The following is a 268405-nucleotide window of genomic DNA, read 5'->3' as shown; positions in this document are numbered from 1 at the left end:
GTATAACACAATGAGATCGTATCAAGTGTATCAACACCATAGCGATTTACCAAAGGCCTTAGAGCTGTACAAAATGTACGACACGTGGAGCTGTTTACATGTACATAAGGCCGAGACACACCGGCTTGCGTGTGCGTGACGTGCGCGTGTGCGTGCGCTAAAATGTTGGAGCCGCACACGCACACGTCACGCAAGCGGTGTGCCATCTCTCATAGGGATCTGTATACTACAACGCCGCACTCGCACGAGCACGTCACGCACACGCAGCCGGTGTGCACAGGCCATTAATGTAGTGCCTAGTTAGGGTTCCGTACCTCAACCGGGCCCGACCACGGCGCGGTCTAACGTGAGTCATCCTTCACTTTGATGTCCGTCCGTCCGTAAGTTAATGTAAAAAAAATGTACGGCCGTTTATGCCCAAAAAAAAACAAACCAATATAATATGAACCCGATTTCTTTCTCAACTTTTCACACAAAAATAAGTTCTTTCGAAAAACTTGGTAGAATTGAGAAAAGCATTTTGAAATAGTCCCTCACGTTTTATAGCACACGACTATTCGTGGTCTGTCACGGCAAAATGAACCTTAAACTGACTAGCGTTTTGAGCCAAATTTCAACAAAGATCAACTTAGCTTTCTTACGCCAATTTTGCCGACGGTTTCGACACTTTGTTAAAAACTCTGCCCAATAGAAATCCTACATGTTCACAATATTGTTTCAGCTTTTAAAGGTGGTTATTTAGAGGAAACTTGGGAAATGTCTAATCAAAACTTTCCCCAACATTAAAAGTTGCGAAGAATTTTGCAACCTCCATAAATAAAAGACTTGATTCATTTGCTTTGCTCTTTTCTTTTAATTTGTGACGTTCCACGGCAAAAGGTACCTTATGGCGGCTGGCGCTGGCGCAGTAATATTGGACCGGCGTTAATAATAGCATAAGCGTCAACCGCCATAAGGTATCTTTACCCCTGGGACGTCACATTTTTACATCCAAATTAAAAATATAGAGATATAAGGATAGACAACAGGTATTTGTGTTTGTATAGATACATGAAGTGAACTTTAAGAGGCAGTCGCAAAAAACGGTCGCAACAGAAAACAGGCTTGAAGCCGTACTTCTTGTTAAAGTCAGTTAAAAATTTACTGTTGATTTATTTCTGTAAACATTGTGAAATACTTTGCCGTCCTTTAACTACTTTGCCGATCGCTGAAGAGCTTCCCTAGAATGTTTACAATAGAAATAAACTCTTCAAATACCTATTTGAAATTGTTGGGAAACGTTCAATTGAGAGTATATTTAAGGTTGGAGCCTTCTAAGTTTTGTTGGTTTTTCTCTCGTTTACTTGTAAGGTGTCCCTATTTCTATTCTGCTGTACATTACAATAGAATGAAATAAATTAAAACTACACGTTGTCAGGGTGCAGTCGGAACAAAAAAAGCGATTTTTAATATAATGCTAAATACATAATAAATACAAAATTTGGTTTTAACATAATTAAATTCAATATACATACTTTATTGTTTGCTAATAGTTTAAATAGGTAGTGTGACTATATACTTGTAAAAAACACAAAATGTTTTCGTAAGAAAGTAATTTAATTTGTCCTTCGAGAATTAAATTGAACACATTTTTTTTATTTCATACTTTCCCGTGAGATGTGACGGTTTTAATAATAAACTTAAGTAATTAAAGTACTTTGTATAAAATAATTAAACAAACTAGGGTATAATATATAACATCTAAAATTAAATAAGTCTTTTGATAGTAAAATAATGTCTGGATAGGCTGGATACCGGATAGTAACCGGATATCCGGTGCATAGAGATACACCGGTTTACACCAGCAGCGAGCGCGGCACGCGCATCACGAACGAGCTGTGCCCTATCCCACAAAACATTACAAGTGTACAATTCGACAAAATTGTTAAATTGTATACAAAAAAATGTACCACAATAATTACAAATATGTATTCGTTACAAGTCTGCAGTATACAAATATGTCATGTTTGTAAAAGCGTATCACAAAAAATAAAGGTATGTCACGACAGCTACGTAATTGTAGAATTGTTGATTTGTAAATATACAAGCGCAAAATTGTAATGTTACTACTACAAATATGTAACAATTTATTTTGCTTCTTTATTGTTGAAGGTGGTCACTTTATACGCAATGCGCAAGAATTACAAGCTAAAATGACCACTTTAAACCTTATAAATGAAAACAAAAACATTCTCTTTAGTAAATTTAGTGATAAATTGACGCACACAATGAAAATAAACAAATGGAAAGAGATAACGTAAAATTTAAATGATTTAGGAATAATGGAGAAGGTCGTTTCTCAAAAAGTTGGCACCGCCACCTGTAAATAGGTTTATGTTAGAACTTTTTTTTCGTTATGTACTATTTTTATATATAAAAAATTAATACATATTTAGAGAGACTTTTTACACAGAGGCCTAATACTTTGAAAAAGATTTAATGAATATTGATTACAAAAAAAAATATTGTAACTACGTTTATCCGTTAACCTGCCGTGTCCCAACGCGAGGTACTGATGTTCCGAGCTATGAAAACCACACAAAATATTAACTTAATTTATCGGCATTACCGTATTTTATTAACATATATGCTTAACTTTTAAAGTATTACTATCGCATAACAATATTATACTTATATTTTAAGTTATTTGGCTTCAAAGTTTGTCCAAGGCAATTCTTAACAGTCACCTGGCGCGTCACGTTCACGACGATTGTATAACCCCCACCGCACCTTTCCCGTCTCACTCCGCACGAGCTGAAGCCGTCACTCATCAGCTATCACCTGGTAGGACGAAGACGTGCTTATTGTGCTTCGCAAATAAAACACAAACGACAAAGTATCGGAAATTGGAGTTTGTAATGGGTAAGTACTCTTTATCCTGGAGTCGATATCTTGCTAATTATGTAACCTATCGCATTACTATCAAGATATGTAACGTAAACAATAGTTTAGTTTTATATGCCTAAGTATGGAGTTCATCAAGCTGATACATTTTGTGTATTCGCGATATAACTGCCATTTTCCCCATCACCTGCATATCGTCCACCTGGCTAAAACTGCCAGGTGGATGAGATTTTGCGGCAGGTTAATGTCACTGATACCACAACTAATACTCGTAACTATATAATTATATAGCGGTTATATCGCTTTTGTGTGTTAATTTAGGAATAAAAACTATCCTGTCTGTTAAAGCTGCATATTATTGAAATTTTTGTACTTTTGTCTTAAGTCTCGTTAACCTGTCCAAAAAAGTCAGGTGAATGATGCAATGGCAGGTGAACGAAGCGTCATTCACCTGCCATATGACAGGTGATCGATAATTATTTAAAATCCACGTTACATATACTCAAACTAGATTTGTGACGTCCCACGGGAAAAGGTACCTTATGAGGGTTTTTAGTGTTAGACATATATTAAAATGTTTTGTAAAAAGTATAAGTATATGCAGATTAGTCCCGTTCTTGTCAAAACCCAGTTCTGATGATGGGATCTATGAATAATCGAGGGAACTCCTCAAATCTTAAAGGCATACATATAGTGATTTTTGTGTTTTTATTTACAAATCAAGCATATACATTCACAAAAGTGACATTGGATGAAGTGGAACTGCTGATAAAGATCAGAACGAAACTCTTCAACGACGCATAGTTCACGTTTGGCGATTTGTCCTCTTCGTTATGTTTGTTAAGCAAGATAAGTTTATAAGCTGCATTTTTGTCAATCTCGAGTTTTGATGATGGGATCCATGAGGAATCGAGCGAACACCTCAAATCTTAAAGGCATACATATAGTGATTTTTGTGTTTTTATTTACAAATCAAGCATATACATTCACAAAAGTGACATTGGATGAAGTGGAACTGCTGATGAAGATCAGAACGGAACTCTTCAACGACGCATAGTTCACGTTTGGCGATTTGTCCTCTTCGTTATGTTTGTTAAGCAAGATAAGTTTATAAGCTGCATTTTTGTCAATCTCGAGTTCTGATGATGGGATCCATGAAGAATCGAGGGAACTCCTCAAATCTTAAAGGCGTGCGTATAGTGACTTTTGGATTTTCATCAGAAAATCAAGCATTTTCATTAAAAACTGTCGCATTTGATGAAGTGGAACTGCTGATGATGATTAGAACAGAACTCTTCAACGATGCATAGTACACGTTTGGCGATTTAGATTTTGACTTGGATTGGGACTGGGGCTGGGACCCGAACCCAGACTCGGGCCCGGACTCTGACCCGGACTGTGACTCGGACCCGGACCTAGACTCAAACCCGGAGTCGGACCTGGACCTGGATCCCGGCTCTTATCTGAACCTGAACCTGGACCTAACCTGACCTGACCTTGCACCAAACCTGAGTTCCACTAGGTACTGCGAGGGTTCAACATCAGCTCTATCTTGGGTACTGCGCTCCCAAGTGCTCATCAAGACGTGTCGAATGACCAAAACAGCATGTGTCTATGTTGCATCAAACCTGAGTTCCAGTAGGTACTGCGAGGGTTCAGCATCAGCTCTATCTTGGGTACTGCTTTCCCAAGTCCTCATCAAGACGTGTCGAGTGACCAAAACAGCTTGTGTCTAGGTTGCACCAAACCTGAGTTCCACTAGGTACTGCGAGGGTTCAGCATCAGCTCTATCTTAGTAACCACTTTTCCAAGTGTTCATCAAGACGTGTTGGATGACCAAAACAGTGTGTGTCTATGTTGCACCAAACCTGAGTTCCACTAGGTGCTGCGAGGGTTCAGCATCAGCTCTATCTTGGGTACTGCTCTCCCAAGTCCTCATCAAGACGTGTCGAATGACCAAAACAGCGTGTGTCTATGTTGCACCAAACCTGAGTTCCACTAGGTACTGCGAGGGTTCATCATCAGCTCTATCTTAGGTACTGCTCTCCCAAGTCCTCATCAAGACGTGTCGAATGACCAAAACAGCGTGTGTCTATGTTGCACCAAACCTGAGTTCCACTAGGTACTGCGAGGGTTCAGCATCAGCTCTATCTTGGGTACTGCCCTCCCAAGTCCTTATCAAGACGTGTCGACTGACCAAAACACCGTGTGTCTATGTTGCATCAAACCTGAGTTCCACTAGGTACTGCGATGGTCCAGCATCAGCTCTATCTTGAGTTCTGCTCTCCCAAGTGCTCACCAAGACGAGTTGGATGACCAAAACTGCATGTGCCTATGGTGAATAGACAGTAAGATTGAATGTTTACTTATTCACAGAAACTTGTTGTTAAATTGGGAATCGAATCGAAGGTGAGGTGGGTCAGAATCCAAAATTTTAATCATCATGGTGGACAATAAGGTCCCTTTTTACAGAAGATGACACATTTTTCGATTATTTTTAGAAGGCATTGAAAATGATGTGGTGGACAGGTGGATGACACTCATTACAGGTGAACGATGACAAGAAACCAGGTTAACGGCAACGGACACAGGTTAATGACGCCTCTCGATAACCTGTCAATATTTTCATTGGAATTTGTACTTATTTCTCGATAACCTGCTTCTACTATCGATAACCTGGAGACAAAATATCTTTCACCTGTCCTTGATATCATTAACCTGAATTTCAAACGCCTATATCTCCTAAACTAATTGAAGGAATTGCTTCCCTTCCACATTTTCTAATAGCTAATGTTGCCTTTTAACGATCCCAATAAAAAAAAATGCGAAAATGCAAAATTTTTGAAAAACGTTAACGTTAACCTGGCGGTGCCAACTTTTTGAGAAACGACCAGAAAGATTGGGAATACTTAAGGGACACTATGTGGCAAAATTGGAAAAGGCGTAAGATGCTAAGCTCAATTTGAGTATGCATTTTTTTCTTATCCAGTAGGTACCTATATCGGTAATATTTCGTAAATTAAATTAAAGCTAAGCAAAATTGGGGTTATACATATGAAATTCATGACATATGAGGATCTCCAAATTGTAACGCTTTTCATGGTTCCACAGCTAAAATGGCAAAAACGGAACACTTTTAATTGCGATATGTCCGTCTGTCTTTCTTTTCATATTTTATTTTATTTTTATTTATTTTCTTTATCTATTTAATAAAGTGCAAACTTACATTACTACACCAATGTATATGTCACAAGCATCAAACTATCAAACGAATATTGATGAAATTTTGGCAGAAGGTGTGTATTGGATTGGATGCCACTACTTAGTTTTGAAGTAATATTGTCGTATAGTAACAACTGTAGCTAGAGGTTGCGACACACGTTTAGAGAATTGTTAACTTGTAGGTACAATTCTACATATATGTATAATTATTACTACAATTTAATGTAGCACAAAACAATTGTCAGCTACAAATTTGTACGTTTTCCGGAAAAACTATGTAGCGTATGTAAAGTTTTGTGATACAATAAATTGTAGACCTGTCGATACAATTTACATATTTGTAAGAATTTTCCACTACAAATTTGTTACTTGTATATTTTGTGGTACGCACATTTGTATCATTACAAACTTGTAACTTGACACTTGTAAAATTGTAATTGTAAGTTTTGTGGGATAGGCCACTGGTGTGCACGTAATGGCACGATCGTAGCTAAAATATAAGTATTCTAGTTCACATACGGCCAAACCTTATACCTATTATAATGCACTCTTTCAGCCAACAATATGAAGCCGCACAGCACATATCCTAACACCAGTATGATGAACGGTTTTCTGACGAGGCCGAAGTGCGCTTGGAAGTGCGCACTGACGCATTCACTAGTTTCAAAATGTTGGGCCGTGTGCGGAGAGAGTAACCGGTGAAGCACACCGGCTTCTCGGGCCCGCAGTGTGCTGAAAAATAAGATAAGATAACATAAGATAAGATAAGGTAAGATAAGATAAGATAAGATAAGATAAGATAAGATAAGATAAGATAAGATAAGATAAGATAAGATAAGATAAGATACTTTATTGGCCAATATACATTACATTTAGCACGACATACATTACATTAGATTTAAAAATTATATTAAAATTATATGTATTAATAATATGTCAGACACTTATTTATAATAGCAGCAGTAGTAGTAATAAACTCTTTATTGTGCAAAAAGATATATAAAAAAAATAGTAAGAAGTACCAAGGCTAACTTATTCCTTTGAGGACACTTACTGTCTGATTCGAACTTTAAGATACGTCAATTGATATATCTAGAAACGATATATGGATAAGATGCGTCAGTGTCAAAAGTGACGTTTTTGTTTGAAGAAATTGTTTGAATGTGACGTATCTTAAGAGCCAACAGGAGTGGTCATTTCTCCATACAAACGTACTCCTCGATTTCCTCCGTGGTTTTTGAAGCTAGAGTAATGATTTTTTCAACACAGATTAATATTGTCAATATCTGTGTCGGACCGTTTTGCTTTTTTTGATATTTTTGTTTTTTAAGGCGCTAGAGCCCTTCAAAAATGGCCAAAATGGCCTAATTAACTATGCCGCAATGAAAGGCGTGGCATTCAAAACTGATATCAATTAGCCAAAAAAGCAAAACAGTCCGACACAGATAATTTCATAATCATTTAGATTTCCAAATTTGGTTACGATTGGTTAAGTTTTGGAGGAGGAAACAGAGGAGTACGAAACCTCGATTTTTGAGATTTTTACGCAGGATTTTTCGCCTTGTCCTTATCGCACTACTTTTAGGTGCCGCTTCCGTTAGCGAGACGGGTATATTTACCTAAAATATTTAAAACTCAGCTCCTGTTTCGCCTTAAAGTCGGAATCGGGCCATTACACTGATTTAAACGTTCCCAATGCTTGCACATTATTATTTAATGAAACGGGGCTTAATTGCGTATAATTACCTAAGCTTATAATTACCTCCAACGTTTCGAATACGACACGTCTTCGTGGTCCCGGACAAAAAAGTGGTTAAAGTTGACATCAACATCTATCTTATTTTTTGTCCACGCACCAGCACACCACTTACGATTTCCGGTTTTTCAACGCTTAGCTATTTATACGCGATTATATTACCTAGTCTTGTTTAAGTAAATGATAATAATAATTGTAAGCCTAGGTATAGAAGATTTCATCTTGTGTTTAAATATATTTTTTTTAAGAAAATTTGTCCACTACAACTTATACAGGAAACATTGAAAAATGGTTTTTACCTCATTTTGAATTCCTCGATGTATTTGAAATTTTTGGATGTAACAAGGTATTTGAGAACGTTCGAAAACATATCAACTTTAATAAGATCACATACTTCGGAGTCGGTGAACGCTGAAAAAAAAAACTACAGTATAATATGATACCAATTTCCTTTTTCAGTGAAAACGTTATTCCAAGTTAAGACTAGTTTTCTGTATCACCTCAGTGCAAAATACTGTGTTGTTGTCCTATGAAACCCCAGAGGTGCAAAGGGCCTTCCCAAGCTCGCGCCACGCCTTCCTATCTTCAGCGACCGCTCTGGCCTCGCTCCAGCTCAACCCGACCGCTCGTAGTTCATTTGTGACGGACCGCTGCCAAGAGTGTACAGGGCGCCCGAAGCCACGGCTTCCGTCCGGCGGTTTCCAACCGAAAGCGATGGTTGCGTTGTTTCCCCTTTCCCAGTGCAAAGTACTAGTTCCCCATAATACAGTCCTTATTTTTTTATAAAACGTCGGTGGGAAACAACAATAATGCCCGCCTGATGGTAAGCAGTCACCATAGCCTATAGACGCTATTGAGCTTACTGTCTGACTTAGTCGATTTGTGTTATATTAGAGATATATCGACCGTGATTACTGTGAGGGGGCAGGTAGAGGAGCCTCACAGGGATGATGGGAATGAAAAGGCAGGATCCAGAGCGATGAGGGGTATTTATTATTTAAATAAAAAGGCACCTGTAACAATACAGGTTACGTGTTAACAGATAGGTATATATAAAAACACTTTCGTAACTCAGAAGGTTAGAAATCAAATAACTTACAATATGTGCCTTGGTGATGATGTAGATATATATCTGGAAGGTGTGCAGGGCCACAAAACGAGCACTATACTGAACTGCACGCACTTATGAATTATTACGTTTACTAATAAAAATCACACTTAAACGGTCGTGTTTAGAAACTTGGGAAGTACAGTCCGTTAGATAAAATGATGTTTATCGATCAAAGTATGTGATCGAACTGAAAATAAAAATCATTGAATGGAATTTGGAATAGGATTTGAATTTCAAAAAGGAATTTAGAATTTGTATGGTGCCAGAAATAGTATGAAGGTCGATAGTGTAACGCTTCGTTACACGCACCGTTACACTACCGGGGTCGCCCTGGAAGGGAAAATCCTGGGGCTTATGGCCAAAGGATTTTTCCGTAATGTAAATATAATGTAATGAATATGGGTATGAGTGATAAATTTAGAAGGTGGGGATGTTATATACAATGTTTATCATACAAGAGAGGCGATTTAAACATGCATACCAAAGGTCATTCATACATCATCTTATAAAATTTTGGTTAATTGTTTAACCAAAATAAGTTTCAATAGAGTACTCCTTTAAGTAGAGGACGTACTCATTAAATCGCTCTCCATTAGTATTAAGGCTTATTAATCAGTAACCACCCGCTGAATATTAATGAATCTAAATATAATATCTACAATAATGTGTACCTACAAAGAGTACGATTGTTGAAATTTATTCAACAAAATAATGCCGTATGGAATGTAGGATTACTACAAAATATCATAAGATAATTCCTTAATGGAATTAATAAATGTACTGTACGGTACGTAGGTACCTAAGTACGTAAATATGAACGTTATGTCAAGGGAAGAAATATATAAATAAGTATTGTTCTAACTCTGGTAGAGTTAGCTTTGAATAACGTTATATGAACGTAATATAACGTTATATAAATTAAATAGTATAAATGAACGTATAAATTCGTACTAAGTAGGTATGTACGAAATGTAATGGGTCCGAAATGTATAATGGGGATGAGATATAATTATAAATGTATAACATTATATACAATATTTTACAAGTTAGGAGCTTAGGAGAAAAGTAGCTAAGTTTGAGCCAAATAAGAATCTAATTAAGGAAAAACAGTATATTATTTATTTTAGAATTTTGGGGAGAGGTTTAAGGTCTCTAATATGCCATCGTCCGAGCATTTTGCCGGACATGTCTTGTAGGACATATACTAAGGGTGATATTTTTTTTAGGATAGAACATTTAATAAACTTGGGTGCAAGTTTAGCAGAATAGTGTTTAGGAGAATTACTAATTGCGTAATTTCGTTTCCAGACGATGTCATTTTCGTTGAATTCGAAATGTTGGTGATGTTTATTATACGATGAAGAATTGGTTTGGTGCGCTCTCCAAAGACGGGCTTGTACTTCGGAGAAGACAGGCTGGAGAAGACCAAGATTATCAGCGTATTCGTCTCTGGGCGCGAATATAATATCATCTGTGAGATCAGATTTATCGTATGCTGATCCACATGTGACTAATTCGCGACCAAATACAAGGAAAGAAGGAGTATAATTTGTTGTTTCATTTACGGAAGTATTAATAGCAAATTGTATCTTATGTAGGTTGATATCCCAATTCCTGTGGTCATCCTGTATGAATGAGGATATTGCTGTGGTAACAACTTTATTATATCTCTCCACGGGCTTTGGTTGGGCGCATTTAATTGCGCAATAGTGTATTTTTGGGATCTGATAGGAGTGGAATAAATCCGTTGTCTCTTGACTAACGAATTGAGGACCATGGTCAAGAATTATGGTCTGTGGGATTCCGTACACTAGGAAAACTAGGTTTTCTAGAATATGAACGATTACTGATGACGTAGCACGTTTAATCGCAAAGAGGAGGCAGTATTTTGAAAAACAGCAAGTAACGACAAAGATGAATCTGTTGTGTTTTAGTGTAGTAGGCAAGGGGCCGATCAAATCTATTGAAATGCATTGAAAGGGTCGAGAGCATTGCTTAGGTTTACCCATTAGGCCAAGTTTTAGTTGGGTTTGGTGTTTGCAAGCTAAGCAAGTCTCGCATTTGGCAATAAAATTTGAAATATCTTTGTACATTCCTGGCCAAAAATATTTCAATTTAACTTTATTGTATGTTTTAAATGTTCCGAAATGAGCGCAAGTTGGGGTGGAATGATTTTCTGTGATAATGGGTATTCTGTACTCTAGTGGGATAACTTCTTTCCAATTATACTCAGATTGGAGTAACGAAGGGGTTTTTGAGTATCGGTATAATTTATTATTATGTATTATGTAATCTGGTGTGGTGTTGGGGTTAGAACTGCATTTAGCGTAGATATTATTATACCAGTCGTCATTGGTATTAGAACTATTGTAGTTAATAACGTCTACTGAAGGTAAGCGTGATAAAGCGTCAGGGATTAGATGATCTTTACCACGTTTATGTTTAATTTCGAAGTTAAATGTAGATAGACGAATACTCCAGCGGGCTAGACGTCCGGTTGGATTATCTAGATGGAGAAACCATTGTAATGCGGAATGGTCTGTGTAGATTGTGAACTTTAAGCCGTTGTCAAGATAGCAACGCCAATGTTCTAGGGCTAGTAAGACACTTAAGAGTTCTCTTTCTGTAATTGAGTAATTTCTTTGGGGACCAGTTAGGGATTTGCTCATATAAGCAATGGGTTTCTCAACGCCATCAAATTCTTGGGTCAGCATGGCACCGATGCCGAAGCTGGATGCATCACAGTGGACTGCGAAGGGTTTTGAGAAGTCTGGGCAAGCAAGAACAGGGGTAGAGACTAGAGCTTCTTTAATGGATTTAAAGGCATTGTCTTCTAGTGATGTCCATTTAAATGGTGGTGCTTTTTTGGAAGTGGAGGTAAGTTTAGTTAGTGGTGCAACCTTTGTGCTGAAATCGGGGATAAAGCGTCTATACCAACTTGCTGTACCTAGGAACTTTTTAACTTCTCGAGGAGTTGTGGGAGGTGGGATGTTAAGTATTGCCTTAACCTTGTCAGGATCTGTTTGAAAGCCGTGTTCATTAACTATGTAACCAAGATATTTAAGTTCTTTTTTGAAAAATGAACACTTGGGGAAGTTTATAGTAATGTTGGCTTGTACTAGCCTTTGGTAAACTTTATTAAGTAAAGTGATGTGTTCATCGAAAGTATTACTTATGATGATAATATCATCTAAGTAGGTAAATACTGAGTTATCAAGGTTTTCAGAAGGGAATAACGCATCCATAAAGCGTTGTTGGGTAGCAGGGGCATTAGTCAATCCAAAAGGCATTACGCGAAACATGTACATGCCTTTTGAGGGTACATGGAAACTAGTTTTAGGTCTATCAGAAGGGCGTAGGGGTATTTCCCAAAATGCTTTTGCTATGTCTATCGATGATAGATATTTAGCATTTTTTAGATTATCTAGAATGTCAGAAATGAGTGGGAGTTTGTAGGCATCTTTGCGCGTAATCGAATTTAGTTTACGGCTGTCGATGCAAAAACGCCACGTTCCATCTTTTTTAGGAGTTATTATGACAGGGTTTAGCCATGGGCTTTCACAGGGTTCGATAACATTAAGCTTTAGCATTTCATCAACTTCTTTGCATAAAGCTTTTTGTTTCTCTGGAGAAAGCCTATAGCATCGCTGTTTGATTGGTGGATGGTCACCGGTATCTATGTGATGTTCAATGAGGTGGGTTCGTCCTAAGGGTTTGGTTTCTGTTGAAATATTTTTAAATTTTTCAATAATAGTATCTGAAATTAACTGTTGAGTTTCAGAAAGGTTGTCATAATTAGTGATGTGTTGGTCGCAGGTGGAAATAACTAGGGTATCTATATGTTTATCAGAATATGACGTTATGTCAGGTAATATGTGGGGAGCTATATTGAATTTTCTCCAAAAATTTGTGCCTAGAATCAAGGGTTGCTTTATAGTAGGGATAACATGAGCGGTAATAATAGCCACAATATTTTTGTACGAAATTGGTAGTTGAATTGTACCAATAGAGTATATAGGGTAGCCGTCGGCTACAGAGCCTACGACTTTATGGTCGTAATTTATGGTAAAATTGTGGGATAAGAGAATTTTATGGGAATTATTTCCGAAAATAGTTAAAGCACTGCCACTGTCTAAGAGGCCACATAAAGTTAAATTATTTGTCTGGATGTTGACATAAGGTCGTTCATCGTATGGATCTTGAGTGAAAAGTGCTGATGTAGTATTGTATGATGACATAAATAATTTAATGGTATCTAACCATTGGTTCCATTCTGTAGCAGTAGTTTTATTTAAGTTACTTTTCTCCTTTATGCGTTTTTTGGAAATTTATGACAAACTGTACATTTTGCAAAAGTGACATTTTGTTTGCCACAGCGGAAGCATACTATATTTTTACTTGTACAAATATCTAAAGAATGATCGTTTGTTCTGCAACGCGGACAGGAGTAACGTAACGTAGAAGGTGGTGCTGTTACAGTATGGACCGGTTTATTAAATGGGAATGGTGGTATGTACGGTTGGGAAGGGGGGGTATGGTTAGAATCTTGTTGAATGTTGGTATAGTTGCTAGAGCTATAAGTAGAGGTAGTATTACAGCTTTCGTACCATTTGCACGATTGGAATAATGTGTCTATAGACGTAACATCTGTAGGAACTAATCTGGAACTGTAATAAGGGCTCATGTTTCTACGGAGGATATCTATTTTTTGTTTTTCAGAAAGGGGTTCATGTAATTTGGAAAAGAGGGCTTCCATGGCTGAAAAATACATTATTATTCGTTCATGTTTTTTTTGTTTACGGGAATGTATATTTTGTAGTAAGTTGTGGTCATGGTCATGCAATTCGAAATCTTTTAAGAAGTGGGTTTTAAATGATTTCCAATCTGTAAGGGTTGTTTTCTTTGACCTATACCAATCTAAAGGAGTGCCTGATAAAAAATCGTATATATATTTGTGTAAGCGTTTGTCGTCAATGTTACGTGCAATTGCAAACTCTTCGATGTTTCGAATAAAATCATAAGGGCAACTATCGCCTTTATAGTTGAATTTTTTAAAATCGCTTGGTTTTGCTTCAGAGAGGTTGGTTAATTTTCGAGCAAGTAGGTCTAAATTTGTGGAATCATCTATCAAAGAGGTTGCTGACGCGTAAGTTGACGTTGTTGTTGACGGTTGTGACATGTTAAATTTTGTTTGACATTTTGACAATAATTCGCATATTTTCGAATAGTTGTCAATAATTTCTGGAGATAATTCAGTGGTAATATGGAGACGTTCTATTCTGTTATATAAATGAAATAAGAAAACCGCTATTCTATCGTGCTTCGCTTGGTTGGTGGTCGCAAGCTGTAGCTGAGAAGAAACTATTGTGAGGCATCTGCTAATTTCGGTGATATCCTGTTCAAGATCATATGGGCTGGAGAGATTCGAACACGGGTCCGCGAATAAATTTGGAGTGAGGAGCTGTCTTAAATCATCAGCCTGCGCGGTGGCTGGGAACTGAATGTTCCTGAGTTTGAGCTCATAGATGAGTTCAGGTTTATTTAATAGTGCTGGATTCATTGTTTATTAAAGTGGATACCTATCACGAAGAGAATAATTGATGTTATCAATATAAATAAAATATGTAGTTATTAAATTTTATTTTTTATTGAATCGAAAGGAGAAGTTTATTGTGATATTAGGCTTAGTTGTGTATATTTATTTAATCGGGTGAAGGATAAGCTATCGGATTATCTCCAACAGTACTGCCGTAAGTCAGGATTGGTTCGCACTTCAGTGACTCCAAGGAGTTTTAAAAACACTTAGGATTGAAACCAATTTGTGAGATTTCAGTGGAAATCTTGGATTGTGTAATTGTATGTGATAGATGTTTTGTGTAATCACTATGTTAAGAGTTTTGTTACGTGGCGCGACAAAAAGCGTAGGACGCTGGCATAATAGGGATTAGAAAATAGATATAGATAAATTGGTATAAGATGATGAATGATGATAGATGTATATGTAATTGGTTATTTAAGGGGGGAATTTTGGTTAAACGGTTGAGGATTAGATAAAAGGTTGGTTGTAAAATAGAAAATTAAATAAAATGATGTTAGGCCGAGAGATATTGCGAAAATTTGAGTTGGGTCGACTATAACCTTTTAGAATTTTGAAAAGATCTTAAAGCTAGCAATTACAAACAATATAAAAAAAAAATTGGTAGAATAAGGAAAAATGTAGAACTGGAACAGCTGGTTGCGGTTGTTGGGTAGGAGTAGGTGCTGGCACGGAGGTACTGGAACGGGCTGCTCAGCGTCGTAGGGTGGGTGGGTGTCTTGTCAGGTCCGGGTTTGAGCACGTTGATGGCGCCAGTGTGAGGGGGCAGGTAGAGGAGCCTCACAGGGATGATGGGAATGAAAAGGCAGGATCCAGAGCGATGAGGGGTATTTATTATTTAAATAAAAAGGCACCTGTAACAATACAGGTTACGTGTTAACAGATAGGTATATATAAAAACACTTTCGTAACTCAGAAGGTTAGAAATCAAATAACTTACAATATGTGCCTTGGTGATGATGTAGATATATATCTGGAAGGTGTGCAGGGCCACAAAACGAGCACTATACTGAACTGCACGCACTTATGAATTATTACGTTTACTAATAAAAATCACACTTAAACGGTCGTGTTTAGAAACTTGGGAAGTACAGTCCGTTAGATAAAATGATGTTTATCGATCAAAGTATGTGATCGAACTGAAAATAAAAATCATTGAATGGAATTTGGAATAGGATTTGAATTTCAAAAAGGAATTTAGAATTTGTATGGTGCCAGAAATAGTATGAAGGTCGATAGTGTAACGCTTCGTTACACGCACCGTTACAATTACCTTTTGCATTGTTTTCGAGCTCCCGATATCAGCATGTAACTGCTTTGAAATATCGGGAGCTCGAAGTCAATACAAAAGGTAATGACGGTGTACATATATATATCTCGGTCGATATACCTAAGTCTCGTGAAACTCACCGTGAATCATTCAAAACTGTTATTATGTAATATTGTACAATATTTTATATTTATTTATTTATTAATATGTACTTACACTGTATCACAGCGGAATGTATAGAGACATAGTCGGACAGGAGAGCTGTTTTGCTCGACTTTACCTCGGCGAGACCCGTGCTTATATTTACCAAACGATGGTTGGTCAACTTATTCTGCATTAAGCTCAGGCGTTGGGAAGACAACTGAAATTGACCGTAGCGTTAGCGAGGGTCTCCGTTTTAACTCGGCCATTTTGCATTCGTAGGTATGTCCGGATGTACCTACTCCTCTACAGGTCGCAATTCTTAAGCGATTCTCGTGAAATTTTGTGACCAGGCCGCGTAGCCAAGATGTCGATCGCTTACGCTCCGTAGCGATCGAAACGCTACTGTCACTGTCTCACTAATATGGAAGAGTGATAGAGAGATATAATGCTTTTCGATATCGAAGCGATAGCAATTGTAACCTTGGCTAGGCCGGCAGGTTCTATTTTTTTTGTCCATCCAGTTCATGGAAATTTCAAAATGCAGAAAATGACATAAGACTTACGGCGCGATTCGGGAAATGAATTAGACATTCACTAGATATGAAATAGTAAAGATATGTGACGTTCCACGGCAAAAAGTACTTTATGGCGGCTGGCGCTTACGCTATTATTAACACCGCTCCAATATTCAGCCGTGGCAATGGTTCATTGGAACTTCACATATCTTTACTATTTCATATCTAGTGCATCTCTAACTCATTTCCCGAATCGCGCCGTTAAGCGCCAATAGCGTCAATGGCGCTTAAGATCATTGTTAGTTCAGTGTAATGGCGACTTAACAAAATAAGTATTTTTCACTTTTACATTTTCTAAGCCCTTAGCCCGAGATCTACAGCTCACAGAGCTACTAGTAGTTAATGTAGTTATATGAGTTAGGTATATGTTTTATCTCCAATTTTAGAATTATTATTGCCAAAAGCGGACCTCAAATGCCGTTAGAATAGAATGTAGACGGAAAAGCGCTGAGGAGGATATCACTTACTTTATTATTATTATGGAGCTGCTCTACAACAACCTGCAAAAAAAAAAAGTTTTTTTGTCAGTAATTTCATTTTTGATACAAACTTTTATCGCTGTCTATACTTTTAATAGTTACCTAACTAATACTCATCGAGACGATTCCAGCACACTCACTGCCGTATTCGAACTTCAAGATATTCACAAGAGACGACACGTACTAGATCCATTCTAGATACGTTATAGTTTAGATATCAACTAGTCCTCTTTTGCATCGTAATTCGGGCAACCAATGTCACTTTTACGTTAGATAGAGTAAGATATCTATTAGATGTGAATTGGATCTCTTGGTCATATCCTGTGGAAATCGTTCAAGAGTATCTCCAGAATCGCGCAAATGTCAAATTTGACAGGTTAGATCTACTTATTGTTATCGTATCTTGGTGATGTCTAAAAGATATCTAATAGATGTTTATTTCAAAATCCGAATCGGGCTCTCAATTAGGTTACGTTGTTTTATCACAGAGTACCTGTGCCTATGGCCACCCCCTGTCTCCATCATCAGATCAGCTCCATACTCCTAGGCTCCATATGTCATCAGAATATTGCACTGTCATCCGATTTTCATATGTTTCCAAAATTTCAGCTCAATCGGAAATCGGGAAGTGATTTACACCAACATACATATTTATCATATTAACAGGATAGTTAATAAAACCTTCTAATAATTAATATTCATTCATAAAAATTAGGCGAAAATGTTGGTGTAAGCAAGATGCACAGATGTTTGAGTTGACGCAGTCGCTAGCATTTAAGACCGCATAAAATGCATGGCGGGGGAACTTACCTACTTAGGCCCACTTGCACGATTCTACTAACCCGGGATTAACCAGTTAAACCTGGAGTTACCATGGTTACCAATACAATTTGACACTTGGTTGACGATTAAACCGCTTAACCCCGGGTTAGAGGGATGGTGCAAGTGGGCCTTATACTCTAAACACACGGTTCGTACCTTGATTGTATCAGCCACGGTATCCAAAACGGCATGTTCATAATCGCTCTCGCCTAAACTCTCCAAGTCCATCTCGTTGTCTCTGTCATGCACTAAGTCGGAGAGCAGGGTAGATGTATAGTAACAATATATTATGTAGGAGAACAAGGAGAAGCTGATAAACGCGATGCGACGCGATGTTAATTCCATTGGGCTTATTGAAATGTCTGGAAAAGTATAAATTTTCTATTTCTTGATACCATGTCGGGGGCAAACAAGCGTACGGCCCTGATGGTAAGCAGTCAGTAGCCAATGGACATGCGCGTTGCCGACCCTTTAACAATCTGTACACTCCTTTTTTGGAGAACCCCATACGGTAGTCCCACAAGAAAACCTCTCATTGGAGCGCGGAAGCATCCGCAGAGGTGCTTATGAATATTTCAACACGCCTTCATTGTCAAGGCGCTAGAGTGCACAATTAAAGGGTGTGATGATAGCTTAAGATGATATCTCAAAACAGTAGCAAGCGGCCTGATTTGAGGTCGTATTCAGTTTTCAAAAAGCCCATTCTATAATTTTAAAATTGGAATTTACAAAAGCGCTGGTGGCCTGGCGGAAGCGCTGGTGAAGGGGAAGAAGAAGGAATTTACAAAAAGACTTACAATGCTGACAGATGATTCCAAACGCAGTCAGCAGCTCCCTCCAAAAGTAGCACTTGAGGTTTTCCCCTAACAGCTTCTGTTCGGCTCGGTTGAGGATGTAAAACAGCACGGAAACCAGCAGAATCATGGCGGCTATAACGTTCCACGTCGGTGTCGAGAATGCGAGGCTGTAGAAGTGCTGAATGTTGGGGATAGGGCGACGAAGGATGTATCCGAACCTGGAATTTTTCTGTTAGCCTAAAGTCTCCCACTGCTGGGCACTTCTTTCTAATTTTGTTGAGGTTGTCTATCCGTAACTGATTCTGGCTAAAACCTTAATTTCTCGTATAAATAATATAAACGATCATATGGCCACCGCTAGGCTGCTTCGAGGTAATTGAAGAGAAGGCTGGAGGTGCGCTGCGTGCTTAGGATGGAGTACGCAGAAGGGAAGGTAGCGGAAGAACTTTAGAAGGTCAACGGTAGCTCCCTGGCTCTCCACGAGGGTCACATCCTTGGCGTCTGGTGGCAGCCGGCCGTAAAAAAAAAACAAGCCAATTCTATTTCTCCTAGTAATGAAAAGGTCACTAAACATAAAATACTCTAATACTAGGGCGTCCCCCTTAAGCGACGGCAACATGGCAGAGAGCACAAGAAATACTAGGGCGTACCCCCTAAGCCACGGAAGAAATACTAGGGCGTACCCCCGAAGCGACGGAAGAGGCATCGAGCCTGCACACCAGAACCATAAATTGCGAATCGCAAGCTGGAATGTAGGCTCGATGACAGGACGCAGCGCTGAATTAGCTGAGGTGCTACTCCGAAGACGCATAAACGCATGTTGCGTACAAGAAACGAAGTGGAAGGGGTCCAAATCGCGGCAAATAGGTAACAACTATAAGCTTATCTACCACGGCGTGGGCCCGCAAAATGGTGTTGGTATCGTGGTGGATAAAGATCTTCAAGAACGAATAGTGGAAGTCAAACGGGTGAGCGACAGAATAATAGCCATAAAACTTGCTCTGGATGGGCAACCGTGCATGAATATTATAAGCGCGTACGCACCTCAAGTGGGCTGTTCGACCGTCGAGAAGCAACTATTCTGGGACGACATGCACGATCTGCTACAGTCAATACCATTAGATGAGCTTAAGTACATCGGTGCGGATTTCAATGGCCATGTAGGTAGAAACTCAACCACGCATCAAAGAGTGCACGGTAACCAGGGATATGGAAAGGTAAACACAGAAGGCGAAATTATACTACAATTTGCGTCAACCTTTGACCTCGCCATCGTCAACACCTTCTTTACTAAATCACAGCAACACCTTATTACCTACAAAAGTGGAGGAAACCATACACAAATAGATTTCATCTTGACCAATCGCTCTTGCCTTAAAAGGTGTAGAGACTGCAAGGTAATCCCCGGGGAACCCTTGACCACACAGCACCGAATCCTAGTCGCAGAATTTGTCATGCTAAAGTCTGTGAAAGTAAAGAAGGACAAGACATCAAGAATTCGCTGGCACAGATTATACCGTCAGGAGGGAACACAACTGTGCAATGACATCATAAGCCACTGCCGAGAAATGAAGACCGATGGCAATTCTAACACCATATGGCAACAGTTCCATACCTTTTGCGACCAAAAAGCCACCACGCTACTCGGAATATCAAAAGGACCACTATGTGGAGACAAAGACCCGAAATGGTGGCAGGAGGACGTAAAAGAGAAAGTAGAACACAAAAAACTCCTTTTCAAGCTGTGGCAGCAAACAAATGATGATGGGGACAAAACAGCCTACAAAGAGGCGAAGAAAGACGCAAAGAGAACGGTGGCACAAGCAAAGGCCAGCTCGGAAAACAACATCTACGCCAAACTCGAAGCAGCCAAAAACGACCGAGAAATCTTCAAAATAGCAAAATGCAGAAACAATAACACCAAAGATGTAAAGACCATAAAGTACATCAAAAATGAAAGCGGCCAACTACTCACAGATAACAAGCAAATCCAGGATAGATGGAGGGAATATTACTCACAGTTGCTTAATGAAACATATCCTAGCTTAGACCCCCCCAAACCGCCGTTACCGATCGCGGGACCAATACCCTGTATAACACCAGAAGAGACACAAATCGCTATTCGAGCAATGGCTAATAACAAAGCGACCGGTCCAGACAGTATACCCACTGAATTATGGAAGAAATTGGGGGCGGATGGAGTAGTATTCCTGACAAACCTCTTCAACAAAATTCTGACTGATGGAATGCCGGACGAATGGAGGAACAGTCTTTTGGTTCCATTCTATAAAAATAAAGGGGATGTTAGACTCTGTGGAAACTACAGGGCAATAAAACTAATCCCACATACCCTGAAGATATGGGAACGCATCATATGTAATCGATTACTCCAACTGGCAGAAGTAACAGAAAACCAGTGTGGCTTCGTCGCAGGTAAATCGACCACCGACGCCATCCACACAGTCAGAATTTTAATGGAACAGTATAGGGACAACAAGACTGACCTACATATGGTTTTCATCGATCTGGAAAAGGCGTTCGACCGAGTTCCACGAAAGTTGATTTGGCAAGCCATGCAAGCGCACAACATACCAGAGCATTACGTGAATGTTGTGAGAGACATGTACTTAAACGTCAAAACAAAAGTGCGCTGCGCAGCCGGAACGAGCGAAGAATTTGAAGTCCAGGTCGGCGTTCATCAAGGCTCAGTATTGAGTCCCTTCTTGTTTAACCTGGTTATGAACCATCTAACAGCCAGCTTGCAGCAAGCACCGCCGTGGAACCTACTATACGCAGACGACATCGTTTTGATCAGCGAAAACGCAAACAACCTAGAAGTAATTCTAGAAAATTGGAGGACAGCACTGGAATCAGCTGGGCTACGTATCAGTAGACCAAAGACTGAATACCTTCACTGTAACTTTAGCGGCGTTAGTAGCCTTGACACCATTAAACTACAGCACACCCCACTAAAAAAGGTAGACAGCTTTAAATATCTTGGCTCAGTTATTAGCAGCGATGGATCTATAGATGCTGACATAACCCACCGAATAAACACAGGATGGATGAAGTGGAAGGAGCTGTCGGGTGTGCTGTGTGACAAAAGAATGCCTGTGCACATCAAGGGTAAAGTGTACAAGGCTGCAGTGCGTCCAGCTATGTTATATGGGGCGGAGTGTTGGCCTTTAAAGAAACAACAGGAAAATAAGCTGCACACTGCGGAAATGAGAATGCTGCGTTGGGCAGGTGGTGTGACATTACTGGATCGCGTACGAAACTTACACATACGAGGCAGTTTCAGAGTAAAACCTATCCCTGACAAACTGGAAGAAACTCGACTCAGATGGTTTGGTCACGTCATGCGGCGACCACCTGACCACATGACACAGAAAGTGCTGCACATTTACCCACCGCCGTCGACGAGGCGAGGAAGACCCCGACAAACATGGATGGTCACTATAAATAGGGACTTAAATAAATCAAAAATACCAGCCCAGACGACCCGGGACAGACAGTCCTGGCGAAGAATTACTAGGAGAGCCGACCCCAAATGATGGGATTAAGGCTAGGAAGAAGAAGAAGAGAGATCATATATTTACTATCGCATACTGTCTAAAATGTTTGCTTGTTTTACTTTGTATTAAACAATAACTTAATAGTTACAAATCGTTCATAAAATCCAAACTCGGCAAATCCAAAATCGTTCATAAAATCTAAAATCCAAATCCAGACGCGGCAGACCCAGATGGAGATGGCGGGACGATCTGGACACTTTTCTCAACAACTGGCCAGAGCAGGCGCTATGTTGGGAGTCGAGGAAGACAATGGGAGAGGCCTATGCCCAGTAGTGGGACACCATAAAAGGCTAGCTAAAAAAAAGTAGCCACACGTAACGACACACCATAAATACCATAATGAGTCTTACTTCCAATCCATTACAGGCGCAATTGGTGTGCAGTTAACCATGATGGGAGACCAAAGGGACCAAGGCTTGGCAAAGATGTCCACGTCATCGACATACAAGCCCTTTTCATCGTGGTGATAGCCTTCGGTATAGGTAATACTGAAAAAAAAGCAAACCCTTGAGCAACAACCACACAACTGCCAGTGCCATCTCCTACCGGAGGTCGGTTATCATGAGGGCTATACGGACTTTAAGGATGACTCACGTTAGACCGGGCCAGGGCTATAACCGCGAAAATCGAAGTTCGCAAATTACGGGCATTTTTCTCTGTCACTCTAATTACGCCTTCATTGGAGTAAAAGAGAAAGATCCCCGCAATTTGCGAATTTCTGTTTTCGCGGTAGCCCCTCAGGTACGGGCCGGATCTTCCAGCTCTTCGTTTTCTATGGCAAGCATCACGTGATCACCGGTCATCTGTCATGGAAAAGTAAGCGCCGGAAGCTCCGGCCCGGTCTAACGTGAGTCATCTTTTAGACACAACTAAGTACTAGGAGACATCAAAATTACTATATCTAAATAAATGATGTCTATTTATCATTCAGGTTATCAATATTGGTTACAATTCCTTACTTATGATAGGTAATTATGAGATGCCATAGGACTTGCGTCTCCCTTCACAGGGGGTCGTTGCGTTCGTCTCGGAGTACGTTATGCAGTCCGGTGTGGACGCCACGGTGAATGTTTCTATCAGACCTACTGGGTATAATACTATAATTACTTGAACTTGTGAATCTCCTGTAGCAACAGCAGAACCTTGCAGCCGACTTGCGTCTCCCGCCAAAGGGGGTAGTTGCGTTCGTCTTGCACTACCGTTATGCAGTCCGATGTGGACGCCACGGTGAATGCTTCCTTCATCAGACCTATTGGGTATTAACCTAATAAAGGTTAATACGATAATTACTTGAACTTGTGAATCTCCTGTAGCAGCAGAAGAACCTTGCAGCCGACTTGCGTCTCCCGCCACAGGGGGTCGTTGCGTTCGTCTCGGAGTACCGTTATGCAGTCCGGTGTGGACGCCACGGTCAATGTTTCCCCCTGCATCAGACCTACTGGGTATTAACCTATTGAATTTAATAAATGGTTTTCAGATTAACTAAAGCAGATTTTATATGACTTACTGATTATTTTAAGGACTTACAATTTAAGTAATTCTTTAACTTGAATGTTCTTCTCTGAACTTCAACACGGCTATACAATTTAACTAGTAAAGAAAATTAATCTCGCTCTATTTAAGCAAAGTAAAAAAAGAAAAGTAAGTGGAATGAAATATTTTTACACTACTTGTATTATCTGTACCGTAAAATGTGCCTATTTTATTTAGATCCCACTGGATAATTTTGCTCCAACATTTTTTTTATATACTTATATTACAACCTTATTTACGTTTTACCCCATACCAAAGTAAAAAAGGACTGTAATAGTAGCCTACGTTATTCTTACGTGGCTGTAGTGTGTGAAAGACCGCCTGTTCCCAAACTTTGGTGTAAGGAGCTTCAAATATTGACACTGCATTAAGACAACCTAAAACACTTCGTTAAAGCAATTTGTATGTCAGTAATCCAATCATATTTCAATCTGGTAAATATTTGTGGTAACTCTTGTTAGGACGAGGGGAAATAATTTAACACTTTAACTTTAGCAAACATTATGTAACATGTTTTCAATTTGGAAATGACAATAGAAGGAAATAGTACATTTCGATTCAATACAAAAATTATGCTTGGCTGTGGGGTTCGCCGCAAAAAGAATGGAGATTTAAATGAGTGCCAAGTTCTATGCAAAATCCAAATATGTATTTATAGGAACAAAATAACATAAACAAGTATTAAACTCTATTTCTTTGCTTTATTGGATACCTATAACAATTGCTGTTATTTAAAAAAAATGCGAGATCTTAAAGCAGGTTAGATTTGACTTGGCCAGTTTTCATTACATCAGTCATTTTATAAAGTTATTCAACATATATATTTTGTAATTCTGATAAAAACTGGCCAAGCCAAATCTAACCTACTTTAAGATCTCGCATTTTTTTTAAATAACAGCAATTGGTATAGGTATCCAATAAAGCAAAGAAATAGAGTTTAATACTTGTTTATAATGTTATTTTGTTCCTATAAATACATATTTGGATTTTGCATAGAACTTGGCAATCATTTAAATCTCCATTCTTTTTGCGGCGAACCCCACAGCCAAGCATAATTTTTGTATTGAACTTGGCTCTCCTTTTTTACATTTATGTTTTTGATGGGATATCAATACTTTTTGTAAAGAAAACTAGGCAGGTATTGAGATTTAATGTTTTTTCTTGTGTTTCCGCTGCATGTTTTTTACTTCTGTTCTTTGTATTAATTATGTGGTGCCGCGCGCCGCCAACGACACACCGTTGGCCGGTTGTTTAGCGCGTATTACAGGTTTTTTGTATGGGGACGCCCCCTATTTTTTAACTTTTTTTATTTTTAGATTTTTTCCTACGCTTACACACAATTACCGAGCTGGATTCCAAATTTCATCCTTCTAGGTCATCTGGAAGTAGGTTAGGTTTAGGTACTATATGTCAGTCACAATAAAAAAGAAATTTGTATGGGAACCCCCCCTATTTATTAACTTTTTTTTGTTTTTAGATTTTTTCCTACGCTTACACACAATAACGGAGCTGGATTCCAAATTTCATCCTTCTAGGTCATCTGGAAGTAGGTTAGGTTTAAGTACTTATGTCAGTCACAATAAAAAATGGTTTTTTTGTATGGGGACCCCCCCTATTTTATAACTTTTTTAATTTTTAGATTTTTTCCTACGCTTTCACACAATAACTGAGCTGGATTCCAAATTTCATCCTTCTAGGTCATCTGGAAGTAGGTTAGGTTTAGGTACTTATATGTCAGTCACAATAAAAAATGGTTTTTTTGTATGGGGACCCCCCCTATTTTATAACTTTTTTTAATTTTTAGATTTTTTCCTACGCTTTCACACAATAACTGAGCTGGATTCCAAATTTCATCCTTCTAGGTCATCTGGAAGTAGGTTAGGTTTAGGTACTATAGGTATGTCAGTCAGTCTTAAAATTTACGACTTTTTGACCTTCATATCTTTATAACCGTTTGAGCTAGCTTCATGAAATTTGGGCATCTAGATGTCCTTATGGATATAATTAAACACACGTAGTTTTATGTGTTTACGTTAAAGATGTTTTGAGTTATAGAAGGGTCAAAAGTGGCACCAAGTGGTTCGTGTAATATTACACTTGGCGCTGGCTAGCCAGTTCCTTTGCTTGAACTTGGCTTGACACGCTGCCGCGTGTCTAGATGTGGTGCCGCGCGCCGCCAACGACACACCGTTGGCCGGTTGTTTAGCGCGTATTACAGGTTTTTTATATGGGGACCCCCCCTATTTTTTAACTTTTTTTATTTTTAGATTTTTTCCTACGCTTACACACAATTACCGAGCTGGATTCCAAATTTCATCCTTCTAGGTCATCTGGAAGTAGGTTAGGTTTAGGTACTATATGTCAGTCACAATAAAAAAGAAATTTGTATGGGAACCCCCCCTATTTATTAACTTTTTTTTGTTTTTAGATTTTTTCCTACGCTTACACACAATAACCGAGCTGGATTCCAAATTTCATCCTTCTAGGTCATCTGGAAGTAGGTTAGGTTTAGGTACTTATATGTCAGTCACAATAAAAAATGGTTTTTTTGTATGGGGACCCCCCCTATTTTATAACTTTTTTTAATTTTTAGATTTTTTCCTACGCTTTCACACAATAACTGAGCTGGATTCCAAATTTCATCCTTCTAGGTCATCTGGAAGTAGGTTAGGTTTAGGTACTATAGGTATGTCAGTCAGTCTTAAAATTTACGACTTTTTGACCTTCATATCTTTATAACCGTTTGAGCTAGCTTCATGAAATTTGGGCTTCTAGATGTCCTTATGGATATAATTAAACACACGTAGTTTTATGTGTTTACGTCAAAGATGTTTTGAGTTATAGAAGGGTCAAAAGTGGCACCAAGTGGTTCGTGTAATATTACACTTGGCGCTGGCTAGCCAGTTCCTTTGCTTGAACTTGGCTTGACACGCTGCCGCGTGTCTAGATGCTAGTGCGGAAGGTATGTCATTACTTCACGAGTACCGAGATATCGCCTGCGGCTCGTGGCAAGACTCGGGACGAGTGAAGAATGACATTTCCGCACGTGTATCGAACGACGTTTTTTAATACAGTTGCGAAAAAATAAGAAAAACATTGTTAATCGTACACTAAACAAAAGTGGTAACAGTGACAGCTCGGTTAGACGTCGTCTTTAAGTATATTATATCTATGGGCGTTTGGCAGCTATTCCGTTCCATTCAGTCAACTTATTAAGAACGGAATTTTCAATATTGAATATTAAAAAATAAACGTGTTATAATGATGAAGTAATTAAATATGAAATATGTAATATTTTTCGTATTCTTACATTAACGGTAGGTTTTTATGCTGATTACGACGTTTAAAGGAAACTAATATTAACACTCATCAATAAGTAGTCGTGAATTGGAACAAGTATAAATTTAAAAAAATTGGAAAAGTAAAAAGCACTAGTTCGAGATAACCAACTTTCCGCACGCTAAACAGCTACGTAAAGTAGCACTTTTTGAGCAACTGTATTAAAAAATAATTATTGCTTAAAGTTAATAATGAAACAAAAACCTAGATCGTACGTGCTTGCAATTTTTAAATTATTGGTTTAAAAAATATTGGTTAAAGGATTATAAGACTTATAACTTATAAGTAGGATTAAGGCATACATAATTATTTGAGCATTCAAAGCAGCTGAAGCATAACCTCGGTGAGTACTCGTAACGTACATAGGTACCGTAAAACGGGGTGAGTAGGTTTCGCGGGGAGAGGTGGGTATGAATGGGGAGAGAACGTTTGAGAGGGGGGTGAGAAGGGTTTTTAAGGCCACTGCTACAAAAATAATGTATTCCAATTTAAAATGGGGCTATAGTAATACGCATAATAAAAAAAAAACGATCCAACAATCTTCAAAAATCACCTTTGTATGAAAAACTGAGAGGGTTAATACGAAGCACTACGAGGTGAGGTGGGTTTTCCTCTTTATCTTCAAAGTTATGAAATGGAACTACCCAAAATAAAATACAAACTAAAATACAAACGTCCGAACCACTTATTATATACACCATTCAGTTTTCACATGTAAAAATAAAATTTTATCGAGGTTTGAAAGTCAAATTTCAGTCAACTCACCCCATTTTACGGTACGTAATATGAATACCCAGTAATCGTGGAAGGCTTCTTCCACGAAATTAACGATTCCGGGAACCTATTTCCCATTGTCAGCCATCTTGTATTCTTGGCCCACTATTGTGTACCCACTTGAAACGTATTATTATGGTTCAGTAGACAATTTACAAGCTTTTATTTAACTTGCCTTGTTGGTATGTAAGTACGTTATTTTGTTAGTATGGGTCAAAACTTGGAAGCTAAATTTGACCCACTTCCCTATTTCCGAAATTATGCATAGGTACAGTAGGTATATGTAAATCGGTTGACAATGCAATATAATGATGTTATGGAGCTGATCTGATGATGGAGGCAAGAGGTGGCCATGGGAACTCTGTGATAAAACAAAGTAAACTAATTGTGTTTGCGGTTGTTAAAATTGTCTCGGTGAGTAGGTATTAGTTGACTGTGGAAATAAAATACAGTCAGTGATAAAAGCTTGTACCAAAAATGAAACTTTTACCAAAAACTTATCGTATGAAATAAGGTGTATTCGGGTAATACCGAATGTCGGATAATAATCCGAAATTCACAAGAAAATCACCCTAAATTCCATCATAATAAAAGTATCTTTTCGGAATTATCCGACAGTTTTCGACATTCGGAATTACCCGAGTAAACCTTAGTTGCAAAACTTAGTAGGTATTTTGTACTACTGGTACTATTAGATAGCACCACTGCATAAAAACGCTCAGCTTGTTTTCTATATAGTAATTTCCAACGTGGTTCAGTGAAGGGGACGGACTGAAAACCAGCGCTGCGCGGGCAATTTGTATTGTAATGATGGATGACGCAGCGTATGCTGAGCCCGCTCCTTTTGCCGCGCATGCCAAGATTTTTTTTTAATTTTATTATATTTTGTAACCTGTCTATTTTTTTGTGTGGCAATAAATAGTTTCTTATTCTTACCCAGTAACTTAATGACGTATTACTAATTATAAAATGGACAACAAAGCGATCTTTCGTATGTTCTTGTGAATAAACATTCATTCAATTATTCGTTCGTTCGTACTATTAGGTATTCGTTCGTTATATTCATACCTTGAGAATACTCGCCAAATAACCTTCATTGTACGCTGATTAAACGAATAAGATAATAATGGTCATTAGCACGACATAAATCACCGGAAATTTCGAATTGTCGAGTTCACTTTAACATGATTATCACTACAATTGAGTTGGTTGTGGAATAATTTGATTCGGAGGCTATTTTATGGTTAATTCTAGTGTTATTTTGACATTATAGGCAAATATACGTAATTATTATTAATATATTAAAGAGTTAAAAAATAACTGGTCATCTTATTAAAACGACGGTCGTATAAGTCGTATTTATATAAGTATGGCGTTTTGTGTTGTATGAGAGTTCCGTACCCTCCACAATGCGTAGTTCGATACGCACTTGGCCCGTTTTTTCATAACTTTTAACTACCTATAATAAATATGTTAATTATATAACTTAGTTATTCTAGTTCGTTGACTGCAAGTTTTTTTCTCTTTTATCGATAATAAGTTTAGTGTTTTTTCTATTGATTGCCTATTACCTACCCGTACCGTGAGTCACAGACGGTGTCAAAACTGACATACATTATTTAAGTATACGCTAACGTCTACGTAATTTACTTTCTAATCTTTCTATACATCTATCACACTAATAATATGCGAGTACGAGCGAAATGCATAGACAGTAAGTTAGGTTCTCGATAGCGTTTATGTTAGTACCAAACTGTGGTGTGGTGGTAGCAACAAAGGTTGTAGTTAGCTTACAAAAACCTTGTGTTTTAAACAAAACTTTTCCAATACCGTGCTTTGTTTGAGTTGTAAATTTTAACTTGCTTTCTAGATTGAAACAATTGGTGGGAATTTGTGCCTGAAGCATGCAAATAACCAATTTCAATCATACCTGTTTGAACCTGTTGGTTGCATGGCTACAATTCAGTGTTTATTTTAAAAAGTTCTAGTTTCACTTTTTGTTTATTTAGTTCTACTTTTCTAGCTGTTGTTTGTATTTGAAGCCAAATTCTATTTGGAGCGCCTCCGTTCTCCAATGATGAAAAATATAGGGTATGGTTTATTATTAACGTACTCATCATAATACAAGTTCAAGTTTATATAGCGTCATAACTTGCTATCTAAGAATTGTCAGTTTCTCTTATCTATTTAGATGGTCAAGCAAGTCTTGTCAGCAGAAAAAGGCGCGAAGTTCAAATTTTCTATGTGACGATATCCCTTCGCGCCTATATTTTTAAAATTTGCCGCCTTTTTCTATTGACAAGATCTTGACCAACTTTACATAGCTCCTATTTTCTCTCACTCTCTTCTTACTTGGCAGTGCCGACTGCCGACACTGATCTCACCTACACCAGAAGTTGTAAGTTCCAGGTAAGTACATATCAGCATAGTCATGATAGAAAAAAAAACAGTAATGCAGTTGCAACCCGAATGACACCTTAAACCAATCATTGAAACCACTGAACCAATCAGCTCAATGCATAAATGCAGTCACTTTACTACAGTCATTTTACATACGTGCAAATATGACATTATCTGTGATAACATAATTCACAACTGCAATGTATAATTTAATGCACATCCCGTGCATACAACCACTAATAATTATGGCTCATAACTTCAAAGGATTATCAACTTTAGAGCCTTTGAAAATAAGACTGGTTATCGAATTTCAGAAATCATTTAAGGCCCTTTCAGACTAATGTGACATATTGTCTATTGCGCGTTAGAAAACAATACCTTCTGTAATAATTTAATGAAATGTTTGAAGAGTTTATTGTGCAATACACGGCATGACAATACATGACTTGCAGAAATCATACTATAGTTATGTACTTATATCAAAAGACGCACGCATCGCAAGGATTTTTAAGACATGTTTTTTTACAGTACCTCCTATAATATATACAGCCATTAAAGTATTTTGGTCATAATTAATCACCTAGGCCGGCTTTTACGGTTAGTATGATTCTAATATTAGATATGTGTGTATAACACACACACACAACATATTGTATGTCTACTGCCTAAAATATGAAGTTTGTTCAGTCAATTCTACAATAGGCCATTATTAGACGTAGGTACCTACAAAAATACGGAATATTTATACTTATTGTTTTACTTTTTAGTCTCCGTAGCAAACTTTGTTTTACCCTCTTGCTTTGAAACCCTCGCAACGCTCATGATTCCAGTTTTTGAACCAATCCAATTCCTTCTTTCGCTTGCTCGGGTATCAATATTAGCACGAGAGGTTAAACAACAACTTTGGGCCCTTGTAAAACAATAACTATTAACGGATACCTACTTATGAAACGTTACGTTCACGTTGAAACAGCTGGGCACGTAATTACAGTGCATGTACATAATAATGTAATGTATAATAGCACATTAGAATACCGTTTAGAAAAATAATAGGTACCATTGCTAAACGTTAAAATGGCGTAAAAAACAATGGTTCCAGCGAACAGCTTCCATTACATTCCATGACTAATAAAACGCGAGGCGATACACTATTTTTTCACTAGCTTGCGGTCTGTCTTCTTATATGGACTTGTTGAAATTTTTATAGACTGCGAAATATTTTTAAAGAAAATAACATGCAGATATTAGAAAGTGATTTACGTTAGGCTGGGCGTTTTACTTTAAAACAGCTATACAGATACAGGTATGTTGCCTTTTAGTTCATTTAAAATTATTGTCACCGCACCAGCTTGTTGAGGCTCTCTTGGTTGTTCAAAATACTTCAAAAAACGGAGATATTTGCATTTTATACACAAGAGTGGTAAATAATTTTATACAAATTTTGAGTTGGTTCCTTATGTTGGCTGGTAGAATTGACTTTTATAAGATGATGACTTTGAATATTACATATTCCAATTTTGCCCACTTATAAAATAAATTGCTATTTATTTACACAATTTGTTTACACACGATAGTTTTGGTAAAATTTTACAACAAACTAATAACTTACTTACATAATTAATGATTATGTGGTTTTGTTAAAGTTTTTATTGTGAATAAGTAACTTTAACATTATAATTTTTATGTTTAAATTGTGCATGTCAAGTCCAGCTTACTTCGTCGGTAAACTTTTAATTTTTTCTTGTATACCTCGGTAAATCTCCCAATTTTAAATTGATTATAATTTTTTATTAACACTAAGTTTGCAATACTGTGGATGACCATAGTTTTGCAAACTTCTTTTAATCTGCGAGTGTAAGTAATATATTATCTTAGGTACTTAAATTTATATGTCTTCGTGGCTAGGTAATAATGCAGATTACAATAAATAAAAGTAGGTACCTAGAAAATAATATTTTATATTGAGTATTTTGATTTACAGAAGTGTCTTTGGTCTTCAGCGTCAAGTGACTGAAGAAAATGTCACAAATCGTGTTCAAGATTAATGGGAAACAACATCAAGGTCAGTACCCCGATTAATGTGCCATTTGATGAATAAGTGCTTATTATTTGTCTCAGGATAGTCTTTCTGACGACATTAAGGGTCAAACAGATCACTGTGTTACCTTCTTTCCTGTAGACATACACAAGAGTTAAGGGCTAAAAAGATTAATTTTCTTATTTAACCCTTATCCATGTAAAAAGGCCCTCCTTTTATTTACAGAACTATGATAAAATCATTACTTACATGCCCACAAGCTGTTAACTATTGCCCACAGGAGAGAAAACTAGTGTGTTCGCGCGAACTGTACATTTCTCTCCTGTGGGCAATAGTTAACAGCTTGTGGGCATGTAAGTAATGATTTCATCATAGTTCTGTAAATTAACCTTTATAGCCCTTAACTCTTGTGTATGTCTACAGGAAAGAACGGAACACAGTGATCTGTTTGACCCTTAAGCGCCTTATCACACTAGCGATTTGCCAGTTGAAAGCGCAAAGATTTCGCAGCGAGCGTGTAGCCGTGTAACGATCTCGCCCTAAGCGCGCATTCAGTGTTGGGCGTAATTAATTACTCGTGTAAATTAATTACTAATTTAATTACATGTAATTCAATTACAATGTAATTTAATTACATAAAATTTAATGCATGTAATTAAATTTCCTGTGTAATTTGCAATTGTAATTAAATTAATTACTAATTAAATTACTCAATTACTTTTCATTTACCGTTTTAATAATATGCAAATATGAACAAATTTACTTGGAGTAATTATAAAGAAAAACTTTTATGAATTCCATTATACGCTGGATAACGTTATAACATATTTTTTATCCCTGGAATCATACCTTTACAGGGTACTATGTGACAAACCACGTTGAATATGGCGGTCGACGCTTACGTCGCGTAGCACCGCATTAGTACTGGGGCGCCGCTAATAATGACGTAAGCGCCGACCTAAGGTGCCTTTCGGGTTGGACTGTAGCAAAGGGGGGCCTGGGATTTAGAATTTTTTTTGACAAAGTGGTGACATTATGACACTATTTTTAAATGATTGTAATGTGTAGATCACGTCAAAATAAGCATCTTTTACTGAAAAAAAAAACTTTTCTCTCAAATAAAAAATGGCTGAGTTAGACGCCTCCAAAGATTGATGTTTTTAAAGGGAGCTGGGACTTCGAACATTTTCATCGCGAGTGGTGTCATTATGACATATATTTTAAATGGTTGTAACGTATAGAACACGTCAAAATAAGCTACTTTTACTTGACAAACATTTTTCGAAAAAAGTTTTTCAAGTAAGTCCCAGCTCCCTTTAAAAACATCAATCTTTGGAGGCGTCTAACTCAGCCATTTTTTAGTTAAGAGTAAAGTTTTTTCAGTAAAAGATGCTTATTTTGACGTGATCTTCAAACCACCACTTTATCAGAAAAAAATTCTAAGTCCCAGCCCTCCCTTTGCTACAGTCCAACCAAATCAACCAAAGTTAACATTGACAATGTTGCTTAGTCAAATTTAAAACCATTCAAAATGTTCATCTGATTTTGGAAATAAAGATGATCAAAAACTTGCATTCTATAAAAGTAATTGTAATTCAAAAAAGTAATAAAATTAAGAATTTTAATTACAAAATGTAACTAATAATTTAATTAATAATTACATTTTGCAATTGTAATTAAAATTTTAATTACCTACTTTCCACATGTAATGGAAATTATTTGTTGGAATTACATTTTGTAATTGCAATTGTTAATTAGTAATTCAATTACTTTTTGCCCAACACTGGCGCGCAACTACGTATACTTACTTTATCGCCCTAGGATGGGATTAAGGAAAATACGTATGTCAAAAATTTAAAGGGCCATATGTACTTCATGTAAAACAGTACACGTGCAAAAAGATAATTCGCAACTCGTGTCGATTTAAAACACTCCTTTCGGTCGTGTTTCGATTTATCGCCACTCATTGCGCATTTCCTACTTTTCACGCTTGTATCGTAATGCACTGTTGTAAACCACTTCACATTACATATGTTTAGGCACTTTAAATAGTTAATAGGAGGATTATTTCCAGCGAACAATAGCGTGTTTATAGTTTTTAGATTTTAAAGTCATTTTTAAAGTAATTATTTTTAAAGTACGTAATTTTAAAGTAATTATTTAAAATTATATTGCTTGCTTACTTCGCAACTCACGAATTTCCTTTTTTTTATTTCCAGTGGACGGCAAGTTTGGTCCAGACGTGTCGCTGAACGAGTACATCCGAAATGTGGCGGATCTTCGCGGCACGAAGGCTATGTGTCAAGAAGGCGGTTGCGGCGCCTGTGTGGTCGCTGTACGCGCCGCCGCACCGCCTACGCAAGAGATGAAGACGTTTGCTGTCAACTCGGTAAGATTACCTCTACTTGGGAAGACGCGCTTTATACATCCAAATCGTTTCTTAGAATGCTGTGGCTGATATCCTAACACCTACTCAGAATGGGAGAGGATCGGGCTGTCAAGAGGGCGTTCTTGGGACGACCGACCGGTAGCCGTCTGGTGGGAACATGGGACGGCCCAGGCCGCGTAGCCAAGATGCCAATCGCTTACGCTCCGTAGCGATCGAAACGCAACTGTCACTGTCGCGCTAATATGGAAGAGTGATAGAAGACATAATGCTTTTCGTTGTTGAAGCGATAGCGATTGTAACCTTGGCTAGGCCGGCAGGTGTCGCTGGGAAGACAGTGTGACGGCGGATCTGCTTCAGCTTCGCGTCAGTAATTGGCAGGAAATTGCGCAGGATCGTTACAAAGTTACTAATAGGTTTAAAGTAATAATGATGAACTAACTGTAGGTGCTATGGTTTTATCTGTACGATCTATGACGTGACGTATTGAAAAGGGTAATGCGATTCCAACAGCCATTGCATTGGAGTATAGGCTACATTCATACCAGTCAAATCAGCTTCTTTTTTAGAACTTTGCTAATATGGAATTTGTATGAAAACGAATATAGTGACGTCACGGTCAACTCACGTACTTTTTATGTTTCACTCCAAGTTATTAAATAGAAATTATGCTTAAAATAAGTAATGACAATGTTTTTCTAATAATTATCTGGTGCTTTATTTCGTGCACGGTGTGAAATCATTTATGTTAAGTAGAGGAAACATCCCTATTTTATAGATTAACTTTTAAATAATTGCTATAAATTTACTATAAACTTTTAAATCATTTGTACACATATCAGTTCGAGCCGGATTAAAAGCCAGTTTAGAGCTAAAAAAAGCTCAACGAATAAAATTCCATTGGACGATTTAAATATTTTTTTCTAGGACTATTTCATTTACATATAAGTTAATTAATGGCGTTTTCAAACGGTCATATGTTTAGCATGCATACGGCATGCATATGATATGATAATTTTGTTTTGATATTAATCTATTTTTAAATCTATTTAATTTACACAAGAGGTCAACATATTTGCGTATCGTAGTCCATTTAACATTTTATTTGAAGAAGTTTCTATTTCTAAAGTCATTACTTGGCTTGTTATAAGAGCGTTAAGGATGACGCACGTTAGACCGGGCCGTGTCTGTACTTTTCTATGACATGACAGGTGATCACGTTATGCTTTCCATAGAAAGCGATATGCCGGAAGTTCCGGCCTGGAGGTCGAACTAATATTGATATCAAAGCAAGCGAAAGAGTCCAAAATTGAACCACGAGCGGTACAATGGTTAAAACAACTTTAGTTTGCTGCTGAGTAAAGCAGATATTTTTTACCGGCACCAACACGAGGAAAATATTAACTGCAAAACATTAGAATTTACATCCAAAAGAATGTTATTAAATACTTATCATTCTAAATCATCATTTTTAAAGTCAATTCCACCAACTAACATGAGGCAACAACTTAAAACTTACATCAACTTACTTTGCCATTTTTTACAATACCTTTATGTGAAATAAATCATGTAGATAGAGACAAACTTCTTCTTATGACGTATAAATAACACTTGCACTGCGTAACATGCTATCAAAACCGTTGCAGACTTGTCTTGGTCAGTGGGGAGACACTCCTAACTTCAGTCGAACTCGGCTCCTTTCGGCTTCAGCATTGCTCCGAGCAATTATTAGGGTTGGGACCAATTGACTTCCTTGTGCGTGCACGACCACAGATAAGATAATCACTTGAATTTTGACAACCCTAACTAGCCGAAAGGGGTAGTGTTATATTAGAAAGGGATAGCATGATTCGACCCTGACTCGCTGTCAAACTTCGGGTTTGTAGGAAGTGTCCTTTCTGTACGGTAGTACTATTATTTCTTCTGTATCTTGGTCTAACTCTAGGTACTACATTTTGTCTCGATGCCTCTTCCAGTGTCTCGTGTCGGTCTTATCATGTCACGGCTGGGAAGTAACCACCGTGGAGGGCATTGGTAACAGGACCGTGGGTTACCACGACATTCAGAGCAGGCTGGCCAAGTTTAATGGCACTCAGTGCGGCTACTGCTCTCCTGGTTGGGTCATGAGTATGTACAGGTAAACTTTTTCAAAATAAATGTAAAACATACCAAATACATTTTTTTTCTACGGCCATAACTTCTGAAGAATGTGTTTTCTTCAGAAAACCGACAGAAATACGTTTTTTTGCCTCTTACAGAAGATAAATCTTCATATTCCTTGGTATTATAAAAACTGTAACTCGAAATAATTAGACCGGCACCAGAAATGTGTAAATAGATGACAATTAAGTTCTTTTAGATTTCTTAGAATTATATTACATATCTCTACTCGTACATTTCGTACAACCAAAAGAGGACAACGATGATGGTAACGATGACGTACAGAAATCGTTTTTTTTATTATACCTACTCAACTACAACACTTCAGTACTTAGTACTCAACGGACTAAATATCTTCTTCTAAGTACCTAATTTATTTTCAGCTTAGTAGAATCAAAAAATAACGAACTAACTATGAAGGACATAGAAAACTCATTTGCTGCCAATATCTGTAGATGTACAGGCTACAGACCTATTGCAGACGCTTTCAAATCATTTGCTAAAGACGCCGACGAATGCTTACTCAACAAAGTTTGCGATTTGGAAGACCTGGCTATACTAAAATCGTGTGGGGTCTCATGTACTAAACAATGTCCACATAAGAAGAAACATATTAGTGAAATTAACAAGAAGGTAGAAAAGAAAGAAGACTGGTGCGAAGTGGGTAAAATTGATAATAAGATGCTAACAATAGATTCGACAAATCACAAGTGGTCAAAGGTATATAAATTGGATGATGTTTTTAAAAGCATGAACGAGAGTGGGGATTATAAACTGATAGCTGGTAATACTGGCCAAGGTAAGCTTGATATTAAATGATATTTAATAAATAAATAAATAAATGATATTTGATATTTGATATTTTGATATTTGATTAATTGTAATTGGAGAACTCTAGATTAAATAGCAAGTCTTACGTACTACACAAACGACTAATAGTTACAATGACTGATCCCAAATATGCTCATAATCTCTCACTTCAATCCAATGCATTTACAAAAACAATTACTATGGTAAGAATTTTTCGTCGTGTGGGTCTTAAAACACTTGTTCAATTATTTAACAAAAAAAAACAGAGTTTAATGCAATAATCATACCTACTGACCCCAATTTTTATCTTTATCGTGTAATATTTTCAGGAGTTTACCACGTAACCGATTACCCAAAAAACATAATAGACATTTTTAACGTGGTTGAACTAAAGGGGCACATGGTAGATGTGAATCTAATTATTGGTGCTGGGATGCCGTTGGCAGAGATGATGGACTTATTTGTAACAATGAGTGGCGAAAATGAAGACTTTTCATATCTGAAGCAGCTATATGAGCATATGGATCTTGTGGCACATATTCCAGTACGAAACGTAAGTATTTTTTAAATGGGTCAAACACATAACTATGTTAGCGTCTTTCCTGTAGCCAGTATCCAAAAATTAACCTTTATAGTCCTATAAAGGTTAATTTTCTTATTTAACCCTTATCCACATGAAAAAGGTACTCCTTTAATTTGGATAAGTATGATAAAATAATTATCTTCCTGCCCACACGCTGCTAACTAAATATTAGAAGAGTGTACAGTTCGGACGAACCATTAAGACTTGTGATTTTTCCTTTTTATAAATACCTAAATATACCTAAAATCAGTTTTCGATTAACGATTAACACGTTAATGATTAATTATGTTCACCAATATCAAGCATGATTAATGATGTTAAATTTCAAGTTACTTTCTAGATTGGAACTATTGGTGGAAATTTATGCCTGAAACATGCAAATAACCAATTCCAATCAGACTTGTTTTTGCTGTTCGAAACGGTTGGCGGCATGGTTACTGTCGGTAAGTGTTTATTTATTTTTATTAGAAACATGATCTGTTGTTACATGTTTTTAAGAATGTATTCTAACTGTGGCTTCTGCAATGAGCAAAATATTGTCTCATTTTTTCTTGAGACCAACAAAACGCTTGGGGAATATCGCCAAAATCCCCTTGTTAGTAAGGTCTTATTTATTTGCATATGCTTTCAATTTCATCCGCATTATAAAAAAAAGTTAGTTATTATATATTATAGGCTTATTGTTTTATTTCCAGCTGAATCTACGAACAAAAAAACAATATTGAGTCTGCCAGATTTTCTGAATATTGACATGAAAGGCAAAATTTTATTGAACGTTATTTTACCTCCATTATCGCACTGCTGCAATGTGAAAACCTACAAGGTATATTCTTCAATAATTTAAAGAATAAATTTATCCAGTAGGTTAGGTCGTTAATATAGTAAAATGTATTTTCTTCCTCAGATCATGCCCCGTTCACAAAACGCTCACGCAATTGTCAACGCCGGGTTTTTATTTAGATTTCGTCAAAATTCCCAACTGTTGGAAAAGGTCACAATAGTATACGGTAGTATTTCACCGACATTTATACATGCCACCAAAACTGAAACCGCATTGGTTGGTAAAGACCCTTATAATAATGATACACTACAGTTAGCGGTCAAAACTTTATTCGATGAGATCATACCTGAGGAAGCGCTGCCAGAACCATCTTCTGATTTTAGAAGAATGCTGGCTGTTACATTATACTACAAGGTAATATTGAGCCTCTACTGTCAATTATTATTAATAAATAATGGAATACCCAATAAAAACGCGTTTATAATAGTAAGATGACTTCAATTAATCTTAATATCAAATAACTTCCAGGCCATTTTAAGTATGTGTCCGGAAGGCAAAGTTGATCCAAGATATCTATCAGGAGGAGAAGCCATGAAGAGAATGATATCCGAAGGAAACCAAATATTTGACACGGACAAGACCGTTTGGCCACTGAACCAACCAGTGCCGAAGTTAGAAGCACTAGTTCAATGTAGCGGGGAGGCGGTCTTTGCTAACGATCTACCGAGGCAGCAGAATGAGGTTTTTGCAGCTTTTGTTACAGCAGATGTTGTAGCGGGAAGCGTTATTGAAAGCTTTGATGCTACTGAGGCACTTGTAAGTTATTTTAATTATTTATGTAATAGTAAAATCTTTTTACAGCTATAACATTTTTTGCCAGCAATCTTGTCATCCAGAGCTGTGCCATTGTTTTTGTATACTCACAACTCCGTCAAGAAAGTCACTGGATTTTTATTCTTGAATTATTTTAACGTTTATTTATACTTATATTAATCTTTTCAATTTTCAGAAAATCCCTGGTGTCGTGGCATTTTACTCAGCAAAGGATATACCAGGAGATAACACTTTCACTCCATCTAACATCCCATTTATAACAGCAGCAGAAGAAATCCTTTGCTCTAGTAAAGTTCAATTTTATGGGCAGCCAGCAGGTATAATTGTAGCTGACAGAGAAAAAACTGCCCAGAAAGCAGCGAAAGCAGTAAAAATAAACTATTCTTTTGTTAATAATGGAAAACCTTTGTTAACAATAGACGATGTTTTAAAGTCACCAGAAAAAAGTACAAGAGTTGTTGTTAATAGGACTATAGAACCTTCAGAAACTGGTAAGAATGTAAGAAGCATAATTCAAGGAGAATATAGAATGGATAGCCAGTACCACTACCATATGGAAACACATACTACGGTCGCCAAACCAACGGAAGATGGTATGGAGGTTTACGCGGCGACTCAATGGCTTGACCTAACAAATATAGCTATAGCGCAATGTTTGAAGGTACCTGTGAATAGGTAAATTTTTCAATATTTTTTGCATGAATGATTTATTTTACTAAGGTTGTTTATTAAAAAAGCCGTGTGCTTATTTCATGGTAGAAGGGAGAATTTAGGATTGTAATTTTCGTTATACATAATTTTTACTCCAAAAAAATTTGAAATAGATTTCTACGTCGCTTCATTATGTTTATCTTCTCTGTCTCAGTTATTATCATCATTTTTCATCATCAGCACTTATTTTTTCAGTATTAACGTAATCGTTCGACGCCTAGGCGGTGCGTACGGTGCGAAGATAACCCGTGCGTCTCAAATCGCGTGTGCGGCTGCCTTGGTAACTCACCTTCAAGGCACAACATGCCGGTTCATCTTGCCACTTCAGACCAATATGAAATCGATAGGCAAACGCTTACCTACGACGTGTAACTTTGAGGTAAGTGTTAGTTCAAGTTTTTAGGAATACTATTCGTAATTGTTTTAAAAAAGTAGCTACTGCTAATATGATTGTTATAAAAAATACTAGTGCCATCTCATTTCGTTTCTATTCAGGCAGCATAATTGTACTAACAGGGAAAATTTTACCTCGTCTCATTTTATTTAATTAAACTCATAATGTACTGTCATCTTTTTCCCGTGGACTTTTTAAATATAGTACATTACTGTATTCGTATGTTAAAACGATTTTTTTAGGTAGGTATTAGTTACACACACATATCAAAATGACATTTAAAAAATTACAAAAAGAAATACACAGTAAAGATGTAACGAAAAGTAAAACAATTAAAAAACAATAAGTCTTCCCACGTGTTCTTTTACAATTTACTATTATATGACTAAAAAGTCAGTAATATTTTCTTTTCAGGCAGGTGTCGACAAAGAAGGCACTATACAGTATCTTAAACTAACTTTCTACCAAGACTGCGGACACGTTTTCAACGAAGTCATCGCACCGATAACAGCCGAGCATATGCGGAATTGCTATGATATTAAACGTTGGTGGATTGAAGCAAACAGTGTTGCAACAGACACCCCATCTAATACATGGTGCAGAGCCCCTGGTAATTTAACATTATAGATATTTAAAAAATATTTTTCTATTCTTCTAGAGACAATTATCGACAAGCAAATGAGTAACGATAGTAAGTAAATGAAAAAGGCTTGCGTCCAAGATAATTAAGTTGATGAATTTTCAGGTACAACCGAAGGTGTGGCGATAATAGAACATGTAATGGAAAGAATAGCTTACAATTTGAACAAAGATCCTCTTCAAGTGAGATTACTAAATATGGCAAAAGAAAATCCAATCCCTGAAATGATAGATCAATTAGAGAAAGACTCAAATTACAAGCAACGACAAGAAGATATCAAGAAGTTTAATAAAGAAAACAGATGGAGGAAACGGGCGTTGAACATGCTGCCGTTGTCTGTTGGGATATTTTACCTTGGAAATTACAATTCAATTGTTTCTATTTATCATGGAGATGGATCAGTAGTTATAATACACGGAGGTATAGAAATGGGACAAGGACTGAATACAAAAGCAGCCCAAGTTTGTGCGTATGCGCTTGGCGTTCCCCTTGAAAAAATCAGTGTAAAACCTAGCACTAGTTTTACATCGCCAAATAGCGTTGTTACAGGTGGTAGCATTGGCAGTGAATGCGTTGCCTTTGCCACGAAAAAAGCTTGTGATATTTTAATGGAAAGACTTAAACCGATCAAGGATAAAATGGAGAAATATTCTTGGGAGGATCTGATAAAACAAGCATATGGAGCTGGTCTTGATTTGCAAGCATCTTACATGTTTTCTTTGAACGATGGTGTAAAACCTTATAATGTTTATGCGACCTGTGCCTTAGAAGTAGAAGTTGATTTACTGACGGGAAATCATGATGTGAGGAGAGTAGATATTCTGGAAGATACGGGGAGAAGTTTAAGCCCAGAAATCGATGTGGCACAGGTAATACATACTTACATACACAATCTTAAAACAACATTAAAAAGAGTTACGATCAAACTTGAAATTTAAATTGACGCATAAACAGGTGCTAAGAAATTAGTAATTCTCACAAAAAAGCAACATAGTCTCTTTAAATCTTGTAGGCTCTGTAGGGAATTTTAACATCCGTCAACTCTGACAGCTAAAACGAAATCCATTATTCGTCAGTACTTTCAATATTTAATAAAATAACATTTTGTCAGATTGAAGGAGCCTTCGTGATGGGCCTGGGTTACTGGACATCAGAGAAGCTAGTTTACGATAAGGACAAGGGGGAGATCCTGACGGATCGCACGTGGACATACAAGCCACCGGGCATCAAGGACATTCCCGCTGACATGAGAATATACTTTAAGAGGGACTCTAGAAACGAGTTTGGCGTGTTGCAGTCTAAAGGTATTTTTTATGGTTCATATACGTCTATCAAGCCATTTCCTTCATAAGAAAAAGCGGCAAATTAAAATAATCTAGGCGCGAAGGGTAATCGTCCAATAGATAATTTGATTTTCAAGTTTTTATTCCAAATGCTATATCCAGTCGTTGCAAACTTATAGTGGTCAAGTCTACATATAGCTAACCCGTATTAGTCAATCACAAGGCACCTTTGTGGTATTTTAGCGACGGGCGAGCCAGCGTTATGCCTGGCGGTGGTTGTGACGCACGCTCTACGGGACTGCGTACGCGCTGCTCGGCTGGAAGCAGGCTATCAGGACCAATGGGTGGACATAGGTATGTTTAAAATACGTTTTAATAGTAGACAATATATCTAAAAAATAAGGAGCACGTACTCCTCCAGTACAATTTGAAAAAAATAACGAACAAATCGTCACTTTTTACGGTTTATCTTGCTTATGTCACTTGTATTTTATGGTATGGTATCCTTTTTTGGGGAAATTCTACCAATAAAGGATGTATTTAGGTATGGTACAAAAGAGATTCATAAGAACAATTTCATTGGTATGCAAGAATGTGAGTCAAGTAAACCTTTTTTAATAGCCTTAAAATATGGCCATAGGTAATAACATAGGTATGTATATTTACGAAATGGTCAATTATGTGTATCTAAGTAGGTACCTCTTTGGTGTAAATTTTGCCAACACACACATAAAAATTAACCATTTTCTAGTCTTTGTTAAACACCTAACGCGATCCACGTTTGACGTGTTGCCTCTCTGTCACGCTTACGTACGAATTTACAAGTGCGAGAGAGAGGCAACGCGTCGAACGTGATTCACGTTAGGTGTTTAACAAAGACTAGAATGGTTAATTTTTATGACGCGTAATTTTATCCGCTGTTGATGCTGACTGTACTTTGCGAAAATTTGTCTAACAATTTACTAGTTTACGACGATTTACGAAACTTTAAATACTTTTTCACCTCAGCAGCTCGAACAAGGGCACTTTGCTTCTTAAAAACAGTGAGCAAAATGCGATTTTGCTCACTGAGTCATTTTGTCTCACTCAGTGAGCAAAATTGCATTTTGCTCACTTAGTGAGACAGTGTGAGTGAGCAAAATCGCATTTTGCTCACTGAGTGAGACAAAATGTCATTCAAGTGAATTTTATAGTCAAATGTCATTTCAACATGCGGGGTCTAATACAAGTTCGATATACTTGGGTTCTATTATCTCTGTCCCTCTAGGTATGTTCTCACTGCTTAGGGTGAAAAATTTTGTGTACTACACGAGATCAAAGTTATTTACATCTCGTGCGCTTTTGAATCCCTTACTACGCTCAAGATTCTAAATTAGATTCACTCGCTACGCTCGTGAATCTATTATAGAATCTTTCGCTTGCACGGGACTCAAAATAAGCACTCGAAGAAATATCAAACTTTGATCTCTTGTTGTACAAATAACTATTTTTAAACTTTAAACAAATTGTTTTCTTTTTCAGGTAACCCGTGTACAGTCGAAAATATATTCATGGCAGCGGGACACAAACTGGAACATTTCAAATTAAAATAAACAAAACCTATTTATAAACTAAAATTAGTTGGTTGAAGTTTAGTTTCTGAATGAATATTTAATGGGGGTCCTTATTATTTATTTTGTGTAGACTATTGACGAAAACTTATATTGAATTATGGTTAGTAATAAAGATGTTGTTTAATAAAATTATGGTATTTATTTGAAAGCCTGTTAATTTTAGTGAATACATACATACATATATTGTATACATACATGCATATAATCACGCCTATTTCCCGGAGGGGTATAGGCAGAGACCACGAATTTCCTGAAAAAATCCTGACATAAGTATCTCTTTCGCTTCCGATTCGGATGCTTATACCGGGTGTGGCCTGTAACATGAGCAAATAATTAAAACATAGATTGTACTCCTCAAACGGTGAAACTTTTGTTCAACAACTTTAAAAAAATATGAAGTATTTAGACTCCCTATTTTTCATACAAAATAAATATTATCTTCAATGGACGCCATCGCCACGCCATTATCATTGTGATTGACGTTGCTTGTCACGCCTTAAACGTAACAAAATTCGCAATACATTGCGTCTTAGAATAAACTTTAAAGTGTATTAAAAATCAAACCACAAGTAATTTTAAAAAATCACTGAACAAATGTTGGTCAATATGACGAGTACAGCCTACGGTTTAATTTTTTGCTCATATTACAGGCCACACCCGGTATACCTAAACCTAGCAAATTCCCGGAAAAGGCTCAACAAGTATGGAGTGGGCTTCTTAAAAATATTGTTCTAATTATTTTAGTTCCAGTATTCCGGGATCGTATAAAACATCACGAAATAGTGTTAACTAAAATATCTAGTTTATGACTATTTTTAGCGATTTTGTTAACAATACCTACACGTTGGTAAACAGTTCTAACTACAAACAGGGTGTAACAAAAAAATTACCGCATACCACATATTTTGTAAAAAGAAACAGCTGAAATATGTTATTTAAATACTTTAATTCGTATGTGATATGTATCCTAATTGCAGGTACTCATTCCGGGAAATCCTGGTAAATTTATTAGCAAAATTAAATTGAGTCCGCCTCCATACTACTCAACAACAACGCGGTGTAGGTACTGAGGCCGAAGTTTAGGTATAAAAGCATCCGAATTTCCGATCCCTGCATATAATATATTAAGAACGGGTCACTCATGATGTATTACGGACACGGACACGGGGTACGGAGTGAAACATGTCGAGAGTTTTCCGACTTAAAATACGAGTACGTAAGTGACCAGTTCCTACATACATACATACATACATCACTGGCCTCAGTGACCCAAAGAGGATCTTGGCCTCTGACACAATGCACCGAGGAGAAGTTTCTTAAGTTGCGAAACTTCTATGAAGAATATTCTCTGGAACTTAAATTTAATAAACAATCTAATGGTGTCAAGACCGACGTAGACACATGCTATTTAGCTTTACTGTTATGTGGCGTGAAATATTATATATTAAACAAAACGTTAAAGTTCTCATGGGAACAATCTCACAGAGAACTTTCTAAGTTTCTTTCATGTAATTTCTCTGAAATATACAATACAATACAAAATACAAAATTTCTTTATTAACCAAGTAGAACAAGCAAGATTGACAAAAGTAGGTAAATATACATGTATAATACACACGTTACATTACAGTTAGATTAGCAGTAGCCCTCACACTAGGTCGAGCCTGTGTCGTGAGGACTGTGGTGAGACAGTATTAGCAAAAAGAATTAACAACTAGGTGGTGCTCCGATATCCGAGAAGATAATATCCGAGAACATTTCTGCAATTTCTGCAATTTGTACATTGCTAGGCCCGGCCTAGCGTGAATCATCCTTTATGTGCTCAATACTGGCCAGTTTACATAAATTTGATTCTCTAAACATCGACCGTGCATTAACGTGCTATGCATCTCAAAATGGTGAATATCGATTTACTTGCTGAGCTGTGAAAACGGGAAGGGGTCACTACAAAATTTTACATTTATATAGCCTATCATGATCGAGTCTAGGTTACGCAGTGGGGACGAGACAAGTATCATGATAGGACACAATGGACCATTCATTTTGGTATAGAAAATATGCATTAGAGTGACTATGCAGTGGCCATTAACTATATCATCACAAGGGTCCCTTTTATTTATTGTGCAGTAGGAATATATTCCAGGGCGCGTAGCTATCGTACCAATCGTTAACGCTTCGTAGCGTATCGTATCGTAGTCACCTAGTATGACAGTGACAGTTGCGTTTCGTTCGCTACGGAGCGATAACGATTGCACGTTGACTACGCACCCAGGTCAGATTGCGTAAGTCTATTCTTCCTGACTGACTATTGCTTGAGGGGCATGAAGACTCAAGATTGGAAGTGGCCGGTTGTACAGCCAGAAATGTACTCCTGCATCGCATTTTATACCGGGTGTGGCCTGTAACACGAGCAAATAATTAAAACATAGACTGTACTCCTCAAACGGTGACACTTTTGTTCAACAACTTTTAAAAATTATGAAGTATTCAGACTCCCTATTTTTCATACAAAATAAATATTATATTCAATGGACGATGATTGACGTTGCTGGTCACGCCTTAAACATAACAAAATTCGCAATACATTGCGTCTTAGAATAAACTTTAAAGTGTATTAAAAATCAAACCGCAAGTTATTTTTAAAAGTCGCTGAACAAATGTTGGTCAGTACGAGAAGTACAGCCTACAGTTTATTTTTTTGCTCACGTTACAGGCCACGCCCGGTATATTAAGTAATTGACCGAGATAAAAGCGTCATAATATTGTATATGTATACCTAAATAAGTCACTTAAGTAAAGCCACTGTAACAACAGCCTTTGTTACCGATCGGTCTCTGAGGGCCATACCGCGAATAGCAAAGTTCGCAAATTATGGGCATCTTTCTTTGTTAGTTCAATTACGGCGTAATTGGAGTGACAGAGAAAGATTTGCGAACTTCGGTGTTCGCGCTGGTACTAAACTTCTGGATTTCCCATAACTGAATAATTGAATTCGCAAACATATGAGTTTCTTTAAATAACTTATATTCAAAATATTTAGAGCGTTTAATCTAACCACATATTGACGACCGATCTGGACTAGTGGGTAGTGACCCTGCCTATGAAGCCGATGGTCCCGGGTTCGAATCCTGGTAAGAGCATTTATTTGTATGATGATACAGACATTTGTACCTGAGTCCTGGTTGTTTTCTATGTGTTTAAGTATTTATATATTATATATATCGTTGTCTGAGTACCCACAACACAAGCCTTCTTGAGCTTACCGTGGGGCTTAGTCAATTTTTGTAAAAATGTCCTATAATCTTTTTTTTTTATATTTCATTAAAAACAATTACTATAGCGTTTAATTGTGAATGTACATCGTACTTGACCATATGTGGCCCGGAGCAAATTCCTCCCTCAGATTCCAAACTTCGCTTACTATAAATCCAGATTTTGGATAAACACATAACACAGTAAATAGTAGGTAAATCAATAAGAAACTATCTGCAACTGATATTCATGAAAAATCTCCATATCACTAACACCTTATAAAACAAAGTCCCCTGCCGCGTCTGTCTGTGTATTCGCAAAAAACTCAAAAACTACTGAACGGATTTTCATGCGGTTCTTACCTATCAATAGAGTGATTCTTGAGGAAGGTTTAGGTGTATAATTTGTTCAGGCTTTGTGTAACCCGTGCGAAGCCGGGGCGGGTCGCTAGTGTTACTATAAAGATATTTATGTTTTTATCATGTGTGTGACAAGTGTAGGTAGCAGCAAGTGAAGATTGCTCGTGGCATAGAAATAGCATGGAGTCATAATATATATCACTCGCACAAGAGGTAAATGTAAATAAATTAAAAGCGGAAAAATTCACTGTACCGGGTGGAACTTGATCACTGGATTGCTAGCCCAGTGCTCTCCCATCTGTGCGACCAAGAGCTTACCCAACACAGCAATTATTTCAAGTATTCCAACCCATAGTCTAATAAAACATGGTCTTCTCTTCCCAGAGTGACACAAGTCTACGTCACAACAACATGGCCGCTATATATAGCGCTATAGCATATTATCATATAGCGCTGTCGCATGATGACGTAGGCTTGTGTCAATGTCAGTCAGGTGACCTAGAAAAGACGGGAAGAGAGTACCAGGCGGAGTATATTATTATACCATGATTCCAACCCTATATGAGCCTTAGGGAGGCCCTAGCGACATCTACCGTAAGAGACACTTTACGGGCGGGGTATATTGATGAAGAAGGGATACAGATGTAGTGCATAATTATTTTCCATCGTATTTTCACGGAAACGTACGAACGAGTCTTGCTATTTCAGTCAGTCTCGCTATAAAAAGTACTGAGGTTGACTGAAGTAGCATGACAATTACGAACGTTTCCGAGATAATACAATGGAAAAGAATTATGCACTACATCTGTAACATTGATACGTGTCAGAAAAACATCACATGAAACGTTTTCCGTAGCACAGAATAAATAATAGTACTAGGTACAGAAGACTCACTCTCTAACAAAACGCGTCTGTCACGATCAGCACATATATGGCCGCTAGGTGGCGACAGCGCCACGCGCGGCTTATGGCAAACCCCAAAATTGGGGTCGAACGGATGTACTTTTAGCTACCTGTAGCAAAGCGACGAAATCGCGGAGTGAGCCACGCCTGTCCGTAGTAAGAAATGTATTGAAAAGTCCATCTATTCATATTCCATCGCTGGTTGACTTAGGTACTGTTCATAACAATGTCTGTACGTATATACTGTGTTGATATTACGATATGTGTGCTTAAAGTACACAGACTAAAACTACCACGTAGGCCACGTCTACGCCTCGGCTAGTCTGTGGCCATGAGTAAGCCCATTCATAATAAAAAAAAAAAAAAAAAAACTACTAACTAGGCTGGTTCAGTAGAAATAGGGGTTTCTGGTCACTATCTGGGGGATATTGTTATAGTGTACACTCATGTGTACTCAGTAGGTACACATGTTAGTGTACAGTGTACACAAAGTACACATTGAGGATATTGGACGACCGCTTCTTCATACAAACCTAGTCCCCGTTTTCTTCTCTGGTTACCCAGATCAGGTCACCAGGTCAGGTCAGGTGGTGGTCAGGTCTGGTTCTCTGGTTTCTCTGGTTCTCAGGGTTTCTGGTGGTGGTGGTGGTCTGTCTGGTAGGTTTGTAGGTGTAGGTTTGTTAGTAATACGATAATTGAAAATATTTTTACACAATTTGATGTATTTTAATCAAAGCTATGCCCGACTGTTTGATTTTTAGGGTTCCGTACCCAAAGGGTAAAACGGGCCCCTATTACTAAGACTTCGCTGTCCGTCCGTCCGTCCGTCCGTCTGTCTGTCTGTCACCAGGCTGTATCTCACGAACCGTGATAGCTAGACAGTTGAAATTTTCACAGATGATGTATTTCTGTTGCCGCTATAGCAACAAATACTAAAAACAGAATAAAATAAAGATTTAAATGGGGCTCCCATACAACAAACGTGATTTTTGACCAAAGTTAAGCAACGTCGGGAGGGGTCAGTACTTGGATGGGTGACCGTTTTCTTTTTGCTTTTTTTTGTTTTTTTTTTTTGCATTATGGTACGGAACCCTTCGTGCGCGAGTCCGACTCGCACTTGCCCGGTTTTTTAATTAATAAGAGCTAAGAGCGAAAAGCCGGTTTCATACCAGTTTTTACAAGCTCCTATCTCTTATAATAGAGTGTAAGTTGAAAAAAATCAAACCCGACCGTTTGATAGCTATAATTAAAATACATCAAATTGTTTAAAAATATTTTCCATTATGTCAGTATCCAGAGAGGAAAATGAGGACTACGTTTGTATGGAGAATAGGTCGTCCCCTCTGAACAATGTCATATTGTAGCTAGTGTTTCCAGATAGAAAAGTGCTTTTATCGGGAAGAAATATAAATTTTTCGGGATTTTGGGACTAAAGTCGGGAAAAAAATACATTCAAATTAAAGTAATTGAATTAAAAACAACGATATTTTACATTATCGGCTCGATCGACGTGGGTCGCTCGCTCGCTCGAGGACAGTTCGGAGCTTGAAATTATTGTTTTATAACGTGAAGCTGTTTTTCGGGACAATTTTCACTTTGTCTAGAATCAGGAACACATGCTAAAAATCGGGAGAATCCCGCCAAATCCCGACCATCTGGCAACCCTAATTGTAGCTTGGTCTATGTGTTCTGTAGGTAATTGGCAGCTTAGCCACGATAAATTCGGTTATTGTATGGATGCGATTTGTGTTTTCCGTTGGGCTAAATAATAGGACGCGATCTATGATCAGTGGACGCTGAGTTTCATGGCGGTTTATCTGCAAAACGATCGATATGGTGTCGCACGTATTTTAAATTACCAATTTTCCCAATACCAATTTTACCAATTTTTATTTTTGAAATATTTTACATTTAATATTTTAAAGTCATAGTCAATCCATAAACCCTGTGATTGGTAATGATTATGAAAATCATGTATTCGAATTTAAACTGCTTAGAGTCATACTAACTTAAGCTAATAAAACGGTTTAACTCACGTATTTGAGCCACTCGCGTAACATATAGCTCTTCGAAATATTTATATTGTAATGTAATATCATGTAATAAAAAAATTTGGTACTTAATCAATATTATAACATTCCACCAAATATCTATTATATATTATGTTTAATAGTACACATTTAATAAACTTTAACTATGAATACCAAATATCGACCACTGCTTTAATACCCCCCTAGCTCACGGTTATAAGCCAGACAAATTTCCGAACGTTGTATCAGGTTTGTAGTTCGTAATTGAATTGTATGTGAACCACACGTATCGAATTATATTATATTCACTTTAAATGAATTAACAGTGAGGAATATAACTGAGGTCAGTCGGTCAATCTGTAATGTAAGTGCATTTGGTATCTTTATTGGGAGTTTTTATGCTAAGACGGTACACGGTAGTAAAAAAAAACCGGGCAAGTGCGAGTCGGACTCGCGCACGTAGGATTCCGTACCATAATGCAAAAAAGGCAAAAAAACAAAAAACGGTCACCCATCCAAGTACTGACCCAGCCCGACGTTGCTTTAACTTCGGTCAAAAATCACGTTTGTTGTATGGGAGCCCCACTTAAATCTTTATTTTATTCTGTTTTTAGTATTTGTTGTTATAGCGGCAACAGAAATACATCATCTGTGAAAATTTCAACTGTCTAGCTATCACGGTTCGTGAGATACAGCCTGGTGACAGACGGGCGGACGGACGGACGGACGGACAGCAGAGTCTTAGTAATAGGCTCCCCTTTGGGTACGGAACCCTAAAAAGCCGGGCAAGTGGAGTCGGACTCGCCCACCGAGGCTTCCGTAGTTTTTAGTATTTTTGTTATAGCGGCAACAGAAATACAGAAATATCACGGTTCATGAGATACGGCCTGATGACAGACAGAGGGACAGACGGACAGCGAAGTCCTTAGTAATAGCCCCCGTTCTTACCCTTTGGGTAGCTACGGAACCCTAAAAAGAGGATGTGAACCGACGCGCCGGGTATGGATAAAAACAATAGAACATTAGATTAATTTTTATTTTCATATTAACTCACATTATAGACCACCCGTGGTCAGCCGCGACCTCGACCAGTGAAACCTGTGTCGAAACGTCGGTAAATAAAGGTAATTGAATATAATTCGCGTTAGACCCGTCTATAATGTGAGTTAATATGTATTAGATTAATTACTACGAGTCTGAGAATTTGGTTTTTGCTTTATAACCTGCCAACGTAGATCTGATTAAGCAGATAGTCAGACTTTGAATAAAAAGTTGTTCGGTATTTTGAAGTAGTTTTACTGTGTTGTAACATTTAGGTAAGCACCTAAAATTAAACTCAAGATCAAGTAAAGTGGAAGATGATAAATCTTAAACTCTTATTTTAGGTAGTTTATATTTAATTTTATTGTACGAGTATTTTGCTTATGTACAATTGCTTTGAATAAATTATTTTCAATTTGAATTTAGAACTAATTTTTATGAATTTATCTGGCTCGCACTTGTCCTGTTTTACCTTTATATAATGGTCCAGAATGTGTTTACCGATGAACATAGATACAAACTGCCTGCTCTAATAGGTACCTACCTATATATTTGTGTAAAATATTGTGGCACATTTTTATAAAATTACTGTATTACTTTTTACGCACATCTAAACATAAATACAGCCATGACTATTTCTATACAACAAACTCTTTGTAATACGAACCGCGAAAAAAATAATATATTTATGAAATAAAGCATTTTGTATTTGTATTTGTATACGAACCATTTATAAAGAAAACTTGGATTTCGGTAAGTAGATTATAAAAGTGAATTTTCTAATCCTATCTTAATATGATTTAGAGTTATTGTGCTTATAACATTTTAGCAAGATTAGATTTTTTCTAAGTATGTCTTTGATTTTAAAGTTTTTAACTTTAACGACGTTTCAAATAGAAGAACTTTATGATTACATTTGTTATTTTTAACATTGAAAATGTTTATCAGATCGTTTTCGTGGGAGAATGTAATTCGGCTATATATTATTTCCAATTGTAAGTAGGTATGTATGCCGCTCACGAATCGGCCTCCACAGTTACCCTGTCTAAACAGAAATGCATAATTTAAGTTAAATTATGTTTTACTCTTTCTTACAAATACAAAAGTCAAACTGACAGTTAAGGACAAACGATTATTAGCTAATTGAGGTTTGTAGCGCGTTTATGAATAAAGGGGTAAGTAAGTACCAGAGCTCGGATAGGGTGAGCTATTTGCCTTATAATTTGACATGTCTTATGTCATATATAAGGCAAATAGCTCACCCTATCCGAGCTCTGTAGCTCTACTATGAGTTCCGTGAATGACAGTGAGAAGTGAAGATAGTGAGAAAGTTAAGGAAAATGTATGGAGTAATTGTACAGTGCCTCTACCGGTCACGTAAAGAACTAAAAATTTCAATTTGTACCATGAGTTACAAACGTTTTTACGCGAGTTTTCCATACTTGCCTAACTTCACACCTAAAACGCTCTCTTTCTAATTATATAATGAAAACTGAGCCAGAATTATTCTGCGTAAATACTTTACGCGAGTAAACGTGACAGATGTTATGGAAAAATACGTGCGTTTCCAACGTGACATTTCTGTCAACTTGTAAACACAACAAATACGCAGATTTTTCACGAATATTAATGCAATTTTCAACGTAATATGTATAAATTTATAACAGTATGTGAACTTCAAGCAAAACTTTAAGGGATAAATCAATTAATAGTTCGATAAAAGGCTGATTTAGTACAAAGGTAATGAGTTATACTTGACATCATATTTTCCTATTTCTACTGCTACATTTGCGAAAATCACATTGCTTACGAGCAGTTTTTGGTTTTAAGCTGATTGAAAACAACATTTCCATGAAAACCCGGATTGCATCATGTATGCATGTAGAAGTTACATATGTATTAAGAATTAAGGCTCAATACAGGGAGCGGTACATAGACATGTTGCTGTTTTTGTTGCTGGGTGCACATAACACATAGTAAGAATAAGACATACCGCAAGACCTATACTGGAGTCAGTTATGTAAGGCTGCCATACATGACCCAAAAATTTTTTATTAAGCTATGAGCTTCATCACATCTGATATTTGAGTAATTCTAAGCATTTCTAGCCTGAAGTGGGGGGGAGGGTGGGGTACAAAGACGGCCGCCATCCGTCATCTTTAAAAAAAATCTACTCTGATCCTGGTGGGTACTAGGGCAAGTTTGGTATCATTTTCGTATAAACCAAAGACGTAGAATTCATTGCTGATATTTGTTTTTTCAATTTCATAGTAATTTTACAAGAAAAACGTAAAAAGGTGAAAAATTTGGTTGGAGATTTTTGCTACGCGGAGCCGAAACTACAAAAGATAGAAAGTTGAAATTTGCACACTAGATTACATTTATAAAGTGTACAAGAGATAAGAAGCGATTTTGAGAAATTCAACCCCTAAGGGGGTTAAAAAGGGGATGAAAGTTTGTATGGGGTTCAAGTTTTATTTTAAGCTAGGAATTTGAAACTTCGTAAAACGATATATTATTAAAATACAAGAAAACTAATTTCAGCGTTTTTGAAAATTCATCCCCTAAGGTGGTGAAAAAGGAGTTGAAAGTTTGTATGGATATCAAAAAAATTTTCGAACGCGGGACTTGAATCTTTGTATTTGGGGATATTATTAAAAGACAGGAAAAGTAATTTCAGCGTTTTGTAAAATTCATCCCCTAACAGGGTTAAAAAGGGGTTGAAAGTTTGAATCCATTACAAATCCGAGTAGACACACATTTCTTATTGCCTCCCAGGCTTGAAATGCTTAGAATTACTCAAGGAACATATGTGATGAAGCTCATAGCTTAATAAAAAAATTTTGGGTCAACTTTATAACTGCTTCCGCTACTATTATAATATTTACACAAGAATTGCTACGTATTTTATTATAGTTGAATCATCGAGAGCGTGGAATTGCATATGTAGTAGTATTGTTTGTTTACAGGCATTCTATATTTGAATTTTCTATTTTCTTGTACTATCAGCATACAAAGAGGTTGTTATATATATCGAAGAACTAAAAACAAAAATAATGTCAGTGTGAAATTGTCAATATTATTTACGTTGTGCGTATATTTTTAACTCTGATTTGATTGTATTCTCAATTAATTATTGTGTCCGCCCGTACGACTACGAATAATTTTTATATTTTAAAAAAATATGGCTGTAAGTAATTTTGGTCCTATTGAGAGTCAAAGTAAGCAAATAATTTTCAACTGTTATAAATATTTTGAACTTGAACTGACGAAAAATTTAAACTTGCCTTACACCGCTGCCCAGTTAGTTGAAAAAGCTACAGGTGTTTGTCTCTCTATCATTTTATTAAGTTAAGAGAAAATTATTCTCCTTTTGTTGCAAACGGTACAACCACTACAAATGCAATTCCATCTTCTCGATAATTCAACTATAAGCATTATTATCTTAAATAAAATAAAACATACAAATGTTCTGTGGGTTTATTTATTTTTCTTTACTAAGTAAGTATTATTTTATTTTCCGTTGTTCAAATTATTGTGTTTGGTACCTAGGTAATCGTTTTTCATGTCAACTTGGTAACAGGAAATATAAAACTTTCTTCAAAAACTTTTGCTGGTGGTTCTGAATCTGAAAATTTAAATAAGATTTAAACACATTTATTGCCAAAAACCCGCTGCGTGGGTTCATTTTGTATTGGAAATGGGGCGCTTGGCACTGAAATATACTCGAGATCATATAGGTACTATAAAATTAAGATCGCTATTAAGGTCATACGTAGGGTCTGTGCGGAAAGAGAAGAGTCGTAGGTATAATGTATGGGCTCCCCTAAATTTCACGACTTTTCTCTTTCCGGACACTCTATTAGATAATGTTACTTAGCAGTAGGAGACGGCCGCTGTCATGATGCGGACTGAAGCGGACCATTATAATACATACCTATTTTAATATTTCTTCTCATGTGTGTACTATTTTCATCATAGGTAATAAATATGTAGCCAAATGTAGCCTGTATAATCGCGCCGTATACTTTGCTTCCTATTTTTAACACGCAATGTCATAATTTTAACTCGATTATTAATGATGTTTACGTAATTATCATATTTTGCAATTTTTGTCTTAAATACAATTATATTTTAATTTATACATTGTTTACTAACATTGATGTTTATTATTTTCGTAACTATGGCAACGTCAAATCTTTAAAAAATTGTAGAATGAAGGTTGAGTCAGTAACAAAGTGACAAAACTGGTCTTAGAGCATTTAATAACTGGAGTGGCCATTGAGTGCTTACTGTTAGGATTTAGGATTAGGGTTCCAAGCAGGAAAGAAAAGCTTGTTTTAACACCATATTGGTAATGTTTATTAATCTCAAGCAAGATTACATAGTAATGGCATCTCATACGAGAAGAAAGAACACCTACATTTGTTTTATATTGACAACCGAATAAATCAAATATCATAGTCGTAGTAGTCTCGTAGGTATACTCTTTATTTTTTTCCTGACATTATTACTTACCCCTCTGCCGAAAAACTTGCACAATTGTGCAAACTTTTGTATGGACTGACATGGCTATTTGTACGTTACGTACAAATCATGTAGAAATAGCAATACATTTGACGTCCCCTCCCCCGCAAAAATCGGCAGACTGTTTTGTAAAGAAAATGACAGCGATGACATCTCGCTTCTAAATGCTCTTAGTGGATGGTAGAGGTAAGGAATACAATCTCCATGTAATTAATAATGAAAAAGTGTCCGTCAAAAACCTTAAGAGGGAAGTATACTACGTAATCGTCCATACAAAAAGAGAAAACGTTTTTCCACTTGTAAATACGAGTATCTTCCATTCCCCATGATTTTTAGTACGGTATTGATACAATGAAAAACTAGGTTTATGGGTTTTCTTTTTTTGGCTACTCTGGAGAGATTTAGAAAAATTATAATAGCTGACAGCGTGCCCAGTTTTTGCAAATATTCTCCCATAAAGGAGTTTTCTCATAAAGTCATAAAGGATTCTCCTTACCTCTACCCTCCATATTCACGGCTACCATCAGTATATGTAACATTACTTTCTGTGCATCTCATTTGCACTAATATGCGAGAGCGAGATGCATAGATAGTAAATTACGTAGACGTGAGAATGTGTCAATTTTGTTATTTAGTTCTTTAGGTGAATCCTAGAGGCGCTGTATAAAACTCCGATATAACTCTTGCTCTGTTTTTTAGTATACTTAGTAAGGGACAGCATCGTTTGGAGTGGAGTGAAGTTAGGTACATAAGACCGTAAAGAAACGTAAAACGTGACTCACGGCACGTTTATTCACCGAGTGTAAGTGAAAAATACTCTGCCAACTGATGGTAGAGGCACTGGTAAGTACCCAGGGCTCGGGACCGGTATTGAAATATGTACTTACCTATTAATATTGTTCCAAAACCGTTATATAATTTCGTTCATTAAAAAACCGGTTAATTGATGGAACGCGAACTAACAAATTACGTTCTCTCTTCTAACCGGTAAGAAGAGGGAACGTTACGGAACTTTACGGTTCGCAGGGAACGATTTAATACCGGATACTCTTGGCTTTCGGAGACTCTCGGTTAAAATCGTTGTCATACGTGAAAGAGATAGCAATATTTGCTCATTCTATCTCGCTTCAATATTTTCAATTTAACCGGTTAATTTCGTTCCCCAAGAACGAAACGAAACAAACGAAAGTAAACCGTTATCTCAAAAGAACAGTTCTTTAACCGGTAACTTTTCGTTCCCGGGCGAATGAACGAAACCGGTTTGACTAATGAGAACGGTTTCCGAGCCCTGTAAGTACCTAAGTGTTTCCCTGTTTAAGTACCTAAATATGTAACTATTATTAGGCACCTTAATAACACATTAGCTAAACATCTCCAAAAGACTTCTAGCAATAATACCTACCTACGGTTCTTCCGCCATCATTATTTACGCCACGATCATTATTCATGTCATTAAATCCCCAAATTAGTAGTTACAAAATGCCATGAACGGTGTAACTGGATTACCGCGCTACCTTCATTATTGTGTAACAAAGACGTATTTCAGAGCGGTATAATTTTACAAAATTAATTGCAATTTTAATGAGTTCAGGTTCAGAAGGTCTATCGCGAACCACGTTCGTAGTGTTGCCTCTCTGTCGCACTTGTAAATTTGTTCGTAAGTGTGACAGGAAGGTAACTCTTCGATCGTGGTTCGCGGTAAGACCTCGGCCCCGAATTGAAATCGGGACCATTCTCTGAGGACGATGTAAATGTTGTACATTCGCCTGAAATAATAAGTTACTCTTCGAAGGCCGCAAAAATATGTGACACGCTCTTATGGGCCCGATTCGGATTATGAAATGGACATCTATTAGACATCTTTTAGACATCACCAAGATACGATAACGATATGTTTAAGATCTAACCTGTCAAATTTGACATTTGCGCGATTCTGGAGATACTCTTGAACGATTTCCACAGGATATGACAGAGATCTAATTCACATCTAATAGATATCTTACTCTATCTAACGTAAAAGTGACATTGGTTGCCCGAATTGCGCTTCAAAAGAGAACTAGTTGATACTTATCTAAACTATAACGTATCTAGAATGGATTTAGTACGTGCCGTCTCTTGTGAATATCTTGAAGTTCGAAAACGGCAGTATGGCTTTGCAAACAAGATCGTTTCAGATATTCTTGCGGCGTTCGTTGTTGAACAGTCTGTCTGATCGTCTCGGCTGTCTGTCATGAATGTCTGTCCTCTGGATGTCATGTCTAATATTGAATTTAAATGTCCGTAGTTCCAAATATCGTCGGGTGACAAGCAAAAGTCACTAACTAATACCATTGAAATTATTGGACAATAAACCGTGTTACAAGTGCATTGTTACTTAAATTTTTTGATAGTACTTAGTGACTTTTGCTTGTCATCCGACGATATGTATGTCAGTCAGCAAGTCAGTCAGTCGGTCTATGTCAGGCCGCCACGGGGGTCGGAAGCCACGACACAGTTACGTAACATATTATTGCAGGTGACAGTACTGATATATGAGTGATTAATTATGGACAGTCTTGCAATTAAGCAGTGAATGGGTAATAGGTATGGGTTCAGTAATGGACAAACCATTTTAATGATTAATGATTCATTGTTACCTGTGGTAGAGGTGTCTTCCTAAGCCTGTGCATCCATGCAGCTAGCAGACACCCTAAAATTTATCTTTTTAATTTCAGCCTCTGTATCCGTCAGGTGTAAATAATATGACGTCAAAAATTGTATTCAAGATAAATGGAAAACAATATCAAGGTAAGTTTCCTTTCAGCATAGTACAAGGTACAATCGGCACATTTTGTAATACATAAGTAATTATAAAAGCTAAAACTGGATATAGGTACAGTCGCCATCATATACGGCCAAGGTGCTCACAAATATCTGAGTACGCCTCTATTGTCAAGGTGTTAGAGTGCTTGTTCAGATATTGTGAACACCTTGGCCTCTCCGATATATCTGATGGCGACTGTACATAAACTACATATAGTAGGTATACCTGCTTGTCTTGTCGTTGTCAGTGTGAATGTGTAAATTGCTTTTAAAATAACACGAACCCGCCGCAAAAAAGCCGCTCCCCTACATACTCGAAAAGACAAAGAGATCCAGGTTTCCAAGATTTGTCTTTGACTTGTGTCATTTTCTATGTATTTGTGTCGTCATTACATATTGTAGATATGCAGCGAGTGAGAAGTGCGAATGTGTGCACGTTTCCCCTCGCAAAAAAGGGCAGAAAAATTTGTACGGTACGGTAAGATATCGCTCCTCCTCCTATCCCTTCCGACATGTCGGAAGCCGGTGTTCCTCGAAGGCTGGCGGCAAAATCGTTGAGCGCCCGCGGTAAACTCACTGCGCGCTCGCCTCTCTTTTAACCTCTCCCACAAATCCCTAGTATGCCAGACCTCAAAAGGATGTCGCCGTCGTTATACTAAAGCTTCTACGAACTAAAACAGCTGTACCTAATTGAATACTTGATCGAATGGCTATTTGTCTGGAGCGTACGTTGTCAGTTAACTCAAATGCACTCCTCTAATTGGCAACGGTGCTTTTCTGTTAGCGATATATTGGATTCCACTATTCAATTGACTTTTCACTTTGTTCACGTAAATTGATTTGCTCGATGAAGTAAGACACTGTTTGAACGTGAAATGTCTTTTAAATTTGTCAATCTAGTGTTTCGTTTTTCTTTTCGGCCCTGGCCCTATGTGGGTTTGTGTTTTCGTTGAGAAGTTTCTTTTAATACGCTAACTTCAACTCAACAACTTAAATTTATAACCTGGTGTTACGAGTATTAATTATTAATCAAAATACATCTCCGAGAAAGTAATTGTCATATAACCCATACATAAAAATTTTTGCCATATAGCCCATACATACTTAACAAAGGTGAGGATTAAAGCATGTAAATAAACATATTTATCCACATTTTCAGCAAACGGCAAATTCGGTCCAGACATGTCTTTGAACGAGTACATCCGTACAATAGCAGACCTACGCGGCACGAAGGCGATGTGTCATGAGGGTGGCTGCGGTGCTTGTATAGTCTCCGTACGCGCCGCCACACCGCCCACTGATGAGATGAAGACATTTGCCGTCAACTCCGTAAGTATAATAAAACGAAGGCGATCTGTCATGACTCATGAGGGTGACTGCGGTGCTTGTATAGTCTCCGTACGCACCGCCACACCGCCCACTGATGAGATGACGACATTTGCCGTCAACTCCGTAAGTATAATAAAACGAAGGCGATGTGTCATGACTCATGAGGGTGACTGCGGTGCTTGTATAGTTTCCGTACGCGCCGCCACACCGCCCACTGATGAGATGAAGACATTTGCTGTCAACTCCGTAAGTAAAACGAAGGCGATCTGTCATGACTCATGAGGGTGGCTGCGGTGCTTGTATAGTCTCCGTACGCGCCGCCACACCGCCCACTGATGAGATGAAGACATTTGCCGTCAACTCCGTGAGTACATCACTTTCCCCTCCACTGGGATAAAACTACAAATTGATCTCGAGAGTCAGTGAGGAAATTTCTCTTAATGTTTTTCTGCATTCAACAGCAAAATGTTTGTAAGGTTTCACACACGTAATCCTATTGTTGTCAGCTCGATCTTATCGGATCAGGAAAACCCAAAAGAAATCTTCAATTCAAATACAAATCGTTTATTTACCAAATATTTTTTACAATTTTTTATGACACATGTGATGTGGGTGTTTGAATACAGTTCTCTTGTATAAACTAACAATCTTGTTCGTGTAAATTTTTACCTGCTTATAATAGCTGTATAGATTTGAAACTTTACAAATATTATTAAGTATTTTATTAGTATTTTTTTTTTTTTTTTTAATAGCCTAGTTTGTGTCCCACTGCTGGGCAAAGGCCATTAGTATATTATTATTTGTAAATCCGTTTTGGATTTCACGGGCCTATAAATCCCGGTCTTTTGATAGGCTTACGTGGGGATATAGATCCAACACGTAGATGCCCTTTGGAGAGCTTTAATGTCATACATTAATGTTCATTGGACATTTACTTTTACAGTGTCTCGTTTCCATCCTCTCCTGCCATGGCTGGGAGATCACGACAGTGGAAGGGGTTGGCAACCGGAACAAAGGTTACCACGACATTCAGACCAGACTGGCCAAGTTCAACGGGACGCAGTGCGGGTACTGCACTCCTGGCTGGATAATGAACATGTACAGGTAAAGAATTAGGCGAGGGACATACTTATCCCACGTACGCAACTTATATGCTTGTACGCTTAGAAACATACTTGTCATACGCAACGCAACGCATGACAAGTATGATTCTAAGCACACAACTTTCAGGGTTCAGATGTCATAATGCATTTCATAACGTTGCGTACGTGGGATAAGTGTGTCCCTTTACTGCAATTTGCTGACCTAATTGATGAACAAGGTCGTGATGCTTGTCTTCCTACTCGTATGTTATATGGGAAAAGACAAATGATAGATAGAGTCAAACGATTATCAATAGCTTGCGAGACTGCATCCTGCCTGGATACTTTATCCTATAAATTATCAAGTTACATAGAATTAACAATAGATCTAAAATAATAACCTTCTAGTATTTTGTCAAGGTCAAAACACTAGAGCAATTGGTGACATTAGAAATATCTCAGATCGGTAAAGAAAATCTAGAGTGGATACCTGATGGATGACTGGATGTAAATGTGTGACAAGGTAGCTTCGACTTGACTGAAATGTTTACATTATATGTAGGTATCTTTTGCAAATAAATAACTTATGACAATGACTATATCAATCACTGTAGTAAATTACACTGTAGTATACTTTTACAATTACTTATATACACATATTCAATGTAAATATTGAATGTAGATTGTAGGTATACTAATACACCGCTCTCTAATTTAGTAATACACCTATTAACTAGAACTAGACATTAACTCAGGTTTATATTTTTTGTCGCAGCCTCCATACAGCAAAGAAAAGCAAACTAACTACAACAGAAATTGAGAATTCATTTGCAGGCAATATCTGCAGATGCACAGGCTACAGACCAATCGCAGATGCATTCAAAACCTTCGCCACAGATGCTGACAAAGATCTCGTCAAAAAACTGACAGATCTTGAAGATTTAGGAATGTTTAAACCTTGTGGAGTATCTTGCAACAAAAAATGTCCACACAAGAACAGAGATAATGACAAACTTGATAATATTAATTTTGAAGAAGTTAAACTTGATAAACTTAATTTTGAAGAATTTAAAGGAAAATCAGATGATGATTGGTGTATTGTAGAAAAATCAAGCAAGGAATTAATAACTTTGGAGTATGGTGCACAGAAATGGTACAAAGCTTTTACACTTAAGCATGTGTTTGAAATTATGGGAATGTGTAAGGAATACAAATTGATTGCTGGGAATACGGGACAAGGTAATATTTATTTATTTACAAGAGCAAGGCAAAGATTCCAAAATTGATTCAAAACACAAAAAGTGGAATCTTCAAAGTTGCGAGGATTTCCAGGCACGAAGGTTAAACCAACTTTGCTGACGAGTGAAACACTATTTTTTCACCACACTAATGCGGGGAAAATACTAACTGTAAAACTTTAATCAAATCAAATCCAAATGAACGATATTAAACTTTATAATTAAAAAGTCAATTTACCTACGCGAAGGAACAACTCAAAACTTTCACTTAGATACTTACTTTGCCACTCTTGTGGATAAAATGCAAGTTTCTCATCAGTTTTTGAAGAATAAAGACCTGTCAGTGTAGTTAATATACATTTTGCAGAATATTATATAAACGAAATAGTTCTTTGCAAATGCCTGTGTAATTTCAGGTGTCTACCACGTAGAAAAATACCCTCCAAATGTGATAGACATATTTAACGTGGCTGAAATAAAAGGATACATTATGGATGTAAACCTAGTCATGGGAGCTGGCATGACACTGACAGACATGATGGAGCTTTTCTTACAGTTGTCAGCGCAAAATGAAGACTTCGCTTACCTTAAGCAGTTTCATGAGCACATGGACTTAGTTGCCCATATTCCAGTGAGAAATGTAAGCATTAGTTTATTAAGAGCGGTACTAAAAAGAACGAGTGTGAATTCCTCCGGCTTTGTAAGCAAGATCAATACCGACTAGGCTAGGAAGCCGTCATCAAAATCGGAATCAGGTTATTTTAATTGTAATGCCGCTCCGAGATCATGAACAAATAAATATTTTTCTCTCAAATTTTATATAATTGTCTGACGGCCTGATTCGAACTTTATGGTACCTAGATAGCAAACGTCAGTGTCAAAAGTGACGTTTAGGTTTGAAGATACGTCACTTTTGACACTGACCTGATGCGATCCATGTCGTATTTAGCAAATTTTTCACGTATCTTAAAATTCGAATCAGGCCGTGAAATCAACACGAATCGTGAACCCATTTAAACTCGGAGTAATTAACAACGGAGACGCCATGTCTAAAATTTTCGGTACAAAATAGTCTGCCGTTTTTTGCGGGGGAGGGGCACATCAAATGTATAGGTACGTCATGTCAGATAAACGTCAGTCCATACATATGGTTGACCATTGGCCGCCTATTTTCGACAGAGGGGAATGCCTGTTAATGGCGGCTCCATTGTTAATTACTCCGAGCATTTAAAACATTTCAGATTGGCACAATCGGAGGAAATCTGTATTTAAAATATGTTAACAACGACTTTCAATCAGATTTATTTTTGCTTTTCGAAACCGTTGGAGCTATGGTAACGATAGGTAAGTGTTTTATATTATGCTTTTGTTCCGTTATTTGCTTTTTCGTGAAAAACATTGCAAATTTTCTAGTGAATTTCATTTTTCCTCTTGTTCAGTAACTTCTAAAGAACTAAAAAGAAATATTTTCAGAATTTCTTAACGGAAAATAGCAGCTAGGTACCCATTCAACCGTATTTTATGGAGGAAATTTAAGGTTCCGCGTGTTCAGCCAGCAGAGTTTTTTGAAAAATTGTAGCGCTGTTTTAGATCATAATACGGTTACCATAAATATGAATATCTTGAAGCTTCTCTTTAGCAATTCGGTACATATGTACGAAATATCATTTGATATTTACCATTTACCGGTCGCATTTTGGTGAAGGAAAACATCGTGAGGAAACCGGACTAATCCCAATAAGCCCTAGTTTCTCCTATGGGTTGGAACGTTGGAAGGTCTGATGGGAGTCGCTTTCGTAAAAACTACTGGGCTATAAGCGCGAAAATCGAAGTTCTCAAATTGCGGGGATTTTTCTCTGTCACTCTAATTACGCCTTTGTTGGAGTAAAAGAGAAAGATCCCCCGATTTCTGTTTTCGCGGTAGCCGCTCTGCCTACTCCAATTCTCGGTATTAGTTGCCAAGCGAACCCCAGGCTCCCATGAGCCGTGGCAAAAAAGAGATAACGCGAGAGATGATGATGGCGTTTTCTATCAAACGATTGTAGTTTTGACTACGCTAAGCGCCCAAGCCAGCCAAGGTTACAATCGCTATCGCTTCAACAACGAAACGCTTTGTGTCTCTCTATCACTCTTTTTATTAGTGCGACAGTGACAGTTGCGTTTCGACCGCTACGGGGCGTCAGCGATTGGCATTTTGGCTACGCGGCCTGAACTCACTGCACCTTAAATAGAGTTCTAAGTTTACAAATTGTGATTAACAGCGGAAGGAGAGCGGAAAACGAAGGCTGTAACGTTGCCGGCGTTCCTGAAAACTAACATGAAAAGAAAAATAATACTCAATATTATGCTTCCGCCTTTATCGAAATGCTGTTCGGTTAAAACTTACAAGGTACATTTAAATCTTTATAAAAATTGTTTAATATAAGACGAAAAGTCCTCATTTGTCTGAAACGTGGGTCCATCCCCTTTCCTCTAAAATGTGATTATTTGCAAGTTGACAACCAACCACAACTTATGTTTTGCAATGCTACGCTTGAATAATAAGAAAAATCCTCAAGCCAGGCCTATAGAAAGGTCTCCCGGTTAATTCTAATTTAAATATTTATTTTGACAAATCAAAATTATGTTTGTATTGGCATATTTGATGTCTGAGCGTCTAGAAGATATATGTATTAAATTCTACCTTTTAAAATGCTTATTTAATTAATTTACTTTTTCATTCCTTTAAGATTATGCCCCGCTCACAAAACGCGCACGCCGTTGTAAATGCTGGTTTCCTCTTCAAATTCAAACGCGACACAAACATTATAGAAAAATCCACGTTGATTTTTGGAAGCATATCAGCCAACTTCATTCACGCTGAGAAAACGGAAAGCGCCTTGATTGGCAAAGACCTGTTTACCAATGAGACTGTGCAATTAGCTGTGAAGACTTTATTTGAAGAAATTAGGCCGGAAGAGGCGCCGCCGGAACCCGGGGCGGCTTACCGACGGATGCTGGCTGTTGCTCTTTTCTACAAGGTACTTAAAAATTTGCACAATACATACTAGGTATATACAATTGCCTGCGCTCGGGTTCCAGTTAGAAAAATTGGCCTTAATCCTTGCAACCAAGCGGCTACTTGGCTACCTGCAAGGCGTTCAAACGAGTATCGCCCTAAGGGAATACCGCAAGCGCAGGTGATTGTACTGCTACACAAATCATCATCATCATCATCATCATCATCATAGGCCTTTTCGTCTATATCAGACGATTTATGGTGTAACACCGTTTTTGGTGGCTAAATAGACCGATGCGAGATCGACATGGTCTACCACAGGTCTGACAAGACAACACAAATCATAGGTAGTCAATAAACATCTTTTTCTAAACATCGTGAGGAAACCGGGCTGATTCCCGATAAGGCTTAGTTTACCCACAGGAGTTGAAGGTCAGATGGCAGTCGCTTTCGTAAAATATGTGCCTTCGCCAAATGAGCCGTGGCAAAAATGCCGGGATAACGCGAGGAAGAAGAAGATACGTACCTACTAGGTACTGCTATTAGGTCGTTTTTGTCCGTGTATTCAACATATTTTTCTTAATGATTGTACAGTACCTATGTAGTTCTTTAGCGAGTAAAATTTCTAATTATATTCTTTTTTTTTCTAATTAACAAAGGATTAATCGTCGGGTGACAAGCAAAAGTCACTAAGTACCTACTATCCAAAAATTTAAGTAACAATGCACTTTATTACACTTGTAACACGGTTTATTGTCCAATATTTCAATGGTGTTAGTTAGTGACTTTTGCTTGCCGCCCGTCGTAATATAAGTTTTCAAGTATTCGCAGCTTTCTCATTCTATTTAAGTTGATTCCTTTTTAGACACACTTAAGGTAGGTAAGGTAGGTATATCTTGTTCGAATTTCTAGGCGGTGCTATATTTATGTCCTGACGGAAAACTAGATCCTAGACTCCGGTCTGGCGGTGAAGCGATAAAAAGAAGTACATCTCAGGGCACACAAACCTTTGACACGGACAAAAGTGTCTGGCCTTTAAATCAGCCAATACCAAAATTAGAAGCCTTGGTACAATGTAGTGGTGAAGCTACTTTTGCTAATGACTTGCAGTCGGTGACTGACGAAGTTTATGGTGCATTTGTTTGTGCTGATGCTAAACCTGGCAGTGTTATTAGCGGATTTGATAATACCGAAGCTATGGTAAGTAAAACATATTTATAAGTAAGGTGGGGTAAGACTAACATAGTTTATTTTTCTCGGGATAAGACAAACAGTATGAGGATTCCATACAAGTGATAGTCTTACCCCACCTTACATTATTATGTTTGCATTATGCAGGAACAGTTTATTCTGAATGTCATATCAAAGGAATGAGAAATCTATTTCGAATTTGAAATACCTCCCAATAGTCCCAATCTATAAAATATCAAATAAATAACGAAAGTTTGTCTACTTGTGAACGATCAGATTGCAGATCAATATAATACAAAATTATATATATCTAACGAGAATATTTTTCTTTTAAGAAACTTCCAGGAGTTTTAGCGTTCTACACCGCTCAAGACATACCAGGAGTTAATTCATTTACAACTATACAACGTCCGCTAATTGTTGAGAGAGAAGAAATTCTATGCTCCAAAGACGTAAAGTTCTACGGTCAACCTGCAGCGATAATCGTGGCTAATAGAGAAAAGACCGCAAATAGAGCTGCAAAACTTGTCAAAGTAAAATATGCTAGCATTAGTGAAAAACTTCCTTTATTAACCGTTAAAGATGTTCTAAAATCATCTGAAAAGAATAAACGAATAAAGAATAACAAGACAGTAGAACCAGTTGACATTGGTAATGACGTACATTTGGTGTTGAAAGGGGAATTGAGCTTGGAAACACAATACCATTATTATATAGAGCCTCAAACGTGTGTAGTAAGCCCTACTGAAGACGGGATGGAAGTATACTCGTCCACTCAATGGTTAGATATGACCAATGTGGCTGTAGCGCAATGCTTAAAAATGCCGGCAAACAGGTGAGATAGCAAAATTACTGTATACTAGTTTTCCTAGTATAAGGCTCAAGATTTAAGATGTTTTCAATAGATCCATAAAACAGATACCTACTGTTTTTCTTAGTTGCAATGTTAGACGTAATTGTATATTGGCATCTCAATAATATGCATAATTATATAATTGTATAATTGGCATGTCATTGGGATCTCAATAATATTTTTTATTTTTATGTTTTATTATTAAAGTTTATCAAGGTACCCTCTAATACCTTTAAAACTAAGAGTATGCAAAATTTCTAGTGTCAACGTGATCGTCCGTCGAGTGGGCGGCTCGTACGGCGGTAAAATATCGCGATCTGTTCAGATCGCGTGCGCAGCCGCGATAGTCTCACACTTGCAGAACAAGACTTGCCGGTTCATAGTGCCTCTGCAAACCAACTTTAAAATCTCTGGAAAGAGGATACCAACATATTCCAATTTTGATGTATGTAGCTGTTTACTCGTAATGAGTCCCGTTCTTTTTTACATTCCTGTACTTACAACTCGTTTTTGGGGCGCGTTCAGAAAAGCAAAAGCTGTCTCATTTCTTGTTCCCTAAAATAAAGTTGGAGCTTGATTTGTGGTTCTTACTAAAATGATCTAAAATCAATGTAGTATTAAAGTATGTCAAAATTGTGAACATTTGTTTCATCAATGTTCTAAATTGTTGTGTGACCCTTTTGGGAGTGATATGTACTCGTGCGTATTTATTGTAACTTAGATGTCAGCTGTCCTTTCTTTCAGAGTTTCTTTGCAATTATTTTGGATGTTAGTTACTTTTAATCCGCTGCAAATTTCAGCAGTATTAACTCAAAATATTCTCCTGTTCACCTCGGCATAATTGATTACAAAATTTATATTCTCAGGTTGGAGTTAATAAAGACGGTGTAATACAGTACTTAAAGAATACATTTTATCAAGACAACGGCTGTTCGGATAACGAGACCATAAGCCCAATAACCATCAATCATTTCCTTAACTGCTACGATTCAAGGCGGTGGTACATAGAAGCTAACAGTGTAGCTACTGACACCCCTTCTAATACGTGGTGTAGAGCTCCTTGTAAGTAGCAATTTACTTGAAATGATGTACTTACTTGAGATTTTCATCAAAAAATGAGTCTATTCTTAAAATGTGGATACAGATTATATATAAAACAATGAAAATATCTAAAACTTAACTGTAGACAGTGGTTATCATGAGATTGGAACCTACTACTCTGGATTTACAGCCCAATGTGCCACCAATTATGTACAGTCGACGTCAAAAGTATGTTTACACTTTTGCACCTTAACCCTTTGTAATAAGGCGAAAAATGTAAACATATATTTGCCGTCGAATATACATCAACCAACTGTTCGTCCTTCGCAGCTAATTCTAGAAGCTAACAGTGTATCTAGATAAATTCTGTTCCATTATCATGTAGTCTGTTATTTCTCTCAGTTAGGTAAAAGATAAGGCTGTTTATATAAAACATTAAATTAACTTAAAAATAATAATACAAACTATCTCTAAACTAAATACACTTAAAATAAAAAGCCTATAAATAAAAAAACGTCCCCCAAGTCACTGCCGATGGGCACACTGCCCGTGCCCAGAAGGCTGGCCGCATTGCCACGTTGTATGGCAATACTAATGCGTTGAGCAAAATACTGGCCAGTCCTCTGGTCCCCTGCGGCATCTATAAGGCGCTCCGCTAAGGCCCCGTATATACGGCGCGCGCTGTTTTAAATGTGAAAATAAAAATATTTTTAATTTTGCTAACCAATGTCCCTAACTTTGTAGCTTCAACAGAAGGCGTGGCTATGATAGAAAATATAATGGAACAAATAGCTCACAAGCTAAATAAAGATCCATTAGAAGTAAGACTTAAAAACATGAATAAGGAAGGCAACCCGGTTCCTGATTTAATTGAGCAACTAAAGAAATATTCCGATTTCGAGAATCGATGTAAAGAGGTTGAGGAGTTCAACAAAAAGAACAGATGGCGCAAACGAGCGCTGAACCTTCTTCCAATGGCATACGACCTATTTTACATTGGCAATTTTAATTCAATAGTATCAGTCCTACACGGAGATGGTTCGGTAGTCATAACTCACGGTGGTATCGAAATGGGACAAGGTATTAACACGAAGGTTGCTCAAGTAGCCGCTTACATACTCGGTGTACCGTTAGAAAAAGTCAGTATTAAACCAAGTACGAGTTTTACTTCTCCTAATTCCATGACAACTGGTGCTAGCATTGGTAGTGAATGCGTAGCTTTTGCTACTATGAAGGCATGCGAGATTCTATTGGAGAGATTGGAGCCTATAAGAGCAAAGATGGATAAGCCTTCTTGGGAAGAATTGGTGGAAAAAGCGTACAAGGCAGGGTTAGACCTGCAAGCTTCTCATATGTATTCAAGCAATGATGGAGTAAAACCTTATTTCATCTACGGAGTTGTTGCTTTAGAACTCGAAGTTGATATCTTGACTGGTAACCATGATGTAAGAAGAGTAGATTTGCTTGAAGATACCGGGAGAAGCTTGAGTCCAGAAATTGATGTTGGTCAAGTAAGTACACAGTGATTTAGCCAAGGAAAAACTAATTTTACCGGCAAAACACATGATGACGTTAAATGATGGATGTTGGTGGTAATTTTATAAAGAAAAAATGCATAACCAAGTCTATGTAGTAGGTGCTAAGAGATATAATATCTGAACTTTTTACATTTAGGCGATGTACACACCAACATCGCTAACTGCGCCGTAAAAAAAATCCCAAGTGCGAACGTCATGTTCTCCTAATCATGTTGTACTGCGCGATTTTTTTTTATTGCTTACGTGTTAAATCTATTGATCAGGTTATTAATGTGTAAATTGTCTTAACTTTATAGGTGTGAGTTTACTGTTTTCTGTCACAGGTTGAAGGTGCTTTCATCATGGGCCTCGGCTATTTCACATCCGAGAAGACCCTATACGACTCAGCGACAGGACAGCTCCTCACTGACCGCACTTGGACCTACAAACCACCAGGCATCAAGGACATACCTGCTGACTTCAGGGTCTACTTCAAGAGGAACGGGACTAACCGATTTGGAGTTTTACAGTCTAAAGGTATTTAGGTATTTAGAATTATTTACCCGTAAAAAAAATCATATATATGTGTGTTGTAGATAATTAGAAAAAATAATTTACGAAATGCGAGATTGACAATATTGATCGACCAAATCTACCACGAATCATGAGAATCATCTGTTAACGAATAATTTCTAATAAAGGGAATATTTAAGAGTAGTACTGACAATAAATGATGAGATATTGGGAGGCAAGTTGCTATTTCATAGATAACTTTTTCTTCAACCAAATTATAATTAAATGGGCATGATCGCCAGTTGATGGGCCAGGAATGGGCATGACGATGGCCAAGGGGAGGAGTGGGAGGGGAATACAATCTAGTTACCAATTTTATTTCCTAGGAGGCTAGCTGCCCCCTCTTAAGGTGACAGTCCATTTCCAACGACAGCTGCACTACTGTCAATTTTACTATGGAAATTGACAATGACAGCGACGCGTTAAGTACCGGTAGTGCAGCTGCGGTTAGAAATGGAATGTTACCATTACTCCTCCTTGGCGACACCTTTGCCCTTTGTCAATAAAGTCGTTAAACATACACAACGTTGTATAAAATGTGTGTCATAAATTTTTCGGTTTATTTAATTTATGTTTCTTTATTTTATTTTTTGTCTGTTACCTTCCGTGATTAATTCTCACTTGATGGTCTCATCGGAAGATCAGCGCTGGAAGTCGCCAGCAACATGCTGAGATGGGACCATTTCGTGACACTTTATTTTTTACTGTTTTTTCTATGTATGTCTATTGTCTGTGTGTTTACGAATAAAAACTTATTCTATTCTATTCTATATATTTTATTCTATTCTATTCTAAAATAAATGATAATGTCTAAACAATATATGTACATAGTTATTTCCAAATAATATTTGTACTTGTGAGTAGAGCGCTTTGGTTGCTCCGATATATCTAATGGCAATCCCAAACAGCTTACATTATTTATTGTTTGATCTATGCCCCGTATTCCCCAACGTCGGTTATTGGCATTCCCTCAAATATTTATTTAAAGGAAACAAGAGTGACGTGATCTGAAAACTAAATCAATATTTGTTTTTGTATTGAACTTTTACCCTTAGGAATAGATCAAACCAGATTACAGAAAAAACCGGAAGTGCGAGTCGGCCTCGCCCAACGAGGGTTCCGTAATTTTTAGTATTTGTATAGCGGCAACAGAAATACATAATCTGTGAAAATTTCAACTAGCTAGTCTAGCTATCACGGTTCACGAGATATAGCCTGGTGACAGACAGACGGACAGGTATACGGACAGACAGACATGCGGACAAAGAAGAGTATTTAATAGGTTCCCGTTACCCTTTAGGTATAAATAGTTAAGAACGTTTGTAAAGCAACTACCAAGCGATTCATTTCATCGCTAGGCTAGAGTTAGACCAAGATAAGTCTGCAGCGATTTTGATAGCCCACGCAGTGCAAATGTTATTTTAAACGTCAGGCTTCTATGGAATTATGACGTACCTATAAATAACACTTGCACTGCGTGGGCTTCTCTACCAACTCTTCAACATTTATATCTATACATGTTGATAATGTGCTTGTTACAGCTACAGGCGAACCGTCGCTATGTCTATCATCTGTGGTGGTACATGCATTACGGCAGGCAGTACGCTCGGCGCGGCTAGACGCTGGACAGAAGGACGACTGGATTGAGATGGGTACGGATATTAATATGCTTGTTACAGCAACTGGCGAACCGTCGCTATGTCTATCATCTGTGGTGGTCCATGCATTACGGCAGGCAGTACGCTCGGCGCGGCTAGACGCTGGACAGCAGGATGACTGGATTGAGATGGGTACGGATATTAATATGCTTGTTACAGCAACTGGCGAACCGTCGCTGTGTCTATCATCTGTGGTGGTCCATGCATTACGGCAGGCAGTACGCTCGGCGCGGCTAGACGCTGGACAGCAGGATGACTGGATTGAGATGGGTACGGATATTAATATGCTTGTTACAGCTACTGGCGAACCGTCGCTGTGTCTATCATCTGTGGTGGTCCATGCATTACGGCAGGCAGTACGCTCGGCGCGGCTAGACGCTGGACAGAAGGATGACTGGATTGAGATGGGTACGGATATTAATATGCTCGTTACAGCAACTGGCGAACCGTCGCTGTGTCTATCATCTGTGGTGGTCCATGCATTACGGCAGGCGGTCCGCTCAGCTCGCCTAGACGTTGGACAGAAGGACGACTGGATTGAGATGGGTACGGATATTAATGTGCTTGTTACAGCAACTGGCGAACCGTCGCTGTGTCTATCATCGGTGGTGGTCCATGCATTACGGCAGGCAGTACGCTCAGCTCGCCTAGACGCTGGACAGAAGGATGACTGGATTGAGATGGGTACGGATATTAATATGCTCGTTACAGCAACTGGCGAACCGTCGCTGTGTCTATCATCGGTGGTGGTCCATGCATTAAGGCAGGCAGTACGCTCGGCGCGGCTAGACGCTGGACAGAAGGACGACTGGTTTGAGATGGGTATAGATTTTATTTTATTTATTCAAACTTGTCGGCCTCGGCGTAAGCTGGCGTGATACCGCTCTGAACCGAGCCAAGGGGCGTGCTCTTGTGTTGCAGGCCAAGACTCATTTTGGGTCATCGCGCCAGCCAAGTAGTAAGTAGTATTCAAGCTCAACACAGAAGAGAGGGTTTTACAAAACAGAAAAACATAGGAAGGAAAAAGTGCAAGGAAATGGTCTCGTCTCACGGTCTCAGCATGAAGCTGGCAATTTAAATGAAACAGTTTCGATCACGACAGTTGACAATTATCACTAAAAAGAAAAAAAACATATCGTAGGTACATAGAAATAAATACTTAGAGTAACTATCAAAGATTAAATAAATGTTAATGTAACTTGTGCCATGGACAACTCTTACAACCTAATTTTATTATATTTTAATTTGTTTTCAGGTCTGCCCTGCACTGTGGAGAACATCTTTACAGCGGTTGGGCACAAGCTAGAAGACTTTAAGCTAAAATAACATCATCAATCATCATCATAACTCAAGAGCTTTGCTCTTGTCTCTGGAGTAATCGCCAATCATTTCTTTCTTGTGCTAAAATTACACGGACGTTAAATTTAATGTGTACGGGAAAGTAATCCTTATACATATTTTCAGGGCGTTAAAGTGCGTGTTTAGATATTTTTGAGCACCTAGGCCACTCCGATATATCTGATGGCAACTGTACAAAAAGGGTTTTTTGAATGAAAGCCGAATGCAGCAAAAAGCTACCTCAAAGACTTTATTTCCCCTTGAAAACAATATTACCGACAAATCGAAGCATCGCAGATATTGCTGAATGAATAAAACGCAATATCGCTGATTTATTTCTGTACGTAGATTAACTCTCATAGACACCGCATTTATAGGCGCATAAATAGTGCGATGACGCGCCCGCTACATGCTTAGTGTTGTCTATGTTAACCATATACCCGTCTGGCTATAGCTCTACATTATATAGTAGTGCACTCCTATGTTAAACTAATTTTACGATTTAACTCATGTACTTTCACTAACTTGCTGGACATGTACGGAATAGGAAGCCTGCTGGGTTTCTATTTTCAAGCACTTACGGTGCTGAGGACGGGGTCATGTTGACCGCACGCCGACCAATGTCGCGCTAGTGACTAAACTACGGAGCCACGCCGTTTTCTCGCCTAATTAGTGTTTTTTAAGTTTAAAAAAATGCATACAAAATATATATGTTAGTCTGTAAGGTATTTGTAATAAGGACCTAATTGCCTGATTAAAAATGATTAAAAAAAATCAAGGAGTTACACAACTTACACAGTAACATTATTTTTATCCACACCAGATCGTAAATGCTCTCTTTATTCTCCAAAAACTGAGGAAAAAGTTGTATTTTATCCACAAGAATTTTATCCATGCTCCATCTATTATAAGTAATCTGTGGGCCTGACAAAGGACTTGCTTACCGTTTGCCCCTTTACAGTGGATTTGCATAAAAGTGAAAATACAGTCAAGGAATTTAAATTCCGACCCATTTCGTACTTTGTCACAGTGACAATCAATATGAAAGCCGCTAGAGACCTCATACGGTTGTCACTGTGACAAAGTACGAAATGGGTCGGAATTTAAATTCCTTGACTGTACTTGACAAGATTTTATTCTGTTCAGCTTTCTAGTTTGCCGATACGACAGGTGCCTACCGATTACCGGTTCGCCGAACGATATCAGCCTGTCAGTTGTTCGGAGCTGTCAAATTTTGCGTTTAACTGACAGGCTGATATCCTCCGGCGAAATGGTAATTTGTGGGCCCCTTTACTCTTTACGGTGCGATTGTGCCACGGTAGGACGCGGTCGTGTTGATCGCACGTCTAGCAATGCCGTCCGAGTGACTAAAACTAAAAATAAACACTAACTTTGCCCCCTTGTGCAAAAAATAACTTTAAATGAAATAAATCAATCATATATTGTTTAAGGAAGAAGAAAGGCCAGGTCAAGAGCTCCCTAAACCGGCGAGCTTGTATGAGGAATGTTATGAAATTGAAGGAAGCGAAAGAGGTATGTCAGGATCAGGATCGTAGCAGGTGGAAATTCGTGGTCTCTGCCTACCCCTCCGGAAAATAGGCGTGATTATATGTATGTACCTATGTATGTGTATGTATAATTGTTTTAAATCAGACGTCATTTACGTGCTTATTCTTTGTAAACAAAGACGCAATTGAACTAAATGGTTGCATATGAGAGCATAAGAGCACATAAGCGTAATAAGCGCATAACGATCCAATGGTCCGATAAGACAGGTGGAGAGAAAATGCTTTGAATAATTTTCATCACACTTGCATATTATAAGATAAATAAAAATAAATAATGCTGCAGGCATCCTTGGTACAATGCCTCAAATCCCTATTTTAAGTTTAATCAAGTTATTAATTTCGTTTAGTAGTACCACTATATATATATTGTATATAGATAAATGGTTTTTAAACAGAAAAAAATAACACAAATAATAAAATAGATATATATTTTAGGATATTTTCCCACAGTAAGCTCAATAAGGCTGTTGGTTGTGGGTACTAGATATGTTACAGATGTAGTGCAAAATTATTTTCCATCGTATTTTCACGGAAACGTACGAACGTATCTTGCAATTTAGCAAGCATGACAAATACGAACGTTTCCGCGAAAATATTATTATGATGGAAAACAATGATGCACTAATTATAATACATCTGTACTTATGTCATGCTCATTTTCACGTTGTACGGGTATTGGACTCAGGTGTGTGTAAAATCAGCTTTTACTGCCCAGTAAGTGTAATAGGTGATATTATTCACAAGAGAGTAATGTAATTTTTTAGTTAATTACAGAGACCTTACTTTTTTTGTAAATTAAGCATTATAATATGTACCTACCTAATCTACCTATTGACTGTAAAACTACTAATATGTTTCGTATAAATAATTTTATAATTTGAGTTATTTTGTGTAGGTATCGTATTACGAGTATTAATATTAAAATTAACAGTAATAAATGTAGGGCCAGTCATTCTGGCATTACTATTGGTATTGCTATACGAATTCTGTATTAAATTAGCTGTTAATAAATAAAAGGTAGGCTGGAAGAGATCCCATTCAGGGATAAGTTCGCCTTTGTTGTATTTAATTGACTCTGTAACTGTGTTTCTCGTGTTTATATTTCTATGTACAATAAAGTAAATACATACATACATACATAAAAGGTTTTGTGTTTAATCTTTTATTAATTGTTCCTTAATAATATAATTATAGTTTTTTCCTCAGAGCCGTCTCCCCAAGAACGCTTTTTTTATTTACATAACAACATTATTTCTATAATGTTTAGGTGCAAATACAGATTACTGAGAGAAAAACACAACTAAGTATTACAGGAAATTGTTAAATGTGTTAAGAATAATTATTCCGAATTTGAAGACAACGAACTAGAATAACTATTATATATAAACTAAACAAAATATAGCAGGAATAAGTTATATGCCCTGATGCCATGAAATGAGGATACTAATGATTATCTCAATAAAATATGCAGCAACAAATTGCATGCCCTTCCAAGATTTTTCGCAAGACCCAGCAATCAATTTTAAACCATATTCCAAGGTCATAAGGTCCACTACCGGCAACCTCGGTTGTATAATGGTTGCACATTTTTCTTTCACAGATATTAAAATAAAATTTCCAGTGACATTGAGACGTACGTTATACAGGGTGTACAATAATTCATGCCGTGACGTGCCCGATATCGCCTTCAGCCACGTATAACGAAGGGGCGTGATGGATAGTCGCGCTCGAAAGTGAATGGCTTAGGCCCTCCGCCTACTTGAGCGGGGAGCGGGTGAGGGAATTAACGAAAAGTATAGTTTGAATTATCTCAAATAAATTTTTCGGACTCGGGCCCTAATCTGTTAAACAAAAGGTATTGTTTCCTTTATGCAGTGGTTACCTTGCTTACTGCTAATAGCCCCGACATAAGTAACGGTAACAAACCTGTTTAAAAAGCAAAAATTCCATTCTATTTATACGGTTCAAATTCACGAATCAGCCCATTCGGAGATAACACGTTCCACGTCCAAATAAAATACCAGCCTGATTGTTCTCTGAATGAGCTGTCACACAAATTTTAACCTTAATACTATCACGATAGTTGCTTTTTCAACGACATGGTTGCTTTGGCACGTGCTGAAGACCGCTTTTAAAAGAAACAGAGGCTTTTGTTTAGCAGGTTAGAGCCTGAGCCCGAAAAAATTATCTGAGATAATTCAAACTATAATATGAGCAATGCTAAGTGGCGTGGACGGGTGGACGAATTTTAAACGCAAATCTGCAATGGCACCCGCGTAAGCGCCGGCTCTGTGTCCCCCCGTTTGCTAGCAGACGCCCTTATGCTTTTGGAGAGGCTTTCAGATTTAAAATATGTATCACATCAATTTAATGCATTGATGGTTTTCCACATGCTGATGGGATTGCGTTATTGTAGCCTAGCCTACTGTAGCCTCGGCGATATTTGCGGAGGTTAGATTGGATGCTTTCAGTACGATAATGTTCGATTTTACCGCCTTCCCTACACACTTTCGCAATTATAATATTAGAGATGTTGATTAAAAGTTTATACCAAATATAATGTTATTTGAGAATCTCGTTTTAAATGAGAGCGTTATTTCGATTGTGCAGTTACCAGCAATAATATGTTACTCTCCGAAGGCCGCAAAAATATGTGACACGCTCTTATTGCCCTACAAATAAAATCGTGCCAGATACTTCTGCGGCCTATGCTGTGTAACATATTGCAGGTGACTGTAGAGCAGCAGCTAGGTTCGTGTAACTCTTAAGGCATTTTCTCATTTAAGGTTTCATTTTAAAACACTTTTTGTACTCACCGGTACGAGCACCCCGCCCATACGCTCGAAGCGTTGCAATACAGACAAGTATTCTGACGGCCGCCTTCAAAGACGCCACCACGTACGTAGACACTTCCTGACATTTCCTTAGTCCTTACACTTTTTTTTTTTCTTGCAACCATGGTGTTTACAGGATGTTCATTTAACTATAAGCAGTACATACATGGACCCCGCTAGGGTGCAGCAATGTTACATCTAGGAATGTACATTATATACAACTTGCATCAACCAATTCACCCGGGGTTAACCGGTTAAACCTGGACTTACCATGATTACCAGCACAATCTGACAATGGGTTAACGGTTTAACCGGTTAACCCCGGGTTAGTGGGATGGTGCAAGTGGCGCTTCCTAGTCAAGTTACTGACAGGGCTGAACGGATTTCTCGCTCATTTTTTCAATAAGGACGGCAGAAGAATCAAACTACTTTACTGTTTAAAATTTTTCCTCAAATTTAGTCATTTTATACTAAAACTATACAGAGTACGCAGGGTAACTAAGTATACCGGGTGTGGCCTGTAATCTGAGCAAAAAATTTAACTGAATGATTGATACTGATCAACATTTGTTCAGCGACTTTTAAAAATAACTTGTGGTTTGATTTTTAATACACTTTAAAGTTTATTCTAAGACGCAATGTATTTCGAATTTTGTTATGTTTAAGGCGTGACAAGCATAGCGTAAGGATGGCGTCCATTGAAGATAATATTTATTTTGTATGAAAAATAGGGAGTCTAAATACTTCATAATTTTTAAAAGTTGTTGAACAAAAGTGTCACCGTTTGACGAGTACAATCTATGTTTAAATTATTTGCTCGTGTTACAGGCCACACCCGGTATACAACTGAAAATTTGACATGTTTTCGTGATATTTCTCTATCTAACCGACTTTAACTTTTACAAAGCTTTTAGTGAAGTAATTTAGCATAAGCCCTTTAGGGTGTCTGAATTAATGGAAGAGCGGTTAAGTAACATGCGGACACCTAAAAACAACTCAGCTAAAAGGTCGGGTGAGATAACTCCTAAATGTAAGTACTGGTAATACTAACCAATTTATGGACCTATGCAGTCTGAACTATACATTTAGAAATTGAAATTGAAAAATTGAAATGAACATAGCTCGGACAAATCATCGCAAGACCATTAAAAAGCAGTTGTAACTCGAAAATAGAACAAGATGGTTTTAAAATTTTTTTTTTATAATTACTAAATTATATTCGTTGTCGCAACTCATAAATGTCCAAAAGTTTTTGCGACTTTTTCTATGACCTTATTTTTCGCGATAACACTGTCCGAACTCTGCTTATTAAATAACATCAGATTTTCTATTCACGTGGTTTTTAAGTAAGCCAAAACTCAATCATAAAGTAAAGGATGACTCACGCTAGACCGGGCCAGGTCCGGGCCGGAGCTTCCGGCGCTTCGTTTTCTATGGAAAGCACCACGTGATAACCGATCAACCGTCATAGAAAATGACATCGGAAGCCTCGGCTACGGCCCGGCTCGGTCTAGATGAAGGGGCCCACTGATTAACAGTCCGCCGGACGGTATCGGCCGGTCAGTTGTTCGGAACTGTCCAAATTTTATTCTAACTGACAGGCCGCTACCGTCCGGCGGACTGTTAATCAGTGGGCCCCTTTAGTCATCCATAAATAGGGATCTTTTCAATCAACCGCCAGCCTCCGGGCAATCAACAAGCACCTTTACAAAACACGTCTAGCGTTCCCAATTTGTAGAACAAACATTTTGCCGGAGACTAATTAACGCGAACACTGGAACGGGCGAAACATAACAAGTTTACCAGCAGCTAAACACCTATGTATGTACCTTGCTGGGCTTTTGTTGGTAGGCACTAAATAATATACCTAAATATAAGATGACGTAAAATATAATGGCGTATGATCCCTTTGACAGTCCCACAGAATAAATAATAGTACTTGGTATAGAAGACTCACTCTCTAACAAAACGCGTCTGTTACGATCAGCACAGATATGGCCGCTAGGTGGCGACAGCGCCACGCGCGGCTTATGGCAAACCCCAAAATTGTACTTTTAGCTACCTGTAGCAAAGCGAAGAAATCGCAGAGTGAGCTACGCCTGACGGTCCAGATAAAAAAAATAGATTATAAATTTGTTTATTTTTAGGGTTCCATACCCAAAGGGTAAAAACGGGACCTTATTGACTAAGACTCCACTGTCCGTCTGTCTGTCACCAGGCTGTATCTTATGAACCGTGATAGCTAGACTGTTGTAATTTTCACAGATAATGCATTTCTGTTGCCGCTATAACAACAAATACTATAAAATTTATGAATAGAATCAAACATTAAAATTTTACGTCAATCACAAACTACAGTGACTGGTGTCATCAGAAATTAAATGGAGGTGGCTCTACCTGACGTAATTAGTAAAGTTTAGTTTAGTTTATTTATTTCACAAAGATAAATTACAGTATAAATTATTCTTACGCTAATCTATGAATTTACATTATGATCGTCAACAATTTTGACAATTTACGAACAGATCCGTAATTACCGTAATAGCCTAATTTATGGTAATAACTAATAACACAAGTTAACTAGTCAATGTATCGTTATTCAAATAAAACAATTCATAGTGTACTCAACGGAATTTGTACAATCATAAAACACCCCAACCCCAAACTATATTTAAATGTGTTTTTAACAAAAGCCTTTTACGTCAAGTTTGTCAAATTTTATTCAATTTGTCTAGAAATTACTTATCTATATCTATCTATCTATCTATCTATCTATACTCTATACATATAATAAAGCTGAAGACGGTCGAAAGTCTGTACATGGAAGATATTTGAAAAAAAGTTGGCTGGGGATACTTAGAATCGATAACAGAACACGTTCCAAAAGTTTTTAGAATTTTTGTCTGTTTATCTGTTTATCTGTTTGTTTGTTTATTTGAACGCGCATCACGTGAAAACGGCTGAACGGATTTTGATGAAAACTTTATTAATCTGTCGAGAAAATTCCCGGCCAGGTTATAGGCTATAAAAATTCAACCCCTAAAAGGGGGGGTAGCCACAAAACTTGATTGACTTAAGTTTGCCCCTGAATCTTATGGCGCTACTTAGGAAGGAGGGGCAAACTTTTTTCAAATATGTGCTACCACTATTGAGTACCCTGGTAAACTAACCGATGGCGCTGAATTTAATACGTTGTGACATGAATAAGCCACCGAGGAAAGATTTTGCCAAATTAAAAATGTACTTCAACTGTCTATCAAATTGCGTTTTTATATAGAACAATTTTCGCGCTCGCTTCGCTCGCGTTTTCAATAACTTTCTAAGTCAAATTGCGTTTTTTATATCGAAAAATTTTCGCGCTCGCTTCGCTCGCGTTTTCAATAACATTATAAGATATGATATAGGTGACATTCGGAGGCGACTGCAGTAGCATTACTCTGTTGCAACGTTACTGCTGCAGCACTGACAATTTTCGTAATAAAATTATGTGACTGATTTCCATACTAAAAGTAGAAAGTACAATATCGAAAAATTTTCGCGCTCGCTTCGCTCGCATTTTCAATTACTTTCTATCATATGACGATTGCAGCAGCATTACTCTGATGCAACGTTACTGCTGCAGCACTGTCAATGTTCGTGATAAAATTATGTGACTGATTTCCATACTAAAAGTAAAAATCTACAACTGTTTATCAAATTGCTTTATTATATCGAAAAATGTTCGCGCTCGCTTCGCTCGCGTTATTAATAACTTTCTAAGATATGACGACTGCAGCAGCATTACTCTATTGCAACGTTACTGCTGCAGCACTGTCAATTTTCGTGATAAAATTATGTGACTGATTTCCATTCTCAGCTGTAATGCGGCAATGAACGGTCACTCAACTTACCAAAAAAATTCAATGTAATCTCGATGACCCTAGGGAGAGCGGGCACCAAGGTCTAGAAATGCTTAGGGCATCAAAATATCTTAATCCGGCACTGGTCGTTTGCGGAGTGAAACGATTTGGGACTCGCATTTTATACGCATTACCATGCCTTCCCGAAAAAAAATCGAATCATTCGCGAAAGTTTCGCAACGCATTGAGGTTACAAGGGGCACGTGATCTTCCTCAGGAGTCTGAAGAAGACCACGGTGAGTGGGTGGCGCTCTAGCCAGGCAGGCCGCTTCGCTTTCGCTCGCGCGCGTATACCTTACTGTATCGTCCGATATAGGTACATCTACTACTCTGTCGTTTAAATCACGTGTAAAATTTGAACAAGGGCGAAAAAGCTATTGATTTTGGAGTGTACTTTTATTTAGTGGTACCTAAATTGTAAAATATTTTATCTGGACTACAGTCCTCTAGCATATCCATCTGTCAACTTTACTTCAAGTTCCGCCTTCAGGGGAGAGGGAGAGAAATTAGGCTTAGAAATAAGCCGCTTACTGACACAGACCGAATTCCACGCGGGCGGTGCCGCGGGCACAGCTAGTTTAAAATAAATTCATAAGATTTTATTAAATTATAGCAGATTTTTATCTGGACATAATCTCGATCTTCTGAAATAATTATGTGGGTTAACATAATTGCATTTCTTTTTTTTTTTAATCTTTTTCATACTCAAATATGTAAAAACAAAATACGTTGTGATAGCGAAAAATAATTAAATAAGTACATATTAACAGTTTTTATTATGTTTAAAGTAAACACAAAGTATGGACAAAAACAGATTCTGAGAAATAAATAAACGTATCATGTTAAGTATGTAATTAATGTAATTAAAAATCATTTATTTACAAACAAGATATATATACAGTCGTATTACTAAAAACAAATAACTAGCTTAAATCTAAAATAGGCCCTTGAGGTATTGTACCAAGGATGCTGGCGGCATTTCCTCGCTGTATCGTAATGCTAATACGTTGTGTGAGGTAGCCGCCAGCTCTTCGGTCACCAGTTACGTCAACCAGACGCTTCGCGATTAATGTAATTATCGTTAATTACCATTACAACATGTTGAAGCAATTAAATTCATATAATTTGAGAGTGTTTCCCCCTGATTGTTTGACCTATAATAGTTTTGATAGAATCGTGCCACGTGACACTAAGCATATTTAATTTTACTGAATTCATACACTAACGCCAGATTATTATCGGATAAACCTAACCTCTCTTAATCAATTTAAAAGAAATATGAAAATATGGAAACAACGTACTTAATACGTGGGCCATACTGAAAGCTGCTGGATTCTGATATATGTGAAGACTTATTTTTTCTAAGTGGCCAGTCCAGGAATTTTCAGTATGCTGTAAGTACAGAGAAAATATACAAAGTCCACCGTGGGAATAAAATGAAGTGATGAGAATATTTAAACGGTTAACATAGGACCTCTCGATTTAATTAAGATAACTTTTGGAGACAGTTAAATTAAAATAATTATGAATATAATAATAAGAGCCTATAGAGTCGGAAAAGGTAGTTTATCATGACTTGTCTGAATCCTCTATTAACGGCGCGATTCGGGATATGAATAAGATATGCACTAGATATGAAATAGTAAAGATATGTGACGTTCCACGGCAAAAAGTACCATTGCCCCGGCTAAATATTGGAGCGCCGTTAATAATAGCGTAAGCGCTAGCTGCCATAAGGTACCTTTTTCCGTGGAACGTCACATATCTTTACTATTTCATATCTACTTAGTGCATCTCTAATTCAGTTCCCGAATCGCGCCGTAAATGTAGTTAAACTCTTTAAGTGTTCAACAATCCAAACCGAACATTGTAGGTAGAATAGGTTAATTTATTTTATAAGGTGAAGTGATAGATAGATTATATAGAAGCACGATACCTAAAAATATCTTTGACTTCCACGTGTCGTGTATCAGAAACCTTGCCTTACTTCAACACCTTTCGTTTTCAAAGCACGTAGGACGTATTTCCTTCTTTCACAGCGTAATATTCGAGGAAAATTACGAAAAAACATGTATTCCGTGTTAGTTGATAAGTGAAGAGGAAAGTGGAGGACCCGCGCGAAATCGCCTTTTCATAGTTTTCATACAAACGTAGTCGTCATTTTCCTCTCGGGATATTAACATAATTAAAATATATTGACACAATTTTTTGTACATCAACCACAGCTATTATTGATTTTTTATTTATTATCAGACTTGAGGAACATTTGAAAATTTGTATGACATCTGTATTTCACTCCTAATTTTTACCATGATCAGAAAATCGAAAAAAGTCAAACGTAGGGGCATAGCTATGGTTAATACACATCCAACTATGTAAAAATATTTTCCATAATGTCAATATCCAGAGAGGAAAATGGGGCCTACTTTTGTATGGTGAAGCGGTCGTCCCTTCCCTCCCCTCCCCTACCCGTACCCCTTACCCCTTCCTTCCTGGTCGTCCCTTTTCCTCTTAATACGTTTTCAATATCTTCCAGCGGGCCTCATTCAAGTGGAAATTGGGTATAATAATGTGATCATATACCTACTTAGGTGAACGTTCCTAAAGAGTTAAGTACCTAGTTCTGCGTATACTGACTTTGGAAGTAATGAATGAATGAATATTCTTTATTTCAGACCAGATCCATAAATATTTAAATTAAAATAAGTAATGATCTAACAACTCTAAGAACTTAATGATCTACTTTATACCCTCTATATAGCCTATAAAAAAAACCTAATCGACTATAACTCATTTCCTATATAATATAGGCAATAAGTTATAGTTAATTTGATTTTTCATTAATATGTATTTTAAATAAATAATTATTACGAATTATTATATTTGAAATCTCTTACACTAAATTACTCTTAAAACTTGGCCGACTTGTTCTAAAATAATAAAATCCTTAGAAAACTTCTGCAGCCGACTTTAAGATTTGATTTAAAGAAATATTATAAACTGGTTTAGAAGCCTATTTTTCGTAGAAGTTGTATTAAGAACCCCATGTAAGAAGATTTTAATAAAGAAAAACATTAATGTCATAACAAGTTTTCTCGGAAAATAATGTTTCCTTTATAAAATAACGGTACTACCTAAAACAATTATATGGTAATTTATTTATTACACGCGCCTTTCATTTATTATAATGAGGCCCGAATAAATTGAATATATCCAAGTTTTTTGTTTTGTGGCCCCACCACGTATAATACTTATTCATTTGTTTATCGTATTCTAAAGAAACAAATTTCGATTTTCTTACAACTCCGTAAAATTGAAGATCTGACAATTTAATGTACGCTGTTATTGAGTGGCAAATGCTGTAAAGATATTTTTTTTGTAGATAGAGAACCCCAAAAGCACGTAAATATACGAAAAAATACGGGACAGTAAATTTACCGTTGACTTTTCTTTACTTTCTTATGCGTGCTATTTATTAATTTTCTAGTAACTTGACCAGGAAATTATACACAAGCTTTTTACAAAGTTTTTTTATTTAGTTTCACTTGTCCCGTTGTCAGCAATCAAATCTTGCAAGTTATAGGATGACTCACGTTAGACCGGGCCGTGTCCGGGCCGGAGCTTCCGGCGCTTACTTTTCTATGATATGACAGGCAGGCGTCATGGTCACCTTAGGTGATGGTTTTCATAGAAAACGATGCGCCGGAAGCTCCGGGTCGGACACGGTTTGGTCTAACGTGCCATCTTTAAATTTGACCCATTTCCGGTGAAACTGAAAATTTGCATACATATGTAAGTCGGGTGACAATGTTATTATGGCTCCATCGAGCTGATCTGATGATGGAGACAGGAGGTGGTCATAGGAACTCTGTGATGAAACAACGCAACCTAATTGTGTTTGGGTTGTTTATAATTGTCTCGATGAGCATTAGTTGCCTGTGAAAACAAACGTACAGTCAGCGATAAAAACTTGTACCAAAAATAAATTTTATGCCAAAAACTTATTTTATCGTTGACTACAACGTTATTGGCTATCGTGTATAACGAATAATTATAATAAAAATGCACCTTTTTTTCTACATGACTTTGAATTCCTGGGAACCTACGGCTTGCAAATCTAGTTAACCTATCGATTCGCGTAATCGCTCAATCACCAATTGGCGAAGGTCTGTGCCATTACCCTTGATGCTTACATGATGATAGGGAGTAATCAGCATTGAACTTGTAATATGCGACATCGTCATTAGATCAAGTAACAGAGGGCTTGTGCACAAATCACGCGAGGTTCAATAGGGGGAGCGGTCACGAAAAAATCACGATAGATCACGTTGGGGGAAGGGGGCTATAAGGAAACCTCACGTGTATTTTTCTACAGAGAATGAAACTAAGAAAAAAATAGCCTACCACATGAGTAGATACTTTTTCTCGGTTTCGTTAAACATACCTTCACTCTGCACTTCAAAATAGCGAGCCTATTTAACGAAAATAGAAAAATAACCAAAATTTTCTATATACAATGCTATTTATCTTAAAATTAGGTCAAATGAAAAAAGAAACAAATATATATATGCGTGAGGTTGTGTGGGGGAGGGGGGTAGCCAAAAACCTCACCAAATATCACCAAGGAGTAGGGGGGGCAAAAAGTAGCCGATAACACCTCGCGTGATTTGTGCACAACCCCTAAGGTAAGGTCGATGCAAAGAAGACCGGCATATTTTTATGAAGTTTAAAATATTTATTTTCAGCAAATATTGGCCCATAGATAAATACATTAAAACTAGCATACATAATATTATAAAATATATCTTAAAAGTAAAAACATACAATTATGGCTGCGATGAATTTAATTTTTGAATACTTTGTATTTTTGTTTGACGTGTAAATGAGATGTACATTTATCAATAAATCATCTGAAATCTGATGCAGTTCGCAATCCGGCAGTGTCAGGAAACCGGCCGCGGAACCGCCGGAACTTGACACTCTTCGGCCAAAACTCCTCCTTGGTGAAGGTCGCTAGATGTTCAGTCGGAACTCTCAGCACAAAAGAATTAAAATTCATATTGTGTTGAGTGTGTGTGTGTGTTTTTCTGGTTGAGAAGATCGTCATAGAGCCTATTTAACTGTTCTTGTTGTTTGCAGGGAAGAATGCAATTGCCAAAGCACCTGAAGATAGCCGCCGGATCTGCGGGGGCTGCCATCTTTGGCATTCTGTTCGGTTGGGTCATATTCCCTGCCATACTCAAGTCACAACTCAAAAAGGTACGCTTAGTAGTATAAATTACTTAAACATCAACATTAGGCTAGGCCTCCTAGCCTAGTCGTTAGTGACCCTGCCTACGAAGCAGGAGGTCCCGGGTTCGAATCCTGGTAAGGGCATTTATTTGTGTGTTTATCACAAATATTTGTTCCTGAGTTATGGATGTTTTCTATGTATATAAGTATTTATATAGCATTATATATTATATATATCGTCGTCTAGTACCCACAACACAAGCTTTATTGAGCTTACCGTGGAACTAGATTGATCTGTGTAAAATGTCTTATAATATTTATTTATTTATTTATCAGGCCAAATGCGAGTCGGACTCGCGTTCAAAGGGTAGCTTACATAATTTTTAAGAATGTTTTTTTTTTGTTCTGATCCTAACCGCTTGACCGTAAACTTCTAATAGGTTTTCCTGTAATCTAATAACTATTTTCTGATTTGTTTTCATAATTTTATGCCCAGTTTCGGAGCTAAGGGAGAGTGGTGAATGGTTAAATTTGTAAATTACCGTATTTTCATAAATAAATGCAAAACTACATATTTATTTCAAAATTATAAAAAAAAAACACGCTTTAGACTTAATTTATATGCCTGCGGTTTACCTCTGTTTGTGTTTGTATTTTCTTATAAGTACATTGTTCTCTTTTGAGGTGTGCAATAAAGAGTATTTGTATTGTATATTCTTTCGATTACTAAATCATAGGAAGCTTGAGGTATAAAAACGGTTCTTACGCATATTCATATTACTTAAATGTTAGGGCGGGCACACTTTCAGTCATCGCCCGTCACGATCCAGCGGGCGTAGGCCGACTGGAAACAACTTCCATTTCGTTTCAACACCTTCGACTAATGTCACTTTTGTCACCGATTTCTGAACCGACAACTATGCAAACTCCCCAGCTTGCATCAGAATAGAATAAAATAGTTTTTTTATACACAGACATTCAGACAATAGGGTATTTGACTGTATTTAAAATAAAATTTTCACCACACCAGCTCGGAAAGGCTTACTTTGCAAAGCACTTCAAAAACTGATAGCAAAGTTGCATTTTATTCACTTCATTCAGTTGTTTTCTTATGTTTGCTGGTAGAATTGACTTTTAAATGATGATTTTGGATGATAAATATTTAATAACATTCATTTGTATTTACATTTATTATATTTGGTTTGATTTTGTTTGATATTTTACATTTAATATTTGCTTCGGGTTGGTGTGGTGAAAAATTTTGTGTTTCACTCGGGGACAACTTTTGTTTAACCCTCGTGCTTTGAAACCCTCGCAGCGCTCAAGATTCCATTTTTCGAACCACTCGCTACGCTCGTGGTTCAGTATTGGAATCTTTCGCTTGCTCGGATATCAATATTAGCCCGAGCGGTTAAACAACAACTTTGAACCCTTATAAAACAAATAACTATTACATCATGCATGAAATAAATCTTCAGAAGATTAATGAGAAACGTAGACAGCAGTTATTTTTTGACACAATTTCTAGTAGGTAATTTGATTGTGACATCACATGCTAGTGTTTCATATAAATTCCATAGTAGCAAAATCGTTTTGATACTTCGAAAAAAGAAACTGATTTGACTAGTAGTCAAATACCCTATTATTCTTTAGATATCAAAAACAAAGAAAGAAATAAACGAAGATAATAAAACTCTAATGTTCCGTATAAAACTTTAGTGCACCGTATAAAACTTTGTTCACGGAACACTTATGGGATCACTTTGGTCTTGCAAATCAGTTAGGTAAATGAGTTTTTCTCAGAGACCATTAAATTTGACGTAATACCTAATTTTTTAATACAGTCAAGATCAGTAGGTATTAAAATCGTGTTTTTTTCTCAGGAGATGGCTCTGACGGCGAAGACGGACGTTCGTCAGATGTGGCAGAAGATCCCCTTCGCCCTGGACTTCAAGGTGTACCTGTTCAACTACACCAACGCCGCGGAGGTCCAGAAGGGAGCTATACCCATCGTGCAGGAAATTGGGCCCTATTACTTTGAGTACGTATACCTATTACAGAATTATTACGTACCGGGTCGATTATTTTTTGACGATTTTATTTTTTAGTCAGATATTGATAAATTTATTAAATAACGGTAAAATAGCGCTTCATCATCGTCATCATCATCATATCAGCCAGAGGATGTCCACTGCTGGACATAGGCCTCAAGAGAGTCAAAGCCTCAAGAGGCCCAAAGAGTGCCACAATGACCGGTCTTGCGCCACCCGCATCCAGCAGACTCCCGCGACCTTTACCAGGTCGTCAGCGCTTAATAAGCGCTTATGTTGTACATACTATCTATCCACCAAATTTTATCTACATCTGTCAAAATTAAAAACGTAAAATTTACATAGAAGAAATTCATTACTGCCGTAACTGTCAAAATCGATGTTGACGTCCGGATTTTTGACGTTTGCGGCCGCGATGCAGTCAGCAGTAATATACTGCCGTATTCGAACTTCAAGATATTAGACGACACGTACTAGATACGTTATAGTTTAGATATCAACTAGTTCTCTTTTGCAGCGCAATTCGGGCAACCAATGTCACTTTTACGTTAGATAGAGTAAGATATCTATTAGATGTGAATTGGATCTCTAAGTCATATCCTGTGGAAATCGTTCAAGAGTATCCCCAGAATCACGCTAATGTCAAATTCGACAGGTTAGATCTTAAACATATCGTTTTTTTTTTTTATGAATGGGCTTACTCATGGCCACAGACTAGCCGAGGCGTAGACGTGGCCTACGATGGAGCGAGCTCGCCCAGAAGGTGCCTGTTCACTCTTGATTTTTCGTTACCGTATCTTGGTGATGTCTAATAGATGTCTATTTCAAAATCCGAATCGGGCCCATAGCTGTAATGCTTAGGTACTGTAGCAGCAATGCTAGGCATGATTCTGAATGGCATATTTATGTTCGTTATATTATCATAGCAAATATATAAGATCCCGTTGTTTTATAAATACATAATATATTAATATACCCCAAAACAAATATGTATCCCCAGGAAATCTTTCAGGAATTTCCTGGAAGATTTCATGGAAAAGACGGGTTTATATGAGTTTACTTTCCGACCAGGAACGTTAACATTATTACCCTAATATTGGTTTAGAATATATATTGCCTAATAACTGCCCACTTTTATGGGTTTATATTTGCAAAAATGTTCTCAGAAATCGTAAAATTGAAAGTCTACTAAATTGTTGCCGAATATTGAATGTCTGATGACGCATAAATGAAAACCTTATAAAATGGTACGGAGTATTAGGCTCTTCAACGCGCATAACTATGTAACACCTAGAGTTGCAACCGTGGAAGGTTACTGTGACTACTTACCATTAGGCGGGCCTTATGCTTGTTTGCCACCGACTTAGTACCTGACCTCTCTTGACCTCACTGTGGGTAATTATTTTCTAAACATTCGAAAAAACATAATATAAGTACAGTACCTATACGTTTACAAACGTCAAATTGTATAAGGTACTGGTAGACGGAACAGCTAGCTAAGATATATGTTAATTCGAGGTTTATGTATGACCCGACACCGTTATTAAAATTTTTCATAACGTGTCTGAAATAATCCAGAGAGAGCTCCGATAGTTTTCCCGCCTTCAAAACCTTCGTACCCTCGTAAATCCATATTTCACGGATAATTACCAGTCATTACTGTCATTGCTGGTAATGATACAGGCCGGCAAAAGGAGGAAGGTAAATATTATTGGCCACAGCGATGTGTAGACCGTTCATTATTGTAAGTGGCGTGACATTTTAATATTGCTGTATCGGCACCTTATTGAACGCGTGCAAAAGCCTTGAATAAGGTTGATCGGCAACCCTATTTACACGATGCGAGAACGAGAGAGTTTCATTAAGTACATTGCGGTTTATGATCGGTCGTTTGAATTGGACGTAACCAACAGCCCGCAATGTAACTAAAATCGCATGAGAGTTCGCGCGCCGTCTAAATCAGCCCGGTAATCTGGGGCCAAATTCGACATATGCAACTGACAGATTTCGCATCCACGTCCAATCAACAGTTGATTTTATTGCATACTGAGTGTTGATTCCATCAACGGTGGATAATATCATTTTGTACAACCAAAACTCAACTCTAAACTAAGGGTGGTTCGGTTTGGTTTGCTTGTCACCCTAACTGTGGATTGTTAATGTCAAATTTTGACATTGTACGTATTCGAGAACTTATGATTTTTCCCACATCAACGGGAGATCAACACGATACGTCAAACGTCGCTTGTCGAATAGGGGTCCTGGAGATTGCAGAGGAATATTGGAGCGCAGTTGACCGGCCGTTGTGGAGATCCTTTGTTCATTAGTAATGAGCGTGTTTTAACTGAAATGATGATGATTCACGCTACTGAATAACTATAGTGGACGAGCGCTTCTCCATTCAGATATAGCCTCCATTTTTCTCGCAGGATATTAACATATGGAAAATTCATACTCATCATACTTAGGCCCACTTTCACCATTCCACTAACCCGGGGTTAACCGGTTAAACCTGGAGTTACCATGGATACCAGTACAAATTGACACTAGGTTAATGGTTTTACCGCCTAACCTCGGGTTAGTGGGATGGTGCAAGTGAATCTTAATATTATAAAGGCGAAAGGTCTGTTACCTCTTCACGCTTAAGCCGCTGAACCGATTTAGTTGAAATATGGTATAGAGATAGTTTGAGTCCCGGGGACATAGGATAGTTTTTATGTTGGAAATCATCCCTGAAGAGAGTGCAAAGGGAATTGAAAGAGTTAATGAATTGCCTAATAATTGAAGTAAGCAACGCGCGAATTGAATTATTGCTATTAGCATTATCCAGGCGCTAACCTACTTTAGCTGCTGTCACTGATTTCACGCAGACGAAGTCGCGGGCAAAAACTAGTATTTTTATATTCGAATGGTTTTAATATGTCGGTATCCACTTGAGAGACCTGACGATGAATGGCATTGTTATGTTTTGTTTAACCAAAAAAACAGATTAACTTCTTTACCGCTTGAAGGATAGAGTTAAATCTGAATACTCTAATAAGTGTATAGTACTTATAAGTACTTTATTTCAAATAAACTATCTATGTATAACATATTGAATATAAAATAACTTATTAAAATAAACTAAAACTACAAAGAAATTAAAATTAATACTAAAATAAAAGAAACTTACCTATAAAATAAAAACCTAATAGTATAGTACTTATACTTTAGCTAGACCAGGCGTGGCTCACTCCGCGATTTCGTTGCTTTGCTACAGGTAGCTAAAAGTCCATCCGTTCGACCCCAATTTTGGGGTTTGCCATAAGCCGCGCGTGGCGCTGCTAGCGGCCATATCTGTGCTGATCGTGACAGACGCGTTTTGTTAGAGAGTGAGTCTTCTGTACCTAGTACTATTATTTATTCTGTGGCTAGACCTAGACCTCATTATCGGCGCTCGTCTTCAATTATATTTAACATTCATACTTATTTATTGTGCCCTTATAAATAATAAATCCCCATAAAAATAATACAATTTTAAAATCGATACAAACACCTTTGAAGTAACTAGAGAAGCCTATAATCAGCCTTGACATGCTAGTATAGGTCCTGTTAAATAATAAATTTAGAAAACACCTTGACATGCAAAAAGTCTGAAAAAAAAACCATCGCGTCATACACACGTGTTCGAATACGAAGAAACTTTGCGTCGGCCATATAATTTCCAAGACTATGTTTAACCCACTCAAAAGAGTGTTTTGAATACAAAATCAACCCATTATTATAGTTTGGCAACACTGTCATTACACGACACTTCTTCAATTTACTTTGAATTGTTGAACAAGCTTCTTGTGAATTATGAATGTGCTGGTGTGTAAAATAACTTCAAAGACACAGTTGAATTGAGTTATTTTAGTAAAATATTGGTTATTTTAATGTAGGTACTTTACTTGTTCGTCAAAAGAATGTCAGGGTGCCTAGCCACGATGCCAATCGGCACACTACCTTGCCAGGTACCCAGCAATGCTTTTATTTATGCAAAGCGTTTTTTTATACTTCGATTTATATGCAATATTTTTACCTGCTCACTAACAAATATTTGGATCTGATAAATACACTTTTTTTGACACTAACGAAGTTTCACGCTAAAAGTAAAAATACTGTTAAAGGCTTCGTCACACAGGCGCGTTTTCCGAGCGGCGCGTGAGCGGGGCGCGCCGCTTTTACATATAAAACGCTCACTCTCCGCCCTGAAAACGCGCCTGTTTGACGAAGCCTTTAAATACATTTTAATTAAATATTAACTAAATAAATTAAGAAAAGTTAATGAACAAAACGTATAAACATTCGTCCATTATTTCGTTAATTCGGGTATTTCGTTAGTTCCAACTTCCACGTGTGACATTACCAGAGCTACCAATCCAGTGGTGCGAAAAGCGGAATTTTTAGCGTTATGAGGGTTTGAAGGCACAATTACACAAACTATGCTCCCGAGTGAAACAAAACACAAAAACATCAACGCGAGGATACAAAAACATTTCAAATGTATAAAATTAGGTACCACTGAAAAGTCAATTCAGCCACCCTACATGAGGAAGCGACTTAAAATATGCATCTACACTTTGCCACTCTTGTGGATAAAATCTAACTTTCTCATGAGTTTTTGACGATTAAAGAGAACCTTTACAGACTAGTGTGGTGAAAATTACTTTACAATGACTAAACACAGGTTTAGTGTTGAACTGTTGAATTAGGTAGGTGCCTATACATATTGGACGCCAAAGCGTGAAATTGATACCAACATGTTCAATGATCAAGCTTATACAAAATGCATTTAATTGGCGTTTAGCTAACACTAATTTGAATACGCGCTATTCGTGATTAAACCACCTAGAACGTTGGTTAGTAATTAATTGAACTAACGGAGCTTTTCCATTGTATTGCAATAAAGCTGTTTGTGTGATTCACTGCTTTGGTAACAAGTGTGGTAAACCCACTGATGTTTATATAACCTAGTGCGGAATTGAAATAAAAAGTGTAGTAATATGAAAAATTTGAAATTAATACTTAAGCTTGGCCTTCCAGATAGAGACGCTGCGTTAAGACGTAGCTTATAGAAATCAGAGGGGGACAAACTATATGGCGCGCCGCGCGAAATTGCGACAGAAGAAATGGGCATCGCGCGAATTTTTTACCTATTATCTCAATTACTATTCACTAGCACTAATCAATAGGTATCACTAGCTATTTTGTACAAAACATATACCTACTGCTAACCACAGCAACGAAAACATGTCTAATCTTTGCACACACATACTCTGCATACCAATACAGGGTTTGTGCAAAGATTATACATGTTTTCGTGATATTTAGGGTTCCGTACCCAAAGGGTAAAACGGGACCCTATTACTAAGACTTCGCTGTCCGTCCGTCCGTCCGTCCGATGTCACCAGGCTGTATCTCACGAACCGTGATAGCTAGACAGTTGAAATTTTCACACATGATGTATTTCTGTTGCCGCTATAACAACAAATACTAAAACAGAATAAAATGAAGATTTAAGTGGGGCTCCTATACAACAAACGAGATTTTTGACCAAAGTTAAGCAACGTCAGGCGGGGTCAGTACTTGGATGGGTAACCTTTTTTTTTGCCGTTTTTTGCATTATGGTACGGAACCCTTCGTGCGCGAGTCCGACTCGCACTTGCCCGGTTTTTTTAGACATGATTTGATTGGAGGATAATCAATTTTTTGATTAAAATGTGTAAAAATTCATATTTAAAATCTACGGCGGCTGTAGTAGGTACATAACTAGGTAGTATAAATATAAAGGATAGTACCTACTTAATCCAGTCGAGTAAAGGTCTTAATTACATTAAAGTCTACTGCACGCTGCACCAAACCTGAAAACCAATTAAAATTCAAGTAGATTTTCAAGTTTCACTTAACCAGACAGACATGCCTGGAGCTTTCTTGTGTAACATTAAGCACTACCAGCAAGATTTTTTTACTGACCATAATATAAACCTTACATCTTAGCTTTAAGGTTTAAAATGTTTAAATTAAATGTGTGGATGTATAACATCTGGCATACGAATAGTAAATGCATTATGTAAGCAATATGCAAGATGTAATCCCGTAACCGTATGCATTAAATTATGAAAGCCTTATTGATTAGGTTCCTAGAATATGGAATATTAATTAATGCTTTTGATCATAAATTATACATACATTGTACAATACATAACACATACATACAAGGTTCCCGAGTTAGGTAGGATATAAGTAGACGATTTTATATCGTACATCACCATACCTTATATAATCATAAAACAAAGTCCCCCGTCGCGTCTGTCTGTTTGTGTGTGTCTCCAAAACTAAAAATTTAATTTATTTTATAAAATTATTATATTGCGATTGGTATGTTGATAAGTATTTATGTATATGCCGATTTAAAGTAGACTAGCACTACTCTCATATTGTAACACTTAAATGAGGTCGTGATATAGTTTTAATATATAAAAACTGTTGGAGCCCTATTTCCCAGTGGGGAGCAAAGTCCACTGGCGTTCAAAAGTACACGGAGATGTTTCAACCGTAATATTAAGGCATTACAGTTGATATCTATCCATGCACCTTTTGAACGCCACTGTACCTAGGCAAATTCTTCGCTAGCGTATTAAAAAACTATCACTTTCAGGGAATGGAAAGAGAAAGTAGAAGTAGAAGAGAACGACGCAGAAGACACGATCAACTACAAGAAGGTGGATGTGTTCTACTTCAAGCCAGAAAAGTCGGGCCCAGGACTGACTGGTGAAGAGGTCATCACAATGCCTCATCCATTTATGTTGGTAAGTACTACTTCTTCCTTTTTGGTCCCGTAAAATGTGCCTAATTGGTTCGGAAAAAGAAAATTTTGTTAAAATTTTTAATTCATCAGATTGTGGTAGGTATGTTGTGACAAATGTAATTTTCATTTATAAAAACTGTTGGAAAACATTTGACCTGGGTGGGGAGCTAAGTAGGCGTTTTACGGTACTCCCATACTAGAAAGACGAAGGCTTTCTTCTTCCTCGCGTTATCCCGGCATTATGCCACGGCTCGTGGGAATCTGGAGTCCGGGTCCGCTTGACAACTAATCCCAAGAATTGACGTAGGCACTAGGTTTTACGAAAGCGACTGCCATCTGACCTTCCAACCCAGAGGGGAAACTAGTCGCATGCTCTTTATTCCGCTAGGCCACCAGCGCTTCTTAATTAGAAAGATGAAGGCAAAGCCTCTAAAAAGCTAATAACCCTAGGCCTAACTTTATTGCATGTTCATGTTGGTTAGTTACAATCTATTAGTAATAAAAGGTGCGTCTCGACGTTCACCAATAAAGCGCTAACTGCGCAGTCGACAGATCTAGCAGCACATAAGTAGTGAAATTACAGTAATCTTGTCTACAACTTATTCATATGCAAATGTCTCCATTTTCACCAGGGTACGGCAACAGTTGTCTACCGCGACAAGCCAGCCATGCTCAACATGATCGGCAAGGCCCTCAACGGCATCTTCGACAACCCTGAAGACATGTTCCTCAGGGTCAAGGCCCTTGACATTCTGTTCAGGGGCCTCACCATCAACTGCGCGAGGACGGAGTTCGCGCCGAAAGCGGTTTGCACCGCTTTGAAGAAGGAAGGGCCCCCTGGTTTGATCCTGGAGCCCAATAACCAGTTTAGGTTCTCTATTTTTGGCGCGGTGAGTGAACCGTGATAAATTAGTACCATCGCTCACCTTGGTAACTGTACATCTCTCTCTCCCTCTCTCTCTCTTTGGTCAGTCCCTCATGTCTGAGGATGGTGGTCAGTAACAGGGTTGCATCTGGAGCGGATGATCTGTCTCCACCGGTTTCTGTCCAACGCGTCTCTGACGACCGTGCAGAAAGCAGAGGATGACGAGTCTTTAACTTGATCGGTCCATCTTATTGGTGAACGACCGCGTGATCTTCTGCCTTCGGTGTGTCCAATCACAATCAGTTAACTGTACATGCATATGGATGCTTATGCCTTTTGTAATAAGGTCCACCGATGTACAACTGTACATAGGGGTGAAAATATTTGGAAACAATCTTATACGAAACGGCCTTATCACTAATACTATTAGATGTCAGTCTATGATATTTAAGTGCAACTCAACACTTCAGAACAACCTTGTTCTTACCTGAAAAGAGCACTTTATCCTCTAGCCGCCCAGAGACCTATTAAAAGGTCTTCTGTTCCATTCTAATTTGAACATTGTGTTGATAAAATCAAGATTTCATTTTGCTTGGCAAGGATTGACGTATGGGCGGCTAGAGGATGTGTGCATTTTTGTATGTGGATTTGTGGTTATGTTTGTCACTTGTGTCAGCATAATCTTATAGCTATCTAATAAACCTATTTCGATGATTGTCATGAGATAAGGACTAAGCAATCTTCTGCCAGATTTGCCAGTTTTTAACGCTTCAATAAGTTTTAAGCGATTAATTTCTAGGTTTACATTTTAATAGCATTATTTTATTTCTACAGCGCAACGGCACGGTAGACCCAAAAGTTGTAACCGTGAATCGAGGCAAAAAGAACGTCATGGACGTAGGCCAAGTACTCGCAGTGGACGGGAAGGACAAGCAGGATCTATGGAGAGACCATTGCAATGAGTACGGAGGAACTGATGGGACGGTCTTCCCCCCGTTTTTGACAGAATTTGACAGACTGCAATCGTTTTCTGGGGATCTGTGCAGGTATGCAAGTTCTCTTTAAGTTAAGAAATAAACCATAACATTCCCGCTGCTCAATATGGGTCATACACATTTTAATGCTTAACCCGTTTGCGTCTTTCTTGTGGAAATCGCTAAGATAAGGGAATCTAAAGCTATTTTTTACGGTGCATCCTTATAGACTGGATATTTTTTTCAGTACTTGAGAGTTCAATAAGAAAAACGAGATATATTTATAAGTACCAAAGTCGTTAATTTTTCTAAAACGCAAAACATAAGACACGGTATATTATGGTGTGTCAAGTACCAATGTGGTCCAAATAATTAATCTTATTGTAATTTACTACTCATTACAAAACTTTATGATTTTCAATCCACCAAATAAGAAACTTTTACCTGGCAGGTCTTTCAAACCCTGGTACCAAAAGAAGACCTCATACCGCGGCATCAAGACGAACCGCTACGTCGCCAACATCGGGGACTTGGCCAACGACCCTGAGCTCAACTGTTTCTGCGAGACCCCAGACAAGTGCCCTCTAAAGGGCCTCATGGACATAACCAAGTGCGTGGGCGCGCCGATGTACGTGTCCATGCCGCACTTCTTGGACAGCGATCCCTCGCTCGTGCAGAACTGCAAAGGGCTGAACCCTGACGTCAATGAGCACGGCATCGAGATTGATTTTGAGCCGGTTCGTATTTAATACCTTACGGCCTGGCCACGACATTGGTCTTAAGCGACCAGCGGTGCGGCGAGCGGCGCGGCAAGGTTAGAGCGGCGCGGCGAGCATGCCACGACTCCATCGCCCGCCGCGCCGCGCTCCGCCGCCGCCGGTCGCTCGAGTAAATTCGCGCGAGTCGCCGCTGGCAGCGGCGCGTCGTGGTCTCTCTCTTCTTTTCGCCTTATTTTGTAACATTCGCTTTTCGCTCGTCGCCGCCGCTGCTGCTCGCGCGATGTCGTGGCCAGGCAGTTATAATCATTCATTTTAGGACATAAAGGTGTTGTCTAGGTCAAACTAGGTGAGCTTTGAGGGCTTGGAACTTGTGAGCCCTTATGCTTACCTTCAGAACATCATGCCCTGAACCTGTCATTGGTCAACAGCAACTAGTAGCTATAGTTAACATCCTAGTTTTCTGTTCCACGCAATATCTGAACACCGTTACCAAATATGTTTAAAAATAAAAAATAAATCTACTTCCACAATCGACATTTCTATTTTAAGTACAAAAATAACATCATTGAATATTTTTGGCAATTCGAGACAATGTATTACATTTCAAATATTGTTAACGAATGTTCTGATATTTCAAGAAACGAACATTTTTACCCGGTCATTGGAAAACCATTGGTACACCGGCCCAATTCGGCAGTGACTTGAAAGAGGGTAGATGTAAATAGCCCTATAATAGGATCAGTATTAGTAGGTATTTAGCACATCTACACTGATTTCTCAGAAAATCACTTTACCAGTGAAATCCCAAGGCGAAACGTGATCCAAACTGAAACACGGCCTTCGTGGAACTAATTATGTGAATAGGTATTTAGCAATTTAATTAATTAAGCAGGGGTTTAAAACGTGTGCAATTTCTAGGTATATACCGGGTGTTTCTTGTAACACGAGCAAATAATTAAAACATATATATTGTGCTCCTCAAACGATACTTTTGATTAACAAGTTAAAAAATTATGAAATATTTTTACTAATTCAACAAGCAATGAATCTGAAATATGTAAACAGTTTTATAATCTTAATTAAATTACTTCTAAATAACCCTTACCGCATATAATGCCATATATGGCGGATATGATCAACTCTATTGACAGCTATTAAAGATCAAAACATTTTTTTACTACATGCAGGGGGTTAAAAGCATTTATGTATGGAGTTACAACTTTCTATGATACATTATGAACACAATACAATTTTATATCTACCTATCTAATTATGTATGTATTGGGCACCCTCCCGAAGGCACCAAATTTTGATAGGTATTTTTAATTTTTAGTTTTAGTTATTTTAATTGTAGTTAGTTTTAGTTTTATATTCCTGATTATGTATAGTTGTTTAAGTATGAATAACCTCTTTGTTGTACAGAACTCAAAAACACAAACATGCTACAGGATAGGCAGTACTAAAGGCGAACTTATCCCTTTAAGCGAACTCTACCGTACCTTTCTATATCTTTGAGAGTGTGAGAAGAACCTAAAAGTGGCCTTAAAAAACCGGGCAAGTGCGAGTCGGACTCGCGCACGAAGGGTTACGTACCATAAAGCAAAAAAAAAAGGAAAAAAATGCAAAAAGAAAATGGTCACCCATCCAAGTACTGACCACGCCCGACGTTGCTTAACTTTGGTCAAAAATCACGTTTGCTGTATGAGAGCCCCACTTAAATCTTTATTTTATTCTGTTTTTAGTATTTGTTGTTATAGCGGCAACAGAAATACATCATCTAACTATGAAAATTTCAACTCTCTAGCTATCACGGTTCGTGAGATACAGCCTGGTGACAGACAGACGGACAGACGGACGGACAGCGAAGTCTTAGTAATAGGGTCCCGTTTTACCCTTTGGGTACGGAACCCTAAAAAGAGACCTGCCGAAATCTTAAGTCCCCGTTCAAATTCGAAAACGAAAAACGAAATTTCGGGACTGCTTGCGTTTTGTAGTACACGAAATAAACTTTTTGACAAGAACTATACCACTTCTAGTACCACCAGTTTTGACATTGACATATTCACTCACGTGTAACTTACTTTGTATGCATCTCGCTCGTACTCGCATATTAGTCCAAGCGAGATATATACAAATTAATTTACGTAGACGCGAGCTATTATGTCAATGTCATACTGGTGGTAGCCGTACTAATTTTTACCCGACTACGGCAACGCAAAAGGAAGGTTATGAATTTGGCCGGTATGTATGTGGGTATGTATAGTCGCACCAATAAAAGTCTGCAGCAGATTTGATAGCCCACGCAGTGTAAGTGTTATGTCATCATCATCTCAGCCATAAGAAGTCCACTGCTGAACATAGACCTCCCCCTTATGGGGGGTGAATGCCATAATCGCCACGCTTGGCAGGCGGGTTGGCGATCGCAGTCAATTTTTGCACCGAATTTGTGGGACGCTGCTGCCCGTCCACCGGTGGTCTTGGACGTACATAGTTTAAGGACTTACCCGGGTCCAATGCTATGTATACGTCATAATTTCATAGAAGTTTGACGTTTAAAATGACACTTGCACTGCGTGGGCTATCAAAATCGCTGCAGACTTTTTACGGTCTTCGTATATGTATGTACTTATATTAATTTTTTTGTTTATACAGATAAGCGGAACGCCGATGGTGGCTCGCCAACGCGTGCAGTTCAATATGCTGCTGCTGAACACGGACAAGCTGGAGCTCTGCAAGAACATGCCTAACACTTACGCGCCCCTGTTCTGGGTAGAGGAGGTCAGTTGAGTCATTTTGAGTCATACTGAGTCATATTGAACTTAACAAAGTAAGTTCATGTTGGAGCTCTGCAAAAACATGCCCAACACTTACGCGCCCCTGTTCTGGGTGGAGGAGGTCAGTTGAGTCATTTTGAGTCATACTGAGTCATACTGAACTTAACAAAGTAAGTTCATGTTGGAGCACTGCAAAAACATGCCTAACTGTTACGCACCCCTGTTCTGGGTAGAGGAGGTAAGTGGAGTCGTTTTGAGTCATACCTTCACAGAGAGAGTTCAAGTTCAAGTTGTATCTCTGCAAAGACATGCCTAACTCTTACGCGCCCCTGTTCTGGGTGGAGGAGGTAAGTTGAGTTGTTTTGAGTTATTCCGACCTTGACTGAGTGAGTTCAAGATCAAGTTGGACCTCTGCAAAGACGTGCTTAACTCTTACGCGCCCCTGTTCTGGGTGGAAGAGGTAAAGTTGAGTCGTTTTTGCGGTTTTATTAAACGCTTTAAGGATGACTCACGCTAGACCGGGCCGGGCCCGGGCCGTGGCGTCTGACACGTCATTTTCAATGACGGCTGATCGGTAATCAGCTTTTCACGTGCTTTCCATAGAAAACAAAGCGCCGGAAACTCCGGCCCGGCGCCGGTCCGGTCTAGCGTGATTCATCCTTTATATAGCCCGGGGGTTAATGTAATATATATGTGTAGATAAACTACTATTTACTTACATAAGTTAAAGTAATTACAGGAAAGTTTGTAGTAGTTCGTAGGTACATGAAAATGGGCCGAATAAAGGATGAGTCACGCTAGACCGGGCCGGGGCCGGGTCGGAGCTTCGTTTTCTATGGAATGCATCAAGTGATCACCGATCAGCCGTCATAGAAAATGACATGTCGGACGCTTCGGCCCGGGCACGGCCCGGTCTAGCGTGAGTCATCCTTAAACAACAACAAAACATTTGCTGTGTCAGTCGTCACTGTCATCGGTCGTCATTCAAATGTACAGTCACCTGCAATAGTATGTTACACAACGAATGCCGCAAAAATATCTGACACGATCTTATTTGTAGAGCCATAAGAGCGTGTCACATATTTTTGCAGCCTTCGAAGAGTGACATATTATTGCAGGTGACTGTACCTATTTATTTCCCGTTTCCCATACTAATGTTTTTATTAAAACATTTATTTTTCCTTCACTACACCTGCTTTAATTTTTTTGCATATTTTATGATGTAGCAAGGAAAAAGTAACATTACTTATTTATATCGGCACGTGGGCTGAGCTTACGTGTGCGAATAAAATTCAAAGAAAAGTCTTGAACCTTTTTTGCTATGAATATACAATTTCACCCTTTAATCTATATATATAAACGTGAAAGACCTGACTGACTGACTGACTGACTTAAATCAACGCACAGCCCAAACCGCTGGGACTAGAAAGTCCAAATTTTGCAACTAGATTCCTTATAAGGTCTAGGGGTCCACTAAGAAAGGATTTTTCAAAATTCATCCCCTAAGGGGGTTAAAAAGGGGATGAAAGTTTGTATGGGGTTAACGTTTTCTTTTAAGCTAGGAATTTGAATCTTCATAAAAAGATATATTATTAAAATACAAGAAAACTAATTTAAGCGTTTTTGAAAATTCATCCTCTAAGGTGGTTAAAAAGGGGTTGAAAGTTTGTATGGATATCAAAATTTTTTTCGAGTGGTGGACTTTAATCTTTGTATTTAGGGATATTATTAGAAGACAGGAAAAGTAAATTCAGCGTTTTGTAAAATTCATCCCCTAACAAGGTTAAAAAGGGGATGAAAGTTTGTATGGGGTTTAAGTTTTCTTTTGAGCTAGGAATTTGAAACTTCGTTAAAAGATATATCATTAAAATACAAGAAAACTAATTTCTGCGTTTTTGAAAATTCATCCCCTAAGGTGGTGAAAAAGGGGTTGAAAGTTTGTATGGATATCAAACATTTTTTCGAGTGTGGGACTCGAATCTTTGTATTAAGGAATATTATTAGAAGACAGGAAAAGTAATTTCAGCGTTTTGTAAAATTCATCCCCTAACAAGGTTGAAAAAGGGATTGAAAGTTTGATTCCAATACAAATGGTTTTGAAACTTCTTAGAAAGACATAATAGCCGATTACAAAAAAAAAATAATTGCAATGTTTTTGGAAATTCAACCCCTAAGGGGGTTAAAAAGGGGATGAAAGTTCGTCTGAGGGTGCTAATTTTATTTTAGGCAAGGAACTTAAAATACTAAATTTAAAATACAAGAAAACTAATTTCAGCGTTTTTGAAAATTCATCCCTTAAGGTGGTGAAAAAGGGGTTGAAAGTTTGTAAAGATATCAAACATTTTTTCGAGCGCGGGACTTGAATCTTTGTATTTGGGGATACTATTATAAGACAATAAAAGTAATTTCAGCGTTTTGTAAAATTAATCCAACAGGGTTAAAATGGGTTTCAAAGTTTGAATCCATTACTAATGCTTTGAAAATTCTTAGAAAGGCATAATAGCCGATTACAAAAAAAAGTAATTGCAACGTTCTTGGAAATTCAACCCCTAAGGGGGTTAAAAAGGGGATGAAAGTTCGTCTTCAGGTGCAAATATTATTTGAAGCTAGGAACTTGAAACTTTATAAAAAGGTATTAAATTAAAATACAAGAAAACAAATTTCAGCGTTTTTGAAAATTCATCCCCTATGGTGATGAAAACGGGGTTGAAAGTTTGTATGGATATCATACATTTTTCGAGCGCGGGATTTGAATCTTTGTATTTGGGGATATTATTAGAAGACAATAAAAGTGATTTCAGCGATTTGTAAAATTCATCCCCTAACAGGGTTAAAATGGGGTTCAAAGTTTGAATCCATTACAAATGCTTTGAAACTTCTTAGAAAGACATAATAGCCGATTACAAAAAAAAAAGTAAGTGCAACGTTTTTGGAAATCAACCCCTAAGGGGGTTAAAAAGGGGATGAAAGTTCGTCTTGGGGTGTAAATTTAATTTAAAGATAGGAACTTGAACTATTTGCAAAAAAAGGTATTAAATTAAAAAACATAAAAACGAATTCAAGCCTTTTAGAAAATCGTCCCTCAAGGTGGTGAGAAAGGGGTTGAAAGTTTGTATGAAGATCAGATATTTTGTGAGTGCGGAACTTGAATCTTTTTATAAGGGCATAGGCACCTATTATGAGAATACAAGAAAAGTAATTTCAGCAACCAACATCAAAATTCACTTGACTTAAAACTTCATACAACTTGCTAAAAAAGAAAGTACTTAATTTCAAAATTGCTTGGGTATGAAAATTATCTATATCTATACATATAATAAAACTGTAGAGGGCCGAAAGTCTGTACATGGAAGATATTTAAAAAAAAGTTGGCTTTGGATACTTAGAATCGATAACAGAACACGTTCCAACAATTTTTAGAAATTTTGTCTGTTTGTCTGTTTATTTGAACGCGCATCACGTGAAAACGGCTGAACGGATTTTGATGGAAACATTACTAATCTATCGAGAAAATCTCTGGCCAGGTTATAGGCTATAAAAATTCAACCCCTAAAATGGGGGGCAGCCACAATACTCGCTTGATTTAAGTTTGCCCCTGAAATTTATGGCGCTACTTAGGAAGGAGGGGCAAACTTTTTTCAAATATGTGCTACCACTATTGAGTACCCTGGTAAACTAACAGATGGCGCAGAATTTAATACGTAGTGACATGAATAAGCTACCGAGGAAGGATTTTGACAAATTAATGAGGGGGTACGAATATCAACAAATTAAATTGAATAATTATGTTGATTTAATAATACAACAAATCAAACGACAGTAAATTAATTGCCCCTCATTGCACAGTGCCATCTTTTTCACGACTGCCCAAAAAAAGACAGAGAGAGTGTATTGTGTGTTTTCAGCGTTCGTGTTTGTATGTAGGTAATATATATTTATTTATGTGAGTTTCTTTATTCCACCTTAACTTCTGAATGCCTTAACCGATTTAGACGTACGATACATCATTAGAATCCTTACGTCATCCCGGGTGACATAGGCTATGTGACGTCATTATCAAACCAATATGGCGGACTTAATACGCCATATTACGCAACCTTTAGAAAAAATATCATGCAAACCTCATCACATCTCGCATACTCAAAGCGTCGGGAGTAGCCCGACGTACGTAGCGCGCTGTACGCGTTCCAAAGCCGGGCGCCTTCGGCGCCCGCATACTCAATGCGTCAGGAGTGCCTCAACGTACGTGGCGCGCTGTACGCGTTACAAAGCCGGGCGCCTTCGGCGCCCGCATACTCAAAGCGTCCGGGGTAGCCCGTCGTACGTGGCGCGCTGTACGCGTTACAAAACCGGGCGCCTTTGCCGCCCGCATACTCAAAGCGTCGGGAGTAGCCCGACGTACGTAGCGCGCTGTACGCTTTCCAAAGCCGGTACTCAAAGCGTCTGGAGTAGCCCGACGTACGTGGCGCCCTTTACGCGTTCCAAAGCCGGGCGCCAAAGGCGCCCTCATAGTCAAACCTTCGGACGTAACCCGACACACGTGGCGCGCTGTACGCGTTCCAAAGCCGGGCGTCTTCGGTGCCCGCATACTCAAAGCGTCAGGAGTGCCTCAACGTACGTGGCGCGCTGTACGCGTTACAAAGCCGGGCGCCTTCGGCGCCCGCATACTCAAAGCGTCCGGAGTAGCCCGTCGTACGTGGCGCGCTGTACGCGTTACAAAGCCGGGCGCCTTTGCCGCCCGCATACTCAAAGCGTTGGGAGTAGCCCCACGTACGTGGCGCGCTGAACGCATTCTAAAGCCGGGCGCCTTCGGCGCGCACTCATACTAAAAGTGTCGGGCGTAGACCGACGTACGTGACACGTTGTACGCGTTCCAAAGCCGGGCGCATCCGGCGCCCTCATACTCAAAGCGTCGGGCGCAACCCGACGTACGTGACACGCTGTACGCTTGCCAAAGTTGGGCGCCGAAGGCACCCTCATACTCAAAGCGTCGGGCTAAGCCCGACGCACGTGGCGCGCTATACGCGTTCCAAAGCCGGGCGCCTGCGGCGCCCTCATACTAAAAGAGTCGGGCTTTGTCCGACGTATGTGGCGCACTGCACGCGGTCCAAAGCTAGGCGACTTCGACTTTCTCATACTAAAAGACTCGGGCGTAGAGTCGGACTACTACAAATCGCGCTCTAAAAAGTATGAAACAATAAGATAGAATTCTTATCAGAAATTATCATGCAGGAAATTATAAATGTAATTTTTTAAATCAAAAAATACAGCGTAATATAATTTACTATTTTTTATATATTTAGCAGCTTATCTGACACAACCCGAATTCCACGCGGGCGGAGCCGCGGGCACAGCTAGTAGTACTAATAAAGATGTAAAATGTTGAAGATAAGATTCCACGCGGACGAAGTCGCGGGCAACAGCTAGTGACTGTATAAAAGCTTCGCTAATTTTTAATAAGCCTTATTAAGTGAATTATACTTATTTCGAAGTGAATCTGGTAAGTAGCAAAGATAATTAAGTTAAGAGGGTTATTGTCAAAGTAAATTTTGTAGTCACATAAAATTTACTGCCATCTTTTGACACAGGATTAAAACTTTTCGAACGCCATTTGACTTTGATCCTTGATTCCTTCTTCCACTGATATTTGTTAACATGTTAAATAACAAACGGTGTCGCCATTTACGGCTTTGGAACGCGTATAGCGCGCCACGTGCGTCGGGCTTAGCCCGACGCTTTGAGTATGAGGGTGCCTTCGGCGCCCAACTTTGGCAAGCGTACAGCGTGTCACGTACGTCGGGTTGCGCCCGACGCTTTGAGTATGAGGGCGCCGGATGCGCCCGGCTTTGGAACGCGTACAACGTGTCACGTACGTCGGTCTACGCCCGACACTTTTACGAGTATTAGGCCAAATATGGCGCCATCTTTTCGAGTTTCAATAAAATCTTTCTTGATTTTCGGAGGCACGTTGTTTCGTATCGGAAAGAGATCGAATAGGTACCTAACTAAAACTATGTACAATTAGCCTGTACGCTTTTAAGCATGTTTGGTTTACATACACCCATCTTTCTGTGTGTATTTATTATGTATTCTAGGATTGCGGTTTAAAAATACCTTCATAACAAAAATCGCATACAGTTCACCCAATATATCAAACACTGTCAATTACCTACGTCTATTCATATCTTGAGAATATGCACATGTGTTGCCAGACTTACAATGTATCAAGCTTTTCATTGTGATTTTAAATTAGCTTGCCCTTTCTTACCTAATAATTTAGGCGTATTCCTTCGTTTTACAATTGATGTCTTTCTGAATTTTACTTAGTAGTTTATAGGGATAGAGTATTTTTGCTACAAAAGAGGGCTGTTAGAATGTTGTCTGGGGTGCCGCCATTTACTCCGACTAAAGAATATTTCCGCGAATTAAAAATTCTAACGGTGCCCTCGTTATATATTTTTGAAGTGGCAAAGTACATGTATAAACACAAAAGTGAATATGTGATGCGTCGACCTGAACAAAGGAGAACTGATAGGGACATTAAGTCTGTCTTTGTTAGGCTTGCGAAAACATCCAACTCATTGGGGGTAGTTGGAATTAAAATCTTTAACAGCCTGAGCCGTGAGATTAAAGAGGCGGCTTCTTATGACCTGTTTGTTGAGAAGTTGAAAGCCTATTTAATTGATAAGGCATTTTTTACGGTTAAGGAATTCTACAGTAAATTTAACATTAAATAATTTCGTAAATAATGACATTTGTAATGTATAAGTTTTAATGATTTCTTCTTCTTTCCTTGATCTGGTTATGTGTGTTTATTTTGGTGTTAGTGTTTTGTAATAGTTGAGTGTTTAGTTTTAGTTGTATATTTTGTAGTTCTATTGTGATTTTGTTTGACATGTGTTATTTTGACATTAAAGAAATTGAATTTGAATTTGAATTTTGAATCGGTGTTTGAAATGAAATAAAATTATATCTGAAAACTTTATATGAGGGTCAAACACATTTTAGAAAAAGGTCATTTCTGTGAACAATTAGGATAAAATATTTAAAACTTTCGCGTTTTGAACACATATTAACTCACATTTATAATTTATTTTATTGAAGTGAAAACTTCTTTAGCGGCGCTGTGCACTTTTTGTGATGGGGAAAAAATATTAAACTCGTAACAGGTGTCACGTGACGGTAAGACATAAGACGGACACGTGACCCGATCGAGAAACTATTACAATGAGTTTTTCTTTATTGATTTGAATGCCATCTAGTGAGTTTCCCTCTAGCTGGTACTAACTCTTAACTCGAGTACTAACAGTGATCAGCTTAGGGGTTTCAAGTAATGCGACGAAATAACGCTAGATGGCGATGGCGTTAACCTCGTTATACATAGTGCGCCATTGGGTGTACACTTCTGCCGGCACTCCCGGAGTGCAACCCGTTGTTTTTATTATTATTATTTTATTTATTTATTTAAGGTAGGTATATAATTGAATAAATTTCGCGTTAGACCCGTCTATAAATGTGAGTTAATACAATAAAAGTTAAACAATGTGCCACGTGTATTATAATGCCGCGCAAGAGCTTGACATATAGAATTTTAGTTTAGCCAACCGAAACTTTTATTGACCAATCACAACTTTTATTACTAGCGGGAATTTAATATTAAAACCGCGGGCGTATATCCCACCCCCGGGGGGCTACCGCGAAAACCGAAATTCGCAAATTGCGGGGATCTTTCTCTTTTACTCCAATGAAGGCTTGATTAGAGTGACAGAGAAAGATGCCCGCAATTTGCGAACTTCGATTTTCGCGGTTATAGTCCCGGTTTATGGAGAAGGGATAACTTTTAGTGGTGTGACTGATGTGGACGATGTGGTCTCATATGGACCTTTTTCCGAAGTCAATAACGTATTGAAACCTTCATACATATACCGGGTGTGGCCTGTAACATGAGCAAATAATTAAAACATAAACTGTACTCCTCAAACGGTGACACTTTTGTTCAACTACTTTAAAAAAATTTGAAGTGTTTAGACTCCCTATTTTTCATACAAAATAAATATTATCGTCAATGGACGCGATCGCCACGCCATATCATTGTGATTGACGTTGCTTGTCACGCCTTAAACATAACAAAATTCGCAATATATTGCGTCTTAGAATAAACTTTAAAGTGTATTAATAATCAAATCGCAAGTTATTTTTAAAAGTCGCTGAACAAATGTTGGTCAGTATGAGGAGTACAGCCTACAGTTTCATTTTTTGCTCGTATTACAGGCCGCACCCGGTATATATTCCGTCACTGTGGCATAGGTACAATCAAGAAACGTTACCTGTTTTTTGAATCCGAATAAAAATCACGAACTAGTAAAGCAATTTATTTCCTACGTTCCGTTTAACCGACAACGTACGTGACATTGTAAGTTTCTTTTGAAAACTTCGTAATTGCTCTTAGTTTTGACGCTTCTTCTCAAATTTCTGAACAAATAAATAGGTTAGGAGCATTTACTATTAATTAAATTGTTGGTTGCACCAAACCGTTAGTTACTGTTCCTTAAATTTTATTCTATGGCAAATTTTATAGGTTCTCAGGCGATTGCATATGCAACTAGCCTTAACGGTTATTAAAAATATGTTAAAAATCCCAACAAAAACATTTTCATATAAAATTTTGCCAAGACGAAACCATAAGGCTCGCACTGTCAAAGGGTTATCAGATCTGTTGTAAAAAATAATGAATAGTGAATAAATTTTTCATCTTACGCCCATGTGACGGTAGCGATTCACTGCCGTATTCGAACTTCAAGATATTCACAAGAGACGACACGTACTAGATCCATTCTATAATAGATACGTTATAGTTTACATATCAACTATGTAGTTCTCTTTTGCAGCGCAATTCGGGCAACCAATGTCACTCAGCGAGCTATGGAGAGAGCTATGCTCGGAGTCTCTCTGAAGGATAAGATTCGTAACGAATACATTCGACAGAGAACCAAAGTTATCGACATAGCTCAAAGAATTAGCAAGCTGATGTGGCAGTGGGCTGGCCATATCGCACGAAGAACCGACAACCGCTGGGGGAAACGTGTTCTTGAGTGGAGACCGCGACTCGGCAAACGTAGTGTAGGACGCCCTCCGGCCAGGTGGGATGACGATCTGCGAAAGATTGCAGGCAGATGCTGGATGCGGCAAGCTGAAGACAGGGCGCTATGGCGCTCTTTAGGGGAGGGCTATGTCCAGCAGTGGACTAATATAGCCTGATGATGATGATGATGAATGTCACTTTTACGTTAGATAAAGTAAGATATTTATTAGATGTGAATTGGATCTCTAAGTCATATCCTGTGGAAATCGTTCAAGAGCCTCCAGAATCGCGCAAATGTCAAATTTGACAGGTTAGATCTTAAACATACCTTTATCGTATCTTAGTGATGTCTAAAAGATATCTAATAGATGTCTATTTCAAAATCTGAATCGGGACCTAAGGTGTAGGATATGTGAAGTTAGGGCTTGTAGAGTCTCTTTCTCATCTTCACATTTTCCTTACACCCTGTACAGTTTATGTTCTGTTTCCAGGGTCTGGCTCTAAACAAGACGTTCGTGAACATGCTGAAACACCAGCTGTTCTGGCCGAAGCGAGCCGTGGGCGTCATCAAGTGGATGCTGGTCTCGTTCGGAATCCTCGGCGCGCTGGGCGGGGCGGTGTTCCACTTCAAAGGTAGAGTGCGGGCGGTGCGTTGTTGCGCTTACTTCAAGATTCGAAATCACCACGACTACTGTATTTTTCAAACAATTTGGGTACGGTGACAGTCATAAAAAAAATTGCGAGATTTAACTACGAGATTGCGAGATTGTGGAAACTTGTAATTGGCTTACTGTTTCTATGGAATTACTTAGCAATGTACAAGTTGCAGAACATTCTCAAAAATTCAGTAACATTCTCGGGAATTTCCGGAAACTAACACGAGAATTTAAATTAAATTTCCAATGAGAACATTCCCTATGAGAATTATCAAAAAATGTACTATTAGTATTATTTTAATAAACTCGTAATTAAGACAGTAAGTTAAAATAATTGATAACGGCGGTGTCCAGCGACTTCCTGAATAATTTTTATGGTTCGTAAAATTTAAGTTCTGAGGACATTCCGTATGGAAAATTTCGCAACTTTGGAAACTTCTCCTTGGTGCATTGCTAGTATTACCTGTATAGCTGTAAGTTTTCCAAACAAATAAAATAAAATAAATTGTATGATGGAGATGACGGCTGTACCCATACCCAAGTTATTTAAAAAATACTATAGCATTGCAATTATACGACAATAGTATAAATATAATTTTCATAGTATTTTTCTAAAAACACAATTTGTTCTTCTAATATATTTCACGTTTCACAAAATTAATAATAATTTAAATTTTTTAATTTTAATTTTTTTTTGTTTTGGTTTTCGCGTCAGGCCCTCTGTTTTCATTAACTCTCCAGCTTTTAATACAGCTGTATTAAAACCAAAATTCACAAATTACGGGGATTTTTCTCTTTTACTCCAATAAAGGCGTAATCAGAGTGACAGAGAAGGATGCCCGCAATATGCTTCAATTTTGCAATTATGCAATTTTTTGCGGTTATAGCCCAGGTGCACGTTGTGTGAGTTGTATCAGCTTTGTGGCGAAACTTTTAGTCCGGCTGGGCAGAACTGTGCTTAAGGCGATATGATTCGACTCATCAACGAATCTGAGGGGGTGAGGTGCGCGGCAAACCGTGAAGCCCCGCCCGCGCGTCCCGAACCGCTCGACGAGCACGTGAGCGCGCGCTGTGCGCGGCGGCGATAGCAAACGGGTCACAGTATAAGGATCTTATGATGGCAGTATTTTAACCATACCGTGCAAGGGTCACGTTTTTATACTTTTTATTGTATATGTATATATTTTTTGGTAGGTAGGTAGGTAGGTAGGTAAGGTAGGTAGGTAGGTAGGTAGGTAGGTAGGTAGGTAGGTAGGTAGGTAGGTAGGTAGGTAGGTAGGTAGGTAGGTAGGTAGGTAGGTAAGGTAGGTAGGTAGGTAGGTAGGTAGGTAGGTAGGTAGGTAGGTAGGTAGGTAGGTAGGTAGGTAGGTAGGTAGGTAGGTAGGTAGGTAAGGTAGGTAGGTGGGTAGGTAGGTAGGTAGAACCTTAATCAATCGGGGTGAGAGATTAGCATTTTACTCTTAAATACGACAACCTGATAAGAAAACGCAAACATAATCGAAGAGTTTGTATACTACATTGTAAAACACCGGTTGAGTAGAGAGTAATTTTTTTTTATATGACAAATGGTATTCGGTTTTTGAGTATCAAGGCATACCTAAATAAAGAACACTATTCAATAAATTTCAGCAAATCGCTTGAATACATCCCGAAAAACAATACATTAAAGAAAAATAATAATAAAATCATAAGTCAAAAACTGTCACTAGTAGGATGTTGATACTCAGCAAAAATATCCTTCATTATAAGAGGTACTCACAAAAAAAATAATTTAATTTTTTTTTATCGGGTTTAGGGAAAACTCAGTTAAAGGTCAGATGGAGGAGCGGATGATGTAATTGAATTGATTGGCAGAGCTAGACAAAGATAAGTCTGCAACGATTTTGATTTGGTCTAACTTTTAACTTTTTTCATATTATGAGAAAGCCACATAGTGCTTTCGGTGGGGGGTGTTTAGTATTCATCCTTAATACCTACTGCTATACTGATTTACTTGAGGTAGCGAGGCTACTGGCCGGCGACACACAAGCAATGGTCTAAAAAGTAATAACTAACGGTGTCAGTGTCACCAAAACATCGCGACAGAAAGGATATCTGAATTCGCAAAATATACCATAAAACAGTGCCTTGAAATAACGAGGAAGCCAGCAGCGAGCAATCCACCCGCCGAGGCCTCTGCCAGCTGCAGACCACAAAATCCCGGTAAGCCCTTCTACAATCTGGTAAAGCAGTATAGTGTAGCGAAGGAACTAACTTAAAAAACTACAGTCCACTGGCTTTACGCCACACGTACATACCATAACGTAACAAATTATTTTCAATATTATGTTTTGTTTCTTCCAAATATCTATTAAATAATTAACTGATTGTTGTTGAAAACCTGTTCAAGGACGCCGAATTAATATCTACTATTCCACGTCCTTGAACAGGTTTAAAACATCAATCACTTTCTTTTTCTACCAGATATGGTTCAGTCAAATTAATTTCTTCTACCTTTCTTAGCTAAACTCTAGTTCTACCTAAATTAGCCAGACTCTAAAACCAGTACAGGCAGCAGCAGAAATAGATAAGCAGAATAACATGTTCAAAATGATCGACACAGACCTTATTATCTTGACATTTCCGTGTCATCATTTTGATTACTAGGCCCCGTAGCTATTTCTGCTGCTGACTGTACAATCCAGTAAATTTTAGTGAAACTTTTATATTTTTATTCAGTCTAGCGTATGCTTTATGTTTATTTATTACTATCGACCCGCCCCGGCCTCGCGCGGGTTAACAAATCGCTTAATAATCCTATAAACTTTTGTATAGGATTTTGCTTAGTTCGTCATTCCCGCAGCTCGACTTTCGGCCTCGCCCAAAATTACTGGGGGTGGAGCATGCTTGGACATTCGAGATAAAGCTCCGGGCCTGACGACCCTCCGCGGGGTCGGCCTTCAGCCTCCTTCGGGCTCGCCTAACCTACTTGGAAATTTGAATTTGGCCTGTGTCCGCCGCCATTTTGGATTTTTCCTTTTTTTTTCACATAGTAATCTTGGGCCTCCAAGCTCGCCGCATGCCAAATCTCAGCGCACTCGGACCAACATGAAAAAAATTAAAAAAAAAGTCACCCTGTGTGAATTTTTTTAAATGCAGTTTTTTTGTCTTGGGGCCCTCTATGACATTTGATCGAGCACCCCCCACCCATCTCGCACCGTTTAAAAGTTGCCATACAAAATTAAAATGACCATTATTTCCGCCATCTTGGATTTTTTCCAAAAAAATTTTTTCATAGGAATTTAGGGGCCTCTATCTTCCGCCATGCCAAATCTCAGCGCGCTCGGACCAACTTGAAAAAAAATAAAAAAAGTCTGCCATTTTGAAAAAAATTAAATGTATTTTGTTTTGTCTTGGGGCCCTCTATGACATTTGGTCGAGCACCCCCCACCCATCTCGCACCGTAATATGAATACTTTTTGAGATATTGGGGAAATTAAAGATCTCTACTTTTCCCCCCTTTTTTTGCTTATAACTTTTGATATTTTGTGTGTGCTACTACACGCTTCGAATACATTTTTCTAGGCATTATGACGAATCTAATGAGGTATCACACGTATTTTTAGGAGTATTATCTCTATTTTTCACCGTGTTCAGTTTCTCGAACAAGACTAATACAACCAAGCACAAGATGAACTGCCTGTAGGCACTTGGAACTCTCAATTATATTTAATTCATGTCGACCGTGGTCAAATATTAAAATTAGTGATATGTATTTAGTTATTAAATAATTGTATTGCGATATGCCTATTATGGTAATTTTTTCAATTATTTCAATTTGACATTTTATATTTATATAAATTTATGATTATGATGATGAATTTGCACGCTTGACGGGCCTGGCACGTTGCATGCGATCCAAAGCCGGGCGCCTTCGGCATCCTCATACTAAAAGCGTAACACTATACATATATTGTAACATCCCCATACTGTGTCAATCCAAATAAATAATTTCTGATTTTCAAAGGAGTCAAAGAGCACGAAGGAATATAATCATTTTGCAGATCGGACGTAGGTATATCAGTAAAGGTGAAATACTGTAAATATATCATACTTACATACTCACAATTATATTATCTAGGAATATAATATTATTTACCTACATTGAAATTGGTTGCTGACCTAGTGAAAATACTGAAATATTTTAACTGTTGATGTAGTAAAGCTAGGCGCTTTCAACCACCTCGTAAAGTATTAGATGCTTCTGTTATCAGAAAGTGTGTTTTTATAGCACTTAGTGACTTTTTCTTACGTTTCATATGCTTTGTTTTCCATTGTTTGTAAATGGTAAAATCACGTGACCGCGCGGAACACACTGACACAGGTCCGTCCTCTACAAGCGCTGCCGCGCGACTGAAGAGGGCGTAAGTGCGTTCGCGAGTGATTGCGCTTGCGGATTTAGTAGGTATTGAAACATAGAAATTATTTTAATGATGTTACCGAGACAAAGTGATCCAAAACGTCTAGATTATCTTATTACCTATACATTTGTGTAAAAAACAAGTCAAAAAAGTTTGTATTGTAGATATCGTTTGGATTTATTGTTAAAAAAAGGCGTAACTTTGGAATTTTTTTCTATCGAGCAAAGTTTATCTAATCATGTTTTTGAGATCCAAAACGTATCTGCCAGATCCTTAAGTATAGGATATATTTTTTTCACAATTTTAAAACATTGTTTCTTATATTTCTAATGGATTCAAAAAACTGGTTCGCTTAGCTCCTACGGAAAAAGCACGCCTTAAATGTTGCCAATAAAGTTTCCTTTTGTTGGCACTGAAACTGGTACACTACAGGGTGATTCATGAGACGTGAGCAGGACTAATCCTGCACACTCAGTAACTGATAATTGATCGATCACCGTCGTATTTAGGTGAAACAACCACATTTTTTCCTATTTTTTAACTTTTTGGTGACGGCAAATTTCATTCTCTACAATCATGGTCACCCTACAAGACCTAATTAATAAACACAAAACCTCTTTAACCGTAATGACAGCATTTTGATTACGAAGAAAATACGTCAATATTTACTGTCGAAATAAAATACTGTCAACTTGAGTGAGATACGAGTTTTCAAAAGTAATCAACCGTGATGACAGCGATGACATTTAATTAGAGTCAGACACAGAAAATTGGTAGTTTAGTATTCTAAATTTAGGGTGACCACGCATGTCGTAAATAAATTAATAACTTTTTTTTTCAACACGACTACAAAATTAACGTTAATCTCACTAATATTGATACGAAACAGTTGCTTATAATTTACGAAATATGCAGTGTTAATCCTGCTCACGTCTCCTGAATCATCCTGTATACTTACTATCCTGAAATCTGAAATTATTGTCACCCGACTTACATTAGGAAAATATGTATGTGAAGTTTCAATGGGAAGTGGGTCTAAAAGAGCTTGCAATAATTGACCCGAACACACATACTAGTACATAATAGATCAGATACATAAGGCTCGATTCGGAAAATGAATTAGATATCTATTAGACATCAAGAAGTTACGATATGGATAATTTAAAGATATTTGTAAGGGGGAATTTTAATTCACAAATAATTGTAAGGTAGATATGTCAAATTAGACGTTTCCGCGATTCTGGAGGCCCTCTTGAACGATTTCCACAAGTTATGACTTAGATATCCAAGTCACATCTAGTCGATATCTAATGTAGATCCCAAAAATCTCTAGTTCGTCTCTAATCTTGCAATTATCTCGTTTCCCGAATACGCCTGATACAAATAATTAAATTGTACAACGGGACTTAAGGTCGGTTGCACCAAAGCGGCTGTCACCGTTAAAGCGTTCGCAAAATTTTATTGTATGGGAATTTTTAGTTCTCTGTTGAGTCACTTGAATGATGTTGATCCGTCTATCAAATGTGGTTGGTGCAACTGGCCCTTAATCGCGTTTTTAAATTAAACTTACGCGAAAACGAAAACGAAAACTTGATAATACGCGATTAAGTCCCGTTGTACTTTTTAATAAAAACGTGAAAGTTTAATTAAGTAAGTGAGATACATCCAAACATTGCAAGTTAAATAAATGTAAGTTTCCTTTTATTCCAGGGGGTATAATGAACTTCGCCGTGTCCAAAAACTCAGCGTCAGTGGCCAAGATCAAGCCCGAGGATGGGGCCAAGGAGGTCAGCGTGATCGGCGCCCACGAGCCGGCCAAGGTCATGTAATGGGCGCGGCGGCTCCTGGTCCCCTGGGCCCCCTGGAGCCGTTACTTGATGGTCTATAGGCTTGCTCGGCAAGTTTTGCCTGATTTCCGCAGATTCAGAGCTTAGATTCAGGACTAAGCCTAATTGCACCATTCCACCCTGGGGTTAACCGGTTAACCTGGAGTTACCATGGTTCCAAGTACAATTTGACGCTGGATTAACGGTTTAACCACTTAACCCCGGGTAAGTGGGATGGTGTAAGTGGGACTTAGTGTAAGGCCTGAGTGGACGCTCGAAGCGGAGCGTTCGGCGGGGCGTGCAGCGAGGCGTCGGGCTCACAAGTAATTAGAGCAGCGTGCACTAAGGCCGCTCCTATACGTTTGCATTTTGTTTAACATGCACGCGGCACGCCCCGCGCCGCTGCACGCCCAACTCGAGCGTCCACTCAGGCCTTACACAGAGTCCGTCCGAGCTAACTTTGCACCGACTTGAATAGAAGAGTGACGGTGTGTCATAAAACGTCGTATTTTCATAGACATTTGACATTAATGATGACATTGCCACACTTTTTCATTGCTAATGCCATACAGTTATCTTAGTCCGACTCTATAAGACTTATTCTGGCTCCATAGACAAAACTTTTGCCAGGGTTTTGCCGATTCAGGGTTTAATTGGCTACGGATTTACTTCTTTATTTAATCTGGCTCTTTGATTTAAGTACAAAGATTTGTAGCTTTTCACTATATACTTCACTATAGTCTAGGATCATTGGGTGTTAATAAGGCTTAAAACCTGAAATATGCGGCAGATTCCTGCAGCTGACCTGTCTCCACACGTATTGGCTCGCCTTTCCTGTGGCATAAGACAATGAAGCCGAGAGGGTAATGCAGGTGCTGGGCATCCCTGCGTTTCCTTAATTCCGTCCCAGGCGGTGTAATGTATGTTACACCATAAATCGTCTGCAATAGACGTAAAGGCCAATGATGAATAAGGCTTAATTCCTACTATATTTCATGTTGTAATACATTTATAAACTTTAATTAGAATGTTGTGAAATTCAACAGGTGTCACCCGAATCACGTGACCAACTGTGCGGGCAAACTGATCATATAACTCAGTGAGCGGCACCTGACATACACGAGATACACAGTGAGGTGTTCCTAATGTTTCATTCATAAAGCACCTAAGTGTAAGGCCTGAGTGGACGCTCGAATTGGGCGTGCAGCGGGGCGGGGCGTGCCGCGTGCATGTTAAACAAATGCAAACGTATAGGAGCGGCCTTAGTGCACGCTGCTCAAACCACTTGTGAGCCCGACGCCACGCTGTACGCCCCGCCGAACGCTCCGCTTCGAGCGTCCACTCAGGCCTTGCACTAAGGCAGATATCACACTGGCGTCGCATTAGAAAACGGCACTGTTTGATAACAACCTAAGGGTGTCACCACATTTCGCAACACCAAATAAAGTACCTAACCTATGCAATGTGCAATCGAACAAACTGATTTGTGACGGTTTCATGGTGTAATAATAAGTAATTTTATTTTTTAAATCAATGTCACTTTATGTCAATAACGTAATTTTGATATTTACTTACCTCAAATTGGCTATAACCCTAACTTAGGCGGTATTTTGTGTTGTAGACCGAGCTTGACAACTGCAATACCTACGATTTGACTTGCTGGGCAATGTGGAAAAATGCCTGTTTTCGGCTTAAGCCGATAAATGTGGTGACACCCTTAATCTACACCTACTACAATAATTATATAACGCGCTGTATTACAATACGTTTATGTTGCACTGCAATCTACCACTACCAGCAATCATATCGAATGCATCACGACTTCCGACGTGTCGGAAGCCGGTGTTGCTCGAAGCATCACGAGCACGACAGAACCACACAACAGAACAGAGTAACACTTCTTGTCCGCCCCGTTTGACTATTGTGTGATTACATAAATACCTCAAATTTAAAACTTTGACATTGAATCATTAATTTTGTAAGTATCTAAGTGCAACAGAGGCGGATGATCAAATTCTGAGATAAACACAACTTGTAAATTTAATGTCAATTTTCTTGTACTTCGCCGTGTTTTCCAAACGTTTGAGTTATCTCTTTCCTTAACCCGTGAAGCGCCATAGTATCACACGTGTGATACTAACTCCATACTGTGATACTGGGATGCTCCACAGGTTAATAGAAAACAAGAAATACAAAATAATTGCCATCGTCCTTTCCTAACCATGCATATTTTTCTTTGTTCTTTTTTCTCTTGCACCAACTTTACAATACATTACAATGTAAGATACTGGATGTACAAAACTAAATATAAGTAAATTTTCATTAATTGTATTTATTTATTTAGATTCTAGAGATTGTAATTATGTTATGGTCTGTACCTATAGGTACCAAAACTGACTTACTTACCTGAGAAATATTACATATTTTGGTATTTTATTATAAATGGCACTTAAAATATTAATTTCCTTTCAGATACAGAACTTACAAACAAACTTCTTACTGTTATATTTTACGTTGCATGTAAAAACTTTTTGTATCTAATTTAACTCTTAAGACTTTCTACATTGTAAAAGTAGGTTATTAGAAATTCTATTAGAACCACAATAACTAGTCTTTCTTTAAATTATTTCTGTAGTTAAAAGTTTCAAACAAATGTACTTACTTTTAGTTCTATTTTCACTGAAGTTTATTCATTACATAAGTATTTAATTTAAAATAGAATTAGAATTGTGATTTTAATTAATTGTAAGTCGAAATAAAATAGAATTCACTAAGTGATGTTTCATTTCAGGTCTATAGATATTAGAAGGTATATCAACTTAACTTAAAAAAAATCAACTTAAGGATGACTCACGCTAGACCGGGCCGGGCCCGGACCGCAACCGAAATGGCATTTACTATGACGGCCGGCTGATCGGTGATTACGTGGTGCGATCCTTTCCTCCCACTCCTTTACACACCCAAAATATTTACAAAATAGGTACACCTTTGAGTTTTAACCTCTAGCCGCCCATATGTCGAACCTTGCCAAGCAAAATGAAATTTTATTTTGTCAACACAACGTTCAAATTAGAATGGAACAGGAGACCTTTTTATTGGTCTCTGGGCGGCTAGAGGTTAAAGGAGTATAAATAAATAGGACAAAAAACTACAAATTGATTTCAACTCAAATTTATTTGTTTATTTTTTAAACTTAACTTGTTTCCAACTTAATCAATAAAATATTTACAAAAAACAAGGCAGGTACACACAACCTATGCTCACAGTTTATTATGTCTTTTGTACCAGTTACACCACACATTTGAGGATATTTGAGACTTTCAGAGAGGGATCCTTATGGTAACATTCCATTTCTAACCGCAGCTGCACTACCGGTACTGAACGCGTCGCTGTCATTGTCAACTTCCATAGTAAAATTGACAGTAGTGCAGCTGTCGTTGGAAATGGAATGTTACCCTTAGAGTGACATTCCATTTCCAACTGCATCTGCAATACTGTTCATATTACTATGGAAACGCGTCGCTGTCATTGTCAATTTCCATAGAAAATGAACAGTATTGCAGCTGCAGTTGGAAATGGAATGTCACTTTTATGCTTACTATAATAATACTACAGTTTTTTTAATAGCCTTTTATACTGTCCCACTGCTGGGCAATGGCCTCTCCCCATCTAGAGTTAGACCAATGAAAGTCTGCAACGATTTTGTGCAAGTGTTATTTATACGTCGTAACTTCATAGAAGGTTGACGTTTAAAATAACACTTGCACTGCGTGTGCTATCAAAAGCGTTGCAGATTTTCTTGGTGTAACTCTAACAGGTTCTTTTAAACGGAATAATTACTGTGTTTTGAAAATTGTGTAGGTATGTGTAAGTGCATACCTTGTTCCAAGTACGTACCCTGTCAAATCGGGTTGGTCTCTGACTGTCTAGAACACAAAATGACTAGTGTAATATTTTGCCTATATCCCTTTTAAACTACATCGCAAACGGTCTAGAACACAAAATGACTACAATTATTTAGACCTTTATTTACCTACATTTCGTCGGTTTATCTTTACGTTAGCGATGTCGACGGGGCCCTGCGGCCGGGGCTCCTATTTCTGTGCTGTTTGGCCTTCGGCCATTTGAAGAAACCTAACGAACCTAACCTACCTATATGTGGTCATTTTGTGTTCTAGACCGTTTGCGATGTAGACTAAAAGGGATATAGGCAAAATACTACACTAGTCATTTTGTGTTCTAGACAGTCCGAGATCAAAGCGTCAAGTCAAATCATGGTAACAATCGTAGGTATATTGATAATCTCTAATGGTAACTTCGTATTAGTAACTAGTCATTATATACAGTCATTTTCATTAGGCCACCAATGATTCTTATTTTAAATTCATTATCTATATACATTATAGTTTTATTTCCCTTTTGTATATTTAACTAAAAGAAGGTTATATAGTTAAATCATATCACTTGGTCATTTAGTTTAGACTATGAAACTGGGTATTTTTATCTATTGTAAAACATCGTTGATCACTTTGCTTAGATTTAATATAAAATTAATCAAAACTATAAATATAATAAGTGTACATCTGTATTTATTTGGATATATTGTATATAAACGATCCGAATGGATGTACCTACACTATACCGAAATACTTTTCACATTATTATTACAAAGGCATTTTTGAGCGAACATATTATCACGATTATCCTATCCCTAAAATAAAATAATATGTAATTAGCACAGCTGGCTTTTGATCTCATCACCCGTTTCTATCCTTAAAAATCGAGTTTTTCAGTGAGAGTTTTTTAAGGAAAATGCAAGCTAACTGTAACTTTTCGTATCGCAATGTTAGCTTCAGTTAAGAACAGACAGTGTTTATTGTGTAGTTTTGTACAAAGAATAATACAAATTTCCTTTCCGCTATTTCAACTAGCTGTATCTATTGACTTTTCAACACGAACCAAGCTAATTAATGGAAATTTTATACACAACTTTTGCCCGATACCATTCGTGCACTTCCGCATAAAAAGTTCGATTTAGAGAAAAATAGAGACAAACACATAGATCAGAAATAAGACAACAAAGCATATTTCTTCTAGTGGTCAACAGATGGCGCTCTCAATTATCTAATCACCCCATCGATGTTTCTAAGAAAGATAATTATATACAAATTACAAAAAAAATACCTATGTACGTATTTTAGTTTCCGGCCTAATAACACCTACTTCTGAAGAATTTTATTGTTTTTTCTTACACAACAATTTTCATTGCACTGGATTTTTATATGTACAAAATAAACCTCCAAGCATGATTATGCCTTTAACAAAAAAATATTGTACCTTTTACCTACATTTCAATAATTTTACAAATGTTTCTTCGACATCGCCGTGTGGTCGATAAGTTTCTTCGACCGCTTTAACAAATCGTTGGACTTATCCAGCAACTGGTTCATCTGTCTATTCTGCACATATTTGACTAACCGTTTGAAACCGACCCTTACGACATAGGTAATAAGTGATATTGTTGTGAAAACTACAAGTATAATCAAAGCGGCGACATCTAGTAAGTAATATTGGATGAAGTTTAAATCTTTGGCTGGTGATTGGAGGTGGTACGCTCCTTTATGTCTTATGACGTACTCAGTCCAGTACACGGCGCGTTCTAAAGGCGTTTCCTTCTGGTCTCTTAAGAGTGTTTGTCGGTATTTCACTTCTACCTTATACTTTGGCACGTTTATGACTTCTTTGATCGCTTCATAAAGCTTTTCCGATGTTAAGTGCTGGAGCTCTAGCTTTTTCGCGTAGCCGTCGATTTCAGCTTTGGCGGCGTTGGCATCGTGGTCACAGAATACTGGGATTGTGACTATGGGTACCCCGTGGTAGACTGTTTCGAACATGCTGAGTAACCCTCCGTGAGTGATGAACGCCTTGATCTTTGGGTGACCTGAAGAAAAAAATAGAAAATCAGTCTATAATGTTTATACATTAATAATATGACTATTCAACCTATATAAGTCCCATCAGCTATAGTTCGTTTTTTTAGTCCTTTAATTGAAAAACACATTTAAAAATAAGTTACGGCAAATACTTATGTAACAATTATGAATCTAATACGATCATTTATATTCTTCGGCTTTCATAAGTAATCGTTTTTGATTTTTATAAAGCGTTTTTCAATTAAAAGACATGTCAAGATCGCTTACCTTCTTGCAAGTTCTTTCTAATGCTAAAAACACGAACTATAACAACTATGCTAACTATGTTAGAAACATGAACTATAGTGCTGGGAATAGGCGCGTGAGAGGATGGGCATCACATAAAATTTTGAATTTCTTCACGAATGTATGCAGTTTTCCTCACGATTTTTTCCTTCGCCGAAAAGCTACTGGTAAATAATATGCCGTGAATGCCGTGAATATTACCACGCTGTTAAAATAATCTGCTGGACGGCACAGTTACATAAATATCAAATTATATTTCGTAAATAGTGTATGCCTGGCGTTCCATTTGTTAACCATTGAACAATCCAATCTGCATAATACTAGTAACAACGTTTCAAAGTTTGTAATATAAACCATTTTGATGACAGACACTTATTAACATTCCAATTTAATTATAATTTGACATGACTGCTAAATTGTGTTTCGTTTACAATATACCTAGTTGAGTTACTTAATGGAAATAATAATTGAATGTCCAATGTTATAAGAGCAAGTCAATGATAACAAGAATTTGATACCTTACATTTAAATTGTTTTAGAGTTTATGTTGTGTATCTTCAAAGGTACTTTAGGATATTAAATGTCAATTCTTTAGCTTAGGTATAGATATAAAGCACCAAAACAAAATAACGCCTGATATTTTATCCTAGCAATAAATCTCTAACTGCGCAATTGCGAGAACGAAACAAGTGTCACGCCAATAACGAGACATTGCTTCGCGAGAATCGCGAGTTATGGATATTCCCTTTTCAATTTGAACGAAGCTGAAGATGTAGAAAATTGTGTATTTAATCGTATCACAGAGATAATTGAATGCAGTATGAAACGAGTTTTGAGAAAAGAAAATTTATTTTTAATATGATCAATATTAAGTTTTAAGCGAGTTTTAGTTTGTAACTTCATAACAAAGCTACATTTATTGGGCAAGACGTGTAAAATCTAAGGGCCAGTGCACCAACCACATTTAGGGGACTGATCAACGCCACGCAGCAGTCAAGTCAGCGTTAGGTTTTTTTTAGTTTTTGACGGCATATCATTATTTGCCGTTAAAAACTACTTATGGTCTAAGATCCCACATATATGGTCGACCTTCACCAATCTGTCTGACGGGTGAAGCTATGAAAATATGAAAGAAAATACATTTTTGAAAACAATTTTTTTCGGCAAATTCCAGCGATTTGTCTGACGATTTTTTTCAAAAATTTATTAAAAATAGCCTTGACCATATTTCTTTAGGCAACCCTATTTATTTATGTTCTGGAACATATTTTCTTTCATATTTTCATAGTTTCATTCGTCAGACAGATTGGTGAAGGTCGGCCATATGTGGGATCCTAGGGTAAGACCACCAGTGAATGAACACTTAAGCAATTATCCAAGTTTGAAAAATCATTGCTCAGCATTCATTAACAATTGTAATAATAATAATTAACTGCAATTTAATCAAACCTCATTTAATAAATAAGAAAGTAATTTCTGCGATTTTTAGTTACTTTCATAGTTTTTGAGTTATACCAGAATTTACCAAAAACTACCCAAAAACCTAATGAATGAACATAAAAACTAGTGAATGAACATTATTTAACTCTTTTTAATTAGCATATTAAAATCATTTTTATCACAAACACCGTTTCCGGTGCTATTTTAATAGGTATAGCGATAGCGTTTATATCTTTTTATCACTCCATATTGACTTCGAATCGATTAGAATGTAATAAAATGATGGTTATTCACCAATAGGTAACATAGAAACCCGTTACATATTAAACGGAAAAAATAAAATCAACCATTAAAACAAGAACCAAACGTGCATATTTTGATGAAAAGGGGTCATGCTCATCAAATAATGCTTAAAATAATAAACTTGTCACTGCATTGTTCGTGGTTACACTGTTCATACATAGAATTTGTAGAAATCCAATGAATGAACAAGCCAAATTTTGTATCGTTCATACATAGGCATGACAAATCTAGTAAATGGACTATAGAAATTTGGTTTGTTCCAATACTGGCTAAATGAATCAGAATCGTTTTCTATGCAGAATCACAAAAAACAAGCTCAATACGATTGCGTTTACATATACATTTGGGAAAAAAATTAAATCTACGCGACACCAGTAAATGAACACACTGTTCATTTACTGGTTTCAGAACATTTGATGAGCCAGTAATGGAACTATCTATACATCTATACATATAATAAAGCTGTAGAGGGTCGAAAGTCTGTACATGGAAGATATTTGAAAAAAAGTTGGCTGGGGATACTTAGAATCGATAACAGAACACGTTCCAACAGTTTTTAGAATTTTTGTCTGTTTATCTGTTTGTCTGTTTATCTGTTTATCTGTTTGTCTGTTTATTTGAACGCGCATCACGTGAAAACGGCCGAACGGATTTTGATGCAAACTTTACTAATGGCTACAAATATAATGACCACCAAAAAATACTTTGGTACCCTAAATAAAAAAATCATGCATACCAAAAAAAATTACTGAACACCAAAAAAATAAGGCCTAAAATTACAAAAGTACCACCATTTTAATTACGACTGCACTTCAAATTGTATTCGAATACCAAATATATTGAATGATTACCAAAAATCATTAATGATCACCAAATCTTGAAGACCAAATAAATGCGATATTTTCACCTAAATAAACCACTATAATACCAAAAAATTTATACATATTACCAAATAAAGTAAAATGATGCCAAAATTACTAGCCCCTCCCGCTCAACCCCCGTACCCCGCACCGCATACCTTAGGTAGGCATACTGAAATGCTACTAGAAAAGTAGGTTAGGTTAGGTTTGTACTACTATCAGTTAAGTGGGCTAGGTTAACACTGCGACCCTTACAGAACGAATTGCTACAAGAAAAGTGGGTTAGGTTAGGTTTGAACTGCGACCCTTACAGAACCGAAATGCTACTAGAAAAGTGGGTTAGGTTAGGTTTGAACTGTGACCCTTAAAGAAACGATATGCTACTAGAAAAGTGGGTTAGGTTAGGTTTGAACTTTGAACTCCGACCCACACAGAAACGAAATTCTACTTGAAAAGTGGGTTAGGTTAGGTTTGAACTGCGACCCTTCCAGATAATAAATGCTACTATAAAAGTGGGTTAGGTTAGGTTTGAACTGCGAACCTTACAGAAACGAAATGTTACTAGAAAAGTGGGTTAGATTAGGTTTGAACTGCAACCCATACAGAAACGAAATGCTACTAGAAAATTTTGCTTTGCTTTAATAGGATAGCAAGATTTAAAAATTTGGTTATAATTTTACATTAAAATGGAGTTCTAATTTTGGTGGTCATTTACTATTTTTGGGTTTACAATGATTATTTTGGTGTCATTTTATTTAATAGGATAGCACGATGTAAAAATTTGGTTATCAATTGACATTAAACTGGGGTTTGAAATTTGGTAATTATTTACAATTTTTGGGTTGATAATGATTAATTTGGTGTAATTTCCTTTAATAGGATAGTAAAATGTAATAAAATTGGTAATCATTTCACATTAAAATGGTGTTATAATTTTGGTGATCATTCATTATTTTAGGGTGGTAAAGTAGATTTTTTTGGTATTAAATTTTATTAAATCTGGTGATCAGTTAAATAGCAGCCTTTACTAATCTGTCGAGAAAATCTCCGGCCAGGTTATAGGCTATAAAAATTTAACCCTTAAAAGGGGGGGTAGCCACAGCACTCGCTTGATTTAAGTTTGCCCCTGAATCTTATGGCGCTACTTAGGAAGGAGGGGCAAACTTTTTTCAAATATGTGCTACCACTATTGAGTACCCTGGTAAACTAACAGATGGCTCTGAATTTAATACGTAGTGACATGAATAGCCACCGAGGAAGGCTTTTACCAAATTAACTCTAAGTTTAGATGAGGGGGTACGGACATGAACAAATTTAATTGAATAATTATGTCGATTTAATAATATACAACAAAATTAAACGACAGTGAATTAATTACCCCTCATTGCACAGTGCCATCTTTTTCACGACTACCCACAAAAATAGAGAAAGAGTGTATTGTGTTTTCAGCGTTCGTGTTTGTATGTAGGTATATATTTATTTATCTGAGTTTCTTTATTACACCTTAACTTCTGAATGCCTTAACCTTAGCCCGACTACGGAATGCAAATCGGTTATTTTTTGTATAGAAATAATCGGTTTTTAACCGAAACCGCGGTTATTTCCATACAAAAAATAAGCGATTTGCATATATTCCTTAAGCCCGACGTACGTGACACGCTGTACGCTTACCAAAGCCTTCGGCGCCCTCATAGTAAAACCTTCGGTCCAGTGCCGGATTAACCAATAAGCAAATCAAGCACGTGCTTAGGGCACCACGTTCAGGGGGGGCACCAAAATGCCAGGTTGAAAAAGTGGAACAAATTTTAAAATTAGGGACAGACACATCGTTTTTACCACACGATTTTTTTTAGCTGTCCAAAAGCTAATTTGCAAAAATAATGGCGCGTAATTCTTTGGTCGGTAGCAGTAGAAGAGTCGTGATTACATGCATAGATTCGATTTCAACCCAATCTTTTGCCGTTCGGCGTTAGGTCTTATGCGAGGCCTTCTGCCTTACGGCAAAGTTGATCTTCTGCCTTACTTACACTTGGGCGTGGATCCAAATCCAAGCTTTCCTCTTTCGCAGCTGGGCCTACTGCCTTGCTCACACTTCGCCAATTCAATTCACTTGGTCAATTCCAAGCACTGCTTTCTTGCATCTTTTATGCATGAAAACAACCTCGCTGAGACCCTTAAATATCGAGCCCTATGCGAAGCTAGGCTGATAGAAAACTGTCCCATCCCTTCTTTGTATGAAATCCTGAATTCGCGCCTGATTGGGACTAAAAGTAAAATTGCGTTTTTTTATATCAAAAAATTTTCGCGCTCGCTTCGCTCGCGTTTTTAATAACTTTCTAAGGTGTGATAAAGGTGACATTCGGGTGGCGACTGCAGCAGTATTACTCTGTTGCAACGTTACTGCTGCGGTACTGTATATTTTCGTGATATAATGATGTGACTGATTTCCATACTAAAAGTAAAAGTGTACAACTGTCTATCATATTGCGTTTTTATATCCAAAGATTTTCGCGCTCGCTTCGCTCGCGTTTTCGATTACGTTCTAACCTAACATATGATAAAGGTGACATTCGGGTGGCGACTGCAGCAGCATTAGGTACTCTGTTGCAACATTACTGCTGCGGCACTGTCAATTTTCGTGATAAAATGATGTGACTGATTCCCATTCTCAGCTGTAATGCGGCAATGAACTTCACTCAATTTACCAAAAAAAAAATGTAACCTTAATGACCCTAGGGAGAGGGGGCACCATGGTCTAGAAATTCTTAGGGCATCAAAATATCTTAATCCGGCACTGCTTCGGACTTATCCCGACGTACGTGTCGCGCTGTACGCGTTCCAAAGCCGGGCGCCTTCGGCGCCCTCATACTAAAAGAATCTGGCGTAGCCCGACAACGTGGCGCGCTGCACGTGGTCCAAAGCCAGGCGACTTCGACTTTCTCATACTAAAAGGGACGTACGTGACACGCTGTATGGTTACCAAAGCCGAGGCGCCCTCATACTCAAAGAGTCTGGCGTAGACCGACGTACGTGATACACTGTACGCGTTCCAAAGCCGGGCGCCTTCGGCGCCCTCATACTCAAAGCGTCGGGAGTAGCCCGACGTATGTGGCGAGCTGTACGCGTTCCAAAGCCGGACGCCTACGGCACCCTGATACTAAAAGTGTTGGACGTAGACCGACGTACGTGACACGCTGTACGCGTTCCAAATGAGGGCGCCTTGCCCTCATACTTAAAGTCAGGCGTAGACCGACGTACGTGACACGCTGTACGCATTCTAAAGCCGGGCGCCTCCGGCGCCCTCATACTCAGAGCGTCGGGCGTAACGTACGCGTTTCAAAACTGGGCGTCTTCGGCGCCCTCATACTAAAAGAGTCGGGCGTAGACCGACGTACGTGACACGCTGTACGCTTACCAAATTGGGCGCCGAAGGCACCCTCATACTCAAAGCGTCGGGCTACGCCCGACGCACGTGGCACGCTGTACGCGTTCCAAAGCCGGGCGCCTTCGGCGTCCTCGTACTAAAGGTGTCGGGCGTACACCGACGTACGTGATACGCTGTACGCGTTCCAAAGCCGGGCGCCTCCCTCATAATCAAAGCGTCGGGCGTAACGTACGCGTTTCAAAGCTGGGCGTCTTCGGCGCCCTCATACTAAAAGAGTCGGGCGTAGACCGACGTACGTGACACGCTGTACGCTTACCAAATTGGGCGCCGAAGGCACCCTCATACTCAAAGCGTCGGGCTACGCCCGACGCACGTGGCACGCTGTACGCGTTCCAAAGCCGGGCGCCTTCGGCGTCCTCGTACTAAAGGTGTCGGGCGTACACCGACGTACGTGATACGCTGTACGCGTTCCAAAGCCGGGCGCCTCCCTCATACTCAAAGCGTCGGGCGTAACGTACGCGTTTCAAAGCTGGGCGTCTTCGGCGCCCTCATACTAAAAGAGTCGGGCGTAGACCGACGTACAGGACACGCTGTACGCTTGCCAAAGTTGGGCGCCGAAGGCACCCTCATACTCAAAGCGTCGGGCTACGCCCGACGCACGTGGCACGCTGGGCGCGTTCGAAAGCCGGGCGCCTTCGGCGCCCTCATACTAAAAGTGTCGGGAATTGCCCGACGTATGTGGCGCACTGCACGCGGTCCAAAGCTAGGCGACTTCGACTTTCTCATACTAAAAGAGTCGGGCGTAGTCGGACTACTACAAATCGCGCTCTAAAAAGTATGAAACAATAAGATAGAATTATTTTAAGAAATTATCATGCAGGAAATTATAAATGATATAATTTTTTGAATAAAAAAATACAGCGTAATGTAATTTACTATTTTTTATATATTTAGCAGCTTATTGACCCAAACCGAATTCCACGCGGGCGGAGCCGCGGGCACAGCTAGTAAAAAATAAAGACTTAATCGCATAATACGCCGAGAAAGTGTACATAAATAGAAGGTTCAACTCTTAATCTAACCAAATAACTAAACTTTTTACTGGTAAAGATTCAATAAGCACTTCAAATGTCGCTCCAAACGTACACTGTTCTTATCTGGGATCTAACATTTCCATACAAAACTTCAAATCCAGAAATACGTAAACTTCAAACGCCAGTCACATCCTAACTGGGCGAAAATAAATTTATTACGGGTTGTCATTGCATAGGAAATAGAGTTGTTAATAATAAAAAAAATAAGACAAGTGGAAGAAATTGCTATATTTCTTATTTTAGACAAAAAACGTGATTTTGTTCATTCACTGGGGGGTGTTCATTCACTGGAGGGTTTACCCTATTAGGTAAATATGAAATACCTTGAACAACATTCGCTACTTAATACAGAGAAGTTTCTTAACACATTAGGTATATAAACCTTGTATTTTCAGAACTGAAACATTAATACTGAACCAGTATGGAGCGGAATTAAAGTCAAATAATGTGCATGCAATTCAATTTAAGAACCGTTCTGAATATTGCCTGACGCTTCAGGCAATTCAGAAATGGGTTTCAGAAATATACGTACACCCAAGGGTTAGGTTAGTAATAGAAATTCTAGGTATACAAACAAACAGGAGTTGTTTCGTACAGATAATAGCCGTATACTGCTCGAATAGCACGTATGTAGATAACTATGTACATATAGTCCATAGACAGAAGATAGAAATTTAGTGGGATGTGGTTGAAAACATTTCTACAAGTTTCTCCTGAAAACTGCATCGACCCTCAAAGCAACGAACATAATAACTATGAAACAACGAAAACAAATGTTAAGTACTGATTATATGGACACTAGTTATAAATGTGCGGGGATGGTTGTGAGTATTGTGACACACAGGTTAATACAAAAGGGTATGCGGCTAAGGTCTCAACTTTTTTACTTTATTAGGCACCTACTTATAATCAAAGGACCGACGTACTAAATCTGTAATCCACCTACTTACCATGAAATTAATATGATGATGACTGAGCTTACTATGGTACTCGGTCGAATTTTGTAAGATTGACTGACAAATGACAATAATATATTTACCTACTTCTAAACGAGGCATTCTGGTAAGCTCACCTAACAAGTCCTGTTGCGGTAGCCACTTATACAACCAACTAGCTGTTGCCCGCGACTTCGTCCGCGTGGAATCTTATCTTCAACATTTTACATCTTTAGTACCTATAATTTTCATATCCAAGCAATGTTGAAATTAAGTACTTTTCTTTTTTAGCAAGTTGTATGAAGTTTTAAGTCAAGTGGATTAATTTTGATGTTGGTTGCTGAAATTTCCTTTTTTGTATTCTCATAATAGGTACCTCTATGCCCTTATACAAAGATTCAAGTTCCGCACTCACAAAATATCTGATCTCCATACAAACTTTCAACCCCTTTCTCACCACCTTTGGTGATGATTTTCAAAAATGATTGAATTAGTTTTCATGTTTTTTAATTTAATACCTTTTTTTGCAAAAAGTTCAAGTTCCTAACTTAAAATTAAATGTATACCCCAAGATGAACTTTTATCTCCTTTTTAACCCCCTTAGGGGTTGAATTTCCAAAAACGTGTCGTATATAAAAAATGATGTTGTTGTGTAGAAGGAATAATAAGGCTTTTAAAATGTTTAAATAATTAATGGGAGTGATGCCTCGGATGAGATCCGCAGTAAAACATTGGACTATTGGAGTACAAGGGTCCTCTTGTTACTCTAACCTGGTTAATGGGAACTTGATAGGATATTGAAAAGATAAAACCAAATATATGACATGCAATTTAATACAATTCGCTAACTACTACAATGCACTCCGCTTTAGGGCGGGCGCTGCTCAGAATACAATCGGTTTCTCTAAACTGTCGGCGGTTATGGGGTGACACTATAGTAAACCTTAATCTACGATCGCGAGAGGGACGAGACGCGGGGTCTTGGCCAAAACCTGGGATAAAAGTCTAGTGCACTCACGGCGGCAAGGCTGTCCGACACCCGGCTCGCGGGTCAAGGCCGTGCCCTACGGCTTGATGGTGGCGCCAACGTGATGCGCCTCGGAGCCGATAGGCCACGCAAGTGAAGGGGAGGCCTGTGTGAAGCACCTCGGGATCGCCAGGCGGCACGCAGTCCACAGGCCTTGGAAACTGCGCCCTGCGGTGAAAACCAGCGTCCCCACGACGCTCAGCACATCAGGGAGCGCGCAACGGCGCTCGGAGCAACGCGACCGTCGGCCATGCTTGCTCTCGCCGGCGGCACGGAAAGCACTCGGTGGGCTACGCCCTTTTCGCGCACAACACATACACACACGGCGCACTTTACATATATCCCAATCTTCCACCGGCCAGGGCAGGCGGCGGAAGGGGGCGAGGCGGTTTATTTCGATATTCAATTAGGAGCTGTATAAATGCTAGCGTGCCCCAGTACCAACTCTCTATCCATTGTCGATTCTAGCAAAATCCCCAGCCCTCCGTTTCGATCCATATCGACGCATCAAACGTCAAACCAACTTAAACCTTTTCCAAATCATATGACTCTCGAAAAAATATCAATGCTCATTAATACTTGTAATATTTTAAGTGGTTAATAATAATTACTAATAATTATATTTCTATCGTACGTTTCCTACCTTGTTTCATTCAGAATACCTTCTTTCCGATGCGGTAACTAAACGCATAGTCTACTCTCTGACAGTTCTCCTGTCAAAATTTCAACCTTTTCACACCTTCATATTCACTATTTATGTTTCATAAAAATTCCGAAAATGATTCTAAAATACTAATTAAATTAGGAAGTGACCTATTTGAGCAGTTGGGGTAGACCAGGGGGATCATTTTGGTATGCATGAAGCCAGGTTTGGTTCACCAATCTCCGCGCAATCTGGGTGACAAGTTCCGTTCAAGTGGCATACTCTTTAGCCTTGTTTCTTCGAAACCAGTTAACCAGGAGGCAGGATACGCCAACCAACCTACAGCTGAGAAGGTACATTATAGTTTTACCTAAGTGTCATACTCTGGTGTATGTTATTTTGTTGGAAATGCGACAGTCATGTTGTACCGGTTATCTTGTATGGAAAAGCATGTATTTACCCTAGGCAAATACGTAGCATCGCTACAATATCCCCTCTCTCGGCAAAGAGGTTAAGCGCCGCTTAACCGAGGCAGCCGGGGTAACCGGAGAAAAAAAAATCTTTTCCCAAAAAATCATCTGGTCCAGTAGGACGTTAACTATACATGCGGACATATACATGCGCTCCATATTTATTATCGTTTGACACTAAACCTAGATTTATTTATTTAGTATGCTACTTAATATTTATCTTTAATTTACCTATGTTATGTTCTAGAACTATAACGTAGACGTATACCTCTTAACACTATGCTGTGGTCAGATCATGACTATCACGTGTTTCACATTAGAAATCACAGCGTGTGGCCACCACACTGTGGTTTCTGCTACTCAACTAAAAAATATAACCTAGATTTCCTTTGAAATAGTCTTAAGTTGTATAATGTAGTCGCTATAGTTAATAATGAGCTAACTCTCATTTTGAGGCTAATTGATATCTTTTAATGCTAACAAAAATATTAGTTATCTTTGATTAGGCTAATTTATTCTAATTAATTAGTATATTACATGTATTTCTATTCCTAATGTAATGCTACCTATTGATATACTAATAGTTATGTTTTACTATAGCGTGCTCTGCTATGCCTATATTCCTACAAATACAAAGCCACTAGTACCCTAATATAATGTGGTTACTAGTTGGTAGTTTTTATTTATTACTTATACTAGCAATAGTGGAAGTTACTTGTAACTCGCACTTAAATCAAACTCCTATATGCAGCCAATGGGCTTGCATTAATTGAAAAAGAAAAAACTTGGTTTTCTTTTCCATGTCTTACTTAGTGTATTATATCCACCATAATTGAGTCACCCTGGGCCCTTAGGGTATGTAGTTACTTATAAAATTTGATTTCCTAGGAAATGCTTGGAACAAATGTTGACCAGTTGGGTCAAAGAAGCATGTATGCTTGAAAAAAAGAATGGGCTAAATCTTAGTATGCCCTAATAATATAAAATAAATTGTTACGTGTGACATACACCTTGTGGGACTTTAATTATGTCCTTGACATGATACTTTCCAATTTTACCCGTGTCTATCTCCTGAAGATCATATACGACATCCGAATGCTTCTTAATGACTTTGCATTTCAGGAAGCGCGGTGCCAATTTTGCGGAGAAGAAGTGTGCTGCATTTGACTGTACAAAATTACGCCTCCATACGATATCGCCTACGCTTAGCCGCAGTTCCTTACGGCGCAGGTTATATCGTACCGCGTTTTGTTTGTACGCTTTGGTCAAAGCATCAGTGACGCGCTGGAAGATATCTGCCATCTCGTTGAGAGCAGTTGCTCTGTCGGACCGGTTGGAAATTTGGAGGTCGTCTAACGAATTTGGAATACCGCCCCTAATGGAATGCAGCATGCCATCCGTCATCATCTCTCGCCCCTTTGCCAACAAGAATGGTGTATGCCCCGTTACAATATTAATAGTGCTATTCAAAGATAGCTGGATTTGCGGTAGGTACTTGGACCAGTTCCTTTGGTCTTGTCCTACTAAAATAGCTAGGCAGGTCTCAATAGTTTGATTAAAGCGTTCTACTGTATTAGATTGAGGTGCGTAATATGCGTTATAAAATATCCTTGGTATTGAGTGTGTGGCACAGAAATCTTTAAATTGTTTACTTTGGAATATTGTTGCGTTGTCGCAGATTAAAACACATGGGATTCCCTCTTTATTTAAAATTTCTGATTCTATAAATGTAGTTACTGTTTTAGTTGTTGCAGTTCTAAGTGGGTGAATCCAACAATATTTTGTAAATACATCAACTATAGATAGTATGTAGACGTGACCAGAATATGATTGTACTAAAGGACCTATTAGGTCGATAGATAGAGTGTGTATAGGTTTATTAACCTTTTTCTGGTTTGTCATGTGCCCATGTGGAGGCTGATTTGAGTGTTTGTATGCTTTACACTTCTCACACGTGGCCACATAATTTTTCACGTCTGCATACATGCCTTTCCAAAAATAGTTTTCTTTAATTTTTGATAAAGTTTTAAATGTGCCAGGATGTACTGTTAGTTTTTCATGATTTTCTTTAATGCATTCTGGTATTAATTCTCTAGGCAAAACTATTTTCCAATTATTTTCGGTTTGTAAATTTGATATTGGTTTTGAATATCTAAATAGTACTTTATTTTTTATTTGATAGTTTTTATGAAATACTGGGTTTGTTTCTACATTTTTAAATAATTTATTATACCAATTATCTTTAGAACTGCAACCTCCTTCGAATATTACTGCCTCGATACGTGACAAAACGTCTGGTACTACGTGCATGGAGCCTTTTTTATGTCTAATTTCAAAGTCAAAACAAGATAACTGCATTGCCCATCGCGCCAAACGACCTGAAGGGTTGTTTAGCGTTTTGAGCCATTTTAGCGACATATGGTCGGTGACCACCACAAAGCGGCTACCTTCTATGTACGGTCTAAAATGATTTATTGAGTCCACTAATGCTAGGAGTTCACGTTCGGTTGTGCTGTAATTTCGTTCGGTTTTCGTAAGCAACCTAGAATAAAAAGCTACAGGTTGTTCTATACCGCTCAATTCCTGAATAAGTACGCTCCCGATGCCGACGCTTGATGCATCTGAATGGATCTGGAATGGTTTGGAAAAATCAGGGCAGGCGAGCACCGGAGCCTGGGTGAGGGCTTCTTTAAGCGCTAGGAATGACCTCTCTGCTTCCACTGTCCAGTCTACGGTGTCTCTTCCCTTCTTCTTGCCAATTAAAGCTGTCATCGGGGCTATGATAGTTGAAAAATTTGCCACGAATCGTCGGTAATAAGAACAGAGCCCTATAAATGCGCGTAGTTGCTTAGCGGTTGTTGGGCGCGGGAAATTTTTAATGCTATCTAGCTTTTGTGGATCTGTTAGTAGACCTTGTGAACCGACTATGTATCCAAGGTACCTAAGCTCTGATTTACAAAATTCGCACTTACTAAAATTTATAGTTAGACCTGCCTTGCTTAAAGCTTGAAAAACGTCATTTAAAATAACGATATGCTCTTCAAACGAATTGGTAGCTACGAGAAGGTCGTCACAATATGCAAATATCTTCTCGCCGTATTTATGGTGAAAAAGAGAGTCTACCAAACGTTGTAATTCACAGCCCGCGTTCGAGATACCGAACGGGACGCGTTTAAATTCAAATAGTCCGCGGTTTGGTACCACAAATGCACATTTTTGACATGACGTGCCGGAGCCGTCGACGTTGTCGGAGTCACATAAAGAAATTTGCCAGTAAGCCGCCGACAAGTCGATTGAGCTTAAATAACGTGTGCCACGTAAATTATCTAAAATTGAATTAATGTATGGTACAGGATATGAGTCCTTGACTGTGACGTCGTTAAGTTTTCTGGCGTCTAAACAAAATCTCCAGGAACCGTCTTTTTTTGGGGTCATAACAACGGGGTTAGACCATGGTGATTTAGATGGTGCTATCACGCCCAGCTGAAGCATCCGGTCTACTTCGTCATTTAAAGCCTTGAGTTTAACCGGTGAAAGCGGATAATATCGTTGTTTTATTGGTGGCCCCGTTGTTGTGATCTTGTGCTCTACTAGAGATGTTTTACCCAGACCTCGCTCCTCTGTACTGATTGACTTAAATTTATTTATTACTTTGTCCAGTTGAATTGATTCGAGAGGGGAGAGATCATGTTTTGGCACTATGGCACATAATGTTTTTAGTGACTCCGGCCTAAGTGATGTTTTCCTTTTTAGAAGGTGAATATCTTTTAATTTAAAAATATCTATTAATTCTAGTGTTAATATAGAATCCATGCCAAAAATGAAGTCATCAGATACTTCTGGGATTACCATAAACATGATATTATAAAGCATCCCTCTGAAATTGATTGGTAATAGGATTTTACCTATGACCTCAACGACAGAACGGTTTGCACAAGTCGCAGTTGTAGTGTAATTTATTAAATTAAATCCTAAATTTAAGAAATGTTTATGGTAATTGTTCCCTATTATACTTAAATTTGCTCCTGAGTCCATTAGACCTGTATATATTCGTTCTTGTACCTCAAAATCAATGTAAATTCGGTTATCTCCTTCAACCGCCTTTACACCAGGAGTCACCGCACCTAAATATAGTGTGTTTGATATTGTTTTGATGGCTCCTGGTCTATCTAGTTTTTTTGGACATTGTCTGCTTCCGGCGCTGGTCTGCCCTTGGCAGGATTACATTTGTGGCAAGTGCTTGTAAGCACATTTTTCTGACCGCACTGAAAGCAAACAATGCCTGGAATAGTGCGGCATTGTTGGTATGAATGTCCCGATTTTTTACATTTTTTACAAGTAAGTTGGTTGTTTTTATTATTTACCTGTCTTTGTGTATTATTGCTCTTGAAATTTCTCTGATTATAAGTTTTAATTTCGTTAATTTGTTTTATTTGTTTTGTTGTTTTGGAATTATTTGTAGACCCAGGTAAGCCTGAATAAGCTTCAAAACGTTTGCCTATAGCAATAAGATTTTGGATGCTATTCGAGTCGTCGACAGCCAACAGGTGCCCATATGATGGCAAAATGTTATGTTTAATTATCTGCAGTAAGGTTGTTTCCGATAATTTTGTTGTCAGCCGCGCATTCATAGTTTGCATCTCCAATATGTAAAAATGTAATGATTGGCCTGGTGATTGTCGGTGTTCTCGAATAGTTTTTTCTAAAGTATAATCATTGTCTATTGATGTAAAAAACGATCTGAAAAGATCTTGCAATTCCGACAACGAGGAGACTCCGTCGCGTATGTGCCTATAGTAATCTAAGGCTTTACCGCTTAGTAAATCTGCAAAACATTTAAGCACTTTGTGCTCCGGAGTGTCTCGGCTACGTCTGTAGTCATCAATCCTAAGGAAGAAGTCGGTGACATCTGAGTCACCTGAAAATTTCAAATTCCACGACCGCAAATGGTCCTCGCGCAATACATGCACGATGCGTTCTGTACTGCCTGTAGTCCCCGTCGTAGGGGTTGTAGTGACTGCCCCTGTTAAGGTTGAGTTGGTTTGACGGACAAGGCCCGGAGCCCCCAAATATGGTAAAATAGACTCTAGTGGTTTTGGCGTGGATGGGCCGGGTAGGTGGGCGTCTGCAGCAGCACCCCGCGGTCGTGTATTGACATACGAAGGATTGAATCCTGTTAATTCACGAGTAGTGGTGGGGGGTTTGCCTTCCCTCTCACCTGTGTCATGGAATTCGTCCCCTTCCTCCTCCGACATGTCGGTAAGATTGCTGCTTTACTTGTGTCAGGGTGTGCACCTAAGTATTATAAGCTAATAACACTTCGGTAGATATATGAAGTATTGAAGTACACTACCACTATGCTCTCGACTGGAGCGTGGTAGAAAAAATAATTTGTGGCTAAGCACTATGCTAACTATTCATAGTGTAGCCTAATAATAATTACAATAAATAATAAATTTGCTACTCTGTCACAAGTAAAGTTACAAATTAAATGGTATTGTATTTTTTTAAGACCAATAATTGCATTTAATTCTTTTTTTTTTAACTGATACTAATTTTATACATTTATCTTATCGCTCTCCCAAGCTCACAGCAACCAGGTTGATATTTAAAACTTTTTTTCGGGCGCCATTGTCGTATATAAAAAATGATGTTGTTGTGTAGAAGGAATAATAAGGCTTTTAAAATGTTTAAATAATTAATGGGAGTGATGCCTCGGATGAGATCCGCAGTAAAACATTGGACTATTGGAGTACAAGGGTCCTCTTGTTACTCTAACCTGGTTAATGGGAACTTGATAGGATATTGAAAAGATAAAACCAAATATATGACATGCAATTTAATACAATTCGCTAACTACTACAATGCACTCCGCTTTAGGGCGGGCGCTGCTCAGAATACAATCGGTTTCTCTAAACTGTCGGCGGTTATGGGGTGACACTATAGTAAACCTTAATCTACGATCGCGAGAGGGACGAGACGCGGGGTCTTGGCCAAAACCTGGGATAAAAGTCTAGTGCACTCACGGCGGCAAGGCTGTCCGACACCCGGCTCGCGGGTCAAGGCCGTGCCCTACGGCTTGATGGTGGCGCCAACGTGATGCGCCTCGGAGCCGATAGGCCACGCAAGTGAAGGGGAGGCCTGTGTGAAGCACCTCGGGATCGCCAGGCGGCACGCAGTCCACAGGCCTTGGAAACTGCGCCCTGCGGTGAAAACCAGCGTCCCCACGACGCTCAGCACATCAGGGAGCGCGCAACGGCGCTCGGAGCAACGCGACCGTCGGCCATGCTTGCTCTCGCCGGCGGCACGGAAAGCACTCGGTGGGCTACGCCCTTTTCGCGCACAACACATACACACACGGCGCACTTTACATATATCCCAATCTTCCACCGGCCAGGGCAGGCGGCGGAAGGGGGCGAGGCGGTTTATTTCGATATTCAATTAGGAGCTGTATAAATGCTAGCGTGCCCCAGTACCAACTCTCTATCCATTGTCGATTCTAGCAAAATCCCCAGCCCTCCGTTTCGATCCATATCGACGCATCAAACGTCAAACCAACTTAACCTTAACAGGGGCAGTCACTACAACCCCTACGACGGGGACTACAGGCAGTACAGAACGCATCGTGCATGTATTGCGCGAGGACCATTTGCGGTCGTGGAATTTGAAATTTTCAGGTGACTCAGATGTCACCGACTTCTTCCTTAGGATTGATGACTACAGACGTAGCCGAGACACTCCGGAGCACAAAGTGCTTAAATGTTTTGCAGATTTACTAAGGCCTGTAAGGCCTGTAAGGTTCCAAGGCCTGTGGACTGCGTGCCGCCTGGCGATCCCGAGGTGCTTCACACAGGCCTCCCCTTCACTTGCGTGGCCTATCGGCTCCGAGGCGCATCACGTTGGCGCCACCATCAAGCCGTAGGGCACGGCCTTGACCCGCGAGCCGGGTGTCGGACAGCCTTGCCGCCGTGAGTGCACTAGACTTTTATCCCAGGTTTTGGCCAAGACCCCGCGTCTCGTCCCTCTCGCGATCGTAGATTAAGGTTTACTATAGTGTCACCCCATAACCGCCGACAGTTTAGAGAAACCGATTGTATTCTGAGCAGCGCCCGCCCTAAAGCGGAGTGCATTGTAGTAGTTAGCGAATTGTATTAAATTGCATGTCATATATTTGGTTTTATCTTTTCAATACCCTATCAAGTTCCCATTAACCAGGTTAGAGTAATAAGAGGACCCTTGCACTCCAATAGTCCAATGTTTCACTGCGGATCTTATCCGAGGCACTATTTCCATTAATTATTTAAACATTTTAAAAACCTTATTATTTCTTATACACGACAACATTATTTTTTATATACGACAATGAAGACGCGCTGGAAGATATCTGCCATCTCGTTGAGAGCAGTTGCTCTGTCGGACCGGTTGGAAATTTGGAGGTCGTCTAACGAATTTGGAATACCGCCCCTAATGGAATGCAGCATGCCATCCGTCATCATCTCTCGCCCCTTTGCCAACAAGAATGGTGTATGCCCCGTTACAATATTAATAGTGCTATTCAAAGATAGCTGGATTTGCGGTAGGTACTTGGACCAGTTCCTTTGGTCTTGTCCTACTAAAATAGCTAGGCAGGTCTCAATAGTTTGATTAAAGCGTTCTACTGTATTAGATTGAGGTGCGTAATATGCGTTATAAAATATCCTTGGATACGCATACGCATACGCATAGTCTACTCTCTGACAGTTCTCCTGTCAAAATTTCAACCTTTTCACACCTTCATATTCACTATTTATGTTTCATAAAAATTCCGAAAATGATTCTAAAATACTAATTAAATTAGGAAGTGACCTATTTGAGCAGTTGGGGTAGACCAGGGGGATCATTTTGGTATGCATGAAGCCAGGTTTGGTTCACCAATCTCCGCGCAATCTGGGTGACAAGTTCCGTTCAAGTGGCATACTCTTTAGCCTTGTTTCTTCGAAACCAGTTAACCAGGAGGCAGGATACGCCAACCAACCTACAGCTGAGAAGGTACATTATAGTTTTACCTAAGTGTCATACTCTGGTGTATGTTATTTTGTTGGAAATGCGACAGTCATGTTGTACCGGTTATCTTGTATGGAAAAGCATGTATTTACCCTAGGCAAATACGTAGCATCGCTACAAACGTTGCAATTACTTTTTTTTGTAATCGGCTATTATGTCTTTCTAAGAAGTTTCAAAGCATTTGTAACGGATTCAAACTTTGAACCCCATTTTAACCCTGTTAGGGGATGAATTTTACAAATCGCTGAAATCACTTTTATTGTCTTCTAATAATATCCCCAAATACAAAGATTCAAGTCTCGCGCTGGATAAAAATTTTGATATCCATACAAACTTTCAACCCCTTTTTCACCACCTTGGGGGATGAATTTTCTAAAACGCTGAGATTAGTTTTCTTGTATTTGAATTTGATACTTTTTTACAAAGTTTCAAGTTCGTAGCTTAAAATAAAATTTGCACCCGAAGACGAACTTTCATCCCCTTTTTAACCCCCTTAGGGGTTGAATTTCCAAAAACGTTGAAATTACTTATTTTTGTGATCGACTATTACCTATGCTTTTCTAAGTTTCAAAGCATTTGTAATGGATTAAAATTTTCAACCCCTTTTTAACCCTGTTAGGGGATGAATTTTACAAAACGCTGAAATTACTTTTCCTGTCTTCTAATAATATCCCTAAATATAAAGATTCAACTCCACCACTCGAAAAAAATTTTGATATCCATACAAACTTTCAACCCCTTTTTCACCACCTTAGGGGATGAATTTTCAAAAACGCTGAAATTAGTTTTCTTGTATTTTAATAATATATCTTTTTACGAAGTTTCAAATTCCTAGCTTAAAAGAAAACTTTAACCCCATACAAACTTTCATCACCTTTTTAACCCCCTTAGGGGTTGAATTTCTCAAAATCGCTTCTTATCTCTTGTACACTTTATAAATGCAATCTGGTGTGCAAATTTCAACTTTCTGGCTTTTGTAGTTTCGGCTCTGCGTTGATGAATCAGTCAGTCAGTCAGTCAGGACACTTGCATTTATATATATAGATTAGCAAGCCTGCCGAGCGCGCGCGTTGATGGTCAGACCGTTAGGTGGTTTATGGTACTTCAACCCAGCACTTTTGAACTGATGCTTACCTAACAAGTCCTGCTGTGGCAGGCACTTGAACAGCCTGACATTAGCCGGTATATCCGTCATGTTCTGCTCCATCCTGCTTCCACAGCACCCTCTGAAGAAGCCTGCCGAGCGCGTTGATGATGAGCCGGTAGACTGACAGCGGCATCTTGGATGTACGGACGGAGGAGTCCAATTGTTGTAGTACTGGACTATAATTAGGTGGTTTAACGCTATTTCAACCACTTTTGAGCTGATGCTTACCCAACAAGTCCTGCTGCGGTAGCCACTTGTACAGCCTGACATTAGGTGGTATGTCAGTCATGTTCTGCTCCCCATCCTGCTTCCACAGCACCCTCTGAGGAAGCCTGCCGAGCGCGTTGATGATCAGCCGATGGACTGACAGCGGCATCTTGGATGTACGGACGGAAGAACCCATGGAGATGTAGATGAAACCAGCGTCGCCGGCGCCGGAGATCCAGTCTTCAATGTCCTGGAGGGAATGTCATAGTCAACACATCACATCACAGTACTTACCGCCCGATTCGAACTTTAAGATACGTCCATTAATAGATGTAGAAACGATATGGATTAAATGTGTCAGTGTCAAAAGTGATGGTTTTGTTTGAAGAAACGTCACATTTGACACTGACATATCTAATCCATATCGTTTCTAGATCTATTAATTGACGTATCTTATTGCTCGATTTTGGAAATGAATTGGAGAATAACTAGATACGATATAGTAGAGATATGCGACGTCCCACAGAAAAGGTACCTTATGGCGGTTGGCGATTACGCTATTATTAACGCCGCTCCAATATTATTGCGGCGCTATGCGACGTAAGCGACGGCCGCTTGTATTGTAATAACTTTTTGCTGTTTGACCAATTTTGCAATAACAAAGACTCAACTTTCTGGCAAATTCTGTGCTCCTGGATTTGTCCAAAGTAGCGCTTCAAAAGTTTCAAAACTCTCTCGATTGCTAAGTTGGTGCAGTGTTATACTTGTATCTAACATATGCTGAAATGAGAGGTAGTTGCAAGCACTGGTTGGCCTCCGGAAAGTTTTCAAATTGCAAAACTTTTTTTACAGGGAAGATTTCAGAAATTTCTATAAAAACCTTATTGTGAACTTGTGTTAATGTTTTTACTTAAATTGCTGTTTTACTCGTACACTGACTGCTGCTGACAACTTTGATTAGTTTCTGGAAACTTTCAGCTATTTGCAAATACTTAGTTGCTGATTGAACGTTATAATCACGGCGGTAATGTAGCGGCGAACGTCACTAATTTTGTCAAATAAATTGACAATTACAGCGGCGCAGCATTAAGGTAACATTCCATTTCTGACCGCAGCTGCACTACTGCTCCGACACGTCGATGTTATTGTCAATTTCCAAAGTAAAATTAATGACAAAACAATGAATGACAGTAACGTCGCAACCGTAGTGCAGCTGTCGTTGGAAATAGACTGTCATCTTTAATGTCGGGCTTTAAGGCATCTGCAGTTAACATCGGAATTTACCTGTAGATTAACTTACCGGATTCAACCTCTTCGCCTCCTTGCAATGTATACACGCGACCTCTGCAACATTAGGCAAATACGGTCGCGGGTACGACACAGAATAATGGCCATTCTGTAGAATAAAGCTCACATTCTTCGCCATATCATACACATGAGGCATCTCTGGCCCAATGTGTCTCCTTAGCACTCCTTGGAGGAACACAGCCATGACGCTATGCATGGTGTAAGCTCCGATATACCAAGCTGCGTTCATAGCTCTGTCCACAACGCCCATGTTATCAGTGTATGCTTTGCCGAAGAAAGGGGTGACCGAAAATGGAGTAGGGCTCCCTGAGTTGCTTAAAGGCATGGCGTAGAAGCCAACTGTGTTGATGTACATGAAAGGGACTTTGAGTTTGTAGACGATGCCGAAGGCGCACTCGGGGTAGGTGCCGTCGAGGATGATCAGGTCGAAGTTCCGACCGGAACGGAGGAGGGCGCGCGTCTCAATGTCGCTTAAGAAGGCGTCGCAAGCCTGTGGATATAAAGAGATATGATTATGAAATTGGACTCTGTGCTTATCGAGGGTCATATATCATAAAGACTATTTGACCGGCTATTATTCAGCGCAATTTATTCTGCCCGGATTCTAGATATTTGCGTGCGCTGCAATATTCGTGGCGCTGCAATAATGCAGCAGTTATGCTCGTGCAGTCTGTATCTGAACGTCACCTTTAGAAAGAAACAATTTTAAAAGCATGACATCTTAGATAAAATTCTGCGCACGAATAATCCTATGTTATGTGTATATCGAAACTATGTATTTAATACCGTTTTTCACACAATGAGGTACATGTGGCAACATGTTTCCAAATAAAGCATACCCAAATGTTATGCGTGCACAGGCATTAATTAATATTTACCATTCATTAAATAGATTGCGCAAATATTTAATTGAATGTTAATCGTAAACTCGATTTCGTTTGTTTGTTCTGTACGGATATGATGGTCGTTCTTGTCTACGTGACAGCGTGATAAAACTGTATCCGTCACTTTCTATCCCACGGTGTTAAAAAGTGACTGTTATTTAATCACGTGGATAAAGATGGATAAAGCCATCCATAATACGCCAGCTGAAATGGTTTGGAAAGGCCCAATCAGATTTTTGATTGGAATACATTATCGTCGAAACAATCCTATCGTAAATAATTTAATGAAAATAGCTAAATAGAGTAAAAGCGTATTTTATTAGTTAATTAAGTATTTGCTATAGATTTCCATTCATCGGGTGTTATGTTGAGTCCTTAACACTGTACAAAAGATGCTAAACATTTTAATCAAAAAGGAATAATGGAGCATTTAGTGAAAGCGCTAAGATTAAAGAGGGAGGTTTTGGGATTATACTGAGCCCAACCCCGAAATCGAAAAACAACAAAAATTTGGCTGTTTCATACATTTTGGCTAGTAAAGTTAACTATGGGAGGGTAATTTTTTTAGCCACCGTGTATATCACACTTCTGTCGAATTCAACGACACCTCACGTGTCAAAAACTGTCCAGCCATTTGGGCTGTAGGGCGTGCGAAAGAAATGGACATACATTTACCATACCCTCCTTCTTACGAGTCGGATAATAAGGGAGTCCTCCTACTATTTAGCCACCTTGCCCGTACTCTTTGATACTGACTGTACATCAAATGGTTTATAGTTCGTAGCTTTGTAATAGAGCCCGGCGGCTAATCCTATTATCTATTGTTAAGTAAAACCGCACGTGCTACTTACCTGCAAAAAATGGTCATAATTATTCTATATGGCACCTGAGCGCGGGCTAGTCCAACGCTCAAAAAACCAGTGTAGGTGCGCTCTCCGATAACTCGCCTTTGTTACGGATCTCGATGACACATTTTAGACTGGTTCTGTAGTGTTCGGCTCGCCGGCACTCAGTAACCGAATGATACTTTTTATGCAGGTGGTTGTGGCACGTGGCACGAGCGGTTTTACTTAACAATAGACAATAGGATTAGCTCGGGCTCTATTAGAAACCTACGAACTATACCCGCTATTACTAAACTATCATCAATATCATTATCATCTTTCAGTCATTACCATTTACCTCATATCCGTATCTGAAGATATCTTTCACTGGCAACGGTTCTTCCCCCCTCATCCTGGCTCCCACCAGATCGTACGTCATATAGTTCCTCACGTAGGACACCAGGCCTTCGGGGGCTATCTCCTCCAGGCCCTGGATGTGGAAGTCAGGCGGGAAGGCGCTCATGAATGTGACGTTGTGGCCTCTGGAATATAGAATGGCAGGCAATAATCATTAATCACTTGTGCGTGTGGACGTTATTGGTCTAGGCAGGCCGCCCGATAAGACCAGGGTCATTACCACGAAAATTTAAATTCGCAAATTGTGGGATCTTTCTCTTTTACTCCAATGAAGGCGTAGTTAGAGTGACAGAGTAAGATGCCCGTAATCTGCGAACTTCGATTTACGCGGTAATAGCCGAAAAAAATTAACTGGCGGACTGGCGATCAGCCCCTTTAAGCAGGCCACTGACGAGCCTTCCAAATGGATGCCGTTACAATGGATTCATCCAAATGGACCGCATCCTAATACTAAACATTGTACGTTTTTGACATTCACGGACCGATTTTGGAATGTAGCCACGCTATTTGGACTGTTGGAAGGTTCGTCAGTGGCCACCTTTAGACATTTTGTTCTTCGTGTTCTAAGGGGAACACAAACCGCGCATACTTTTAAATGTTGTATCCTATCTTACATTAAAAATAAACAAAACTTACATAGTTTTCAACCAGTTTTAAAAGGCAATAAAATTTCTCGTCACCGTTTTAATGAATACCATACGTCCAACTTAATTCCTTGATTATACACTTCTGTCACGTACAGAATAGTAATTACAGCTGTGAGTAACACAAGGTTCACAGTAATATTTATTATCACACCGTAGGCAACGTAGTATATAACTAGCGTTGTTTATCACATGTTATGAATGAGTAACATTGGTTAGTAGACTACTTTACTGGTAAGACCTTACTTTTTGACAAGTGACGTGACCTCTGGCAAAATCCCATGTCATGATACCTTATTGAGTACAGTCGCCATCAGATATATCCCAGCAGCCAAGGTGCTCACAAATATCTGAACACGCCACTATTGTCAACGCGTTAGAGTGCGTGTTCAGATATTTTTGAGCACCTCGGCCGCTCTGATATATCTGATGGCGACTGTACATACTTCAATCAAACACTGGTTCAGTACTAATGAGTTACTAGAAAATTATGATGCATTATTTACTTATTTGGTTTTCTGGGGGCCCAGCGATGATGATCATCGTTTGCGTTGCGCATATTAGTGCGACAGAGAGACAGGCCGCGTAGCCAACATGGCAATCGCTTACGCTTGTCGCACTAAAGCCCCCTCCAGACTATGCGCGTGAATCGCGGGCGAAGCCGCGAACGCAAGTGTGGCGTCGATTTCGCATATTGTTCACGCCTTCGCGCCTTGTTCTCCGTTTTTTGTCGGTATTTCGGCCCGCGTCAAAGGAGACGCGAAGCGCGAACTTGCAAGACTCCACATTACACAATATTTTGGCTCCTCTGTGGCAAGATAAATATGAATTATATTATGATTATATTATATTAAGCAGCTATATTTTACGGTTTTACAATAAAAAAAAAAGGAAAAACAGCTAAATCACGTATGATGCCATAGACTAGCAGTTAAACTCGATCAGCTGATGCTTTTCCGCCATATTGCCGCAAACCAAACTGCGAAATCGCCATGAAGTGTGCGAGTATGGAGTCATACGTCAACTTCGCGATATGTTCGCTCCGCGACGTCGCGCCGCGATTCACGCACATAGTCTGGAGGGGGCTTAATATGAGAGAGACACAAAGCGTTTCGTTGTCGAAGCGATAGAGATTTTCACCGTGTCTAGACCGGCTGAAGGCGTTTCTTTGACGTAGCGCAAGCGATTTTCATCTTGGCTAGAGAAATGTTAAAGAAAACATCGCCAGATAGGTAACTAGAGTTTAAACCCAATTATTCAATAAGGCCTAGTATTCCTTCTGGCTTGGAAGGTCAGATCGTAATCAGAACCACCTTCGTATAACCCATATAACCATTCCAGTCGCAGAATCATCAAAGTGGTAACTAAATGTCAGATGTGTCGTAACAGAGTCCACACAATGTGTCTAGAATTGTTTCGAAACAAAGTGTCGTCGCCGTGTGTACACTTTTCCGTAACAAGGTGTCGACACATTTGTGTGCACTTTGCGTGCGGTTTGCGACTAAATCTGACAGCAAATTTGTGACAGCAAATGTCAATATAAAATACCTCTTGAAAACCAAGGTTTGTCAAACTACTATTAGTGTCTCGTGTGCTCGTAAGTAATTCTAGTAAGTCATCATGGGCGATGCAAATGATAATAATCGACCAAAACCATATAAACGCCCAACGACCGTCAACCTTTTACAGAAAAGTTTTTAAAGAAATGCAATAAGCTACTTAGGTCAGCCAACGAATGCTTCAAAAAGTTGTAGAGGGAAATGCTCGGAACACAATTTTTGACTCTGTAACTTGGTTAGTACAAGTTAGGAGGTGAACATATCAAAAGTCCCCGGCCGTAGCCCTTGAGCGGGGGGAAGAGAGGGGGCTTTGAAGGTCCCATTTTCCGGTTTTTCGATTATATCTCGGAAACTATGCATCTTAGCGACATGGCCACTCATACAAAATGAAAGTTAATTTAATTTGTTACAAGTTTATTCAGTCAATTTTTTCGATATGTTGAATAGTTTTTGAGATATCCGCTCTTGAAATTTTATTTAGGATTCTCAATTTTATCTTGATATATCTACATCAGTGAAGGTGCTAGGCCGTGTATGGTATCGTTTTCGCATAAATCTGGGTTGCTGAATCCATTTAAGGTATCACATTGACACCATTCCACAAAATTAAAAAAAATCTTTTTAGGGTTCCGTACCTCAAAAGCAAAAAACGGAATCCTTATAGGATCACTCGTGCGTCTGTATGTCTATCCGTCTGAATACACAAAATAGTTCTTTACCTATAGATGACAGGAAAACCTATTAGAAATGTGCAGTCAAGCGCGAGTCGGACTTAATGTACGGAACCCTTAATACGCGAGTCCGACTCGCACTTGGCCGGTTTTTTTTAAACTCCTCTTGACGCTTAACCGCTGAACCGATTTCGTTGAAATTTGGTATAGAAATAGTTTGCGTCCTGGAACAGGACATAGGATAGATCTTATAACCAAAATCATCTTTTGAAGGTGTGAAAAGTGGCGTGGAAATTTGTACGGGAAATCAATAACCGCTAAACCGATTTATATTAAATTTGGGATGGTCTACATCTTTGATTTAGTTAAAAATGATAAAAAAACATGACCACAAACCTAAACTTAAACAGTATTAACTTCAAGAAGTCAATTCTGAATTCCCCCCTACACCTCATTTCACACCTTTAAAGGATGATTTTTGAGATAACTTATTATGTCCTGTCTCGGGACTCAAAATATATGTGTACTAAATTTAAATTAAAACTGTTCAGCAGTTTAAGCGTGAAGAGGAGTTTAAAAGAAAGTATTTTAATAAGTTTATATGTTTTTACTTTGGAATGGTGTCAATGTGATACCATAACTAAATTTGGTACTGCGAATTTATACGAAAATGATACCAAACATGGTCTCGTAGTTTTACTGTTGTAGAAGTCAAAATAAAATTGAGAGCCCTAAATTCTTATTACTTGGCCAAACTTGTGTAGAAGGAAAAGGAAAAATAAAAGTCTTCGGCTGGAATATAAGACACAAATATAATTTTTATTTTTGCGTTACTATTTCAATCATCAAATATAAACATAGCTTGATTATATTATTCTAGTGAGATCCTCATAGATAAACAAAAACATTTACTTAAAAAATTACAAGGTCGAAATGTCACGGAACTTGTGAGAGTAATATGTGAAAAATAAAAACTTTTATGACAAAAAAATCTGGACACAATTTAAGAAGCATACAATTGCGTCAATCTGTATTTTTGCTTGTTTCATTACTTCCTTGCTTCTTTTTTGTCCTTTGTATTCTGTAGCAATTTGTTAGATCTGAAAATAAAGATAACTTGCGTCGTCACGGATGTCGATTTATAGGTTTTAGGGAGTGCAGAATTCGAAAACGATGATCATTTTATAATCCAAGATGGCGACTACGTATTTTGTCATAAAAGTCGTCATAAATATCGTTTTATAGGTTTTAGGAAGTGCCGATTTCGAAAATGATGACCAGTTTGGAATCCAAGATGTGTGCCGTGCACTTTGTCATAAAAGTCGTCATGGATATCGTTTTATAGGTTTTAGGGAGTGCAGAATTCGAAAATGATGACCATTTTGGATTCCAAGATGTCTGCCGTGCACTTTGTCATATAAGCCGTCATAGATGTTGATTTGTAGGTGTTAGGAAGAGCAGATTTCGAAAATGATGACCATGACCAATAAAACGACATCCATGTCGACTTTTAACATAGTGCATGGCCGCCATCTTGGATTCCAAAATAGTTATTATGTTCGAAATCTGCGCCCCCCAAAACCTATAAAACGACACCCATGACGACTTTTATGACATAGTGTATGGCCGCCATTCTGGATTCCAAAATGGTCATCATTTTCGAAAGCGGGGCCCCCTAAAACCTATAAAACGACATCCATGACGACTTTTATGACATAGTGCATGGCCGCCATCTTGGAATCCAAAATGGTCATCGTTTTCGTAATCTGCGCCCCCTAAAACCTATAAAACGATACCCATGACGACTTTTATGACATAGTGCATGGCCACCATTTTGGAATCCAAAATGGTCATCATTTTCTAAATCTGCGCCCCCCAAAACCTATAAAACGACACCCATGACGACTTTTATGACATAGTGCATGGCCACCATTTTGGAATCCAAAATGGTCATCATTTTCTAAATCTGCGCCCCCCAAAACCTATAAAACGACACCCATGACGACTTTTATGACATAGTGCATGGCCGCCATTTTGGATTTCAAAATGGTCATCATTTTCTAAATCGGGGCCCCCTAAAACCTATAAAACGACATCCATGACGACTTTTATGACATAGTGCATGGCCGCCATCTTGGAATCCAAAATGGTCATCATTTTTTAAATCTGCGCCTCCTAAAACCTATAAAACGACACCCATGACGACTTTTATGGCATAGTGCATGGCCGCCATTTTGGATTCCAAAATGGTCATCATTTTCAAAATTGGGGCCCCCTAAAATGTATAAAACGACATCCATGACGACTTATATGACACAGTGCATGGCCGCCATTTTGGATTCCAAAATGGTCATCATTTTCGAAATCGGCACTCCCTAAAACCTATAAATCGACACCTATCTCGACTTTTATGACAAAGTGTTTGGCTACCATCTGCATGCAAGACATTTCTATTATTTTTACGTACAAAAATGGCCCCCTGTCAACTTCCAACCGAGATTTAATCGATAATTTATTCGATTAATATTCAGATTAATTCAATTTCAATCTATGTTAGGTCGACTAAACTAATCGCGATTAAAATTTGAGGATTAACTTTTTTATTCCATTAATTAGTCGAATAAACAGTTAATCTATTAAGTCCCATCTCTGACCACGGCATTTTTACACTTTGAGAATATCTGAAAACAAATGAACACAAGGAGCCATTTTGCAAATCCAGTAACTTTGTTATTACTTTTGACAGCGCGTGTCATGTGTCTACACAGAGTCGACACAAAGTCGAAACATTTGCGACTACTTTGTGACTGCAATATTTCTCAGCCTTAAACCATATTTATACATCATAATTAACAAGTTTCGTAGTATGTAAAGCGTTATTTCTGTTATTTAAGTATAGTATACGCATCGAAGTACTAAAAATGCATCAAATAATATATTTATGAACACAGGCACTGAGAAGTAAACAATTTCATTTCTGGCTAAACTAAAACAATGTGGTGGCGCGTTGATTATATTACACTTAGTTTATCAAATCACTCGAGCAGTTTAATTCCCCATTATAATTTAAGTCCTATTGTAATATAAATGCAAACAATATATAATTACGTCTTGTAATCCGTTTTAGAGATGGCGTATTAATGACACTTATTTTTATTTAACTATTTTTCCATCTGACAGTTTCCATTTGACAGGAACAAAATGAACGAATGAACGAATGATATTGGCATAAAGTAGTCGCAAACCCGAAACAATGTGTGCACACGGCGACCACACTTTATGTCACTTTGTGTCATGTGTCGACCCTTCCCCATTTCTGGTAACTGTGTCGACACGGCGACGACTCTGCGACTGGAATTGTGACCGAAACAGACGGTGTCGACACAAGATGTGTCTACACCGCGTCGTAACGGCGACTGGAAATGGTTGTATGGGAAGTCAGTTCCTGCACCTATTTTTGGGATGGTTGCCAAAAGTCCTTTAAAATGTAACCAAGAAAGCACTAAGACGAAGAGGTTCATATTCTAGTAAAACCAAGTTTTAAAAGTAATGCCACCAGAAAATGCAAGTTTTAAAAGTAAATACACGCTAGAAAGTCCCAATTTCGGTTTTAGTTTAAAAATTCAAAAAGGCGAATAGATATTTCATACATACCTCCTGATAAGACCTCTGGAGAGCTCCCAAAAGGGCATCTTGTGTGACTTGGTGCCACCCATGGTGACCATGAGGATGTCGCTCCCGCAGACCGAGGCCAGCAGGATCGGCAGGCACAGGATAGGCCACCGGGAGCCTAGCTGGAAAGGAAATAACGATCATTATTGCGTGATCTTAAAGACATCTTAACCCGAGTAACCCGACTAAGGTTTTCTCGTACAGCTAATGGATTTTCTTCCGTGATCTCTTAGAAGGACACTCGGGCTGTAGAATTTCGGGTATCGACGGTAACGTAATGTGTTTAGGTACTACTAATTTTCTGTTTTCATAATAAAGGTAACGTTCGGATGGCGTCGTTGTTTCCGCTGCAGTATCTGTCAATTTCCATGATAAAATCTGTCACGGAATGATTCATAATCGCGGCAATAATGTCACTTACTATTATACGATTACGCCCGATTCTACCCGAAAACCGAACCCCATTCTTACAGCTCACGGACTATATTAAGTTTTTCAAAAGTCTTTCTTGTAATTAAGTAAGTACAGTCGACGTCATAGACATGTTTACACTTTTGCACCTTACTCCTTTGTAATAACACTAATAACAATCAAAATAAGAATGACTGTAAGCATGTCTATGCTATATGTGTGTATTATACCGGGTGTGGCCTGTAACAGGAGCAAATAATTAAAACATAGATTGTGTACTCCTCAAACGGTGACGCTTTTGTTCAACAACTTTTAAAAATTACGAAGTATTTAGACTCCCTATGTTTCATACAAAATAAATATTATCTTCAATGGACGCCATCGCCACGCCATCGCCATATCATTGTGATTGACGTTGCTTGTCACGCCTTAAACATAACAAAATTTGCAATACATTGCGTCTTAGAATAAACTTTAAAGTGTATTAATAATCAAAACACAAGTTATTTTTAAAAGTCGCTGAACAGATGTTGGTCAGTATGAGGAGTACAGCCTATGTTTTATTTATTTGCTCGTGTTACAGGCCACACCCGGTATATGTCTGTCTAGAGTGTCTAGCCATAAAAGACATCATTATAATAGTGAATGGACTTGAGATTCGGGTCTATGCCGTGGGACCCCGTGCTATTGTTATATGACACTGTTCGGTGCGGTTACGGCTACGACTGTGTCAACTACTAGCGACCCCGGCTTCACACGGGTTACACAAAACCTTAACAAGTTAATACACCTAAACCTTCCTCAAGAATTACTATGTTGAGGTGAAAACTGTATGAAAATCCGTTCAGTAATTTTTGAGTTTTATCAAACAGAAGGACGCGGCGGGGGCCTTTGTTTTATATAAGATGTAGTGATTAACTATGTCAACATAATATGTATAGCGTTGAGATAGGCAATAGGTACCAATGAGGTTAAAAAGCCATGGGTCTGTATGTGGTTTATATTTTTGGATTAGGAATATCGAAATATGAGAAGTTCTTTGAACTAATTCTACGGTTTAACTTAAGTATTTTTCGACAATTTTTTAAAGATATCAGCGCCATCTGCGTTAAGCTTTGCGCGTTTATCAGTCATCTATATATATAAATGCAAGTGTCCTGACTGACTGACTGACTGATTCATCAACGCAGAGCCGAAACTACAAAAGCCAGAAAGTTGAAATTTGCACACCAGATTGCATTTATAAAGTGTACAAGAGATAAGAAGCGATTTTGAGAAATTCAACCCCTAAGGGGGTTAAAAAGGTGATGAAAGTTTGTATGGGGTTAAAGTTTTCTTTTAAGCTAGGAATTTGAAACTTCGTAAAAAGATATATTATTAAAATACAAGAAAACTAATTTCAGCGTTTTTGAAAATTCATCCCCTAAGGTGGTGAAAAAAGGGGTTGAAAGTTTGTATGGATATCAAAAAAAATTTCAAGTGGTATACTTGAATCTTTGTATTTAGGGATATTATTAGAAGAAAGGAAAAGTAATGTCAGCGTTTTGTAAAATTCATTCCCTAACAGGGTTAAAAAGGGGTTGAAAATTTTAATCCATTACAAATGCTTTGAAACTTCGTAGAAAGGCATAATAGCCAATTACAAAAAAAGTGATTGCAACGTTTTTGGAAATTCAACCCCTAAGGGGGTTAAAAAAGGGATGAAAGTTCGTCTTCGGGTGCAAATTTTATTTTAAGTTAGGAACTTGAAACTTTGTAAAAAAGTATCAAATTCAACTACAAGAAAACTAATTTCAGCGTTTTAGAAAATTCAACCCCCAAAGTGGTGAAAAAGGGGTTGAAAGTTTGTATGAATATCAAAAAAATTTTCGAGCGCGGGACTTGAATCTTTGTATTTGGGGATATGTATTATTAGAAAATAATAAAAGTAATTTCAGCGTTTTGTAAAATTCATCCCCTAACAGGGTTAAAATGGGGATGAAAGTTTGTATGGGGTTAAAGTTTTCTTTTCAGCTACGAATTTGAAACTTCGTTAAAAGATATATTATCAAAATACAAGAAAACTAATTTCAGCATTTTTGAAAATTCAACCCCTAAGGTGGTGAAAAAGGGGTTGAAAGTTTGTATGGATATCAAACATTTTTTCGAGTGTGGGACTTGAATCTTTGTATTTAGGGATATTATTAGAAGACAGGAAAAGTAATTCCAGCGTTTTTTTAAATTCATCCCCTAACAGGGTTAAAAAGGGGTTGAAAGTTTAAATCCATTACAAATGCTTTGAAAATTCTTAGAAAGGCATAATAGCCGATTACAAAAAAAAAGTAATTGCAACGTTCTTGGAAATTCAACCCCTAAGGGGGTTATAAAGGGGATGAAAGTTTGTATGGATATCAAACATTTTTTCGAGCGCGGGACTTGAATCTTTGTATTTAGGTATATTATAAGAAGACAATAAAAGTAATTTCAGCGTTTTGTACAATTCATCCCCGAACAGGGTTAAAATGGGGTTCAAAGTTTGAATCCATTACAAATGCTTTGAAACTTCTTAGAAAAGAAAGACATAAAAGCCGATTACAAAAAAAAGTAATTGCAACGTTTTTGGAAATTCAATCCCTAAGGGGGCTAAAAAGGGGATAAAAATTCGTGTCGGGGTGTAAATTTAATTTTAAGCTAGGAACTTTAACTTTTTGGAAAAAAAGGTATAAAATTAAAAAAACATGAAAACGAATTCAAGCATTTTTGAAAATCATCCCCCAAGGTGGTGAGAAAGGGGTTGAAAGTTTATATGGAGATCAGATATTTTGTGAGTGCGGAATGCGGAACTTGAATTTTTGTAAAGGGCATAGGTACCTATTATGAGAATACAAGAAAAGTAATTTCAGCAACCAACATCAAAATCCACTTGACTTTAAACTTCATACAACTTGCTAAAAAAGAAAAGTACTTAATTTCAACATTGCTTGGATATGAAAATTATAGGTACTAAAGATGTAAAATATTGAAGATAAGATTCCACGCGGACGAAGTCGCGGGCAACAGCTAGTTCAAAAATATGCAGTAACGGGGAACATATCATTGGTCAAATTTAATATATATAGTTCACGAAAGTTTTCATGCAATTAACTCAACGGTTAGGTCGATAAGTAGTTAAAATACAGAAAAGCGTGGAATTATAGTTGATGGTTCAATGAAAAAATTACATTTTCAATCCAATATTTCCATTGAATCCAGAAATAATATTTAGCTAATAGTCATTTTCCCGGCCTATTGTTGAGATTATCAATTAATAAATAGCCTTCATGCAATAATTGGTCATTATTTAATAATGTGAGAATTTTACTATTCCTAAGGGTGATGAGAGTTTTTTGTGTTAACGCCGTAATTATATGTATTATTATTAAAATTTTTAGGATGATTAATATTATAGCACGAGATTTATATTGCGTATAACATAGTTATAATATGTATAGCATATTTAAATCAGTAATTAAATAATCATAATGATTAACATAATCTTCTCTTAGACAATGCGATATAAGTAATAAAGTTATACTCAGCTCATGTTTAGATACTTTAAAAATCGAAAGATCTCGTGATTGTACGTAAGTATAAAATACATAAAATTCACAGAAAATTTCACAATTGAAAAGTGCATTTTTGTAAGAAACTTTTAGTAACAGGATCTAGATGCCAAGGAAATTATAATCAGCCAGTCCTAGTACCAGTTGTTCACACTTATGCATATCGGTATTTCGCAAAGTGAAATGGCCAAGTGATCCAATTGCGCCAGAGCCATGCGCCGGCGCAATATTCACGTGATTATTAGTACATTTTTATTATGTTTTGTAACGAAGTAGGTAATTAATTTTCGTAATTCGTTTTATGGGTTTATGTTCTGTGACGTTAGATAGGCGGTCTTCAATGCGATATTGCGTGATATGTAAAATAAGTGGCAGAACATTGAGTTGATTTTAAGTTGTAAAATTGCGAAAATGTTAGAATAAGTCTTTCTAAATAGCCCAATCAAATGAGATTTTTACGAAGAATTAATTCCCAGCAAGCTGCCGTGTAATCCGAGTTTGTGCAATCCCAGGAGGTGTGTATCATCTATTCTCTTTTTCAGTTTTTTTGAAAGTGTAGAGGGATGAATGGCTTAAAGGTAAAAAAAATATAATAGAGAGTTTAAACTCAAAGCTACGTAATCCGCCCGACTTTGTAGTAGCAAAGGCAAAGTGCGGAAATGCCACAATAAACGCTATAGACTTAGATTAAGAAAAGTAATAATTTCATAGAAGTTTGCATAACACTTGCACTGCGTGTGCTATCAAAACCGTTACAAACTTATATTGGTCTAACTCTATCAATGTTAACATTAATAATGTGAAATATGAAACATCTATGTCTATACGAACATTTCACCCACACATTTCGCATTACCATCAGGCGATTCGTCTGCTCGTTTCATACAAGAGCATACTTAAACACCACTTATGTTATGAATGGCGATCTATTAGTAAGTGTGGCAACATAAGTCGTAAGATGACAGTAAGTAGTGTATGAATGAGGTCATTAATTTTCCGTAGAAGATAGTTAAAGGCAGGTTATGGCCGACACAGATCGCGCATGCGTGACGCAACGGCACGCCAGTTATACCTCAATACAACGTAATACCCGCGTAATGTGGAAGTAGAGTTAGTACAAGAAAAGTTTGCAGCTATTTTGATAGCTCACGCATTGCAACTGTTAAATGGCATCATTTCATAGAATAGAAGTTTGACTTTTTTTAATTTTTAACAAGCAGAAACGTCTGCGAACGATGCTATTAAGCTTAGAATAAATTTAAAAGTGGAATAATTACTGTCGTGGGTGAGACTTGAACTCACGGCCTCTGGATAAACACGGCCAAGACAGTAATTTTTCCACTTTCAAATTTATTCTAAGCTTAGAATTAAAATAACACTTAAAAATAATTTCAATTCAATTATCATTTATTTAAGGACTAATTGAGATAATTTACGACTATGACTTATAACTATTAAAAAATAATAACGCATCTCGGCATTGGCATATATCTCAGGACTGGCCTTACGGGCAATAAGAATGGGGCATAAATGGGGCCAGTACAGCGGGGTAACACCGCTACAAAGCGATTGGCTGATGAGTTTGCATCACGCGCGTGATTGGTCGCAACTAGTTCCGTTAGACGGCACGATTCGCTCGAATTCATGAGTGACACCGCTGAACTAAGGTTGCCTCCAGAATCTCGCGAACTAAATTGACAGGTCAATGTGCACAAATGATACCACAGTTTGGCCAGTGCTGTTCTTATCGATATTTTCAAAAAAGTTTTAATTAGAGAATATCGCGAGAATTCACCGCTAGCGGCGCTACTGTTGCGCGGTCAGTTAAAATGTATCTTTAAGTAATTTAAATTATTTTACAAATGTTACTTGGTATTTTGAATATTGTGCAATTTTATAGTAATAGATACAAGAATATTGGATAAACATATTGTAGGTAATTAAATAAATATTTTATTATATTTATTTTATTTCATTTGTTAGGAAAACTTACAGCTAGAGTAACAAGTTGTAAGGTGATAATGATAATATATAAACAGTAAGGCCAATAAGGCCGACCCAGACGGGGACATAAGATAAGATTTCTCATTTATTTTGTGTGGAGTGGACGTAAAAATTAAATCGTCTCAGTGATCCCTATTGCTTCGATTGTAAACAAGACCAGTCCCTAAACTAGACATTCAAGTTGACAATTAGGTCAGAATTTAAATACAGTTAGACCAAAAAAAGACTGCAGCGTTTTAATAGCCCACACAGTGCAAGTATTATTTTAAACGTCAAAATTCTATGAAATTATGACGTTTTAAATAACAGTTGCACTGCGTGGGCTATCAAAATCGCTGCAGAGTTTTCTTGGTCTAACTTTAACCCCTGGAGCGCCCCAGAATTACCGTAGTATGGAACTCCTATACTAGTTACCAGCACACGTGTCTGTGTAAGGCGCTCCACGGGTTAATTATCGATCAATCTCATCTACCGGTCACGTTGTATAAAATAAAATCACCAATTTTAGATTTATGGCAACAACCGCGAGCTCTTGATATAAACAATTAAACAACTTGTCCCCAAACCTGCATATTAAGATGGTCTGAATATCTCCATACAAACGTACTTGACTGTTTCCTCCGTGGGTTTTGATGCTAGAGCAATGATTTTTTCAACACAGATTAATGTTGTCAATATCTGTGTCGGACCGTTTTGCTTTTTTTGATATTTTTGTTTTTTAAGGCGCTAGTAGAGCCTTTCAAAAATGGCCAAAATGGCCTCATTGACTATGCCGCAATGAGAGGCGTAGTATTCAAAACTGATATCAATTAGCCAAAAAAGCAAAACGGCCCGGCACAGATAATTTCATAATCATTTAGATTTCCAAATTTGGTTACGATTGGTTAAGTTTTGGAGGAGGAAACAGTCGAGTAAGAAACCTCGATTTTTGAGATTTTTACGCAGGATTTTTCGCCTTGTCCTTATCGCACTAGTTTTAGGAGCCGCTTCCGTTAGCGAGATGGGTATATTTACCTAAAATTTTTAAAACTCAGCTCCTGTTTCGTCTTAACATTGAAATTTGTCAGTTTCACATCCGCACCTCCTGATTTGATTGGTAACGGCACAATCATACAATCGAATCAACCACTTTTCTCGTCACATTCATACAAATCGAAATCGTTTGTGACCCCTTTATAATTACGACATGGGTAGTAAGTGCATCTTCCTTATCGATATCATTTTATCGACATATACTCCTGACTATTTTTTCTTTGCTATTCCTGGTATCATTTTATTTGTCAAACTCATGTCAATTTAGTTCGCGAGTTTCTGGAGGCAACTGTAGTACCATTATTAGTATGTACCCGTAAGGCTTATCCTGAGATGTACGTCGATGCATCCGAGTGTATGTCCGCTGCGGGACAACGTTTAGGTACCATTGAAGCTAGCACAGAAGTGACGGCCAGATTGGCCAAATATATCCCGACACATCCTTATTTCTATAGTAATAAAGTTGTATTTCGATATGTGGCGCTGACTGTACAGTATATACTAGAGATGTTACCTTAAAGTAGGGTTGCCATACGTCCCGGTACGCCGGGACATGTCCTGGTTTGAAGCATGATGTCCCGGTGTCCCGGCCCATAAGCAAATTGTCCCGGTTTATAAATCATAGTTATTTAGTACGGGGGATTGAGACAGACAGACGGCCGGACGGTCAACAAAGTGATCCTATTTGGGCTCCGTTTTTTTCCTTTTGAAGTACGAAATCCTAAAAATCTACCTACTATTATCTCGAAAAATTTTCGCGCTCGCTTCGCTCGCGTTTTCATTTAGGTACCTACATTTTTTGTGACAGTCAAGTTGAAATTTGGTACACATATATTATGTCAATCTATAACCCGAAGACAGACATGTAACGTAAATAAAATGAATTTTAAACATAGGGGGCACTTATTGGGGGGTAAATGAGACACTTAATAAACAAAGTTTTGCAAACTATATGGTGTTATATATCAAGTGATAGAGCTGTGGGAATCTCAAATATATTTTATTAATAATTTTAAGATTAATAGTTTAGAAGTAATTTAAGTAAATAGACAAAAAATTACCACTTCCCCTCTTTATCTCCGAAACTACTAAAATTAAAAAAAAAAATACTAAATAGTTCCTTACCTATAGATGACAGAAAAACTTATTAGAAATATGCAGTCAAGCGTGCGTCGGACTTATTACTTAGTTTTTGATCGTCCCTTACGGGTCTTTTTTAAACATTTCACTCACGTTTCACATCAAAATATACATTGTTGAAAATTGTGTAATGTACGGAACCCTTGGAAGGCGAGTCTGACTCGCACTTGGCCGGTTTTCGTTAAATGTCCCGGTCTGAGCCCCGACACTTATGGCAACCCTACCTTAAAGGAACATGCCATATTTAAATATTGATAACAAATAAAAAACCGGCCAAGTGCGATTTGGACCTGCGCACGAAGGGTTCCGTACCATTCCTCAAACAAGGGATTGTATGGGAATAACCCCATTTAAAATTTATTTTATTCGGTTTTTAGTATTTAGTATTTGTATTTTAGTATTTTATTTTAGTATTTATAGCGGCAACAGAAATACATCATCTGTGATCAACTATAATAATATCACGGTTCATGAGTTACAGCCTGGTGACAGACAGACAGACAGACAGACGTAGTAACCCTAAAGCCATCTAGGCCATGGCGGGGGTGCATTTTGTTTTCCTTCCTTGACTTCTGGGGCGACAAAACTTATTGGCCCGGGGCGCCAAATTTCAAAATACGAGTCTTTAAGGGGCCCCTGATTAAGGGTAACATTCAGTGGCGGATTTCCCATAAGGCACAGTAGGCCCGGGCCTAGGGCGGCGAGATATTAGGGGCGGCAAATTGTGACAAAAAATTCGCTGATGATAACGAAAAAATAACTCAAAATTAGGCCAGGCAACGAATTCTCAAAAAAAAGGTACCTATAGAGGGAAATGCTTGAAACACAATTTTTGACTTTGTACCTAACTTTATTTGGACTATCTAGGAGGAGGTGATGGGAGGTATATCAAAAGTCCCCGGCCGTAGCCCTTGAGCCGGGGGGAAGAGAGGGGTTTGAAGGTCACATTTTTCAGTTTTTCGCTTATATCTCGGAAACTATGCATTCTAACGACATGATCATTATACAAAATGAAAGTTGGTTAAATTTGCTACAAGCTATAATTTTTATGATATTTGGAGGGCCGCCACACTTAGCGCAAACAAAGGAACCCTACCGCTAGGAACCCTTATACTCGTGCGTCTGGCTGTCCGTCTGTCACAGCCTATTCTCTCCGAAACTGCTGGACCAATTAAGTTGAAATTTGGCACACATATGTAAGTTTGCGACCCAAAGATGGACGTGTAACGTAAATAAATGAATTTTAAATATGGAGGCCATTTTGGAGGGTAAATGGGAAAATCTAAAAATAAAGTACTTCAAACTATATCGTGTTACATATCAAATCAAAGATCTCATTGTAAGAATCTCAAATATTTTTTTTATACTTTTAGAATAAATAGTTTAGCAGTTATTTAAGAAAATAGGCAAAATAAAAGGTTTTTCTTATGTTTCTTTTATAGATTTCTTGAATGTTTTTGTAGGTACATAAAAAGTCAATGTTATTGGTAAAACTGTCACTTAAAATGAATAAGTATTTGCTTATTTTTTCGTAAAACCTATGTTCCTATGATCATGTCACAAGGACGTATAGTTTCTGAGATAATAATAAGCGAAAAACCGAAAAATGTGACCTTCACACCAAACCTCCCTACTTTTGATATGTTCACCTCCTAACGAGTCCAAAAAAGTTACTAAGTAAAAAATGTGTCCCAAGCATTTCCCTCTATAATATATATTTTCGTTGCCTGATCTAAATGTACCTAGTCAATATGATGGGTGCTGATGCTGAGAAAGGGGCGGCCACAAGGCTTGGGGCCTAGGGCGGCAAAGACTGCAAATCCGCCACTGGTAACATTCCATTTCTATCCGCAGCTGCATTACTGTCAATTTTACTATGGAAATTGACAATGACAGCGACGCGTTCAGTACCGGTAGTGCAGCTGCGGTTAGAAATGGAATGTTACCTACCATAACAGTCCACCGGACTGTATCTGCCTGTGAGTTGTTTGAAACTGTCAAAGTTTTATTCTAACTGACAGGCCGATACCGTCCGGCGGACTGTTAATCAATGGGCCCCTGTTGTTATCCTTCGGGTAAGGAACCCTAAAAAGCCAATTTACTGGTTATTTACTTAACAAACACCATTCTGTTTACGAATATTACAATAGGATTTTTGTTACTCATAGACCTCACAGTCATAAAACAGAATAAATAATTGCCTCAAACAATGAGATATCATTTCCAAATATTTTGTACTGACGCCATTAACTACGAATAACGTAAGTGTCAACACAATTGTGACGTTCCACGGAAAAAGGTACGTAGGTACGTACGGCTGGCGCTTACGTCGCATATCACCGCAATAGTAGAGTCTGTTCGGAACGAGTATTGGACCCCATACATTGCACGCAGTGAACGAATATACAAGGAAACATTCTGTCCGCTCAATTATGACCCAACGTAAACTACCCCGCGATAGGCGGTACTTACAAACTGCTCAATTGGCAACCTCAGTTCGACCGAGTTGACAGTCAGTGACAAATGGCTAAATTGGTTTATAAAAACAACGTTTTTTTATAACTAAAAATGGCTTCATGTGTCTGGAAGTGGTGCAGAAGTTACTCTGCTCATACCAAGGCCACTGGAATCACTTTTCACATGTAAGTAAACAGATAAATTCACTAAAATTTGGAATAAATATGACGACATTTTTTCAATATTACCGTGCTAAGCTAAAACGTAACACCTGCATACGACTTTCATAATAACATACGACTTTTTAAATTACGAGGATAATAGGGATGATGTTATGCTAAATGAAGTAGACAATTTTATTAACTTAGTTTGATTTAGGTATCCTACATTGTAATAAATTCCTTCTTACATATTTATATCATCCTTTTTTCTTTCATGGGATGGAGGTATAAAAACTACCTAGTTATTTCAAATTACCTAATTATCAAATTTCGTATTGTTATTCTAGTATTTGTTATGTTACTTTCCATTCAGATTCCCTTAAGATCCTATTCGCAGAGAACTATGGACAAAAGCTGTCCAATTAGAAAGACATGAAATTGATTGGATGCCTGACAAGAGATCTAGAATATGTTCTATTAATTTCAAAGATGAAGATTTCCACTTGTCAGAAAAAGGGTTCACGACTTCACGCAGCTTAATAAAACTGCTTTACCGATTTGTACTCATGAGATAACCATACCCGGTCTCCTATATGTAGATATGTTTTTTCTGTCACTCTTTCAATGAATTAGTTTATCAAATACACACATTACCTGAATATGTTGATCATTTGAAGCCACCTTCTGCTATCACGACTATATGCTACGACCAGGTACTCTCTCAAGCCATTTCCGTCAGCAGAAAAGAGCGCCAAATTTAGAAAATGTAAGCGCGCGAACGGTTATGGTCCCATACAAAATTTTAATTTTGCGTCTTTTTCTACTGACAAACTTGCTTGACCGGCTATATACTCGTACATATAAAATATTTCCATTGGAACTGAAATTGGGGATGAGCCTTTATTGTGTCTCCGCCTGTTCATAATTTTTTGACCCGATTCGTGTACCCATGTAAATTTTGCAGGCTGTCCGATTAATAAAATCAAGCTCACCATACATTTACTATACTTGATCTTGATCTTAGAAAAACGGACAGACTATACCTGAACGTGACTTCGCTCTGCCTTACAGATTGATAATAAAATATACCTAGCTGTAAAAAATACTTATAATAGCGGAATACATTTATACAACAATTAATATTTACTTATGTTGAGTTAGTTTGTTATTTCTTAACAAAATTTTAACTAGTTATCTTTTAATTGCATTAAATTATTATACGTGAAATATTTGACTGGTTCTTCGATGTATTGCATAAACCTATCCCCGTCCAAGTCATATTCTAATCAAATATGAACCGCGGACTCTCAGCGGCCAGTACGTACAGCAAGAAGGTTATTAGCGGATTAATGTCGCTGATTGGTAGTTATTGACGTTATATGCATTTCATCTACACTTAGCTATGTACATTTGTGCAATAGAGATGACTATTATTCCGTTTACCAGCTTCGATTACAGGCTCTGTAAACGTATCGTCTTATTTAAATGTAGGCGTAATTGTGTATGTGTGCTAATTTGTGCCGAGAATTTGAATGGCAATGTTCCCAAAGGCGGTTTCCTTGTATATGCCTTCACTGATTGCACGACACTTCTTTCTATTGGAGTGGCGTTAATAATAGCGTAAGCGCCAACCGCTATAAGGTACCATTACCCGTGGGACGTAGCAGTTATATTTGGCAACACCGACAACGTCAAACATCTAAACAAAATTGTATTGGCTATGTGCAAAAATTGTGGTAGGGGAAATACAATCGTAAGAGAGAAGAGAGACCCCACAAGTGTCTCCCGAGCGTCGGCGTCGAGTCAACTATGCTCGACGGAATTATCCGACATATTAAATTACCCGAATACCCCCATTCAACAAGTCAATTATATTTGCGTTATCGCAAGCCTTATAAATGCCGCGTAGGTGAAGGCTGAAGGGTCAATGAACTCTAGCTCCTCGCACAAGACTTACTGCCGTATTCGAACATCAAGATATTCACAAGAGACGACACGTACTAGATCCATTCTAGATACGTTATAGTTTAGATGTCAACTAGTTCTCTTTTGCAGCGCATTTCGAGCAACCAATGTCACTTTTACGTTAGATAGAGTAAGATATCTATTAGATGTGAATTGGATCTCTAAGTCATATCCCGTGGAAATCGTTCAAGAGTATCTCCAGAATCGCGCAAATGTCAAATTTGACAGGTTAGATCTTAAACATATCGTTATCGTATCTTGGTGATGTCTAAAAGATGTCTAATAGATGGCTATTTCAAAATCCGAATCGGCCCCTAAAATTTTAATTACACTATAGTCGTGTAGTCCACATTGCGCGCAGAGAAGATGGCCGATGGGGTCGAAAAGTGCTCGAGTGGAGACCATGGACTAGCAAACGCAGCGTAGGACGTCCACCCACAAGATGGACGGACGACCTTGTTAAAGCCGCCGGAAGACGCTGGATGCGGGTGGCTTCCAACCGGTACGAATGGAGGTCCAAGGGGGAGGCCTATGTTCAGCAGTGGACGTCTTATGGCTGAGATGAAGTCGTGTAGTGGCTAAATATTAAATTTACTGAACCTTAACCGGTCTTATATGGCCTCTTTACATATACCTACAGTACATACTCGCACACGATTAAAAATGACAATATTATATTATGTACCTGTGTACAAATATGTCTTTCCAGAATCCAGGCCAATTGAGTTTGATTATTCGATCTGTTTCCGATATATTCTGATTTGTCAGTGTCAAAAGTGACGATTTTGGTTGAAGAAAATGTCACTTTTTACAGGATTTGTCCTTTACGTGTCATTATTCGTGTCATAGAGGGTGTTGAATTACCGCGATACCAAAAAAAAATAGATAGTATAAAGGGGTCCTGTCATTGCAAATTTTGTAGTCACAGTAAATTAACTGCCATCTATCGACACACGACTATAACTCAAAATAAACACGTATAAAATTATCAAAAAAATTGACTTTATATGGATAAATAGTTTTATTATTTTTATATCATTTTGACCCATGTTCATTCACTGGTATCTATGTGGTAAAATTGTTAAATATTAAACGGTGTCGTTACGCCATCTAGCCGAGAATAGGCCAAAGGTGTGTGCGCCATCTATGCGAGAATGACTTTTTCTTGATTTCCGAGGCACGTTTTTTCCTAAGACTTTATTCATCTTAAACGAAGTTACATATGTCTTTGCTTATAATAAAGAACTACTTAAGAAACAGGTTGCTTTTTAGTCAACTGCAATAATTTACGGGGTGAATATCATATTATAGGTGATTCTAGTGATTCACTTAATCAATAATATTATATGTAATATGCGTATGGCACCTTTAATTATTATGAATAGCGAGTCCAGTGTCACAGCGGTCAGCGATATTTTACTAAACGCAAATGAGCGACAATTAATTCCGTAGGTACCGTAAAATGGGGTGAGTTGGGTGAAATTTGACTTTCAAACCTCGATAAAATTGTATTTTTAAGTACATGTGAAAACTGAATGGTGTATATAATAAGTGGTTCGGACGTTTGTATTTTAGTTTGTATTTTATTTTGGGTAGTTCCATTTCATAACTTTGACGATAAAGAGGAAAACCCACCCCGTAGTGCCTCAAATTTGGGGTGAGAGGGTTTTTCATACAAAGTGATTTTGGAAGATTGTTGGATCGATTTTTTTTTATTATGCGTATTACTATAGCTCCATTTTTTAAATTGGAATACATTATTTTTGTAGCAGTAGCCTTAAAATTTCTTCTCACCCCCCCTCTCAAACCCACCTCTCCCCGCGAAACCTACTCACCCCGTTTTACGGTAAGTTGTTTGGTTTTATTAATATTAGAATATTTTGATACTTATTATTGTTATTTACGATAATATTGGGTTAATGTTTTGTTTACCAACCATTCTATAAGTGCTGCTCAAAGAAAGGAAAAATAGTACCTTAAAAATATCTATAAAACTACCTACATACATTACTGACTTTTAATTCTGAAAGAGGTCAAACAGGGAAAGTAATACCTGCGGACGACGTCACGGGAAAAAGCTAGCTATTTTAATAGTCTCCTCATAGTCATTAGGTATTCTACTCAGTCTATACCTATCGGGTGGGCTACCTAATAAGACTAACACTAATGGGCCCCATTGTACTGTTTGTGTGGTTGTTTACTAACATTCCTGCTAACACTTCATAGTTAGCGCGAAATCCTTTATGAATACCTTAGGTAATTATTCATAGTTTGTATTTGTATTAAAGTTAATATACCGGGATCCTATCTCATCGCATAATAATTGATTGTCATAATGTAATGTTACGCATAAATCTCTTTTCGCATATTTTTTCTCCAGCTGAAACAGAAAGTATTTTCGAAAATATTTTGCATAGGTTGTATAGAATAGGGTAGGTTAGGTTAGGTTTGTGTTATAATTTTTCAGAAATGTTAATATTTCCAGCTCAATAACAATTATGCGAAATGAGTTTTATGCGTAACATTACATTAGGACAATCAATTATTATGCGACCCAATATGGACCCAAATATATCATGTGTAAATCCAATAGGTACGGACAATAAATCAAACCAGGCGTAGAATTTACCTTGTAATCATGAATTAAGAAGTTTTTTACACTTAATTATGACCTCGTAATTTTTTATTTTATTTAGGTACCGAGCAGCAATGTACTGCAAACTAAGGGTTACTTGCACCATCCCACTAACGCGGGGTTAACCGTTAAACTGTTAAACCAGTGTCAAATTGTACTGTTGGTAACCTGGTTAATTCCAGGTTTAACCGGTTAAGGTGGTTCGCCTAGGTTACTCAAAACCTAACTCTCGCTAGATGGCACCACTTTTGCAAAATTTCAGATTTTATTTTTTTGTGAAATGGTCTTGGTATTTGTATACTTAAAAGTATGTTTCGCGCACTCTTTAAGTAAATATTGAACTATTAAAATAAACATTGAATACTTCATTGTGCAAAAACCACCTTTTTAATTCGACGGAGTGTTGCTGTCACGCTTTTTCCTACTATTACTCACACATGCAAACAGTGTTTCCGTGATCCTTGTAGTAGACAATTTCACACAACGTAAGTATGTTGCAATAGCGTAACGGTATGTTCGTGGAAATACGTGCAAAAGGATTCGGGTTCAAGACTGGTGCGAGTAGGTAATTTCTTTTTGTTTCTCCTTTGTGTTATCTTACCTTTAAACGAGCAATTATTAGATATATAATTATTTATTTATATATTTGGATGGTATCAGAAACGGCTCTAACGATTTCGATGAAATTTGCTATAAGGGGTTTGATCTCTTAGCTAGGTCTATGAGAAAACGCGCATTTTTGAGTTTTTATGTTTTGTAAGCTTTGGTCGGTCTCCCAGATATTCAATCTCCGCTTGGCAACTAATCCCAGAATTGGCATGCGCACTAGTTTTTACGAAAGCGACTGCCCTGACCTTCCAACCCAGAGAGTAAACTTATTTGGATTAGTCCGATTTCCTCACATTGTTTTCTTTCACCGAAAAATAGGTATCGGTGTATAAATAGGTACAAAAGTTCGAAAAATCATTGGTACGAGCCGGGGTTAGAACCCGCGACCTCCAAATTGCTTTCCGTTAGGCCAGCAGCGCTTCCCCCACATACTCAGTGTTATCAGGTTTTTAGGGTTCCGTACCCAAAGGGTAAAACGGGACCCTATTACTAAGACTTCGCTGACCGTCCGTCCGTCCGTCCGTCTGTCACCAGGCTGTATCTCACGAACCGTGATAGCTAGACAATTGAAATTTTCACAGATGATGTATTTCTGTTGCCGCTATAACAACAAATATTAAAAACAGAATAAAATAAAGATTTAAATGGGGCTCCCATACAACAAACGTGATTTTTGACCAAAGTTAAGCAACGTCGGGAGTGGTCAGTACTTGGATGGGTGACCGTTTTTTATTTGCTTTTTTTTGTTTTTTTTTTGCATTATGGCACGGAACCCTTCGTGCGCGAGTCCGACTCGCACTTGCCCGGTTTTTATTGCAGTGAGGATGTCCTGATTGTAAAAATCAGAGAGATTAGGTAGAGTATAATTTCTAATTATCTTTGTAAAAATAAAAGAATACGTGTAGCCCATACTTAATAATCGATGTATGATAATAAGAAAAATTAATTAAAAATAAAAAAACAATACTACATTTAGGTGTAACAAAAATACAAAAAGTTATGTTCCAGCATACAATGACTGGGGATCGAACCAGGAATCTTCCGTTTGCAAGCAAAAAAGCGACTGTTTGCATAACACGCCATGATAGTTCTTAAATAAGCTGACGAACTTCTCGCTTAGGTCAATTAACTACCTGTCAAATATCAGTGTCAACAAAATTGCACTAAACATGACGGCACTCCAAATTCGAGTCGTGGTCAGCCCGGCAACGTCGGAAATGGTATGGCAACGTCGCAAATGTATCTGTACACGGCATTTGTGACACACACATAAGTAAAATTGATGAAAAGTTAACTATGATTTTTGCATGATTTCTGTATCAAACATTGTTTTCCTGTTAATTTCGCGCAAACGAATATTCGAAAGAAGATAAATGCGGAAATATTTGTGTACTAATAGTGTGTAGTTACTTAATGAGCTTTGATTGAATTTTGTATGAAAAGCGAACCACCTTAACCGCGAATAAATGGGATGTTGCAAGTGGCACTTAAGCCGACCACTGACTAACAGGCCGCCGGACGGTATCGGCCGGTCAGTTATTCGGAACTGTCAAATTTTTGTTCTAACTGACAGGCCGATACCGTCCGGCGGCCTGTTAGTCAGTGGTCGGCTTTAGAGACATTAAATGGCTCCTCTACACGATGGGCCAACGCCGGCCACTCCAAAGGACTTAGCCATGCGGTAGAATGAGATAGCAATATCACTTGCTCCCTCTAACGCATAAATGCGTCCCTTGGAGTGGCCGGCGTTGGCCCATCGTGTAGAGGAGCCATAAGATGTCATGACATTACGAGATACGAACTTTTTAATAGTCACTGCTAACAAACATTGATAGTTATTTTAAAAAGCTCGTATCCCGGCGCAACTTCTGTGTTGTATTACATTGCGGGCCGAATTATTTTGTATGGTTCAAATTTTTATTGTATTTCCAAGCATCTTATCTCATTAATTATACTTTTTAGGTCCTATGCTAGCCACCTTTTAAATATTCACTCGTATTGAATTTATCTACACTACACACTTTATATCATGTATATCAATCTTCAATGACTTTTTTTTTTAATTCTGAATGTCCGTAATTTTAAAAGTATGAAACTTCCGACGCCTGACAGCAAAGCGAGTTGGAGAAACATAAACCTGAACCCATATTCTTACGAAATTAAATATTAATCGTATCAGATTATTACCGCCAATCTTGTACAGATTTTTAAGTTACCCTTGAGTTGACATTTAAAAAAAAACCGTCTTAAAAAGTTGAAAGTATTCACCTACGCGCTTGCTTCAAAACGGAACTCAAATACAGGTGATCATTATACACATAAGAGCAATTAAAACAAGTAATTTAGTATGAATTTTCATACTAAGTGGCCTCTTTTCACTTTTTGTGTAAGCAGTTTATATTTGTTTGTATGTCATGGCTAACCAACAAGGCTATCAACATAATTTCATGTCGGTGAGTGTAAACTTCCGGATACAAGAATAATTACTTGTTAACTTTGAGCTATATGAGATTGCTTGTTAATTTTTGGTCGTTAAAAGTCGTGGCTTTACAATTTAAAAAGGTTAATTCGTCTGTTATATTATATCAACGAGCTTTATCTGTACTTGGTCAAGCAGATCTTGTCAGTAAAAGGCGGCAAATTTGAAAAATGTAGGCGCGAAGGGATATCGTCCCATAGAATATTTGAATTTTGCGCCTTTTTTTACTGACAAGATTTGCTTGACAAGCTATATGTGCCAAACGTATCATTTTCTGAAATGTAGAACAATTTGACTGTGACATGACAGATATGTACATTTCATACATACTTTTGAACTCGATTTGTAGTGATATTATCTCTATTTGTGACAGATACTTTTGGTGCGTGGTTTATTTCGCTACACCACTATAGCACAGAATAAATAATAGTACTAGGTACAGAAGACTCACTCTCTAACAAAACGCGTCTGTTACGATCAGCACAGATATGGCCGCTAGGTGGCGACAACGCCACGCGCGGCTTATGGCTTTCCCCAAAATTGGGGTCGAACGGATGTACTTTTAGCTACCTGTAGCAAATCAACGAAATCGCGGAGTGAGCCATGCCTGTTATTGCTGACGTACAGCGTGACAGACTCTTCCTACATTACATTTCCCATCCTCCTTCCTAGTTTACGTTCTCACAACATAACTGATATTATCTCCGTTGGGTAACGCACTGTGACGTTACGTCATATACAAACAGCATGTATATGATGTATATACCTACATCATACATATTATGTCTAGTATTGTCGAGAGATTTGTGGGTGTGTCTGTGTTGGTTTTACGGTTGTTATGAAATTATGATCAGAAGTAGCAGATGAGACTTTACATAAGTCTCAACTCATTATTATTAGATTAGCAACGACGAGACTTATACGCGTAAAATAAAGTTTTTAATTTACCTCCGACGTTTCAAGGACGGCGTTGTCCCCGCGGTCTCGGAGAAGACTGGCTAAAGTTGACATCAACATTTAACCTAATTGACAAGCATATTTAGTTTAGTTATAATTATTTTTCATCGTTTTTTTTTTCACAGAAACGTAGGGACCGTGTCATTTCAGTCAGTCTCGGTACAAAAACTACTGAGGTTGACTGAAGTAGCATGACAAATACGAACGAACGAAATACGAACGAAAACATGTATGCACTACATCTGTACCGCGCCTATCTTGACCACTAGCAGGCGGGGCTCACTCCGCGATTTCGTCGCTTTGCTACAGGTAGCTAAAAGTCCATCCGTTCGACCCCAATTTTGGGGTTTGCCATAAGCCGCGCGTGGCGCTGTCGCCACCTAGCGGCCATATCTGTGCTGATCGTGACAGACGCGTTTTGTTAGAGAGTGAGTCTTCTGTACCTAGTACTATTATTTATTCTGTGCCACTAGGCCACCCGGCTAGGGTTGCCAACTTTTTTTGGTGGAATATAGTATTTTCCATAATGAGGCATCAAAAATATAGTACTTTTAAATAGATAAAATACTAAGCATGAGTGTAATATACGTTTAATCGGAAATATAGTATTATAGCGTACTATATATTTTTCCAAAAGTATATAGTTCAGAGAGCCAAAATATAGTACAATATGGTAATATAGTACGGTTGGCAACCCTACACCCGGTTAAAGACGGGTTCGATTCAGATAGGTTATGTTTATGGCATAAAAATAATTATTTAAGTAAATCGTTATAAGAAAGAATCAATGAAACTTGATGAGTATAAACGAGTTATACCGGTTGCAACTAAATGTTTCGAATACAGTCGATCAAGATTAATTAATATTTTTTTACTTTGGGACTGCCTAAGAGTCATTTTTAACATATAAAAAGTTTAAAATACTTTAAACTTCTCTACAGTTTTTTTTAGGGTTCCGTACGCAAAGGGTAAAACGGGACCCTATTACTATGACTTCGCTGTCCGTCCGTCCGTCCGTCCGTCCGTCTGTCACCAAGCTGTATCTCACGAACCGTGATGGCTAGACAGTTGAAATTTTCACAGATGATGTATTTCTGTTGCCGCTATAACAACAAATACTAAAAACAGAATAAAATAAAGATTTAAATGGGGCTCCCATACAACAAACGTGATTTTTGACCAAAGTTAAGCAACGTCGGGAGTGTCAGTACTTGGATGGGTGACCGTTTTTATTTTTGCTTTTTTTTTGTTTTTTTTTGCATTATGGTACGGAACCCTTCGTGCGCGAGTCCGACTCGCACTTGCCCGGTTTTTAAAATTAAAAGTCAGTCATAAAATTATATGACTCGAGCCATACAATAATGAATAAGCATATCATATATTGGTTTAACATTAGCACTTTCACCTCTACACTGTGTAGGTATGTACTAACTAGGTACATGTACATACATTATACCGGGTGTGGCCTGTAATATAAGCAAAAAATTTAACTGTAAGCTGTACGCCTCATACTGACCAACATTGTTCACAACTTTTAAAAATAACTTGTGGTTTGATTTTTAATACACTTTTAAGTTTATTCTAAGACACAATGTATTGCGAATTTTGCTATGTTTAAGGCGTGACAAGCAACGTCAATCACAATGATATGACGTGGCCATGGCGTCCATTGAAGGTAATATGTATTTTGTATGAAAAATAGGGACTCTAAATACTTCATAATTTTTAAAAGTTGTTGAACAAAAGTGTCATCGTTTGAGGAGTACAATCTATGTTTTAATTATTTGCTCGTGTTACAGGCCACACCCGGTCGCCGTGTGCCTGCTATACGGCCACAATTCAAAAATTTTAATTTTCTGGATTATTGCAGATTCGTATTTAAAATTGTTCAATTTACGACCTTATTTCGAGAGCCATAGCAAAAAAGGTCTTTAAGAGCCTTTTTCTCACAAGTGGCCTTATGCATTTGACCATAAATTGTCAGACGATTCCCTGCAATACAGCCACTTACCAGTCTGCCGCCTGCTCCCGCGGCGTTCGCACATGAACTAAGGGACTACCGCGAACCACGTTTGACGTGTTGCCTTCCTGTCACACTTACCTACGAATTTACAAGTGCGACAAAGAGGCAACACGTCGAACGTGGTTCGCGGTAGACCCTCAGACGGCCCTTTTGAGTTGTGGCTATATAGCACACGTTTTAAATGAAGCTTTTGAGTTGCGTCCTAGAAAATAATAATTAGTTGAGTTACACATATTATCGCGTACAGTGATCTTGTTCCTATCAAAATTGATAAAATGAAGGGATTTTAACAATGTTGGTGTTTTTATTTATATTTGCATGGTAACCTTTACCCAATAATTTTGTGTTTAAATTTTGCCGCATCCCAAAATCTTTAAATAACGTTTCTGCAATACGGCCACAACTCTAAATACCTGTCTTTAGGGCCTTGTGTCTTAAAAAATATACATTTCTTTTAAAAAGTGGCGTGGTCATAAGGCGGGTTATATCATTCAGAGTAAAAATGCCAAATTTTAAATTCATAGACCTAAAACTAAAGGAGTAAGATCCTATTAAACACCCTGAACTATACTCTCACAACTTTGAGACGCGATTTCTCGAAAAAACGGTTTTTTGAGATGTGGCAGTGTAGCAGGCACACGGCGCGGTATTACCCCCTTATTCATGAACTCGCTTCAGGCGTCAATTAGCTACCTAATAATAATTTCTTTGTCTATTTGACTTATATAGGAATAAAATGTTGAATGTATGTTAACTAATTGAACCTTGTAGTGCATTGCATACACACAATCACACATACAAACTTAAGACTTATTTTTACTAGTTGAACTGTACCCAATTTCTATAATTTTACGGAAGTTATTTATAGATAATTTATTCAATTTATTCGTCCCATAAATCTGACCTTAATGCATAAATACATATAAATCACGCTCCCACGGCTCAGAGTGTCAGATCGTCAAACTGGGTATAAGACACCTGTGTGAGGGCCTTTTAAAAGGCCTATAATATGTTATTAATAGTCAGGTATTCAACCGGTGGCGAGCGGCGAGAACTGGTAAGAAGAAGTTAATAAGAATAAGAATGAGAATGAGAAATCATTTATTGCCACACAAAAACAGACAGGCTACAAAATATAACAAAATTTTTCAGAAAATTGGCATGTGGGGCAAAAGGAACAGGGGGGCCGATTCGGATTTTGAAATAGACATCTATTAGATATCTTTTAGACATCACCAAGATACGATAACGATATGTTTAAGATTTAACCTGTCAAATTTGACATTTGCGCGATTCTGGAGATACTCTTGAACGATTTCCACAGGATATGACTTAGAGATCCAATTCACATGTATAATAGATTTCTTACTCTATCTAACATAAAAAGTGACATTGGTTGCCCGACTTGCCCGAATTGCGCTGCAAAAGAGAACTAGTTGATATCTAAACTATAACGTATCTAGAATGGATCTAGTACGTGTCGTCTCTTGTGAATATCTTGAAGTTCGAATACGGCAGGGGCTCAGCATACGCTGCGACAGCCGTTTCATTACAAATTGCCTGCGCAGCGCTGATTTTCAGTCCATCCCCAGGTACATTTAGTTAGACCAAGCAAAGTCCGCAGAGATGATGACAGCACACGCAGTGCCAGTGATACATATATATCTATAAGTATATCCTGTCACAGATGTCGACCACGTGTGGTCCAGAAATGTGGCATGCCTCCTTAACCTTGACAAAAAACGTGACACCATACCGTATATAACTGCACAAACTTACATTTAGAACCGACAAAACACTAATAGCATCGTTTGATATAAACGTTTGGCTAATCCCTTAGCAGACAAAGAGTTTGTCAACGGCAAAATTAATTTGGTCGTGCTTTATGGTCACTACTAGCGAAAAAAGTAGATAGTTTGCATATAATCGGAGTTTATTGATTCTAATACAGGATTATGGAACCTGTTTTTGATTACATAACGTCTTAAATAATGGTTTGGACAGTCAATAGTCGAAGTGTGCTTATGTAAGTGCAAATTTGTTTAAGACAATATTTGATGGTATATGTATTAATCTTTTTATTTTATTTATTTGTGTCCGACCGAAACATGTTTTTTTGCCGAAGGTTCGGCTTTGGCTCTAGTTTCGGCCGAAACCGAAACTGAAACTTTTGTAAACTTCTTACAATCATTGAAAAAGTGTCATAAAATCGCTTTTATACACATATTAAGACTGCGTCGACCGTCCAGTGGCGCCCACATTAGAGGAATTGTGTTTTCTAATAAACCATTTAATTTCTCTATACATTTTTTTTTTGCTAGCCTATTAAGGTGTCCCACTGCTGGGCAAAGGCCTCTCCCCTTGTCTTCCATGACTCCCGACATAGCGCCTGCTCTGGTCAGTTACTGAGAAAGGTGTCTAGGTCATCCCGCCATCTCCGTCTCGGCCTTCCGCGTCCGCGCTCTCCTTCTGGCATCCACTTGGTAGCTACACTAGCCCATCTGTCTGGATGCATGCGACAGACGTGACCGGCCCAGTCCCATTTGAGCCTCATCTCCATCCTCCCCAGAGTTCCCCATCTTTTGGTCTTTGTCACAATAGTTTTGTTTCATAACTAGTACGAAGACCCATTTCGTAAGTTAGTAGTACGAAGAACCGTTTTTGTCCGAAACGGGCCTAAGAACCGAAGGAAGCTCGTTTTCACATAAAAACCTCATCAAAATCGGTCCATCCGTTTGAGAACATACATTGGCATCAAACATTATAACACCCCTCATTTTTGCGTCGGGGGATAAAACCGTAAGTAATGTATCAAAGAATTCAAAGAGCAAAGAAGTTCAAAAGGAAGTCATGTCCATGACTTTGACACGGACAATGCCTTGGCCTTTGAGTAGGAAGTGCCGCGAGTGAAAGGCTTAATCGTCGCAAGCCTATCATTTCTGTATTAAACGCCACCTCAAACCTCAACCTTACACTTTACTTGGCTCTTACAAAGGTATCAAAGAACAGTAAATGCACATGACGTGTCAAAGTAAGGGACTTGGGGAGTTTATAGGGCTCAGCAATAAGGAATTCTATGGGAATGCTCACGTTACTATGGGAAAAATTAAAAGTTTTGCTACAACACACGCTACCCTACGGTTTGTTAGGTACATCTAATTATGTTATATATGTTTAAATTATCTGAGACCTTTGCTCAGAAACATAAAATAATTACTTTTCTCACTTTTCATTAAGTTATTATTTTACACTATTTAAACATGTGATTTATAAGTTAGGTACAAACTAAAAAAAAACAATTTTATTTCTATTTTCAAAGTCACATTTTTAAATTTGGGTATTTAATATCGACACGTTCAAAGTGCCAAAAATATGAACATACACTACCTTAATGTACGATAAAGATAAAGATATTTATTTGCAAAAATGTAGTGGTAAACATAGTTGGACAGTAGGTAGGTAATTTAAGTGCGTACATTTACTTAAAGAAGCATGCAAACTTTCCTTATTAACTAGGTACTAATTTCTATCCACGATATACAATATATTATAATCATTATCCATCATCATTATTTTCCATTACTTATCATACGGGTAATAATGTCGTGAGTACATATTTTTGGCACTTTGTCCGTGTCGATATTTAATATCTTGACCAGTGGCGTAGCTTGGGGGGGGGGGGCGGCGGGGGCGGTCCGCCCCGGGTGTCACCCATTCAGGGGTGACACCCGATCGTGAACATCAGTAGTGCCACCTATAAAAAATCGTAAATAGAAAGCGATGGAGTAAATCATGAGCTATTTAACAAAAATTGGAAGTCTTTTTAAATATATTTTACAATTTTGATTGAATTTTGGGGTGACACCCACAAATTCCGCACCGGGTGCCACCCATGCTAGCTACGCCACTGATCTTGACTCTACCTTGGTGGTTGGTACCAAGAGCAATTAGATACATACATTATGATGTACCTACTAAAAACATGTAGATAACTACAAGTACGTTACCTAAGTTTCTTAACTAGGACAAGATTTGTCGATGTCGAACCCACGTCTAAATGTACGTAGTTTTGAACAAGAGAACTCCCAAATCCCAATTTGCGTAATAGTTACCTCTCATAAATCTAGCTAGTCAAGCAAATCTTGTCAGTAGAAAAAGGCGCGAAATTTTCTATGGGTCGATAACCCTTCGCGCCTACATTTTTAAAATTTGCCGCCTTTTTCTACTGACAAGCTTGACCATCTTATAGATTAGATTCATCATCATCATCATTTCAGCCTTTATACGTCCCACTGCTGAGCACAGGCCTCCTCTCATGCGCGAGAGGGATAGATTAGATTAGATAGGTATATTTATTTCTTAAAGAAAAGTCACAGTATTTTACACAAAAGATTAAACAAAGGCTTTCACTAAAAGATCGTCAACTTAACATTATACAATCAATTATCTCCCTGTGCGTCGATGTGTTAAATTATCTGTAACCATTACCATGAGATGACCAAATCGTTAGCGAGAATGTAAACAATTTGTATGGTGAAATTGCCCAATGCCTGCTAGGTATATGCTAATTCATGTATTGGCAAATTGACAAAATATTTCGCACATGGAAGGCGATTAACCTCTGACTAAAATACCCATCTGTCATGCAAATTGACTTCCAAATAACACTTTGAAATAATATTTACTCTGGATCCACTCGTATCAAGAATTTAATGCCACTGGCCACTGACCAAGCCTCACTCTTAAGAGGATAGTAGACTACCGTACTCCTCATTTACCTCTCTGGATATTAACATTATAGAATAGAATATAACAGGCACAGAAAGGAAATAAATGTATCAGATGATGATGATGTTTCTGCTTTCTTATTATTTCTTATTTACCCGAGTGTATTATTTTCTATTCTCCGGAGTAGGAAAATGGCAACTTCGTTTAGCGCAGCGTACCATATGTTGATAAACAGAAAAATGTACACTTCGTATGTTTTTTATATTTCGATTTTTTTTTAAATTCTTGTATGAGTACAAAGCGTCTAAAGATTTTTATGGAATTTATTGTTTGCCCTTAATTGGTAAAATAATAACAAAAATATCGAAGTAAGTGCAAAAACATGCATCAAATTGAGACATATACTAATCTATGAAATTGAGTAAAACACTTTCCATAATGTCAATTGTCAAAATCCAGAGCGGAAAATGGGGACTACGTTTTTATGGAGCAGAGGCCACTACCCTCATAACATCGTGGACGAAGGTACATCATTGGAAGTATATCGAGAACATCGGAACACGTTTTAACTAATATTTTATTCAAATACTTATTAATATGTTACGTCGAAGCTGTGTGGCAACTGATATATTTCTATCGGAAGTAGGTATTCATATCATGTGCTTTAATTTATTAATTTAATTATGTAAATCTCCTTTCATAAGTTATTCGCGGAATAACTAAGATAATTCACAATTAGGTACTATCGTTAGCGTATATTTTGTTAGATTTACAGAGCGTTGTGATATGAATCTTTCTTCTATCTGTTCTTCATGTGCATCAAATTTCTTTAAGAAAGTACCTACCTAGTCTATGTTATTATATGATTTTTTTTACATTCCATATAAATTTTAATTGTATGTATGTTTTAATTTAATGCATGTTAGTTATAAGATGTAATGTTTTTAAAATATGTGACACGCCGAGCAAAGTTTGTTTAATCCTCGTGCCTCGAAACCCTCGCAAAGCTCAATATCCGTCTATTCTAACTTTGCACCGCCGTGAACAAAACAACGGCGCGCCGAGTTTCTTGCTAGGGATTTAAATCTTCTCAAGTCAAAGGTGTAGGCTTAGAGCTGGCGTAGCTTTATTTGACGTTATAATGACACCGCCTCACTTTGTTTTGTTCAAGGCGGTGCAAAGTTAGAATAGACGGATATTGAGCTTTGCGAGGGTTTCGAGGCACGAGGATTAAACAAACTTTGCTACTGAGTTAAACACTTTTTTTCGCCTCACCAAAACGAGGAAAATATTAGGTAACTGTAAAATATTTTAAATGAAGTACAAATAAATTTTATTTATAATGATATAGGTGGCTAACGAGCAGATAAATCGCCTGATAGTAAGTGATTACCGTCGCCTGTGGACACCCGCAACACCGAAGGGGTTAGCTCGAAGAATTTCGTACATTGACCTGCGTATTTCTATTTCTACACACACAGTGCTACGCTTGCACTGTAATACCAGAGTAAGTAATACTGACCACCGGCGTCATCGGCGGGACAGCAATATTAATTACGCGCGTGCGATAGAGATAGGAACAGGCCGGGTAATGTACGAAATTCTTCGTGATTATTGCTTACTGCAATTATTTGTCAAATTTAAAGTCATTATTTATAAGTCAACTCCACCAGCCAACATAAGAAAAAAACACAAAATTTACATCTAATTACTTTGCCACTCTCGTGAATAAAACGCAACTTTATCATCATTTTAATGAAGCATAAAAAGTGTCTTTAAGAGCTGATGGTGAAACTGGTGGAAACACAAACAGCCGTATCGGGCGCTCCACTTTTTACAAGTTTAAGTATATTCTCATTACCTCATCCGTCGCAAATGAACTAAAAACCGATCGAACCAATCCACTGCCCTATAAATATTGCATAATTCGGCCGTTCGTAAACACGAACCGAAATCGCGACCGTGACCGCAGTGAGAGTAATGCGAGCCACGAACACTTTCGCTAGTTGCATAACTTCCGAACGTACCCCTATAAAAACTTAATCTACACCTTATAGATTAAAATTTTAAGTTTAATTTCGATTGGCACGCTTCTGCTATTCAGGACCGTTCCGAAATGGAATCTAATGCATAATATTTAGGGTAAGTTTTCGGTTGAGTGTGTAAGATTGGTGTGAGTTTATATCAAAATTACGTTATTGTAATATGCAGGCGTGTATTATGATAATGGTCGCGGATGTGGCGATTTGTTTTCTATGTCGTTGATATTAAATATAATGTAGAGACGCTAAAGAACTTCACCCTCAAATTGGCAACGTGACTCACGTGACACGTTGACTTTGAAAAAATACTGAACTTGATTTAAAAGTTTGTTTGTAGAATTTTTACTGGCAACTCGTCAATTGTATTATATTTTATAGTAATAGAGTAAATAAATAACACTTGCAACACTGAGTTATAACTGTCAGATGTCGGATTCTGAAGATGAATCAAACTTACTAAAATCTCATGAACTGTCAGATCAAGGCATAAGCTCTGATCCACCATCCATCAATTCTTCACTAGAGAGGTTAAACATACTAGGAAGCCGCTCAGACGAAGTAGATTCTGATAACGAAAATGCACTAACTACTGCACCGCTTTCCCCCTATGCACCGAAGTTTTGCCATCTCCTGTTTCGATATATAATGCTTTATCACCATGAATACAATCAATACAAAAACAACACGCCTTTTTCTCCAAAAATAGAGTTTTAATACACTTCTTTTATAAAGATTTCATAGTAATAAAGTGGATTTTTCTTTAATTTGTTGTTTTACTAAGCTCTTGGTAACGGTACACACAAGGCACATTCACCAGACAGGGCATTTCACTGGTTAGTTGGCACTGTGACACGTGTGGTACATAGGTTTTCAGGAAATCTGAAAAACCTGGATTTTTTTTACTATTTTTCCAGGGCAGCTTGGACTATGTCTAGTCACTTTTATCAGTGAAAACTACATTATTTGTAACTTTTATGTCTTGCCAATTTAAGGGTTAATAAGGTGTAGCCAAGATGATATCCATGTAAACGCCATTCCAAACTGTAAATTTTTCGCCCAATCTGATTAAATGTCGGATCAAATCAGGTGGTGTGGACGCAATAATGAAATTGGCTCGCGGATGCCACTTGATTCGATTGTAAGATTATAACCAATACGTTACGATAGTATACGTGTGGAGCTTTTTTTTTATTTCGAGCTCTCGTATGTCACCGTAAATATGAAATTGGTGATAAAATTGTGTCGCTAGATGAGATTGACGCCAATTTCTTTTCTGATCAAATTGGTCAATAAACATTCCGTCTGAACGGGCCTACTCGTAAGAAAAAAAAAAATCTTCTAATCATTTTCCCTAAGTATGATGGTCAAGCAAATCTTGTCAGTAGAAAAAGGCGCGAAATTCAAATTTTCTATGGGACGATATCCTTTCGCGCCTACATTTTTCAAATCTGCCGCCTTTTTCTACTGACAAGATCTGCTTGACGCAGTATATATACTTATATGATGAGCCAGCATAATAGTCGAGACAGACAAACAAACACTTCCTTATAATCATAATTGCTCGTTATAACCTATTATTTCTGCTTTTTTAGAACCACAATAGGTGCTTATCACTGTTATCACACCAACCGCATACTAATTCGTTGTACTATTGATTTCTGTGTGTTGAAAGGTGCTAAGCGACTTATTTTTGTAAGCATGTTCATACGTACAATACCAGGAAACGTCTGGTTGGTCAAAAAATTTTGTCACAGCAATGTACAGCCGTCATCAGATATATTAGAGCGGGTATGGTGATCTAAACTATCTGAACAAGCACCCTAATACCTTGGCAATAAAGTCGTGCTCAAAACTTAATTTTCAATATTCATAAACATTTTCAAGCAAAATTCATAATTCTCGTTTTTGTTATTTTATACATAAGGTAGGTATTACAAATATTCAAAATTATAAAAAAATATTCGAGTTTTGTTTTAACCGATATCGAGATAGCGTAGAGATTTATTTCTTTTGACAATTTTGACTTTTGAGTCTTCTTCCCCAGTGTACGTTCAATAGCTTGACGAGCGTTCGCGTTTGCGTTATGTTATGTCTATTTTTGTATTGGATTTTGAACAGCGCGCCAAGCGGGACGTTTTGTAAACTCAAAATTCCATACTAAATGACACTTAACGCAAACGCCTACGTGTTGTCACGCTATCGAATGAAATTTACACTAGAGATACCTACCTACAGACCTACAGGGGTGCACAGAATACCTGCCTTAAATTGTTACATTATGCGCTTTTAAAACTCGCTAGAGTTAAAAAGCGCTTTTATTTTATGGCTAACGCGTTAACTTGCCGGCAAAATTGCTACTTGCCGTGTCAAGTTTTGCAATTCATGACTAGTTTTGCATATCTTTCAGTGGTCGACCGCATGAAGTTTTATATGGAGGCCAATTCGACCTTACGTCTTGATGTCAAAATTGAAAATTATGTAATTTTGTTATCGTATTATTATGATGAATGTCTCCCAGATATTTTGGTCTGTACCTATACATACATGGTAGACTAAACATCAGTCACGGCTTTGTATCACCCCTAACTTTGGGGGTGGTTCACCTCTAGAGGCTGAGCTTAAAAAATGGCTGCATGGGCAGTTAAAGAAACTTTGATTTTAGACCAAGAAAAGTCTGCAGCGATGTTGATAGCATACGCAGTGCAAGTGTTATTTTAAACATCAATTTCCTATGAAATTATAACTCTCGTTTCAAATGCGAAGGTTCGTTAGCACTGCATTAATTCAAGTGGTCTGCGTCCATAAAGGATAATGGTAGCCTTGCCATTGGGACAACCATTAGGGTAACCATTATAAATATGGTACGTATTTCTTTAGCTGCTAAATGAAATGAATAGATAATAAACCTATTAGTTCGTTTTTTTTAGCATTAGAAAGAACTTGAAAGAAGGAAAGCGATCTTGACATGTCTTTTAATTGAAAAACGCTTTTAATAAATCAGTAACTATTACTTATGAAAGCAGAAGAATATAAATGATCGTATTTAGATTCATAATTGTTACATAATTGCCGTATACTTATTTTTAACACACACACTACACACACACACTAACACTAACACACTATGTATCTTAATTAGTTCATATTTCAACAAAACTTTATTTTAAGTTAAATTTAGTTAGTTTGTAGTTAGTTTTTCGATGTAAGTGTATGGACCAAGGTCTGAAATAAATGTTTTTTTTTTAATGTGTGTTTTCAATTAAAAGACACATCAAGATTGTTTACCTTATTTCTAATGCTAAAAAAAAAAGAACTATACATAGGAGACGCCCTTGCACATCCTGACAGAGTGCCCTTGCGTAAAATGCGTACTCGTGACTTAATCCTGAGCGGACACATATTGCGCCCGGAGGAGTTAAAGTCTCTCGAGATAGGTTGCAGGTTTGGATCGAGAGTTGTAGTACTTGTAGTAGGTGGCGATCACAATAGGTCAGCGATGGTCGCAGTGATATGACTTTGGAGCCTTATATAGCCCCTAACATGAAGAAGAAAAATATAGGTACATCCTTAAAATAAAGGCCTTTAAAACCAGTAGACAAGGTGGCCTTGCCAAATGACGTTTGTAATGTTTTAACATAAAATGTTCACGTGGATTTTTGGTTCGTATCTTCATCCCGATACGTTTTTACTTTTCAATTGGCGTTTTTCTAGAAATTATTGCTATAACCGCGGAAATCGAAGTTCGTAATAATTTAAATTTAAATTTCGAGCAACTATCTGTCACTCTAATTACGCCGTTATTGGCGTAAAAGAGAAAGATGCCCCGAAATTTGTGTTCGAGGTAATATGCCCTCAGAGGTTGCTGGCATACAAGCATACATGTGATAGATTTAAGTTCCCAGAGGGCCTACCGCGAACACCGAAGTTCTCAAATTGCGGGTATCTTTCTCTTTTACTCCAATTAAGACGTAATTAGAGTTATAAAGAAAGATGTCCGCAATTTGCGAACTTTAGTTTTAGCGGTAAGCCCTCAGTTTCTTGACAGAGCTTAGTGGGGTCACTCTCTGAGAATAATGTCGGCGGTTGCGTCTAATTGCCACGATTCTTTGTATGGCTCCTGGCAATTAGACCGCAGAGTTCTTTTTTTCAGAATGACCAGTGAGGAACAGTCCAAAGAAACATGCATAAGATCCTTTAATATAAGTACAGGATGATTCGGAACGGTATACTTTCCTGATATATTTATTAGTATTGTAATTGTGTTAATGCAGTTGATTTGTAATAATTCGAAGCTAAGCTTAAAAAAAAGGAGAATAAAATTACAACATATTGTTATTCTATTCATCTGAATCGTGTCTGCATTTCACAGCTATTCATTTAAATATTTATTTTAGTCATGACATTTAAGACATAACTGTTTTATAATAAGCTTCCGTAAAGCTGTTGCAACATTTATTTACATTTGATAAATAAATAATAAATAAATAAATATTATAGGACATTCTTACACAGATTGACTAAGTCCCACAGTAAGCTCAAGAAGGCTTGTGTTGTGGGTACTCAGACAACGATATATATAATATACAAATACTTAAATACATAGAAAACACCCATGACTCAGGAACAAATATCTGTATCATCATACAAATAAATACCCTTACTGGGATTTGAACCCAGGACCATCGGCTTCGCAGGCAGGGTCACTACCCACTAGGCCAGACCGGTCGTCAAAATTTGATGGAATATAATTTACAGATTTGACACACTTATCACGTTGTGAACGTGAATGATAAGATAATTATACTCTGTCAAGCTATTTCCGTCAGTAGAAAAGAGTGGCAAATTTATAAAATGTAGGCGCGAAGAGTTATAGTCCCATAGAAAATTTGAATTTCGCACCTTTTTCTACTGACAAACTTGTTTGACCGTCTATATTACCTACCGTATGACTTCTGAATAGTTCTAATTAACATTTGCATATTAAAACCGACAAACAAATGGGAAGTAGGAATACATTATTAAAATTTAAAATAATAAACATACCATTTTGTATTTTCCGGTCTGGCAAAAAAACTAGAATCCACACACAGCACTTCACAAAGCACAATCGATATTTTCACAACACTGTCTTCGAATCGAATGAGCACTTCCACAGCTTCTTGCTTCTTGATCTGCAAAAAAAATAGCGATTTAGTGAAAGTGAATGGCTGTTAGGTGTTGGGTGCTAGTCTGTTGCAATGGCGACGGCTATACTGTCAAAATTATATTAGAAAAAATATTGAAACAAGCTTAATTTTTATTTATTATTTTGGTCGGTCTAGAGAGCCATTTCCGTCAGTAGAAAAAAGCGGCAAATTAAAAAAAAAGTAGGCGCTAAGGGTTATCGTCCAAATTATGAATTTCGCGCCCTTTTTGTTTGACAGACTTATATTTATTACAAAATCGTGTTTCGTCCTAAATTGCTTAAAACTGATTGTGAGAACGAACAGGTTTAAAAAAAAAGTTTGTGGATTACATCTGTGGGAAGGGTGACGGTGAATCCACATGTCTTCTGATTGTTCATACGGGTTAATCAAATTGACCAATTTGTCCAGAAAAAAAATTGGCATCCGTCTTATAGTTAAAACTGTATTTAAATTTAAAGTGAATAAATAAACTAAAAAAAAGTTACTCCACATGTTCACTCGTAGAGCCAATTCCCTAAATTTTATTTTTGCGTTTTATTAAATTGATTAGACAATTTCATCAGATTGGGTGAATAATTGCCCAGTCTGGATTGGCCTTTATGACACAGAAGAGCGCCAACTATAATTAGCTTTTACTTTTTGGCGCAAAACGACAGTCATTTTGCTTGGTTTGTTGCGTGTTTAAAAAAGGCTTTTCTATTGTTTATGAATAATTACTTTTTTTCTATAGATGCTTTGTGGCCAGTTGAAAAATGCAAAATTGCGTAAGTTTATGTTTGTGACATAAATATACTGCGTCAAGCAGATCTTGTCAGTAGAAAAAGGCGGCAAATTTGAAAAATGTAGGCGCGAAGGGTTATCGTCCCATAGAAAATTTGAATTTCGCGCCTTTTTCTACTGACAAGATTTGCTTGACCGTCTATATAACAATAATATATATATATGTATATAATATATACGTAACACGACTAACACGTGACGATTTCTATTTTAAAGTAGTGTTATAAATATAGTGTTTATGCGTCGGCTGGTTCTTACGTTGGCTCAAATTGATGCCTTTCTTAAGTCTAGACTTGCCTAATTGCATAAAATAATCATATACGGTGGAAAACAATTAAAATGCATACTGTTATAGCTTATTTATGCACGTAATTTATTTAAATGAGCACTGAAATTTCAAAACCAAGCATTAATTAAAACAACAAGCGACTGCCTATACTAATTCTGTTAAACATTAAGACATAAGCTATTATCAATAGTACGATGCAAGTGTGAAAAGTAGGAAATTCGCAACGAGTGGCGATAAATTAAACTTAGGCCCGGAGTGCTAATTACCGCACCAAATGGCTCATCTACTTACAAATTATTATTTTTAAATTCTTGACTCGATATTTATAAAAAATCTTTGTTTCGATTATTCGATTGACATAATCAATGTAATTTATGACCCTACACAAGAATATCCCAAACAATGAATATATGAATAGGATATATTGAAAATAACTACCTAAATAGCGTTATTTTCTAAATCTTTGGATTATTTAAAATTATTCTATGCAGCTAAAATGCGGCTAGTCTTCCTTAAATTCGTAGTTTCGAAACCTTTCTACGTTTTCCACTTTAAGAACAAAGCCTTGTCCGTTTGAGCTACGACCATTATAAATTCATTTTTCTATTTGAGATTTCGAGTCTGTATTTGCGTGGAAAAATTCTCTAACATGAAATGTGCAACAGAGGTTTCTACTATCTCAAACTCACATGCGAGATTGTATTTCACAAATTTTTTTTTTTTTTTTTACAAGCTTTTATTTAATCATTTATTATTCATTTTATACAATCATAATATTACACATCATTAATATAATTATTGTAAAAAACCCTAAAAATAATTCAAATAATTCAAATAAAACTTAACCTACACAAAGCTTAAAATAACCCACCCTGCATCGTACCTGGCTCAAAGGTCCCCATAATGCCTGCAGCGTTCCCCCGCTGAACTGCTATGGAGACCTGTTGAACCAAGTACGACCCAGAGCGAGGATCACCACCTCTCTCCCGCAAACGCCGGCCTATTTCCCCAAAAAGTCGGCGAGCTTCGACTCCCCACGGCCCCGCTGTCTCCAGTGCTACCGGCACAAAATCGTAAGCGGATGCCAGTGCGGAGTATTTAACGTGCTTTTGCTTGGCAGCAGTCTCCGCCGCCGAACCAGCACAACGCATGGTCTGCCCTAAATGGGATGCAGCAAACGTGCTCACGCAAGTTGCATCCCACAAGAGGCAGCGTCCTCTCCGCCACGGAACCAACGTAAGGCCGTCCGGCCTCTTCCCATCCGTGCGACTGAGACCCGGCGGCTCCAACACACAGGGAACGTTTGCCGAAACCATGGCCCTCCGCACAATCTCATTTATAGAGTGGTGTCTCGGAAAACGGCCAGCGCATCGTCGGCAACTCAAGCCATGATGCCCGTTCTCCGCCACCCATGCTCCGCAGCCACAGCGGTGAGGCTCACACACCTTTGCCCCCAATCTGAGTGCCACAGCTATTCTCAGCGAGTCATTGTCTAGCATGGTACCCAGTTGAGGTGAGGGCAATGCATGGAGCCACGCCCCTGATTCTGGCTCCGCGATGGCCTTGAGACGCGCCAGATCTGCTCCCGAGGCACCAGACACCAATGAGCTGTATACATGTTTGCTCCGCACGTCGTCCCATTCCCGCTGCACGGCAGGGTTGTGAGGCCGCAAATCGCCCGGGACTGTGACCGACCATCTTGCCAGCGCTTCAGCAACGAATGGGACCGGGGAAATGCCACCATTCAAAGAAAAAATGCGAGTGACAAGACCCTCAGCTCCAAACGAAGACGCAAGAAACGCCGCTAGTCCCACATCCTCCACGCGACGAATCCCCAAACCACCGTACCGAACAGGGAGTGCCGCTTGAACCCACTGTGCTTCACTGAGCTCCACGTTCAGAACTAGCTCCAAGGTCAACTTCAGCTGTCCATCTAACTCCCTCGCGTCGTCGACAAAAAGCCACGATGGCGACGTCCGTAAAATATAAGTCATCCGCGGAGTGGCAAAACAATTTCGCAACAATGTTAAAGCGACATGGGACGACAGATTCCCCAAGTGACCCCGCACTGCTACAAGAGCCTCTTTTTTAGTCTGCAGAGCCGCACTGACCCCATCAGGAAATATTGGCGCCCCCAGCAGAGAAAGAGAAGCTTTATTGACCTTCTTAATACCTGGTAGCAACTCTTCCAGAGATCTTGACGAGGCATCCGGTACGAGACCACAAGCGTAGAGCTCACATTTTGTTGGGTTTACTTCCAACCCAATCTCCCTCAAAGCTGGTATAAGCTTCTTTAGGTCCTCGATTACCGCTTCAGGCGATCCACCAATGGTACCATCGTCAAGGTACCACACATTAAGAGGCGAGTTTAATGCGACAATGGCCTTTTGTATCGCCAAGCAAAAAATCAAAGGACCCAAAGGATCGCCCTGTTGAGCCCCAACTTGCGACAAGATTAAGCTGTCCTTGAGATACAAGTTGCTAGCACCCGAGTAGCATTGATACGCAAAAGGGTAGAGAAACGGCGCCAAATCTAAAACCTCCTTCAGAATAACGTCCCTGTCAACACAATTGAACGCGTTTTTTAAATCAATCTTGACAAGGACACTATTAGAGTTATCGTTACTTAAAACAAACGATCTAGTCGCATGTATAGCCGCCTCACACCCCCTCGCTGTACCAAAACCAACCTGCTGTGGCTGCAACTGCTCAGACATTCTATCTCGAACAGCACGACAGCCCAACTTCGCAGTCAGACGCCTAATTACGCTACCCACAGCAATCGGTCGTATGCCGCCATCCTTTTTTGAGAGTGCACATAACGAGGCGCCGTACAGGTAGGGCCTCACCTCCAAATTTAGCATACCCTTTAACAGAAATTTCACAAAATTGAATCAGAATATACTATAGGTACATATTATATTACACTATTGTCCGAGTTTCGTATACTCTTGTAAGATATATCAGTTCAATGTTTTAGACGTAATACAAAAAGCTTTTGAAGAACACATTATTAAATCTACAGACTTGACTTAAAACTTAGTTCGGAGGTAATTGAATATGAATAATTAATTTATCCCACAAAGTTAGAAAGGTAAAGTAAAAAGTCTCTAAACTAAAAAGTTCCAACTTTTACGTAGACTTTGCGTTTGTAGGCATGACGTATCTATCTATTTATCTAATCTAATACCTTTAAACCAGCAATTCTTGTTTATTTATATATTTCGGGGATCTCGGAAACAGCTCTAACGATTTCGATGAAATTTGCTGTATGGGGGTTTTCAGGGGCGATAAAGCGATCTAGCTAGGTCTTATCTCTGGGAAAAGTGCATGTGTGAGATTTTATTATATAACGCGCGTCAGAAAGTGACATGCAGCTACCAGTATATCAGTCATGTGCGAGAAGTTACTAGCAGTTGTAGCTGTATGGCCGTAACGTAAGCCGTACCTAACCTCGTAAGTCCCATTGTGCATTACAATGTACATCTCCGTTTCAATCAAATAAGAACCTTTCATTGACCAAATAAAGTAGCATTTTTATTATTTCGTTGCCAAATGAAATATGTCAAGAATGAAATTAGAAATAGGAATACTTTGGGCTTAGGCAGACGGCATTGATTTAATTATTGCGTCACCATTATTCCGTGAACAAAGTTTTATACGTAACACTAAAAACGGTCTCGAAATACCTACCTACTACTTAATGCCAAATAAATAAAAAAACTTCAATTCTTTCTTGAAATTCTTGTCCAAGAACTTTTGTATAATACATACCTATACTTATTCGGAGTCGATTTTATTACCGTATTAATTACTGTGATGAAATTATTTGGTAATGTTTTTGGCAAACAAGTGTTACGCTACGTCTTACGTAGGCGAACAACGCGCGAACGCGGCGCGGCGCGGCGCGGCGAAATCAATCCTTTGATGCCCATAGAAGTGTCCTACGTAAGCGATCTCGTTGCGAACGCGGTGCGGCGCGATTTGCACGCGAATGTCAGGCGGCGCGGCGCGGCGCGGCGCGGCGGCGGCCGCTTTCGCCGCGCCGCGCCGCGCCGCGTTCGCGCGTTGTTCGCCTACGTAAGACGTAGCGTTAAGCTTAAAACAGACAGATATGACATTGGTCTCGGATCAATTATCAACAAAGTAATTTAAGCTGTTTCTTTTAATGTGTCTTGTTCCTTCAAAAGTTAGTCCCCGAGTTATAGTTACATAGGTACAAGTAGGTATATCGTTTTTCAACATATTGCCGTAATTTTCAAATTTGCCGCCTTATTTAGTGATGAAAATTCAACATTCGAATCACTGGTCCCCCAAATTGACCATAATTTGAATCCGTCCTCTGTATTGAAATTCCATAGCTTTTTTCCTATTTTAAATCCGCTTGAAAATACGTAAAGATAATTATTGTGTTTACCAACTGTGTACGAGCAGGTTGGTTATGTTTATCCACACACAGGTTAATGGCACAACGGCTATTAGGAACTAAATATTTAACAACTTTCAACATTTACATACATAATTATATTTATTCTTACTTTTCTTGGTTAGGTAGTATCGTAGCTTGAAGTTATAAATTATGATATATTATAATCTTTGACATTGGTATTAGACTGGTCCGGGGCCGGGCCGGAGCTTCCGGCGCTTCATGTTCTATGGAAAGCACCATGTGATCACCGATCAGCCGTCATAGAAAAATACATGGCCCGGGCAAGGCCTGGTCTAGCGTGGGTTATCCTTACACATTACATTGATGTCGGTCGCTTCAGCATAATATAGTCTAGATTTATACTTAAGTTTCGCTTTTTTTGAAAAAATAAAATACCTACCTACTTAAATATGTTTTTTGTTGTATGGCAAATTTTGAAAAAAGGAAAACTTATAAACCTGGTTTTTCATCGTGTCAACACGAGTAACACACAAAAAAATCATAGAGAACGGAAAATATTTTGAAGTGGAAAAGCGATTTCTCTTTTTGTGTGGACGGTCGCGCGGTATACTTCCCTCTTAAGTAGCTAACACACTATCGCACCGCACCAAGGTCATTGTGGGACGCACCCATAAGTAAAAGGGAGAAAGCGATATCTCTTTCTCCCTCTTACTTATGGGTGCATCCCACAATGACCTTGGTGCGGTGCGGTAGTGTGTTACGGCTCTTAAGAGTCTTAAGTCATGTCTCACACTAGAAGATTTACAATCGATAATCAACAACCTTTATTACCTGTCAGCCTCGATTTGGCAACCCCAATTGCCCACGAAAACCTCTGAGGTCAGAATTGCGCGTTAAATTTATAACGTAGTCCTTCCTTGACCGTGTTTCATATTGGCATGCTTTCGACATGCAAGGAAAATTCATGGGATTTAAAGTTTAATCAAGACGACACATGCAGGCGCGTGTTTGCTGCTGTTAATGATCTCATAAAAGTTGAATTGATAAATGTTTACGATTTATAGTTACATCGAAATACGTACAGGATAGGGTCGGACCAAGTTAATTTTATAACACTTTAAACTCTCGCGTTTTGTACACATATTCAATTACACAAACGGGTCTACCGCGATATAATTTCATTGTTTTTACCTTTAATTCCGACGTTTCAGCTGAGTTGCACCAGCTCACTCAGTTGAGTTGGGACGTCAGTCTTTCCGTGACCACAGCTGGTGCAACTCAGCTGAAACGTCGGAATTAAAGGTAAAATAAAAACAATGAAATTATATCGCGTTAGACCCGTTTGTGTAATTGAATACAAGTTAATTTTGCACAGATTTTGCGATGCCGAAGAGGAATTGTCACCGTGGTTATATGGCGAGTCGTTAATATTTAAGTGGCGGTATTTTGAAATAAAATTGTTTTATTTTTACTAAGTTTTTATTTAAATTATAATAATTATTAAAGAAAAAGAAAAGGAAGAGGGGAGATAATAGGCTAAAGAAAAAAAATATTGGGTGTATGTTATTGATATTGTGTCGTGGTGATCTTTTCGTGAATGCATTTTATTTTGACATGTAAAATCTAATGTACCTGTTTCAATAAGAAATAAATTAATCTAATCTTATCTATTTAAAGAGAATTTAAAATCACTTCGGTCCTTTTATGTGATGAACTGTTAAGAGATAAGAAAAGGATTGATTACCTAGTTTATAAAATAAATGAAAACTTAATACTTAAAGTTACAAACAACGGGCTCAATGTTAGAATTCTCACCCTGCTTTAATCGAAAGCAAGTTTCTCAATTTAAAGTGATGTGAAGTTTCACAATCTTTCAGTAAAATCTTACAGAAAGAATCTGCTGAAACGGATACCTTCAAGCCCCATCTTCCTTGACCGGATAGGAAAATCCCGAGAAATAATGTTTTCATTCGGAAGGATTCCCGTTGAACTTGGCCGTTCAGAAAAATATCTTATTTAAGAGGAAATATCTGTGCTTTTAAAAAATAGTTATTTTATGAAAAATTTTGTTGTTACACTTATGTGGTTTCGACATAAAAGCGCATAAAGGTTTTCAAAGTAAGTATTCATTCTTGTTTGTTGATGTTCACTGCATAGCAGATGTGATCTGAGGGTTCTGAGACATCTGTACTTTACTGCCCTAGGTATATGTATAATTTATACATTTTTTACAATTACAACAGTACATATGGTGCTACTTTACCGCACTAGTGCGCTAATTAACACATTACGTGACTTGTCGAAAATTTTAAGGGCCATATACGGGATGGCTAAGAATAGTTGCATTCCCGTTGCCAGGCAGGTTTTGGGATTATACTGAGCAACTTTTACTATTCGACCAACTACGAAAACGCGAAAAAAAATTGGCCTTTTCATTCATTTTGGCTGGTCCATTTTCTATGGGAGGGTAAATATTTTTCCGCGATTTCGGGATTGATTCCATACTAAAAGTTGCTCAGTATAAGCCCAAAACCTCCCTGGCAGCGGGAATGCAATTATTTTTTTGCCACCGTGTGTACTGTAAAACGTTTTAGGTATACGATTTTTGCACTTGTAACGTAAATATCGTAATGTACTATTAAACTATATGTAGTTTCACTTTCACAAGGATCGCTTTACAGTTGTTACACTACGTAGTTAGTATTGTAAATTAGTCTTACACCATTATAAGCGTCAGATAATTTGTGATCATAAATCTTAATAACGAACCTCAACAATTCTAAGAGCATTGCATTCAGTGCGTGGAGTATTCTGAAATACCTCTTTGGATTAGTCAACACTAAGTTATGGTATTCTATTATGTTTTCTTTACAGCTTATGAGTCTTATGATTACCTATATATGATTATCTTTAATGTAATGTTTACCGACGTATTCGCTGTTGCATTTATATGTAAATAGATAGATAGATCTTATTGGTATTAATCATGCACTGTCAGTTACATTTTCTTCGTTACACTCGTGCACTCTTGACAGTGTGATCGTGGCCATTATGTAGACTTTTGAGCGACTTGTTTAACGACACGTCGCCATTCCACTCGTAGAGCTGCTTTCCGTGAGCATTCGCTCACACATTCATTGGGTTCAGTTACATACTTAACAATAATTAATTACAAAACCATAATGAATTTAAACATACATGTCAATATTTATTTAAATGCACATAACTATAAATAATAATGTCAACAATTCTATAATTCAACTTCATTAATAAAATGTTGCTATTCATAACCTCTAATCGACCTATCTTAAAAATCGGTCTTACAAAACGGCAGATTATCACGAATCGAGGTTTTGTGAATCCTCGCAAAAACTTCGTCTTCATTTCCAACAAAGGCAACTGTCTCAAATTGTATAACCGCGAAAGTATTTGTGCTGAAAATAAACCAAGATGCTTTATATCTGTAACTCTTGAGAGAAATCGGTCACCGAGCGATCTTAATCGAGATTTTGTAGTAATTTAATGAGACTTGTGACCGAAATTGCCTGCGTAAATATTGTGTAAGTATGCAAATTTAGCACATAAAGTTTAAAGTTGCAGAAAAGCAGTAAATCGCAGACAGATTTTAAGATAACGTTCATAAAGCATATCCTCTTCTTGTACATACGTATTAAGTACTTAATAAAAAGCTGATGCGTAAATAGTTATGTAGAAAACTTTGGAGCATAGAGCCTAAGAAAACTACGTAAAATGATTCTACTTTGCTCCAGAACAATATTCGAGAATATGTTTTTAATATTCAGATGAATTGATACAAAGAACATTTTAAAACAGTTAAAACAAAGGTCTCACCCTCTGGGATACGGCAACGAAAATCCCCGCCAGACCGGCAATATATTATCCAGCTTCTCCTGATGATGCCTCATCGTAGAGAGACTTGTCGAGTTTTGTACTTTTGGTGCTGGTAGTTTGTTACCTACATATATTTTCGCGGTGGGAACTAGTGTGTCGAAACTTTTATTAATCAATTGTGTAAATGTGTCTTGGGTACTGTTCCAACCAGCGAGCGGTTTGTTTTTGGAGAAGGGATAACCTTAGGGAAGGGATAATAAGTGTCAATCATGCGGCCCGTTCTTCGCAGTCAAAATTGTACTGATAGCTTATAACCCATCGCAAATCCAGACTTACAAAATTTCACGTTTGATATTAGCAGGATTCATTATTAAGGTCGGTCACCTTCCCGCTCATCGCGTAACAAGACGTAGCCTTACCTCATCTCACCTCACAACATACCTAACGCTTTCGATTACGTAGTCGCGGCCACCTAAAAATCCACATTTGGCCACACATTTCTACAGGTCAACCACGCGCTTCCTTAATGTACCAGTGACTACCATTTTAGACACCAGAGTTGAAGTCACAAGTTCACTAGACATGGACCATACTTCATTAAAATTAAATACATCTTTTTATATATAATTTTGTTATGATATAAGTAGGTAGCAAACGAGCAGACGGATCGCCTGATGGTTAGCAATTACCGTTGTACGACTCCTGCAACACCAGACTAGCATCTCCCGAGCGTTTGTGTCTAGTCAACTCTATGGTTGCTGCTCGACGCAGCGTTGGCGCAACTGCGTTTTCAAAAGACGCTAGTGTGAGTTGCCCTAAGATGGGAGTATACTCTTAATGGTTTGATTGTCTTATCGGTCCGGTGATACGTTCATTTCACAGCTTAGCAGTGCGAGGTCGGAAATCTCTGGCGAAACGCACAAAACAGTTGAGGATCAAGGAGGTCAAGTTAAAATAGACTAGGTCATAGTCGAGACGAAATGTTTTGTGAATTTCTTTCGAAGACCAGTTTCTGTCAGAGATTTTATTTACATTTAAGAAGTTAACGCGTGATGTGTAGATTATGTCATAGTAAGCGATAGCGAGGATTTTCGCGGGTCAGTTTCCATACAAGGGTTTGTGCAACTTTAGAGCGTCTTTGCTAAATGATTTTTAGTGTTAAATTTTGTTTCATTTACTTGCGCAAAGTTGATAGGAAAGAGCGAGGCCACACTAGCGACTTGCAAGTGAGCTGAAAGCGAGGCGAGTGCGCAGTGAGCGCGCAACTATCTCGCAGCGAGCGCGCAACGATATCGCCGCGAGCACGCAACGACTTCGCTTCCATACCTACCAGTATGACAGTACGCAGCGCAATCGTTGCGCGCTCGTGGCGAACTCGTTGCGCGCTCGCCTCGCTTTCAACTCGCTCTAACAGAAATGAGTGGCCAACCAGACTCTGTCGTTTTCGTTGCACGTTGACTTCATTATGTTTGTTAAATTATTTCTGTTTAGTTTTCCTACTAATATACCTTAAAACTACTAAAATAGAAGAACTTTCTACTGGTGTTGTAGGCATGAAGCCTTTATAAGCGTTGCAGTAGCGTGAGTGTTGCTGGTTATTGAAATAACCCAAATTCACCTTAACTAAAGCAGTCAACAAAGGCCCAATTTTCACTTGCACTTGCTGGTTATTGAAATAACCCAAATTCACCTTAACTAAAGCAGTCAACAAAGGCCCAATTTTCACTTGCACTTGCTTGCACACACAAAACTAGCTTTTCTTTCAGGGCAAAAAACCTACACCAGAACACCTATACCAGGATAAAGGAATAATTATGTTTTATAGAATAAATTTAAATTTGAAATTTATATTTTAACCCTTAAAACGTTTCTATCACTTTTTTAGTACAGGTACTAAATGTGGCGCCAAGTTTAAACACTAAGTGCAGGCTAGAAAAGGAAGTACGTTAAAGAAAGTGCGAGAATTGTACTCTTTTTCCTAGTTTAAGAAAATATCAGACAAAATTCGGTTTATGCGCAGGCGGCAGTTGAAATTTGAAATTCGCTGAATTTGCGACGGTGTGTGTTCCTCAGGTCATAGAATATAAAGTTAATAGCCAAATTGTTTTCTTTGTGTTGATATTATTACTAGATGAGTTAAACATTGTTATTCTATATAAAGCTCATTAAATCATAGATTAATTCTAAGTCAAAAATTGCGAAATATATCTTGTCCCATTTTTGTGACATTGTAGATAGTACTGGTAACTGTTAAAAATATATTTTTAGTTGTCTATTCTCCACCAGCGACAAGTCAAAGATGACATTTACTGTCACTGATATGTATCCGGCCTCTTTTCAACATGGCTTCTGCCCTATAGCTGCCTAATTTGTGTCGTCCCTATTTTATTTTCTACCATTTACATTTTTATATATTTTTACAAGTTTTACATGAATTTTTAATTGTAGATGATATAAATAAAACAAAGGAATGTTCAGAAGACGTCAGTTTTATTTAATCACAAGATCTTCAACACGTGATACCACTGCGCCGAGTCTGCTTAACAGTAACAAGGTACCATTTAGCACGTCCTAAAAAACGGACAGTGCCGACTTGTGCGGAGACAAGATTGTGACAGAAAACGGACATTGCCATACTTAGGGTAAATGCTTTTTTTTCATTTATCGTCATTTTATAGGCTATTGTTGCATTGGGGTTATGTTATACATAAGTATATGTATACATTTATTTATATTTTAGTTTCAGGTGGTTCCACCATCTGACTCAGAAGAGTGAGATAGCAAAAAAAACGACGATGACGAAATTTTACTAGAGACAGATTGTACATCTGCCTTGCCCCAATCTGACTCTTTTTCAGCCAGGTCACTTTCTACGAGGATGTCAAATATGATGGACAAATATATGTTAATTTACGAACACGCGTGCTTTTATTCTTATTGTCATGCTATTAAAGTTTATTGCGCCTCATTGTGAATGGCACTATCTGTATTTATGTAATTTCGAAGTCTAACGTAGTCATTGTGGGAAAAAAGTTGTTCATAATATTCGACCTGATGACCTAAACACGACCTGTCCTCTAGTACTCCATCCACAAAACTTAATTCATCCCCATTAAACGCATAACTCGCTTCAGTATCCAAATTATTGGCACTTCTTGAAATGTCCTACGGTTAGAACCTATTTCAAGTCAATGATGAAGATGCTACAATTCCTGAGGCCTGTAAAATGTAATCTCTACAAATTTCAGGAGAGTAAATAGCTAATTTCTCTAGTCTAGAATAGAATCTAGTCTTTCATATGTCGGGCAGACGAAGCAAAGCATTTCTACTCGGGTACAAGAACATATTATATAGCTGATGTCAAGCACCGCCAACTAAAGTCTGCGGTCTGGGAGCATGACATGGATAAGACTCTGGTTCTCGCCAAGAAGGAGCCATATATTCCCAGAATGTTGCCAGAGGCCATTGAGACTGAAAAATATCTAAAAATTTTCAGGAACTACAGCTATTCTTTACCACCAGCTTAGGTTCCAGAAACTCCGGGTACTAAGAAAACAAGCAATACATAGAACTGTGAGACCATAGTGGTAAATGGTGTGGTCATTTAAGTAAAGTAATGTTACTTACAGTAATTGTAATGTGTAACTATCTTTATGAGCCTATTTTGCCTGTATACGTAGCTTTATAATGTATATTTTTTGTTTATTATATCTGTACGTGGGTCGTTTTACATATAAACACTAGAAGTAAATATAGTATTATTATGTTTCTCATTACTTTTTTCTTCTTAATAATATAATTAAACATTTTTTCCAAACATTCACTAGTGTGTTATTGAAATAATTATAAATTTTCTTGCCCTGTAATTCTTTAATATTTTTTATTTTGTGAAACTGTATAACGGCATTGTCCGTTTTTTAGGACAACCTTAAGAGCAATCAATCTATAAGGTTCGTGGCAATGTCTGTTTTAACGGACGTCCTGAAAACCCTACTTTCAGAATGCTTTTAATTTTTTTTTCTTAAATTTAGTACTTTTTTACTCATCACTATCACCAAAAACATTCCATGAAATAGGTGGATACATTATTTCATGTCTTGCCATGTTAAGGGTTAAACATTTGTGATCAATAAAAGTAAGAATAAAATAATTTTGATAATGCACCTTTGATAAACGCTCATTATAAGCCGTGGCCTTACTCAAACCTTTTCGTCGAGTTGCTAATTTAGTCAGAATTGTGATAATTTGGCGTCATCTATTACAAAACATAGTAGGTTAGTGTCAAACACCCTTACAAGGTTCGTGGCATTTCAGACGCCTTATCGAAACGAAAATATAATTTACTATTATTGATATTAAGCAGAATATCATTACATCTTATGTAACATATTTTTGTTACGAAAATATTGTTTTAATATATCTAAAGCAATGAATAAGGAGCAAAAAATACCCATTAGTTTTCGGGTATTACTGCTCCTACGAGCTTACTTTAGGGGCGCCAGTTACCCTATTGTGCTCCAAATTAATAGGCCCCGCCACTAAAGAAAGATTATTTTATGACTAACGTAGGTATAGGAATAGGTACTTATATAAATAGAAATATTATATTTATTTGAATATATTAGATGCTAAAGCTAAATATCTTTTCTGTATTGGAGCATAGTTACTCAGCGCGGAGCAAAGAAGGCCATTTCAAGGTATGGAAATATTCACGTAACTTATCATAGCATTATTTATCCTCATACATTTTGTTTTCTTTTCCTTTGAGGCCCCTAGGTGATATTTTTACCAACAATAATCCGGCTCCGAATTCACGTCTCACTGGAGGCCCATATAATATGTATGACCAAAAAAATATAGTCCTTCCACAGCGGTCGGACATCTAAGTAGTAAAAAATTCAACGCAAACATGCCTACTCAGGACGAAATGTGATATTTTATATTCAGGAAAGATATTAGTTTGTTTAATTTTGATTCAGTTATGACCAAAAGATCTATGAAACAGCAAAGCCATAGTTTTTGAACCAAGATGTAGGGTTAGTAAAGTCAGGGCTTAGAGACTTTGCTTTTGCTGAGACCTGATAACTTTTTAGGGTTCCGTACCCAAAGGGTAAAACGGGACCCTATTACTAAGGCTTCGCTGTCCGTCCGTCCGTCCGTCCGTCCGTCCGTCCGTCCGTCCGTCCGTCTGTCACCAGGCTGTATCTCACGAACCACGATAGCTAGACAGTTGAAATTTTCACAGATGATGTATTTCTGTTGCCGCTATAACAACAAATACTAAAAACAGAATAAAATAAAGATTTAAATGGGGCTCCCATACAACAAACGTGATTTTTGACCAAAGTTAAGCAACGTCGGGAGGGGTCAGTACTTGGATGGGTGATCGTTTTCTTTTTGCTTTTTTTTGTTTTGCATTATGGTACGGAACCCTTCGTGCGCGAGTCCGACTCGCACTTGCCCGGTTTTTTACTGTAGGTAAATGCTACTGAGTCTTGACCGCCAATTTTACATGAAATATGTTTGGTGGGATAAATATTCCAAATACCTTATATGGACTGACCCTACTTTTACTATACTTAAAGTAAGACCGTAGAATAGTCTAATCTCAAGTCGTCTTCGGCATTTATTAATTAATAAGCAGTAAGTATGCCAATAAAATTTTATATTGAATATATGTTAAATATTATAAATTATGTCTGCGATAGTCGAGCGCGAAGTGCACTGTGCGTGCGCATATTGTAGTAGTAGTAGTAGTAAAACACTTTATTGTACAAAAAACAAAACAAAACAGGAAAAATCACATACATCATTAGTACAAAGGCGAACTTATCCCTTTAAGGGATCGGGAGGGGGGGGGGGGTTTATTGTATTCTACCCGTCCCTCTATTTATTACAAGTGCAATAATTACCCACTATTGTCTGTGTGAATTTTGTTAGTGTGATGTTTGTAAAATAAATAATGTAAATAATTTAAGTATAAATTCAATGCTCACGGGCGCAATTGCATGGCATGTATGTAAATAGTAATTTCTTTTGAGAATAATAAATATCTTTAACCCGAAATTATGAGCCTCAGTTTGTATAAGCAATATTTCATAGAATAGGTCATGTTGTTTGACTAGATACATTGAGACTACATAGATTGAGACTAACCGAATTACCATAATTATTCAAAACTTACATCGTAAATTTAGAAAAAAATCGTCTTCCGACATTATCATAAATGTTAGAAGAAAAACTGTCTGCATTCCGAACGTATCAAAAATATCAAAATACCAGCAAGTTTGCATTTTATGACCATTATCGTGGATTCTGATTTACCAATTTGTTATGAATGGTTTTGATGTGATCTTGACGATCTTCGTGATTGACATGCATGCAACCAATCAGTGCAAGCGATTTATGTATTTTTGTAATGTAACGATATGTTGCCTGAATAAATATCAGGGATGTTGCGGATATTCGCGTCCGCATCCGCATCCACGGAACATCCGCATTATTTTCAACATCCGCATCTGCATCCGCATCCGCATAAAATTAATGCGGAGCATCCGCATGATGCGGATGTCGACCAAGACGGTAACAGGAACGTATTAGAGGCGGCACCGGCGGCGTAAGTACTAGGTAATTTCGGCCAAGTTACTGTTTATTAAATAAAACGCACCTATATTCTTGCTCAACCACTAAACGTTTCGTTTTTTTAAATACAAACTGCTAAAAATGTAATATTAACGTTTTTTAAGTACCAAATCTTGACATCCGCATCCGCATCCGCGGATGTTAGGTTTTAAATATCCGAATCCGCATCCGCGGATGTGAGGTTTTAAATATCCGCATCCGCATCCACGGATGTCAAAAAATCTGCATCCGCAACATCCCTGATAAATATTATTCTATTCTATCCAAGGTCGTATCAAAACAAGATCAAAATAGTAACAAGTCAATAAATCCGAATCGGAATCTGGGCTGGTGTAGTGTAGCGTGTATAAGAGCGCACGTGGTACGATGTTGCAAGATACAGGTTTACCGGTTACCAGTTTGTAATCATAGAATCAACAGAATTACTACAAACCTAATACTTGTAAGGGCCCCCCCACATCTGGCGTCTTTCGAGCGTCGGCGTCTGTCGGCGTCGGTCCAGCGCTATGGAAAATGACGTCGCTGCGCAGTTGCGCCGACGCTGCGTCGACGTTGCGTCGACGTCGGCCATAGAATTGTAGACGCCGACGCTCGAAAGACGGCAGATGTGGGGGGGCCCTAAGTACCGTAAAACGGGGTGAGTAGGTTTCGCGGGGAGAGGTGGGTTATGAATGGGGAGAGAAGGTTTGAGAGGGGGGTGAGAAGGGATTTTAAGGCTACTGCTACAAAAATAATGTATTCCAATTTAAAATGGAGCTATAGTAATTACGCATAATAAAAAAAATCGATCCAACAATCTTCCAAAATCACCTTTGTATGAAAACCCCTCTCACCCCAAATACGAGGCACTACGGGTTGAGGTTAGTTTTCCTCTTTATCGTCAAAGTTATGAAATGGAACTACCCAAAATAAAATAAAAACTAAAATACAAACGTCCGGAACACTTACCTATTATATACACCATTCAGTTTTCATATGTAAAAATAAAATGTTATCGAGGTTTGAATTTCAGTTTTGACCCTACTCACCCCATTTTACGGTAGTAAACTTTAAGGATATTAGATGTTTACAGTTGTAGTGAATAATTATTTTCCATCGTATTTTCACGGAAACGTATTTTTTTTTATTTTTTTTTTATTAACATAAAAATATACATCTTATAGGTACAATTACAGTGTCCCACAAAACAGTTTACACGGTTTGACTGTGGGATCGTGCAGTCTCTACTCTCTTATATTAGATTTGACGGGCAGCCAATCAACGAGAACGACACACCAACGTCACTGGAGATGGAGGAGGGCGACACAATAGAGGTTTATCAGCAGCAGACTGGCGGGAGCCTAGTGTAATTAGCTACTTAAGGACTTTCCATCTCCGTCGGAAGAACGTCACGGTGTACCCTTCTCAAACCTAACATTAAGTTTATTTTTAATAACATCATTTGTATCTGTATGACGAAAATTTGGTATTACACAATTCTTTTACCGAACTTTTTGTGCGGGATTCTCTGTGAAGTTATCGCTTTAATTAAGATGGATAAGGTAAACCAATGGTAGGTAACTTCGATATTCCATGTGATAAGTTTTAGTTTGTCTCTACATAATAGGCCAATATTTTTTGATTGCAAGGCACTAAAGCGTCAAGGAGTTCTGTATGTGTAATTTATTGGATTTGTGTCCATAACAAGTATCAGGTCTATAACCTATTTGAAATAAAGTAAATGTAAATGTAAGAAAAAAAAGTTAACATCTATCATTAGTAATAATGTCATCAATTGCTATACGCGATTTACGAGGTAACTACGCAGCTTTTTACCAAATATGACTTTATTGGCTTCCTGTCTGATGTCAGAGGGCAGGCTGTTGAGTATATAGGGAAGGCGTTTGTGGAGACATCTATCGCCGTAGTAATTAGTAACCCTCGGCACAACAAACTTGCCCGCAGACACCGACCTGGTTCCACAAACAGCGTTATGGTGTAAATGGGTATGCTCTCGACTGCCATGATTGTTGTACAAAATTAAATATTTATACTTAAGGCTCACCGGAAGAATATTACATATTTTAAACAAATTTCTATAGTCTTTTTTATTTTTATCTCTAGTTTTATTATTAACTAACAGTTGCAGGAATCTAACTTGCATACATTCTAACTTGTTTAAATTAGTTTTAGTTGTTAATCCGTAACAGTCAAGTGCATAACCAATTATCGATTCAACTAGGGATACATATAAATATTTTAGAATATGCAGAGGTACTTTAAAACTTAGATAATAAAATTTTCCCAGTAATACTTTAAGTTTGCTATAAATAAAATCGACATGGTGCGTCCAGGAAAAATGCTCATCTACTTTGAGACCTAAGTACGTTACACAGTTAACACGAGATATGGGGTTACATTGGCAGTCTAATATATCATTATGCATACAAGAAAAATCATGGGTTATAATAGGAGTTGACAGGTTAGACACTTCTAAGTAGGGAGATCGAATGAATAATAGCTTAGTTTTGTCAGCATTAAGCACAATGCCATTATCATGCGACCAGCGGACTACTGCATCGACATCTTGCTGCACCAAGCGGCAGGTGTCGGGCAGCTCGCTCGCACTGCCGGCGCACAATATGCACAGGTCGTCGGCGAACATGTGCGCCGAGCAGTGCCGCAGCACGCCGCACAGGCTGTTCACGTATGAACATGTCTTTCAGTCAGTCTCGGTATAAAATGTACTGAGGTTGACTGAACTAGCATGACAAATACGAACGTTTCCGAGAAAATACAATTATGCACTACAATTGTACGGTACTTCGATCCCAACCTAATAAAAGGTTATTTTACAGAAGTTTCCTATAAAGCTTATTTATATTAAATAAAATTATCTGAGTTCCATTTGTTGATGATTTTTGACCAATTACTTGGTTTGTTTCCTTGCTTGAGGCTCAGTTGATAGAGCCGTGCCACCCAGAACAAACCGAATCTCCATTAACCTATTTAAAAAAAAACCGGGCAAGTGCGAGTCGGACTCGCGGACGAAGGGTTCCGCACCACAAAGCAAAAAAAAAAAAACAAAAAAAAGCAAAAAAAACGGTCACCCATCCAAGTACTGACCCCGCCCGACGTTGCTTAGCTTAACTTTGGTCAAAAATCACGTTTGTTGTATGGGAACCCCATTTAAATCTTTATTTTATTCTGTTTTTAGTATTTGTTGTTATAGCGGCAACAGAAATACATAATCTGTGAAAATTTCAACTGTCTAGCTATCACGGTTCGTGAGATACAGCCGGACGACATGGTGACAGACGGACGGACGGACGGACGGACAGCGAAGTCTTAGTAATAGGACGGACAGCGAAGTCTTAGAACCGTTTTACCCTTTGGGTACGGAACCCTAAAAATGACTCAATTAACTCTAATAACTTTAGTATTAAATCACCTGCTATTATATTATACACTACTGTGTATTTGGCGTCGACTGTACGTAACCTTACATCATAGCGAAAGACGTTTAACTGCTTAATATAGGTGAATAGGCTGCAGCGGACAAACTTACGTTTGCTGTCACAAAGTGTTGGAACTAGTTGAATTTGTTTCGTTCAGTGTTTTACCAGCGCCATTGATAAGTTTGTAGTCACGTAAGAGACCGTAGAGCCAGTTCTGTTTCCTGTAAGATGGTTCCGTACTGAGGGTCTACCGCGAACCAGGTTCGACGTGTTGCCTCTCTGTCGAACTTATATATTCGTACGTAAGTGTGACAGGAACGTGGTTCGCGGTAGGCCCTCTGTATACCGAGTATTGGAATTTAACAGAATGGGTCCTTAACATGGCATCATTTAAAAAAAAATCTTTGTGCAGAGATTATTAGGTGTCCATCGCGTCTTTGTGCCGAGATTATCCATCGCGATGCAACGCGGTAACGCGGCGAGCGTGTTGGGCACCTTTGCGCATGGGATGACGCGGGGTGGGATTTTTGACTGTTTTTTTTGGTTTGTGTGTTATTTTTTGTATTATTTATATTTCTAATATAATTTTTAAAAATATAGTTGCTAATGTTCAGTCGAAAATATTACAAAACTACCTAAGAAACTTGGAAAAATTTCGGAAACTTCTCCTATTTTTGTAAAGAAGTCGAATCTTTTCAATTTCCATTTTTAAAGTAGGTTCCTATAATAGGTATTATACAACATATTATTCGAAGATCTAAATTCACTAAAACACGGAAACGTAAATCAACGCGCAAGTTTCCTTTCAATATAAACACAGATAATGATACTAATTTTATTATTCATAATTAACTTACAAGCCAATTCGAACATGCACTGACATCGTTATCGTGCGTCTCGCTCTCGCCAATACATGTACGGACAACGGCGAGCGAAATGCACTATTACTAAATAGAAATAATAATTTTATTTATTTAAAGAGACATAGGTATATGACATATGTAGATATACTAGAAATATTTTAACTATGTAGGTACATCAAAATATTGTTTTAATATATATACAGTATATACACCTAGTTTATTAAATTAAGTATGTAAGAAATCGGCAACTCAGGTTTCGTCAGGTAGCCACAAATAAAATGACAATCATTCTGATGTCAGTGTACGTTCGAATTGGCCTCTTAGATTTAATAGCAAACATTCCGAACAATAATAAACTACCTGTAATGTCTTACGCGCCACATACAGACAATAAAATTCAAATTTTACCACATTTCCTTGTAAGTTAGTACCTAATTGTAATTAGTGTGACTAGCCATAGTTTTTCAGTAGAAAAAGCCGGAAAATATTGACTTCCAATACGAATTTGAATTTGGCGCCTTTTCCTACTGCCCAATTGATACGTTTAATATTTCACAATATATCATAATTTTATTATAGGTATACTTTCGGTATAATTACAAGTAAAAATTCGCAGTACAAAACTGAAGTTAGTTAAAAAACGATTATCACTACAACACCTTATAAAACAAAGTCCCCCGCCTCGTCTGTCTGTATTTGTGTGTTTGTATGTTCGCGATAAACTCAAAAACTACTGAACGGATCTTCATACGGTTTTCACCTATCCATAGAGTGATTCTTGCGGAAGGTTTAGGTGTATAATTAAATTGGTTAACCCGTCCGAAGCCGGGGCGGGTCACTATAGTTTTTTTAATTAAAAGTAGGTATTACAGTAGACTAGCGACCCGCCCCGGCTTAGCACGGGTTAACAAATTATACATCTAAACCTTCCTCAAGAATCACTCTATTGATAGGTGAAAATCGCATGAAAATCCATTCAGTAGCTTTTGAGTTTATCGCGAACATACAAACACACAGACAGACGAGGCGGGGGACTTTGTTTTATAAGATGTAGTGATAGTGATGTAAATCCAATACGGGTGATAAATTAATCCAGATATATATAGAATTTATCCGTGTAATAATTAATTTAGAAGTTTTTTTTAAGTTACACTTAATTAGGACCCTATATGTATGTAATAAATTTTTCAAAATTTAATAGACACAACATGACTTGACATTACGAGATTCGAGCTTTTTATTGTAACTGCTAACAAGCTTACAACATCGGTAACGAACATTTACTCGTGAAAATGCTCGATTTCTTTATGTATTTGTACTTATAAGTATAGATAATTAACTCTGTAATTGTTAAATGTTTGCATGCAAACACAGTCATAATTTTCTTAGATTATATTTCGCAATCGGAAGTTTCCCGAAAATTATATATTGTTAACCTGTAATTAACCGTATAAAACGATGCAATTATATTAGTAGATATTTCACTATTTAAGTGAGCAATTATTTGCGTAACAGATTTCTAGATCTGCAGGTTTTGCTAAACCTAAATGAAATGTCTGGTAAAAAATGCCGCTCACTTAAGTCTCGGTTTATTTTCCAATCTGCAACTAACTAGATCATTTATTGCCTAATCTTTAACTAGTTTTTTAGTTTTTTATTTCAAATTTAGTTGTCTCCAAAACTATTAGTCAACTTTTAGTTTCACCATTACAAGTTTTAAACGCCCCTAAACTTTTTTAACGAAAGTCCACAAACTTTAAATTAAACACTGGCCACATTAAAAAAAGCACTATAAAAAAACAAAATTTAAAAACAACTCACCTCACGAATTCCAAGTCCCAATTTTGAATTAAGAACGTTAACTCGCGCGCGTTGACCGCGCGGCGCGACACCACAATAGCCCTACCACTAGCCTACCACTATACCACTACGCTTACTTCAATGGATTCTTGACTGGTGGTACGGTACGTGATCGTGTGATAGGTGCGAAATATTTGACTAGGTTCCGTTGCGTAGTCAACACTGTATGATTTATTTTATTGTATGACAGCAACACACACAAGCTGCTGAAGTTATGAAACTGGAACTTCGAATCATATTTAGATTCCATACAAGGGAGTGCGTGAAATGTGAATTCAGTATGTAAATTTAATCTGTGACTAAGATGAAATTACCACAAGCTGTATTCCTTAAATTCCAGACGTTCAATTACTTACATTGGGAGGGCCGGAAATTTTTTCTCATAACCGCCTCGCACTTGATGTAAAAGATAAATAGTGTATTTTGGCTAATGTGTAATATGTAACAAGATCGAATACTATGAAACTCAAACAGGATGACAATTTCGAAAATATAAAAACTTAGACTATAGGCCCAGTACACTGACAATGAGTCAAAAAAAGTTTGGTCGAAGTTGGAGACGGGTCGCAAAAGTTAGGGAATTTAAGGTGTTTTGTTTTTCTTTACGTAAAAATGCTTTTTACACAGTTCTATTTATTGTCCATTTAAAATCATTATATATATTAATCTTTTAATTCGGGCGAAGATAGATAGTTTCCTACGGTAGCCTAGTTCTGTGGTTCTGTCAAGCTTAATTTCAATAAAACTGGGGTTTGCACGTGTGATCCTCCCCAGCCGGACCACCTCGTCTGATTGCGCTCAGTTTTTAATGGCGAAATGTACCTCTAATGTACTTCACGTACCTCGTCGGAAATTGAACGTACCTCTGTAGTTTGGCAGATATATGCGTTTAAAAGGGGTCCGGCTGGGAAGTAGAATCTGCAGCCGGACCACGCCTGGATCCGCTGATATCTGTTATTTTGAGATATAATTTAAATAACAGATGAATGTACCTGTTACGTACCTCTGAATAAATACTTTTTTTATTTAAAAAATGGTCTCATAAATGGATTTTCATACATTTCATTTTTTGAGTATACTACGCGTAAGAGCCTGTCAAAAAATAATAGCAACAGAGATAGTAGAAAACAAATGTATTCAATTCGGGCAAGGCGTCTAACGTGACAACTAGATACAAATGTGGGTGGTTATAGGGAGTGTTTCAAACCGACACGAGTTGCGAATTGCCTTTTCGCACGTGTATTTTACAACGTTTTACAGTATACAGTTGAAATCATCAGAGATGAAGTATTTCTGTTGCCGCTATAACAAATACTAAAAACAATAAGTTAAATATTTAAGTTCATTCCATACAACAAACGTGATTTGTTTGCCGTTGTTTGCTCGATATTAGTGATAATACGGAATGGTACGAGGACCTTCGTGCACGAGTTTGACTTGCACTTGACCGGTTTTTTTGTTTCTTGCCATGACGCTCTATTAGACTTTTGAAACTGTAATATTATTGTATTTAAATGATTATCATTATTATTTCCGACTGAAATTTATATCCTATGTATAACTTAAGTACTAAATATGCCGGTTATACCGGAATATACAGTGTGGAAAAAAATTACGGAACCTGGAAGGATAGTAACTTAAAACCTTAAGCTAGCTCATTGTACCTACTTAAATTAAACATTCTTTTATTTTTAACAAGAGACAAAACTGCATTTAAAGCTTTTTTTTAAATTAGCTTAGAATAACGTAGCGTGTGTTTAAGTTTTAGAATTTTTGTTAATGATAACATTTCTCCAAGAAACATTAGGCAAACAAGAAACATATCCATAAAATCGAATATTTAGTACTCAAAAATAATTATTTTTATTACAAAAAAAATTGAAGAAAAATGAATATCTTTGAATGCAGTTTTGTTTCTTTTTAGAAATAAAAGAATGTTTCCTTTAAGTATAATGCGCTATAACTTAAGGTTTGAAGGCAGTTTCCTTCCAGGGCCCATCAATTTTTTCCACCCTGCATTACCTATAGGTAATCTAACACATCTAATTTGTCAGTAGGAAAATGCGCGAAATTCCAATCATGAAACATTTTTTAAATTTGCCGAAATTTTCTAATGACAAGGTGGGTGTTGCCAGAGCATATAGATGGTCAAGCAAATCTTGTCAGTAGAAAAGGCGCGAAATTCAAATTTTCTATGAGACTTTATCACTTCGCGCCTACATTTTTCAAATGTGCCGCCTTTATATACTGACAAGATCTGCTTGACCAACTTTATATAGTTTGTCAAAGGACTACATGTCGTTTCAAATATAGACAGAGAGAATCATAATACTATCTTTGTCTTACATTAGTACTAGCACCCGAAAGAAAAGGATGGGTATAGTTTTTTTGTTCTTATTTACTGACTTTGGTTTGGCCAAATATATATCAAACTTAGGTAAATGCAAAAACCTATTACTATAATAATACCGTACATTTATGCGAAAAAACGGGCCGAGTGAGAGATGACAAATGAAGTTTGTCCCTTTCTTTCACAAGAAAGCGTAAAAACTATATATACAGCAGCAAACTATAGTTTTCACAATATGGCTGGTGTTCGCTAGGCAGATCATAAAATGGCGGCGTTTCATTAGTTTGCACGATATAGCTGGTGTTCACTGGTGATCTGCCTAGGATTACCTATCAGTATTACCACCCCTTGAGGTTTGCACGATATAGCTGGTGGTCGCCAGTCAGATCATGAAACGCCGCCATTTCATGATCTGCCTAGCGAACACCAGCCATATTGTGCAACTCTCAATTGGTGATATGCCTAGGCAGATCATGAAACGCCGGCATTTCATGATCTGCCTAGCGAACACCAGCCATATCGTGCAAACCTCAAGGGGTGATATTCCTAGGCAGATCATGAAACGCCGCCATTCATTGGTTTGCACGATATAGCTGGTGGTCGCTGGTGATCTGCCTAGGATTATCACCCCTTGAGGTTTGCACGATATGGCTGGTGTTCGCTAGGCAGATCATGAAATGGCGGCGTTTCATGATCTGACTGGCGACCACCAGCTATATCGTTATCATCTACTAGTACGTATAATTTGTAAGTTTTCACACATTGAGGTAAATAAATCGACTTAAGAGTATTTTCTCGTCCAATAAATAATGTGATTGTATTCCCATTTCTCTCCGCCCCACGTAGCCGCCTCCATACATAAGGCGGGGACAACTAGGAACGATTTTTATGAGGCCCCTATTCCCATCTGTGCCCGGTGGGGACAACTGGGAATATACGTAATGAATTACCTTATTGTGGTTTGTTATGTAGTATACCTACCTACATAAGTAGATTTGTCCCACGAGAGCGGTGTCTATTAGAATTAGTTTTGTAATTGTTTAATTTGTAAATGTAAAGGTGATTTACTTAAACCTTAATTTCTATTTATGTTATGTGTTTTCCCCTCGTGCCGCCCACCATACAAAATAATAGCCAATAATCAAAAGAAAGTTAGAATCTTGTTTTATTTTCAACTGAGTTGAATTTCATTTGTTCGGAAATTTTACGAGACAAATGAAATGCTACCTACTTTGTTTTAAATTAAGGTGGACATTACATAGAAACTGAGTGTACATCCTAGAGTACATTGGGCGGCACCAGGCCAGATATGTTCTTGCTGCTTAGGTGCGAAGTAGTAACAGGGCTGTTTTTTTTTTCATCATCTGTTTCATGGATTCGAGATCTAATTAAGTAACCTAGCGAAACTTCATGAAACTGACAATTTATTCGTGATATTAATTTTGTGATTCTTAAATAAAAAATATTCAGACGGAATGAAGTTTAGTTTTACTTATTTCTTATTTGATTTTCAAGATCTGAAAGTATGCATCCCGCCTGTAAGGGCCCTACCTATCAGTGGCGGCGCGTCCATAAAAGCCGATTCCCACCGGCTTGCCTGTTTTTGGACGTCTGAAAATTTAAAGGGCCATATCCATATGTTCTGTATAACGTTGTAAAATACACGTGCGAAAAGGTAATTCGCAACTCGTGTCGGTTTAAAACACTTCCTATAACCACCCACATTTGTATCTAGTTGTCACGTTAGACGCCTTGCCCGAATTGAATACATTTGTTTTCTACTATCTCTGTTGCTATTATTTTTTGACAGGCGCTTACGCGTAGTATACTCAAAACATGAAATGTATGAAAATCCATTTATGAGACCATTTTTTAAATAAAAAAAGTATTTATTCAGAGGTACGTAACAGGTACATTCATCTGTTATTTAAATTATATCTCAAAATAACAGATATCAGCGGATCCAGGCGTGGTCCGGCTGCAGATTCTACTTCCCAGCCGGACCCCTTTTAAACGCATATATCTGCCAAACTACAGAGGTACGTTCAATTTCCGACGAGGTACGTGAAGTACATTAGAGGTACATTTCGCCATTAAAAACTGAGCGCAATCAGACGAGGTGGTCCGGCTGGGGAGGATCACACGGTTTGCACTTACATAATACGTACGTCTAGTCGTTATAGTCATAATCATAATCGTTTATTGCAACCGTTTATGTTTATGTTACCGACCAAAAGGCAAAAGATTGCTGTCTGGAACAATATGATGCAAGTTTAGCATTTCCACGGATCCAACGAACCAATATTTTACAATTTTCCTGTTAAATCGACTAGGTACGACTGCAATTTTCGTAACCGATTTCGCAGAGATGTTCAGACAGTTCTTGCAACAGTCAACTACAGAAGATAGACCCGATATTTGCCCATATTATTTTATTTATTGACCCACAAAAAAAAACATAATAATAACAGTACCTTCAGATCCACAGCGCAGGCTTCGTCACTATACAGATAGCTCATCCACCTCAGGTTTCGTCAAAATAAAATGTATACTTTCCTCTTCTCTTCTTTCTTTTTTCTTCTTTTCTTTCTTTTTCTTTTATTTTGTATAAAGTATCAAACTATAGTTTGGCACACCATTTCCGTCAAACAATGCGGTAACTGTAATAAATTGTAGGCGCGAAGTAGGGTAGAGACTTTCAATTTCACGCCTTTCTTTTTCTAGTGACAAACTGGGTTTGCCAGAGTATATTTTCTACCTTAACAAGATAGTGGAGCACGCTCCTTTTTCCTGTCAAAAAAAAGCACAACCATTATTACCACACATTACCTACTCCATCAATTTTTCTGGCATATAGGCCTTAGGCCATCATTTTATGAACAATTGCTAATAGATTTCAGCAGGCGTGTAAACTAAATAGTACACTAAAGAGCCACTTGCACCATTTACTAACCTGGAGGTTAACCGGTTAAACCTGGAGTTACCATGGTTACCAGTACAATTTGACACTGGATTAATGGTTTAACCCGCTAGCTCCGGGTTAGTGGAATGGTGCAAGTGACGCTAATGGAATAGGTAGATACGCAAAAAAGTTACTAATTTTGAAATTATTTTATGCACTCCAGTAATTAAACCGTTTTTAGATATAATTCTACCACTTTTTTTCGGATTAATTGTTTTATATATATCCAAATGCCAAATTGCAACTTTATAGCACTAGCGATCACGGAGCAAAGCCTCGGACAGACAGACAGACATGGCGAAACTATAAGGGTTCCAATTTAACTACAGAACCCAAAAAAGTGTCAGTAAAAAGACGATAGAAAGACGCCCTTTTTCCTAACCGTTTTTGGCCCAGCTATAATGAATGGGGTATAAGGTAATTCGCCAGAAACTGGCCACCCCAAACCAAAAGTGAATTCTTTTCACCGATAAATACAATTCATTTTAGTAAAAGTGGCCAGTTATTGAAAGCTGGCCAGTTATTGAAACCTTATTATACTAAAATGAAATCTGTTTAAAGGTGAATAGAATTCATGTTTAGTTTAGGGCTGCCAGTTACTGGCGAATTACCTACCTAGGTCCTAGGTCTTAAGGGGGTTTATAATGAAAACACAAGTATGGACTGGAATAAAATAGTGTAACATTATAATACTTTGTACATGAACTAAATGCATTGGAAGTAAATAAATATTTGTACCCAAACTCCTCTAAAATTATGAAAACTAACATAATGACATGGAAAGCCTCATACAGGTAAATATCTAAGTTAAAACACCTTAATAGTTATATCTAAGGGCCACCACACACTAGAGCGTCTTTTGAGCATTGGCGTCTGTTAGCCCCCATTCGCACGACAGCTTTTTCAACGCGCGTTAAAAAAGCGCTTGAATCTGTCCACACTCTAAATTCGACTTAACGACCAGTGGCCTATTTTATAAAGCTACAAGTTACAATTTACAAGCGGAAGTCTCGTTCTAAAACATAGGGTTAGAAAGAGACTTCCGCTTGTAAATTGTAACTTGTAGCTTTATAAAATGGGCCACAAGGCTTACAGTCGGAAATCCAACAACGCTATAATATAAAAAGCGCCACCGCTGTTGTGTGAATACATACATTGTTATCCATTTGTGGCATCCAAACGCTTTTTTAACGCGCGATGAAAAAGCTCCCGTGCGAATGGGAGCTTAAGCGCTATGAAAAAAAGCTGCGCAGTTGCGTTGCGTCAACGTTGCGTCAAGCAGCAACCATAGAGTTGAAACGCCGACGCTCGGCAGACGCTAGTGTGGGGTGGACCTAAACTTATAAAATAATAGCGCCACGTTTTTCAAATACTTAAGTAGTCGATGTTAAAAGTTGCAAAGATTAATAAATTTAGCAAATTTAGTCTGCCGCCAGAGTGCAGCACTGGCACAAACCGTATACCATACTATGATATTTTAATACTAGATGTGTTATACACGTTCCAAAATTGAAGCACTCACCTCGTGTCATGTGTACGAGTTTGTCTCAGTCTGCCTGACGCAAGCGCGAAGTGTACACCGGTTAATACTTTTCCACAAATAACGTGTATTAGGCAACAAAATGCCGACCTGCGTTATGTTGAAATGCTCAAATTATCCGCGGAAGCGCAAAAAAATTGACGGCGTCACATATCATTCGTAAGTAAAAGCTGAAATAATCCGTTTTTCTTCGGTTTAATCTTGAAAGAAATAAAGCTGGCCGCCATTTTCGCCGGCTGACAGAAAGAGATAAGTTTATATTCTTATCAGCGAGAATGACAAGGACGCACCAACTACGTACAGAGATTATCATAGCAGAGGCGTCATGGTAAGTTGCATTCATTGTTTGGTGCTTGTCGTACAAATAAGAGAAATAAATTTCAACTTTAATAAAAGGTTTTGTTGTTATTGAATTTGCTTTTTTTAACTCGGTTTCGTGGAAAGGAATATAGTTTATTTACATAGTTATATATTTTTACCGCTTTATTTACATTTGCGTATGAACTGTGCTAATACCAGTATATATCACTTGATCAAAGGGAAGGTGAATGTTATTAATATATAGTATTCACGAAATAGGTAGAATCCAGTACATATAAAATATAAAAATACGGGGTGAAATTTTAATCACCATACATACATAATCTGCGTACTGAACCAGCCAAATTTTTTTTGTTACAAAAGTAACAATGATAAGTATAATATAATATCTTTTATTTACATAACTAAATGTGAAAACTTTTTACTTCGGTAGCGAGTACATTACTACATAGAACTGCACTAAAATAATTTGCCCCTTCTGTCAAACATCTTATTCTTTGATATTTTTTTTTCTTAATAAGTTTTACGGTTCGCGCCATCTCCACTATTTGCCGTCGTGTTATGGTGGTATCACTGATTTACCAAATTCACGCGCAAGTGACAAACATTAGCCGTCTCTTTTTTACTTAGGTATTATTTTAATTGTGCCGTCTCTTTTACGCATTTGTGTATGAAGTTGTAAACAAATTGTAACTGATGCTGCCGTGACGTTGGCAGCATTGGTTGGCATCATTTTTTTCGCTTGATATGTTAGTGTATGGCAAATCTAGTATTAAAATATCATAGATACCATAGAATAACTTATACATATGTATACTATGCCGTAAACAGTTTTTTGACAAGTTTTCACAGATTATTAGTTACAAATAAATATGGCATTGACGCATCAAGGTAGTCTGTTTACTCTTTGTGCTAGTGGCGCCCCGTTTGAGAGCGGCAATGTCACCAATGGAGTTTCAAATGTGCATAGGCTACGGTTACATATACTTAACGAGTAGTTAAACTAGTTCAATAATTTCGAAATAGAGAAATAACAATTTAGCTAACAGAAATAGATGACGCTATGAGGCCACATTAGTGATACGCCAGTGCTTGGCAAACGAATTACCATAAATAGGACAGCGCCTTCTACTTTAGCTGTCAAATTAGCAGCTACAACATTTGACACTGAATTACGTGTCTTTTATCAATTTGTGTACGTATTTCTTAATTAAATATAACTTAATACGGGTATAGAATATGTAGGTACATATTTTATAGTTTTAAATCACTAAATTTATATGCAACAAACTAATATTTATAACAAAATAACGCTTACAGCGTTTTCATGCAAAATATATTAATTATACTGAAAATGAGCAATTTTCCAATTTTCTTTTATCTGGATCTATATTATAAAACCAATAAATATCTTCAATGCATGCAAATTTTGATATAATACCTATCCACATCAATATAGTTTTTTTTCTAGTATAAAGAAATGCGATAAATTTTAAAGACTTAGGACGGTCCAACAAATCCTAATCTATCACCAAATCGTGTAGATAAGTTTATAAAACACTTTTGTACTAAAACATTTCAAAATCGTTTAAAACCGACTTAACTAAGTAAAGCCAATGTCTTAGTCTGGTGAGATTTTTATAAGGCATTTTTATTCCTGCCGTAGGGTAATTAGGGTCAATTACTGGCCACTGTCACAGGATAAATAATAGTACTAGGTACAGAAGACTCACTCTCTAACAAAACGCGTCTGTTACGATCAGCACAGATATGGCCGCTAGGTGGCGACAGCGCCACCCGCGGTTTATGGCAAACCCCAAAATTGGGTTCGAACGGATGTAGCTACCTGTAGCAAAGCGACGAAATCGCGGAGTGAGCCAAGCCTGCCACTGTTTAGTAACTGGCCACCCTAAACTAAAAATGAATTCTATTCACCTATAAACAGAAATAATTGTAGTATAATGTGGCTAGTTGTTGAAGGGTGGCCAGTTATTGAAACTTTATACAGTGAAACCTGGTTAAGTGGGACCTGGATAAGTGAGAAACCTCTATAGCTGGGACTCATGGTGCGGTCCCGACACTTTAGCACTGAATTACCTCTGTTACTGAGAAAAAACGAACCTCTATAACTGGGATTCGTTGTTATGATTTTATAGTCACATTTACCTCTATAATTGAGACAGACAGTGTATTTTACCTCTTTTACTGAGACTATATTTATAAGATTACATTTTCCTAATCGTTTTTTAGAATTTTATAGGGAATTGACTTCTGTATCTGAGATAACGTCAATCTATGACCTCTCTAACTTGGACTTCATTGAACAATTTCCGTATTCTTACTAACTCTTAGTCTATCCATAAATTCCGCATTTGCCTAATTGTGTCTAAACAACTTCAAGTTTGATTTAGTTAGTTAATTTATGTAAGTAGTTAAAACTATCGAAACGAAAGCTGAAATTTTGATAAGTAACACGAAAAAAAAATTCATTTATTATTTACTAAATTTCTAATACGCAATGAAGTCCGTACTTATCAAATTTAATTTAATTTTGAACTATGTATCTGATCTATCCTTTGGAGAATCATTCAAAATAAATTCAAATAAATATTTCAACAGACTTAAAAAAAAATTAGGGACAAGGATTATTTTACCTTATTAATTTTTAAAGATAATTACTAAATACCTTATTAACCACCTCTATAACTGAAATATACTCTATTCTCACCTCTATTAATGGAACCCTCTGTAAATGAGACAGAAAATTATTTGTACCTGGCTAACTGGGAGCCTGTGTAAGTGGAAAACCTCTTTAAGTGAGACAAATTTGCTCGTCCCTTGAGATCTCACTTATCCAGGTTTCACTGTACTAAAATGAATTCTGTTTATAGGTGAATAAAATCATTATTAGTTTAGGGTGGCCAGTTATTAGCCGGTGGCCAGTAATTGACGATATACCCTATATGAAGGCAGTATTTAACTTACTAATTATGATACATAGTCATAATAACCACAGATTTTGCTTTTTTTGTGATTTGCAAACTTATGGTAATGGACTAAGCTCGTTGTTAGGGTGGTGGTATCGTCTTGGGTCGTCCCATTCGTTTTTCGTCAAGTTCTTAAATTAGTCCTATTCTACTTTCGTCACTCATTCTACATTGAAAGCCACCGACGATTGTGACAAATGTAGAATGGGTGACGAAAACGGAATAGGACTAATTTAAGAACTTGACGAAAAACGAATGGGACGACCCAAGAAGATACCAGGGTGGTATTCCACCTATCCAATTTCTTTGTCCGATGTGTATTGCATCTCACATTTTGCTTAATGAGAGAGTGAGACGAAATTACATTGGATAAATAAGAAATTGGATGGGTTTGGACCAACCGCAACAATACTACGGTTTCCGTTGTTTTAGTTTCGTTACAATTTTAGAATCGCCCAATAATTAACTCTTCAAAATCACTGCCAATTATGGCGTTGGTATAATGACATATTAAAGGGAATGTTATTTAGGGTTCCGTACCCAAAGGGACAAAACGGGACCCAATTACTAAGACTCCGCTGTCCGTCTGTCTGTCACCAGGATGTATGTATCTCATGAACCGTTATAGCTAGGCTGCTGAAATTTTCACAGATGACGTATTTCTGTTGCCGGTATAACAAATACTAAAAAACAGAAAATAATAAATATTTAAGTGGGGCTCCCAACAAACGTGATTTTATTGCTGTTTTTTGCGTAATGGTACGGAACCCTACGTGCGCGAATCCGACTCGCACTTGGCCGATTTTATTTCATGATATGAGTGAGTGCAATATGGAAAACAGAGAGGGGTTCTCCAAATTTGTGGCTTTCCATCTGAGTAGGCTCCTTATGCACATGAAGCATAAGGACCCTTTAGGCATGGGACGCCACATTTGTTAAAATTCTACTCTAATTTTGCGGTGTAATGTCAATAGTAATGTTCCCATGCAACCCGTCCTTGTCCATCCCGTTGCTGCTGAAGGTGATAGTGATAGTGCCTTCCTTGTTTTCCTCGCACGGTTTGAGTACGTCTAGGGACTCCTTGGGTAGGGGTAGGGGGAGGGGTTCCCCGTTGGGGATGTAGTGCGAGGGGTAGTGCTGTTTCAGCTCGCTGAGGAGACGGAAGCGCATGTCGCATTGAGTGCATCTGTAGGATAAAAATATATTTAGTTTCTTGTGTTCAACTTAGTTTATAGTCGTATTTCATAATTAAGTATACAGAATTTAGGTCGTAATCCTAATCTAGATTATATAATAAGTTTTTGGCAAAAAATTCATTTTTGGTACAAGCTTTGATCGCTGACTGTACTTTTTTTTCCACAGGCAACTAATACTCATCGAGACAATTCTAAGAACCCCAAACACAATTAGGTTTCGTTTTTTTATCACGTAGTTCCTATGGCTACCTCCGGTCTCCATCATCAGATCAGCTCGATGACACCATAATATTGCATTGTCACCCGACTTACGTATGTATGCAAAATTTCAGCTCAATCGGAAACCGGGAAGTGGATCAAATTTAACTTGCAAGATTTGATTACAGACAGACAGACAGACAGACAGACAGACAGACAGACAACGGTCAGGTGAAACTAGATAAAAGCTTGTAAAAATGTATTGTATTTGTGAACCTCAAAAAAGCATTCAACATCGTTTGTAACCTCCAACTTAATAATCTACTTACAATGGAGTACCTCAAGGCAGTCTTTTAAGTCCAACATTGTTAAAGCCTGACATCAGTTTATTTGACCCTCGCCATTTTGCGGATTTTCAATGGTACTAATTTCTTTTACTGGCAACAAGTACTCTTTGACAACGAACGTTGGATGTCATCGAATGTCACCGATGTAAACAAATAGAAAATATGTATATACGACTATATTCAAATATAAACCGTTTTATTACAAAAATGGCAAAAAAATATTCCAAAGATGCGAAAAAAATTGTAGTGAATGCAATCAAATACTTACAGCTTCAAAAAGACGAAGGATTACATAGCATTCCAATAAACAATGTTTTAAAGTTGGTTGTTGATATGACCGGTATTGACGTTTTATACTTTTATAGTGTGGATGTATTGAACTGGTTATCGTATCGTATAGGAAGTAACTTAAGAAAATTGGAGCAATTGCTGTGACCATGTTTAAAAAATTGAAGACAATTATAGGAATAAAGGTCCTATAATCGAATTGGAGACTGAACGTTTTATAATCGAGGTTAGTGGTCCTGAAAGCGACACAAAATCAGACTTCGTCAGAGTCAGAACACGAAGCATATATGAATATTGAATATTTAGAATCAGATTTTGACGAATAGGCAAATTGAAAGAACCGAATTCTCTGTAAGCAATGTTTCTGACATTATACGAGTATCAACATGAAGCCAATGCCCACTACCCCAACTATACATGACGTACGCACATTATTGCCATACGTAAGCTGTTTGCAGCGACACTATCTCAGGGTTAAATAAACTGTTGTCAGGCTTTACTTACTGGTAAATGTTCTGTCCAACATGCATACGAGTGTTTGGCCATGCCATTGCTCTGCGTGCTCAACTGTACTTGCACTTGTAAGGTCTAACGTTAGTGTTGATGTGGAGTACCTTAAGAGGGTGATTCACTTTTGTATGGAGAAAAAGTTGTGATATTTTTCCTGACTTTGCTCACCAATGGAGTCTCCCCACACTAAAAACTATCTATTTCAATTTTCAAAAGTTGAAAAGGTACATTGCGTAAAAATGAACTATGTTCGAAAATGACAAAATATACTGATCTGATACTGAAATCAAATGAGAAAACTGAATTTTGCGTCTAAAACACGATAAAAGCACTTTTCCTTTGGAAACAGGTGGAAAAACTGACAAATCTTAATTAGAACATTTATGGAGTAATCAAAATCCAAATTTACTACTAATTTTAAAATTTATTTATATGTAGAAGGTTCAGTATCACACTACTCTCCGCTTTGACGGTAGCCGCTTAGACCATTTTCTACCCTCCGATGTAGAGTCGATGGTTATTTGAAAAATCTTTGTTGATTCTAATTCAACCTCTAAATGTTGACCGATTTTCATTTTTTTTAACGTATAATATTTTTTTATCAGTTAGAACAAGAATTCGAGCAAAGTCAGGTGAAAATCGAAAATTCGGAAAAATGAAACACCCTTTAAGGCACTGTTCATGGTCCAATATTGTTTGTACAGTCAGCAGCAGATATACCTGAGCGTGCAAGGTGTCCAAGAAAACATATACACTTCAATCGTCACAAAAATAAGGACATCTAAGTTGTCATTTTAGCGTAGGCTTTCAGTTCGTCACATATATCTTAACTTCTGAGTTTTTCTTTAACACATACACCCTTATTTAATCACAATGACAATAACGGTTAGAAAGTCAGTGGTAACTGAGCACTCAAATTCAAGCTGCTGTTATTAATACCTACACGCACTGCCAATCACGTACGTCAGCAGCCAGGGTGCCACTAGTTGCTAAGCAGTTGTTATTTCAATGGTAACTAAGCATCAACATTTTATCTGTTTAACTTTTAAAAAATACTGTAGCAGCTACGAATTGACACCTTCTTTCTTAAAGAAGTATTTTTTCGTCAAGTGTCAAACTTAGACAATAACTAAGTAGGTTCTACTAAAACGTAGTGGTTATATTCTCTTGGGGTTCTACGAGTATGATCGGTTTTTTATTTTAACTGTCATAGGCGGCCGTTCTTCCAAACCGTAGAGCTTATTATATGTTAATATATTTATTTAGCCCGCTTATTTTACTAAAATATACTATATAGTACTAAAATACGATACTCCGAATCGATCAAAAATAAAATAATAGAATTGAAACTTAACACGTTCACTGTCCCAATCTGACATGTAAACCTTAATATGGCTTTGTAATAGAGGCTAGCCGTGGCCCCACGTGAGGAGCACGGGCAGTAAAGGTGTTAAGCAACTATGACTCCTCTCTTTATTTTGTTGGTTGGACTCATGATCCGGAAGAACGGTGCCTCCTCTTCTACAGATGTACCTATGCGATAAAACCATCACTGCCATGCATATACCTACGTAATATGCTAACTGTTGACCATAGGAATGACGAATTTTGTTTTTACAACTTAGCAGAGAGGATAGAGTACCTATACGGAGTTATATACAATATGTATCAGAACGAAAGGCCAAGAAAGAGACCCATTAATGTTTAGGTCATACTGAGCAGCTTTTACTATGGGACCAACCCCGAAACCCCGGAAAAAAATTTACTCTCCCATAGAAAATTTCAACATCAGACCAGCAAAATGTATGAAACTTCCAATAATTTTTCCTCGTTTTCGGGGTTGGTCCCATACTAAAAGTTGCTCAGTATGACCTGAACATTAATGGGTCTCTTTCTTGGCCTTTCGTTCTGATACATACGGTATATCTTTGAACTTATTGTTAGTATAACCTAGTAGTAAATATCAAATGGCATTCCACACAGGAGTAATCTAAGGAACGCCCACTGCGGGTTCAAACCTACAACGTCTTGTTAGAAAGTCGTACATACGCTACATGTGACTTATCTTCAAAAAACATATAATATAAAACCACAAAATTAATATAAAACCACAAATTAATAATAGAAATGAAACCCAAAAAAAAGCTGTAATCTCTAGGTGCATCCGACTGAGATTTGAACCCGCGGTCTCTGCTTTGAAAAGCAAACGCCTTAGTAACAAGACCACAACGTGCCTTGACAATTGGTTCTAAATTCGGCTTCAGTTAGCTTTCGCTATGTGTCACTCATTCGTTTTGATGATTCTATTATTTATAAGAAATAGTTTGCAGTAAGTTGACTGACAGGCCCCTGTCAAAGGTTGAAGAGCAAAACCTGAGATAGATGTATGTGATGACAAGACTGTACTGCTTTCGATGATTGTCAAAACGCTTTACCTGAAATTAGCATCGCTATTATTCATTCAATGTACGACCATACATGTATGCTTTAAACGCCTATTTTTCCATATTGTTCAGATATATTTGACACGTTGACCGCTTAGATACCAGTAGTTTTTTGACAGCTAAGGTATCAATGATTTGTTGTAAGTGTAGAAATTAATGAATAGCGACTGTTAAGATATTTGTGACATGTTGAGCGCTCACAAGTAAATGCTACCATGACAGTCAACAACTTTTTGACAGTTTAAACGTTGACCTCTCTTTGAGCACCTGGAGTGTATAGCGACTTCTGCTGCTGACTGTACTTGCTAATGGAGTACCTCAAGGCAGTCTTCTAAGTCCAACATTGTTACTTACTGGTAAATGTTCTGTCCGACATGCATACGAGTGTGTTTGGCCAGGTCGTTGCTCTGCGTGAACGCTCGCTCACAGTACTTGCACTTGTAAGGTTTCTCGCCGGTGTGAATGCGGTAGTGGCGTTTGAGGTGGTCTTTGCACGAGAATCTGAAAACATATAATTTATTTATTTTGTTCGCAGTGAAGTTATCTAGCAACATCACTGACTGAGATATGCAGACTTCAGCTATATTGACGATCAGGCCCCTGTTTCACCAACGTGACAGGTGCGACGAATTGTAAAATCACTGTTGCTGACGTCACAGGCATCCATGGGCTACGGTTACCGCTTACCATCGGGCGGGCCGTATTCCTGTTTGCCACCATCATTGTATTATTAAAAAAAACTTTATGATATCGGAAAAAAACAGATATTTCTCTTGCTAAGTTTATGACAATTGCCACAAGAAACACTACAATTGTCACGAAATTCCGACATATAACTCATTACCTGTCAAGAATTACCTACAATTCTTCTAAATCTTTGACAATTGTCAGAAACTTCGCAGGAGAAATATCTGTTTTTTTCCGATATAATAAAGTTTTTTTAAATAATACAATGATGGTGGCAAAGAGGAATACGGCCCGCCCGATGGTAAGTGGTAATCGTAGCCCATGGATGCCTGTGACGTCAGCAATAGTGATTTTACAATTCGTCGCACCTGTCACCGATGTGAAATTGGGGCCAGAAGTTACGAATCCCTTATTTATACATAAGGTAGAAGTACTAGTGCTCGACGCTGCACTATTATTCGATATGGGCATTTATGTCAAAGTAACAAGGACTAAATTTGAATACAGAAAAATCTTTGCCGTTCAAATTTAACCTATATTACTTTGACATAAAGTGCCCATGTCGAATACTAGTGCAGCGTCGAGCACCAGTACTTCTACCTTACAAACTTGTGAAATTCGAAGCACGATTTTCTCATTATACCTTTTTTTTGTTTTCTCTTTGTTCGATTTGTTGCTGAAGTTTTGTTTGCGACAATAAATGACTTTTTATTTATTTATTATTTACAAACTCTTACAATAAATTACTCTGGTTACACGTACCGCATGTTGCAGGTATCGCAGGCGAAGGGTTTGATGCCCAGGTGTATCAGCTTGTGTTTCTTCAGCGAGTTGGGTTTGGTGAAGGAGGCGCCACACTCGTCGCATTTGTATGGATGGACCCCGGTGTGCGTTCCGATGTGACACGTCATTTGACCTGCAAAATTGCAAATATACAAGTAGCGCCATCTAGTGAGTGGAAACATATCTAAGTAGTGATCCAAAAGGCCTGTTAGCTCTTTTTTTATGTCTCGCCTCATCTCTTGACGCCTAAAAGGCTAAAACCCTATTTTACTAATTAAATGGAAAAGGCTTAGACTTTTAGGCGTCAAGAGATGAGGCGATCCCTAAAAAAACCGGGCAAGTGCGAGTCGGACTCGCGCACGAAGGGTTCCGTACCATAATGCAAAAAAACAAAAAAAACGGTCACCCATCCAAGTACTGACCACTCCCGACGTTGCTTAACTTTGGTCAAAAATCACGTTTGTTGTATGGGAGCTCCATTTAAATCTTTATTTTATTCTGTTTTTAGTATTTGTTGTTGTAGCGGCAACAGAAATACATCATCTGTGAAAATTTCTACTGTCTAGCTATCACGGTTCGTGAGATACAGCCTGGTGACAGACGGACGGACGGACGGACGGACGGACGGACAGCGAAGTCTTAGTAATAGGGTCCCGTTTTACCCTTTGGGTACGGAACCCTAAAAAGAGCTAACAGGGCCCGAGTCTTTTGGATCACTATATATAAGGGTGGTATTCCACCCCAGGTGTGCGTGCCGATATGACACGTCATTTGACCTGCAAATTGCAAATGTACATGTAAAACAGCGCCATCTAGTGAGTGGAAACATACCTAAAGGCCCCTGTACATATTGGGCCAGCGTGGGCCAGTCTGGGGGACGCATTCAAATTACAAATTACAATACAATTATACAAAATTATCTATTCTAAACATTAATTCTCCAGGAACTCATTTACCGAGTAGTAGGCCATATTAGTGCAATAAATTTTTAGCATACGCGAGTGACCGTGAGTGACCCGTTCTTAGGCCCCCCCCCACATCTGGCGTCTTTCGAGCGTCGGCGTCTACAATTCTATGGCCGACGTCGACGCAACGTCGACGCAGCGTCGACGCAACTGCGCAGCGACGTCATTTTCCATAGCGTTGGACCGACGCCGACATACGCCGACGCTCGAAAGACGCCAGATGTGGGGGGGGCCCTTAATATATCTAATATGTCTGTGTCTCACGGTTCTGTTATTACAACTCACCTTTAGTTGAAAACCTCTTTGGGCACAGGTTACACGCGAAGGGCTTAAGCCCAGTATGCCTCATCATGTGTTGCCGCAGGTTAGAACTGTTATTGAAGCCCTTGCCGCACTGGGAGCAGAGATACGGAGTCTCACCGGTGTGCGTACGGATGTGGTCTTTAAGGCTGCAGAGCTGGCTGAACGCTGAAAAGGAGGAGAGATTTTCAAAAACATGGGCATAGATTTTGAAATTATATTTGTGACAATCTCACAATGAACTGAAAAAAATTACATTCATATTGATTTTGACAACAAGGCCAGGCCCATATTAAACATACTTTAAAGACTAACATACATGTAAAATTAAAGCTTTAGGAAAGCACGCCAGCAATAGGGTTTTATTGAATTTTATCTGCCGAGGTTGCCAAAATACTGTAGACCTGTCATGGACTGCACCCTATACTACATTTACATCTAGGCTTTTGTTGGATTTTTCACCTTCCTTGAATTAGGCAACTAAACATAACACACACACAGCGATTTTTTTTCAGTTACAGTGGAACCTGGATAATTGCAATCTCAAGGGACCGGCCAATTTTTGTCAATTAACCAGGTTTTTCATTTAAGCAGGTCGTGTCAATTAACGAGGTTCAAAAAATCGTTGTGTCAATTATAGAGGTTTTCATTAATAGAGGTTGCGTTCTGACAAATTTCTTTTATGCAGGTGCAAATAACCATTTTATGCAGGTGCAAATAACCATTTTAAGTAGATTTACACGCTTACATTCTATATATTGCTTCCGTCTATACTTGCACTTTTACACTACATTATTTACCACTTTATTTTCTTATCATTTGGGTTTAAAAAATTCCCTTGAATTGTAGAAAAAGTTTTATTAGAATGTAAAAAGCATACTTTGTTTTTTATTGACCAAAACTATTTTACCTACTACAGGCTGTGATAGATACCCAATAAATAAATTAAATTCTGGATGGAGATATAAATAAAATGATCATTGCTATTAAAATATTGTTTCTGCTGTATACAACTACATTATTTCAATTACAGAGGTAATAAGCAAGACTCGTTTCAATAATAGAGGTAAAAACAAGAGCAAAAATAACGGATTTTTTTAGCACAGTGTCAATTATAGAGGTCTTAAGTTGCGATGTGGTCAATTATAGAGGCAAAATTACGAAAAGCACTAAAATCTAAATTGCAATTATAGAGGTTCCAAAATTTCAATTATAGAGGCCTTTTGGTCTCAAGGGACCGGGACTGGACTTTTGGTTGCAATTATTGAGGTTTTCCATTTATCCAGGTGCCAATTAACCAGGTTTCACTGTATTTACAGTAAGTCCCAGTATATATGTCAATCGTAAGATCAGGCATATCATGAAATTCCTAGGCATATTGTGAAACATGAAAATTTGACTCAATCCCTGAGTCCCAATCCTATTTCTGGGCAGTTTGCCCCTCGAGCATCTGAAGCAATCTAACGAACCTATATATTGGTTTAATGAGACTATCTTCAAAACAATACACAGGAATATTACGATCTGCCTGATCTTAAGATCGGCCGCCGACATATACAATAGATTTTAGTTATTTTTTGCCATTCATCAAGTTACAAATAATTACAAAATTTTTTGATAAAAATGGTAAACTTTGTTTTGGTAAATTGTAAAAGGTGCGTTTACCATTTGATGAATTGTACCTAATAGACAGATACTTTTACTGACCAAACAGAATTAAATGAACAAAATACCTTTACTACAATGTGGACACACATTAGGTTTGACACCATTATGTCTATTCATATGCTCAGTATACTGATCATGCCTCGAGTAACTCTTGTTACACTTGAGGCATTGATATGGACGTTCTTCACTATGCAACTTCATATGTCTCCGAAGCAAAGTTTTCAAGCCAAACTGCTTTCCGCAAACATCACAGTAGAAATTTTTCTCCTTTTTTCCCTTGCCTTTATGCTTTTTCATATGCATGGCTAATGATCTCTGTTTAGTATACACTACATCACATTCGGAACATTTGTACAGATCTACTTGTTCAGTCTTAATCTCAATGTCTACATGCTCGGTCATATGTTCTAATAGTAACTTTTCCGTTTCAAAGTAATTAAGGCATATATTACACTTGCAGTGTTGTGCTAAATGGCGGTTCAGGGAAGATTGCTTATGAAAAGTTTTAGTACAAACCGGACAAGGCAAATCGGGTTCTCTATGTGTTTTTAAATGGTTAATAAACCTTTTTTCATTAGTATATTGCTTGTTGCATATGCTGCACTCGTAAGTTTTATCTTCAGTCTCATGTTTGGGAAAGTCGTCGAGTACAAAATCGTCGTAACAGAAATCATAATCGAATTGGTTTTCGGTCTTGAGTTCTACCTCAATTCCCTCATTTTTTACATTTGTTTGCGCCTCAATTATTTTCCTGAACTCTTCATAGGAGTTAAGCACTTGCATTCGAAAGGCGTAGGTAAACTGAAGTGCTTTGACACATTCCTCGCATAATTTTTGCGGAAACCCGTCCTCTTTAGATACCTGTAATAATAACTTTTTAATTAGTATCTTACATAATGATCAAACATTAATGTTAAACATTGCTGACGAAGCTAATATTACCTGCGCAGCCGTACAGACTTCCAAAATCTCGGACAGCGTAGGACATTTCTCATTTTCCGACTTCAAAGGCTCATTGAGGTCTATTAATATTTCACAGCTTTTCATGCACGTTCGACAAGTTTTCTCTAGGTTGAGCATTTTTAGGTAAATACGACGGACTAGTCACTCAAAATATCACATCGAAATGCCACGCACAGAATTCATTTACATTTTAATTAAATTAGTCCATTAAAAAGAAGCAAAATGAAAACATGAAATGTTTTCTCGTCATCAAACAATGTTGGATAGAGAGAAAATTTTCTTTTTTCTTTTTTGGTATTATAGTAATGCGGAAGCGATCCTAAATTATTCTGCTTTTTGGTCACACGTTTGATGATATCATGATGGTATAGCCCTAAACTAATGTAATATTAAATGTTATTCAAAATAATTCTTAGATTTTATATTAAATTGTTTTCTTTTTCAAAATAATAATGATTTTTTCATAAGCTAATTGTTTTGTATGTCAAAAGAAACTGCGTAAGCAGAAATGCACAATTTAAACAATATCAAGTATGCGGTTAAAAAACAGTCATTTTCTGAGAATCCGGTGAGATTAAGGTCTAAATTTGCCTGAATTCCCTTCCAAGCGTGATCATCAGCTGGCTGACGTATTTGAAAGAAGTGAAAAAACAAGTTTGTTTCGAGAAGTTTATTTTTGTGACATCAATGTCATTAAGGTGTTTTATAGTGCAAGATTTGCAATTGCGCAAAGTTAGTCATAGGAAATTTAATTATTTTGTTTATTGAGTGTAATTTACTATGCTTCATTACTAAATTGGTCCAAGCTTGGAAAGTTTGTTCTTTCTTTGCATCTTAGCCTAGATAAATTTTAATAAACATAACATCTATAAACATTGAGCCTTGTTAGTCTCCTATAAAGTATCTTGTCTAAATCGTATTCGTAAAGTTTATCAGTTTTTGATGATACCAGAGTTATTTTTGCACTTTAAAAGCGGTGAAGACCTATTTTTATAGGAAACAGCATGCTACTTGTGTTCTAGTTTCGTGTACTTCCTTATATCTCGTGTAAGTGAAAATGAACGATCTAGTTTTCATTGGTGATTGGACAAAGGACCGGGTTTTAGGATCCGGAAGTTTTGGTGTAGTTGTCCTTTGGAGGCACAACAGAACTGACGAAAAGCTGGCCATAAAAACTTGCAAATGGAGCGACGAACTTACCGAGAAGCACAGGGAGCGATGGACCAAGGAGGTGGAAATGTTGCAGAAATCGGACAACGCGAATATTGTGAGTACGAAAGAATTACCGCCAGAATTTGTCAGCGGCTTGGAACGAATGAATCCTTCGCGACTGCCCATCCTGTGCATGGAGTATTGCAGTGGCGGTGACTTGCGCCAGCTCCTTAATAAAGCGGAGTTCTGTTCTGGCCTGAAGGAGGTACAAGTGAGACAAATACTCAGCGACATCAGGAATGCCATGCAGTTTCTTCACGGCAATAAGATCACGCATCGAGACTTGAAACCTGAGAACATTGTTATGCAAATCATTGACAGTCCAGGGAAGCAAAACATAGGCCCTCAAGCTCAAAAGAAAGTAGTCTACAAACTTATTGATCTTGGATATGCTAAAGAAATAGACTCAAACTCGGTGTGTGCTAGTTTTGTTGGCACCTTACAATACCTAGCTCCGGAATTATTCTCCAGCAAAACATACAGCAACTCTGTTGATTTCTGGTCCATGGGTTTAATTGCGTTTGAAGTGATTTGTGGTATAAGACCTTTTCTACCATACTTGGCACCTGTACAATGGATACCACATGTCAAAAAGAAGGCACATGACAACATAAGTGTGTATGAAACATACCATGGAGACATTGAATATTCAAATGAATTATTTCCTGAAAATTTTATATCAAAACCCTTTAAAGCTCTGCTAGAAAAGTGGTTGAGAATTGCTTTAGAGTGGGAGCCAAGGTTGAGAGGAAGAGATACCCCGTCAAAAGTAACATTTAACATCCCCGCTGAACAAGCAACGGCAGGCAGTAAAATTGTGATATTTGATCTGTTACAAGAAATTCTGTCTAAAAATATAATAAAGGTATTTTCAGTGTCTACTATCTCACAACATGCCTATGAAATTGATGACAAAACCAACATATCAACATTGAAAAAATACCTGGAAAGTGATACTAAAGTTTCTAAAGAAAACCAAATCTTGATCTCCCCTAAAAGTTTTCTTGAACTTGGGGATGATGAATTAGTTGTTAATTATTGGAATGATTCATGTAATAACATGATCTACCTGTATGATAAAACTATCATGATAAAAGATGTCATTGAACCAGTAGTGCCTAAAACTGTACAAAGGTCTCTTAAAGAAAATCAAAAGGCAATGTATAATTTTAAGAACAGCCAGAATTTGTACAGGAATAGTGTATATTTCGTAATGTCTCAAGTGGAAATGTATGAATCTTTAGTAAACGGACTATTTGTACGGGCAGAATCCTTTAAACATGGCAGCAAACTGCTGCTTTTGAACCATAATAAAGTTGACAAATGTATAGGAAAGTTAGCAGACAAGTTGGAAGTTGTTACAAAAATGACAGAGACTGGTAAAATGCATATTGAGCGGCTCAGAGAAACTGGTACTGGTGTCAATTACCTGGGTGGCTTTGACAAGATATTTAAAGATGTTGATGACCGGTCTGAAAAAATAACCAAATTGCAACTAGCATGGAATCAGCTCTCTGTAAGACTACAATCTGCAACAAGACGCAGCAACGAAGTCCTAACCACAGACATCAACAACTTTGTTTCCAAAAACAACTTTCAACCAATTCTCATTGACACTTTGAAAACATATCTCCACTTCAAAAAGAGTGAATTCTTCACTGACCAAAGATGTAAAGAAAAACAGTGTACTGATATCATAAAGCTTTCCTATGAATGCTTGAAACTTAGATGTAAAATCTTACATGAAATGCGCCATCAACCATTTGTGTTAAAGCTCATAGATCTGAACACAGAGCTTGTAAAGATTGCTGATATCATTTCTAATGCTGCTGATACCACAGACAAACTAAATCTAGACTTGGCAACAGCAATAGATGAGTTGACCAATTGTATGTGGAACACCATAAGTCTTCTGAGCAGTGATGCGGATGATATAGCTAATTTGCCCTATAGTGTGGTATCATTCCAAAAGAGAGATTTCAAAATTGGTGAGCCCGTATCTAACCATTGTATCCAAGTACCAAAAATACAAGACGATGAAAAACTGAAATCACTTATTGAAGAAAGTGTGAAGCTAAGGAAAAATCATTCATATTTGACTGAGCAGTTAAACAAGCATAAAGAATTGATGAAAAAGTCCAGCTTTGATTACAGTTTCTTAGCGGAATAAAAATGTAGAGTTAGTAAATGTATACAGAAGAAGAGAAATTTAATATAAATCTGAATCGTAAAAAAGTTAATTTTATTTCTACTTTGTAAAGAATATACCTATGTGTTATGTGCAATAATGTCTGCAGTTAATTAAATACCTGCTATAAATGTAATTAAAGTTAGTTATAGTACCTACTGTAGTTGATTTTGTTACTTCAAATAATTGTCTATTTATCTATTCTAACTATAGGTAATTAGGTACCTATTACTGAACAACAGGTGCTATTCTAGTGCTCTAAATAAATGAAAGTGTTTCTTATCAAGTGTGCCAACTAAATGTCTTTGTATTTTGAATTTATTTGTATTTTACCAATGTTAAACTTTGATTGGTGCTGCTGTAGAAATTAATATACAATATTTATTACTAAAATATCCATTTATTTTAATTATAAGAATTTATACTACCGTTAACAGGAAACAGAAGGTACAATGGAACATTCATACCTAAAGTAATAATCTAAACAATAAAAACAATTAAATTATACAGTCTTGACTTGACGCCCTTGACAGACAAGGAAAATGTTACAAAATCTCCATCATGCTACATGTAAACTGCTCCAACCAATTCTTAAAGCCGTCTATTGTTTTTGTCAATCTCTTCACATCCGAAGGAGGTCGTAAATACTCGTCTGGTGCGATCCTTGGCTCGGGGCTGCCACTGATGTGAAGCCAGATAGCAAATACTGCATCATTCATATTGGCTACAGCTCTTCCACATAACCTGGCCGATGTTAGACATGTCAGAACTAAAGCTCCCATATTCCCAACTGAAACTCCTTTAGGCATCTCTCTACGAGCAGCAAGCATGTAGTTCCTTAAGAGCCTCTCAGTGTGGTCATCCAGACTCACTTTCACACCTGCTACCATATCCAAATATGACGCTAAGTCTTTATGGGCTTTGATTTCCTCCTCGCTAATTTCTTCCGGCTCTACAGCCCTTTGCAGCATCATGTCTACAACTTCATCAGTGTATTGTCCTAAATCGCCTCGGCAAACCGTCCCGAAAACGTTCGCTACATTGAAGAGTATAATCTTCTTGAAATCCATTCCCTGCGCCCATATTGCGCTTCGTATGTCTGTTTTGCAGGTTTCAGTTGAAATCTCTCCGCTCTCGATTGCAGTTAAAATAGCAGAAGTCTGCTTTTGATTGTATGAGTGTAGCGGTAAAGGCATTACACAGACTCCTCCAGAGCTTGCTATCAGAGCAGTTGAGACAGTTGTGTTAGATGTCCCTAAGAAGACTGATCGATCAGCAAGTTTTGCAGCATGCGTCATGATTTCTCCAACGTATCTGGTATCGAAATTTGCGACGAGAACGTGAATAATCTTAGAAGAGTTCAACGCGTTCGCTTTCACACTGGCCAGGCTTAGCAGAAGGTTGATCTTTAGCTCCATGAATGTGTTCAAAGGACAAACATTCAGCCCCAAACTTGAGGCGAGGCAGTATATGAACGACCACGGTATCCCATTACAAGACCTGTACAATTTCGCGATGTCTGAAGGTATCGGGCTAGTCACCGGAGCTGCGAAAGGCAGAACTTCCTCTATTGACCAGATTGATGTAATCTTTTTCAGTATTACTCCATAAATATCGTAAATTGATCCTAGTTTTAGTTTAGGGATCAAATCGTCTAGGATCAAAAACTGTTTTGTAAGCATTTGTCCTTTTAACAGAAAGGTAGCAGTCACCTTTTCGCCGCATCGCTTCAAACCGCTGTTTTCGAAGAGAACACTTTTGCAGACGTAGCATTTTGGCGGTACTTTCGGTATGTATTGTAAAATTACCTCGCTCCCTTCACACTCTTCGGGGCAAGACCAAACTGTATGGTAGGCATAGCTTGCAGGTTTCGAAATAGCTAGAAGAAGCCCTCGGAAATGCACTAACCCTGAGAAATTCCGCGAATTAGTGCGTAATAAAACAGAAGGTACGCTTTTCAACCTCAAAGTAACCGCAACTTGAGGACATTCTATACCATGAGTGTAATTATTGACATTTTGCAGACAAGCAAATAGAATTTCATTGAATTTGTGCTGTAATTTCAACGGTTCTTTCAAAAGAAGATTTCCGACATCGGGAACCAAATCAATAACATCCATAACGTCAATCTCAAGTAGGTACCGAAATGGCGGGAAACGGGCAGACTTGTCATTCAACTTTTGCAAAAAGTTTTCACATTCTTCCTTCATATATAGCAATAAGCGCCTTTTGTCTAAATATAGCAACAATTGACAACCTGCTTCCATTGCTGTGATATTCGCGTAAGAAATTATTTTATTTATATTTTATCACTTTATCAGTTACTAATTTCGTTAAGGCTTTTAATTTTTATCAACGTACCTACAATTTTTTTTTAATTTGATTTCTTGTATTGGGCTTCCTCGCAATCAGCCAATAAAAAAAAACTTGTGTTTCTGGTCTATACCTAAGGTGTACTGTGTACTTATACTGAAACACACCTAACTTATCAGTAGAAAAAAAGGCGCGAAGCGAAATTCTATTTTTTTTTAAAGTAGGTAGATCATCCTCTCGCGCCTACAATTTTTAAATTTGGCTGCTTTTTCTACTGTTTTATTGATTGACAAACTGGCTGTGCCTGTGTGCCAAAGTATATTTATTTTAAGTTTAATTAAGATATAAGAAGGCATTTTAATATAATTAAGGTTTACCCTTATTTACAACTAATTTATCTAGTTAAGAATTGTCAATTAGACAACTCATGAGGTTGTTTTCTAAAAGTGTCCATTACATAATCACAGCACTAAAAGCCTACGCTTAACATTTATACTAGCCCACACGAAACAGAAGTTGCAAGGTCGGCACACAATCAGCGGAGGCCGAGGAACGGAAATGCTGGATCAATATGCTAATCTGATCAGCAATATTTGCCTTACTTAATGCTTGCTTGTGGTCGTTCATTCATTGTAACTAAGTACGCTCGGGTGCTAAAGCGCCTTAAATTTTAGTGACGCTAAATCGATGAATGACGGAGTGATGAGATGACGCATAGCATATTCATCACGATTTTACGAATGTTATGACTAAGTAAGTAGTTAAAATGTCTAAATTTATACTGTTTGTAATATTGACCCGGAAAACATATACGTAGGTTTGTACTGTATTGTGTTGAAATATATTCAGAGTTTTATAATTTATCAAACGTTAACAGTGTGATTTCATCAAGGATATGAATTGCACAATGCAAGACGAGATTCTAGAAGATAGTGATAAATCGAGCCCGTTCAGCGTTTAAGCAATTATCCGAGCGATTGTACTTGAACGAAGCGGGGCGAGTAGGCGGAGTGAGCGTATTTTTCGAGCGGAATTCGGGCGCGGGCGGCGCTTGCGGCTCCAGTCGCAGGCGGCAGTCGCACTCCATGCCCGACCACGACAAGTACCAGCTGCGGCCGCGCGCCGCGCGCTCCCGCGAGCCGCGCGCTCGCCGGGCGCCGCAACCCCTCAGCAAATACAGGAGAAAAACCGCCAACGCAAGGGAGAGGAGTCGCATGCGGGAGATCAACCGGGCCTTCGAGACCTTACGACAGGCCGTTCCTGCTGCGGCCATCACCGGCACACCAGTACCATGCGAGAAGTTAACCAAGATCACAACTTTACGACTGGCTATGAAGTATATAACGGCTCTCTCAGCCGCGCTTAGGGATTCCAGTGAAGAGCCTACTAATCAAGACCCGTGGGCTTCCCCGCTTTGCTCGGATTTATCGGAGTTTTCAACAGAGATGGAGAGCCGGTCGGAGTGCGCGGAAGATTCTCTATCTCCCTTCGAGACGTTTCTTGCGGAGTTTGACTATGATACGTACATGGAGAGAACGTTCGCGTGACGTGAAGTGTTTTGTGATGGACTGCTTTCTGATTAGGTATAAGTTTTATTGCCATATTAATTAATATATTTTTATACGAGATTCTTCTTTTGAGATTTATTTATTTTCTAATTGTAATAAATTTTAATTGTTATCGTTATGTATTCAGTTTTATTTTGCACAATATTCTTGTCTAGCTCTTACATATTAACCTATACAATCACTTAAGTTAAGTGCTGTAATAAAATGCAAGTAATTAAAAACATTGAAATCAATTAAAGCGTAAAACAAACCGTAAACTGCTTCCAAGCATAGTAAGGCATGTCCAATCATTAGCACTTAAAGGAAAATAAAATTTAACGATGCATTAATTGACCAAATTCGGGTAAACATTACTTTTAATGCACTGACCAAAATTATAAACGGACTCTTATCAACTCAAACTTATTGAAAAGATATAAATAATATAAAAAACCGGCTAAGTGCGAGTCAGACTCGCGCACGAAGGGTTCTGTACCGATACGCAAAAACCCGGCAATAAAATCATGTGTTGTATGGGAGCCCCACTTAAAACAATATTTTATTCTGTTTTTAGTATTTGTGGTAATAGCGGCAATAGAAATTTAATAGGTATATCATCTGTGAACTTGAACATTTCAACTGTCTATAGTTGGTCAAGCAGATCTTGTCAGTAGAAAAAGGCGCCAAATTTGAAAAATGTAGGTGCGAGGGATATCGACTCATAGAAAATTTTTCGCGCCTTTTTCTACTGACAAGATTTGCTTGACCAAGTATAGCTATCACGGTTCATGAGTTTACAGCTTGGGGACAGATAGACAGACGGACGGACGGCAGAGTCTTAGTAATAAAAGGTCCTGGGAAACGGACGGAATCCTAAAAAACGATTTCGCAAACGATTTATCTCATGGTAGCCTTGGATTTATCTACTCTAGATACCTTTATCTTTATCTTAACCAAAAAAGTTAACAAGCCATAGACAATTTTCGTTCCGTATAGCGAATCTCCAGTGACGCGTGAAGATCGAAGATTATTTTATTATGTAAAACTCCGGAAGCGTAGGCCGGATCGCACAAAGTCCCAACCAAAAGGGACCTTCATCGACTTAAAACCTTATGACAGTAAAGGCGGCTCCACACGCCCATTTGCCCACGCGCTGATCTCTCTCATTGTTCCTTGGTCATTGGAAATGGATACGAAGATGAATGTAATGTTACGGATGATTAATTTTGCTTGTTAGTCATTGACCTGTAATTTTTCGTCTTTTAATTAGACTTCAATTACGTCTAAGTTAAATGATCGTTTTCCTAATTCTTCGCAACTGAAACTAAAAGTTTTAGATAAGTAAGTACCTAAGTTCATCTTTCAAATACCTAGAGCCGGACCAAGAAAAGTCTGCAGCGGATTTGATAGCACACGCAGTGTAAGTGGTATTTATACGACAGTTCATTAGAAGTTTGACGTTTAAAATAACACGTGCACTGCGTGGGCTATCAAATCCGTTGCAGACTTTTCTTGGTCTGACTCTACCTACACAAGGGATCCTCATAGGCTATATGATGCCCTGAGGTTAATAGGCATTTTTTAATACTATTCTACAAACCTCTAGAATAATAGATCCTCTAAATAAATAAATACTTAGTGACAAAATGGTATATTGATAATCGTTTATTTTCTCCAATTAAAATACGTTAACAACATACGCAGCAATAACAAACAACGCAGTGAAGTGGGGTGAATTTTTAACATTTGGGTCAAAAAGTTCTCGTGGGGTGACTGGGGTGGGCAGTAGTACTACCCTACAGTGATTGGACTAGGTACTTACCTACATTTTACAAACTTATACATATTTTTAGAAGTAGAAGATTTGGACATGCCTATAAAGGGTTTAGCAAGAAATAGCGAGGTATATTCTTATTCATTCATGCAAACAGTACATATTTTACCTAGTAAGAACGCAATAAACTGTATATCTTATAAACTGTATTTGTACACTTAATTGACTTCGTTACTTATCGCGACACGTTTGTAAGTTTAATGACCATACATTTTCGGCCATTATGTACCGAAAAGGAGACGACTCCGTAAAAGTGCCAAAACGATTGCTTATTAGCATTCGATCAATGAATATAATTAACGACAAAATTTAGTTTACATTTTATAATAAGTATTTATGGTCATAAATACTTATTATACAAAATTTACACAAATGTAAACTAAATTTTGTCGTTTCCTGCTTTTAGTACCTATTTGTGACGTTTACAACTAAAAGGTACCACATTGTCGGTTGTCGTTGAGGTTGATTTCAAATTGAAGCTTTATGGAAATAGCGTATTTATTGACAACCGATAATAAAGCTACCCTTTTGGTTAAAAACGGCACATTTTTTTTCAATTTATCTTCTTCTTCTTTATCTAAGTATACATGTAAAAACTAAAATTTTGCTTAATAAGGGTGAATCCATAGAGTTATGTATTCTAGGTCCATGGGTGAATCAACTTTTTCTTGCCAGTAGTTGCCATAGTAACGCTACGTCTTACGTAGGCGAACAACGCGCGAACGCGGCGCGGCGCGGCGCGGCGAAAGCGGCCGCCGCCGCGCCGCGCCGCGCCGCGCCGCCTGACATTCGCGTGCAAATCGCGCCGCACCGCGTTCGCAACGAGATCGCTTACGTAGGACACTTCTATGGGCATCAAAGGATTGATTTCGCCGCGCCGCGCCGCGCCGCGTTCGCGCGTTGTTCGCCTACGTAAGACGTACCGTTACGGTATCCTGGGTCACTTAAAATACTAGTTTTCCGTATTTAAAAGAACCAAACTTATTTTTTTTGGTACATAGTTATAAGGCCTTTCCATAATGGAACATCTACCAAACACGTTTGTAGAACATGGTACAGCAGTTCTTCTAACAAACTACTACTATTGTCTTCTGGCTGATGGGACAGAATAACAACAAGAAATAGTTGATCGACCCGAAATCATAATCTTTGTAAACGGGCGGGAATCAACCAACCAACCAATCAATCAACATTGGCTGTAGGGAATGCAATACCGGGATACCAGGATCCCGAAATACCGGGATCCCGCATGCAATTTGCGGGATTAATCCCGCTCGTAAATTAAGCGGGATCCCGCGGGATTTGCGGGATCGAAGAGCGACATGGTTCTTACGTGTTACTACAAGGAACACAGGCTCGGGCACGTGCCTACTGGCGAAAATTCTTCACGGAGCCTAAATGCATCTATGGAGGAAAGGGGTAATGACACGGAAAAGCATTTTGCCCGAATTTGTCTATTTATTTCATCACACTTGCTCGTAAAAGGTGTTATTTTACGTAGGCGACGCGGTCCGTAAATCTTAAATTTGTACCCAGGGAATTTTGTTATGTAGGTACGTCCGAAATTAGGCAGATTTTTTATTGTTTTCCCCCTTTTTTCCTCACAGGTGTGATGAAAAACATTGCGTGTGCCACGAGTGGTACAGGACTTACGAAATCGCGTTAATTAAGCCTTTACACACGTTCTTAAATTCTTGATTACTGTCATTATACCGTATTCTTTTAATACAAAATGTACCGCTATTTCTAATTTTAGTTTACTTTTTGTTTTCAACCTTCAAATTTAGTACTAATTCGTAAAATTGTATACTAACTTGCGGGATCCCGCAAATACCGGGATCCCGCGGGACTTAAAATGGCAATCCCGCGGAATACCGGGATTGAGTTCCTCATGCGGGATTGCATTCCCTAATTGGCTGTAACCAGCGGAGTGGAGAAGAGACGTGGATTATACTAATGCAATTGGTCGATACTAGGGTTGCCAACCGTACTATATATTATATAGGTTGTACTATATTTTGGCTCTCTGTACTATATACTTTTGGAAAAATATATAGTACGCTAACATACTATATTTCCGATTAAACGTATATTATACTCATATTTAGTATTTTATCTAAAAGTAAATATATTTTTTTGAAATGTTTTTTTTTTATTATTATGAATGGGCTTACTTATGGCCACAGACTAGCCGAGGCGTAGACATGGCCTACGATGGAGCGAGCTCGCCCAGAAGGTGCCTGTTCACTCTTGATTTGAAGGTTGCCGGGTTATAAGAACACGGAAATATAAGAACACGGAATGTACTATATTTTTGATGCCTTATTCTGGAAAATACTATATTCCACAAAAAACAAGTTGGCAACCCTAGTCGATGCCCACACGTCTCCTCCCATCTCCGCCTCAGTCGATGTGGTCGTGCATTGGTACGGCTTCAGGGCTTTAACCGCGAAAATCGAAGTTCGCAAATTGCGGGCATAATTTTTTCCGTCACACTTATTACGCCTTCATTGGAGTAAAAGAGAAAGATTCCCACAATTTGCGAATTTCGGTTTTCGCGGTAGCCCCCCTGATTTCCTCTCGATGTTTTTCCTATAGACTCAGAGGGCCTACTGCGAACCACGTTCGAAGTGTTGCCTCCCTGTCAACCTTACAGACAAATTTACAAGTGCGATAAAGAGGCAACACGTAGAACGTGGTTCGCGGTAAGCCCTCTGTAGTGTAAGTGTCGTATAAGCGAACGCCACTAGGGGTTACAGAACCCCTAGAGTAAATTTCATTCGATAGCGTGACGGGCGTTCACTATTATGCGTTACTTATGTCTTTTTTCGTATGGGATTTTGGACAACGCGCCAAACGGAACGTTTTGGAAACGCATAATCCCATACAATATGACAATTAACGCAAACGGGTAAGTATGTCACGTCACGTCACGCTTACGAATGAAATTTACACTAGGGTAGTAACTAAAGATGGTCAAGCAAATCTTGTCAGTAGAAAAAGGCGCGAAATTCAAATTTTCTATGAGACGATATCCCTTCGCGCATACAATTTTCAAATTTGCCGCCTTTTTCTACTGACAAGATCTACTTGACCAACTTTTTTTATTAATCTGTGACTAGGGGTACAATACGGGGATAAAAAGAAGTAGGTAATAAGTACTATACAGGTTTGTAAAAGATCGGCACCGCGCATGTGACTCTATTAAGGATGACTCACGCTAGACCGGGCTGTGCCCGGGCCGGGGCGTCCGACATGTAATTTTATTAATTACATGGTGGTGGTAGATTAAATCGGTGATCACGTGGAGCTTACCATAGAAAACGAAACGCCGGAAGCTCCGGCCCGGCCGCGGCCCGGTCTAATGTGAGTCATCCTTTACGCAGGTCATCAAAGTCGTATAAAGGACATTAACCACAAAAATAACAAATATGTTTGATAAAACAAGGATAAAATTCACATTATTCTTACATTATCGTGTCCCGTTAAAGCAAAAACAGGAATAAAATAACATAACACGGCTCATACCCATGACGTAAGCAAAAATACATATATACATTAGGATAAAAATGCAAAACTTATGCAACGCGGTGTCATGCAATAAAGAACCAACGAGTGGTATCCCGGCCCATGTCCATTTTGGCTTAAGCGCATTGCTTTCCCGCCAAATACGGCATCCATGACAGTTCTCTGAATTATGTGATTAAATGACATGACACATTACTAAAACGGCCGCGAAACTTGCTCATTTTATTTTGATTTTGCTCACGTTGACAGTTATGCTTATACATAATGCCGTCCGTCAGGCAGAGCTTTGATTATGCTATAGACGTCGCCAAATCGAGACCGATTGTGTGCCAAAAAAGGGCAGTGTGTTGAAACAGTTGATTGCTGGTAGGGGAGCTTGACAACATATATGTACGTAGGTATTTAAAATAAGCCTACATGTATACCGGGTCATACACAGATTTAGCGTTCTCATTTGTCTTCAATATGGCTCCTTTACACGATGGGCCAACGCCGGCCACTCCAAGGGACGCAGCCATGCGGTAGAATGGGATAGCAATCTCACTTGCTCCCTCTAACGCATAAATACCCTTGGAATGGCCGGCGTTGGCCCATCGTGTAGGGAGCCATTACCGAAAGCACTAGATCTACAATCTCCAATGTATCTCCAATTACCGAAAGCACTAGATCTTAAATCTAATTTTTTTCTTAAAAAGGGTGAATCAACTTTTTCTTGCCACTAGTTGCCATAGTTACGGTCTCCTGGGTCACTCTTAAAATACTAGTTTTTCCCTATTTAAAAGAACCAAACTTGATTGGTAAGTATAAGGCCTTTCCATAATAGAACATCTACCAAGCACGTTTGTAGAACATGGTACAGCAGTTCTTCTAACAAACTATGCCACTATTATCTTCTGGCTGATTCTCTACTCACCACACGGGATGGTTATGCCCTTTAGGGTTCTTGCTAAATCGGAGACTCTATAGCGTAAGTATTGAACAACCAATTTAGCCAGGGCCCTAAACGGCACAAACATCGCGGAGCGTGATGGTACAAGATGGTCAACTACATTATTGGAAGTATTGAATCCAGAAATATTAGATACCTAATATGAGATTGCGTAAATTGTTTGCTTTTATAAGTAAAATGATTCCATGATAATACTAATGATCATGAGGCCTTTGAAACAAAAAAGAATTTACTATAATTAGTCCTGCAGCCGTCTTAAAAAAATAGATAGAAAAATTCGAGGTACATACATACTTACAAAAAACTTAAGAAATAAGACGAATGCAAATCCTCCTTTCTGAAGTCGGTTAAAAAGTTTCTAAAAGTTTAGACGTTTTAAGCAAAACAAGGAAGTTTGTTGAACTCGTGAACTGATGTATTTTTGTCTTATTTTGTAAGGGTTAATTTTGTCAAACGCGAGAGGCAAAGCTATTAAGAGCTTTAGCCTTGTGGGGGATCTGGGGGGGATAGCTACACAAGGATAATTATAGCCACAAAGACATTCATATTGTGTGTGTTTGGCAGTGTCGATTAGGAAGAGAAATGTAGTATGTCACGTCATCCTCAGTCCAATAAAAAGAAAATACTCGTAAGTTATAGGTACGGAAATATTACCCGCCAAAAAAAGCCGCTCACATAAAATCTATGATACTCTCTCATAAACCCAACGACATGCTTAAATTATTAATGATGATTATATGTAGGTACATTTTGTGCAAAACTAGTGCCTACGTCAAATCATGGGATTAGTTGTCAAGCGGACCCCAGGCTCTCATGAGCCGTGGCGAAATGCTGGGATAACGCGAGGAAGAAGAAGAAGAAGAAGATTATGTAGGTACATTTTCATTTTTCATTGATCTTAAGTGTTAAAATACGCTTATGTTTAACTTAAGGCTCTTCACCAATATTCCAAGCTTATTAAAGGTTCATAACATAAAACATACTTATCTATTAAATGAAACAATAGTCATCCAATAACTCAGATTCGTCATTTGCTGATTCACATAAGGCCGTATCGGCGCGGCGTGTGGGCAGGTGAAGAAATTATGACTATCATTGATAACTTAGCGTATAGTTCGTTTTTTTAGCATTAGAAATAAGGTAAACAATCTTGATGTGCCTTTTAATTGAAAAAATAAGTTACGGCAAATATGTAACAATTATGAATCTAATACGATCATTTATATTCTTCTGCTTTCATAAATGATAGTTACTGATTTTTAATAAGCGTTTTTCAATTAAAAGACATGCCAAAATCGCTTACCTTCTTCCAAGTTCTTTATAATGCTAAAAAAACGAACTATAGTTAGCTCCCTCGTTTATTATATCCGTGTATGTCAACCGACTTCTTTTTGTGTCGTAAAAAGTAAAAAGGACTTATTCGAAAGAATTAAAGAAGGTAGTATATGACCGAAGTTTTTGTTTCTGCAAATAAATCATGTTGTTAACCATAAATTCGGTTAGGATTCTCATAATATACAAACAAGAGGTTAATGCATCACCAATATTGATGGTGATTTGGTGATGATCTGATGATCAATGAGGAAAATAAAACTTGTTCATTGAAGTAGTTATTAATACCTACTTACATAAAAACTAATTTGAGCTACTCGTAGGCCACAGACATTTAATGCATTTCTGAGAAAAATAAGCCAATGAAGAATGAGGTCATAGTAGAGATATCGTCTCAAAGCAGATCATTCAACTTCACATTAATGCTATTAAAGTATGTAAAGTCAGCAGAAGTAACTAAACAGGTGATGTTAAAATTACCATTCAAGATGACTCATGCTAGAACGGTCTGGGCCCGGGCCGAGGCGTCCAACACTTCAGTTTTCTATAGAAATTATCACCGATTAGCCACACAAAACGAAGAGTCAGAAGCCTCGGACCGAAACAGGCCCCGTAGACCGTAGACAACATGCCAATCGCTAACGCTCTGTAGGGAACGAAACGCAACTGTCACTGTCACACTAAAATGGAAGTGATAGAGAGACACAAGGTGATTCGATGGCCAAGCGAAAGCGATAGTCACCTTGGCTAGGCCGCCCCGGACCCTATGGCACTGATCCCACCGCGAGCTAGTAAGCTATGAGCTATCGGCTATAAACACGAACAAAAGATAAACACTCCCGTGTAAATAAAAGAGACACGGCGATATTTATAGTTACTCGTCCAGCGGTGAGCTATAAATATCGCCGTGTCTCTTTTATTTACACGGGAGTGCTTCCCATATAACCATTCCAGTCGCAGAATCATCAAAGTGGTAACTAAATGTCAGATGTGTCGTAACAGAGTCCACACAATGTGTCTAGAATTGTTTCGAAACAAAAGTGTCGTCGCCGTGTGTACACTTTTCCGTAACAAGGTGTCGACACATTTGTGTGCACTTTGCGTGCGGTTTGCGACTAAATCTGACAGCAAATTTGTGACAGCAAATGTCAATATAAAATACCTCTTGAAAACCAAGGTTTGTCAAACTACTATTAGTGTCTCGTGTGCTCGTAAGTAATTCTAGTAAGTCATCATGGGCGATGCAAATGATAATAATCGACCAAAACCATATAAACACCCAACACCCGTCAACCTTTTACAGAAATGTTTTTAAAGAAATGCAATAAGCTACTTAGGTCAGCCAACGAATGCTCAAAAAAGTTGTAGAGGGAAATGCTCGGAACACAATTTTTGACTCTGTAACTTGGTTTGGACAAGTTAGGAGGTGAACATATCAAAAGTCCCCGGCCGTAGCCCTTGAGCGGGGGGAAGAGAGGGGGCTTTGAAGGTCCCATTTTCCGGTTTTTCGATTATATCTCGGAAACTATGCTGCCGTCAAATGGTAAAACGCTGCAACTCAAGTTACAGCGTTTTAAGTTTCCTTGGATTAAATGATTCCTTTTATGTTCTTCTATCATCCCCTTTTTTCGGATTTTTGATATCTCTTTTAATTAAGTCTGTAGAAAACTGTCAAAACGCGGCAACTATAGGCTAAGCATACCAAAACATTGTAACAAGAGTTAACGCGTGTTTATTTCTGTATCGTGTTAATACATCATAACATAGAGTAAAGCAGAACGCTGTAAGTGCTACCTACAGCGATCTGCTCGCATTATAATATTGTTAAATTAAGAGCGTAGAATACGCCAAAACGCGGTAAGTCACTGAAAAAATGATAGTAATACCGTTTGTCAAAATTGAAAGTAAAAAAATCCAATTACCTAATTAATTTAACTTTTTAAAATTACATATCCATTTTAAGAATTACACTTACAATGTTTTCTTTTTTCAATAAATCACTTTATGAGTTATAATCTAACGGCCAGAACGCTGCAACTAGGAAATAATTGTGGCAAAATGATGTAACTATGGAGTTACAGCGTTTTGCTAAGAACTTCTTTATGTTATTTTTTGTTCGATCTTATTGGCAAAACACTTTATGGCTCATATTTAAATAAATACACTAATTTATAAAATTTTCATTAGTCGGCTATATAAAATGCACTCTTAGGTATATATTTTGTAAATTTCAACCTTATAAGTTTTTAATAAATAGGCGTTTCAAAGGCCGGAATGTTTAAACCTTTAAATGCGTTTTTCTCAAAACTGCGTGTTTTGACTTGCAGCGTTCTACCATTTGACGGCAGTATGCATCTTAGCGACATGGCCACTTATACAAAATGAAAGTTAATTTAATTTGTTACAAGTTTATTCCGTCAATTTTTTCGATATGTTGAATAGTTTTTGAGATATCCGCTCTTGAAAGTTTATTTAGGGCTCTCAATTTTATCTTGATATATCTACATCAGTGAAGGTGCTAGGCCGTGTATGGTATCGTTTTCGTATAAATCTGGGTTGCTGAATCCATTTAAGGTATCACATTGACACCATTCCACAAAATTAAAAAAATCTTTTTAGGGTTCCGTACCTCAAAAGCAAAAAACGGAATCCTTATAGGATCACTCGTGCGTCTGTATGTCTGTCTGTCTGAATACACAAAATAGTTCTTTACCTATAGATGACAGGAAAACCTATTAGAAATGTGCAGTCAAGCGCGAGTCGGACTTAATGTACGGAACCCTTAATACGCGAGTCCGACTCGCACTTGGTCGGTTTTTTTTAAACTCCTCTTGACGCTTAACCGCTGAACCGATTTCGTTGAAATTTGGTATAGACATAGTTTGCGTCCCGGAACATGACATAGGATAGATCTTATAACCAAAATCATCTTTTGAAGGTGTGAAAAGTGGCGTGGAAATTTGTACGGGAAATCAGTAACCGCTGAACCGATTTATATTAAATTTGGGATGGTCTACATCTTTGATTTAGTTAAAAATGATAAAAAAAAACATGACTTCAAACCTAAACTTAAACAGTATTAACTTCAAGAAGTCAATTCTGAATTCCCCCCTACACCTCATTTCACACCTTTGAAGGATGATTTTTGAGATAACTTATTATGTCCTGTCTCGGGACTCAAAATATATGTGTACTAAATTTAAATTAAAACTGTTCAGCAGTTTAAGCGTGAAGAGGAGTTTAAAAGAAAGTATATGTTTTTACTTTGGAATGGTGTCAATGTGATACCATAACTAAATTTGGTACTGCGAATTTATACGAAAACGATACCAAACATGGCCTCGTAGCTTTACTGTTGTAGAAGTCAAAATAAAATTGAGAGCCCTAAATTCTTATTACTTGACCAAACTTGTGTAGAAGGAAAAGGAAAAATAAAAGTCTTCGGCAGGAATATAAGACACAAATATATATATATTTTTTTGCGTTACTATTTCAATCATCAAATATAAACATACCTTGATTATATTATTCTAGTGAGATCCTCACAGATAAACAAAAACATTTACTTAAAAAATTACAAGGTCGAAATGTCACGGAACTTGTGAGAGTAATACGTGAAAAATAAAAACTTTTATGACAAAAAAATCTGGACACAATTTAAGAAGCATCCAATTGCGTCGAGGAATCATCTGTATTTTTGCTTGTTTCATTACCTCCTCGCTTCTTTTTTTGTCCTTTGTATTCTGTAGCAATTTGTTAGATCTGAAAATAAAGATAACTTGCGTCGTCACGGATGTCGATTTATAGGTTTTAGGGAGTGCAGAATTCGAAAACGATGATCATTTTATAATCCAAGATGGCCGCTACGTATTTTGTCATAAAAGTCGTCATGAATATCGTTTTATAGGTTTTAGGAAGTGCCGATTTCGAAAATGATGACCAGTTTGGAATCCAAGATGTGTGCCGTGCACTTTGTCATAAAAGTCGTCATGGATATCGTTTTATAGGTTTTAGGGAGTGCAGAATTCGAAAATGATGATCATTTTGGATTCCAAGATGTCTGCCGTGCACTTTGTCATATAAGCCGTCATAGATGTTGATTTATAGGTGTTAGGAAGAGCAGATTTCGAAAATGATGACCATGACCAACAAAACGACATCCATGTCGACTTTTAACATAGTGCATGGCCGCCATCTTCGATTCCAAAATAGTTATTATTTTCGAAATCTGCGCTCCCTAAAACCTATAAAACGACAGCCATGACGACTTTAATGACATATTGCATGGCCGCCATTTTGGATTCCAAAATGGTCATCATTTTCGAAATCAGGGCCCCCTAAAACCTAGACTTTTCCCGTGCCTTCGACACTATCAATATTTCGCTATTGCTGTCTAAACTTGCTTACTATGGGTTCGACGTCGGAACCATAAAATGGTTTGATAGCTATCTCTCTGGTCGTTCGCAGAAAGTTGGGCTTCGTAATAATTCTGGACTAACAGATTACTCTTTAAATGAATCTGTAAATTGCGGAGTCCCTCAGGGGTCGATCCTGGGTCCCATTTTGTTTATTTTGTACGTGGCAGACATTGCGAGTTGTATAAAGAACTGTCACTATCACATGTATGCAGATGACCTACAAATTTATAAAACGTTCCATCCCCGGGAGACACAAACTGCTGTGGAGCTGTTGAATCAGGATCTTGATCGTATCGACATTTGGTCTGGCCAGTGTGATTTAGTCCTTAACCCCAACAAGTCAAAGTTTCTAGTACTTGGCACTAAAGGCCAAGTTGACAAAGTTACCAGCTTTGATATTAATGTCATGCTCGGGAGGGAACGCCTCGAACGAGTCTCCGCAGCACGTAACCTTGGCCTACTCTTAGACGAGGGCTTGCGTTTTGAACAACATGTACTCGATGTCGCTAAAAACTGCTACTATAGATTGAAAGTGCTATACCAGGTTCGTCAATATCTCAGTGTCGACCTTAGAATAAAACTATGCGATACTTTAATTTTATCCAAACTCAATTATGTCGATACTGTGATTAATGGTTGCTTACTGGCTCGTTCGAAGGCACTCCTTCAACGCATCCAGAATGCTTGTGCCCGTTTCTGTTTCCCCATCCCTCCACGTACTCATGTCACCCCTTATCTTAACAGTGGTAAGATTTTGAAAATGGAAGCACGTCGATCGTTGCATTTTGCGACCCTTCTTTTCGGTGTAGTAAAATTTCAACAGCCCCAATACCTTTTTAACAAGTTGTCGTTCTCCTCCCGCCCAATGAGAGATGCCATTCGACTTCTCTGTCCAAGACACGGTGGTTGTGCAGCATTTCGTGGCAGTTTTCGCTATTCTGCCACGAAATGCTGGAACAACATACCCCCTCCAATACGTAACTCAAAAACATTACACACTTTTAAACTTAAATTTAAACAATATCTTTTCAGCTTGCAACTGCCGTGTTCTTAGTGTTCCATGCATCTTAGTTAAATCATTTTCTCTTTCTCACAAATTTTATATTATAAATCTAATTCTTTGTTTATTCGAGTTCCCTATTTTATGCTCCACTACATTTAATATTATACTAACTAAATACATGCTTTGCCTGACTTCTTCTATATATTATATTTACATATTCCCAACCTTCCACTTCACTTCCATACTTCCATATCAAATTTGTTTTTTTTTTCTTTTTTTTCTTTTTCTTCTTGTATATGTTTCTAATTTATGTTAAATATTAAGTACTGAATCACATTTTGCACTGCCTTTACTGTTCTGAGCTATCTTCTTGCCCTGGGCTCCACGGAAGACCAGCGCTGTAGCATATATATTATGTTAGAGCATATGCTGAGTGGTGTCCATTTGTAGCCTCTATAGCAGCATCAAGACTACGACTAACTATTATTGCATGTTAGTTAAGCTACTAATAGTTTTAACTGTTTAGTGTATAAGATCCTCTTTTTTTTTTTTAATTTATATGTGTGGTGCTGTATGTAGATGGTTTTTGCAATAAACGTTTTTCTATTCTATTCTATTCTATTCTATTCTATAAAACGACACCCATGACAACTTTTATGAGATAGTACGTGGCCGCCATTTTGGATTCCAAAATGGCCATCATTTTCGAAATCTGCGTCCCCTAAAACCTACAAAACGACATCCATGACGACTTTTATGACATAGTGCATGGCCGCCATCTTGGAATCCAAAATGGTCATCGTTTTCGAAATCTGCGCCCCCTAAAACCTATAAAACGACACCCATGACGACTTTTATGACATAGTGCATGGCCGCCATTTTGGAATCGAAAATGGTTATCGTTTTCGAAATCTGCGCCCCCCAAAACCTATAAAACGACACCCATGACAACTTTCATGACATAGTGCATGGCCGCCATTCTGGATTCCAAAATGGTCATCATTTTCGAAAGCGGGGCCCCCTAAAACCTATAAAACGACATCCATGACGACTTTTATAACATAGTGCATGGCCGCTATTTTGGAATCCAAAATGGTCATCGTTTTCGAAATCTGCGCCCCCTAAAACCTATAAAACGACACCCATGACGACTTTTATGACATAGTGCATGGCCACCATTTTGGAATCCAAAATGGTCATCATTTTCTAAATCTGCGCCCCCCAAAACCTATAAAACGACATCCATGACGACTTTTATGACATAGTGCATGGCCGCCATTTTGGAATCGAAAATGGTTATCGTTTTCGAAATCTGCGCCCCCCAAAACCTATAAAACGACACCCATGACGACTTTTATGACATAGTGCATGGCCGCCATTTTGGAATCGAAAATGGTTTTCGTTTTCGAAATCTGCGCCCCCCAAAACCTATAAAACGACACCCATGACGACTTTTATGACATATAGTGCATGGCCGCCATTCTGGATTCCAAAATGGTCATCATTTTCGAAAGCGGGGCCCCCTAAAACCTATAAAACGACATCCATGACGACTTTTATAACATAGTGCATGGCCGCTATTTTGGAATCCAAAATGGTCATCGTTTTCGAAATCTGCGCCCCCTAAAACCTATAAAACGACACCCATGACGACTTTTATGACATAGTGCATGGCCACCATTTTGGAATCCAAAATGGTCATCATTTTCTAAATCTGCGCCCCCCAAAACCTATAAAACGACATCCATGACGACTTTTATGACATAGTGCATGGCCGCCATTTTGGAATCGAAAATGGTTATCGTTTTCGAAATCTGCGCCCCCCAAAACCTATAAAACGACATCCATGACGACTTTTATGACATAGTGCATGGCCGCCATCTTGGAATCCAAAATGGTCATCATTTTTGAAATCTGCGCCTCCTAAAACCTATAAAACGACACCCCTGACGACTTTTATGACATATAGTGCATGGCCGCCATTCTGGATTCCAAAATGGTCATCATTTTCGAAAGCGGGGCCCCCTAAAACCTATAAAACGACATCCATGACGACTTTTATGACATAGTGCATGGCCGCCATCTTGGAATCCAAATTGGTCATCGTTTTAGAAATCTGCGCCCCTTAAAACCTATAAAACGACACCCATGACGACTTTTATGACATATTGCATGGCCACCATTTTGGAATCCAAAATGGTCATCATTTTCTAAATCTGCGCCCCCCAAAACCTATAAAACGACACCCATGACGACTTTCATTACATAGTGCATGGCCGCCATTTTGGATTTCAAAATGGTCATCATTTTCTAAATCGGGGCCCCCTAAAACAAAACGACATCCATGACGACTTTTATGACATAGTGCATGGCCGCCATCTTGGAATCCAAAATGGTCATCATTTTTGAAATCTGCGCCTCCTAAAACCTATAAAACGACACCCCTGACGACTTTTATGGCATAGTGCATGGCCGCCATTTTGGATTCCAAAATGGTCATCATTTTCAAAATTGGGGCCCCCTAAAACGTATAAAACGACATCCATGACGACTTTTATGACACAGTGCATGGCCGCCATTTTGGATTCCAAAATGGTCATCAGTTTCGAAATCGGCACTGCCTAAAACCTATAAATCGACACCCATCTCGACTTTTATGAAAAAGTGTTTGGCTACCATCTGCATGCAAGACATTACTATTATTTTTACGTACAAAAATGGCCCCCTGTCAACTTCCAACCGAGATTTAATGGATAATTTATTCGATTAATGTTCAGATTAATTCAATTTCAATCTATGTTAGGTCGACTAAACTAATCGTGATTAAAATTTGAGGATTAACTTTTTTTATTCCATTAATTAGTCGAATAAACAGTTAATCTATTAAGTCCCATCTCTGACCACGTCATTTTTACACTTTGAGAATATCTGAAAACAAATGAACACAAGGAGCCATTTTGCAAATCCAGTAATTTTGTTATTACTTTTGACAGCGCGTGTCATGTGTCTACACAGAGTCGACACAAAGTCGAAACATTTGCGACTACTTTGTGACTGCAATATTTCTCAGCCTTAAACCATATTTATACATCATAATTAACAAGTTTCGTAGTATGTAAAGCGTTATTTCTGTTATTTAAGTATAGTATACGCATCGAAGTACTAAAAATGCATCAAATAATATATTTATGAACACAAGCACTGAGAAGTAAACAATTTCATTTCCGGCTAAACTAAAACAATGTGGCGGCGCGTTGATTATATTACACTTAGTTTATCAAATCACTCGAGCAGTTTAATTCCCCATAATAATTTAAGTCCTATTGTAATATAAATGCAAACAATATATAATTTACGTCTTGTAATCCGTTTGAGAGATGGCGTATTAATGTCACTTATTTTTATTTAACTATTTTTCCATCTGACAGTTTCCATTTGACAGGAACGAAATGAACGAATGAACGAATGATTTTGGCATAAAGTAGTCGCAAACCCGAAACAATGTGTGCACACGGCGACCACACTTTATGTCACTTTGTGTCATGTGTCGACCCTTCCCCATTTCTGGTAACTGTGTCGACACGGCGACGACTCTGCGACTGGAATTGTGACCGAAACAGACGGTGTCGACACAAGATGTGTCTACACCGCGTCGTAACGGCGACTGGAAATGGTTGTATGGGTTATCTTTTGTTCGTGTTTATAGCCGATAGCTCATAGCTTACTAGCTCGCGGTGGGACCAGTGCCTTCGTTCCATAGCTTCCATACAGAGCGGCTACCGCGAAAACCGAGATTCGCAAATTGCGGGGATCTTTCTCTTTTACTCCAATGAAGGCGTAAATTAGAGTGACAGAGACAAATCCCCACAATTTGCGAACTTCGATTTTCGCGGTTATAGCCGAGGTCAAGTACTTCATGGCCCGGGCTCCCTAAAATTCGGACTGCAATGCACGCAACGTTGCACGTTGCACCCACGACATTTGCGCTGTCCGGTAATTTATGATGTCCCAAAATTTGTGACTTGTGTGGGATGTACGAACCGGCCAAGTGAGAGTCGGGCCGTGTGTAGGGTTCTTTACTTACTTACTTACTGCCGTGGCGCGGCGACCCGAAGTGGATCTTGGCCTCTGACACTAAGGAACGCCATGAACGAAAGCCTCAAGACTCCGATGGTGGTCCGTATGGGTGAAGATCGAGCGGTTTGGAGAGCGTACTCGGGCCGTCCGGATGGTCGACGACCGGTTGGGCGTCCTAGGTATCGCTGGTGCGATGAGGTCGTGAAAGATCTGAACGAGCTCGGTGCCGTCGATTGGACAGAAACGGCGCTAGACAGAGAAGGGTTCTTTACTTTCGCTTTTTTTTTTTCAAATAGCTTAGTATTATTTTTAATCAAATAAGTAGTAGGTAAGATTGTAGAGTTTAGCTTTTTTGTTTGGTGTTTGTATCAGTGCCTGATCGGATATACTTATAGTCCGCCAAGAAATTTTATTGTACAAAATTATTGATGGCGCCACTTTCTACGTAACTGTCACATTTTTGACGTAAAATGCTTTTAAACATAGCAACAATTAAGTTCCATTTTATTTAATTTCTACTATTTTATGTCGCACTATACCTATTGATTTTAAATAACTATTAAAGTAAAAATATTAAAATTCCCAAAAAATCCGTTTTATGCCAAAAATGCCTTACAGATCATAAATTAAAACTTTCGACTGTACCATGAACTCGATCGTATTGTCTTACGCCTTTTAGAATAGAATAGAATAGAATAGAATATCATTTATTTCAGTATAAGTACACAGTTATACAATACATACACAGAAAGAAAGGAAAATAAAAAATAACACTTATAACTAACTTGTACACTGTAACTATACCTACACTGAAAAAGGTGAACACTCAGCATAATGCCGGGTCCTACTGAAGTAGTACCTGACGCTGGTCTTCCGTGAACACCTGTAGGGAGCGTAGTTGGGCGCAGCTACCGGCTACAGTAGAGTTATTAAGATAAAACTATAGGTAACTAATAATTACGACAATAAATAGCGAAGCGACAATGAAGCAGTTGACATCAAGGGATAGTATGACTAGCATGGCCTACAGAGTGTTTCTTATACGGATCTTTTACGGATCCCAAATCGCCTCAGGCTCTGGCATAAAGGTCGTCCTACGTGTTCATCTCCATACCCACTCACACTTAAAAAGGCACAGCCACGTATAGGCTTTACTTGCACTTACGACTTTATTATTTTTAACTAAAGTGACGTCACACGGCCTTGCATTTCGCGTATTGAGAAAACTCCCACACGGTGAAAAATGTCTCAATATAGAGTTAAACAGATGGGTGCGTTCAAATTTAGCCGTTTTGGTTTAAAATGTAGGTAATTAAAATTATTATGTCAATTTAGGGCCCCCCCAGATCTAGCGTCTTTCGAGCGTCGGCGTCTGTCGGCGTCTGGTCAGCGCTATGGAAAATGACGTCGCTGCGCAGTTGCGTCGACGCTGCGTCGACGTTGCGTCGGGCAGCGGCCATAGAATTGTAGACGCCGACGCTCGAAAGACGCTAGATGTGGGGGGGCCCTTAGGATGACTCGCTTTAGACCGGACCGCATCCGGGCCGGAGCTTCAAGCGCATCGTTTTCTATGGAAAGCATCACGTGATCGTCTGTCATGTCATAGAAAAGTCCCGGTCTAAAGCCCCCTCCAGACTATGCGCGTGAATCGCGGGCGAAGCCGCGAACGCGAGTGTGGAGTCGATTTCGCTGTCCGCGAAAATCGACGCCACACTCGCTTTCGCGGCTTCGCGCCGCGATTCGCGCACTAGTGTGGAGGAGGCTTAACGTGAGTCATCCTTTTATCGTCGCGCGCTTAGAGCGCGTAGCCAACATGCCAATTGACCCAATCGTCATCTCTCTCTATCAATCTTCCATAATAATATTAGTGCGACAATTACAATTGTGTTTTGTTGTTCGTTACGGAGCGTTAACGATTGGCATGTTGTCTAATACGCGCTCAGGATTGTTGCGTTAATTATCTTGTGTCCCGTAGTAGTGCGGAATAACAGAAAACCCGCAATTCCCTTCGCTTCGTCGACTCTTGTGTTCAGTTCATTTGAACAACTCGTCCGTTCTACTTCTGCTGCCTAATAAGTAGCATTAATACAAAGTATTCCTAATGGTGTCGATACGGTTCGTACAAGTTTTTGCTTGCTGGAATCCCGCGGCGATCCGTAGCCGATAATGTTTGATGCTTGCACTTATGAAATGCCGGCAACGACTCTACATTTGTAAGGGCGTGTATATGTCGGCGGCCGATCGTAAGATCAGGCATATTGTGAAATTACTAGGCATATATATCGTGAAACGTGAAAATCTTTGACTCATAGACCTCTAGAAGTCATAGAACAAGTCGTATGATGACATTGCCACATGTTGTCTTTGCACTGTGTATGGTGCTAGCTATGCTCGACGCGGTCTCAGTACATGTCATCTTGAAACTTAAGACATTGTCAATAGAGGTGACAGCAAGTTGTCATCTATTGGGCACTAGCATGTCGAGCACTGAATAATGCGATCGACAACACAAACGCAATTCTTCCTATTCTCGATTCTACACAATATTTTTTCGACGCAACCGCAGTTTACTACATTCGTAATTGCACTCAGTTATTATTTTTACACAATAATACCTATTAGCCACCACCTTATGCAGAGTTAGCTTGGTCCGACGGTATACCTTTGATACCGTGACAATAAGTATGAGATATCGATAAATTTGGCCACTTTGGCCGCCTTGCCTTACTTTACTTGACGGTATACCACATCGTCGCATGCGCACACAGCCTTAGCGAGGAGCCCCGCGGGCGCCGCCCGGCGCGCGTAGTGTGAGAAAAATGTCCTAACCCTCACCTAGATTCGCGGCGCCGACGCAGCCTGACCTGTCACCTGAGGGCGACATGACATGCGCACTAACATCACATCAGAGTATCAGTGTAGCTACATGAATTATTTTTTTGGAAGATGTCAATCGATTCTACTTCCCGTGAGATTAAAATGTTTACCCCATGTGGTAACTACCAAATTAAATTAAAATTTTATAAAATAAGTTTCTGACTGAAATTAAAAGGCTGAGCCCAAATCTAAGCAAAAGAAATAAAATCATGCATGTGGAAAAGAATCATGAAAATAAGTTTTTACTTACGTATGTTCTTTTATGCCGTAAAAACTGCGGTTAAATACATATATACTTATGTTACCCATGCATTTATTCTTGTTAAAGATGAACTCACGCTAGACCGGAACGTGCCCGGGCCGAGGCGTCCGACAAGTCATCTATGACGGCTGATCGGTCATCACGTGGTGCTTTCCATAGAAAACGAAGCTCCGGAAGCTCCGGCCCGGCCACGGCCCGGTCTAACGTGAGTCCTCCTTAAACGTAACCTTGCGTAAACTAATATGCATTGCCGACCCTTTAAAAACCTGTACGTACTCTTTTTTAGGGTTCCGTACCCAAAGGGTAAAACGGGACCCTATTACTAAGACTTCGCTGTCCGTCCGTCTCTCACCAGGCTGTATCTCACGAACCGTGATAGCTAGACAGTTGAAATTTTCACAGATGATGTATTTCTGTTGCCGCTATAACAACAAATAGTAAAAACAGAATAAAATAAAGATTTAAATGGGTCTCCCATACAACAAACGTGATTTTTGACCAAAGTTAAGCAACGTCGGGAGTGGTCAGTACTTGGATGGGTGACCGTTTTTTTTTTTGCTTTTTTTTTGGTTTTTTTTGCATTATGGTACGGAACCCTTCGTGCGCGAGTCCGACTCGCACTTGCCCGGTTTTTTCAAGAACCTCTTAGTAGTCCTTCGAGAAAACATCGGCAGAGAACTCATTCCACAGCGGAAGCATCCTCGGAGGAAATTACTTCTAATTCTTCTAAACCACATAGTGCGCGACTATTTTAGTCTCACCATTCACACTCTGAAAGCTTTGCCATAAAAAAAGTTTTTAGAATTTGTGTTTAGAATTTTTGAAGCTGTGTAGGGGGAAGCGGGGTAGATAACTGTAGTATGTTCTAATAGCACCGCACTTAATAGACGTTTTATAATGTTTAAATAGTTTACTACTGGTCAGCTAACTGAGTTGATCTGTAAAGTGTGCTCTGGGGGGCAGTTTGAAACACTTACCGGGCACTTTGATTCACATGCCAAAGTACCTACCCCAAAATGATGTATCAAAGTGTCCCATGTAATGTATCAAAGTGCCCTGCAAGTGGGGCACAATTGAACAAATCCCATTTTTTGTTAATATCCATATATGTCTTTTACTGGCCATAAATTTAACAAAAAATGATACACTTTGTATACCTTAGTCAATTTGTCATCTACTAAGTACAAAAAAAAAATTTCATTTTGGGGCCTAAAATCGATTTCAAAAAAAGGTGTACCAAGCTGCCCTGCTTCCCCCTAATATTGACACTAAGCGTACATCTAAGTTGTTGTTCGGTACTTTGCCAAATGTAGATTAAGTACTTGTCTCTTCAATTGATTGACATGACACGAAGGCTCTAAATACAGTCCAGAATCCTCAGAATCGGGTCTAGGCCTGTTTCCCAATCAATAACTAACAACTCCTAATACGACGATACAGGTGGACATACCCTGTATAACTACCAACTTCGTTTTACCGCTCCAAAATTAGAAAATACTCCAATGTATTCCTTATAACTTAAGCTTTAAAGGTTAGAAAGGACTTTGAGAGGTGCATTTGTATGAATTTAAGCATGACACGTCGTGTACCAAAGCTCACGATCAATAGATCATATTGTATTTCTTTATAAATGTTCGAATGCATGCCCATATCGTACATAATGGCGGTTGGCACAAGTTTGCTTTGCTCGATTAGAAATCTAAGTCGGCGTGGGAAAGAAAAACTGTATTACTGGGGTTTTGCCTATTTTCAGGGTTCCGTGGTCAATAGAGAACTCTTAAGTAAGAGGATATGGGATCTGAGCACCTTCTGAGATTTTTAAGTTTTAGGTGAATACATATATTCGTCGCGCTAACGAGCGGCTTCTAAAATTAGTACGATAAGGACAACTGCGGCTTAGGTGAAAAGGTTTTTAGTAGGTAGAGGTACCTACTTAGGTAGGTTCATTTTTTATTTCAGAGTTTCTTCCACAATTTATTATCGGCTCTTTGAATTTTTCGGTCGACAACAAGTGTTTATTTGTTGCCGATCCGCCCTATCACACCCCCGAAGTTGCACATTTCCATAGGTAACGGTAACCAGTGGCGTAGCTAGGGGGGGGCGGCGGGGGCGGTTCCGCCCCGGGTGTCACCAATTTAGGGGTGACACCCGACCGTGAACATCAGTAGTGCTACCTCTAAAAATTCGTAATATCATGTAAAATTAAAGCGATGGAGTAAATCCTGAGCTTTTTAACATAAATTACAATTACTCTTTTCAAATATATTTTACAATTTTGATTGAATTTTGGGGTGACACCCACAATTTCCGCACCGGGTGCCACCCATGCTAGCTACGCCACTGACGGTAACCGCTTCCCGTCAGGCGGGTAGTATGCTTATTAGCTACCGAAGTGATACACCAGTATCTTCTTAGTAGTTTGTAGATACACCTATTTAATTTTAGAGAGAAAAACTATACAGTTTCGCCATTTTCGCATTACATGGAGAATCTCGTCAAGACGGCGAGTTCATAACGATGTAATGACGATTAATTTAGCGTAATCAAGATATTAGCGCAACCACTTAGAAATAACCTATGTTTACGGTAGTTTATATCTAAACAAACCTCATTTATCACACTTGCTACTTACTTAACTAGCCTGCAACTAAGTGCAATTATCGCAGGAGTATGTTTTTCAACCGACTTTATAGTTCGTTTTTTTAGCATTAGAAAGAACTTGCAAGAAGGTAAGCGATCTTGACACGACTTTTAATTGAAAAACGTTTTTTAAAAATCAAAAACTATTACTTATGAAAGCAGAAGAATATAAATGATCGTATTAGATTCATAATTGTTACATATTTGCCGTAACTTATTTTTAAAATGTGTTTTTCAATTAAAAGACACATCAAGATTGTTTACCTTATTTCTAATGCTAAATAAAACGAGCTATAAGTAGACAAATTTTGTCTTTTAACATGGCAATGTTCAGTTAGGAATTGGTAAAGTTTTTTTATTAATTTCTTTTAATTTTATTTCCTATGGTTAGAACGACTCAAAATATTATAATGATTCATACTTTATACCTACTTACCTAAACCTTTGAATCGTATATACAGGGTGAACTCGAATAAGATACTTAACTTTCCTCATTTTATTTAGGCTTTAGTAGTTAATATTATATACTACTTAAGTACTATATTTTTCCAAATACATATATATACTTACTTAAAATATGTTAATGATATATCAATTATAAATTTACCTACATTAAAAAAACTTGGGTAAGTAATACTTATGTTAAACCGAATGATATAGTTACAGAGGAATAACATAAATAATCAAATAAATTCAGCATTCTTGAAAACATGACCAATTAGAGTTAGATCAAGAAAAGCCTGCAGAGTTTGACAGCACACGCAGTGCGAGTGTTATTTTAAACGTCAAACTTCTATGAAATTAGACTTTTCTTGGTCTGACTATATTAGGTACTTAAATTATTCTTAATGGTATTACTAACAGTGTACACATTCCAAATCATCAAACGACTTATTAATCTGCCGACAAGTACTCATTTTAACTAAAGCTTACATTACCCTCCTTTTGCCAGTACTCATATAAAAATGACATAACTATTCATTTCATAGAACGAGGCCTACAAATCCTTCAAAATATTATTAAAGATTATGTGATATCTTGTGTGACTCAATACACGATCACACAGTAGCCTGTTTATATCACAACAAATTTACAAACATAAATTTGCCGTTGAACTGAGCGCCACTTGTAAGCTATTATGTGTAGATGTAATTTCATAAACTGCGCAGTTAAGTTGGTCATGGCATATACCGTATATGGTTTTAGCAGGCAACGTGAAATATAGACGATTTGTACGTATTAACTGCGGTTATGGATCGTTATCTTAAAAAGCCGCGATGTGTTTATTAAAATAAGTTTAAAAGCTGAAAGCTGTATTATGTCATAGCTTGTTAGTGCTTGCAGTTAGCTAGGTGTTGTAAAGTACTTTTAAGGGTTTATTAATTAGGTATACAACCAAAATACGATAAGTACTTATAAGGATAAACATAAACTTTTAGTTTAATTACATTATTATCTGGCGTCGGATTTACGAACCAAACGCCATTAACACGCCTTATTTTATAAACAGGACTTAAAAGGATTTTTAATACACACAATATTCCATATTTTATAACCATTCTTAATGCATTTATTACAGAAAAATACTAACAAATACGCATTACTTATTTTGATATTCGCTTTCCGATTATTCAAACTATCTCGGACCTTACAGGCCTTGGATTCCGAAGCACTTGCTAAGGATAGTGAGGAACTTATATTCCTATGTCAATATTCCTTAGAAATATTATTTTCAACCTTTTCTATCTGAACACCTCACCCTGTATGTTCAACAACTGGCCAAATATCATTGTACAGTCATCAGCAATAGTATCTTACACAACTAGGGCCGCAAAAATATATGACGCGCTCTTATTGCGCTCCAAATAAGAACGTGTCACATATTTTTGCGGCCCTAGTTGTGTAAGATACTATTGCTGATGACTGTACAACCAAAAAAAAGCTGTACCAAATTACTTACAAAAATAGGAGAAGGACCTCAAAGGCCTTGTCTTATGTAAACAAAACCTTTCTAGGCCGTCAATCATTACTCATTGCAGTGCATATTATTGAGGCCTGGCTCCCTACACGCATTTGAATGAAGCAGATTTCCCATATAAAGGAAGGAACCAACCTGCTAACAACCACGATAACATTACCATTGAATCTTATCATTCTCATCTAATCTAAACTCTAATCCCTTGACTTATAGTTCACTAGAAAACAAATTGAGGGAAAATATAACGCGGTTACGCGGTACGGACCCTGTTTTAGCTAAGAAACTGCTCACATCAAAATTAACGATTTAAGTAAATCGATGCAATTTAGAATGTTATGTACGTGGTAATAAAGCATATAATTGTATGATGAAATGAAGTAAATATCAGTTTCACACACAAATTTTACAGGGCCGAGGTTACTTTGTAATAAATTGAAGTCCAAGAAACCTGCTGAATAGGTACCATGAATATTTTTTCCAAACATTCTCGAATATTTTATTATTCCAGAATAGTAAAACATATTTAAGTACATACCTTCATTCATGAATTTGTGGCATAAGAAGATGAAATAGGATTTTAAAAATGTACTTTTCTTACGCTCTGATGATTCCACGGAATCCATACCTACCTATTAATGTGTTCTCTGGATGATTCCAATAAATGTTTACGGTTGAACATAATTTTTGAGGTTAAAATATATTTTGCACTAACTCAGAAAATAAATCTTAACACAAAAAGTCTTAATTACGCCAACAACACGTTTTCTTTTATGAATAGACCATCTATCCGCGATAATGACCATCCTGTTACCTAATTAACTACAGAACTACACTATTGTTAATATGTTGTAACATTAATACATTTTGTAGAGACTTAAGTCTTTATAGTATTGAATTTAACGAGCAAAAAGCTCGAAACTTGTGTTCCAACTGACTTCATTCATGAGTTCATTCACTTACTATGAAACAGGGTCTGAATTCAGAAACCAATGTAATACCAATTAAATTTTAACGATGCGCGCACTTATAAGTGCTACGCAGTTAAAAAGTTTTCGATAAAATATCTATAGGTAAGTGAATTTAGCATTTCATGTTTAAAAGAGCTTTGAAAGCCTAGCTAGTGGTAAGGTGTGCGACTTTCAATCTGGAGATCGAGGGTTTTCATTCTTGCATGAGAATTTTCTCATGAGGAATTTTCTCGTAAGGGTAACATTCCATTTCTGACTGCAGCTGCACTACTACTATGAACGCGTCAGTGTTATTGTCAATTTCCATAGTAAAATTAACGGTAGTGCTGCTGTCGTTGGAAATGGACTGTCACCTTAAACTTAAAGCTACTAATCAGCGCTGGCCAACGCTAGGAAGAAGCGAAAGACGTGAATTGGACGTTTGAGAATAAAGCAGATCCGCGAAAGAAATAACAGAAACTCTCTTCATTGAAGAAAACCTAGTGTTTGCACTAATTGGACATTAGCTGAAGTTAGTAACGACGTAACAAAAATACCCTTACACATAACTATAAAACCTTAAACCTAATCTCAATACACTTAAAGGTTAATCTAACGGGCAACATAGTTTTTAATCGGTAAAGCTAAGTTGGTTTTGTCTAGAGTTATATGTAATTCAAAAAATCCTAACAAAAACTGGCCCTGGCGCTTAGTGCATTCCCGGAGGCCCCTAATGGTAAATATGTTATTTTTCTTCAGTTTAATGAATGACATACTTCATATGAGCATTTTTATGTTCCTCATATGAAGACCGGTCTTTTAATATAATTAGTTCATTAAAATTGTGGGCCTGCACAGTTTAACTAGGAATAATTTACGATTTAATTCATACATACATAGTTGACTACTATTATTATGTAGTGAAATATAATTATTATTAATTATATAAACTAGTTACGAAAACATTACAATGTGGATTTGTATCACAACATTAATGTCACCCTGTATATTTAACCCAAGGTTGGAACGTATTAGTATCAAATTTATTACCTTATTTATTTAGTTAGGTAATAATTCGAAGTATGTACATAATAATTATGTTTTTGTTTCTTTACAATTATAATAATTAGGTATTTAGGTATTACTAATTAAAGTAATTATAATTAAGCAACTAAATAATACCTCATGGCAGATTTTTATTTTATTGTCAATTTTTGTAGGTAGGTAATAGTAAGTACTTATATGTTTAAGAGCAAACGAAAACGTATGAAATTTTCGCAATTTAAAATTTAACGGAAAATTACTTTTTTACATTTTTATTGCCCCCGTTCCAATTAGGATTTCGTATAGGTTATTTCGTATATATTTATTCTTCGCAGAATGAGGAGCTTGTCAAAAAACAAGCAAAAATCCAAATCTAACGAAAAATAATACGAACCCATTTTTTTATCAAACCGTTTAAAACCAATTGCCACCATATTCTTTCCCATAGTTTTCCAATTGTAGTGTAGTGCCCTCAATTAAATAATTATAGGCATTTTATTGGTCAATTTATAGGACAAGTAAAGTTTACCCAACCATAATCTATTAGCAGTAAACGAAGGTTTACGATGGAAACTGCCTTATGGATTGTACGACTGAGTACTTATATAAAAATAGTTGAAGTATGTAGGTAAATAGGTGCTTATTTACTTAGAGCAGACATTATAAGTGTGTGCTCCGCGGACCCCTAGGGCTCCGCAAAGCCTCTCTGGAGGCTCCACGAGAAAAAGCGAAAATAAATCAATAACCATATCTCTGGTCAACGGCTAATTTGTCAAACGATTTTTTTTTATTTGGGGCTCCGTCAATTATTTGGCTTTCCAAAAGGGTTCTGTCGCCAAAAAAGTTTGAGAACCGTTGACTTAGAGGTTCTTTACGAATGGACGGTTCGTGGTTCAAAAACGTTCGGGGAAAAGGTCGTCTGTGGCCATGAGTAAGCCCATTCATAATAAAAAAAAAAACATTTCGCAACACCAAGTCAGATATTCACTTAGGCATAGAACAAAAACTATCCACCTTACCTTAAAGGGTGCCTCACGTTAGACCGGGCTTGTCCGGGCCGGGGCTTCCGGTGCATCGTTTTCTATGGAAAGCATTACGTAATCACCTGTCATGTCATAGAAAAGTAAGCCCCGGAAGCTCCGGCCCGGACGTGGCCCGGTCTAACTTGAGTCATGCTTAACTATTGTAGTGTGTGTACTACGCCTTATCCACACACGTGCATAGCTTAGTATATAATGGCTTGTACTTGTTATTTAAGTCAGAATAAACCTATATTTCGCACTATCGAGTTCTCCTTTACGTCCCACCTCACATGGCGACCCTGCCAGTGCGGCCTTGCGCTGCACTGGCGGCGCGCTGCGCCAGCCAGAAGTACTGGTTTTAGTGAAAATATTCGAACATTCAGTGTAATAAAAGACTATAAAATACTCGTAATACAAAAAGTGAATGTGAAAGTTTGAGACTAATTATAACAATTAAATTATGTGCAACGTGGACAAATACCTAGTGATGAAATAGCAAGTGAAAAAAAAACCAAAAGTAGACGTGGAAAAAACACAAATGTGAAAATAGACTTAAATAAAATAAAAATTATAATAAAATAAATAAAAACCGCTGATAAGTTGGAAGTTGCAGCCGGGAGCTTGTTCGCGTCCCGGACCCCAGACTTGACCTTGCCGGAGTTGGAGTCGAGGACAAGGTGGAAATGTAATCGAGAGATATTCAAAGGCAGGTGCGGTGCACAGTGTGGTAAACTCAACAATAGATTATTTCTGCACTTAGATACAAAATTCGTCATAGTGTACAACTGTACAAGTAAGGCGCGCCATCCGCGGCGCGTGTTCACATAAAAGGGATTGGAATGTAGCTTCTGTTATTACATCTCGAATTTCAGTTTCAACACAATGTCTTATGAATGTATTGTGCAACAATTTAGATTATTTCAATTTTATCGTATTTAAACTTAATAATTATATATAGATACATGCCGACTTTTAACCATGTTGAGTTAAAATGTTAGTAGGTACTTAATGGATATTATTTTGTTGTGTTTAAATTTAAGATTTTAGTCATAGGATTTTTTTTTGTTTGGACTTGACGATAATATTTTTACACGGATGAAACAATAACAAGCACGGTATATGACATTGTAAAAATAATTTAAAAAAAAAAATATAGGAGATTGAATCGCAGGAGACATTTACGAAAAGATAAAATCATGTTGTTGATAACTATATATAGGAATGGGAATGGATACAAAAAGTTTATATTAATTAGGCATAAGAACGTTTTGATTTGTTTTGACGTTGGATTTTATGGCTAGAGGTATTATTACAGTTTGTAATTGTATGTATATGAGGTGAGAGAGAAAGGAATGGGTCTGAGTTTTTAAATTATATGCAAGTATAATTGGATTTTGGTTGGAATAATTCAATTAAGGAGATGGTATTTGTTTGATATTAGATGGCGCGTTGGTGATGTTCGGGTAAACTGAAGCAGATAAGTATTTCGAAAAGCGATTAGCCTGATCAACTAAGAGTTGTTGAAATTCTTATTTGTTGACGTTTTCATTGATGTGAGTTAAGTGATTGCATTGAGTGTTGTTATTTTTTGTTTGTTGTTGAGAGGAAAAAAAAATGAAAGTAAATAATTGACAAATAAAAATGCTTATCGCATCTTCGGTGGCCCGAGAGGCGGCCTTGAGCGATACGGTATAGTAAGGGTACGCCAGGATACAAGGCAGGCACGGAATCCTTGGATGTCTGACCATGATTCGATCGAGCATCAATCGTGGAGACTCCTTGGACACATGGAAGGTTATGATGAAAAGAAGTGTTAAAAGAACTGCCTGAATGTGAATATAAAAATAGTATGTGTGCGCGCTTAGAGTTAAATTTCCTTGTATCCTGAGCTAATAAATAAATATTATATATTGTAATGTCGGCCGACCATGAAAATAAATGCGTTGTGTACCTTGCCATAAAAAAGAGAGGCACGCTTTAGATGCATTATTAAATGAAATGTTATTATATAATAAATAAAAAACTAGACGTCTATTACTTAAAAAATAAGACTTGCAAGTGAATTAATATACTGAAATAATTATGATTATGAGAGTTATCTCAAGGTACCTAGGAACTAACACACATGTACGCGTACGTAACATTTGGACTATGAAATGTATTGACGAATACTTTTGGATGAGACAATTTATAAAAATAATACCTACTGTAGTTTTAAGTTCTCGTTTTTAAATCAATTGTGTTTAATTCTGAATCTTATCGTTTAAGTTTTAATAAGAATGTTGTACTTGTTTGTATTATTGTGTTGTATCCTGAACATGTAGATGGAATATTAAAATCAAAATACTGATACCTTTTTGTGTTTTAAAGACCTTTGTTATTAACATTTATAATTTTTCATTTAATTTCAATATAGGTAATAGGTATCTTAAGGAATTGAAAGTATCCGCTTGCCAGATTTTCTTTTTTCGTTTTTAAGAACTTTGTTCTCTTAATCTACACATTTGTTTTTGTAAAAGCTACTGCATGTAATTCAGTTTATCAAATTAGTTTTTTTTTTATTGTTCTCTGTTATTCTATTTACTCTTCATTAAAAAAAAATAGATCATTATGTTTGTATTCAACAATAATCATTTTTTTTTTACTTTAAGGGGGAAGGTGTAGTGTGTGTACTACGCCTTATCCACACACGTGCATAGCTTAGTATATAATGGCTTGTACTTGTTATTTAAGTCAGAATAAACCTATATTTCGCACTATCGAGTTCTCCTTTACGTCCCACCTCACACTATAACTCAGTGTCTTTTAATTAAAATTCGGAAGATCTTCCATTCTACACGACCAGCGACTGGACAGAAACGGCTTTGGACAGAGAAGCATGGCGGTATTGGTGGTATTTGGTGTCGGAGGCCAAGATACAACTTCGGGTCGCTGCGCGACAGCAGTATCTTTAAAATTCTTATTCTTAAAATTAAAGTAACAAAATGCTGCAGGTATTCGACTAAATTATGTTGATAATATTAATCGCTTGATTATGTGATTAAAAAATGACTTTCGATTAGTCAGCTCAATTAAATAGCCATTAATTGCTGTCGGTATTTAGATCAATCGTAATACAACTAGATCGATGTCGTCATCATAGTCTAGAGTGTAGAATAATCGTGCCGACTGTACGTTTTTAATAGATATTTAATTTAAAGTATCTTAGGCGCCGAATAGACGCTGTTGACCAATTACCTAGTTGGTTTTAACGTTTTAGTCACTATTAACTGCGCTATAGAATTTGAGTAGCCAAAAATGTGACTCACACGCCAACATAGTTAATTGGTACTGAAGCTTAGGATTAGAGGTTACAGTGTAAAAGTAGGTAAATAACTTTACAATAACCATTATCTTGAAGTAACTTAATATAATGTTATAATTTTTTTAATTGAATATTATTTCGATTTAAGTAGGTAGACGTAATATTTATATTGCCGAAATATCAACACATCTTTTGAA

At 37.9% G+C, this 268405-nt stretch overlaps 9 protein-coding genes across 9 annotated transcripts; 4 read left to right on the top strand and 5 right to left on the bottom strand.

Moving 5' to 3' along the window:
- Window positions 1-5653: 5653 nt before the first annotated feature.
- Window positions 5654-23662, bottom strand: LOC134671484 (uncharacterized). Its single transcript, XM_063529350.1, has 8 exons — window positions 23521-23662; window positions 22581-22718; window positions 18656-18873; window positions 18015-18220; window positions 17025-17057; window positions 16055-16199; window positions 8161-8272; window positions 5654-6837 (listed from the first exon to the last, which is right to left on the bottom strand). The coding sequence occupies exons 1-8, from the start codon at window positions 23658-23660 to the stop codon at window positions 6612-6614; spliced, it is 1218 nt and encodes a 405-aa protein (XP_063385420.1). The 5' UTR covers window positions 23661-23662; the 3' UTR covers window positions 5654-6611.
- Window positions 23663-31434: 7772 nt separating this feature from the next.
- Window positions 31435-44638, top strand: LOC134671474 (xanthine dehydrogenase/oxidase-like). Its single transcript, XM_063529340.1, has 17 exons — window positions 31435-31579; window positions 32258-32338; window positions 34534-34703; window positions 36677-36837; window positions 37244-37659; window positions 38000-38223; window positions 38594-38696; window positions 38949-39076; window positions 39158-39448; window positions 39563-39850; window positions 40044-40543; window positions 40775-40958; window positions 41388-41583; window positions 41719-42482; window positions 42725-42917; window positions 43140-43250; window positions 44418-44638. Exons 2-17 carry the CDS (start codon window positions 32296-32298, stop codon window positions 44486-44488), a joined length of 3843 nt encoding a protein of 1280 aa, XP_063385410.1. The 5' UTR covers window positions 31435-31579; window positions 32258-32295; the 3' UTR covers window positions 44489-44638.
- A 14697-nt stretch (window positions 44639-59335) lies between these two features.
- LOC134671615 (uncharacterized) lies at window positions 59336-120724 on the top strand. Its single transcript, XM_063529474.1, has 27 exons — window positions 59336-59408; window positions 60583-60752; window positions 61696-61856; window positions 62610-63073; window positions 63489-63712; window positions 64314-64416; window positions 65334-65461; window positions 65802-66092; window positions 66983-67270; window positions 67597-68096; window positions 68376-68559; window positions 68981-69176; window positions 69900-70666; window positions 71017-71209; window positions 72925-73035; window positions 74159-74219; window positions 78596-78707; window positions 87682-87801; window positions 89658-89815; window positions 96505-96655; window positions 97287-97544; window positions 98354-98565; window positions 98945-99230; window positions 101865-101990; window positions 111560-111701; window positions 117835-118193; window positions 119286-120724. Exons 1-26 carry the CDS (start codon window positions 59363-59365, stop codon window positions 117951-117953), a joined length of 5571 nt encoding a protein of 1856 aa, XP_063385544.1. The 5' UTR covers window positions 59336-59362; the 3' UTR covers window positions 117954-118193; window positions 119286-120724.
- A 1375-nt stretch (window positions 120725-122099) lies between these two features.
- Window positions 122100-187092, bottom strand: LOC134671479 (UDP-glucosyltransferase 2). The gene is made up of 6 exons (XM_063529345.1): window positions 186969-187092; window positions 153684-153823; window positions 147097-147280; window positions 145023-145520; window positions 143744-143972; window positions 122100-123891 (listed from the first exon to the last, which is right to left on the bottom strand). The coding sequence occupies exons 1-6, from the start codon at window positions 186969-186971 to the stop codon at window positions 123311-123313; spliced, it is 1635 nt and encodes a 544-aa protein (XP_063385415.1). The 5' UTR covers window positions 186972-187092; the 3' UTR covers window positions 122100-123310.
- A 1945-nt stretch (window positions 187093-189037) lies between these two features.
- LOC134671614 (uncharacterized) lies at window positions 189038-190897 on the bottom strand. The gene has a single exon (XM_063529473.1). It carries the CDS (start codon window positions 190895-190897, stop codon window positions 189038-189040), a length of 1860 nt encoding a protein of 619 aa, XP_063385543.1.
- A 29181-nt stretch (window positions 190898-220078) lies between these two features.
- LOC134671478 (gastrula zinc finger protein XlCGF57.1-like) lies at window positions 220079-229996 on the bottom strand. Its single transcript, XM_063529344.1, has 6 exons — window positions 229713-229996; window positions 228836-229631; window positions 227088-227270; window positions 225817-225970; window positions 224722-224868; window positions 220079-220570 (listed from the first exon to the last, which is right to left on the bottom strand). Exons 1-6 carry the CDS (start codon window positions 229848-229850, stop codon window positions 220333-220335), a joined length of 1656 nt encoding a protein of 551 aa, XP_063385414.1. The 5' UTR covers window positions 229851-229996; the 3' UTR covers window positions 220079-220332.
- A 634-nt stretch (window positions 229997-230630) lies between these two features.
- Window positions 230631-233483, top strand: LOC134671454 (inhibitor of nuclear factor kappa-B kinase subunit beta). The gene has a single exon (XM_063529313.1). The coding sequence runs from the start codon at window positions 230791-230793 to the stop codon at window positions 233113-233115; it is 2325 nt and encodes a 774-aa protein (XP_063385383.1). The 5' UTR covers window positions 230631-230790; the 3' UTR covers window positions 233116-233483.
- A 195-nt stretch (window positions 233484-233678) lies between these two features.
- Window positions 233679-235427, bottom strand: LOC134671544 (uncharacterized). The gene has a single exon (XM_063529403.1). The coding sequence runs from the start codon at window positions 235398-235400 to the stop codon at window positions 233679-233681; it is 1722 nt and encodes a 573-aa protein (XP_063385473.1). The 5' UTR covers window positions 235401-235427.
- Window positions 235428-236300: 873 nt separating this feature from the next.
- Window positions 236301-237132, top strand: LOC134671133 (helix-loop-helix protein delilah-like). Its single transcript, XM_063528904.1, has one exon. It carries the CDS (start codon window positions 236532-236534, stop codon window positions 236991-236993), a length of 462 nt encoding a protein of 153 aa, XP_063384974.1. The 5' UTR covers window positions 236301-236531; the 3' UTR covers window positions 236994-237132.
- The last annotated feature ends 31273 nt before the right edge of the window (window positions 237133-268405 follow it).

Source organism: Cydia fagiglandana, chromosome 15 (genome assembly GCF_963556715.1).
Source record: "Cydia fagiglandana chromosome 15, ilCydFagi1.1, whole genome shotgun sequence".
Lineage (NCBI taxonomy): Eukaryota > Metazoa > Arthropoda > Insecta > Lepidoptera > Tortricidae > Cydia > Cydia fagiglandana.
Note: the sequence above shows the minus strand (reverse complement) of the source record. Positions and strands in the feature narration are given on the sequence as shown.

Bases quoted from the DNA above. Each gene is read 5' to 3' on its own strand.
- LOC134671484 (XM_063529350.1), bottom strand. From the start codon at position 23,660: ATGCAGGGGGAAACATTGACCGTGGCGTCCACACCGGACTGCATAACG. The intron at 18,221-18,655 runs GTAAGTCTTTTT...ATACTTTTCCAG, and splicing joins TGGAATCATCTGTCAGCATT to ACATTTCAATAAGCCCAATG. The intron at 16,200-17,024 runs GTAAGTGATATC...GGTCAATTTCAG, and splicing joins AGCTCCATAATAATAATAAA to TTGTCTTCCCAACGCCTGAG.
- LOC134671478 (XM_063529344.1), bottom strand. From the start codon at position 229,850: ATGCTCAACCTAGAGAAAACTTGTCGAACGTGCATGAAAAGCTGTGAA. The intron at 225,971-227,087 runs GTGAGTTGTAAT...GCAATTTTGCAG, and splicing joins AAAGAGGTTTTCAACTAAAG to GTCAAATGACGTGTCACATC. The intron at 220,571-224,721 runs GTAAGTAACAAT...TTTATCCTACAG, and splicing joins GTCGGACAGAACATTTACCA to ATGCACTCAATGCGACATGC.
- LOC134671544 (XM_063529403.1), bottom strand. From the start codon at position 235,400: ATGGAAGCAGGTTGTCAATTGTTGCTATATTTAGACAAAAGGCGCTTA.
- LOC134671133 (XM_063528904.1), top strand. From the start codon at position 236,532: ATGCCCGACCACGACAAGTACCAGCTGCGGCCGCGCGCCGCGCGCTCC.
- LOC134671615 (XM_063529474.1), top strand. From the start codon at position 59,363: ATGACGTCAAAAATTGTATTCAAGATAAATGGAAAACAATATCAAG. The intron at 78,708-87,681 runs GTACGTAGACAC...TGTTGTTTGCAG, and splicing joins GCCTTCAAAGACGCCACCAC to GGAAGAATGCAATTGCCAAA. The intron at 97,545-98,353 runs GTGAGTGAACCG...TTATTTCTACAG, and splicing joins GGTTCTCTATTTTTGGCGCG to CGCAACGGCACGGTAGACCC.
- LOC134671454 (XM_063529313.1), top strand. From the start codon at position 230,791: ATGAACGATCTAGTTTTCATTGGTGATTGGACAAAGGACCGGGTTTTA.
- LOC134671479 (XM_063529345.1), bottom strand. The intron at 145,521-147,096 runs GTAAATGGTAAT...TTATATCCACAG, and splicing joins TCTTCAGATACGGATATGAG to GCTTGCGACGCCTTCTTAAG. The intron at 123,892-143,743 runs GTAAGCATCAGC...TTTTTTCTTCAG, and splicing joins ACCGCAGCAGGACTTGTTGG to GTCACCCAAAGATCAAGGCG.
- LOC134671614 (XM_063529473.1), bottom strand. From the start codon at position 190,897: ATGTCTGAGCAGTTGCAGCCACAGCAGGTTGGTTTTGGTACAGCGAGG.
- LOC134671474 (XM_063529340.1), top strand. From the start codon at position 32,296: ATGTCACAAATCGTGTTCAAGATTAATGGGAAACAACATCAAG. The intron at 32,339-34,533 runs GTCAGTACCCCG...TTTTATTTCCAG, and splicing joins TAATGGGAAACAACATCAAG to TGGACGGCAAGTTTGGTCCA. The intron at 36,838-37,243 runs GTAAACTTTTTC...ATTTATTTTCAG, and splicing joins TGGGTCATGAGTATGTACAG to CTTAGTAGAATCAAAAAATA.